Source organism: Mesocricetus auratus, unplaced genomic scaffold (assembly GCF_017639785.1).
Source record: "Mesocricetus auratus isolate SY011 unplaced genomic scaffold, BCM_Maur_2.0 Super-Scaffold_4256, whole genome shotgun sequence".
Taxonomy (NCBI): domain Eukaryota; kingdom Metazoa; phylum Chordata; class Mammalia; order Rodentia; family Cricetidae; genus Mesocricetus; species Mesocricetus auratus.
Window position 1 is genome coordinate 60,341,877 of NW_024429182.1, and position 248,639 is coordinate 60,590,515.

General features: G+C 49.4%; 3 protein-coding genes and 1 non-coding gene across 32 annotated transcripts; 2 read left to right on the top strand and 2 right to left on the bottom strand.

The window, feature by feature from the left end:
• The first annotated feature begins 2,435 nt into the window (after positions 1-2,435).
• On the top strand, positions 2,436-2,540 carry LOC121135573. Its single transcript, XR_005872678.1, has one exon. It is a non-coding gene; the product is annotated as a U6 spliceosomal RNA (small nuclear RNA).
• Positions 2,541-11,390: 8,850 nt separating this feature from the next.
• On the top strand, positions 11,391-88,407 carry Stk32c (serine/threonine kinase 32C). The gene is made up of 12 exons (XM_005064260.4): positions 11,391-11,827; positions 54,533-54,588; positions 73,337-73,488; positions 74,764-74,937; positions 75,790-75,827; positions 75,915-76,004; positions 76,441-76,544; positions 77,116-77,232; positions 78,343-78,468; positions 78,562-78,693; positions 86,745-86,812; positions 87,682-88,407. The coding sequence occupies exons 1-12, from the start codon at positions 11,563-11,565 to the stop codon at positions 87,824-87,826; spliced, it is 1,467 nt and encodes a 488-aa protein (XP_005064317.1). The 5' UTR covers positions 11,391-11,562; the 3' UTR covers positions 87,827-88,407.
• A 1,711-nt stretch (positions 88,408-90,118) lies between these two features.
• Positions 90,119-105,854, bottom strand: Dpysl4 (dihydropyrimidinase like 4). 3 transcript variants are annotated; one of them, XM_005064261.4, is made up of 14 exons: positions 105,720-105,852; positions 102,153-102,241; positions 101,395-101,579; positions 99,645-99,809; positions 98,116-98,177; positions 97,936-98,016; positions 97,347-97,415; positions 96,853-96,973; positions 95,501-95,657; positions 95,027-95,168; positions 93,963-94,133; positions 93,347-93,526; positions 92,022-92,187; positions 90,119-90,988 (listed from the first exon to the last, which is right to left on the bottom strand). In XM_005064261.4, exons 1-14 carry the CDS (start codon positions 105,756-105,758, stop codon positions 90,897-90,899), a joined length of 1,719 nt encoding a protein of 572 aa, XP_005064318.1. In that variant the 5' UTR covers positions 105,759-105,852; the 3' UTR covers positions 90,119-90,896. The 3 variants fall into 3 exon arrangements, with proteins under 3 accessions (XP_005064318.1, XP_040608278.1, XP_040608284.1); XM_040752344.1 differs by lacking the exon at positions 105,720-105,852 and adding an exon at positions 105,117-105,598; XM_040752350.1 differs by lacking the exon at positions 102,153-102,241 and having other exon boundaries at positions 105,720-105,854.
• Positions 105,855-107,795: 1,941 nt separating this feature from the next.
• On the bottom strand, positions 107,796-241,362 carry Jakmip3 (Janus kinase and microtubule interacting protein 3). Of its 27 annotated transcripts, none has more exons than XM_040752226.1 (24): positions 241,286-241,362; positions 185,615-185,858; positions 168,893-169,390; positions 153,841-154,056; positions 152,416-152,535; positions 151,293-151,439; positions 150,609-150,740; positions 149,165-149,200; positions 148,450-148,509; positions 146,394-146,525; positions 145,001-145,129; positions 144,044-144,127; positions 142,749-142,811; positions 140,419-140,517; positions 139,143-139,241; positions 139,003-139,062; positions 135,999-136,064; positions 134,583-134,651; positions 134,403-134,480; positions 133,504-133,707; positions 132,505-132,570; positions 130,546-130,587; positions 128,951-129,985; positions 107,796-110,182 (listed from the first exon to the last, which is right to left on the bottom strand). In XM_040752226.1, exons 2-23 carry the CDS (start codon positions 185,747-185,749, stop codon positions 129,851-129,853), a joined length of 2,670 nt encoding a protein of 889 aa, XP_040608160.1. In that variant the 5' UTR covers positions 185,750-185,858; positions 241,286-241,362; the 3' UTR covers positions 107,796-110,182; positions 128,951-129,850. The 27 variants fall into 27 exon arrangements, with proteins under 27 accessions (XP_040608160.1, XP_040608184.1, XP_040608198.1 ...); XM_040752250.1 differs by lacking the exon at positions 241,286-241,362 and adding an exon at positions 240,907-241,020 and having other exon boundaries at positions 152,416-152,529; XM_040752264.1 differs by lacking the exon at positions 241,286-241,362 and adding an exon at positions 240,907-241,020 and having other exon boundaries at positions 133,504-133,665.
• Positions 241,363-248,639: the final 7,277 nt, after the last annotated feature.

Sequence of the window (248,639 nt, forward strand, 5' to 3'; positions counted from 1 at the left end):
TCTCAGACAAGCTGAGATTCCTCGAAGATGCGCAGATAACTGAGCTGCCTGGAAGAAACAGTTTTCAACTTGTTAAGCTGCCTGCAGGCTGTGCTGTGAGCTCCAGATTTCCAGGTTTTGTCAACTGTCATCCATGCTGTGCTGTTATCCATGCTTGCAGGGATACAGCTGTCTTTTGAGTAATTTCTGTTCCTGCAAGTAGCCCCTTACTTATATTACCCAACAACTCTCAGTAGTTCATTAAGTTGGGCTTCAGTAGTAGCCTTGCTTTGGTTTGTCATTGGTTCCCTGTCTGGCACAAGGAGATGTTTGTTTATATCTCTGGAAGAATAGTATCACACAACAATGACTGAATTTATGTGTGCCATGTGAGCCCAGGAGCCGGAGGAGGCCAGGAGAGGGTATCATATTCTCTGGAGCTAAAATTACAGGTTGTTGTGAGCTGTCATGTGGGTGCTGTAAACCAAGGCTGGGTTCTCTGTAAGAGCAGTAAGTACTTTAACTACTGGGCCCTTCCTCCAGTCCCCATAGAATTCTTTGCAATTGTAATTCATGTATAAATGAACATATTCTGCATTTACAATAATGGGATAGTATCACTGTTGCTAGGATACCACGTCATTCTTCCAAGTATCACTTGAAAAAAATTAAACCTTTTAATTACCACCTTACTTAAAAGAGGTTGGCTGAGATGATATGTGTTATATATTTACCATATCATGTTTTGTTCAGAGAGCCTGGAGCTTAATGTTGGAGGGTCACACAAGTGGCTTAGAATACTTGAGATCTAAAACATATATTTAAGGTTTAAACTTCAATTAAAAATACTGTTAATGAAGACCCCCTGGTATTTGGTATTTGGAATTAGGTAAATGATGTTTGCTGTCATTTACAGCCTTCCCCAGGTACTTTGCCTGCTTCTCAGTAATGCTAATCGTATCTATTACTGAGGCAACAGATGAAAATAAGTTGGTTAATATGTCTTCATCTCAATGAAACTCTATTTCTAATAATTTTGTATATCTACTTTCAATAATATATTCAAAGCCAATGAAAACAGGGCTGAAATTTGCTTATTTTTGCAGTTACTTTGGCTATTGAAATCTTCCTATATTATTTCAATGTGTATTTAGATAGAAATAAAATGTTATAACATTATTATTTTTTTAAAAAGCCAATTTTGTCATTGCTTCAAACACAAGCTTCCGTTTGCATGGGCTCTCAGTGGTGCTGTTCAGGGCCTCTTAGGAGAGATAGCATCCTATGCTTCCTCTTTGGTATTCCAGCCTTAGGCTTAACAAATGGCCCCCTCTTGTATGCCGAGCTGGTAATATGAAGAAAGAAACATCAGTGCCCAACGAGTATCGTGAAGGTGATGGCAGCAGTGGCAGAGACAGCTCCAGCTCTAGAGCAGCAGTGGCCTCCTCCAGAGCAGCCCGGAGTGGTAGTGACTGTGACAATGGCCATCACAGGAAGACACAGCTGCACAGTTTGAGAGGAGAGGGCAGGAACAAGAGGGGCAGTGAAGTGGAGAGAAAGTGAAGGATGATAAAGGCCATAAGAAGCCAGAAGAGGAACTTCAGGCCCTGGTCACTGAGGAGTTCCTTAGAGTTGCCAAGTCTTTGGGGCCGTAAGTCTCTGACACCCCAGGTCCTAACGCTGTAATGGCCCTACCAGGGCTGAGCAACCTGGACTTCTAGGAGAACCTTGGGAATTACCGGTTTAGTTAACCAAGGACTGCACCAGAGCTGTAACACTAGAGGGCAGCACTTGCTGCTACTCCTGAAGGCCTCCTGCCCAGCATTTGAAGAGCTTGTCTTTGCCTACTCAGGATTCCTATTCGGGCAAGAGGGTTCTAGCCAGCTGACTGGGAACAAGAAGATGAACTGCTAGGTGGAGGTCATCTGCGGGTGTTTCCTTGTTACACTTCAGGACATTCATATGTTCCTAAGTCACTTCTGTGAAGAGATGCTGTGACCAAGGCAAGTCTTACAAAGGAAAACATTTAATGGGGGGGGGCTTAAGCTTGGTCCATCATCATCATGGCAGGGAGTGTGGTGGCATGCACGCCAGGCGTGGTGCTGGAGTAGTTGAGAGCTGCATCCTAATCCACAAGCAGAGAAAAAGTGAGCCTGGGCCTGGCATGGGCTTTTGAAACCTCAACGCCACCCCCAGTGACACACTTCCTCCAACAAGGATACACCTCCTAATCCTTCTAATCCTTTCAAAGATTCCCACTCCTTGGTGACTAAGCATCCAAATATATGAAACTATGGGGGCCATTCTTGTTCAACAAACCACACAATCTGCTACATGTTTCCCTTGTAGATACCCATCTGGACACAACAGAAAAGTTAAAATTCAGCCAGCTTCTTAGTTACTTTTACTACAGCTTTGATAAAATGCTCTGACCAAAGCAACTTGAAAGTTAATTTTTGCTTTGGCAGCATGTATCCTAAAATTAAGATGATACCAAGTAGATTAGCATGGCCTGTTTTTGCAAGGAAGACATGCTGATTTCTAAAGAGTTCCACATTTTTTAAAAAAGGTTATTAGTGCTCAGAGTTCAGGCAGGTTACAGTCCCCCTTGGTAGGGAAGTCACAGTGACAGGAACCAGAGAGAGCTAGTCACATTGTGTCCACAGTCAAGAAGCAGATAAGAGGAGTCCATGCCTGCTTAGTGCTCACTTTTACAGTCCAGCATCCCCTGCCCTGGTAGTGGTTCTGCCCACAATATTAGATCTCAATCAAGAATAATGATACGGGGGGGGGGTCCTGACCCAAGTGAGCATCCAAGGGGCACCCAAAGCCAGGTTAGCAGGTGTAACTGTATTGTGAAATCTTGCCTCTGTTCCTCAGAGATGTCTGTTACTTGGCAACTCTGAGCTGAGAGTCCCACTGATCTGGTTGGGATGCTGGGCTGGGGCTATCTGGTACATAGGGGTGATTTGTTATTTGAACAGTGGCCTTGACCTTGGGGCTACTACCTCTCCAATGAATGCTACAATCTGTACCAGTGACAAATAATGCCTATTGGAGAGACCTAAACCCTCCTGGGAGCTTCTGATGGGAAGTCCTCAGCCACGGAGGGTGGGCTGACCCCCAGGGACAGACTTCCTCAGTACCCCCACAGACTGATGCTGTACCGCACGACTTGCCCCCTTTACACAGCATCAAAAGCAGATGATACTCTAAGCCTATTTTGAGAAGAGGATCATGGCCTGCTAAACCCAGATGATGCCAGGAATTGGTTTGGCCCTTTTCTAAAGATTCTGGATGTATCTGAGTAGGAGTCCCTTATGAGCAAGGCAAGAGTAGGATTGATGCAGAAGGGAGAATGACTTCCTCCCCAGTGCCTCAGTGGGATCCTCACTCTTGACAAGCCATAGATAGGCTTTGCAATTTAGTTTTAACTTAGAGTGGTACTGGATGCTCCTAAAGTGAACCATATAACCACTTCTATAGTGCTAGAAGCTAGGGCTGTTGTTCTGATTTTATGCCTAACAAACTGAGTGACTGTGGTACCCCCTGGAAGTGAGAAAGGAGGTAGCAAATTGGTTGGGCTCCTGAGCGCGTAGCGTCTGCATAGTCTCCAGGTACCTTGCCTTCCCTATCCTGGAGCAGCAGAGCACAAGAAGGTGGGATCTATCACCATTCAAGATTTTATTCCATTTACCAAAATTATATCATCATCATCATCATCATCATCATCATCATGTATATGGTATGTGTGTGCCATATGATGGCAAAAATGTGTCTGAGTTTCTCCAATGTCAGTCAGACCAGGAGGCAGAGGGTTTGGGCCAGATCCAGAAGTGGGTATAGTCCACCATTGCCAGAGCACACACCACAAAGGTTTTACAACCTTGCCAAACAGCATCACTGTAGTTCTTTTTTATTATTCTTTACTCTTTTGGAGGACCCACCACCTGGTTCCCAAATAAATACAGAGAGACTTTTTTTTTTTAAATCAATGCCTGGCCTTAGCTTGATTTGTTTATAGCCAGCATTACTTTTTGTTTTGTTTGTTTGTTTGGTTTTATGAAACTGAGTTTTTCTGTATTGCTTTGGAGCCTGTCCTGGCACTCACTCTGTAGACCAGGTTGGCCTCGAACTCACAGAGATCCACCTGCCTCTGCCTCCTGAAGCCAGCATTTCTTAACTTAAATTACCCCATCTACCTTTTGCCTTTGGGCTTTTATCTTTGCTTTATATACCTTCCTTTGTGTATATACCTTACTTCTTGTTTTGCTGTGTAGCTGGGTGGCTGGCCCCTGATGTCCTCCTCTCCTCCTCTTCTTGTTCCTCCATCTTCGTTTTTTCTCCCTCTATTTATTCTCACTGCCTGGCAGCCCTGTCTATCCCTCTCCTGCCTAGCAATTGGCCATTCAGCTCTTTATTAGACCAACCAGGTGTTTGGGCAGGCAGTGTAACATAGCTTCACAGAGTTAAACAAAAGCCACATTAAAAAATGCAACACATTTTTGCATTATTAAACAAATGTTCCACAGCACAAAAGAATATAACACCTCTTCAACTAATATTCCACATCATCAGCTGGGGATCAGCTGGTCAATCACATGAGCCAATGGCGGAGATGAAAGTAGAGATCGATGATGACAGAAAGAGGGAAGACAGGCCTTGGTCTCAGTCCACTGTGAAGATTCTCCCATGGATCTGTAGTGTCCCCAGCAACACAGCTTAGCCTCAGAAAACCTCTGAACTCAGCATTCCAAAGCCTGCCTGCAGTCACCCCCATTTCCACCCCAGCCCAGTGAGTACCGACCTCCTGCCTGTCTCTATATCTTCTCTTCTGGGCATTCCTCACAATGGCCTCCTGTAATATGCAGTCTTCACATGGCTCTGTTCCTTTGGTAGGTTGTGGCTGAGGCCGATCTGTGCTACAGCAGATGTCAGTGTTCCCTTGCTCTCCCTTTCTCAGTTACACTTCATGGCGTTGCTACCCTTTTGTGTATTCATTCACCAGGGGACAGACATTTGGGCTGTTTCTAGCTTCTGGTTATTATGAAATAATGCTGCTATGAATATTCATACTCTGGGTTGACATATATTTTATATTCCTGCAATTCTGAGTCGCATGGGAAGTGGGCTTAAAATTTTTAAGACAGTGTTTTCCAAAGCAGCTGTGCTACATTCCTGTGAGCAAAATGTGAGTCCTAGACTGTCCACCTGCAACACTTGGTGGTGTTTGTCCTTTTTTTCTTTTTCTTTTTGGTTTTTCGAGACAGGGTTTCTCTGTATTGTTTTGGAAGCTGTTTGGAACTCTCTCTGTAGACCAGGCTGGCCTCAAACTCACAGAGATCTGCCTGCCTCTGCCTCCCAAGTGCTGGGATTAAAGGCATGCGCCACCAACGCCCGGCCATGTTTGTCCTTTTTATTACAGCTTTTTATTCTTGTGAGTGGATAATGGCACCTTGTTGTGGTTTAGATTTTCCTTGCATAGTGATTTGTGATGTGGGTTACATTTTCATGGCTGTGTTAGCTGTTTATATGACTTCTTTGGTACAGCATCTATTTAAGTCTATTCACTGTGTAACTGAGTTGTTTTCTTGTAATTGGGTGTGAGAGTCTTTCATGTGCTCTGAGTACAAGTCTGGTTGTAGAAATAGGATTTGCTATTGGCCCCACCCACTGCCTCTGGCCCAATCTGTCTTTTTATTCTCTTAATGGTACTCTCTGCTCTGCGTTGCCACCGTTTCTTGTGGTAATCGGGATCAGTTTATGTTTTTGTTTTATCCTGCTTTTTGTTTCATAGCTAATTACCTCCTGTCTACCCTCCAAATCAGAGCTTTCTTATAGTTCTTGTAAGCGGTGGCTTTAGTTTGGCCTCTTTTTATCTTTGAGATAATATTTGTGTGTTTATTTATTTATTGTTCTAGTGTGGGTATTCATTGTCTCAGCAACTTCAGTTTTCTTTGTGGGAAGTTTTTAATTATGTGTCTTGTTTTCTTTCTGTTTCCCCCTTTCTTTCCTTGAGACAGGGTCTTTTTTATTTATTTTATTTTTAAATTTTTATCTTTTTGGTTTTTTTGAGACAGGGTTTCTCTGCAACAGCTCTGGTTGTCCTGGAACTAGCTCTGTAGACTAGGCTGGCCTCGAACTCACAGAGATACGCCTGCCTCTGCCTCCCAAGTGCTGGGATTAAAGTCATGTGCCACCACCACCTGGCCTCAGAGTCTTCTTTTTAAAAATGATCATTACATGATGAGTGTGTGGGAGAATGCTTACAAGCTTGTATATCCATGCCCCAGGATATGTGGAGGGCAGAGGTCAATTGCAGGAGTTGGCTTTCTTCTTTTACTATGAGGGCCCAGGGGATTGAACTCAGGTTGCCAGGTTCAACAGCAAACACAGCTTGTGTTCCTCTTGTTATATAACCAGAATGGTCTTGAACCCCATCGCCTCAGCTTCTACAGTGCTGGTAAAATTACAGGTGTGTACTACCACGAACAGCTTAATTATACTGCTTCTTTAACACACATGGATTGTGCTACTATACCTGAGAAAACATCATCTTAAAACCAGGTGTGATGGCACATGCCTGTAATTCTAGCACGTGGGAGATGCAAGCAGGAGGACCAGGAGTTTAAGGTTATCCTTGTTTGTGTAGTAGACTAGAGGTAAGTATAAAACGTTTTAGTTTATGGCTTCAGGTATGCCTGGCTGGTTCCATTGCTTCAGGCAGAGAATCACAGCAATGAGTTTGTGAACTTATGACCAGGAAGCAGAAAGACAAGCAGGAAGGGTCAGGCATGACACATCTGGAGAGGCTCCATGATCATCTTCCTCTAACAGGTCCCACATCCTCATGGACCATCCACGCTGGACTCAGCTGATTCACCCATTGATGACACAAGTGCCCTCATGATCTACTAGCTTTGGACAAAGTTTTCAATTCTTGACCCTTTGGGAAACTTTCACACTCAGTAATACGGAACTGCTCTATTTCCTATTCTGACAATTTTGAAGAATTACATTTTTCAAAGAATTTCATTTCAAAGAATTACATTTTCAAAGAATTTTTCAAAGAAATTTTCAAATATATTCTCTGAGTTGAGAATATATTGGTGGGAAACTTTTATAATATTCTTTTAGTATGTCTTTTTAGGCTCTCTAGTCCTGACCCTTATTTTTGATATGGAAATTTCCTTTTTATTATATAATGCTAGAGTGTCTATATTTTTATTGATTTTTTTGATCTGTGTATCTGCCTCTGTCTCTGTCTCCCTCTCTGTCTGTCTCTGTCTGTCTGTCTCTGTTTCTCTCTGTCTCTCTCTGTCTCTGTCTCTGTCTCTGTCTCTCTCTCTCTCTCTCTCTCTCTCGTGTGTGTGTGTGTGTGTGTGTGTGTGTGTGTGTGTGTGTGTGTGTGTGTGTAGGCACCATCCTGTTTTGGATGTGTGTGTGTGGGGGGGGGATGGTTCTGGAATCAAACTCAGGTTATCAGACTTGAGTTTCAAGAACTTTTACCAGCTAAACTACCTTGCCCACCCCTTCGGGACTCTGTAAAAGAACTAATGATTTGTTTTGATATCATTTGTAATGTTCTACTTTGTAGATTTACGATGGGTTCTGTTTTCCCATCCTTTTACCCCCATTATGTTTAAATTCTTCTTTCTTTGAAGTTCCTCCCCTTCCTCCTTGTTCTCACGTTTATCTTTTCTTCCCTTGACATTAACTTCCCACCTCTGCTACATTGGCTTATAGAAGTGATTTTTAAGTATATAATACCTTCTTCAAATTTATTATCTTTTCAATTGACAAATAAGTTGTGCCTATTTGTTAAGACCTATATACATGGTTGAGTGACATTCTTGTCTCACTCATGTCCACTTGATGCCCCTATGTGATCTGTAAGATACTCTACTCCATCTTCTCCACAGAGTTGATCCTTTAACGGGTTAGTTGTATGTGCCCACTTGTCTGGAGTAGCTTAAGCTACTCACACACTGGCTTTCCCATCTTGGCAATGCACTTGTCACAACTATGGTGTAAGTTTAGCAGTTTGGTGAGACAGCAAAGCCAGCACATATTTCTTCATAATCTCACAGGCAAGATTTATTCTTACCACCTGTCTTAGCAGTCTCAATACAGGGTTGTCTATTTCCTCCCTAAGTGGAGCACTTCCCCCCTTTACTTACAGGAAGGGCTTCATACCTTCTCTGGGGCATATGTCCAGATCCTCAATGTCACTTTTACTCTTTGGGGCCAGTGAGAAGTAAAGTAAGGGTTACTTAACTATGATATCGCCACAGTGAATCTGATAATGGAGAGGGGGAGCTGAGTAGAAAAAAAGGTTTAGCTAGGCTAACTCAGCCCTAGGTGGCCCTACCTCCTCAGTGCTGGGATTATTAGGGTGCAACATCCTACCTAGCTTTTCACATGAGTTCTGGGATCTAGCTTAGGTCTTATACTTGTGATGTGAGCACTTTACTGACTGAATTATCTTCTCAGCCTCCATAGCTAAGATTTTTGGACAGCAGTGTATCCAAGATAACTGAAGCTGCTGAAAGTGAAAATGTGAGTGGATGGAGGGGAGGGGCTATGTGCCTGATTTAGATGAGGAGGTTTGAGACATCGGAGCTGAAAATACTCAGGTGCAATTTGGGACTTGGCATTTATGTTGAGACGCTTGAAACTATTAGGGAGCTTGGGAACCCCCTACAGGCTTTCTAGTTCCCCTTTTCTTCATGGCTGGCTCAAACTCCAGCCTCCTTGATGGGGAGTTAGGTGCAACATGAGTCTCAGTATAGCAGTTCCTGTCTGTTTATGCTGTGAGTCCTCCACTAGCCTGGTTCTTACTGTCTGCTCCATGCATCTCTGGATGCTGAGCTATGGCTGGGTCACCCAGTTTTTAATCAGATATTGTCTCACTGTGACAAATATGAGTGTTCTGGTTAGGCTTGACTCTCCACTTGACCGTCTAGAGTCATCTGAACAGGGAATCTGAGTTGAGGGATTTCCTGCATTAGAGTAGCTTGAGGGCGTGTCTGTAGAGGGTTGTCTTCATTATTAATTGATATAGGAGGGCCTAGCCCACTGTGGGCAACATCATCCCTAGACAGATGGTCCTGGGCTGTAAAAGAAAGCCAGGCAAGCATGGGCCTGTGAGTGAGCTATGAAGCAACATTCCTCTGTGGCTTCTGCTTCTGAACTCCCTGGATGACTGTGACCTGTAAACTGAACTAAAGCCTTTTCTCCCATAAGTTGCTTTTGGTTAGTGTCTTATCACAACAGCAGAGTGAAACTGGAACAGCGGTGAGGCTGAGCTGCTCATCTTGTGGTGAGCAGGCGCAGACTCAGCACTTCTGTGCTGGTGAACTGCCTCCTCCTTCCCCTTTATCCTACCCAGGACTCTGCCCTGTGGGTTGGGGTGGACCTTTCCTTTTCAGTTGGGGTGCCACATGTCAGTCCTCTCAGGAAATACCACAAGGATACATGCAGAAGTGTCCATCCTGGCCTCTTAAGTGCCACAGGTATTACTCATAATGCATGGACAGCCAGAGACATCAGTGTCAGCACTCCTAATTCACTCTCCACTTATTCTCCAAGACAAGGTCTCAAAAATATACCCAGAATTTACTCAATTCAGCTAGACTGGCTGGCCAGCAAGCCCCAGAGATCCTCCTGTCTTTGCCTTCCCATGCTGGAACTACAGGCTCATGTTGCCATGCCTGGCTGGGAGTGGAACTCATGCTTATGTGGCAGACAAGCACTTTATCAGCTAAGCTATCTCCCCAGTCCCTTGTCCATTAGTATTTTGTCTTCTCTTCTTCCTTCTGTTCCCTCTGCCTCTTGTGTATGGGGGCAAGGGCATAACTGTAGATCCTATTCCTTCCCTGCTGTCTCCAGAGGTCTGGGAGGGAAAGGCTGCCACTATTTGGGTCAAGGCCCTTGGGGAATTCTGATGTGCAGGGTGGGTTGGTTGACCTCCACTGAGGACTTCCTCTGAGCAGGCCATGCAGCAGATGCATGCAGGCTGAGGCGGTGGTAACAGCCTAAGTGCAGAAAGCTATGGACATGTGCCAAGCCTTGTCCCAACCATCTCTGCCCTGGAGACTCCAGGGAGGCCTGTGGTGGATCAGGCAGACTGACCTTCAGCTGGGCTACACAGCGAATCCCCCCAAACCTCTAAACAGTTGATGCCTCCTTTGTACTTTTGCCCTCTGTGTCATCCATTGTCTTGGCCAAGAAAAAAAAAGGGGGGCTCCTGTTTAGCAGGGGGTGGGAAGGTGGTGCTGGGGTTGTAAACCAGTGGGGTTCTAACTCCTAAGATGTTGTCCAGAGAAGACTCGGGTCACTTGTATTAGATTTTTCCAGCCAAGCAGGCTAGGAGGCCTTACTGAATTTCCAAAAGAGGAACCGGTGGTGACTGAAGGAAGGATGCTGTAGAAATCATGGTGTGGGAGGAACCTGCAGCCTTGTGGTCACCCATAATCCACCCAGGGGCACCAAAGAAGACCACCCCAGACTTCCAGGTGGTGCAGAGAAAGGCTATCTTTGTGACCAGGCTTAAGGCAGGACCGAAGCAGCAGAGACTTCCAAAAGTCAGACCACTGAGTAACAAAAAAATGTTCCCCGTGACCAGGCCTTAGACCCTGGAAGCCAGAGACAAGAGAGGCTAAACTGGCTCCAGGCTTCCAATGTGCGGCTAACACCTGGTGGAATCTTGGCGCGGACACAGGAACCTGGACGACTTGTGCTCCTTGCTAGGACTATGGCGGGAATTAGGTTGTCCAATGAGCCATATAGGAGAGGTCAGAGGAGCTAGACTAGGATACAGCACAACTGGGATTCAGAGTCTGAATGTAAGCGCGCTCTTGTAGCCCAGAGTCCTGGTGTCCGCGCTGGGCGGAGCTTACGTGCCAGACCCCGCCCTGCTGCCACCTGCCTCAAGCGTGGAGATCCCGCGCCTCCTGTGGCCTCAGAGCGGGATAGCACCTTGCTGTCACCGCAGGGCAGCGCGGCCACTTCCTGCGACCCCCATTACGTGCCCAGCGCAAAGCCGCGGCCTTAAGTTTGAGGTTTTTAAGAATCGAGTGGCAGAAATCTGCAAGCGACTTTTTCTACGAAGTCAGCGGAGATTGGAAGGCCCAGAGGGGATTCCCGATTGCTCGCCGGTCACAGCATTCCTGCAGGGCCCCCAAAGGTCTCCGCCTCCCAGTGAAGAAAAGAGTTCCTGTTCCTGGTATCTGTCCGCTCTCGCTTTTATCTCCGCTGCCTTTTCGGTGCAAGGGCTTTCGAGCCCACGGGAAGCAGACCCTTCTCGGCTAGGAACCCACGCTGAGCGCGTTGTTCTGAATCTAATACCAGCCCCGCCCTGGCCCCGCCTGGCCCCGCCCAGGTTCCGGACTCCACCCCGAGTCCACCTCTCCTGTCCCGCCCCACTGCTCGCAATCCGCAGGCGGGTCTGCTCCCCGGGCCAGCCAGAGCTGATACTAGGCGCACTGCCGGCGTTGCCGGCCTCTAGCGCTGCTCCTCTTGCCGGGCCGGGCGGCGGGCCATGTTCCGGGCTGTGGCCACTGTGCATACCCAGGCCTGGCGATGAGGAGCGGCGCCGAGCGCAGGGGCAGCAGCGCCGCGGCGCCCCCAGGCTCGCCTCCTCCCGGTCGCGCGCGCCCAGCTGGCTCCGATGCACCCCCTGCCCTGCCGCCGCCCGCAGCCAGCCAGCCCCGGGCCCGGGACGCTGGCGAAGCCCGCGCGCAGCCGCGCCCCCTGTTTCAGTGGAGCAAGTGGAAGAAGAGGATGTCTATGTCGTCCATATCGGCAGCCAGCACGCGGAGGCCGGTGTTTGACGACAAGGAGGACGGTGAGTGAAACCGCCCACTAGGGACTCCCAGGGACAGCCGGGTACCCGGTCCCCTGGAGACCTTGCGCACTGTCGCAGGGCGGACGCGGAGGTGGCATTTCTCTGCGTTGGGACACAGTTGTCACCTGGGTGGGACCGTTTCTTGGGGCGTCTACGTTTCCGGAGAAACTATTAGACCACCACTAAAGTCCCCAAGCACGTCCTGTTTCCAGTGACAGGGCAGCAGGCAGGGTGCTGTGAGGTGAGAGTAGGTAATCGCGGAGGCTCTGGGCTCAGGCGCATCACCACCCGCTAATGCACACAGCGTGTTTTCAGTTTCCTTTATGGGTGGTGTGCATGCGGCGTGGTTACTTTTAATTCTAGGAGGTGCTCGCTCGGTGTGTAGTTTGTGAAGTGAGGTGGCTGCCCCACAGGTGGCACAGGGGCCTGGGCCCTTCAGTTTGCGGTGAACCCTGTAAGCCCAGAACAAACACTGGTTTGTGCGGCATAGTCAGTCCTTGCCTTTGTGCAAAGACCCGCCCTCGGGGAACTCGGGTTCTGTGAAATTTTCTGCAAGGATAGCTGTTGACCTGGAGGATCCGTGTCTCTTGAGTAGCAGGGCAAGGTGGGGAGCCAAGGATGAGCGGCACCAGACAGCTGGCTCTGCCGCACAACAGCTGGGGCCATGCTGGGTACAGGGACCTTTCACTTAGCACCTGCTGGATGTGGCTTCGGGGGAACAGTGATGGATTCACATGCAACATATAGCTTTTTTTTCTACAGATGCCATAAGGATAATTTTAAATGGTACAATCATGACACATTTGATGTTTTTTTGACATTTTCTTAAAATAGTTGAAATATGCATTTTCATTTGTAGGCAGCCTGCAGAGATATGATGGATTTTTTTTTATAATTTTAGAACACAGCTCAGCACAGGAGCCCAAGCTACTTATTTCCAATAAATAATTTAGGCATTTAGGAAATTACAACAATCAGAACACAGGCCTGTGTTGGAGAGCATGTGGGGCTACATGTTGGCATTCCTTTGGGAATTGGGAGGCATGGGGTCAGGCCATTGAGTTCCAGGCCTCTGCTGAGTGTGGTCGGTGGGGGAGGGGCATTCAAGTCTGGCTGTATCAGGCACAGTGTGTTCTGAGGTGGCCAGTCACTGTGCTCTGAACTTGGGGATAACAGGACTAACATGTTATGCTTTTGTTTTCAACATCGGTATTCAGAGTTAAACAAAAAACAAGCAAACAAAAACACCCAATTGGAAGGCGCAGATCAGCAAATGGGTTTGCATCTGGTTTCTGGCTACGAGTGGTCTGGGAAACACACTCGGTTTCAGTACTTGCTGGTGCCAGCCAAGGGCTGGCTACCCTTCCATGTCTCTGCGTCATGTCTCCAAGGCAGCAGGATGGAAACAGAAATTGATGTAGCACAGCGGCTGCGGTTCGCGGTCTAAGTCCACTCTTCCTTCTTCACGGGGTGCTGTCTCAGAACTCAAGGGTTACCACCGAGGCACAGGAGCAAGGCCAGCTGTGCTAGCAATGACTTGGGAACCTAAGCCCTTACTTGCTTACAGTAGGATGGCAGAGGTACTGACTGTTCTGGGCTTGTGTGAGGTGACCCACTGATGTGGCTCCCCCAGGCCTTGTTCTGTATGGAGTGTCACTGGTGATGCTCATTGGGCGTGTGACCCTGGATTGACATACCCCCAGAACTTAACTGGGTTTTGGTGGGTTTGAGAGACCGAGTGGGCCTGGCAGCTGAGAATGCGCTCAGGGTGGGTGACCACTTGTCTGTGTCATTAGTAAGGCACAAACAGAGTCATGATAGATAGTTTCCTTCCACGAAATGCCTAGTATGAAGGTGTTAGGTAGGATTCATTAACATGAAAGGGTCCAGCTTGGACAAAAGAGCAGCCTTCAGAGAGGGAGTAGGGCCTGGGCTCCTGTGCATAAGTCACCCCCTTTTCCTGATGTAGTGGGGCCTAAGAGGCAGCCGTGCTGTGCTGGTGACTTGCATGTACTGGAACTGTACAGTTGCCATGGTAATGTGAGACCTTCTGATGAATTTTTTTAGATTAAAACACCTAATTAATATATCAAATTTGCTCAGCAAAGGGGGAAAAAGGAAGAAAATAGGATGGCAATTTAACAAAGTAGCAGGTAAATTGCAACTAAAAGAGTATAGTTGTGCCAAATAGGATCTCAAATGGCCTCTGTTCCTGTGAATACTCCCGAACACTAGTGTGCTGTTCTTCCCTAGCAGCTATTTGGGGCAAGTGAAGAAGAATTCCCTGCACTCCTCACCGAAGGGCTCCTTTTCCTTCCCCGTGACATTCCTTCTCTGCTCTGCCTTGTACTAGAAGTTCATTTGGAGAGGAAGTTCCTGTCACTGCTTTGGTGTTCCTGTGATGCTGAGAGGTTCCAGTACCTTCTCACTAGAGTAACCTGCTGGGACATTGGTCCATCCTAGCAGGCAGAGACTTGCCATCTTAAACCCAGTGTGGTGTTCCCTTAACAGGGGGAAGTTCCTGATAGCTGAGAAGGCTTGCTCCCATACGGAACTCTAGAAATGGGTGAGAGTGTCTCTCCAGGGCAGTAAGTTGGGGAGCACAGTGTAGGACAGGGACCCAAACACTTAAAACACTGCTTTAAAAAATTTTTAAACTCCACTTTCTAATTAGAGGTTCATCACAATGTATACATTTGAAAAAGAGATTATACTTGATGCCAAAGCATGTTCAGCATGGTGAGGTCTCCAAATGAATGCCTGGGTACCATCTCTCGGCTTTCTTCCAGGGATCTAGGAATGCAATCACACCTACAGCTGTATAGAGACACCTTTTCCGCCCCCTTTTGTACAGAAATGGGATCAAGTTCTAGACATCATTTTGTTGTAACTGGCTTTTTATTTATCAGCATGCCACCAAATTCTAAGAGGTCCAAAGCATCAATTGGCTGCTAGATTCATATCAGCATCTCTCTACCTGGGTGGCATATCACATTCAGTGGACACTTTTTAAAAAATCTGGTTTTTAAACTTTATTTATTCTTTTTTTTGTTTTTTTTTGAGACAGGGTTTCTCTGTAGCTTTGGAGGCTGTCCTGGAACTCACTTTGTAGACCAGGCTGGCCTCGAACTCACAGAGATCCGCCTGCCTCTGCCTCCCGAGTGCTGGGATTAAAGGCGTGCGCCACCACCGCCCGGCTTTTATTTATTCATTTTATGTACAGTAGTGTCTTGCCTACCTACAAGTCTGTGTAAAGGTGTCATATCTCTTGTCACTGAATTCCAGACAGTTGTGAGCTGCCATGTGGGTGCTGAGAATTGAACACAGGTCCCTGGAAGAGTAGCCTCTTAACTGTCAAGCCATCTCTCTAGCCCTGAGTGGACACTCTTGAAAATGCCAAGCCCTTTCCCAGAGAAGCTGAGGTTCAGGTTGTCGATATGGGCTGAGTCATGGTGAGATTCAGGTATCTTCTTCTTCTTCTTCTTCTTCTTCTTCTTCTTCTTCTTCTTCTTCTTCTTCTTCTTCTTCTTCTTCTTCTTCTCCTTCTCCTTTTCCTTCTCCTCCTTCTCTCTCACTCTCTCTCTCTCTCTCTCTCTCTCTCTCTGTTTTTCTAAGATAGGGTTTCTCTGTGTAGCCTTGCTTGTCTTGGAACTCACTCTATAGACTAGACTGGCCTCAAGCTCACAGAGATCCACCTGCCTTTTTCTCCCGAGTTCATGCTACCACGTTCCAGCTAGGCACCTTCTTTCTGAAGTCCCTGTGACTCTGAGGAGCAGTCAGTGTACTTTCCTCTGTGTAGATGTGACTGCTCTGTTTATCTGATTTCCTGTTGGAGGACATTTTTGAAATATCATAAACTACGTGGCCATGAATGTCTTTGCATGCTCATCTCTGTGTCACTCATCATCACTTCTAGGAATGCCATAGTTATGTTACAACAGGTATCCAAGGCTGGCCCACTGGGATAGGAATGGAGGCTCTGTCCGAGAGACAGAACACAGCTGTCATACATGTACTGCGGCACACATGTGGAAGTCAGAGGACAACTTGAGAGAGCTGGTTCTCTCCTGATGTGGGTTCCAGGGTTCAAACTCAGGCTGTTAGTCTTGGGGACAGTGCCTTTACATGCTGAGTCATCTCATTAGCCCAGTTTTACTTTTTGTATTGAGAATTCTGACCCTCCGAGAAGACACCTTGTTCTCTGGGTTCTGCATTTTCTTAGCTTGAAAGCATTGAAGGTGTTTGTAGGCTGAGTCTTTCAGTCTTCCTGTATGTTGGTTCCATGTCATTGTTGGGCTGTGCCTGGGGCTTTTTGATTATTTCTGCTTCACATGGTTAATGCTGCCTGAAGAGACTACTGGTTTAAACATTCATTTGCCAAGCATTGGTTGTAATCCCAGTACTTAGAACTCTGAGGCAGGAGGGTCATGAGTTTGAGATCAGGCTGGAGTATGTATCCAGGCTGTTAACAATCAGAGAGCAGATCAGCCAACCAAAGTCTGTTCAACCTGAATATGGATACTTTGTAGTGTCTTTATAGTGTTCTAGTGAGTTTTGTTGGGTGTCCTGGGAAGTATGTCATGCCTCCTGCAACCCATGGCTCTAATTATGCAGTGACACTTTCCTCTCTTTTATTGTTATTACCCAGAGCTCAGGAAGCAGAGAGTGAGGGTCTGAGTCCTAAGCTGCCTGCCCCTACTCAAACACTTCTGTGTTTCAAAGTATCTGTGTGGCCCAGTTTACTGAGAGATTTTGTCAAGGTAGCTGTAGCCTTGAAAGGTGTGTGTGTGTGTGTGTGTGTGTGTGTGTGTGTGTGTGTAGGGGTGAGCCCACAATACTGCCCACGCCCCCTTTTGGGGCATGGACAAGGGTTCGGGCACAGGTGAGAATAAAAGGAAAGGAAAAGCAAACGCACTCTCTCTTGGAAGCCTGCCACGCTTCTGAGCTTCCAGTTTGTGTGTAAGTGCTTTCTCTGGTAAATAAATATATTACTTTCCATATTGCATTGACCTACCTCATCGTGTGTGTGTGTGTGTGTGTGTGTGTGTGTGTGTGTGTGTATGTGTGTGTGTGTGTATGCAGGCCAGAGGACAACCTTAGGCGTCTTAGGTGTTGGTCCTCAGGCACTGACCACCTTTGTGTGTGTGTGTGTGTGTGTGTGTGTGTGTGCATGCGCGCGAGTGTGCTCGTGTGTGTAGGCTGGAGGACAACCTTATGTGGTGTTCTTTAGGTATTTTCCACTTTTTTGTTTTGTTTGTTTTTGAGACAGCGTCTCTCACTGGCCTGCAGTCTGTCAAGTAGGTTAGACTGGTTGGCCAGTGAGCTGCAGGGATCATCTTTTCTCTGCCTTCCCAGTGTTGATATTTCAAGTGTGTCATCACACCTGGCTTTTAAAACACGTGTTCTGGGGCTCGAACTCAGGTCCTCATGCTTGCATGACAAGTACTTTACTGACCTAGCCCTGTGGTAATGGAGAGGAGGAGGACTCTTGTGTAGCTCAGAACTGACTTGTTAATGATTCTCCCCAACCCTGGAGAAGCTGTGGTATCCAGAAGTCTTTGGCTGCAGACAATGAAGATCTTCCCTGGTTGCAGCCATGTCTGAATGGTCCTAGGTGTGGGTAGGGCTTTGGCTGAGGTGGAGAAGGGAAGGCATATGGTCCTGCCCAGTAGCTCCTCTCTTGATGCTGTTTTCTGCTTCTCTGGATATTTGCTCTTGAGCCCCTGGGTCCCAGGAACAGTACACAGGCCTAGGAGGATCCTTGGATGGCTGTGGAGCCCAGTGTTCCTTTTCTTTCTGACTAATGAGGCCCCTCTAGAATGGACTTGGGACCCACTGTCAGGCATTTTTATGTAACAAATGTCATCTCTGTGTGTCTATCCATCTGGTTGTGCAGTTTACAATGCTAAAAATAAGTCAGCTTTTTGTTTAAAAATTTAGCCACCCAGTTTTCAGTTGAGAAGCAATGCAGGCAACATTGGAAGTCATTTTTTTTCAGGGTTTCTCTCTGCTGATGAGCTGGAAATGCTGAGGGGGGCCTGAGGGAAGCCGAGCTGTGGGAGAGCATTGCTTCTAAATAGTTGGGTTGGCTAGCTCACATAGATTCTCAAAGCATCCTTGGTGCCTACATGTCCCTGGGGAAAGGGTTAAAAGACACAGATTCTGGCTCATGGGGGGTCTAGAGGCCTGACAGGTTTATCTCCAGCCAGATTCCATGAAAATCACTGGTCCATGGACACAGTTCAAATAACAATAACTTTGAGCATGCAGTGAGTATATAGCAGATGTATTGTTGAATGAGGACAGGGAATTGGTAAGACCCTAATAAGCTACTCATGGTGAGGTGGATGCCACCTGGCTTTGCTCCTTGCTGGCTCCACAGAAGACATATAGCTATGGCCACTGGCACTTCTCACTGAGCTGCCATTTTTTCCTCCACTGTCGGTGTGTTATTTTTCATTTTTCCCCTTCCAGGTTTTCAGGCTACTCCTTTCCCATGTGGAACCAAAACATGGCTGGCACACTGTGCTTGTATGGTCCATTTGCTCAGCACACCAACAATTTGCCTCTAGGTTGTGCCTTAGCATTTGTTCAGGACTCCCACTCTGCTGAGAGGTTGCTGTTGTATTGGTCACTGTGTCTTTGTTTTACAGATGTAGCTATAGGAAGGATGTGTGTTCTGCCAGTCTCCAAACCAGTGGGTGCTGAGGGAGCTGTCCACATTGCCACTGGTTCTGATGCTGAGGCCTGGGGCCTTGTGGTCCTGGTCATGTTTCCTTCCTCAGAAGGATGCTCAGAATTAACATTTGTGGTTCACTTTTGTCAAAAGGCTGGGGCCTCCATCTGTGTCATTTTTCCTTTCTAGACTTGTCCTTTGCATCTGAAAATATAGTGAGCTGTGTTTCTGTGCCCCTCCCTCTGCTCTGTGCCACAAGATCCAGTGCCTGAGCTTTTACTGCTACACTGGCATGTGACAAGGGCCTGGTTTTCTCAGCTGTCCATTTTGCGCTGGGTATGGTGCTGTCTCCCCAGAGTGAGCATGTCACTCTGTTGCCAGAGCTCTCCCAAGGTGTTCCACTCTTGCTGGGTTCGGACCAGTGTTCCCCTCTCACCTCAGACAGGGACTCTGTATTTGTTACTCTTGTCATTGCTGTAACAAAATACCTGACAAAAACCACTTAAGGAAGCATTTATTTGGGGACTAGAAAGATGGCTCAGTGGTTAAGAGCACTGACTGCTACTCCAGAGGACTTGGGTTCAATTCCCAGCAACCACATGGCAGCTCACAACTGCCTGTAACTTTAAGATCCAACACCCTCACACAGGCATACATGTGGGCAAAACACTAATACACACACACACACACACACACACACACACACACACAGAGCATTTATTTTGGCTCATGGTTTGAGGGTGCAGTCCATCATGGCAAGGAAGGTATGGTGGCAAGATCGTGAGGCAGCTGGTCGTGTGGTATTTGCAGTCAGGAAGCAGGAAGACATGAATGTTGGTGTTCAGCTTTCTCCCTTTTATGCTGTGCAGTGACCTCAGCCCATGGAATGGCGTCACCATAATCAGGGTGGGTTTCCCAATTCAGTTAACAAAATCCAGAAACTTCTTCACAGACATGCCCAGGAGGTTGTCTCTCCTGTGATTCAGATCCTGTATCAAATTGTTGATATTAATCGCCAGTGTCCCATATTTTGAAGAATTATAACAACCAAAATTTAGGACAACATGGGGGAAATAAATTAATACAGTTTTGTTATTTTTAAAAACTAAAGTAAATATGGCGCGTGACCATGGCACATAGGGAAAAACTGCCTGTTCCATCAAAAGCTCACTTCCCATTGACTTTAAAGCTAATGTTTAAAAGAACGAAGATCATTAACAGAGGTCATTGTGGCTGAGAAACCAGCACAGACTGGGCCCAGCTATGAGGCAGGAGTTGCTCCTGTCTCTCTTCCCCGCTAACGTGACCTGGGAGCCCACACTGATCTCCAGCATGCTTCCTCCCATACTCTGGCCCGCGTGGATTGTGTGAAACCCCAGCTCGTTGTTATTTCAGTTCTGAAGCCAAGGAGATGCTGTAGGTGGGAGGCAGTGTCGCCCCCAATTTATTAAAAATAGGAACAGGCACATTCCATTTTTTCACAGTGATTTAAGAAGTTGACTTTGGAAAGGTTTCTGGGCTTTTGGAATTACCACATGACTCTTTATGCTTCGAATGCAGAAGGCTTAACTTGTGACCACAGCAAGAAATAAACAGCATGTGTGTGGAGTTTCTCTGAGTTCATTATGGGTGTCACTGGCACTTTCCAGCATTCGTGTGCATGGTATTCTGTTGTTGTTGTTTTTGACATGAGGTCTTGAAGGCAGGAAAGGGCTCAAGCCAGCCTTGAATTCCGTCTTCATGGCACCCCGCCTTTCCTTAGGGGTGCCATGGTCACTTGCCATATCTAGCTTCGGAACTGCTTCTTGTGGTAAGACCATTCGTGGCCCCTGACAAGAACCCCTGGCATTGTGTCCCTCAAGGCAGACTCACTTGGCGACCTGGGGATGATCATGCTGGTTATCTTTTCCTCATAGGGTACTCCAAAACATATTGGCTTAGCAAATATTTTTATTGTTTCTTGTGATTATGTGGCCAGGGAGTTTGTGACGTCCATGGAATCAGGCATCAAGGTGGCTTCCTCACTCAGGAGTCAGAACCCAAGAGTTCCTGCTGCTGCTAGTGTGTTAAGATATCCTGCAGCTTAATGAGCCGCCTCAAGACCTGTACCCTACCAGTACACAATGTAGTAGTTTCCTTGAATGGCCTCCATAGCAGAGCTGCCCAGGGGGCTCCCGAGACTTGGGTATGTCCATTGGGATGCTCTTCTCTGAGGGCGGAGGGGCTATGGGATCTGCTGCCAGCCTCAAGTCCCCACCGGATTTCTAGTCTCTGAAGTCACACCACGCCAGTCTCATCTTTCTAGAAGCATACACTAGGCAGGGGGTGGGGGGCTGGGCTTAGTCTTCTGAAGGGAGCACAAGAACCCCAGGTCACATTTGAACTCAGTCATCCTCATGGTCTCAGGCTTCTGACATCCCATAGTCTCTGTGGTGGGATATCAGGGCAGAAGTGGAAGATGGCAGACTTCTTGAGGAGCAGGCTTGATGACAGAGTCCCTTCTTCTGCATCTGCTGTGGAGGTCAGTTCTAGATTCTCCTTGGACCCAGGAAAGAAGCCCTGCTTACAGGTGGGCTGAGGTTGCTGTGGGTCAAGGCTGGCTGTTGGCAAGAGTTGAAGAGGATAAAGGAGTAGCTGGGACAGGCTGGAAGTGCCATGGTCAGCGTGTCTGCCCACGGTGACCTTCATTGAGAGAGCCTCCCCAGTACTGTACGAGGCCTCTCCTGGCAGTGCAGACCTGGGCTGTGCATGGTGCTCGTTTGGCCAAGGCTACTCTGCACTCACCCCCTTCCCCAAAAAACTTTGCACCAAGTACCTGGGAGCTTTTCTGAAAACCTCTTAAAGACTCTGGCTTCGGTTCTTGGGTGGTCTCTGTAGGATCTGCCAATGTCTGTCCACGGCTCTTGTTTGTTTTATTCCCATTGTTTTGCCTTTTCCTCCTATTGATTTATTTTTACACTTGAGTATATATGTGTAGTGCATGAATGAGTTCGTGTGGGTACATTTACACACATGTGCCCATGCCTGTGGAGGCCAGAGGTCAATGTTGAGTGTCTTCTGAGGCTCTTTATTTTTTGAGGTAGCATCTCTCACTCAGCTCAAAGGTCATAGATTGGCTAGACTGGGGATAGATTGATTAGCAAGCTCTGATTAGTACACCTGTCTCTGCCTGCTAAGTACTAGGTTATAGATGTGCAAAACCATGCTTTGTGTGTGGCTGGAGATCTGAACTCAGATGCCCATGTTTATCCTGCAGGCACCTCAATCTACTCCTTTTCTTTTGAGTATTAAGGTTACTTTGTATCTCTAGAGTCATAGTTTTGCTCCATAGGCAGAAAAGCGGGCTTATAAAACTCAGTGACAGAGAGGAAGTAGGGGAAAAAATGAAACAAAAAGGAGGGAAGATACAAAAAAGCTTTATAAGAGGTGGCAGGATCCCAGGCTCTGTGTGGCTCTCAGGCCCTTTCGTCAGTGCTGTGGTGTCCCCAGAAAGAGGGACTGAGAATCAGAAGTGGGTGAGCGGTGCATGAATAGACTGGCTATTCCGAACATGAGGACACAGTTGCTGTGAGGGTGACCCTGGGTGCTCTGAGCTGAGGTGACACTTCAGAAGGGACAGCGTGCAGCTCTGAAAGGGTCTTCAGTGACTGAGTTCTGGCCAACCTATCCCGGAAGGCTGGAAGGTTGCCAGCCTGGATCTGGGCTTGGTGCAGGCACTGACAGGCAGGGTGGGGGCAATCTAGGAGCAGCGGTTCTGGATAGGGGGATACCCAGGTCCTCACCTCAACCTCCTAGATCACACCTCCCTCTTCCCATCTCAGAGACCCCTCCTGCTCTTCTTAGCCTAACTTGACCTCTCTGCTGACCCTCTCATTCCTTCCTGGGGTCGTTGAAGCCGACCCATGAGCTCTGTTTCCATACAGTGATCAGGTACCTAGGGTCGCCTGGGACATTGGCTTCTAGCTGCTGACCTAGCGTGGTTATTAATAGTGTCCCCTTTCTCTCGTGACAGTGTCCTGGTTTGGGTGATAAATTATATAGATTCTCTGCTTAACTGCCAGATACTTGCCAGACGATCTCCCCCCCTTTATAGCTTTTTCTTATGTAATGAAAGTGACAAAAATTTTAAGAAATCCATTGTCTTATGTAATCCCAGCACTCTTGAAGCCGCCGTTTTTTGTTTGTCACCTCTCTGTCCTACCCACAATTCAACATATGTAACACATACATTTCTTCGTAACAACTTTTTTCTAATAAATTCATTGTAGAATATTCAGATTTGTAGAAAAGCTGTGGAGCTGGTAGAGGTCCTGCATACGCCATGTCTATTTTCTTTCACGTTAAGATCTTAACATTGATGTGGTTTGTTTGTATTCTGGTGTGACAGCACACACCTGTAATCTCAACACGGGGAAGGCTGAAGCAGGGGAATTGTGAATTTAAGGCCAGTCTTAGCTATATAGTGGGACCCTTCTTACAACAGAATGCAATGTGTGTCGAAGCCAGTGACACAATAGGGATACACTGTGATGAGCGGACTCTGTGCTGCTTTCTTCAGTCCTCCCTTACTGTTCCCTCTGTCCCCAGACCCCCACCTGAATCCCACGTGGGGTTTTGTGTTGTGTCTCCTTAGGCCTCTCATGATGGTGGCAGCATCTTATGTCCTGTGTTCATGATGGCCACTCACATGTTGTGTAGCACACCCCAGGTCAGCAGTTAATCCATCTTTTCCTCAGGGTTAGGCAGGGGCTGTGGTATTTGGGGAGGAAGACCTCAGGGACAAAGGACCATTTGTCATGACTTACTGAGAGCTCACACAGTCCACGCCATTCACCAGGACACAGATAAGTTCACACAGCTAAGGGGCTGTGTGAGTCAGCTTTTTGTTACTGTAATGAAATACCCGACCCAGGCTTCTGTTACAGAGAATGAAGTTTATTAGCTCACACGGTTGGAGGCTCAAAACCCAGAATTGGACAGGAGAAGAACCATTGTCTTGCATTGTCTTGACTTTAGAGAGCACGTCACAGTAAGGGCTGTGTGTGCTGTGTGTGTGTGTGTGTGTGTAGAGAGAGAGAGAGAGAGAGAGAGAGAGAGAGAGAGAGAGAGAGAGAGAGAGAGAGAGAGAGAGAGAGAGAGAGAGAGAACATGCGAGCATGCAATGCACAAGCTGGTGAGCCATGAGTGTTTTGTACTGAGATGCTCTTGAGGGGGCCCCTGTTTCTGCCTAGAGGATTTGTCTCTTCTCCGGTTGTTCTGCTGTTCTGTCATTTGCATTACTGTGTACTTATAGATGTTTGTTTCATGGTGTGGGGATATGACCCAGCTCTACCTAGTGTGCTGTCCCCACTGTTCCCCTGACTCTGTTGGCATGCATCATCCACATTGTGGCTGCTTCTTGTTGAAAATGTTCTTAATCCTGGCACACATTATTCCTGGCTTAGCCTGCATGTTTCCTGGCCCAACCCTAGGGTCAATCAACTCTCCAAGAAACACTGGCTTCTGTTTTTAGAAGGATGTTGTAGAAGCTGACATTTATATACTGGGTGTGCTCCTTGCTTTTGGGGACAGTTGTCTTTAAAATCCAAGCCTGGGTGTATTGCCTGCTTAAGACTTTGCTTTTCCAACTGCTCCGTTCGTTCAGCTCATCATGTTTTCTCTGCATTCACATCACATTATTTGTGGGAGTGTGGGCTGATGCCCCACTTTGGAAAACCACCAGTCTTTTGAAGCTGCATTTCTGTGTGTCCTATGGGAGAGAATCCCGAGTACAAGGATTTGGGGGTGAAGGTGGTGTTGGTGGATTGTGAGCTGTCCAAGGTACCAGCTATGGGGGGAGACATATGTTGGATAAAGGGGGTACCCGGAGCTGCAGGACAGAACTCTTAGCTGGGGACTGTGCTAAATTAGTGGTTGACTTGCCATGCCACAGGCTCTGGAGGATGTATGAGGATGAACCATGTATTTTTGTGTCCCAAAACTAGAGCATAACACTAGTCACCCAGGTGGCATTCCAGTGTGTGACTGCTGAGTGAATAGCAACGTGTTATTTTTCTCATGGTAAGGAAGATTTACTGGGCCCTATGTCCCCATTCCTTAGCGCCCCACACCTTCTCGGCAGTATGACTGGACTTTTGTCTACTGCTCCCTAACTGTCTTGTGAAGGTCCCTTGCACATGAGTAAGGCTAATGTTCAATGCACTGACAACCTTTACCACAGCAAGATGTCCCTACTTTTTCACACAGTGGCTGGTAATGCACATTCAGTACCCTTCTCAGCCTTCTTGGCTGAGCACACCCACCCCTGGCTCCATGGCTCCCGGAGGCTGGGCCACCCCCCCTTCTCACTCCACTCTTGTGCTAGTGATCTCATGGCTTCAAATGCCGTCTATATGCCAGTGACTTCAAATTTACACCCCAGCTGGGGCCTGTCTCCCACATCTCCCACATTCTACCCAGCTTCTGACCTCACGTGATTCTCTGTATGTCTTTGAAAATGCCTCGCATTCAGCATGACCAAAGCCAAGTCCTTCTCTGGCACCTCCCTGTGTCATCGCTACCTAAAGCAATGACTCCCATTGTTCTTTCTGTGCCGGGCCATTTCTTTCCCATTTGTCCCTAAGCCGTCCTTTAGGGTATGAGAAGAGTATGTCACAGCATGGCCCTCTGCCTTGTTTCTTCGTGCTCTGAGCACCATCCTCGCCCAGGTTCCCAATCTTCCTGCTCTGCCTGCTTGCTGGCTACCTGGCTTATCTAATAGTCGGGATTGCAGGGCACACTTTGGTGACAAGTCCCAAGACATTGTTCAGGATCATAGAGCTTTCTTCTGTTTCTCATTCCAAGTCCATCTTCAGCCAGGGGCATAGCTTACCTTGTTTCTGTCACATTGACCCAAGCAGAGGCTCAGAGGGGCAATAGGGCTCTGGAAGGTCTCTTGTTGGCAAAGAATTTCCCTGACATGAGAGTGGCTCACAGTTTAGCAGTCGGAAAAGTCACAGTGGCAATCTCAGAAGTCAGCAGGGACACTCACCACGCCCAAGCCAGATGTTGGAGCATGGCCACTGCCTGTCCTCTTAGCTTCACCTGCTCTTCCTCATGCTTTTCCATGCTGCTGGCCACGGTGCATCTTGTGTGCTCTCAAGAAGGTGGCTCCTGAGGCACAGACCTCTGGCGTGCATCACTCCTGTATCCCCAGTGACTTAGTTCCTGGAGCATGTGGCTCCTGCCAATGTTGGGGATGTCTGTAGGGCAGTGCACATGGGGTGTGGGGCTCTGGTGATGTTTCCCTGTAGTGCAAGGTTGCCAGCTCAAAGTCCCTCTTTCAGTATCTCCCATGGAAGGCCCCACGGAATAGCAATGAGCCAGACCTCAGCAAATGTTCCCAGGGTCCTCTCCCTGCCCCCTTGGAGAGAGTCTAGCAGTTCTGTGACTTGAGCTGTGACCAGTAGATAGGACCTGGTGTCAAACGGTCAAGTGGGCCTGGGCATCCATGCCTTCCCAGCTATCAGGCTCCCAGGGCCTGGAGATCAGCTTTTGGCTGCTGTGCATGCTCCCTGCCCATCATTTTATGGGCGTGTCTTTTCTTCTGTGCTTTACCACCCTTTAGGCTATCTCATTATATGGAGAAAATGACAAATCTCAGTGCTAAGGAAAACTAGGAGAGTGACCTGATGGGTGGCTGCCTGGACGTTTCAGGGTCTGTCCGAGGCTGGCCAGCACCTTTTGACAGCCTGGGTATGACTCTTGGTCACTGCAGGCACATCTTCCTGGAAATCCTTTCCATGAGGTGGGAGGGAAGCTCTGCATGGAGCTGGTTATGAATCATCATGATCTGAAAATCTGGTTTGGGGAAAGGGCATGAGCCTCATGCCCTGTGCTGGGGTGGCTTTGATGCATGCTCAAGGGTTTGTTCTGTGTCGTGCACAGGTAGCCCCTGAACTAAAGGATGAGAAACCCTGAATGTCAGGAAGTAAGACTCCTGTGGAGTGGATTCCTGAGCCATCTCAACCCAGGTTGGGCCCAGATCCAACACTGTAGATATTGGGGCTTGGTAGCTCCATGAGGGAGAAGCTCCCTCCAGCACTATGGGATGTTGGCAGCATCTGTTCACTGCCACCAGTAGCAGCCTCCTCTGTGTTTGCAACTAGTTGCCACATATCCCTGAGAGCAGCTGTGCAGGCAAGTGAGAACCCGAGGCTTGCCACTTCTGTAGCTGCTGGGAAGGGCTACAGTTGCAGCCATGGCTAAGTGTGCAGGTGGATGTTGCTTCCAGAGCCCGACTGTGGCTTACAGGCTCCAGAAACTTCCAGGGATGAAAGCAAACTGGAGAGAGATGATCCTGAAGAGGTTGTGAGAAGCATTTGGCCTCACGTGTGTTACAGAGCCAGGGTAAAGACCAGCTCTCCCGGGGCTTATACACTAGCTGTATGGTACAGCCATCCTTGCTGGCCTGTTTGCCAACCACAAGGCCTGTTTTGATCAGGAGAAGGGTTCCAGATAACCAGGCTATTACTGAGGGTCTGTGGTTAGCCTGCGTATGAGTGAGTGTATGAAGGTGTGAATACATGCATAAGCATGAGAATGAATTCTCGGTAGAGTGCATATGGGTATGTTTGTGTAAGTGTGAGCATTCATAGTATGTGAGAGCATGCATGGAAACCGAGGCTAGTGGTGTCTGCAAGGAGCCTTGGCTGGCAGGTTGTCCCAGAGTTTGCAGGCCAGGATTAGGCGGGGGGCTCCTGGACTCAGGTTCTGCTACCCTGACCATCACACATGTGGATATCGGGTGCAGGTGCCTGTGATGGATCTTGCCATCTAGAGTAGACTTTACATGGTGCATCTTTAAGAAGTGGGTAGAGCATCATGGTGCTGGGTCTGCTAGGACCTGAGACCAGACCTGAGACAGAAGATTCTGTAGCAGCCAGAGCATTTGGGTTTAAAGTATGACCCACCCCCCAAGCTGGGGAGGGGAAGAGAGGCTGGTGAGCAGCCTGTGTGAGCCTCACCTCAGGAGCTCCGCCTCCTGCTTTCCTTGCAGGGTTTGTGAGCCATGTGGGAGGTGGAGGCCCCTTGACACACATACACACACACCTCTTTAGGCTGCCTGAGGCAAGCAGTTAGGCTGGCAATATGTGGGCACATGCTCTGAGTCCACCAGCTCTGCAAACTGAGCTCCAGGGTAGTAGTCATGGTCAGAGCTGTAGGGGAATGGTCCTGGGCACCCAGAGCCCTAGGGGTGCGTGCCTGTTCTTGGTTGTGACGCTTCTCAATTCTGGCCCAATGGCTCGGCCAGAAGCCCAGATTGGCAGTGCTGGATGTGCCTGGCCAGGTGAGAGTGCATTCTACTTTGTGTGGGTGACAAGAACCTTTGCTCATGGTGGAGTTCAGTCTTAGGTGTCTGTAGAGGAGAGCAGATGGTTTATGGTGTAACACTAACCCTGGGTGGTCCAAGGCCTACTTTTGTCAGCCAATGGGGTGATGATCCATGGTATTGCCCATCCTCTCCTGGGAGCCTGTTTCTTGGAGGCAGCAACACATCTTGGCTTCACCCAGCTTAGCCATAGGTTTATTAGAGGCTGACAAGAGAGATGTCTTGTCCAGAGGGTCCCTGGGTCCTTGGAAGGCAGAGCCTGCCCCTTCACAAGAATGACACACATCTCCAAGGCCCCATATGTGCAGTCTGGGAGTGGATACATCATGAACTGATAGAGTCCAGAGGGTTCAGTGGTTACTTAGAGCCAGGTGGGTCCTTCTAGACTTTGGTCTTGTCTGTGGTGGTGTCCAGGCGGCTCTACTATGGTATAATCCCAAGAAACCTTCGCTAAAACTCATGAAGATTCCTTTAAATTACACTTGTAGTACCCTAGAGAGCACAGCCTGCTCCTCACAGACTGAGCTAATTGGGAAGCTCGTAAGTCTCTGTTAATTACACCTGCCGTCTAGCAGGCCCTTCTCTCTGCTGTCTTCCTGCAGTACAGTGAGTTGCAAATGAGTCATCATGGTGAGATGGGTGAGGCAGACGTTCCCTTCCAGGTGTGGTGGCGCCTTGCCCACGTTGACGCCCTTGGGTGTCCTGGGTGGGTGTCACTTGGTGGTTATCCCTGTGTGTGGTGTCCATGGGTGAATGTCTGAGTGGATGTGACCCCTAGGAGTGATATCATTCATGACTCCTTGTGTGTGGTGCCCCTAGGTATCCCTGGGTAATGAGCTCAAGCCTTGACCTCTCAAGGCAACAATGCCTAATGCTTCAGGCTGTGGGCAAGAGGGCTCCTGAGACATCATCCAAAGGACTTCCGGAGGCTTTGGCCTCTGAAGGGCTTCTGATGGCCCAGTGTAGATGGCCCAGCCATGGGATCTGGCTTTCTGCTTTGAAATGATATCTCTTATGAGCTACATGAGAGCTCCCACCCACTCTCAGTGAACAGACACTCTTCCAGGAACCTCCTGAGGAAAGAACTCATTTCTCTACCTCGTTGAGAAAGTTGTGAAGTCAGGGGCCAGGTTATGGTCTCTCAAGACTTCACTCGGCTTTGCACAGAAGGTCTCCAGTGCACACTCGTCAACCGGCACTGCGGTTTACTCACATGGGCTGGAAAGAAGAGAGACAGTTCATAAGGAAGGACTTAGAGCAGGCACCCAGGCACCCTGTGAAAGTTTGCCCACATGAATGTCATACAACTTGAGATGTGGTGTGTCATGGAATATGCAGTATATTCTGCTGTTACCAGAGGACCACACTGTGATCCTGAGAATGATGCTTCTTCTGCGGCACTGACAGATGCTCGCAGAGGTAAAGACCCAGGACCTCTGGCTTTGGAAGCAGCTGCATTTCCTGATGACGAATAATATTCCTTCATGTGCTTATTGGTTGCTGTGATGGACTGAATGCTTGACGCTCCCCCCATTCATATGCTGAAATCCTAGATCCTGAGACAATAGGCGGTGGGAGGTGACGGGGTCATATGGGTGGATCCCTCATGATGAATTAGTGTTCTTAGCTATCATATGGAGGCGAGGAAGAGGACAGATATGACCCCAAAGTGGGCCTTCACTAGCCATGGCATCTTCTAGACTTGACCTTGTGTTTCTGGAGGGGAAAGAAGAAAAATAAGTGTTTAGGCTACCGTTTAGATATTATGTTTCTGCAGAGTGTGAGTTGGGATGGCTGCACATAGAGGTTTTTCACGTGAATGTCCAGTCATTTTAGCCCTCTCACTGGAAGGAATTGTCTTTTCTTCTCTGGATTCCTTCTCACCTTTGACAAAACTCAACAAGTAAGTGGGTTGTTGTTATTGTTGTTTCTGGCTCCTCTTCTTGTCTTTCCTTGTGCCAGCAATACACTGCCTTGGCCATTTAACTTTACTGTAAATCTCAAATGGAAGCAGTAGTATGCATCCTCCAAATTTGTTCATTTTCCAAACTTATTTTTAAGATTTATTTTATTTTATGGATATGAGTCTTTTGCTTGCATGTATGTATGGGTGCTACATATGTTCTTGGTGCCTGTAGAGGTCAGAAGAGGACATCAAAGCCTTCGGAACTAGAGTTATAGACATGTGTGAACTGCCATGTGAGTGCAGGAAACCAAACCTGGTCCTTTGCAAGAGCAACAAACGTTCTTAACTGCTGAACCATCTCTCTGGACCCCTAACTTACCTTGACCATTCTAGGTCCTTAGTATTTCTATATAAATCTGAATCAGTTTATTTTGAATCCACATAAAACCTGCTGATATTTTGATTGGGATTGTATTAAATATACAAACCAATTTTAGGGAGAGCAGATGTCTGTATTCCTGTCTGTCTTCCAATCCACCAACATAGTATATCTCCCATCCATCCATCCATCCATCCATCCATCCATCCATCCATCCATCCACCCACTCACCCACCCATCCATTTATTTCTGAGATAGGGCTGGACTGGAACTCTCTTTCTTCATTTATTTAGATTTTCTTGAATTTCTCTGACTAGTGGGTTGTATCTTCTGGTAATCAGGTCAGACACAACTCTTGTTAAATTTGTCTCTAAGTAATCATGGTTATGTGATGCTATTATAAGTGACAATTTTCATATGAATTTTTGTTGCCAATACATGTGAATATAGTTGATTACTAAAATCAGTTTTATTGAAGTATGGTTAGCCCCGAATCAATTCTAAGGTTTTTTTTTTATTTTATGTTTTGAGGACAGGGTGTTCCTATATATCCTTGGCTGACTTAGAACTTGCTAGTAGACCCAGATGGTCTTGAACTTACAGAGCTCTGCCTACTTCTGCCTCCCGAGTGCTAGCAGTAAGGGGGTGAGTGGCCACACCCAGCTTTCAGTGGCTTTTATCAAAATCACACCACCATGTCATGATGGGTGCTCTTAGGGCACCAAAGGTTCCCTGGACCTTTTCTTTCCAATGACCCAATTATGTGTAGCTCATTACTGCTCATAGAAGCCATAATTAACATAGAAGTCCACTAATGCTGTACACACAACATTCTTCTTTGTTTGTTTGTTTTTCAAGACATCGTTTTTCTATGTAGCTCTGGATGTCCTGGAGCTCACTTTGTAAACCATACTGGCCTTGATTTTACATAGATCCACTTGCCTCTGCCTCCTGAGTGCTGGGATTAAAGTGCCACCACTGCCTGGCCTAGAAATGGGTACTTTCAACCACGATAAAGGTGTGTGTGCATGTGTGTTTGTGTATGTGTATTTTGTTCTTTTCACTTCTTACATAGTTTTTTTTTGTATGCTGCTAAGAAATGTTTGCCCAACTCAAGGTTACAAAGATTTTCTCCTGTTTCTTTTTAGTGTTTTATAGCCATTAATTTTGTTTGCATTCTATAGAAGGTGAGGTTGAGAGTTTTTTCCCTCCTTTCTTCATCTTTTCTCCCTTTGCAGTCAAGTGTACATTTGGTCCGGCACCATTTGTTGAAATGAGACGACTGGGTGTGTTCCTTGGCCCTGGAGGTCCCAGTGCAGGATGCCATGTTGATGGTCCTCCTTTGTGGGGAGGATCTCTTGACCTAGAGAACTTGGCAGGGCTGGCATTCTGCTATCAGCTGAGAGTCTGAGACAAACTGATGAGAACTGGCTCCCGACTGTTGACTGATGCTGTGCCCTCCTGGGCCATCTCTAAGCATCACTGTCATGGCCCCAACCCCGTGGTAAATAGGATTCCACAGATCTGGCTGCTGAGAAGCTGTGTTCAAGAAACTATCAGGACAAGCTGAGCAGTGGTGGTGCACGCCTTTAATTCCAACACTCAGGAGGCAGAGGCAGGTGGATCTCTGTCAGTCCAAGGCCAGTCTGGTCTATAGAGTGAGTTCCAGGACAGCCAGAGCTCCACAACATAAAAAAAAACCCTGTCCTGAAAAACAAAAGCCCCAAACAAACCAATCAATCAAGCAAACAGAAAGCTGTCAGAATGCCTGCTCAGAGGACTGTGTGCCTGGCTATCTGTTCTGGCACCCAGGGCAGGCCAGGACTGGCACACTGCTCCATGAGGACACGTGGCTCAGGAGGGGCTGCGTGGTGTGTGTCTTCTCTCTGGAGAGCGGCAGTGGGTGGCTCTGTGAGGCCGCGAGGGGCTGCTAGATCATCGGCACCTCTGAAGCTCTGCCTGAGTATTTTAAGCACAGCCCAGCTCTTGCTCAATGCACTAACTGGCTGGAGTGTTACACAATTTAACACCTCTCCCCCACCCAGCACGTGTGGTACCCCCAGACCTGTAGGATACAGATGGTGACTCTACTCTCGGGCTGCCTTAGCGGGAGGCACCCCACACTGTACCATGTGCACAGGTGGCCAGTTGGCAGCTCATCTGACCACAGCCCTCACTGGAGAGTCAGCTCTCATGGACATGTTCTGCAGGGAGTGTTCAAATCCTCTTGCTGGCCCAGGTTTCCCTGGTTGGTCTGTGATGACCACTGTTTGAGTGGAAACCAGCTGACCTCAGCTGGTATTTTTCTCCCTGGTGTTTCAGGGCTTCTGTGGACCTCTGAGTCAAAACCAAAGGACCTTCAAGTGTCCTGCAGTCCATGTTTTCACTTGGTAGTAAAACAGATCTAGGACCTTCCTGCTAGTGGGAGTAGCCGTTACCTGGGAGACATTTATTCTAGGTAAGATTTTAGTTTCTAGCTACAGAAGCAAGTTCAAAATCAGAGAGAGCAACTTACTGGGACCCTGTCTCAAAATGAGTTACAGAAGAGGCCTGGGGATGTACCTCTGAGGCAGAAAGTAGCCCAGCATGTAAGAGGTCCTAGGTTCAATCCCCAAACCCATTAAAAAACAAAATCACAACAATAGCAACAACAACAACAACAAAAATTGGAAAACACCCAACAAAAATTTCTAAAGATGGTACTTTCCAAATTGAGTATGGGTGTTTATTCTTAAAACTTTTTTCCTTAAAAACGCCTGCAGTTGTTGGTTCAGGACGACAGTGAGTGAGCTATAAATGGCTGTTTTTTCCTCAGTGAGGAGGGGTACACAAAGGTGAGCTAGGAACGGTGGGGACTGTTTCTGTGCAAGGTCAGCAGGTTCCTGTTTTAATTGTCAGAATCACTCCTAGGAGGCATAAGAGAGTGGTAGCCTCACAGAACTCGAAGGAAGGGTCTTCATGTTTAAGTTCAGACATGAATATGATAGAGATGGGAAGTAAGGCTCTCACCATTGGTTCATACACATCTCATGCTCATTTGTTCACATGTGTGTCTTTGCATGCATCCCTTTATTGTGTCTTTACATGTTTCTTCGCCTGTGTTTTACACATATGCATTTATGTATGTGTGGTTACTACAGAGAGTCTCTAGTGTACGTGAGTAGAGGCATCCCATGAAGAGTGTTCTGAATTTCTATAAACACTTCATGTATGATTTTCTAATCAGTCCATCAATGGGTTTAAAACATAATTAACATAGATAAAATAATGAAAACATAAAACCTAATATTTTATTAATCCTCTGAGAATTTAACACATGCATGCGATTTATCTTGGTAATATTCACCACCAGCCCTCCCTCAACTCCTCCAGATCTACCCCAATCCCTATCCCAACTTCACAATCCTTAAAATGTTTTTGTTTGTTTTTTATAATCCACTGATTCCAATTTGTGCTGCCTGTATACTTGAGTGTAGGGCCTTCTGCTGAAGCATGGTCAACCTACCAGGCACCAAACACCTAAAGAAATATGACTCTTTTGGCTCTGGCATCTGTCTGCTGTCAATAGCTCCTCAGCTGTGGGCAGGGTCTGGGAAACCCTTCCCCTTTCATGCCGGTTTTTGTGCAGGTCTGTGCAATGTACTCCATCTGGTCTCTCCTCACCCTTCATTTTAGCTTTTTCTTTTTTTCTTCACGTTACAACTGTGCCACGTGTACATTTATTTACACATACCACACACACATATATCACTGGCTAGATTCTACATACGAAAGAGAAGATGTGTTCTGCCTGCATGTATATCTGTGAACCATGTATGTTCAGTGCTTGAAGAGGCCAGAAAAGGGTTTTGGATCTCTTGGAACTAGAGTTACAGGTGGTTGTGAGCTGGCCAGTGGGGTGCTAGGAGCTGAGCTCTGGCCCTCTGGAAAAACAGTACATGCTCTTAACTGTGGAACCATCTCTTTAGCCTAACTCTATCCCACTTTTAATACTGTATTTCATTTTGGGGCTGTATCACAGGAAAATAACTGCCCAGATGGATCCCAGCTCTAGCTTTGTACTTCCTAGCTGTGAGTATTGCTGTCTGGCCCAGTGAGCTGGGTTGAGTTTGTTCACAATATTATCTCAACTTTTGGTCACTGATTACATGCCACCATGGTGTGTGGGTTGCTGTTAACATGCCACTATGGTGTGTGGGTGGCCCATATAGGCTGTGAGCACTGTTTCGTTTGGTAAGTCAAAGCAGTGTCTCCTTGGTATTTTGACACATTTAAGCTGGAGACAAGGTAGGATGCAGGCTTCCATTTGACATGTGACCATTATGGATTGGTCCCCACAGCATCTATACTTTCTCTGTTGGATTCTTTTTCTCACTGATTGGTGCAGATTTGCCCCAATTGCCCACTTCATAATATTTTTGTTTTCCCTTTGTGGTTATTTTTGAGACAGGGTTTCTCTGTGTAGCCCTGGCTGTCCAGGAAAACTCACTCTGTATAGACCAGGTTGGCCTCAAATCCCCAAAGATCTGCCTGCCCCTGCCTTTCGAGTGCTGGAATTAGAGGCTTGTTCCACCACCTCCTGGCTTTGTCCCTTTATTTATGGGGAATAGAAGTAAATTTGGCTCATGGTTCTGGAGGCTTGGAAGCCCAAATGCTCAGCTTTGTGCCAGCCCTTGGGGCTTCATGGCACATCTTCACATGGCTGCAGGCACTGCATGGCAACACAGTGCTCCAGTTTGTAGTGCTCTGAGCCGAAGAATGGTGTTGATTTTTCTCTAGTCAGAAGTGTTAGGTTTTAGGTACTTCAAGTATCCATCCATCTAGAATCCAGTGTTTTCCCATTTGGCTTCTGGGGTTTACTTTTTGCTAGGAAAGGCTTTTCTTGCCACAAGACTACAGATAAACTTACCACTTCTCATGGCCATAGAATGTTTGTAGATTCCATTCTCTCTCTCTCTCTCTCTCTCTCTCTCTCTCTCTCTCTCTCTCTCTCTCTCTCTCTCTCTGTGTATGAATTTTGCTGCATCTGCAGTTTATTTCATCATTTGGAATGACAACACCCAGCTTTCTTCAGCTTTTCCTCTGTGATATGGACAACCTCCTCTGTCACTCACATACTAAGTTCCCAGAATTCTGGATCTTTCTAGACTCTGCAGGGGCTGATGACCTGCCTCATCTTGCTCTGTAGTGACCACTTTGGTTCTGTATCTCCTTTGAATATAGAGCTGAAAGCCAAGTCTTGTGTCTGCAAGAGGAGTGGATGGAGGGAACTCTGTGTCTAGGGCCACATAAAGACCCCTGTAGGCCTGGAACACAGACCATGGGGACTGTAGGCAAAACGATGATTTAACTGGCTGCCTATGGAGTTTTGGGGTGCAGTGCTGAGGCTGGAGTCAGGCTGGCTTTCTAGGCTCTGGAGAGCTATCTCTAGGAGAGAGAAACTTCTCAGGAGGGCTGGAGAGATGGTACTGCTTAATCCGAAGGTCCAGAACCATGGGTGTGGCCCCAACCATCCTGTCTGACCTCCTTCCCTGAACAGAGTGTGAATGGGGCTGGAGCCAGTTTTGGGGCATCGCTGAACTGGGGTCTGGAGGCCTAAGTGCTGGTGTCGGCACTGGGCTCTGAAGTGGCTTTCAGTGAAGGCCCTCAGGTCTGGCTGTCCTTGTCCAGCTATCACAGAATTCATCTGTGTCTGGCCAAGACACTCATTCTGGGAACCACAGGCTTGAGCTGACTCCCAGCTCTGTGATGGCTTTGACTCTTATTTTTGGAAACACCAAAGAGAACAGAAGTCTTATGCTCTGTGTAGAAATAATGCCTTTCCTTAATTCAATTCTGTTGGTTAAAAATAGGTATGCCCCTTTCCAGGGCAATAATCCTATCTTCTGAGCTGGAGGAGGGAGGGAGGGAGGGAAGGAGCTGGGTCGGGAGATGGTGGGGCGCAACTGACTGCTCCCTTGCAGAGAGAGCTGGAGCACAGCTGTGGCCTTGAGTCTTCAGGGCTTTCAGACCCTGTGGTTTCTGGTCAGTTGCAGATGAATTGGCCAGGCCAGGATAACTGGGGCCCTCAGGGATAGCTGGATGCTGTGTTTGCTCTAGATAGTCAGGGATGAATGGGCCAGTCCAGGTTAATAGATGCCATTGGAAACAAGACACTCTGTGTTTTCTGGACAGAGGAGGAAGGGTGGACCAGGGCAGGGTGATTGAGATCTTTGGGGATAACTGGACATATCAGGAAGTGTGAGGTCAGACAAGGACAGTAAAGGAGTCCCTGAGATAGAAGGTTTTTGTATTTCAAAGGCATTTGGCCACTCAGAAACTACAACTGTTGCCTTATGGATGGGTGTCTTGGCATTTGGGGATACTAGCAGGACCCCATTAAAACACCATGTAACTGACTTGTGGTGGTCATATGACTTGGCATGCATACTCCAAGGAAGTGTGCCTAAGGGAAATGAGGCAGAAATTCTGGGAGACTGAGGTGATTTTAGAGAGTAAGTTGGTGGGGTTTGGGACTTTGTAGGCTTTTCATATTGCCAAGATTCAGATAAAGGAGCTTGCCTTTCGTCACTAATCCCTGGTGCTGAGCTAGACTTTTCAAAGCCAGGCCAGGAGCCTGGTTTCCTTCAGTGGGCAGATGAGAGAGCTCATGCTGTCCCTGCCCTCACCCCCAGGCCCTCCTGCCCCCTTGGCAGTCTTGCTATGGTCTCTGGACAATGTTGTATTTGTCTCTGTGGAACCTAGCATCTCAGGTTTCACTTGCTGTGCTGTAGGACCATGTGGGAGAATGTGAGGGCCCCAAAGGGCAGCATGGTCCTGGGAGACAGTGAGTGTGTGGAGGAGAATAGCCTCCCACCCCTGCCCGTGTGGTAGTCTGGGCCTTGGCCTGGGAATTGTGGGTGGAATAGGTTTAGAATAGGATAGGCTGGCAGCACCAGGTACAGTTCCCTGGGGGCCTCTGCAGCCTTTGGCAGGAAGGGTTCTCTCCTCACCACCCTATATGTGGTGGTTTGGGGTTGATTTCTTACAGTTCCTGTCATAACTGCCTCCCTCATAGTTGCTTTTTCCCTTAAAGCTGGGGTGTTTTCCCAATAGTGGGAGAAAGATGGATTGAGGCGCTCTTTAAAGGACCTCTGGATATGACCCAGTTCCTGTCGAATTTTCTTGACCCTGAACTCAGGTGACCTAGAGCTTGAGATGCCCTACATTCCGAGGCACCATTGGATTGGGCTAACTCTGGTTGGCACTCAGACAGGCCAGCACCTGAAGGATTGATGCCTCTAAGTACATGCTGGGCAAGGGTCAGGGTAGGGTCTGAGATCAATCCTATTAGATTTCAAACCTTGGGTAAATGTCAGCTCTTTGATTCAGCTTCCACAGCCCAGTAAAAGGCTTTATCAACACACATTTCCTGCAAAAATAAATAACCATGTGATTTGTTAATCTTCAAATATCGACTTTCTGTCAGAGCATATACAAAGAAAAAAGTGAAGTAAAACCGGATATTTTCCGCAAGATAGAATTTAAGATAGCAACTTTTCCTCAATAGCGATGCGTGGCTTCTGTTGATCCCATTTGATGTGGGGCTGATGTTCAGCTAAGGCCTCATGTGCCCTCCCCTGAGTGGGATCAGGGCATGACTGTCAGCTGCCTCCCGGGATGATCAGGTGGCAAGGGCCGTTCTTTTTCTATGGGCTCTTGCTTGTTTCTGCAGCTTCTGGAGGCTGCGTTCTTTGTGGGCTGTGACTTGTGGCCTCTTCATTTATTCTCAAAGTCAGCAGTGCTGTATCTTTCCTAGGCTATCCCATCATTTTCCCTGGGAGTGCCCCCTCTGTGTCATTCATATAAAGTCACTGTGATTACTTCTATGCCAACAGGATAACCCAGGGTCCTTATCATCTCTCAAGATCCTTCACTTTGTCACATCTGCAAAGTCCCCTTTGCCACAGAAGGTGACTCATTCACAGGCTCCAGGGATCGGGTCCCAGAGAGCTTCTGGGTATCATTCAGCCAGGCACATGCTGAGCATGGCGGCCTCTTTAGAGTCTCATTACCATGGGTGCTACTCTTAGTCAGCACTGGGCCAATGAGGCCAGGATGAGGGATCGGCTGGCAGATTCCTGCATGGTTGCCAGGAAACTGTGACCATGGGTGGGGAGCCCTGCTGACAGATACCAGAGAGGGGGTGTGGAGCTGAGTTACAGTGCAAACTTTGGGGGATGGGCCTAGCTCAAGAGAACAACAGCAGGTCACATCCAAGAGAGACCAAGATGTCAACTGCCATGGCCTTACCTAGATTTTCCCCATTGCTGACTCTGAGGCTTGGAGGCTGCAGCCACTGTAGCTCAGATTTATGATCCCACAGGCAGAAAGATTTGTGATCCCATAGGAGAAAGCCTAGGATAGAGGGGAACCTGGGCTACCCCACCTTCCCAACATGAGGAAGAGGTTCAGAATGCTCCTGGTGAATGTGGTCCAAAACAGCCTGAGGTCTGCCTTGCGAGCCAGACTGTGGGGGTGAGATCATCTACTGCCTGCCAGCCTAGTGAGCAGCCTTCATCAGCTGGCTGGCTGTGGCCCAGAAGCCAGTCCGGGGGGAGGTGTTGGCTCCAAGAGGAGCAGTGATGGTGATAAGTGGTTGTGAGCCCCGTGTTCTCCCTCATCAGCAGGTTGGGATGAAGGGAGCCTCTGAGGTCTCCAGGGAGGGCCTGACTCAGCTAGCGGCATCTTCATTCCACATCCCCAGGGGCTCAGACCACAGAGCTGTATCCAGACTTTGGAAAGGATGTGTGTGCCAGTGAGTCCTGAAGCGAAACAGATTCACACAGAGAGAACCTTGCATAGGACCTCTGTGCTCACTGTGTGTGCAACACACACACACCACACACACACAATCACACACACACACACACACACACAATCACACACATGCATACATTGTGTCCACTCAAATGGCTCAAGTTCCTGAAGTTCAAGGGGGTGGTGAAAATGGCTTTTGGGGGTCCTGTGCTCCAGCCCCCATCAGCCCTTTCAGCTTCCATTGCTATCACAGGCCCAGACTGGCTCAGAAATTCTGCTGCTCTGACACATGATAGCCCTGCTTCAGATGCTCTCCTTGCAGCCCCTCCCATTGCCTCGCCCATATTCAGTATCCCTGGTCTCTGCAGCCTTTAGGGTCAGCATCCTGCCACTTGGTCTCTCTCCCTCTTCATTCCACTCTGTCCCCCAGCCACAACCTAGCCCTATTCAGTCAGTTCAGCCCTGTGGTCTGCCTGTCTCACCTGCTCTGATGCTGGTCCTGGAGACACATCTGGGTCTTGTTGGCACTGTCCATCAGCTGACTGTGAAGAGATCATCCTAACTGCCGAGGTCACTAAGGGTCACTGACATCAGATAGCAGACACTTCTCCAGAAATACAGATTAAATACCTAACATCCCCCATAAGACCCTAAATATGCCAGATATTTTCTGAGTTGGAATCACAGGTGCAGATCAAACTCACACACAGGCTGAGAAACATTTACAAACATGTGACCCATGAAGCTACAGTCCCCCAGAGTACAGAATTTGGCCATCATTCTGGAACATTCCCTCATGTTCTCTTCCAGGCATTTCTCTCACTCCAGTGACAAACATCAAGAACTTTTTTTCTCCATCCCTTGGTTTTATTTCCCTCCTCCATTCCATTTTTGAGAGTTTCTTGTTGTGTAGTCCAGGCTGACCTTGAACTCTCCGTCCTCCTATAACTCTGGGTTCTAGAGTTATAGGGCACGCCACCACCCTGGCTGTGAGGCTCGTCACATGGATCGGTGTATCTATATCTTGAACTTGTACAAAGGGCATCATGCAGTAAGTGCTTTTTACCTAAGTCTGGCTTCTGTCATTCATGTGCATTTGAGATTCAGGCCCATTGTTCAGTATATTAGTAGCCCAACAAGTCATCAAGCAGTATCTGTTGCATGAGTACAGAGAGCAAGAGTCCCCTGAGCGCTTGTCCTGTGACCACACCCTGTGGTTTCCGGCACTTGGCCGTCAGCACGCCTCGTTTCTCTTGGGCTGATATCCAGCAATGGAATTCCTGGGCTGTTCAGCCAGTATGTGCTTGGCTTTCTAAGAAACTGCATAAGTTTTACACAGTGACTGCAGCCTGCCACACTCCCATTGTAATGTGTGATTCCAGTGGTGCCTTGAATTGCTCACACACGAGACACGAGTTTTACTGCTGCTGTAGGGGAGGGCTCTGGTTGGGGTCTAGCTGGCATCTCTTGATGAATAACCAGGGCCAGCATCTTTTCTCTTGTCTTGGGTCTTTTGTGACTCCTCCTGTCTGAGTCCTTTGCTTGCTTTTAATCACCTGTTTGTTAATATGTTGCTGTTTGGGGGACTGACCTCACTCCAAGCCTCAGTGAGAAGTAATTGCTTTGACCTGGGTGGTGTCCTGAGGACTACTCAGAGGCTTGCTGATGCCAACTGCTGTCAGCCTCCATTTTATCAGATAAACTGCACTCTACTGGTTTAAACTCTGGTAGGTTCTCCCAAATGCAGGGAATATCCCCAGCCTCCTTCAGGCTTATATTTGCCTGTTATCTCAACTGTGGTGGTCTAGAAACCACCAGGCCAGGACAGTGTGTGTCAGGGAGCTGGGCCTTGGAGAACAGGGCTGTATTGGAGGAAAGGGGAGAGGGGGCTGGCACATGGGAGGGCAACCACGGGATCTGGCCCCATGCTCTGGTGCCCCCTTTCCAGGGCTGTGGTCATGGGACCACAGTTACAAGGCCACGGTCACAGTGCCCAGTGCCTCCCCTTGTTGCTCTGATGCAGAGATGCACCAAACAGTTGTGACAGCATCCCAAGCATTTTCTTGAAATCGGATGAGTACAAATGCAGTATAAGTACAGGCTTGATAAGCATGGCTCAGAATCTGATTTAACACAGTTTAATGCTATTTGCAAAGGGGGAAAATGGAATAAAGCTGCTTTAACTGTTCATGATTAATCTTTGTCTTGCCTCTACCTCCCAACTAGGGTAACTAACTTGCACAAAGAGAAGGTCATATGCACCTTGCTGGCTTTGAGGTGACAGCTCTTGGGTGTGTTCACTGTCCCTGGATTAAATAGTGCCCTGTAACCACTCCTAGCTCATACAAGCAAGGCACAGGTTGAAGCTTGGTCTAGGTGCTTTGGGAGAGCATCACTGTGTACCTGAATGGCTTCTGACAGTACCTGCTATTAGGGCGTTTGTAATAACAGCACTGTCCCCTTTAGTGTTGTGGTCTCCCAGACGGGGGTGGGGGTGGGGTGGGGGGGGTGAGCCCTTAGCGCACACCAGCTGTCTCCATGTAAGGGAGGCAGAAGGGCAAGAGCAGGGAGCAGTAGGAGTAGAGAGAGGTTGGGAGAGCATGACCAGAGAAAGGCAGGTTGCTGGCTGAGGATGAAAGAGGAGCTGTGGCGGACTCAGTCCCTCTGGAAACTGAAAGCAAGGGAGAATTCTTCGCTGGAGTCTCAGGAAGGAAGATGTGCTGTCCTGGTCCTCACAGCTGTTGTCACAAACATTTATGTCTCACAGCGTGGTAAGTGGGAAGTCCGAGGTGAAGACATTGGCAGGTTTGTCATCTGTTGTGTCTTTCTGCCATGTCCTCACTTGGTGGACATGGCAGGGAGTCCTTTGGGGATTTCTTTATAAAGGCACCAAGGGATGAGGCACCCTTAGGACCTGATGCCTCTAAAGGGCCCCACTATTCAGTACCATTACCCTGGGGGGATGTTCAACATATGTGGCTGGTCAGACCCATGCTATCTTCCTGTTGGCACTTGGATTTTAGGTCAGCAAGGCCCACATGGGACTTCAGCCCTCAGAATCGCAACATAAGGAATGTGCACTCTGTTCAGCCATATTGTGGTCACTGGCTAGTGTTCGTAGGAAGTGAAGAAGCCCAGGGACTCAACAGAAGGTCTCCTCTTGGCAGTATCTCTGGGTACAGACACCCCACTAGAAGAGGTGGCAGAGTGTGCACCCACAGCAGAAAGCCATGCAGACGTGGAAAGAACCACACAGACTGGTATGGGTAGACCACACTGAAGGGGAGCGAGAGTCCAGGAGAAGCATGTGACGTAGGGGTCCTGGCTGAGGTTTGTGGATCTTGCAGAGCAGACTCTTGGTGTTGTGAAGTAAAACTGGGATGCTAAGGGGGCCTAGGGAAGGGATGTCTGACAGAGGAGAGGTAAGGGTGTGCACAGGATCCCACGCAGGCTCTGGACCAGTCCTGTCCCACCTCAGGACTTACTCTAATGCTCTATTGCTTGAGTGCCTTAAATGTTTTATGACATGTTTAAAAACGGCCAAGAAACCAATATGAATTGAAGAGTGGGGGACTCTGTTGGTTGTGCCCAGGGGAGGGAATCCCAGTGTTCCCAATGCCCCCAACATGATATGTCCTGTGAGCTGACCTGTAATGGAGGTTTGTTAAGTTCAGCAGTGCCTGAGTCGTAGGATTCTGTTGGGCAGAGCCAGGGAAGTTGGATAAGATGCTCTTATCCCTCCACCTGTTGTGGACTTTCCCCAAGACAGGAGGACATTGCCTGGGTTTCAGGATCCTAGCCATTCCTCGTTTTGGCCCCGAATATGAGATTCAGAGCTGGCCAATCCTGTTGTGTGAAGATTAGCCTGCCCAGGCTTTTTTGTGTTATCAGTTCATGGCTGATATTTTCATGGTTCCAGGTAGGACTTCCCAAGGCTAGCTGTGTTTGGGTTTGGGCAACTGAGTGGGCTCTGAGGTCAAAGTACAGTGGTCACTGGGGTCAGACTTGGGGGTGGGGTTACCTTGGGGGTGGAGACGTGTGGTTCTGGGGCAGATGCCTCTGCTGGTCCCTTCCTGTTCAAGTTCGCTGGCTATTGCAGGCAGGGCGTAAGTGACCAGTGAGAAATGAGGCTTTGGGACTGGGTGGAGCACCGATAGAGTCTGTGTGTATGTTGGGCGGGTGTGAATGTTGTGGGCGTGAAATCATCTGAATATGTGTGAAAATGTGAGTGTGCCTGTGCCAGTGTGGGTAAGATGAAAGTGTGAGTGTGTGGGTATAATTTGTGCTATGTGTGTGTAAGATTGTCTTGTGTTCTGGGCCCTGGGTTGTAATGGGTGTGAGTGTGAGGAGACAGTCTCGTGTTGCTCTGGTGTATGTGCAGACACTGATGCTCATGCATGCTCCCTACTCCTCCCACACTGCACTTTGCCCGTTGCCTTAGCAACTTTCTGAGCACTGGCAAGCCCCTGTCTTGTCAAAGGATGTAGGAGATGCATCCTGCTGAGTCTTAGATGCTTCCTTCGTGGTCAACCCTCCAGTAGGAGGAGATGGGGAGGGTATCGGAGTGGGAAATGGGACAGAACCTGTCAAAGCACAGGGAGATGAATCCAGATGTGGGTCCACATGGTCTTGTATATCTGAGGACTGTAGCCTGCTCCCTGGGGGTGGGGGCTCCTGACTTGGCTGGTACCCTGGGAATTGATAGGCTGCTGTCTTAGGTCAGGTGAGCCTGGCCACCCCCAGCCACTTCCTTCCTGCTGCCCATGATCGTGTTAATCCCAGTGCCTGATGGTGAGTGGTGAGGTGAGGGTCAGAAGGTGGCTAGCTGTTCCTTCAGTCCTCTGTCCTCTCTCTCTCTCTCTCTCTCTCTCTCTCTCTCTCTCTCTCTCTCTCTCTCTCTCTCTCCCTCCCTCCCTCCCTCCCTCCCTCCCTCCCTCCCTCCCTCTCTCTCTCTCTCTCTCTCTCTCTCTCTCTCTCTCTCTCTCCTTCTCTCTGTCTTTTTCCCTCCCTCTATCAAGCAGAACCTTTGGGTTCTTGTTGAGTGTCGGGTTTCTCAGACCCCAAGATAAGCTATGGCCCTTCCTTTTAAGTGGGGAAGCAGAGAAGGTGTGTTCTGAGCAAGGTGTCTGTACCGGCAGTGTGTGAAGGGGGCACAGTTCCACCATTCATCAATCTGTGTGAGTTGTCCTATGGTCAGGGTACTCTAGCAAGGAGGGGGCTGCAAAGGCTATGGGCTTCATGAAGAGGCTGCCTTGGGTGGTTCCACTCTGGCTGTGACCTGGCTCATCCCCAGGAGCCTCTCTGTTTTCTAAGGGTGGAGGTGGCTGGTTCCTCTGTGTCCTGGCAGCAGCCTCCAACTCTGGCGTCTCCTGGTTCAGTCCTGTGGATCATTGAGGAGGAGATGACTGTCGCTATGTCCTGAAGAGATCTCAGGCAGTGAGTCCTGACCTTGGGCCAATGTGGAGGGACTGCTTTTAGCAAGTTGATATTTTCTTGCCATTTATTGTTAACATTTTTAGAATAAAATGCTTTTGTGATAAAATGGCCTGTTCTCACCCCTAGTCTGTGTGGGATGGAATTCAAGTATGTTGTGATAAGTGTTTTCTGTCCCTGCCCTTGATTCTGGGGTCCATAGCAGGCTCTGAGATGTGTGCCCATGGGCCCCAGCCTGTGTAGGCAGAGCCAGAGATGCAAACATCAGGGGGCAGTGAGTGACTCCTTTTGAGAGTCTGTGTGTACTGTGTGGACAGGGGCTGGCATCTGGGACTCCAGATCCACGGGGCCTGTCTCAGGGCCCCAAACTCTTTCTCTTGGTAGAGAAAGGTTTGAACCTGTCCTTTACAAACCAGGGTGTGAGTTTGGGGCAGTGCCATTCCTGCTATTGGCAGGCCAAGTAGAAAGAGCATAGAAGTGTCCCTTGTCCTCAGTGCACAGCCCACAAGGCAGGGCACCAGTTGCTCCCCCTGTGCCCTTCATTCCAGGAAAGAGGAGGCTGTGGGGAAGGTGCTGTTGACAGTCTGGGAAGTGCTAATGTGTGTGAGAGGAAGATGTGAGTTCACGCCTGCGTGGTTGCGAAGCCCTGGTGCACTAGGCAGAAGCTGGCACCCCTGTGGCAGTTCTCACTCCCCCACCACTGTGCAGTGAGTGTCTGCATGTGGTGGTGGTGGGCACAAGACTTTGCAAAACCCGCTGCTGGGTCTTGCTTCCTACCGCAGTCCTGAGGTCTGCATAGCTGGCCCTCCATTCTCATCCCTGGGAGGAACAGGGGAGCCTAAGTGCTGGTGGCAACTTCCCCCTGCAGGACAGTCGCTGTCCCAGGTCCTGACTGATGTCAGAAGCAGCAGAGCTAAGCACAGGACGGGGCCTCCCTGAGTTCTGTGGCCCCTGCTATGCTTGCCCTTTACCCTGCAGAGTGATCAGTCATGGGACCTCAGCCTCTTCTGTATCACACATTGCCCAGTAGATGTGGCTCCCCTACATGTGAGGAGGTTAGACGTGCTGAGCCCAAGCTCAGGCCTGCGACTGGGGTCCAGAATCTATTGCCTCTGTCTGCCAGGTTATTGCCTCTGTCTTCCTGGGGTGGGGGTGGGGCTGGTGGCCTGGAGCTGTAGCAGAAGTCCAGATCCTGCAATGGCCAGTGGAAGGGCATCCCAGGTTCCTCTCGGGCCAGCCTGTCTGTTCCATACATTGGTGCGTTCGTGTGAGGCTAACCCATTCCTGGTCCCACTTCTGGAGAGATGCCTGCTGTTCTAGGCCCTTGGCTGGACTCTTGCTGTATGAAGCCACTGCTGTACCCACCCCAGTGTGCAGGAAGCGCTTACACTCCAAACCTGGAGTTCCTGTCTGCTGGGGAGAGGGGCTCCTGCGCTACAAAAAGGGTCAGGATGTCTCACGGTGGAGGGAGCACCAGAGAGCCTGAGCAGAGTCAAGGTGTGGATAGCCCTAGCAGTGAGGTCTACAGAGTATGTGTGCCTGGGATCAACTTTGGGGAGGGGCGGGATCTGGGGCAGTAGGTGAGTTCACAGGCTTCTTGTCTATAATTCTGGGATCCTGGGAGACAGCTGAACCCCAAATCCTTATGGTCTCTGGGAGGGAAGCCTGAATAAGAACCCTACTCTATCCTGCCTTCCCAGTTTAGAGATCTGAAGGATGGAGGCTCCAGGCAGGTTTGGCCCTCCAACTCCCCAAACACCTGAGCCCAGGAGCTGATGGAGGCCCAAGTCCAGTGATGACTGAAGCCAACTGTGGTACCACAGCAGGGGTGCTGTAGGCCCTTGTCTAATGGAGGAACTAATGGACCTGTCCCTGGTGGTCCTAAGGGTGTTGAGCACCTGAGGGGTTAGCAAAAGTCAGACTTTGGACAATAATACTCCCTTGGGCAATCTTAGGGGAAGCACTGCTGCCCACAACTATGGGAGAACCCCATGTTCCGACCATTGTGGGGTAGGCTCTCTGCCCATCCAGGCAGCTTCCCCACAGGCCCCAGGAGCTGAGCTGTGGCTGGCCAGAGCCATTGTATTGATCTGGCTGCTGCCCTAATCATTAATTTATGAAAGTTTCCAGTGCAGTCTGGGGATGTCAGAATGGAACACAGGAACAGGATTCCAGAATGGCTCAGGTGGCAGGGTCAGGGTTGGTACAGCAGTCTGGGAAGCCATTACCAACTGGCGGGAGCATTTACTGTAAACAAAAGGTGGGGGATGGGCCAAGTCACTGCCCTCATGGAGACTAGTGGTGGGGCACATGTCCCTGGCTGTGAGAAGCCAGAATTGTTCTAGGATCCAGGGTCCCTTGGGACCTCAGCTTTATCTCAGCTACTTCTAAATCCTGTGTCTGCTGCAGGGAAACACAGGAAGACACCTTTGTTCCAGCCTGGGGGCTAGAGCCAGACTAGTAGAAGATACAATCCAATCGCAGAGCTCCAAGGGGTGCCAGACCTCAGCCAGCTTCTGAGAGAAGGCTTGAAAGTGAGCAAGCAGATGGCCAGGCGAGGAGAGTTTCAGAAGCAGCTCCCAGTTGGGGACACAGGGCCTGGCTGCTTCCCTAGGTGGCCTGGCTGGCTGGGGTGGCTGCTGAGAACAGCATGCCTGGCAGTACAGGCCGTAGCATGGGTCCCAGGCTCATGGCCCTACAGGGCTGGATACCTGCTCTGCCTGAGGCCAGCCAGGGTGGGGGAAGGTGGGGAAGGTGGCTGACAGTCTTTTGTTCTTTTTTTTTTTTTTTTTTTTTTTTTTTTGGTTTTTCGAGACAGGGTTTCTCTGTGGCTTTGGAGGCTGTCCTGGAACTCCCAGGCTGGTCTCGAACTCACAGAGATCCGCCTGCCTCTGCCTCCTGAGTGCTGGGAGGCTGACAGTCTTTTGAACAGCAGTAAGTACACTCACTGTTGCCTGCACCTTTGATACTTGGAGTTCAGCATCAGAGCCACAGCAGACATCCACTTCCGGACTCCTTGCTTCTGAACTTTTGCCTCCGGGCCAGAGACATCTTCAGACTGAGGAAAGAGGCAATCTTTTTCAGCCCTTCTAATACCTAATTTCCTCTGCCCCACTCAGCTTCCTGGTGTAGGAAAGGGCAGCCATCACAGTCTTGAGCAGCTCTGAGGGCCACGCCTGGGTCCTCTCTGTACCATGTAGGTGACCTATTGCAGGATGCAGTTGGGCTGCCTGACTTGTCACTGGTTCCTACCTAGGCCTGTACCCCAGGTACCCCATGATCTTAGGCCACACATTTCACAGAGTCACAGGACTATGCCTAACCAGGTCTTTAGTCATTTAGGGTGAGAGATTTTCCTCATGAGAGTTTTCTGGGTCATGGGCTATATGGCAAATTCGACTTATGACCAGCAGGCTTTTATAATCACTTCAGACAGTTTCCACCTTCATGTGCACGTGTCCTGTGGGTGAGGGAGGGGCTGGCTCTGTAGGAGGGTTGCCTTCAGGAGGCTCTCATAGGTGACCAGGAGAGGCGGTCTGCATGATGGTTCCCAACCTCAGCTCCATTGGAGGATGTGGGTAGCGCCCCTCATCCCTGGCTTCTCTCTGTCTAGTACTTAACTTCCTGGGTCTGTCCTGGATTTGGATAGGACTCTCTGGAGATGTCTCTGGGTTGTGGAGAGCATAGCTGCCCCTCCAGGCCTGCGGGGGAGGCCTTCAGGCTGTGCATTCATTGTGTCACCGGTAACAATAGCATGACTCATGGTGCAGCCTCGGGTCTATTTTTACTTTCCTAGGGACCATCTTCCCTCTGCCTTCCTCACAGGGGCATGCTTTTGTCTGTTTCAACTTAGCACTTCCCGTTGCTTTACCGTTAGGAAGCACTTCTTCCATGCCCGCCATAATCTAGGTGCTGGACCCAGCGTCAGAGCTGAGGTGCCTTATGGGGCAGGGGAGGAGTCCTGGCCCCGTCACTTGCAGGCAGGGCGTTTGTTTGGTTTTAGAAGCATGTTCAAATAAGACCTGTAGGTTTTTCGTAGGATTTTGTGCTGATTGCATAAGAATCTATGTTTTTGGCTTTCTCTTGACTTTTTGGCTGACACATGCTCTTGATATTGTCATTAGAATGATTGTTCCCTCTGCCCCTTCCATCTACCCTTCATTTGCTTGCCATTGGAGGACCAATGGGCAACACTCCGTGAGTGATCCAAAAGTGCCAAGGACTCTTGTGTGTAAAAACACCTGCTCAGGCCGCTTAGTCACAGCAGCCAGCAGTCACAGGGAAACCAGAGAGACGACAGTGCTGACCATCTTTCCTGTGGTGTGTGTTTCTCACCCAGGGAAGCCTCAGTATTGAATGGGTCACTCAGAATCACAGTCAGATGCCACACAGGGAGAACATGTGTCTGGAAGTTCACTGGGCTGCTGGTTGGGACACTGAGACACCCTGTCTCTTCCTGCTGCATTTGGTTTAGTGGTTGTGACCCCAGCCAATGACTTGAACAGCGCTCTGTGTGGCTCTTTGATACCTCACATGGTACCTCTGGTCTTTGAAAAGGGGCCACAGAGCTACAGGTACAAGAAAGGTGACCTGCCCCCATATAGCAATGACTGCTTCCAGCCACTCTCTGCAAAATGAAAGCTTTCCTTGAAGAATAAATATTTTAAAAACCCTTGATTTTGAAATATGTATCTGCTCTGGGGAGAGTCTAAGCCTATGCTCCTCAGTGTGTTGTGTGAGGGAAGAGCATCAGGGGGCCTGGAACTCTGAGCTGGGCCATTTCCTTGCATACAAGACAGGCTGTCTCCTCTTCAAATCCCCACTTTGATTCAAGCAGGAAATAAGGACCTGTTGGAAGGACCTGTAGGGAACTGAACCAGTGTTTTCTTCTACCTGCTCAATTTATGAGGTGTTTAACTCTGGGGGAGATCTCACCTCGCCATTACACTGCAAATACCACTGGAGTTGTACAAACTGTCTTGGTCAGCCCTCACCTGGGTTCTTTTTCTGCTCAGGGTCAGCTTCAAAAGCGTCCCTGTGGTGACCTTATAGAAACAGGCAGGCAGCACCCCGTTGTCTAGAGTGTTTTCTTCCATACCAGAGTTTCCTTTGTGTCTCCCAATGAGGAAAAGCCTGAAAAGAGACCCCAGGGCTTTAGACTTTTCTTCCAGGTGCTGGGGGGGGGGGTTAGTCAGACCCCTGGCTGCTATGGAAACCTAAAAAGAGGGAGAGGAGCCTGTATCTGGAAATGGGCAGCAGGGCTGGGTTCCGAATGTCTCTGGAGGTGAGGCTAAACTAAGTTTACTCGTAAAGTGATGGCAAGTGGAGCTGGCCTGGTCACTTACAAGGACAAAGCGTTGTTTTTGGTTTTTTTGACTTTGATAACTTTAATTTTTTAAAAAATTTATTATTATTATTATTATTTATTACATGTTTTAAAATTAGAAACAAGCTTGCTTCACATGTCAATCCCAGCTCCTTCTCCCTCCCCTCCTCCCACATCACCCTGTTCCCCCCCCCCAGCTTTCCACCCTATCCCCACTCCCTTCCCCATAGGGGATATCCAAAGTCTTATTTTGTTCAGGGCAGGGCCTAGGCGCTCTCCCAAGAGTCCAGGCTGAGAGAGCATCCCAGTTGAGAGAGTTGTCAAACTCATTACAGGGGAAGGGCATTTAAGGTAGTCTCTCCACTATTGCTTTGTTTGCCAGTTGGTGTCATCCTTGTAGATCGCTAGAGATTTCACTGGTGCCAGATCTCTCCTCAAACCTATAATGACCCCCTCTATTATGATATTTCTCATCCTGTTCTCCCCAATTTTTCCCCAGCTTAACCTTCTTGCTCCCCCCTGACCTCCTCTCTCCTTCTCTTCTCCCCCTCTCTTTTTCCCAGCTCCCATTTCCCTGTTCCCAAACTTCTCAGGAGAGCTTGCCTCATTCCCCTTCTCTGAGGTACCACACATATCTCTCTTAGGTTCTTTCCTGTCTCCCAGACTCTCTGGCCATGGGATTGTAGGCTGGCATTCCCCTGATCCATGTCTAAAATCCATATATGAGTGAGTACATACCGTGTTAGTCTTTTTGTGACTGGGTTACCTCACTCAGGATGGTTTCTTCTAGTGCCATTCATTTTCCTGCAAATTTCAAGATTCCATTGTTTTTTTCTGCTGAGTAATACTCCATTGTGTAAATGTACCACATTTTCTCTATCCATTCTTCTGTTGAGGGGCATCTAGGTTGCTTCCAGGTTCTGGCTATTACAAATAATTCTGCTATGAACATAGTGAAACAGACATCCTTGTTGTATGAATGGGCATCTTTTGGATATATGCCTAAGAGTGGAATTGCTGGGTCTTGTGGTAAACTGATTCTCATTTTTCTGAGGAATCTCCATACTGATTTCCAAAGTGGGTGTACGAGTTGGCACTCCCACCGGCAGTGGAGGTGTGTTCCCCTATCTCCACATCCTCTCTAAATTGTCTTTGGTGTTTTTGATTTTAGCCATTCTGACAGGAGTGAGATGGTATCTCAGAGTTGTTTTGGCTTGCATTTCCTTAATGGCTAAGGATGTTGAGCACCTTCTCAAGTGTCTCTCAGCCATTTTATACTCCTCTATTGAGAATTCTCTATTGTTCTGTACCCCTCTTTTTAATTGGATCATTTGGTGTTTTGGAGACATGCTTTTTGATTTCTTTGTAAATTTTGGAGATCAGCCCTCTTTCAGATATGGGTTAGTGAATATCTTTTCCCATTCTGTGGACTGCCTTTTTGTCTTGTTGACTGTGTCCTTTGCCTTACAGAAGCTTCTTAGTTTCAGGAGGTCCCATTGGTTAATTGTAGATCTCAATGTCTGTGCTCCTGGTGTTATGTTCAGGAAGTAATCTCCTGTATCAATTCAGTCAAGAGTACCTCCCACTTTCTCTTCTAAGAGGTTCAGTGTGGCTGGATTTATGTTGAGGTCTTTGATCCATTTGGACTTAAGTTTTGTGCATGTCGATAGAAGCTAAAATTATACAATGGAAAAAATAAAGCATCTTCAACAAATTGTGCTGGCATAGTTGGATTGACTTAATGAACTCAGTACTCTTGTCTTGGCAGGGTTTTTCCCTGTCTAGGCCATGTTGACTTCCACCACTGGCATGGCAGCCACATCTCTGTGTATTTTTATGAATTGGTTATGGAATGAATGTGCCTATGAGGTTTGTGTACTGAAACCTGAAGCCACCTGGCACCTGCTTCTTCTTAATGCTGCAGTCAGTGTAGTAACGTGCTTGCCTGTCTCCCTCACCCACTGCAGGGGCTGGCAGGCGAGGTCGTTGTGTGCCCGAAGCATAGGAGGAAACCAAGGATCCAAGGAGCTGGGCACACTGTGGGCAGCAGCTTCGGAACTATCTGGCCCATTGCAGGAAGCTAAGGGCTGCTGGGAAGCCACAGACAAGCCAGTGTCCAAGCCACAACTCTCACTGTGCACGCCTTGGCTCTGCCCCTCAGTGGATCCTGCCAGCTCTTCTCTAGGAGCCTGGAGTCTTTGCTGTTGTTTGTTTGTTTGTTTTTGAGATGGGGTCTCACTATGTGTCGTGGCTGGCCTGAACTCATTTAGATCAGGCTGGCCTTGAACTCACAGAGATCCACCTGCTTCTGCCTCCTATGTGCCATTATACCGGACCGTCCTAGGAGGCTTCATCCCCACAAACCTGGATGGTGCCTTCAGCTGTGCAGGTGTCTGAGCATGGAGCAGGGCAGCTGCTAGGAGATTCTCACGTGTATTTAATGTATTTTAGTCCTCATCCTTTTTCTCCAGTAAAGGCTAAACTCAGAAAAGTATGCCCAGGCTCTGCAAAGGCTAGTTGTCTTGGCTGAGTTCCTGTGTGAACTCACAGTTGTTGGGCTGACACTTGATGCCCTGCATTGTGCTGGCTACTGAGGAGGTGCCAGGGACATAACAGTGAGCTTCCCATGGGCAAGGGAAGGCTAACTGTTTCTCAAGTGATGTTGGGCTGAACTCTGGGCACCAATGAGGCTAGGGCTACGGAGACTTCTTGCTGCCATTCTGGAGGTGGGCATGGAGGTCACATTTCTCTTCAACTGTTGGGAGTGGGTGAGGCTGCCTAACTATGGGTGTCCGAGTGTGTTAGGTCTGTTGTGCAGCTGTAGGAGGCCGGGGACCTCTAGGTAGCAGCAGACGTATCTGAGTTCTGATTGGGCAGGCAGAGGGACTCTGACCCAAAGCTTGCTAGCAGAGCCTATCTCTAGAAGTTGTACTATGGCTGGCCCAGGCTTGTTCCCCTCCCTGATATTCTGTTCTCCTCCATCAAGATGCAGACCTTATTTTAGACCCCAAGGTCAGTGCCTAGCCTCCACTTCCAGCCTGCTGCCCTGGCACCTGATGCCAGACCCCTTCCCTAACCCCTGATCATTTAATTTTGGAACTTTATGTAACACCTCATCATTAGTCATTACTAGTGTGTTTGTCGTGGATGAGCATGAAATGTGAGGTATAGAAAGATTCTGGTGGTGGCTGCAGCATGTGGCACCGTCACCTCGCTTCCTAGCTCTGAGCAGAGCCATGTCTGTGGGACAGGCTAGAGCTTAAGAGAAGAGCAAGGTACATATGGACCTCTGCTGGATGGCGTCTACATATTCCCACCTTACCTACCATGTACTCTCTCACCTTATTCTTTTAGCTTTGTCCTCACCATGTGGATGGGCTTGGACAACCAGGCTTCCTGTCCTAGCTGGTAGACGCAGTGACTTATGTTAAGCATCAACCATGATTTACTATTGTTCATAGGAAGGGCTGTGGGGCTGGCCACCACCCACCCTGCTATGATTGCTGCCTCTTTGCAGTATGCTGTTTTCTCAAAAAACCAAAGCTATAAAGTGCTGGGTGGCTGAGGAATGAGGTGCAGATGAGTTTTGGTGATGAGAGCAACACAGATCATAGCCAGAGGCGGAGAGGTGGCCACGAGCCAGGCAACCCTGGGGTCAGTAGATCCTGTCCTGGAATGATGCATTGTCTGGTGTTGCACAGGCTTGGACGAGATGGCTGTGTATTGTCATCTGTACAAAGTGGACCCATCCCCCCAGGCCTTCCCGACTGTGTTGCCAGCCCAGTTGCTTGGCACCTTGCCCACTTCATCTTACCCCTCAACCAACCCAGTTTCCACTTAGGCATGTATTAATCAGATCCCCACTCTGGGGCAGCAGCAGAGCACCTGTCTTATACCCGTAAGTTAGAAGTGGGAGTCCCATTTAGCACCAAATCTCCGGGGGGAAATGGTTATGGAATGAATAAGTAATGTACTACCGGCCACAGGCAGTCCGGGTTCTCCCCAGGGTAAGTGTCCATGCAGCTAGGCCCAAGGCTCCAAGTGGTGTAGGGGACCTAGGCTGCTGGCCTGCAGGGGCCTGTCCCAGTGGTGCTGGATAGAAATCTAGACTGCATGAGCCTATCCCACAGGCCTTACCTGAGAAAAGGCCAGTAAAAGGCTGACACATGCTGACCCTGTGGGAAAGCTTCAGTCAGGACACAGCAGGAAGTCTGGGAATCAGAGCCTCCACTGACAAAGATTTGGTGCACAGGCAGGAATTGCCCAGGGCTATGGCAGCATAGAGGCTTGCTTCATCAGTAGGGCACTGGTGATCCCTGGAAAGGACAACCAGGCTGTACTGTATGTTATCCCATGCTGCTCCCCATTGTCAATCAAGAGACCATTGCAATCCCAGGCTTGTCCAGTGATCTCCACCAGGGCAAATGCTCCCTGCTGTTGCTGGAGAACCCCAGCACTGGGGCTGGTGGTCCGAGAGCTGAGGGGCCTGGGCTTCCTGTTGCACATCTTTCATGGGGTGTGATATCGGTGGAGTTGCTGGGTGCAGGTTTGCAGCAGAGGAAGTCTGCGAGACTGCTTTGGCTCATTAACCCCAGTGCTGCCTGTGATCATAGACGTGCTCCACCCCATAGCAATCCAGCAGGGAGGGTCTGGAGATCACTCAGAGACATGATCAGCCCTCCTGAGGGGTTAAGTGGAGGTATCTCTGGTAGACTGCAGGATTGCCAAGCAGGGCAGGCTTCTCGAGGGTGGGGCTTGTGCCTGGTACAGGGCCTTTCCATCACCTTACCTGGTGTCTCTCTGCTTCATTCTACAGTGAACTTCGACCACTTCCAGATTCTGCGAGCAATTGGGAAGGGCAGCTTTGGCAAGGTAAGGAAGAGTTTGTGGGTGGGCCAAGGAAGGGTGGGGACATATGGGACCACATTGCCACACAGACTTGCTCCATTTCTGCTCAGAGAAGCTAGTCCCGCCACTGGGGCCAAAGGCTCAGGACCGTCAGGGAAGAAGTGGGGCCTGGGCCTTTCTGGGGTTGTCAGTGCAGACTTCCACCACCTCTCAGGCAGGGTCTCTGGTCTCTCGGCTCAGCTGAGAACAGAGTGGCCTGGTTTGGCTCTGCAGAACCTTTGTCACCCTGTAAAGTTCTGCGTTCCAACACCCACCCACTCAGTACTGCAAACGTCTTGCAGTCTGAGTGATTTCCTCAATGAGGGGTGCACTGTGACTTAGAAGTGCAGCATCTCAGAAGGGCTGCCTCGTGCAGCCAGCTCGCCAAGCTTTTGTGACATCCGATGGACCTGCCGACCAAAACAGCAGCTCAGGCCGCACTGGAGTTCAGAGGCCAGGCTGTACCTATGTCTGTTTCTTAGGTGCAAGGTGACAGACCCCAGTGTGGTGGCCCGCCTGCTTTCTCTCAGACCAACCCGGAAGCTCTTGTCCCTCAAGCAGGCAGTCTGCTGAGCCTGTCTCCATTTGCCTTGTTCTCTCTTGGCCAGATCTAACTTCCTGATTGCTGCCTTGTGATAGCTACAGATTGGGGGTAATTATAACTCAAAGAGACTTAACTAGAGCTCTGAAAAGGCTGGAATTAGCCCTCGGCTTCTGCAGCATGGTGTGTTGTGGATGGACCCCTCCTGAACAGACGTTTCTGTTCAGCTGTCCGGGCACTTCCCTCCCCTCCGGCCTCACAGCTGTCTGGGCACTGTATCTATTTAGGCTCCGACAGCCCTCTCTAAAGAGATTGTACAGCCACCAGAGTACAAAGCACAGGGTGATTGAGGGCGATTAATTGCCTCTACTTCATTGTATCACAAAGGAGGCTGTTCTGGAGCCTGTGGTGAATGTAAGTCAAAGCAGATGAGCACTTTGCACAGTGTTGAAAACACACCACAGGGAGGCATCTCTAAACTCCCCCCACCCCCCATCTCCCACCCCCAGCCCCTACCTCCACCCCAGTCCCAGAGGTTCCTCCAGGCCTACTGCTTGGGATTGTGAAGATGGTTGGCCTAATAGAGACCAGCTGAAACTCCTCTGTGCTGATGTTGCCAGAGCTATAGAGGCTGCAGGCAGGAGAGACCGGCGGTGTGGGAGGGGGATGCAGGGGATTGTGGGATAGCAGAGGGCAGCAGCTGGTACTGGATTCAGCTGATGAATGTTCTGGGATAAGGAGGCATTCAGAACTTAGGTCCTAAGTGGGCTGGGTTGTAACATCCCAGGATGAAGACCACCATTAGTGGGCTAGTTGGAGTCACGGGGAGCAGGGGTAGGTACTGTTTTCTGGGAATCTTCCCGTTTCCATCCCCTGGAGGGCTTCAGGGTACCCCCTTACCCAATCTTTTCTACATCTACACACTCCTTGGGGGGGCATTCCTGATCTTCATGAGGGTATCTGGTGTATACTATTGTATGACAACTTTGCAGAACCCCAGGATTGTGGGTCCTCAGACCAAGTCTTGGTTTTAAAAGCTGCTGCCTGGAAACAGGCTGCTGTGGGGTGGGGGAGTCAGGCATATATTCTGAGCTGGTGGGCAGTGCAGTTGGGCCACCAGGAGTCTTAGGCTAAGAGAATAAGGCCTGTCATGGGTTGAGTTCTGTTCTTCCAGCTACTGTCAGTGGCCACAGTAGTAGATCCAGGCAGGAAGGAGCGGGGGCCTGGAAAGGAAGAAGCTGGGTTGTCTGACAGACCTAAGAAAATAGCCTCTTGTATGCTGTGGTTCAGAGGGTGTGTCCCTACAGAAGACTCTTCTATAGGTGAGAAGAAGCCCACCGAAGCCCTGCAGAGTGCCGGCTTGTGTGCATGTGAGACCAGTGTTTCCAATGAAATGTCCCTTTAACCAATGGCTATTTCACCTGTTGGGATTGTGACTTTGGAGATAGGCCATACAAATTCGTTATGGCTGATTCTTGACTTTTCCCCCAATTTCTTAAACAACAACAACAACAGGTAAACTACATTTAACATAATGTTTGTCATCCACACTGTTTCAGGCGTACAGTCCATATCCTCATGGTCATGTTGTTGTGTGGCTGACTGATTTCAGTTACTTTCATCTGGCAAAAGTGAAGCTGTCTCCATTAGGTGATAACTCTCCTTTGCCCCCTTTCCAGGCCCTGGCAGCAGAGTCCTGCTTCTGTCTCTGGTTTTAAGTACCAGGACACCTTGCCTTGGTTATTTCTAGCTTCTGTGACGGAAGCACCACATACTGGATGCTTGAGCAATAAATATCTCTCATAGTTATGGATGCCAGTAGTCCAAAATGAAGGCATATGTGGTGTCTGATGGGGACTAACTTCCTGCCTGTGTCCTTGAATGGGGGAAAGAGGTCAGAGTTCCCTGGGGTCCATAATCAGGGCGTGTCCTATTCATGAGTCCTCCCTATCCTCACGGTCTGCCCTGTTACTTGGTTGAGTAAGATTTCAATGTACAAATCTATGGGGACACCAGCATTCAGTACTCTATAGCGAGTGAAATTATGTGAAATGTATCTTTTGTTTGTGGTCGGGTCCATGTAGCAAAAAGCCCTCAAAGTGTGTCTGTTGTAGCTGTGTCAGAATCCGATCTCTGACGGTAGAGTAACCCTACTGACCCTGTGTACAGCATTTTCCTGTTGCTGGACTCTGATGTTGCTCCCACAGCTGAACCATTGTGGATGCTGCTGTTGCCGTGAATGTGAGTGTACAACAGTCTCTGGATGTTCCTGCTTTAAATTCTGTTGCTCAGTGGTGGGATTGCCATATCTCAGGGCAATCTTACCTGTGACCTTAGAGGAACTGCCTTGCTATTTCAGCAAAGTCTAAACCATGTCACCTTCCCACCACAGGGCACATCACTCCACATTCCTGGCCATGTTTGTCAGGGTCTGGGTTTTTGGTCACAGCCTTCCCAGTGGAAGCGAAGAGGCTGTCTCCTTGTGTTTCCCCAATGGTGACAGACAGATCTGCTGATGAAATTTCTTGTGTCTCAGTAGGAGCCTGTGAGGGCAATGTCTAGGTGTCTGGGACTCAAGCATCTGCTGTGAAAGCTCTGGGCTCCCGTGGCCTCCTGCTTGGGTGTTGAAGGCTGATTCTATTGTGATGGGTTTGTTGTACAGGAAGCCTTTTAAAGTTGTTCCTGGGAACAGAGTTTGCTAGGTTGTTTCCATACAGCAGAATGAACTGGGACACACAGGTAGTTGCTTTGGAAATATAGCTTAAGTCAGAAATACGGAAAGAGAAAGCCAAACATTGAATAACTGGTATGGCAGTGAAGGTGAAAACTGGAAGGACCCACTGGTTGAAATGCCTGTTATCAACTTGGCCCTGACCACCTATTGGCTTTGCAACGTCCTCCTTCATCAAGAATGAACTGGGTACCCCGGGTACCCTGCATGTGGCAAATGGCTCTAGTATCCCCCTAATGCAGGTGCCAGAGCTTCCCACTCCACTTTCTCGTTTAACCAAAACCCCAAGAAACACCCTATCGGAATCCTAGGCATCCCGGTAGGAAGGGTGCTGTTGCTGGATAGACTTCTCTTCTGCCAGGCATCCATCCATTCTGGAAATGATAGGCTGGCCTTGAAGAGCAGCAGACATCACCAAACCCACCAGTTATCTAGAACAGTCATGTCTTGGAGAAGGGAGTTTTATTCTCCAATAAGAGAGGAGCTTGGAGATGGGCCAGTCTTCATTCTTCAGACATGGAAATGAAATCCTCATAGGTGTGGAGATGGAATAAAGCCCCCCCCCCCCCGCCCGCCTTTTTTCAGTCCTCTGAGTCATCATGACAGCCTGGCTACATTCAGAGGATGCCAGGAGGGAGTGAGGCTTCAGATGACATACTCTATGTCCCTAGCAGGCCTCTTTCAGAGCCGTGGATCATTCAGACTCCTCCTCATGAGTGTGTGGTCTGAGTGCACCACCCCAGGGCTCTAGGGCCTCTGCAGGAGGCAGCACAGCACTTAGAGTCCCTCCCTGACCCCATCTTCTCCTCAACTGACTGTCTAGGGAGTGATGTGGCCATAACTAATTCCAGGACACACCACCCTGGTGGGAATGATCAGGACTCTGAGAAAATAAATCTACTGTCCTCTTGTATGGGTGCTGTCCAGCCCTTCAACCTCAGTGTCTACCCTTCCCCTCATCGCCCTCTCGCTTGTCCCTCATTTGGACAAAAACCTTGGCATCCTCTCAGACCGGAAGAGGCTATATCTGAGAAGCTCACTCTCCCCAAACTGTTTTTGTTTTAATTCCAGGAAATTGGATTCTAGCCGCAGCTACCATTATCACTGGGGCATTCTGGAGGCTCTCTCTCTCCCCCTCCTCTCTCTCTCTGTCTCTCTGTCTCTGTCTCTGTCTCTCTGTCTCTGTCTCTGTCTCTCTGTCTCTGTCTCTCTCTGTCTCTGTCTCTCTCTCTGCCTGTCTGTCTCTCTCTGTCTCTGTCTCTCTCTCTCCCCCTCCTCTCTCTGTCTCTGTCTCTCTGTCTCTCTGTCTCTGTCTCTCTCTGCCTGTCTGTCTCTCTCTGTCTCTGTCTCTCTCTCTCTCCCCCTCCTCTCTCTCTCTCTGTCTCTCTGTCTCTCTGTCTCTGTCTCTCTGTCTCTGTCTCTGTCTCTCTGTCTCTGTCTCTCTCTGTCTCTGTCTCTCTCTCCCCCTCCTCTCTCTCTCTCTCTGTCTCTGTCTCTGTCTCTCTGTCTCTCTGTCTCTCTGTCTCTGTCTCTCTGTTTCTCTCTCTCTGTCTCTGTCTCTCTCTGTCTCTGTCTCTCTCTCCCCCTCCTCTCTCTCTCTGTCTCTCTGCCTCTGTCTCTCTGTCTCTGTCTCTGTCTCTCTGTCTGTCTCTGTCTCTCTCTCTGTCTCTCTCTGCCTGTCTGTCTCTCTCTGTCTCTGTCTCTGTCTCTCTGTCTCTCTCTCTCTCTGTTTATCTCTCTCTGTCTCTGTCTCTCTCTGTCTCTCTGTCTCTGTCTCTGTCTCTCTCTCCCTCTCTCCCCCTCTCTCTGTGTGTAAGTGTGTGTAAACTGGCCACAGAGGAAGAAGGAGCTGTATTTATTAGCTTTTGATTTCTTATGTATAATGATGTCATGGCAAACAAAAGTGAGTAACCCGAAATGTGGTGATATCTGAGAACCAGACCTAGAAGGGAGTAGGGACACTCGGGCAGAGTACACGACATCCCTGGGAGCACCCAGAGGCCCTTGTTGGCCCAGGTGAGCTACACTGGCTTGTCATTAGGCCTATCTGGGACTAGCGCTGCCTCCATGCCCTCTGTGAGGACCATGCCCTCCTGGAGAAGGATGACTGATAGTGAGAAGAGAGGATGTGTCTTCAGCAGATCTGGGGCACTCTTAGAAACCCTTTCCTGCGTTTGATGGCTTCCTGTGCTTTACCTCATAATATTCAGTACCACAACGTGGTAGGCTTGGGGATGGCACTGGAACCCTTCCTTCGCGTGTCCCATATTTTGTTGTCTGACACATGTTCCTAGAGTCGTGTGCTATGCTGTTCTGTGCGGTGTCTGGTTCTTGTAGTAAGGAATTCATTTTTCCCCTTGGAGACTTGTTTGATCTGTGCATCCCGGTGTTGGTCCTGCCCATCAGCCCCCACCGTACCGGCTCCCAGCAGTGAAGGGAAAGGCTGCTTCCTTGAGCGCCATTGTGGCTGAGCAGAGGCTGGACAGGGTTGGATACGGACTTGTACCCCAATTTGGGGTCCAGGCAGTCATAGTTGTGATCTTGCAGCCTGTGGGCATTTCTTGCTGGGAAGATATAACCTGGTTCCAGCTTCCAGTGGGTGTGGGAGTTTTAGAGGCTTGTTTCCTGTGATGTGCCAAACAGTCCCAAGGCTGAAGGTTAACGTCAGTTAGTGCTGCGTATAGGGTGAGGCGGTGCTCCTGAAGATCCCAAGAAGTGACATCAGCAAGTGGAAGATCAACGGAGCCCTCAGAAGATACCGAGGAGATGCCTGACTCCAGGTTCTGGATGTCCTAGGGCATGCAGGAGCCCTAGTCTAGGTGGGGTTTTCATACCTTGATTGGCTTTGGCACAGCAGACATTGTTTGCTATTTTGGCAGGAATGTTCCTCCTGTCTAGGGCCTTATGGGCCCAGTTTCAAATTGGATGGATCTCTCCATTCACCTTTCTCTCTAACCTCCCAGTTACCCTCGCTACTCTGTGTTCCTTAGAACCTCTTTCTTCTTCTTTCTGTGCCCAGACTAAGGCCGGTCACAACTCACACAAAGGCTGCAGGGTGCCTGGACAGTGATTCCAGGGAAGGAAACCTGCCCCATTTCCCCTATTACAGTGTGGGCATGAGGTCTCATTTCCAAGGAGCTGGGCCTGGCATGGAGCTATTATATAGGAAGGGAGGGAGTGCACGCCAGTAGAAAGTCCAACTATACTGACAACATCTGTGTTCTTAAGCTTATGGGGAAAGAACTCAGAGAGTGGGGTGCAAATCCCATTGACATAGTACCCAACCGCTCCAGGAGTTCTGCCCCACAGAGTCCCCAAATCCTCAGATGATCAAGGAGAGGCTTGAGCCAGAGGAAAATCATCCTCAAATGTGGTCATGCAATTTGGGGGCTTTGACTGGTGTGAGGCTGGTCCAGGGCCCCCTTGCCCTTCCCTGACAGATCTGTTAATGTAGCCCCCACTGATGACACCTTGCCTTTACCCAGCATTTCAGAGACAAGATAGCACTGTGGTTGCCATGGCAACCTCTCAGTGGCTGCATCCTGCCAGGAATATTGTGGGGCATCAGTGGGCCTCTGGTTCACTGAGTCTGTCTGGGGAGAATCTGGTTCTAAGATGCTGTTCCACACAGCAGTGGGAGGCCAGTCATGGCCACAGAGAGCTCAGAGATGCCTGACTTCTGGGGTGTGACCCAGTTGTTAATGCTGACTCTTGTGTCCTGGATCACCTGTGGGGCTGCTGGGGCCAGTTCTGCCCCTATGGACCACCCAAGACACCATAATGAGAAGGTCATTGGGAGGCAGCCTGTTCCAGCTTAGTTGGGCAGGTGGTACCATCTATCCTCCATGTTCACAGCCCGTGGACTCTGATACCAGCAGGATGGAGGGCAGTGTGCTAGCAGCAACTTACCTTTGATGCTTATGCCAGTGTCAAGTGACTTTCCTGCCTTCCACATTAATTAGCTCCACTCTTTTTTCCCAAGACATTCAGGCCTTGAATCTTCAACTCTAAGGTTTAGCATCTCAAATCTTTGTGCTGTGGATGTCAGGGCCATTGCTTCGTGGGTCTATCATGGGATTGGCTGTCACAATGGAGGGAGAATCAATGGCTGGCATCACTAATGTAAGCTCGAGTTGGCCATTAGAGTTACCGATATCAGTAATGACCACAGAAGTCTCTGCCTGATGCCTGGTGCTGCTGACCCTGAGCACAGCTGCTGGGTTCCTTGCACACTGAGCCTAGTTTCCCCCAGCTTGTGGCCCTCTGCTCCTGCGGCACACGGGCTCTGGGTAAAGCACCAGCCTGGTCCCCTATCACAGACATCCTGAGGAGTCTGCCCCATTGGCAGAGGTCCACGAGACCTTCCTAGGGCCAAGCACACTTAGTGGGCTATCTCATTTATCAGGGAGTGTGCCCTAGAGACCTCAAACCAGTGGCATCCATCGACTGTCTTGGTTGGGACCTAGGATGACTTGAAACTGACTCTGGCTTGAACTTTTGTTGATTTTGTTGGTTGTGAAAAAGAGGGCAGAAAACACCCTCACGCTAATGGAGGAGGAAAGGACTCCTTCTGGTAGGAACTGATGACCTCTTCGGGGACCACAGCAGCAGATGGACATGGGAGGGCCGTAGAGACATTCAGGGTGGACAGTTGCCAGGTCGGAGTGACTCTCATGAAGGCTGGCCCAGCTACAGGGTCCTCGCCCCCACCTTCCCATCTCAGAGCTCTGCCACGCAGGCCCAGGCTGGTTCTGGGGTTTAAATTTTGAGTGAAATGTGAACTTTTGTGCCTCTGACCCTCCCTGGAGAAGTGGCCTTGAGGCACTCAGTTTGCCTGATGTCCCTGAACTTCTCTTCTGTGGGCCTCCAAGCACAGACCTCTCTAGATGCCATCTGGGCCCTGTCCTCACTCTAGGGGGCTCCCTGTGCCCTCCCACACTCCCAGTGGCCTTTCTCCATGAAAGCCAGGACTGCTGGCTGCAGTGGCTTTGAAGAGGGGAAAATGCTGAGGATCAAACAGGATTCCATCCCTTCCAGAACTGGAGGTGAAAGAAACCACAGGCGTTCTGAGCATAGCTGGGGGGGGGGGCACCTCAAAGGTCAGGAGGTGAGGTCAACCCCAGCCACAAGAGGTTGACCAAGGGGAGGGGCTTCCTCCCTTATTAGATCAGAAGAGTCGCTCTCTTGAGAGTACCACCAGGGCTGTGGCGGCCCAGGAGTGTCACAGGAACTGTGGGTATTATGGACACCTAGAGTGCCATGGGGGCTGTGAAGGCTGGGAATACTGTGGCCTGGGGCAGCAGCAGCCTGTTGCAAGTTCTTCTTCTAACAGCTCCATTCTGGGCTCCCTCTGCTGCCACCACAGGACAAAGCAAGCTCCTGGCCACCGCCCCACAGAGCCAGCATGCAGCAGAACATTTATCACATGCTCCTAAGTGGGCCAAAACACAATGTGAATGTGCCAGGCTTGCCTCTCAGGGTCACCCAGACAGTGCTGGTGCCTTAAAAATAGCTGTTTCCCTCGAGATGGGCTCAGGAGGAGAGCTCTTGCTTTCTTCCCCGCTTAGGCATGCGAAGGCCTTTGTCATCCTCCTGCTATGCCTGGTCCTTGGGTAGTTTGGTTTGAGAGGACCGAACAGGGGTGTTCATCATAGGGTAGCCCTGCTGACTGCTGGGAGCAGGGTGGTTGCCCCCTGCTTGTTGGGCCTGGGGGAGCTCCTCTTGCTGGTGAAGCTCACGGGGCCGTGCTTTGAGGTTCATCATATACCTCGTTTCCTTCTCTACCTGGGCACTCCAAAGGCCCATCTCTGCTCTGTGTGTCGCCCCCTTGTGGGAGCCTCATGCTTTGTGATAATTCACAAGTTTCTGGGGTCACGACAGGCTGTCCTCATCTCATCCTGGGACTGAGGTTCTAGGCCTCTGCACAGAGTGCGTCCAGTGCTAATGCTGACTGTACCTCTCCACTGGCCACTGTGAACAGCAGCGTTGGGTCTATCCTGAACCACTGAGGTTCACAGCTCAAAAGTAGACCTGGCTACCCCTGTGGAAGCCGTTCCTTTCCCTCGACTCTCTTATGCATTAAACTGAATTACAGAGAGCAACCCACCTCTTCCCTCTGTGCTTCTGTTGGTATCTCCAAAACACAAGGATAACATAGCTATAGAACTTTTTCATGCCTGTAATAGCCAACAGTGTGGTCCTATGAGCGCCGGTCAGGGTCAGTGTTCTCCTGACGACCTCATGACTGTTATATTACTACTTCTCTGAATCAGATTGACAGTGTGTCTGTACACAAGTGGGTGGTCTCCTTGGTTCATATGTGTTCCTTGTTCCCCTGCTGCGTAATCTGGTTAAGGCCCAGATTGCTCTGTCCTGAGAGTCCCTGCCTGTGAGCCCCTCTTCATTTCCAAATGACTTTATTGGATCATCTGTGACTCCATCATCAGAGAGTATAACATGATAAATAAAAGACAGATATTAGGGTTCAGCCTGCAGATCAGGGAAGCAAAGCAGCCAAGCTACCAGAGAACTCTTACCTCTAGCAGGGCTGGGGCATTCCTATTCTCAATGTGGTTAGAAAATGAATGCCTCTATACTGAGACCTTGCTCCTGTCTTATATACCTCTCATGAGTCCTGGGATTAAAGGTGTGAGGTATAATTCTCTTTTAGACTGATTCAATCTTGTGTAGATCTGGATGGCCTTAGACTCAAAGAGATCCGTCTACCTCTTAATTCTGAGTCCTAGGATTAAGGGGGTGTACCACTACCTCCTAGTTTCTGGCTGTTGGGATCAAAGGTGTGTGCCTGGCTTCTATGGCTTGTGGCTGACTTTGCTTTCTGAATCCTCAGGCAAGCTTTAATAAATAATATATCACCACAAGAGAGCCTTGCTCCTGCCTGAGACCTGTGTGCTTCTGATTTTGGCAGCCATTGTCCACGAGTGCTGACCACTTATCTATTACAGCCTTGTATAGGATGGATTGCATTCCTTCTGGACACTCCAGGGTAGAATCCATTTCAAATCCGCCTCCCACATCCATCTAGAGGAGTTCCTCACTCTTTGGCTGGTGGTCTTGCTGCCACTGGGGCCTCTTGTTTCTGTCTAATGTCTCTTTTCTGACTTGAGTTCACCTTCCTCCAGCACTGCCTGGAAAGGACCATGTGGCAGCATCAGATGTCTTTGGTCCAGGATGCTGTCCTTCTCCCAAGATCAGCATTGTAGCTACAAAATCCCTTTCCCATGCATAGTTCCACATCTACAGGTTCCAGGTTTAGGTCTTGTGTGCCTCTGGAGGCCGTCGTTCTGCCAGCCATTTATGTCATGATTTGTTGTTAAGTCTGAAGGTGTGCCAACAAGCCCCACTGTCCTTATGTCTCATGCATTAGCCATGCCTGTGTGCTTCTGCAGTATGTCTTTGGGCTAGTTCCTAGAAGTGGAGTATGTGGGCTGAGGGTGGTGCACACGAATTGTGCTAGAAATTGCCAAGTCTCTCTGCATAGGGGTGGCACCATTGTGGTCCGCAGGGTGCCTGCCATAGGGCACGTTGCCAGCTGCTTGGACTTTTGCCAGTCTGACAGGCAAGGCACAGAAACTCACTTAGCTTTGCCTTGCATTTCCCTTATGGTAGGCTAATTTGCCTATTTTTTCCACTTTCCTCTTTAGTTGGTATTTCTGTTTGTTTCTGGAGCTTGGTATATAGTTATTAGAAATGACAACCTTGATTTCTGACCTAGGTTGCAAATATTTTCTGTTTTCTTGTTTTTCAAGTTCATTTATAACCCTTTCCCATGCACAGTATTTTTCTTTTATGCAACCATTTTTATCAATCCTTTTCCAAATTGCTTTCGGATTCAGAGCCACAGAAATTTGTCCCTACTTCTGTTTGGAAACATCTTCATGTTTTCTTCTATTGCTTCTAGGTTTTATGTGTCAGATTGAAGCTCATAACCCGGAGTTGTTATTCTGGCTTATAGTGTCAGGCATGGATCCAATTTTCCTATGACTTGGTTGATTCCAACATCACTTATTAAAAAGTCAAATTTTTTACTATGTTTGAGAGGCCACCAGTAATGGCACAAGTTATGCACCTTGGTCTGTTTCTTAATTTTCCACTCTGTTCCACTGGCCTGCTGTCTTCATGTGTTGATGCCACACTTCTGAGGCAACCGCTTGGTTGTGTGAGAGTGTCCCTAGAGTTTTTACTCATGAGGAAAACCCACCCTCAATGAGCACAGCACCATCCCATGAGCTGGAGACCCAGACCAAATCAAAGGGGACGGAAAGGAAATATATCCAAGCACCAGCAGGCATCTCTGCTTCTTTATCCTATGGGACGTGAGAGTCCCAGCCTCGGGCTCTGCTACAATGGACTCCATCATGCCTTCCTCACCATGGTGAACTGTACCTTATTAAGCTGCGAGCCAAAGTAAGTCTTCCTAGCCTTGAGATGCTTCTGTCAGGTATCTTGCTACAATGACAATAAGTGACTAATACATAATGGTATCCAAAGCTTCTTTAGCTCCACCAGCTGCTGCCCAGGGAACAGTGTGTAAGAGTTGAGAAAACCAAGTCTTTGCCCCCTGCTCCTCTCTTCCTCGTCTGTGTCCATCTCCTTACTGTATGGAACTAGATACCCCCTCCAGATGGTACCTTCGCAAGGACAAGCCTTCCCCTGACGTCTCTGAGGGATGGCGGTTAGGGGACAGTAAGAGAGAGCCTGACATAGACACAGGCAAGGGAGTTGATCTAGACTGAGGACAGGTGCTGGGCACTAGGGCACAGCAGGAGCTGATCCAGGAAGGGGACCAGGATGGGATTTGGGGAGCACTGACCTCGAAGAGATCAAGATCGCAGCCTCTTGGGAGAAGCAGGAGAGTAGTGTGGCCTCTTGCTCTGTCAGGGACTCCTGTGAGTCGTCTAAGCACCATTCTCCGTTTTGTCTAGCCCTTGCCCTGCTGTGCTTCTGCGCGAGTTGCTTGGCTCTGTTTGGGGGACGCTGCTCTCCTTGTGCCTTACCCAGGCACCTCTGCCAAGGTCTGGCAACCACATACACCTTCTCCAGGACCCATCCTGTGATTTTTCTGCTGCTGGCATTGCCAACCAACAGAATCCTGGGGAAGGCAGGATCCCGGCCTGGTCTCCCGTGATCCAGTCTGCCTTCCCTGGGCTTTACTATTCCCAGGAGGTGAGTTCATTATAGTGTTCCAAGGCTTTAAGTACCTGTTGTCAGCCCTTTGCTTTCTGGGGAACAAAAGTGACTCGGTAAGAAAAAGAGCTTGGGGTGAATCACTTAAATCTGCAAGATACGTAAACAGTGTTCAATTGGAATGGCACTTACACTGCCATTAGTCACCAGCTTATTCCAGGCTGAACAGTGGCATTTTGCAGGGCGCCCTGCCGCCCAGGAGCAGCGGGGCTCACTCCTCTGAGATCTGATCTCACTTCCTCTTTGTCTGGTGTAAGTGGATTACTGAGGAAGTGGCCCAGAAGGCCCAGACCAATTTCCTTTGAGGAAGTAGTTCAGTGGGGCTGCTGCAAAAGCTGAGCTGGAAGAGGCCCTGGGTCTCCTTTCACCTTTTGAAACGTTGCTTGGCTGGATCCGCCATACCTGCAATGCTTCCAAATCAGGGCAGCATAAAACTCCTCCTTGGAGCCTCTTTGTAGGGGATGGCATTTGAGGCCAGCAGAGTCAGGCTTTTCTGGCTGGGTTTAAAAACCTCCTCAGCTACCTCCACCAAAAGATGCTTAGATGCAATTAATGAAGCCCATTTTAAGGGCAAAACTCAACACCTTCCCTAGCAGCTATAAGTGTGCCCACAGCCCATAGCTCTGTGGCCAGCCCCACTCAGCAGTGACATGGGCAGTCCAGCCTGTGTGGAAAGACAGTGAAGGTTTGGATCCGTAAGGAGAGGAGGGACTAAGGGCCAGCCAGATCAGCAGATAGAAAAGAGAGAGAAGGTGCCACCAGGTGAGGGTGCATACAAGTTTAGGCCAAGGTCTTGGCTCCTCGGGTGTATCCATGGTAGGCATGCTTAGAATGAGCAAGCAGTTTGACTTCTTGGGACTGAAGCAAAGTCCCACCACATGCCAGCTACAGGCGGTGGCGGCGCACGCCTTTAATCCCAGCACTCGGGAGGCAGAGGCAGGCGGATCTCTGTGAGTTCGAGACCAGCCTGGTCTATAAGAGCTAGTTCCAGGACAGCCTCCAAAGCCACAGAGAAACCCTGTCTCGAAAAACCAACCCCCCCCAAAAAAAACAACAACAACAACAAAAAAAAACCCAGCCACAGCCCATGCTCTCTCTGGAGACTGAGGTCTGACTGACTTTTCCTATAGGCAAGAGAGAAAGACCCTCAGTCTCTCCTGGCTCCTGGACGCTGTTGAAGTCTCCACGGTCTTCAGGAATACTTGACTTGTGGCTGTCTGCCCCCATCATCAGGACCCATATGCTCACATCTGTCCCATCTCCATGTGGCCTTGTCCTGCATGTCTTCCTATACCTTTCCTTTTTCTTCTGTGAGGATATATGCCATTGGTTTAGGGTTCACCTCCATCCATGACCTTCAGACCCTCAGCTTGGCTATGTTTCCAGAGGCCCTCACCATATCTGGGCCGCCCTTAGACGTAGGAATCGAGAGCCCAAAGGCTCAGGAAATCCAGGGCTGCATGCTGCTCCCTTTGTTTCTTTGTGGCTCTGTAGCTGGTAGCAGCTCTGGTGGCTCCTTGTTGGGGCCAGTACTGTGAAAATTACAGAGAATTCCCCGGGCAGTAGCTGTGGGCTTTCTGCACTGCATGAGGAAAGGTCCGGAAGGACCTGTGGTGTATGTGGGTGTATATGACTGACCCTAGGCAGCGGGTATGTAGGCAGCTTTCATAGGGGAGGCACAAAAGGGACAGAATAGCCTAGGGCTCTGGACCTGCTAGGCAAAGACCCCTTCTGCCCGTAAAAGGTAGGCCCCCCCTTGGGTAGCTTCACGGCCTATTCACTTCTGTCTTGGAAGTGATTCGCCTTCTCTGCTTCCTGCTTGAAGGTGTGTTGGGGAGGGAGACAAGAAGTCCCTATGCCCATGCTCTGACTGGCCTGGGCTCTGACCGATAGCCTCTAATTCTGCTCAGTGGGAGAAGAATGAAACTTCAGTCAGTGAAGGGCATGGATCCAGGACCAGGTAGGCTGGGCAGCCTGCTGTGTCTGACACTTATTTTCATTCTGAAATTTTCAATAGGCTTTCAAAATAATAATTTAAAAAAGGATTGTAGCTAGCTCAGGGGGGAGGAAGTCTACAGCTCAACACTCGGCTGCCTGTGCTTTCCCCTGTCATTCTGACTCTGGGGCCTGCCAACCTGCCACTGGCTCAGTCTTGGAGCAGGTGGGGCTTCTCAAACCCTCAGGAGTCGTCTGCCCACACACTTGATGTCTCAGTAGTCCCCCTGCTCCTGTCACACTCACGGAGTAGGGCAGAATGATCTGTGTCACACACTTTCTGGAAGAGGACTCACTTAGGACCTGTGGTGAGAGACTGGGTCATGTTCTCCAGCATCCATTGTCCCACAGCCCCAATTCACGCAAGCTGTCCCTCACATGCCATCAGGAGGGCTTCCTGCAAGCCTGTGCCAGGTATTCTGCTGTTGCTCTGTCTCCCTATGCTCCTCCATAACCCTGGGAAAAGAGAGAAAGGGAGGGAAGAGTGAGTCTCAGGGACAGGATTCCAGGGACGCCTTTGAACTAGCCTCGGACCCAGACAGCTGCCTTCCTGGGTCCACATGCTGACCTTTGCAGGTTCCTCTGTGATCACAGAACAGCCCCCAAAGCCTTCAGAGCCCGAGAGGGTGGCAGAGTGCATACAGACAACTAAAAATGTCTTGGTGCGGAAGCTTTGGGGGCAGCTGTGAGGACACCTGAGGCAGGGAGGGACATCTGGAGCTTAGAGAAGGGGCATATCACTCCTTCTGCTTCTTTGATCCAAGCGGGTCATTCATCTACAGTCCATCTCATGACCAGAAAGCTGGGGTGGGGCGGCCTAGGCCAGTGGGCCATGTCTAAAGCCCTAACCCTGTCTATATGGTAAGAGGTCTAGCCTGACCTAGCTGTCTTAACAAAAAATCCTGCAAAGCATCTCTTCCCATACTGCAGAAGACTGAGGTGACAAACGTGTCTGTGCCTGAAGGCCATGCCCCTTCATCAGTAGGGAAACAGAAGACAAGAGAGCGAGGTTCCTGGGTTTCCTTGGTGGTTGCTGATGCCCATAAGCTCATCCTGGGAATCACGGAGTGGGATTGATGTCTATCCAAGTTCAGACTACCCAGGAGACCCAACTAGTCTGAGAGCCAGGCAGATTTTTGCAGGGATCTTGGTGGCCTGTACACAAGCCTGGCTGGGCTTGTGCCAGTGCTGGCTTGGGGGTGGGTGGACTCTGAGACGTGGCCAGATGCTGCCAAATGGCTGTTGAGGCATTCTGAGTTTCCCTTCTTACTGAACCCTGGCCAGGGGCTTTTGGGTCAGCTCTACCTGTTGCTCAGGGCCCTGCTACAGCTTCCCTCCAGGACATTTGGATCTTCTAGCAAGAGGGTAGAGGAGGATCCAGCTGCCTTCTCAGCAGGCTCAGAAGTCCTGAGACAGTGTTTGCAGAGCGAGCATGAACAAGCAGATGATTTGGCTTTTAGTGCCACCGTGTTTATTCAGACACATTTGCATAGCTGCCCAGGAGTCATGATTTTCACCTTCTCCTCCTTTTTGTTAGCCTATATTTCTGGGTGACTGACTTAGCTTTACAGTCCATGGAACACGTACAGGGACACAGAAAGGCCAGTCAAACTGGCTGTCTAAGGACCTTTTGGATTCTGGGTTTGTATTCTTATGTATCCTGGGCAGCCAGCTAGTGAGCCCTATGATGTTTTTGGAAACAATCTTTGAGCTCTTTCTCACCCCTGCCTCCGTGTGTGTGTGTGTGTGTGTGTGTGTGCGCGCGCGCGCGCGCGCGCGCGCACGCACACGCAGGCGCGCATGTGTGTCCCTCTTTTTTTCTTTTTCTTTTTCCCTTCTGTTTTAGTTGGGGCTTTATTGCTATAAAGAGACACCATGAGCATGGCAACTCCTGTGAAGGAAAATATCAGTCCATTATCATCATGGCGGGAAGTGTGGTGGCACCCAGGCAGACATAATGCTGGGAAGGTAGCTGGGGCGGTAGTCTACATCTGGATCTGCCAGCAGCAGGAAGAGACAGTGAGCCACTGGGCCTGACTTGAGCTTCTGAAACCTCAAAGCCACCCGCTGTGACACACTTCCTTCAACAAGACCACACCTCCAATAATGCCACTCGTTATGAGTCTGTGGGGTCGTTTTTATTCAAACTACTACACCTTCCTTCCTTCCTTTTTTCTTTCTTGTGTTTTAGAGTCTTACGTAACCTAGACTAGTCTTGAACTCACTATGTAGCCAAGGATGACCTTGAACTGCCTTCATCTCCTCATTGCTAAGTTTACAGGAATGCACCATGACATCTAGTTTTATGCAATGCTGGGGGTTGGACCAGGACTTTATGCATGTTAGACAATTGCTCTATCAACTGAATACAGCCCCACTTGGCTTTAAAATTTTTTTAATGAAAGGGAAGATTTGAGAAGGATCTTTGCCCCAACCCACCCTCAGAGACAAGACCCCCTTCTCTGAATGTCCTCTATGGGCCCTGTACCCCACACCTGCTCTCATAGGCCTGCTCCTCAAAAGCAGTGCTGAGATTGGGGTACAAGGGTTGTGTTGAGCCTTGGAGGTAGGAGCTTGTGTGTATTCAGGGCGAGCTCCCATCCCGGAACCAGAGTCTTCCTGGGGCAGCAACCCCAGCAGAGGAAATTTCCAGAAGAGTTTTGCAAGTGTCTTTGTGACTTGCACAGGGACCTGGCTGTGTTTATGTTGAGGTAGGTGGGCTCCTAGAGGCAGTCAGATATCCCTTCCATACCCTGGTGGCATCATATCTCAGGCTCAGCTCCCTTGGGCTTGCAATGTCTGTGGGCAAGGTGCTATGTATGCAGTGTTGCCTTGGAAACTGCAGCTGCGGAGACAGACGGTGTGTCTCTGCATGGTGGGAGGATATGTAGGGCTCAGGACTGGGAGAACCTGCTCAGCCCCTTCATCCACAGCCCCTTCATCCAAGACCAGACAGCCCTACTGCCACTGCTGTAGGGCAGGGCCCATGGAAGCAGCACCAGATACCATCAGAGCATCACAGTAGACTGACTAAAACCACAGCCAAGACGTGTCTGTGCAGCTCCTACCACCCGGCTGCTTTCAGCTCCGCGGCTCACACCTAGCTTCTTTGCAGACTGTGTGTGTCACCCTGCTGTTTATACTGCACAGCTCAATGTCCTTGCTTGGTGTTCCAAAGTTGTTACATGTCATTGAAAGTCCTTCCGGTGACTCGTCAATGGCTGAGTGGCAGTATTAAGCTTACCACTCTGTGCCAGGAAGCCACTAGGTGTAGGGTTAGAAGTCAGTCCTGGAGATCTTTGCCTTGTGTGTATTCACAGGAAAAGGAATGTTGGCTCTCGCAGGGCAGATCCAGAGATTTTGGTCTGAGGCTACTGCCACTGAGGTGTGTGGTGAGCTCCAGGCTTTCTGGTGACACCTACCCTGAAGTCCAGAATCATTCTGACCTGCATCTACTGTTCCACAAAGGCCTGGAGATCACAGTCTGTAGAAACCCTCAGCAATGGCTCTGGTTACCTGCTTACCTGTACTTAAGAGGGTCACTGTGGCTTGCAGTGGGAGTGGGTGCTGTCTTAGTACCAGCTTTTTGTGTTTTCCTGTTTCCTTTTGGGAATCTTTGTCCTTGGTTCTGATCGACATTCCTTGGCCACAAGGGACACCAGCTACTTTTCTCCTCAACTTGTCCTTATCACCTGCTCCTCTCTGCTAAGTAGTTGGCCATGACTGTGCAGTGCTCAGAAAGTGCTGTGCCTTAATGACTGCACAAGGTCCTGTTGTCATGGACAGTCCCTTCTCAGTGGAAACCGAGATCCTGTGGTGATCTAATTCCTCCAGCAAGGCTATACCTGCTAAAGCTTCTGCAAGCTTCCAAAATAGCACCACCAGCTGGAGGCTAGGTGCTTAAACACACGAGCCCGGGATGGGCACATTACACACTCAAACCACACAAGAGTCCCTAGCATCCCTCAAAGTTGCATGCTGATGCGAGCCCTGAGAAAGAAGGGGATGCTGAAGCTTGGTAAGGTATGGCCACTTACACAGGTCACGGCTGGTGAGGAGCTTAGCTCTCCACACAGGCCAGCCCACCACGAAACTAGGACTCTTGTCTGGGTGCGCTCAGGCTGGATTCTGCCAGTCTGTAGAAGGGGTCTGTTCACAGCCTTGTCCCACAGTCGCCTGGGAACCCTGGCTCTTTCAGTGTGGAGGCAGCTGAGGAGTTTGGTTTCTGGCATTCTACTCAATGGCCCCTGGTCCTCCAGGTGTGCATCGTGCAGAAGCGGGATACTGAGAAAATGTATGCCATGAAGTACATGAACAAGCAGCAGTGCATCGAGCGTGACGAGGTCCGCAATGTCTTCCGGGAGCTGGAGATCCTGCAGGAGATTGAGCATGTCTTCCTGGTGAACCTCTGGTGAGCCCGCACAAGGCCTGCCAGGGATGCCCCTTGCAGTGGGATTTACCCACAGGGATGCTCCCTAAAGTGGGATTTGCCCTGGAGTGGGACAAGGGGCCCTGCTGTTCTTTGGCTCTAATACCAGTGGGATTCCCCCTCCCCCATGCTAGTCCTCCCTGCCTCCCACCATCTATTCAGCTTCTGTGTTCAGGGCCCGGTGCATGGATTCTGGGTTGAGTTCCTTACCATGCTGTAGACAACACACATCACTTTGTTGTTAGTCTGCTCACTAGTGAAACAGGAGGCCCCAGTGCTGCTATCCACAACTGTGCAGATGTTGGCATGACTTGGGCCATGAGCCAGGAGTTCAGAATCTGTATCATGCTCTACCTTTTCATATACCAGCCCTCTTGGGGATGTCACCCGGCATTAGGTCTGTGTGCACTGGAACTGCCATGGCATGCCAGGTCTCTTTGATCCTTGACCCTCTTCCTGACTCCTTAGACTCCTGCCTGTGCCACCTTCTCCAGGCTACTTTCTACTGAGGATGAGAGAGGGTGACTTGTGGAGGACAGCAGGTGGGACACCACACGGAACTGAATTGCCTGTGACTTCCTCCATGAAAGAGTCAGCTGTTTAAAAATCAGAGTTACCTCTGAGAGCTCACGAAAGAAATTACTGAGTGGAAGGAAGTCCTTAAAGAATTGTTCTGCTACTGTCACCATCTTTTTCATTATCATCAACTTCAGTGTCACCACTACTGCCACCAGCATCTTTATTACTGTCACCACCACCACCACCACCGCTGTCACCACTCTCTCTATCACTGCCACCAGAGTCACCACTGTCAGCCATCTTTAATCACCACCACCACTGTCACTATCTCCATCTCGCCATGGCTTCGAGTCTTTAAACTCCAGTTTCTTGCCCAGCTCCGGCAAAGCATCTCATTGGCACTGTCTCATGTTCTTGTTATCAGCATTTTGTTTGTTTGTTTGTTTTTTTAATTCTCATAGAAGAACCCAGGGAAGCCTGAAACATTCCAGGAATGGGTACCAATTTTGTTCTCCAGTTGTCACTTCTGGGCGTCTCTGCTCCGTGCTGAACTACCCTTAGGGGCCTGGCTGTTCCTTTTCCCTAGTATTTTGGTGCAGCTCTGAGCAGAGGTGCAGACACTGCCTTAGGCAGGAATACAATCGGATTGGAAGGAGGAAGGATCAGGTGTGGCGGGAGCCATTGCTCTGGCCCCCCCAGCCATTCATATGCCAAGAAGTTTTCCCTTGGTGCCCACAGGTATTCATTCCAAGATGAGGAGGACATGTTCATGGTGGTGGATCTGCTTCTGGGTGGAGACCTGCGCTACCACCTACAGCAGAATGTCCAGTTCTCAGAGGACACAGTGAGACTGTACATCTGTGAGATGGCCCTGGCCCTGGACTACCTGCGTAGCCAGCACATCATCCACAGGTGTGGGTTGGATGGTTGGTAATAACCTTGGGTCACACCACCTAAGGGGGCATACCTAGTCCATCAGAGTCTAGCTCTTCGTCCCACCATCCCCTATGGACCCATTCCAAGCAGGGGCCTGTCCAAACAAGCCAGTTTGAGACTGGACACAGAGGACTTAGTCCTCAGGGGTGGACCACAGGACCTGACCACATCCAAGTGGCTCTTATTTGTCCAAGTGCCACATCATGGGATTTCACACTGTGGAGTTCTTGTAAAGCGGATGAAATTGGGAAATGTCTAATTAGCAAGCAAGTACAGTTAGAAAGCAGGAATTAGGCTAAAATCCTGCAGCCTTGATGCAAACCGAGGTGTAAGTCAAATAGACCTGATTTCTGCCTCTTTGCCCTGGGGATTCTGTTGTCTGGCCACAGTTAAGGTGTGTGATGGTTACTGAACACTTGCTGTGTGTGTGGATGGAAGTCAAGGGGAGAGGGCCGAAACAGAGTTGTGGCCGAAATGCACACGAGTTCACTCCCATGCAGTTCCAGGGCTCTGGTGAGGGCATCATGGGAACCTGTCCCTGAGGGTGTTCTGTAGTCCTTGGGCCTTCCAGTTGTAAATGCTCTCTGGCCACCAAGACTCAGAAGATGGATTGCTGGTGGTTTCCGGGTAACTTTGGTGCCCTATAAATAGTGTGGAGGGTGTCCGTCATGCCTCACACCAGTTCCCATGTTAGGACCCATCCTACATACCAAGTCATGCCTTCCAGGCCTCTGCCTGGTGGGGTGCCTGGAGAGCCCCTGACTGTCAGAGATGTCAGAGCAGGAATGGCATGGACTCAAGCTCATTTTCTTGTCACCTCTGTCCTAGAGATGTCAAGCCCGACAACATTCTCCTGGATGAACAAGGTGAGTGTCTGGAGCTCTGGGACCCTGAGAGGAGTGTGGGCACCCTGTCCAGAACCTGGAAAACCATGTCTTGTCCTCTCTCCACAGGGCATGCTCACTTGACTGACTTCAACATTGCCACCATCATAAAGGATGGGGAGAGGGCGACAGCTTTAGCTGGGACCAAGCCATATATGGGTAAGCCTAAGGCCTCAGATGACACCTGGCCATGCAGGGCCATGCCTCTGCCTCCATCCTTACTCCACAGTCAGATACAAAGTCACAAGGGGATTGACAGGAAAGGTTTTTATATGATCAATCTGATACACGCAGAAAAATCTGTGGGTGTACATGAGCGCCATGGGATGGAAAAATGAGATGGTCCCTCTATCCTGCACACTCACTAGAGCAGAGAGCCTGGGCTTGAACCAAATGGTCTAGCTATGCACAATGTTTTCTACTGTGGGCTGCTCCAGAAGGGTGCCCCTCCCTGCAGGTAGAGCGGTGCGGAATCATGGTTGGGTAGGTTCTCTTTTAGACCTGGTGCGGCTTCTTTCCAGGCCTGGCTGTGAGTTGCCTGGTTACCTGGCCCTCCAGCCCCACAGCTCAGCTCCTTCTTCTCTTTGTTGGAAAGCTCCAGAGATCTTCCACTCTTTCGTCAATGGCGGGACTGGCTACTCCTTCGAGGTGGACTGGTGGTCGGTGGGGGTGATGGCTTACGAGCTGCTACGAGGATGGGTATGGAGCCTTGTAACCTTAAGCTTGCCACTTCCTCGCCCCAGCCTGACTGAGAGCCAGAGAGGGGGATGGTACTCCCCAACCTTAGAGGACTCGGGCTTTTAGCAAAGTGTGATAGATGCTGAGCAAGCGAACCTCCTTGGGTGGTCAGTGGTGGACAGGATGTGTGTCCAACGGGTTCCTGGGAGGGGCTTCAGTTTTTCTCTAGGATCTGCTTAGGCCTCATACTGCCCTCTGTATCCTCTCTTGGGGTACCCCCACCATTCCATGGAAACCCAGGCCCGATGAACACAGCACCTCCTGTCCTTTGGGCATGACCCACCCAGGCCTTTGGTCTCGGTGGTGGTAGGGAGTGCATGCTCTTGACAGATGAGTTTCTGGGCTGTGGTACCCAGCTCAGTCCTGGTGCAAGCCCTGCCCCCTGGGCTCTGGATCAGGTAGCTGCTGTTTTCAGAGCTGGGCCTGTACCTGGGACTGGACTGCAGGTGGGCTCCCGGAGGGGGGGGTTTGCACTTGTGCCCGGGTGCAGCGGTGGGGAGAGGTGCCTGGAACAGTGTGTTCCTGTCCACAGAGGCCCTACGATATCCACTCGAGCAATGCCGTGGAGTCACTTGTTCAGCTGTTCAGCACTGTGAGTGTCCAGTATGTGCCCACCTGGTCCAAGGAGATGGTGGCCCTGCTTCGGAAGGTGAGCCTCCTTCCTCCTCACCCCCACCCCTGAGTCCTAGCCTTTTGGCACTCACCCTTGCAGGACCTCAGGGAGGTACCCCATCTTTCCACGGGCACAGACCCCTTCACTAGCACAGCTGTAACCTTTTCTGAGCAACCACTCTGAAACCTTGTCTGACTCAGAGAAGCGAGTTTCTAGTTCCAGCAGCAGCAGCAGCTGTCCGTGTGCTTCTCATAGGCAGCCTGATTGGGCCCTCATGGTGAGTTAAATAGTGGCATACCTCAGTCTGTAATCCTGTCAGGAACCCACGTGTCAAGGCATGGCCATCACTCACTTCACAAGATACTTAGACCCAGGCAAATCATTCAGGCATCAAGTCTCCTGGATTACACGTGTAGGAGACGGTGCCAGGCTGGGATATGACTAAAGAGTGCTCAAGTCTCCTCTGTCCCTGCTCCCACCCTGAAAGATGCACAGGGCCTGGGCCATCACTCCCAGGGAGCAAACAAAGAAGAAAGTCAGTCCCCTCTTCCCCCTCTCACAGTCAAGTTCTGTCCATGACTACTGGCAGGAGATTGAAGGATAAGCAGCTATCAGGGACACAGGGACACTATATGTTGTTTATCACATGAAGAGCTTTTTTCTAAATCTGTTGATTGGAATATCCTGAGGGGGTAGATCCAGATCATAACCAGAACAGGTGTGAAGAAAGGGTTATTATATAGAAGACCTGAACAGGAGGCATCTGGTCCTATTGACCTGATGTCCTGGCCCAGCATGGATGCCTAGGTTTCTGGAGCCTGGAGCTTCTACGTGGTAACAGAAGAGGCTTTGATGGAGTTAGTTGGACCCACATGCTAGTGTGAAAGAAAATTATCCAGGCTGCCACTGCCACCTGCTGGCAAATATTGGCAGGACGTCCCTGCAGGTCCTCGGTTGTCGTGGGCATCAGGGCACTGGGATCAGAGACCCTCGGGCCACATTGCTTGATGCCACCTTTCCTCACGTTTCACTTGTGATCCTGAGGTTCTAAGCCTCAGACCTGTGAACACCTCCAAGGGTTGCTCCAACCTGGGGCAGGTGGCCATTCTTTTGTGGGACTCATCTGAGAGGGGGGCCTTCTTACAGCTCCTCACCGTGAACCCTGAACACCGGTTCTCCAGTCTCCAAGACATGCAGACAGCCCCGTCGCTGGCCCATGTGCTCTGGGATGACCTGAGTGAAAAGAAAGTGGAGCCAGGCTTTGTGCCCAATGTAAGAAGCCCGTGTACTCAAACAGGCAGTTCCAGAAGGGTGGGATGGGATGGCATCTGCAGGCTGGACTCAGTTCCCTGTGCCTCTACACAGAAAGGCCGCTTGCACTGTGACCCCACCTTTGAGTTGGAGGAGATGATCCTGGAGTCGAGGCCTCTGCACAAGAAGAAAAAGAGGTTGGCTAAGAACAAGTCGAGGGACAGCAGCAGAGACAGCTCGCAGTCGGTGAGTGCGGGGCTCAGGCTGCAGCTCTCACCCAACCCTGTGTGTGATGTAAAAGGGCCCTTCACAGCACTCTGCATGGCCGTGGACAGAGCATGCGCTCTGTAGCCCAGAAATAGTCTTCCTAAAGTCCCTAGGAGGCCTAGGACTTCCCTCCACCTTTACCAGCTTCCATGGTCATTCTCAGCCTCTCCATACAGCTGCCCTGAGCTGCTTGCTCCTTCTGGACAATGGTCACCTGCCGTGAGCAATAGCAGGCACTGAGAGTGAAAAGTCCCTGATGCTGTGCCCAGGGGCATTAGTGTTCAGGTGACTTGTGTCCTGGTACATCAGTGCTCAGGTGTAACCAGTGTCCAAAATCAAAATGTTGTCAAAGCTCTGCTCTCCCAAGTCTCCAAGAAGGCTCCTTCCCTGCCTCTCTGGCTTTGGGGTGGCTTTCAGTCTCGAGCACCCACATAAAGTCATATTCACAGGTTCTAGGGTTTAGATCTTGAACTTTTGTGTGGAGGGACTCACAGTTTAATTCCCAATACCAGGGTACAGCTGGTGAACGCAACCATTATGTGTTGATAGCAGAGCGGTATGATCAATGCTCAGTGTTTGTCCTATCCTTGGGCCTCTCTCTCTAGGGTATAACCTCCTAGGTCTGATGGGCCTTGGGTTGCTCCTGAGTGCATGTGGAATGCAGGACTGGGGTTGTCCTCTCTCTCCTGCCCATGGCACCCCTGGTTTCTGTGTGTTGCATTCCAGCCTGACAGCTCCTGGGCCAGGTGCCAAGAATAGGGATGGCAGAGGTTTTTGCTGGGGTATTTAGAGCCAGGGCTTTGGGGGAATTGAAACTGGCTCTGTGTGGGAGTGGGTACCCAGTGTGAGAATCTAGACTCTTAACTGCCATGCTGACTTCCAGAGGCTATGAGTGGATCGACACCTGCACCTGGAGGACAGCACTGTCCTGCAGCAGCTGGTGGGAGCTTTAGTTGGAGGGTGGGGAATGTTCTGCAAGTTGGCTAACACTGGGAAAGCATCCAGCATTCTTATGGAAATTTGAGAACTTTGAGACTGAGGTACTTTAATGAATACCTTTATTTTCTTACAATCACATAGCGCACACCACACACACACACACAAAGTGTGACTTCACTGACTTCCAGTACACCCACCACCACAATCTAAGCAGATAGCTTTCTCTTAGCCCCTTCTTTTTTTTTTTTTTTTTTTTTTGGTTTTATGAGACAGGGTTTCTCTGTATTGTTTTGGAGGCTGTCGGTCCAGCCTGGCCTCGAACTCACAGAGATCCGCCTGCCTCTGCCTCCCGAGTGCTGGGATTAAAGGCGTGTGCCACCACCGCCCGGCTCTTAGCTGCTGTTCTCCAGCCTTTCCCTGCAGGCATCTGTCCCTGGAGATGTCCCTGCTCTGACATTTCCCCTAGATGGAACCACAGTGTGTGGTCCTGCACACTTTCCTGCACTTGACATGATGCTTTCAACACTCACCCACGCTGTCCCAAAGGCCAGCACCTTCCTTCTTCTGGCTGTGGAAACACCCCCTCTCTCTTTTGTATTTTATTCATGAATATGTCACATTTCCCTCTGCCATTTGTCACTGGACTTTGGGCCACTTCTGCATTTGAACCATTGTAACACTGCTGTGAATTCGTATGTAGGTCCTTGTGGGGGTGTGCTCTCGGTTTTTTTTCCTTAGGGGGGACCTTAATGTGACATTTGGCTTATGTGCCACCTCTGCCTAGTTTTCAGGAACCAACTATAGTGTGTTCCACAGCTGCACCATTTTATACCCCCATTGGCCACATGTGAGGACTCTAATGCTTCATGTTCTCACCAGTTCCTAATGTTCAGCATCTTCAGTTGTAACTACTATATTGAATATGAAGCCGTGGAGGTTTTTTTTTAACTAGTTTTTTTTTTGTTTTTGGTAGTTGCTTGGTTTGATGGAGTATTTTGTTTGCGTGCTTTTCTTTCTTTCTTTTTTAAGAGGGTCTCTTGTAACTCGGGCTGGTCTTGAACCCACTTTATAGTCCATTTCTGATCTTCTGCCTCTACCATTCAAGTGCTGGGATTAGGGGCATGCTCTGCCACACCCCACAGTGTCCCTGCATGCTTGGTGCTCTACCAACTGAGCAGCACTCCCAAGTCCCACAGCTGCTTTTTTCCCGCATTTTACTTATTAACGAACATTTTTTTGTGCTTATCACATATCGTATTGGAGAACTGCCCCTTTCTGTCCTTTTAAAGCTGGATTCTCTTTCAAAGTCCCCTGTGCCCACGTCTGTCTTTGGCTGTCCCCTGTGCCCACGTCTGTCTTTGGCCGATGTGTTTAGACCACTCATGTTGACATAGATTCCTATCTACCGTTTGTAGCCTGTCCACATACCATGTGTGTTCTTTGCCACCCAACTTTGCCTCCTGATTTTCATCAAGCACTTTACATGGATTTCCTCCATCTCCTGCCTCAGCTCATCAATTACACGCCTTCCAATTGTAGTTTTAGCAGGGCTGGGGAGACAGTTCAGTGGGTAGAGTTGCTTGCTGCCAAGCCCGATGACCTGAGTTTGAGTCCTGAAACCCACACGGTGGAGGGAGAGAACTGGTTTTTGAAGGTTGTCCTTTGACCTTCATGCACACACTATGACATATGTGTGCACGCATGCACAAAAATCAATGTAAAAGTATTCCCAGTAGTTGTAGTAGAATCTGCAATATGCCTTCAGCGAATTAAAATTTGCCTTCGAATAACGTCATTTCATCCAAGCAGGAGAATGTTCTCACAGGAAGGAGCCCCTTCCTGTCCGCACTGCTCACCATGTGCTGTGCCCCGCCGTTTGCTCAGTGCAGAACCCAGGTGGGGAGAGTCTGTAGTCTGTATTAACTGTGAACCCTCGCCAACATTTCTCAGCCCTTTCCCTCCCCTCTGGTGAAGTGTCAAGGCTAGCGGAGTTTGCACTTAGAAAATTCTACTCCCCAGTACAGTGGGGTTTCCCCGGACACCAATTTCTACTTCCACAGGGGAGGGTGTGTTCCACCTGACAGCTCTTCTTCTAGACCTAAGTGGGGAACCTTTCTGGGTTCTCCATGAATACTTGTTGGCTTCCTAGAATGAAGCCCACAAAGGAATGGTGAGTGGTACCCTGGGAATACAGCCTCAGGGCCTTCAGGAAGTGATCCTACAGCTCTTGATCCACTAGTTTCAGCTCCAGGGAAGCCCTTTTCATCGGGGTCTCTATTGTCTTCTGTAGATTTGGGGGCACTGTGACCCTCTGTCTTCAGCTCTGACAGGTCCAAGAAAAGCCACCGATCTCCAGCGCATTGGCTTTTTTTTTCTGGTTGAAAGAATGGACTTGGCAACATGGAAGCTGTTTACAGAGCAGACCCCAATGCAGAAGTCTTTATGGTTTTTGTTTCCTTTTAAGAGTTATTTCTCTACACTTTGGTGCAAATGCTTTTCAGATGGAGACTGTCATGTGCTTGCTTCTCTTGCCAGACAGCCTTTTCTCTGTGGGTGTGTCATCTGCAGCTGGAGTCTTTGATGCCTGGCTGCTGGGAGCTCACTGCTTATATATTGTGTAGGGGAGAGTCACTGAGCCTGTAGTCGTGAGGATTTTGCTTGTGTGTTTGATAGCTCCAGGGCTCATATTTATGTCTATGATCCACTTGGAGCGGATTTTTATGTGTGGCGTCAGGGGAGGGTCCTCCTCTATTTTTTGTGTGTGGATATCAGATGATTGCAGACATATGTTGAGAAGCCTATTCTTCTCCCACGGAACTTCTTGGCACCATTTTCAAAAATCAATCTGACCATAAATAGCAGGGTTTATTTGTGGATTAATTTCTACCCCATTGATCTGTCCTCATCCAGCACCTGCTGTCTCCATTACTGTCACTTGGAAGTCAATGCTGAAACCAGAAATTGTGACTCTTCCCACTTTGTTCTTTTTGTTCAAGATTATCGTGCTGGTCTAGGTCTGCTGCTGCATTTCTAGTGAATTCTGAACAGTTTAGGAACAGTACCCAAGCTCCTCAACACAGCTGTTTGCAGCAGGGTTAGGGGTTGGACCTGGTCTCCATTTCCCAGGCTGTTTGTCAGCATGGGCGACATTTGGAGTCTAGTGCTGAGTTTGAGCATTTATTCAGTCTTGCTGATGTCTGCCCAACCTGAGGATTCATGTGCATATATGTATACATGCATACATACATACATACATATGTATCCATCCATACATACATACATACATACATACATACATACATACATACATATATACATACAAACATAGGAGCCATTAAGGAAGCATGCCTGGGAGCAGTCACTAAGGCTCCACTCCTCAGCCTGAGCCAGCAACGGTGCAGACATGACCAGCTCCAAAGGAGTCACACTTTCACGTTCCTGCACCTAACCCAGGCTTTGATGGCTCTATGCGAATTGGCAAGGGCTCCAACAATCCACCATAGTCCACTGGAGAAGAACCAAATATGGATGCTCAGCATGGAGGCCCAGTAGAAGCAGCACAGGAAGACACTCCAGGAGCCCTCCTGAGAACGGCACTTGGAATACTCAAGAGGAGAGTCTGTAGGAGAGACGCTCATGGAGCCCCTCTTATTAGAGGTTCTTGCAGGGGCTCCTGAGGCCACTGGGCACTTGTTTTTCTAGGAATGTGTCAATGCGGAGATTAGTGGACAGATCACCGCCCCTGCTGTGGTGCTGCCCCCATGGCCAGGCCACGGCTAATACTTGTTATTTTTACCACTACCTCAGATTTGGTTCCTTCCCATCTTCACGACACACCTCTGCCAACCTCAGCATTTTTGTTGGATGAATCCTGTCTAAGGCAATGACTCATTCAGACCTTCATCTCAGAGGGGCCTGAGCCTATGCCTGCGTCTACCTTCTCAGACTAGAATTTTGTGTCTGTCTGCTTACCATCAGCGAGTACCCTGAGGGATGCAGTTTAGGCCCATCTAGGAGTCTCTTCTTGGCGATTAAAGTCAGATCCTCTGTTGGAGTGGAGGCCCAGAGGGTGGCCACAGTGGTGGGGCAGAATGCTGGGTGTGTGATATCTCCTGCAGAGGCTGCAAAGATCTGAAGCTCTTCCGAGTCCCTTCAAGCCTTCAGCCAAGTACTGATTGGTCTGTACCTGCAGTAGTTACAAAGAGAGGAGACCCCCAACTCGGAAACAGAGCCACAAGGAAAGATCAAACAGCATGTGGCCAGGTGCACAAGTGTTGTTCCGACCCTCGACAGGGCATCAAGAGGGGTTCTGTGGGACACTCTACAGCAATGAGGAAAACCAGCTGCCTCCAACAGGTGAAGAAACAGGCCAGGGTCTGTGCCATTTTCCCAGTAGGAAGAGATGTGAGGTATAGACACTCATCCTTGACCCTGGAAGGCTGTTTCCAGGGGACCTTTGTTCTTACAGAATGACTTGTGAGCAGAATGGGAAATTTATGAGACACTATAATGCAAAGACAGAGGTGAAGATAAACATCTCTGGCTGTGGCTCTTTTTGGTCACTTCAGCCTGCCAAGCTTCTTGGTGATTGTGTAGGCTGGTTGGGCTAGCAGTGGGGTACAATTGGTCTAGGGGTATTTATTACAGCATCTACCTTTTAATGTGTTCTGGGGCAGCACACACACGTGTAGGTATGTGGGCACATGTTGTATAGGAAGGGGACAGAATTTGATGTCCTGTATCTTTGTCGCTCCCTTAACTTTATTTCCTGAGTTATGATCTCTTGATGAGCCCAGAGCTCACTGGTGCAGCTAGTCCATCTAGCCAGCCTGCCTTGGCAATCCCCTGCCTCTACCTCCAGAGCACTGGGGTTACAGGTGGACTGCCACGCCTACCTGTCTTTTTATGTGGGCTCTGGGAATCAGAATCCTTGTCCTCATGCTGGTTGTCCCAGAACTCACTCTGTAGACCAGGCTGGCCTCAAATTCACAGAGATCCGCCTGCCTCTGCTTCCTGGCACTGCAATGTTTTATACACTAAGCCCAAGCCCTAGTGGGAGCCTTTGAGGTGCAGCCTCAATGCCCCTTAGGGTTCAGAGAGGATGCTTTGGCAAGTGAGGGACTTAGAAATTCTGAAGGCAAATGAATTCTCCACACATGCTTTTCCGAATCAGTTTCTTTATTCTTCTGCCATTATTCTAATTCTCCTGTCCTACTTCTAACTTCTCCTAGCTTCTTCTTCTATTCTAAAAATCTTCTTCAGAAGCCTTGAAGTGATAAAGAAATTACAAGAGTTGTTGCTCATTGGTCAAAAGCACATTCCTAGAGTAAGCGATAGGGAGTAAAGTCATTGCCATGGCAATATAAGGCCCCAAGGCCATAGGAGCAAGACTGTGATAAGATGGGGGGCACAGTGCCCAGTGACAACTTTGAGACACAGGTTCATTGCTAACAGACTTGGCAAGCAAAGAACCAGCATGCCCTTCCTAGGGTGCTCTGCACAGCAACAAGGCCAGATGTCTGCAACTCCGACTTTGTGCAAGCCGTGAGGTTTTAAACTTACGCTCTATTTACCAAAAAAACAAAACAAAAAAAACTTTAGTCTAGTTTGAACTTGCTCTGAGGTGAAAGTGAACTAACTTTATGTAGTAGTCTGAGCAAAAGAATAAGGCAGGCTTTTAAGTGTCCACAGTCCTAGATTCAGCTATGACGCATGTCCCAGTATATATTCTATGTATCAAAATCATACAGCCAAATGAAAAGTGATCTTCCTGACTACCCACAGATATGTGTGCCCGTAGATGGAATATTTTCATGAGATAAACACACAAGCAGTGAGAAAACACCCAAAGCCATTCTTAGGGAAAAAATGAAGTTCTTAGGGAAGAAATGAAGTGACTCATGAGAGAAATGACAGCCAGGAACAACTGGTTTCCACAGCCAGTGACTCCATGGCCTTGCAACAGCTGTTGTAGGGGGCTTTGTCAGGGACCATGAGAGATACAGCAGGTGATAACTAGTGTTCAACAGGATGACAGGCCAGATGAGTGGTTCTCTGATGGGGAGCCTCACCTGGCAAGGCCTGTGACCTAACTGCCCCCCAGAGGACCTAACCCCTCCAGGTAAAGGATTTTAGGACTGATATTGGATCTGAAAAGCAAGTATGTAACTGTGTTGCCTGTCCCAAGCATCTGGTAGCCTTTGCCTATCTAATCCTGATCTCTCTGACCAACAAGAGCCCCAGGCTCTCTCTGTAGCTATCACCACGGGCTCCTCCTGAATCAGTGTGCCTCTGGGGCTTCAGGCTCTTGGATATGCCAACACCACCATGGACAGAAGGGGCTGGGTTCTAGCAGAATCTCCCATCCCAGCACCCCTCCCCAGCTCATGGCTTACCACCTTGTGGTAGAACATAGCTGTCTTGCAGGTCCTTTGATTTTTCATCTTCAGCCTACCCATGCATGTGTTTTCACTTCTCAGCACTCTTCCAAGAAGATCTGGAATCCTCCCTTGAGCCCTATAACCAGGTTTCCAAAAGCTGTCCTGTAGTGTTTTGAAACCCAACCTGGGTGCTCATACCAGAAAACTGATTCCAAGCCAGGGGAGAACATGTCTTGCAGACAGCACTCTTTAACCTCTTATTTTGACTTAACAACCCATCCACAACCCTAAAGCCCACTCCCAGGCTGTTGTCCTGGTCCTCAATGGTGCCCATTAGCTGTGCCCTATAGCTCCCCAGAGTCCATTACCTCTGAGCCTGGGAGACACAAATAAGGTTCTGATGGAGGATAGTAGGTGGCGGCAGCTACTGAGAAGTAATGTGCATTTAGACTCCCTACCAGATTCTCTGGGAAGGGACACAGACCAGGGGCCAGGTGTAAATTCACTGAGTACGGGAGAGTTGAGGAAGCTGTCTTTCCTCTGTCATGTCTGCCACAGCCGGTCTTGGTGAGTCTGCTCTCGGGTGTAGGAGATGGGCCTCTGCAGAGCAGAGCTCCTTGGAAGCCAGAAGTTTCCTTCCTGGAACACAGGAGTGCTTGGGGTTGCCCATGGCTTCAGGCACAAGTCACTAGACAGCCTTTCTGTCCACAGGAGAACGACTACCTGCAAGACTGCCTGGATGCCATCCAGCAAGACTTTGTGATTTTTAACAGAGAAAAGTGAGTGTATCTGTGGGAGGGACCGTAGAGGGGAACAGGGGTTACACAGCGCAGATGCCCCAGCAGCTTTGTGGCCTCTTTTCAGGCCCCTGCAGGGGCTCCTTGGGGATCTTCTAGGTGAACTTAGACTCAGGAGTTAGAATCTCAGTGACACACTTGGCTCAGAGCAGAACCAGTCACCTCCTGGTGGCCCCTTCAGTCACACCTGCCTCTTGATCATTCCCTCAGAAAAGCTTCCCTGGGTGTCCAGCACCAAGGGCAAAGGCAGGGCACAGGTGCCTGACAGGGCAAGACAGGTCACAGACAGCTAACACATGCCTCAGTGGAGAGAGCCTGGTATAGTGGGACCTGAGAGGGGTCAACGCTCTCCCTGCCTGGCAATCAGGGAGGTCTTCCGGGAGGCAGTGGCTCTGTCCTCGGCTGGACAGGATGCACAGAGCAATGTGGGTCTGGTTGAGGACACTGGCCCCATCCTGTGGTTAGAAGACAGCACGAATCATGGGCTTGTCCATGCTCTTTGAAACGTTCCAATGCTGCCCACTGAAACAGCTTCTGAATAGCTGAGATGCAAGCCCGTGGCTCCCAGCCTCATGGCTCTGTGGTCATCAGCGGAGGGCTGAGCCTCGCATACCTCTAATGGCCTCAGCATCCATGTCCACTTTCCCGTTCCCTGTGTTCCCAGCATGTGCCAAATAGGGCTTCCAACAAGGGACCTTCTTGAGATCCCACACCACATCCCTGAAGGACACATCCCATGGGGCCTAGGAAAAGCCATTTATTCTACGTCAGTGGGTCCTGAGGATGCTAGTGAGGCTGTGCCCTTTGGTGGGCTACACAGATTCGCTTGTGTGTTGCCTCCCCCACCCCAGGCTGAAGAGGAGCCAGGAACTCATGAACGAGCCTCTCCCATGCCCTGAGACTCCAGACATGACAGATTCCACTGCAGACAGTGAGACAGAGCCCACAGCCCTGCCCATTTGTGGCTCCATCTGCCCCTCATCTGGGAGCAGCTAGGTCATCTGGACTGTGTCCAAGGGCAGTTCTCTCTCAGGCTGCTTTGAAGACTCAGAACGGCCAGGAGGAGGCAGCAGCGGAGCAGAGGCCTGACCGCCCAGCCTGCCGGTGAGGCTGTCAGTATGGTGAAGCTGCTGGGAGCCATGGGTGCCCGTCGAGAGTGGTGGTTGGGCAAAGAGGGCCCTCGGTCCCTAGACCATGGTTACTTGCAATATAGAGGGAGTCCTGCAGTCATCACGATGGCTGGCCCCTCTAACTGCAGGCTGGCAGATTACAGGTGGCCAGAGAGGTACACTGGGGCAGGAGCCCTTGGCTTTCTGGACCCTTTTGGAATTGGCTGTACATAGCCTTGTGGCCAGTCTTTGCTGTGGCCTGACCAGAAGGTCCTTGAGCTTGCTGCTCAAGGCTGTGGGGGATGGGAGCAGGCCTCGCTGATTCTGATACGTTATTGAGGGTAGGGGTTGGGGGAGGGAGTGGGTGGGATGGCAAATAACGTTTTTTTCTAGAGATACACACTGCTCTGGCAATTTCTGCAATTTGTGTATAGTTTTCACCTCTGAGAATTACAGTCTAAGAACTGCTGTGTCGCCTGCCCTGTATGTTCTCTGCCTGTGGAGTGATGCCATCCATTGCCTGCAGTCTTCCATGGAGAAAGTCTATTGAACTGGGGCAGCTAGGTAGAGGGTGCCACAGGACAGCGGTGTTGTGGCAGCTACCACAGCATTGATGAGAGAAACTGGAAGTGGGCTGCTGAGAGCAACTTCAAGGTTCAAACTAAGTGATTCTGTTGTCAGAGGGGCACTGTGACTAGCTGACCACACTGGCCTCTCCTGCTGAGGATGGGTGGGTTCTGCCCCTCAAGCCCAGGGCTTTCTTTACAAGTGTGCATGGTTCACTTGGGAGATTCCATTTCACGTATGGTACCCTCCCAGGACAGTAGCCCCCCTGGTTACCATACAAAGTATCTGTATCTATGTTTGTGGTTCTAGTCAACCCAACTAAATGCTGCCCTCTTGCCTGGTCAGACTGTGAAGTGACTGGGGGCCAAAGTGTCTGAACTGCTGGCTGTGCTGAGGACAGAGCTGAAGTCCCAGGACTGGGAAGGCAGCTCTGACCCCTGTCTGCCCCCTGCCACCTCTCAGTGGGATTGACTAACCACTGGACTCCCGGCGAGGCTCACACCTAAGAAGTACAGCATGAACACGAAGGGAGGATGAACAGAATACCCAGATCACTACCTCTTCCCTGCAGCCCTTCAGGTAGCCAGGTTCCGAGTGAAAACCTGGCAAGGTCTGGTACACAACAAGGGAGTAATTCCGGGGGTTTGTGTAAGTGTGGAAGGCCTGACTATGGCGAGGGTGCACTCTCTGTTTTGACTGTGGCAGGGATCTAAATACTTCTTGAGTCCCTTCATCACCCCTATCCTTGCTGGGGAAATAGAAAGACACTGGCATAGTGCACAGTATCCAGCCAAAGTTGGGGTTCCAAAAGCCCTGCTGGGCATGGTGGTGCACACCTTTAATACCAGCACTTGGGAGACAGGCAGATAATCTTAAGTTCAAGTCCAACTGGGTTTATAGGACATAATAAGACCATGTCTGAAAAAAAATCAAGTTTGAAGCCTTACTGACTATGTGTATGTGACCCAAAAAGGTGTCAGGGCTACCAAGGCAGGCCTTCAGTAGAGTTGCTGCTAGGCTCAGGGAAACTTTAGGATGATCCTGGATGCCAACAGTGCTATCAGCTCCTACAGAAATGCTCCTGCTGCTGAAAATGGATGTTGGGAGAAGGAAGGGACAGGCAGTGTGGAAAGACCTCCCACTTTTAGGGGCATCCCTTGCCTGGAATAAAGAACTTGAGACCACCTCCTCTAGAAGGGGCTAAGGCCAGGAGGCTAGCCCAGCAATTCCAACCTCAGGAAGGCACCAATAGGAACTGCCACTTTCCTCCTGTGGGTGGGGCCTGGCTATGAGCGGCTGCACCAATCAATCTCCTGGGCTGCCCTCCACCCTGCATTCCACCTGGAGGGTCTGTGTGTCTCAGTCTTCCCTTTACTGCCTCACCACAGTGGAATGGTTCGAGTCCCACCAGTCAGAGCATGGATGGCCTCCTGCTGATCATGTGACGCCTTCCACCATTCAGGTCCAGCAATGCCCATGGCCCAGAGCAGGTAGAGACCACACTGCTAGACAGCATGCAGCTGGCCAGAGGTGGCAGTAGTTGCAGGGGCTCCCGGGTCCCTGTGCAAATACTTGTGAGGGAAGGAAGTCTGGCTAGCAACACACAGGCAGCTTCTAACCCAGACTTTTTTATTGACCCGACTCACATAGGCTTAGCCGGTGGCAGGCATCTGGTACAGCAGCATGCAGATCCCTGGCTGTGGTTTCCTCACAGTACAAAACCGCTATTCTAATAAATCTATGGAAACAGACTTTGTAGGACAAGGAAAGTGTCTTAGCTAAGGGATCATAAAACTCCCTAGAGGGGGCTGCTATAGGAGCTCAGGTTTTGTCCTTGGAAGTGTTGTATGTGGGAGGGAGCTCGCCTGCACCGAGTAACTGTTGGATCCCTGAAGTCACAGCAGCTCTGCAAGCCGGAGGCTCCATTCATCTGCTCTCCTCCCTACACCGGGGCAGTCAGGGGGACAGGCCCCGAAGGGTAGCTGCACCTTGAAAACATGGAGCTGGTGGAAGCTTGGGGGCTTCCATGGGGCAGTGATTCCTTAGGGGGAGGCAGCAGCAAATGCCCACCCTGCCTAGTCCCAGGCCCTGGAAAGCTCACAGGCTCAAGGCAGAGAGCTCTCATGGAAGGTCTCCATGGTAAGGCAGGTGGGCAGCGGGCACCTTCTCACTGCCATGCCTAGTCCTCTCCCTCTGGCAGTGAGCTCTCCCTGGATTCAGCCCTCTGGAGGGAGTACCTCATAGTGGGGTCCAAAGGGAGAGTTTGTGGGGTACAGGAGGGCAAGGCTGAGCACCTTTCACGATCACATCTACAAAGGAAGGAGCTAACTGAAGTGAGTGCTTCCAACACCCTGTCAGTAGGGAAAGCACCAGCTTGCCAGACCCCAAGTCTAGGAAAGAGACGTGATGTTGGAGCGTCCTCCAGGGGGTGCCATGATCTTCTGAGCTGTACGTCTGGCGATGTGATCATCAGCCTGAGACCCTGAAGGAAGGGCAAGTAAGTGTGGTAAGGAGAATGGGGTGGGATACAGGCTTTCCTTCAATCCAAAAGGGAAGGCAGGTGTGCCTGGCTGCACCCCCTAAACCAGGACTACCAAGTATCCATGCAACCTCATGAAATGGGCACCCAGGGTTGGTTTTCTCCCCAGAGCCACGGCTGGTAGGGCAGGTGGCCAGGCTGACTGCTTAGTATAGGCAAAGGCTGAAAGTATAGCCAAAGACCCTACAGTCTGTGGGGACAGGAAGGTAAAGGCCAACCCTCCAGGAAGCCTGCCCTTTTTGGTGTCTGTGTGGGCCTTTGTGATGGCAGGAGTTTGCCCCTCTTTCAAGATGACCTTGGATTCTGAAGAACTTCCCCCTGATACCATATCACCGAGTGACCATGAACTATTATCACCTCCCAAGCAGAGACATGATAGAGCAAAGGCAACACAGTAATGTAGCTCCCACTCAAGGGTGGAGAAAGTGGTGGGGAGAGTCTGGCTTTGGTCTTCAGGCAACATGGGGGACTGGGAAGCCACGCAGCTAGTAAAAGCCAACTCTGTTGGCCGACATGGCAGGTACATTCTAGTGTGTCCCCAAGTGCTAAGGACACAGCTCAGACCCATGCCTCATACTTCACTAGTGAGTCTCAGCTTGTGGCGCTGAGGGAGTTGTACTATAACTTGGGTCCCCACAGAGGTGACACCTCTCATCCCATGGATACTGAACATTTTACTCTCCAAGATTAATTGACTCAAGGTGCTGATTCGTTCATCTCAAAGGCAAATGCTGGACACAAATGGGCTTCCACAGCAGGGGTGCACACCTCTTTGCCCCTCATAAGGCCCCAAATGAGGCCCCTCACCAAGGTCAGTACCTCCTACTCTACAGTACCCATACTGACTGTACATAAGCCTACCCTGGGGCTTGCCCTGTGTATGTACAGGTCCAAGTCTCCAGCTGAGCTTAGAGCCCTCTGGGCACAGGCTAGAGCTGGCAAAAAGCCTCTTACACCATGTCAAGCCCCAACTCACCAGATAGGCTGAACCCCGACTGGTGCAGGTTACGCACTGGTGGGACTGAGATCTTGCCTGGACAGGATGCACGAGCCGGTGTGCCACCCCCTGGCTTGGCAGGTAACATTACCTCATGGACGGGTCCATCATACAGGCCTCGGGGCACACCATGGATCTCTGCTAGCTGTGGGGCCAAGAGAACTGGGGGTTTCAGTTGATGGAAGGCAGTACCCTGCCTGTCTGCTCTATACCCCAACTTGTCCCAGCTCAGTAATCCCATGTTTCCCTGCAATAGAGGAGCACCATGGCTTCATACACATCTTCCTCAGTGCCCTCCCGGCACATTAATCAGCCAACACCCATGGTTATATCTGTGCCTCTCAGGAGTTCCTGGATGCATGTGCATGCGTGAGTGCACACACACACATGCACATACACACACACACACACACACACACAGAGAGAGAGAGAGAGAGAGAGAGAGAGAGAGAGAGAGAGAGAGAGAGAGCGCAATGTAACGTCAGTCACAAAACTGTTCAGGGAGGGCTACTTAAAAGAGCAAAGCAGCCCCACCTGGAACTGGAATCAGATCCAGGTCCCAACTGTGGTCAGGAAGCAACATGCAATGAGGTTCTAGGTCCTGTCTGCCCTGAAAATGACTCCCAAAGCTCAAAGCATTTCCCAGGACCCCAGCATGGGCCAATGTCCCAAGGAGTAAAGTTGCATGGGCCTGTGCTCCTGGCTGGCATCTTCCTCTGGATTTGTGGGCCTACTTGACAATCTGGCCTGAGCCAGCCCCGGAGGACTAGATCCTATTGACAAGGGGAAGGGGTATCACTACACAGTAGATGGCAGAGGGAGGGCTGAACCGTTTTCCACTACCATGCTCCCCCTCCCTCTGCAAATGGACCGGGCCTTCCTCATACAAAACTGTCCTCTACAGGCTCCTAGGGTCTCCATTTCCACCCTCCTCCTTAGAGAGGGAGTGGAGATCAGGTGGTGTGCTCTGTACTGTACTAGTATCTTCATGGTGATTCACTCAGGTAGGTGGTCATAAATGAGTTTATAGCCATATTTCCTATAGACAGCTGTAACTGGACATTACACCACCACCACTGAGTAGGCAGTCGATGGGCACGGGCCGGGCCTGCCAGTGGCCCCCTGGAGACTTCCCCTACAACAGGAAATGACCAGCAGGCCTTGGGGAAGTGATGGCTTCCACCGTACCTTCCAAAGCCACGTCAGCCAGGAGGCAGAACCTCACACCAGGGCTCACTAACTGTGCTGGGAACTCCACGCCCACCACCCAGGTGATGTCCAGTCACCCCAGGTCGGCCTCTTACCCTGTTGCGAGCCTTTATCCTCTTATAGACAAGGTCGGGGAACGTCTTCCGGGGAATGAAGCGGCCAGCCCCTGGAGTGACAAACAGGTTCCCATCTTCCAGCACCACTCTGCCCTGACTTATGACCACTGTGGGCACTCCTCGGCACTCCACTCCTTCAAAGATGTTGTACTCTACATTCTGGGGAGAGGCCCACAGAGGCAGCTTCCTTCAGCCCTGACTCCCGAGCTGGCCAGCACTAGAGGTAACTTGCACCTGCTGTGCTAAGGCCCCACCCAGAAAAAAGGCAACTGAGGCAGACAAGTGACACACCAAAGGAATTGCCCTCAACCGACCGGGCACCCCTACTCACGAGATTCTTATGACGTCAAAGGGAAGAGACTGAGGGGTCACTTGTCCTTGCCTAGGCAGGTGTGGTATCCTCTGCCTCAGTCTCTTTATCTATAGGATGGGCCAACAGACCCAGTCACACACCCTTGGGGACAACAGATGTGGCTCTGGACAGGTCAAAGCTACCAACTGAGCCACACTGAGGGTGGACATCTGCCACCTATCCTGGTGACTCCCCTGGGAAGCAGGTCCTGCTAGGCCCTGCGAAGGAGGGAGGCGTTCTCACCAGGTTGTGGCTCTTGGCAGAGATGACTTTCGTGGCTCTGGGGTTCCAGATGACCAGGTCAGCATCAGAGCCCACAGCCACACGCCCCTTCCTGGGGTAAAAATTGAAGATTTTGGCAGCGTTTGTACTGGTCACAGCAACGAACTCATTCTCGTCCATTTTCCCCGAAGCCTGAGAAGCGTAAGAACCAGCTGAGGGGAAGGGTGGGCTAGATGTCATGGGGTGTCCCAAGCTCAGGAGGGGCTCCAGCCATGGCCTCACCATGGCAATAACACAGTGGATGCCCACCCCGACAGGGCACCAATGACAGTGACTCGTGGTGTGACTGTTCCTTTGGTCATGACCCCATTTCTAGCTGCCTCTGTGAATAAATGATGATACTCTGATACCAACTCTGGTGTCTCTTAAGACACTGTCATCTTGGTTTGTAGGTATGGCGGAGGGATGATCTCAAGACAGGGGCCAGGATGCAAAGGAGGGCGACCTGCCTGCCCGCCTGCCTGCATTTCTTCCTTCCTCCCTCCCTTCCCCCATTCCTCCCCTCCTTCTCTCATCCCTCCCTCCCTTCCCTCACCCCTCCTTCCCTCCCTTCCCTCATTCCTCCCTTCCCTCCCTCCCCTCCCTCCCTCCCTTCCCTTCCCTTCCTTCCTTCCTTCTTTCCTTCCACCCTTCCTTTATCCTTCCTCTTTCCTTCCTTCCTGACAGGATTCTGCTGTGTAGCCCAGGCTGACTTTAAATATTCCCGCCTTAACTTCCAGGGTGCTGGGGCTACAGGCCTACACTTTGCCTGGTTATAATGAATTCTTTTTAAAAATCTGAGGTTTTCATTAACATAACAGTTACATATTTATAGTGTACAGGGTGATGGATATGACATTAATTCCAGGGAGGGGAATCCATAGATGTGATAGCATCATCCTGAGTGGAGTCTATGTGCTGTGGACTGCTAAGCTCAGGCTTGAAGGGATAAGACTGGTCCCTCTCTCATGAGCATTTCTGGTGGTGGGCTCCTCCCGCAGCATGCTGCTGACAGCCCTTGCCACACCCACATGCCCTAGACTTACCACACATTTCTCCCAGACCACAGACATGCGCTCTTCTACACCGTTGACACCCTCTGGAATCAGGGTGAAGTTGTCTTTGCCAACGGCCTTCTGGGCAGTAGTGAAGGTGCAGTGTGCACTGCCTGTCACCTGGAGGTCCCCACTGAGAACAAGCCAGGGTCAGAGTGGCCCAGGCCCTGGCCCTCCTACCCTGGCCATAGCTGGGTCAGTTCCGGCATCCTAGGCAGCCAGCCAAGGCTGTGAGAGATCTGAGCTGGCACTTAATTACAGAAGGGATAGAATGGACAATGTGGGCATAATATGGAGGACACAGACAGAATCACGAGGGGCCAGGAGCAGGGTGTAGGGTGGGGATCCCCAGCTGGGACCAGCGAGCCTTGTACCTCCCCAACTCTTTCCCGCAGAAGCCTGGGATTCCTCTGGGGGTGTCTGGAGGCCTAGGCTGACCTGAGCTTTGGTGGGGTGGCTGCTTACCTGGACAGCAGGGAGGTGAGGTGGTCTGCAGTGGTAGGGTCTGGGTTGATAGGGGGTGAAGTGACAAAGGCTGCAGCCTTGGCCCAGTTCTTGCTCCAGTAGTGTGAGCCATCAGTGCCCAGGCTGGCAGTGATAGGTTCTCCGAAGACGACCACCCCTAAAATGAGCAAGGCTTATGGCAGGCCCCCCACCAACCTGACCCTCTAGGAGTCGGAGCCCAGCACGAGTCTCAACTGCTACCTCTCTGCTCCTTACTTTCATGGCCAGGGGCAGCTTGTCCTCTTTTCTGGAGCGCCTGACTAGTCACTGGCATGTGGGGTGATTTTTTTGGGGAGGTGGGGTGACTAAGACAATGTTCCTTTCCATACCCACAACCTCTGCTGGGGATCAACCAATTAAACCTGTCAGTTCAGAGGCCCCGAGCCCCAGGCCTAGGCCTTGTACCAGAGCTCAGAACTAGGCTGAGGCTGTTCCTGTGAGTGAATAGGAAAGAACCAGGCTCAGAGCAGGGTAGGGACTGTTCCTGCTGCAGAGTAGCCTCTTGGGGGTGGGGTGAGGCTCCTGGGTGAGCCCTGCAGGCCCTGCTCAACTGATCCTCTCCCTTGTAAATGTAGTGGGTTTCTGTGCCAATCTCTGGGAAGAAAAAGTGTCCCTGTACACATCTACTTCTGCCCCAGGGACTTCCCAGTCTCAAGGCAGGGCTGGGAAATGAGGTCTCATTATGAGACCGGGTGGGGAAATGGATGCCAGATCCTACATTGTTCTTGAACATGCTGCCTCTTTTATGCATGACCTTTGTCTTATGCCCCAATCCTGGACCTCTCTGATGCCCTGGTGACTGCTGGGGCATCTCTGGCCCTCTGGGCTCACTGTCTTCCTGTGAGTCACACAGTCTAGCCCCTGGCAACCACAGCTATGGACCTGAAAGAACATAGGTGTCTGCCTCTAGCTAGTCTAGGTGCTATGGTCTTGGAGTCCCTCAGCCCTCAGGATGTGTACCCCAGCTCCTGAACCCATAGCAAATATATGAACCCTGCTGTGGAATTGAGAATTCCTCTTGGATACGTATAGAGAATTCTACCCTTGGGTCACACAGATACACCGGGCCCCAGTTTGCTAAGGACCCCTAGTAGACAGTTATTACTCTAACAAGGGTGGAGACTCGGATCCAGCCCCATCCCTCAAGGGGACACAGGGCTCCTAAACTTCCCTTGAGCCTGTGCCCCTAGGACTAACATAAGCAGGTGCCCCGTGAAGAGGCCCACTTTCCCCCCTTAACGCCTGGAGGTCCTCAATTGTCAGCAGAGCTCAGGGAGGATGGGAACATGTAGGAAGGGTGTGCTGGCACTCACCCCTGCGTTTGGCTTGGGCAACCATGTCAGCCGCTCCCTTGCTCATCACCTTGGTGATGTATAGTGGGCAGTTGGCCTGCTTGGCAATGGTGACTGCTCTGTACACGGCCTCGGCCTCTACCTGAAGACGGTGAAGGGAGGGGGCAATCAGAACACAAGAAGCCTTGAGACTTCCTGACCAAGTGAGTTCTGGAGCACCCAAAGATCACCTACGAGACTGTAGACACCGGAGGTATGCATCCCTGTTGGAGCAAGGGCCCAGCCTAGGGTTCAGTATCTAGAATCTGGGTTGACCCACACAGTTCTCAGGGCCTTCTTGCCTCAAGTAAGGGCTGGTGACTAGTGGTTGACACGGATACTGGGCAGGCAGAGAGTCATTGTATTAAGCCCCCAAGATGAGGATGGGATGAATAAGGTACAGCTCAGGTCATGAAGCAGGGCTAACTTAGCCCAGGGCCAGGGGGGAAATAGTCTTCATAGCAGGGCAAACTTACCTCTTCTGGGTGGCTGAGGACGTGGCCCTCAGGGCCGGTGATGCCTTGCTCCAGTAGGCGTTTTTGCTCCTAAATGATCAATAGGATGCTTTGCTCCAGCCCCAAGGATCCCAAGCCCCAGACATGAGGTGCCTGGTGGCAAGCCCCATACCTTAAGCATAGTCCTGGGCCCCTGAACATCCCAGAATAGAGCAACCACAAAGAACACATGGCAGAGAGGACTTGGGGAAGGCCAGGCCAAGGCTCAGGCCATTGGCAGGCAATCAGTCCCTCTTGTCCCTCTTGCCCTTGGTGTCACACTGCAGTTTCCCAAGAGACTGGCATGGGTACTTTGGTAAGATCTTTGACCATCATGGAAAATCCAGTTTATAGTTTCAATATCCTTTAAGACCCTCTCACTCATGGGTTGCTTGACCTTTGACTTAATATTCCCCTCCTCCTTAGACATCTTGTTCCCATCAAAGTGCCACAGAGGTCACAGGTCTCATAAGGTCTTTACCCAGCTTTGCCTGCCCACTGAGGCTCACATACCAGGCTTCAGCTTGACCCACCCAGTCAACCCTTATGGGGGCAACATAGCCTCTCACACCTCCTCCACGATGTCTCCATTTTCTGCGTGCACTTGGGCCAAGGCTCCCAGGTCCCGGATGAGGCTGAAGATCTCATACATCTGTGAAGAAGGCAGACAGAGTCCTGTGTTTGGAGGGTGCTCTCCCCAACAACAGCCCAAGACACCTCACTTGTTCATTCCCTTTGAACTTGGCCTCACCTGACCGTCGGTACACTGGCACCTGTCCTTGTATGCCATGAAGACCAGGAAGGAGTTCACACCTAGAAAAGAGGCCAGAAGGGCTCAGACACCAGGAGAAGAGCCCAGAGACGGGGCATTTCTCCCACAGAAGGTTGCTGGGTAGCACAGCATCCTGCAGGCAAGCCTTCCCCATCAATAAGCCAGGCCACATGGACAGAGCTGGCTGCCCCAGGCATTCCCTCACTGTGCTCAAGTTCGGGGCTGTTTGCTCACCTCGTGGGCATGCAGGTGAGAATGTACCTACTACCACCACCACCTGTCATGCAGATGTCCACTCCTACAAGACACAGAGCAGTGTAATTGGCTTGTGCTCCGTGTGCTCTCTTCAGGAAAAGCAGCCAGGCCTGGCATGCTGGGGTAGCCTCTCTTGGGCCATCTGTCATGTCACCTGCCTACAGGTCCTGAGTCCTGCTTCACTATACCAAGCTCATTGTGAATGTTTATGACACTCTGAGAGGGGCAGGTAGACCTCAGACACACAGGAGGAAGAGGGGCTGATGTCCACAATATTGGAGTCCAATCAGGAGCAAGGCTGAGCCTTCCCAACTCTTGGACAGCCAGAATCTGCCTGCCTCCCAGGACCAGGACCTATGATGGTCCATTGAGGCATAAAGGCAGACCCAAACCCACCCAGCCAAAAACCCTGTCCCCTTGCTGGATAGAAAGGAACAATGTGGGTGACAGTCATTTTGTGCCATCCTCCCAGGTGATGACTTGCATGTGATATCTGATGGCAACTTCTGATTAGAAGTCAGTCCTGACAGGGAGAGTGAGCTCTGCAGGTACCTGGTTCAGACAGGCTGCAGGGAGCCTAACTGTTACCTGGAGAGCAGATTCCACTACACCCAAGTGGAGTAGGTGTGGGGCACTATGCTCCAAAGGGCACCAGTATGAGGACTGTCATTCTCTGGGAACTGTGACCTAAAGGAGATGGCCCTGGAGTGACAACAGACAGGCAGCAGTGTCCCTCACGAGTGTGCTCTTCTGTGAGCCACAGACACCACATGGAATGCAGAGATAAGGCAAGCATTCAGCACTGTATGACTTCTTGTCAAGCCCACTGAGAAATCTGGTGTGGTTTTAGCTTTAGGATGATTCTATAGAATGGAGCCAATCTTTATTAACAGATGAATTAGTTTCAATACAGAGCTTAAAAGAATCTCCAGAGAAAACCCAAGTGATGGTAGATGTGGCTACTTCTTTGCCTTCTGGGTATCTCTATTCTAGAAAACAGAGAGCCAAAGACTACATGGTCAAGGCAGCTTCAGTGGGAAGACCAATTACAGGATGTGTTCATGGCATAGGCCCTCCTCGTTCAGAGGCTTTGAAAGCACAATTGACTTTGAGTGATTCTTCTCCAACTCAGTTCCTAAACGCCTGTCTTCACATCAGGCTGGCAGACTGCAGCAAATCCCAGGGTATCTAGAAGGGACCCCCGTCTGCCCGTAGGCGATCCTCAGGTACCACCAGCCATCACTGCTGCTCACCTTTGTCCCTGACTAGGGCCTCCAGCTCCTCTTTGGTGCTCTCATGCCAACGGGGAATGTCCACATGTAGGGAGTAGTCACAGCAGGCCGCACTGTCCGCTCGCTCCCTCCACTGCTCATAGGCCGCCAGCAGGCTCACACCAGGCTCAGGAAACACATGGTCCACTGTGGAGGGGCAGCACATTCAGCCAGGCCCCCAAGACTGGCCAGGGTGTCCCACTATCGTCTCCAAGGGGGATTTGGTTTTGCATTCTAGAGACCAGAGTGGAACTCGAGGAAGACACAGCAAAGGGAGGTCCTGTCCTGCCACCTTCCTGTCTCTCCCTTCCAGTCAGCTCATAGGTATCTTCAGTCCCATGTCTCTCCAGCCTCTCTGAGTAGAGCTCTCAGAGGGGAGCCTGAGTTCAAACCACCCCTCTTCCTGCAGACCTTGGCTCCTCAGGGAACAGCAGTGACAGGATTTTCAGCTGTCCACAGTGAGGCCCTGTGAACATGCATGCTTCTATAAAACTTCCTCCACTGAGTCAGTTTCCATGGCCTCACTGACTCCACAAGCCCCAAATAGTACAAATCATTCCTACACGTGGCCACTCTGTTGTCCCCCTCCCATTCCAAGGCTCCGTGGCCAGTCCTGGGATGTGCCAGGAGGGAGCGCAGAGGGCTACCAAAACAAAATGGTGCACTTCAGGAGCCAGTGGCTGCTTCACCTCCATGCCCTACTGCCTGGACCCCTACCCTATTTGTTCATCACTCAGATCGCCAACCAGGACCCGGGAGCTGGCACATGCACTACGTAACCTATGCTTCAGCCTTGTGTGTATGCCATTTGTGTCTCTGGAGACACCTCCAGGTGGCATTAACAGCACAGCTGTGCTGGCCCACCTGGCCCACCACATGCACTTGAGCAGCAGGAGCCTGAGGTGGCCTGCCTTGTTGCTGGTTTTCCTTCAGTCTGTGACAGAGTGAACTAAGCCAAGCTAATGGCTGAGTGCTGTTGTGGAGTGCCCGGAGTCTCCAGAACTGTACTCCTTGGTAGCAGCAGGGACAGTATTTACTGTGTTCCAGGTGCACAAAGAAATTTGAGTGGTAAATCTTTTATCCTCAGCCTCTAGAGGAGAGGAGAGACCCTTTCCCCCTGCCATGAAGGTATACAGCGTAAGTATGTGGGTCATAATGTTGAGAGCAGATACAGAGATGTGCAAAGGAGTTCAAACAGAGTAGTATGAATGTCCTGTTTCAAACACCACAGCCTCAATTCTTAGCAAAGGCAAGAACTTGCTGAAAACAGACATCAGAGACAAGGTTGAGGCTCAGCTCCCCTGGTTCAGAGCACTGGGATTTCTGAACCCCAGTTCCTGGCCAGCAGCCAGTCCCCTGGAAGGAGTAAGTGGGCACACCTGCTTATCCAGAGCCCATCAGCATCCTAGAGTTAGCCAGGGCAACTGGCCCAGAAAGAGAAACGGGGATGGCAGGGGCGTGCTCAGCATATTTTAGATTGAGATATAATAGAGAAACAGAACTGAGAAAAACCACCTCATGCAACAAGGAAATGGGCCATGCACTGAACCAGCATGCCTACACATCTACGGGAACCCAGCCTCGTACTAAGTGTTGTGATAACACAAAAATATGCACGGAGGCCAGAGCCATTGTGCTATTCAAGGCTTCATGACTACCTGGAAAGTGGCCTGCACACTCACATATCATAGTGGCCTGCACACTCACGTATCATAGTGGCCTGCACACTCACGTATCATAGTGGTCCCGCCCGCTAGGGCCGCCTTGGTGCCCTGACAGAAATCATCAGCTGGGGTCATGCCCAGCACAGGCATCTGCAGCCGGGTGTGGACGTCAACTCCCCCAGGCAGTACCATCAGGCCATGAGCATCAATGGTTTTGATGCCCCCAGGGACGATGAGGTTTTCTCCAATTTGTCTGAAAACAACAAGAAGAATCGTCACTTTATAGAGAGCTCAGATCAGATCTTCGAACAAGTTCCATGGCAGCGGCTCTAAGAAGTGAGCGCCTGGAGTCATGACCATGGGAAAAAGCAGGCCCAATGACTACCTGCCTGCCCACGTGCTAGAGAATAAAACTCACGCTCTCAGGAGGGCAGTGTGTAGGGCCAGTGCTGTGCCGACATGGCTTTCCTCCTGGTATCCTCTGAAGCCCCGGCTTGCTGTCTACTGACCATAACTGGAGCCCCTGTTTGGTGTCTACAGACCCGTGGGGCGTGAATAGGTCCGTTTTTTCTGCTCATCTGCAGGAGCCCAGACTTGTACTAAGTGCCACGATAATATAAAGATACATGGACACTGGGCCCATTGTGTTCCTCAAGACGTCATGGTTATCTGGGAAGACTATCATGCCTCAAGGACTGTTCTCAGGGTCAGGGTTTTGGAAAAGAAAGCATTTGCATGGTTTTCACCCCAAAGCAGGCTGCTGAGTGCCAAGTAACCAACATTCACACATACATGTGTACACACATACCCCTGTGTAGAAACTTACTTAATCAGACCATCTTCCACATACAGATCGGCATAAAAGGACTGGTCGTCATTCACAATCTTCCCCCCTTTGATGAGAAGGCGGTCACTCTGACAAGAGACAAAACATAGGGTGCTGACAGAGACTTCCTGGACCATTAGCAACTTCTTGCCCTAGAATGACTGAAATGTTTTGATGCATTTTGTAGCCATAAGAACCAGCTCAGGGCTGGAGAGATGACTCAGCACCCACATGGCAGTTTAAAATGTCTGTAACTCTGATTCTAGGCAATCAGACACCTTCATGCCAATGTACATAAAATAAAGTTAAATAAGTTAGTTAAAAAAAAAGAACCAGCTTTTTGTCTGCAGTACTCCAAACAGGATGCTCAAAGCAGTGTCCAACATGGCCCTGGCACTAACTGCTGAGCAGATGCAGAAGGTGTTGGGAGGGGACTGAGTGGGAACAGCAGACCAAAGCTGTGTTGGTGAAAGTATGGCGAAGCAGCTGCTACAATGAAACCTTCAGCAGCTGCTACATTGAAACCTTCAGGAGCTGCTACATTGAAACCTTCCTTCTGCCTACCGGAAGACCTGGTGACCTCACCATTCTCAAGCGGCACCTGCCTGCTTCCCTCCCACCTGTATTGACAAAGCTAGGTGGGTCACAACAGAGCCGAGCCGATGTACCAGAATTGCTACAGGCTCATGGTGGTGCCAGAAGTGTAGGGCAGATAAGATGCCAGACATCTTAGTCTTGACTCCAGAGGCTACACAGCCTAGGGACAGACAGATGGAGGCAGTGTGCCTCTAACACTCTCCACCAAGGCTCGGGTCACCAAACTGGAACAGACAGAAGAGCACGGATAGGGCCACCTTGAGCATCACAGGGCTTTTCTGGGGGAACTAGTGTGGTGTGGCAGAAGTGGGGGGGTTGCTCCAGGCTAGGGAGCAACTGTACAAAGGTCCCTGAGGCAGGAAAGTGCTTGGGTTAGCTTTAAGCCTCAGGACATGAGAGCTACAACTAACGCAAAGAGCAAGAGGAAGAGCTGGCATCGGAGCTGGGCAGGTCGGGACATACAGGTTTTGGGGTCCATGGGACGACACTGGGGGCAGAAGCATTTGATCAGTTCTGCTGATACAGACATTGCCTGGGCTGTCGGGAAGAAAACGGATTACGGTATGGAAGGGGAGCACGGCTGCCGCTTGAGTGGCTTCATGGGTTGTTCAGGGAAGGGGAGAGGCTCTTGGCCAGTGTTATGGACATGAGCATGAGAAAACAGATCTGACTGGGGTGCTGGGAATTGATGGGCAGAACTAACAGATAGAAAGGCCATGGGCGTGAAGGACGGGAGCAGGGGTGGATCAGATGGCCACAGGCTCTGATGCCGTGTGAAGACATTCACATGGGTGAAGAAAGGGTTTATGGGTAAGGCCAGCTCCCTGTGAGCTAACCTCAGAAAAATGGAGGCATGGAATCTGGTTGGTTCTGATAGTTCTTTGTCCCATTTCTAAGACCATCCAGGAGGAACGTGTCAGGCAGAAAGTGGAAACTGCAGATGAACTCTGCATGGACCTCAGAATCGATAGCCTAGCTTTGGATGAGAACAGTGGAAACACACAAGAAATGGAGACACACATGCAGACCCACATGTGAGAGGGGAGACATACTGACGTCCCTTTCCTACCCATCATGAGCCACAACTCTCCCTGTGAACTCACCAGGGAAGGCACTCCACACTAAACAAGGAAGCCTGGCCACATGCCCCAAATTCCTGTGACCCATGTGGCCTCTGCGGCACCATCAGTCTGAGACTAGGAGAACCAACTGAGAGTGTCAGGCAGAACCCTGTGAGCCTACGAGGATGGGGAGCGTCTTTTGTATAGTTCATTGTTCTGACCAACAGCAGAGTGTTGGGCTGAATCCTCAGGGTTCACCACACCACTCGGTCTTCAAAAGACCTGGCAACTATGGTCAAGCCCTTACCACCCAGCCCTCTGCCTGTACAGCCCAGAGTCACAAATAGTTCTCAAGTTTTATATTGGTTGGGGGAGAAAATGAAAAGAATGCCTTGTAAACATTTTTTGAAATCCACATTTCAATGTCTACAGGTGAAGTTCAAGTCTACAGGTGAAGTTCACAGTCTCTCTCCAAATGTCTGTAGGTGCTCACTGACCAGCCCCACTGAGCACTAATGTCTGCCTAGGCCGACCACAGCTACCTTGGCAGGGCTGTTACTATGGACCACACCCCTTCTCTCCCCCCTTGGTCTAGCCATTCTCAGAAAAAGCTAGGAAAACTCAGCCATTAGGAGAAATCCCTGAGCCAAAAATCTTGAGTTCTGGGGTCCCTATTTAGACTCCTGTTTTCGGTCACCGTAATTTGCATTCTGGGGTCCTCCTGGGTTTGGGAGAACAAGTGATACTGTGGTAGGTGCCATCTAGATGAATAGGGGCTCTGGCCGGCCCACTTCATCATCATGAACAGGACTGTCTGATTCGGCAGGGCAGGACCTGCCATCACCATCTCAACTCACAGCCAGCTGGCTGCTGGCACCTCCTCCTTAGGCCTGGATCCCTAGGAGTAGTAGGCAGTCAAGAGACAGGAACGAATTCCAGTCCCCATGAGAGGGGTACTCCCCTCTTTGAGTTTTTTTTCCAAAGGAGAAGACTCCCCCCAGAAGGTTAGGGAACTGGCCTCCTCAACAGCCTGATTAGACTCCAGGGCTCTTACGCTGGAGAACAAATCCAGAGCTTTTTGAGACCTCCTAGAGGTCCCGGACCTGGTCCAGCCGATCCCAGGAGCCTCCCTTTCTTCCTCCCAGGCTTCGGGCCATCCCCTACCCACTTCCGTGGGAAGGCTTTGTTTCCTGGACGGCCGGGTGGACACACTGACCTTCTGCTTTCTGCGTGTCTGTTTTGGGGAGGTCTGTCCTGAAAGGGGGTGCTGCAGAGATGCTGGTTGGAGTGGTCAGCTAGTACTCACCTCCCGTGGAGAGTCCGAGCCCAGCTTCAGGCAGGTTCTCGGGGCCTCCAGGGGCACCAGATCTAGTAGTCAGGACTAAATCGCTTTGTCTCGGACAAAGCACTAAAGGCACGGAAGCAGCGCGCCCAGGGGGTAAGCTGCCCACGGACTGCTCTAGGAACAGCATCCGACATCGGAGTGCCTTCAGGCCCGGGGCCAACAAAGGCGGCGCCCACTGGCGGTCCTGGAGACAGAGCTCCGGGCAATGTCTGCTTGATCCCCATCTGCCCCAAGGCAGACTCGGCAGGAGGTTGGCCACCTAAGCTCCGGGTAGCAGGCCGCTCACCCCGCCTCTCCAAGCCAATCACCCGCGAGTCCGGAGAGCTGGTGGGCCCGGGCCTGTGCGTCAGCTGAGCAACGGGTCCCGCGCGGCCTGGAGAGCTCTCTCCTAGCTGGCAGCACACGAAGCAGAGGAGATGGAGGGCTGGCGCCTGGCCGGGGACTAGAGCAGGCATGGGACTCACAAGCTGGGCCCGGAGGATCGTCGGCTGAGCTTGCAAGCCACTCCCGCCGTGGGCAAGGGGCGCCAGACGCAGCGGGGGCGGGGGCGGAGGCTCGACTCACCGTGATCCGGGGAATGCTCTTCTTGCCTTGGAAGGACATCCTGATCCGCGGGCTGGTTATGAGTCCCCAGAAGAGGCTGTGCGGGCGCGGACGTGCCAGAGGTAACACGCGCGGAGCTTAGGGAGTCCAAGTGTGAGCCAGCCGGTCGCAGAGCTCTGATCAACTCATTTGCATATGTTCCCCGCCCATCGACCTTCATTTGCATCCGGGCCCCTCCTCCCTGCTCTTGTGCTAGCTTGTCAGCAATCTCTCTCTTCCTATCTCCCTCTCTACCTTTGCCTCTCCTTTTCCTTCCCTCCTTCCCTCCCTCAAGAGCACCTTGGAAGCCACAGGCGGGGACCACTGCACTCAAGTCCATCTGCACTCAAGTCCGTCTGTGCTTGGTGGAGAGGAATGGCTTGCGAGCTGTATGTATGAAGTTTGCATTCGGGAAAGGACAGGAGGAGAGGTGCCTGTCCAGTCTGGCCCCGTGTAGCATGGTTCTGTGGTGGCCCGAGGCAACCCAGGCTCTAGGGTTCAAAACTAATTCTAGTATCTGGGTAGAGGCGCTGCAGGAGCCAGAATCTAGCTTGGTATCTCTGACAAAATCCAGACATCTTCAAGGAATGGCTTCAGGTTGGAGCGCAAGAGCCTGGTCTGACCTGACCGCGGGACAGTGGTGCCTAGGCAGACTGTTCTTTGGCAGGTCACACCAGTGTAGGGCAGGAGGGAGAGCATAAGTTGGAGTGGCAGAGAGAAACAGCCAAGACAGAGAGAGAGGAAGATGAAAGGGCTGGACTGGGAGCCAGGAAAGACAGGAGACTCAGGGTAGAGAAATCCAGTGGAATCGATAACAGACACTCTCCTGGTCCTACGGCTGCCAGCCCACAGCCTGGGTCCCCACTTACTCTACCTGCTGGGTACTGTGGGCTGGGGCCACCCTGGACTTGTCTGAATCATCTCTGTCTGGCTCTTCAGGGTCCCTCCACCAGGTCGTTCCCGGTGTGGTTCGAGGACCTGAAGACCTCTGTGGCTGCCAAGTGATGCATCCATTGGTAGCACCTTGTTTTCCAAGGCAGCTGAAGACAATGCCAAATTTGAACCCATCTAGAGGTTTCACAGACACGTAGGGACACGATGCCATCATGGTGAGAGTGGGAGATTTGTGGCCAGGTGTCCTCAGCACCAGCACAAGGTCTGTGCGCAGGACACGTGGAACGGGGCATGGAGCAGCAGTCTCTCCCACCGGGAGCACACATAAGCCTTTCTGAGCTGATGCTGTCCATATGCAGGAGGTGCTGAATGCGCTGGGCAGAACCAGAGGCACTTACTATCCTAAAGATCTCTTGGTGGTTTGCCCTCAGGACACTTCTGCCCCCACGCTCATTAGGCCTGGTGAGAGCCATGAAGCTGGTGTTTATTCTACTCCAGGTGCTGGACCATGATGCAAGAAGAGGCTCTAAGGATCTTCAACGACAGCCTATTCTAAAGCCAAGGCCAAGGATTTGGGATGAGACAAGGCAGAGGTGCTCTCAGACACACCTGCAGCCCCAGAAGGTCACGGACAATTATTGCTGTCATTGTGGAGTCTACAGTGATGAATTGTAAATAAAAAGACACTTACCTTCACATTGTCCACTCAGTCAACTCCTTTCAAATACATGCTGGGACAATCTACTGGGAGGCCATGGGCCTATCAGTCAGCCAAGGCCATTATCTTCCCACCTGCCCAGGACTCTCCCAAGCGTACCTGTAAACCTCCACTCCTCAGCAGTGTGAGAGCCTCTGCAATGGATGTAGCCAGCTGTTCCTATTAAGATGCCAAAGTTCTTTTCCTATCCTTAGCTACTTGAACTCTTCTCCATGCTACATACTGGATAAAGTCACTGGAAGAGACTTTCCTGGTAGCCATTCTTAGCTAGTAGCTGCCAGATTCTTCTGACTACAAGGATGTCCTCCCAATGACTTTAGGTATCTCTAGATGAGGCTGCAGGTCCATTCCCTTTTTGGCACAAAAGAGGCACTGCTGGCCACATGGTGAAGACAGAAAAGGCTAACACAGATAACAAATTCACACTTTAATAATAGTCATTGAGCTAGGATTTAAAACGAGTTTTATTAAAACTGTACAGTAATTTACAAATAAGTAAAAATTCTCTGGTATATATTATAGGAACCACAATACAAAAATATGTGTAAAATTTATAATTGACCACCATACAAACCTAGATTAAGCCAGGGAATACTGTTTAGCACTGAACAGAAAGGTCAGGTGTTTAGAAGGGGGTGTGTTAAGGATTGCTTCGTTGAACACAAATACTGCCTGGCACTTTGCCATGAGAAACCAAGGTCTGCTCCTTTTTGCATAAGTTTACAGTAAAGCTTTTTAGAAAAGATACAATAAATATATGCTTTGATACATATATTCACAATATGATTTTCCTGAGCCTAAACTTAAATCCATCACCATGTAATAACACACAACCCACCATAAGGGTTCAATGACGGAGTATGGCAAGAGCTGATCCACTATCAGTGCCTCAAAGCCACTCTCCACCCTCCTTCCTGACTCCCAGGTGGTGTTTACAAGCCGTGTAAGGCACTCAGGTTTCCTGAAGGCTACAGAGTCTGTAAGGGCAGAGACTTAAGTCACAGCCATAGGCCTTCAGCAACAGAACGCTAGACCATGGAAACAAAGAAGACACCACATGGCTGTTCACGAAGGACTCTGCGGTTTACGTGGATTTCTAGTTTAGACAAACGAAAAGGCTTATGCCGTTCTGTGTCATGCACACAGAGCGAGCAGGCTGACAACTTAGTACAATGTGAAGTCGAGGCCCACACCTCAGTGACACAGTTTGAGTTCCTGGGGGACATGTCAGGGTCCCTCTTCTTGCTTCAGAAGGGCAGTGCCATTGCGCACAGATGTCCTGTTTTAGGAGCTAGCAGCAAGAGCTCAAATGTGGGAGGGAATCCCATCTAACCCAGCACTTGGTGAAAGGTTCAGTCTGGGATTTGGAAATTGCACCTTACTTGTGAAATGCTTGAGCTCTTCAAATGCTCACTGGCGGCAAGACTCGGTAACAAAGGCTTGCAGGTACACCCCCCCACACACACACCCAAAGTTCAGACTGGACTTTGGGATCATGTGACAAGAAGGTGCTTATGACACACTGAATAAAAACAATGAGTTCTAAGGAGAGTACAGCCTTCCAGCTAAACATGGGCTTTGAGAAACACAGCTGGATGGAAATGCAGTTTGGTTTGTGGGATATTATCTAACATTCATTGAGCCATTTTCCTTTCTATGTACATATACTTACACATAAACAATGATGACTTCATGAGCATTGGTACCTATTTACATGCTTATCTTTCTTGTATAGTCTTCCTTTAAAACAAACAAACAAACAAAAAGTTCCCAGACCTGTGATTTAGAGTGTCAGGGGTATTATGAAGTTATTCCAGACACGCATACAACATGCAAAGCCACGATCCAACCAAACCAGAGGTGAGGTGGGATGAGTTTCCAGTGCAATTTTTTTTTGTTTCCAATCAGCTACTGTTCTCTTGCAAGTTCACTTGGAGCTGGGTCAGGAGCTCTGATAGGCAGGGAGCTGCATGGAACTGAGACAGTTTCCAGACGCCTCTATTGCACAGTCCATCAGTCTCTAACCCAGTGTTTTCCCTTACCTACAGATCTGGCACCATCGCTAATACAAGCTATTGCTGCCATTCAGTGCTGGGTACAGCAAATGGACCAAGAGAAGGTAGTCATCTAAATCAGACAATACCATGCACTCAGGATGGAAGATTTAAGACTCAAAGGCCAAATTCAATGTCAGGCTCAGCTAGGGAAGCCACGATTGGGTTAGTGCCTTGTCCAAGTGCATCAGAAACTATGGCATGAATGACAACAGGAAGAACCAAGTGTACTTAGTGCATTTCCCAGCAGAAATCCTGCAGCCACTGAAGAAAAGGCCTGCATGTCCAATCCTGTAAGCCTTCCTCTGATTTTGGCCTAGGGGTGTATAACCATTCGGTCATCTGCTCCACACCAGAACATTTCTTTTGACACAAATAGAAAATGAAGTTAATATTTTCAGACAGCCTTCTCATTCCTCCCCCTGGCTACTGGGCTTTGTAATATATAATGCTGAATGTAGCAGTCACACCTGACCATATACCTTGCTACCCAGTGCAATCAAATTCTAGGTGTTTGAAAGGGCTCTGATCCGTTTACTGACCTCTCACTGAGCAAGCACACACATGAACACACATGCACACACACACACCCCCTCCTGACTTCAGCACAGAGAGTGGCAGCCTTAAGCTAGCAAGGATGTGATAAGGACAGAAGGGCCACCTCCAACCAGGGATGTGCTCTGGCCCACACAAGGGAAGACTTTCCTGGACCGTGGGCGGATCATCTAGCACAATGGAAATCTCACTCGAACCATCCTTAAGGGTGCACTGTTTTCTCTCTGGAAAGAAAAAGAGTAGAAGCAAGGACTTTAGTGGAGCGTACTTGAGCCACAAACACGAGTGTTCACGGTGTGGGGCAGCAGGGTCAAGAGGAGCACGGAGAGTGAGAGCTACAATCGGACCGGCTCTCCATGTGAGCAATGGTGCCCCACTGTGGTGGACCCCACACTAATGACACGTTGGGAGCCTCCTGAGCAGGCAGACTCCTAGGATACTGCACGTTCACACACAGAGTGGAAGGAATTAGTCTGTATTCCTCACTGTAGAATTCATCTGAACCTTCCCTCAGTGGTCCCTGGAGGCTGCCAATTTCTCTCAATTTCCTTTTCTTCTCTGAGCTTAAGAAATGTGCCTCTGTTAGCTTCTAACTTCCTCTTATTAACTTACAAATTTTAATGTTTCTAGCCTCCAAAGGAGCTGCTAAGGTTTCTTTCAAGTAGAAGGTGGGTAGGGGAGACCCAGGACCACAGATGCTAACAGGATATTACCTCACATAGAATAATAATAATAAAAATGGGTTGGAGAAATGGCTTAGCACTGGTTGCTCATCTAGAGGACCAGGATTTGAGTCTTAGAACCCCTATGGCAGCTAATGTAACTCCAGCTCCATGGGATCCAGCCCCCTCTTCTGGCCTTCACTGGTACTGCATGCATATTGTTCATAGATACACAAGCAGGCAGAACAACTCATACACATAAAAAATTTTTAAATTTTAAAGGTCAAAATTTTAATAGTTACATTTTACGTATGCTAACTTGTTCACACACTATAGTTGGAATCGACGCTGTCATTATAATAACATGTTCTCTGCCTTTAATCTGATTCACTTCTAAATAGGTTATTATAGAGCCATTTATTTTTAGAATATTAAAATGCAGGAAGGGGACTTTTTCTATTCTAGATCTTTTATTTCACAGGTACAAAGTCAAAGCTCCAAGGGAGATAATGGAGAATTCCCATGGTGACACTTCAGGCTAATAAGGCCTGAAGCCTTGATGATCTACTCTCCAACCCTCCCACCCAAGACTCTTACCACATACCCCTGACTCTATGAATTATGTGATCAACAGTCCAGAGTATGAACTGCACATGACAAGAAGAAACAAAAGTCCATTGAAAATAATGCAGAATCCTAAATAGCCACTCCCGAAGTTGGAGAGAGAAAGGACATTCAATTGCTTGGGTCGTTCTCTCTATCACTCTCTGAGTTGGTAGTTGCCCTGCTTTTGCTTACTCAATCCACTCATTGCCACTGTTTCCAGGTGAGTGGCTTTCTGCCTTCATCTGTGACTGCAGGTGCATGAGTGCTAAAACACGTGCGCGCGCGCACACACACACACACACACGCACACACACAGCTTCCAGAGTGGGTGGCTTTCTGTCCTCATCTATGGAAGTGCCATATTACACAAGCACACGGAACATACTTGTACATTTGTGCACATCTGTATACAATACAGCACATTCATATACATATAAGGGCACACAGTGTACATCTGCATACACATGCACGGTTTCTAGAATGGCTGAATTTTTTTACTCTCACCTGTGACTGCACCACACACAATACATCCATATAACATGCATACTGGGTAAACACACATATACCTAGAATCATCATTTTGGTCCCAGGGATCTGGTCCTCTAAGATCCCTTCTGTCGCACTCCCCAAGCCCAAGCAAGCCTCTGAAAATATACTATCCTCCCTCCATCTACTCCCTTTCTGGATGCTAGTTCAGCTTCAGCTCAAGATTCCAGTCAGATATAGCCTGGCATTGGTGGTGCACGCCTTTAATCCCAGCACTTGGGAGGCACAGGCAGATGGATCTCTGTGAGTTCGAGGCCAGCAAGGTCTACAGAGCGAATTCCAGGACAGCCTCTAAGACCATACAGAGAAACCCTGTCTCGAAAAACCAAAAAAAAAAATAGTAAAAAAAAAAAAGTGAGTTCGAGACCAGCCTGGACTACCAAGCGAGTTCCAGGACAACCTCCAAAGCCACAGAGAAACCCTGTCTCGAAAAACAAAAAACAAAAACAAAAACAAAAAAAGATTCCAGTCAGATTGGAGCCATGCAGGGCACAGGATAAGCAAGAGTAAAGCCATCTTGTGTGAGTGGTCTCGGTATCTGGGGCTCTTCCGTGTCACAAGCAACTGCTGGCCCAGTACTAGCTCAGACCCCCAACTCCTCACTCACAAGTGCCTCTGTAGTCAGGAAGGCTGAAGCTACTACTTTCCTGCCCACAGCCTGGAGTTGGGAATGCAACTTCTGCTCAGACCACACAAACGATCAGACTATAGCAGGCCCTGCCTTCCCTCTGGAACTTAGTGGACCAGGTTGGGTGCCCAAACAAGCAAACCTCTGAAAAACCTGGAACTGTGCATCTCAGGTGGATTCCCCCAGGGGAAATGCTGCCTAAGTGTGGCTGTGTTTCCCTTCTGTGGAGAGTATGCTCCACAGAAACCTCATGGGAAGGGAAGAGCACAGAAATTTGCTCATGGCCCTGTGACCCTGCCTGAGCTTCCCACTCCCCTGTGCGGATGAAGCTGTGCGTCCAGTGACACAGCTGTGATGAAGACTCAGCCACAGAGGGACAACATGTCAAGTCCTGTGAGTCCTAGTGAGCTGTCCAGCATGGGGGTGATCTTGGTGACCCTAGAACATTCCACTTCCTCTGCCCCTGGGAAACACAGTGGGCCATGAGGTTGTGGTCAGACAGGACATGGTCCTTAGCCACTGTGAGTATAGTCGTTTGTTGGTTTTCTCTCTCATTCAGTGTTTATCTAGGTGTATCAGGAGCTATACTAAGGACTCCACAGCAACCACTGTAGGCACAGGCTGCCGCTTACCTCCTCAAGAGCTCGCGGTTTACAAAGGAGAGCAAGAGGAACCGGAGGAGCAGCACACAGGGGAGATGCTGTCTGCAGAGGGTACAGAGTACTCCTGGGAGTCCCCTGCCAGCTCCATGCCCTTTGAAGTAGAGACTGTGAGGTCAATGCCTGCCTCAGGGCAATGTGATGTGTTTAAAGAAGGCCAGCACCAGGGCCACAGCCTGTCCTCTCTTTGGTGAGCGAGCAGCTAATGAAACTTCAGTACTGGGTTGCAGTGAGACTGGGGATACTCTTTGAGTTGGTAACACATCCAGGGGTCAGCTTGTGGAATCAAAATGGGTAGAGTGGGGTGGGGGTGAGGGGAGGATGGTAACAACAGGGTTTTCCCTGATCCCGCCCCTGCACTTGCCATGGGGAGCTCAGCCAGCAGGCATGCGGACTCAGGCTTCTTGAGCTGCAGAAACAACAGCCATGGGTAGCGCAAGAAATGGCCCTGGCATATGGATGGGGAAGCAGCATGCTGATTTATGTCAAAACAGAGTCAGGGAGCGGCCCTGCCGCCTGTGTTTGGATTGAGAACTTCCACAGGCTCTCAGCTGTTGGGAAACAGTAAGCTGTTGGCACGGGAGAGGAACACCTTCCTGGGTCCCCAAGAGTGCAGCTTGGATCAAACTCAACTGCTGCAGATGGGAATGCTGGAAAAAAAGCTGGGGGCCCAAGGCCTCAGTCAGAATGCAAAGACAAACAGAGCTCCCATCTGGGGCGCCCACTGGGAAGGCTGGGACCCTGCAGCCCCCAAACACTATGCTCCAGGGCTCCCAAAGCAATCGACCAGAGACAGCAGAGGACGGGCTAAAAGCAGAATCTTCCCGATGAGCTCTGCTTGCTCAGTCACATTAGCCAAACACACTCAGCCCAGACAGAACCAAGCGCTATACAAGGCCATTTTGGAGCCAAAGTCTCGTTCCCCATGGTTTAATTTGGGATAATATCAAGGAATAGACAACCTGATCAGACAGTGACTTAGCATCTTTTTCCTTTCTCACAGCCACTCCATCTAAACCCCTGGGCTAGCAGAAGGGACCAGTTCCCCAGCTGTCCTCAGCCTCCCCCTTCCTGCAGCCTCAGGTCAGTCCAGCCCCTCACCTGAGATCAAGAAAATGGACTTGACTGCTTTGCAATACTGGCCACTCTCTGGGGCTTCCCAAGGATGCTGACAACAGTGTGTACGACCCTTGGCAGCTCTCCAAAGCCCTAAGAGCCCCGCCTTGGAAACGGGAAGGGGGGCGGGGTGGTCTCAGGTCTCCTTGCTTTGATATCTGCCAGCTGGCCTGCACAGCTGCGGATCCTGCACTGGCCAGGCCTCTCACTGCTCTGAAACTCACTTCCCTGACTCTCCTGAGCAGGGCTCAGCTTGATCCCTGGCTCAAGCTCCCTTTGAAGCTCCTTCTCCCTTTGAAGCATTTAAGTTGCCACTGCAGGACTGGGAACAGAGCTCAGCCCTCTCGGCCCCTCCTCCTGGAGCTCCAGCTTGAAGGCAGCAGACTGGGGAGGTGTGTCTCAGCCTCTGGGGTCAGATGAGCCAACCTCTGTGATCAGCCTGCTCTGTGTATCTTCAGAGGGTTGTTTTCCATAGAGGACCAGGCTCACCTTGGGGTCCCTGATGTCCTCTTTGCTAAGCTCCAGGAAACAGTTGTGACTGCCTCTGGGACCCCAGTGCTTTGAGGACCCAATTCAAGATTCCGAGTGACACTTTGTTTAGGTGGGAATTCATCTTTGAACCATCCCTCGGAGGGAGGGCAGGCAAGAAAGGCTTGGGCTCAGGGAGAAGGCTGGGCCACAACCTGGGACCCAGAGGGCCTCATGTTTCCATTGCTCCCACCCAAAGCTCACCATGGGGAGGCTCTAGTGATCTCTCTTTTGTCCCATCCTCCAGGGGAGGCCCTGCATGAGACAGAGAGAGGGCGGGTTGCTGCTACAGAGTGCTGCACCCCAGGCACCAAGGCAAGGAGGCAAGCAGAGGCTGGAGGTAGACAGGAAAGCCCAGCACCAGGCAGGAAGAGGCTGGAGGTAGACAGAGAGCCACGCACCAGGCAGGAAGAGGCTGGAGGTAGACAGGAAAGCCCAGCACCAGGCAGGAAGAGGCTGGAGGTAGACAGGAAAGCCCAGCACCAGGCAGGAAGAGGCTGGAGGTAGACAGAGAGCCACGCACCAGGCAGGAAGAGGGATCTGTGCTTCCTGCGTCGTGCTATGCCCTGGGCTCACTTCAGCACTACAGGCTACACTGTGATCGTGCCTAAAGACTTTGAACCAGAGACTCGTGAAAGAGGGCACACAAGGGTCTCTGCACACTGCCCTTCCATGCCTGGGAGGAAGGTGTGCATGCAGTCCAACATCCCAGAACCTTCGCAGCCACCGCTGTTTTCTGCCTGGGGTTTCTCAGTTGCTTTGTGATCCTTCAGGCCTTAGGAGCAGCCGCTGAGTCCTCCTGTCCTCTTTGTTTACAGGAGACTCCAGATCCTCTGCAGACAGAGGCAGCAAAAGGCTGGTGTCGAGCCCAGAGAGCCAGGGCTCTGATGGGTGCAGCCCAAATCCACTAGAACCCAAAGAACACCCCTCTGGGCCCCACACCGGGCAGGAAGGGTGATTTGCGCTGTGGAAATGGTGTTGTGTCCTAGGCTTACTCTAACACACCAGGGTGCACAGTACTCTCATCTAAAGGCTTGGAGCCAGAGTCCCAGTGCCATAGCTCCTGAGTTCTGGAGAGCAGGGCCAGCTGAGTGACATGACTAGGAGCATCACAGTTCCCCCTCCTACCCTGTGAGCTCAGTCTGGAGATACAGAGCACCAGCCTGCCTAACTCAGGGCCCCACCTCAGCTCTTAGAGGGCTGTTAAAAGTGAGAGGCCTTCCCTGGGTAAAGGCCAGGAGTCATTTCTGGGGCGGGGCCAGGCTAGATGCTTCCAGGGCTTTGTTCATGGTGGACAGATAGGCTAACGTCGGTGCCGCTTAAGGCTCTGCCTATGCTCCTGGTTGGATACTGAGCACATTGTTCAGCCTCCCTTCGCTGACTAGATACAGCTAACTCAATGGGTTGGTATGCACGCACACAACCAAATGCACAGGTGCTTACACACAGGGGCACACACATAATCAAATGCATAAGCAGGCATCCTGCATCCCTCCAAGGCACACGCAGGTGTGAGCACTTTCACCTGCTTCCCATTGGTTCTTGGGGTTCTTCTGTCTTGGGTGCAGGCAGCTGCACTCAGCTGACAGTGTGGGGGGGTGTCCTGCTCACGTTTCTGACACTGACCTGTCTAGCAATGACATCTCTTATTAATGGCCTCCCAGTCGTGCTATGAAAGGATCCATTATTGCGCAGACCAAGATGGTCACATTATAGATGGGCGGCAGCTGTCCCCCAGGCAAAAGCTCCTGAGGAAAGAGTGAATTAGACAAAGGAGCAGTAAGGGGGAGGGGATACCTTCGATTTCCCAGCAGTCGTCCCAGTCTGGGCTGAGATTTTGTGCAACACACCCAGAAACATTAGAGAGCTGTCTTTGCCAGAAAAAAAAACAAAGATTTTAAAAGACAGAGCATAAATAAAAGCATTTTAGTGGGGACCAATTGGAAAGGGGTCTGAAGTATTTCCTTGAGCTGGATATTGGTGTCACTTGACCCAGCATCTTCAGTCCTCAGTGGGTACCCAGAAGCCACACATACGCGCGTGCACACACACACACACACACACACGACTCCCCAAGAGCACCTCAACAGTGCTGCTTACAGTAAACCGCATGTAGGATCACGGGGTGAGAGGTAAATTCTTGCATGGTGGGAGTCACCCACGTCTAGGGATGTCTCTGGGTAACTTTTAGCACAATAACGTGACATGCAAAACCTACACGCCCCAGGTCTTTTATCCCAGGTCTTTTATAAAGACCGAGAACCAGTGAGAGCTATTTTCTTAGCAGCAGAAGAATCCTCGCCCAGGCTCTATGGGGGAAGGGCCAGGCCTGCGCCATATGTCAGAGCTGGGTGTTGGTTTATGTAATGGCTCCACAAAGGTCACAAATAGGAAAAGACCCAACACCAAGTACTGATTAGATCCTGCCGCTATTGTGTGTCAGGTCCCATAGCAGGGTGGGGAAGCCTAAGAGCCTGCCCCGGGAGCCAGGCAGAGACTAGACCCCCCTTAGGAGAGGCTGGAGGAAATTTTTCAAATATAGCAGCTGCCTTAGGAGGGGCCAGCCTCAAACTCAGTGTTCACACCTAGGGAACCATTGCTAAACTACTGCATCTTTTTATTTCTGGATGATACATACCAAGTAAGTAAGGAGATATGTTCCTTGGGTTAAAAGAGAGAATGTTACATATATACATTTTGTTTTACTTTATATCTGCACAATGCTCATGAACTATGAGTATATTCTGAGAGGAACAGTTTGTCCTTGTATTTAAGATGAACACTATCACTTTTGGCTGGCCCGGGTCACAGCACATTGGAGGCAGCCTGAGACTGTGCTCAGAAAAGCCTGCTCATTAGCATTCGGGGGCTGGATTCATGAGGAGCTGTAAATCTGAGGCTACTGACAGTTAATCTCACACTCCGTGAGCTTCCAGACCCAGAGCTGGAAGGAATGTGGTCCCTGGAGATCCAGTCCCAACCTCCAGGAACAAACGAGACCACGGAGTTTGTCTGAGCCAACAGGGAAGATGCCACCAGCAGCCTTATCCTGACTGCACCCCACTGTGGGCACAGAGTAGGGCACTCCAACCAGGATGTATCACCAACCGGGGGTTTATTCCAGCCAAGCAGATGGGCTAATCAGGGAGGGAAGGAGCTCTCTATTAGAGGTTCAGGGGACAAGACCACCCCTGAAAATTGAACTACCTTCATGATGCCTCCAACACAAAAGGAACTGGACATTTTGAAGGAAACAAGGAAAAAAACATCTGTGACTTAGAACAAGCCAGTGTTTTCTTTGGCCACACATCAAAAAGTTCACTACTAAAAAGTTGATACTTTTTTTAATGTGTGTGTATGTGTGTGTGTGTGTGTGTGTGAGTGCGCACACACATTCATGTTTATACGTGTGCAGGCACACACATGTGTACATACATGTAGGAGCCCAGAGGTTGACATTTGGTTCCTCCTCCATCACTGTCTACTTTATATGTTGAGGAAGGGTCTCTAATTGAACCCAGGGCTCCCAGATTCAGTCTAGCTAGTCAGCTTGCTCTGGGGATCCCTGTCTCTGACTTCCATCTTTAGAGGCCTCAAGAAGGTTGTCACACCAACTCAGTATTTATGTGGGAGCTGGGCTTGGAAACTCCAGTCCTAACTGTTATGTTTCAAACCGGGACAAAAGGTTGAGGTGCCATTTTTGTTTGTTTGTTTTTTAGGTTTTCCTATACAGGGTTTCTCTGTAACAATCCTGGCTGTCCTGTTAACTCGCTTTGTAGACCAGGCTGGCCTCAAACTCTCTAAGATCCATCTGTCTCTGCCTCCCTAGTGCTGGGTTAAGGAAGCCACCACTGCTCCAGCCCCCAGAAGTTGATTTAACACATCAAAGCAGACCTGGTGGCCAGGTTGTCCCTGCATCTCTCAGTCTCTGCCTGTTACAGGGCCCTCCTAGCTGGCGTGCCCTGCCCCCTACCCTGAGCTCTCCAGCCCAGGGGATTGGGCTGGTCTTCCCTATAGAATACAACCATTTTGTTACACACTCTTTCTGTCTCTGTGTACATTTGGGCCTCCTGGCTACTACACCTGGTTCCCCTCTCTCCCCTCCCTTCCCCTCTCCCCTCTCCCCTCTCCCCACATGGCACAGCTCAGTCTGGTCATAACCACCCTGGATTCTCCTAGATGTCCCTGTCCCTGCCTCTACCTATGCTCTCGCATAGTGCATCTAAAGTAGACCTCCTCCACCGTAACTAGGAACAGTCGTGTTTTAGTGTTTTCTTTTCATTCACTCCCGTTTGCACATTAAGTACTTTACCCGCTGAGCGGTTTGCTTGACCCCAGTTGGAAAGTTAGACTTCATCAAAATTACAAGCTCTATATCACGTGCTCCCAAGAGACTCAAGAGAAGCAAAGGACTGGAAGTGTTCATGGTGGCTAACACCCGTGACATCAGCACAGGAGGCCAGAGGAATGTGGTGAGTCCGAGGCTAGCCTGGGCTACGCAATGAGTGCCTGGACTTCACAGCAACTCTTACTTGTGTGCGCACATGTACAAACAGGTGTATGCGTACAGATGCATATTTACATGGATGTGCATGTGTGTGAGGAAGATCAGAAAGCAACCTCAGCTGTCATTCCTCAGGCGCCATCCACGTCTGTTTTCCAGATGAGCTTTTCATTGACCTGAAACTTGCCAAGTATGCTGGACTGGCCAGGCTGTGATTCCAGGGGTCCAACTGTCTCTGTCCCCACAGTGCTGTGGTTACAAAAATGCACCACAATGCTTGGCTTTTTTTTAAAATGTGGATTCTGGGAATCAAGCTCAAGTCCTCCTGTTTGCATGGCAAGCATTTTATCGAATGAGCCATCTCGCAATAAAGTCTTGTTAAAAAAAAAAGTCATGAGGATGATTTCTTTTTTCCATTGTATAGTTTTAGCTACTTTGTCAAAAAATCAAGTGTTCATAGGTGTGTGGGTTAAAATCAGGGTTTTCAATTCAGTTCCATTGGTCTACCTGCCTATTTTTGTGCCAGTACCAAGCTGTTTTCAGGACGATAGCTCTATGATAGAGCTTGAAATCAGGTATGATGATGCCTCCTGAAGTTCCTTTATTGTATAGGGTTGTTTTGGCTATCCTGGGCCTTTTGTTTTTCCATATAAAGTTGATTAATGTTCTTTCCAGGTCTGTGAAGAATTGTGCTGGAATTTTGATAGGGGTTGCATTGAAGTCCAAAGAATGGGAAAAGATATTCACTGACCCCACATCTGACAGAGGGCTAATCTCCAAAATTTACAAAGAACTTAAGAAGCAAGTCTCCAAAACACCAAAGGATCCAATCAAAAGGTGGGGTACAGAACTAAACACAGAATTCTCAATAGAGGAGGCTAAAATGGCCAAGAGACACTTAAGAAAGTGCTCAACATCCTTAGCCATCAGGGAAATGCAAATCAAAACAACTCTGAGATACCATCTTACTCCTGTCAGAATAGCTAAAATCAAAAACACCGAAGACAATTTATGCTGGAGAGGATGTGGAGAGAGGGGAACACTCCTACACTGCTGGTGGGAGTGCCAACTTGTACAGCCACTTTGGAAAGCAGTATGGAGATTCCTCAGGAAAATGGGAATCAATTTACCACAAGACCCAGCAATTCCACTCTTAGGCATATATCCAAAGGAGGCAAATTCATACAACAAGGGCATCTGCTCCACTATGTTCATAGCAGCATTATTTGTAATAGCCAGAACCTGGAAGCAACCTAGATGCCCCTCAACTGAACAGTGGATAGAGAAAATGTGGTACATTTACACAATGGAGTATTACTCAGCAGAAAAAAACAATGGAATCTTGAAATTCGCAGGTAAATGGATAGCACTGGAAGAAACCATCCTGAGTGAGGTAACCCAGTCACAAAAAGACAACCATGGTATGTACTCACTCATATATGGATTTTAAACATGGATTAGGAGAGTACCAGTCTGCACTTCCACTAACAGAGAGTCTGGGAAACAGGAAAGAACCTAAAAGATATACATGGTACCCAAGAGAAGAGAAATGAGGCAAGATCCTCTGAACAGATGGGGAACACGGCGAGGGGTGGGGGGAGGGGGACCTGGGAAATAGAGAGGGGGAGAAGTGGGAGAGTAGGACTTGGAGGAACAGGAAGGTCGACTGGGGGGGGTAGAATAGGGGGAAGAGGGAATCATGGGTTAAAAGACAGATCAGGCACCATTGTGACCTCTAGTGATCTAAATGGATGACACCAATTGGCAAGTTAAGCAATAGTGTTGAGACCACCCCGAATGCCTATTCCTGATAGTGAACTTGATGTCTATAACCATCCTGGAGCCTTCATCCAGTGACTGATGGAAGCAGTGGCAAACACCAAGTCAAATACTGAACAGAACCCAAGGAATCCAGCGACAGAGAGAGAGGAGCGAAGAGCAAATTGGCAAAGAATGGGCTGGCAAAACCAGCAGAGACAGCTGATCCGAACAGGGGAGAGCTTTTGGACCCCAGACCGACAGCTGGGAGGCCAGCATGGGACCGATCCAGACCCCCTGAATGTGAGAGTCAGTGAGGAGGCCTGGGCTACCTATGGGGTCCTGAGCAGTGGATCAGTGTTTATCCCTGGAGTACTAACAGACATCGTGTGTCCATAACACAAAGAGGGATGCTCTCTCTGCCTGGACTCTTAGGGAAGTGCCTGGACCCTACCCTGAACGAAATGATAGACTCTAGATATCCCCTATGCGGAAGGAATTGGCAATAGGGTGGGAGGATGGGGGGGGGTATGGTGGGGGGGTGCGGGAGGAGGGGAAGAAGAGGGAACTGGGATTGACAGGTAAAACAAGCTATTTAAAATTTTAATTAATTAATTAATTAATTAAAAAAGTCATGAGGAAATGCTTTTGAATTTTATATGTATATCTGATAAACAAATGTGTCTAGACTACATGGAAAAAAAAACTCTTAAAACAGTACATTAGGAGAGCACAACAACCCATTTCAAAAATGGCTGAAATAATAGGAAGGGGAATGTTGCCAAAGAAAATACATGGACAGAAATTCAACACTCAACACTGTTCTTCATTCAAAAAAATGCAAACTACAACCAAAATAAGATACTGCAAAACCAACCAGGCAAAGGCCCACAGAGTAGCAGGGTGCTGTCCTGCATTGCCAGTGGGAACACGAGCTGCAGTGCACAGCAGCATTGAGCTGTTTCCTGTAAAATTAAATGCATCAGCCCCACCATGGGTATTGACCTAAGAAGAATGAAGGCTTCTACCCTTTGAAACCTGCACACAAGTGCTCCGGCAGCTCTGCTCATAATTGCCCCAGAGCAGAAGTCACCCTGATGCCCTTAAGCTGGAGATGCTTCCGAGTAGAAAGGGATGCACTGGTCAGTCACAAAGCAATGCAGAGGAGAGCCAGATTCCAATGTGACCCTATTTGTATCACTTGAAATGGCAAAACTGAAGGGAGGAAACAGACCAGGGACACCAGGATGGACTGAGGGGCTCAATAGCAAAGGGTTAAGGAGGGGATCTGCCAAGATGGTGGTAAACTCTGTGTCATGCATGTGTCAAACCCCAGAGAACACTTACTGTACATCATAAGCAGTAAACACTATTACATGTAAAGTTTTTAAAAGTCAGAGTGTGGGGTGAAGAGAGTACAGGCTGTGACACAGGACCTCAGATGTGAGAAACAAAGCGTAACTGCCCTGGAGAGGGACGAGAGAGGACTCCCAGGCTATTGTGCTACCTTGTCTTATATCACCTTGACACAAGCTAGAGTCATCAGAGAGGAGGGAGCCTCAGTTGAGGAAACGCCTTATAGCCTAAGACTGTAGGGCATTTTCTTAGTGATCCATGGGTATGGCCCAGCCCGCGGTGAGTGGTGCTATTGCTGGGATTCCTAGGTTCCATAAGAAAGCTAAGCAGCCTTGAGGAGGAAGCCAGTAGCCAGCGCTCCTCCATGGCCTCCGCAGCGCTTGCGTTCAGGCTCCCGCCCTGCTTGAGTTCTTGTCCTGACATCCTGTGATGGTGTGGAAATGTGAGCCAAATTCTTTCCTCCCCAGGTTGCTTTAGTCACGGTGTTTCATCAAAGCGACAGTAACCCTGACAAGATAGTTATTTCGGAGAAAAACATTTCGCCTGGACACTGTAAGACCATGGACTACCAGAACAAAACACGTGCTGCATTCTAAGTAGTGAAGCTCTGTCTTAGTGACTCTGAGACGACTTCAGATATGCCAGAACTGAACTGTAAACAAGGGCATTGTGGATATAAGAGCCAGGCGCCCTGCCATTGTCAGAGCAAGAGGCTGGGAACAGGAAGAGCGAGGTTAGAGCAAATCTGGCATCGTTGGTCTGAACCTGGGGCTGTAGTTACGAACTCGTGGTGTTACAATAGCAACTGATGGATGATAGATGGAGAGATGGAAGGAGCTAGGTAACAACCGAGGGCTATGAAATGGGTGGAGACAAAAGTGACAGATAACTAACTGACGGATAGATGTAGTGGATAGGTAAACGCACAGTTTAGCATACATGATCCCTGCTGTGATGACAATGGGCTAAACCTCTGAAACTGTAAGCAAGCCCTCAATGCTTTCTTTTCTAAGAGTTGCCTTGGTCATGTGTCTCTTCACAGCAACAGAACAGTGACTTAGACACATGCTCTGCCCAAGAGAAGCTGGAGAATGAAGCTACCCCAGCAGCAAGCACATCCAGACCTAGACATCCTGGTTTCTTAGCCAGATTCACAGGCAGGGGCCCAGCACTCCTTGGAGAAGGGGTGGGTCTCAGGCCTAGCACAGGGACAATACAAGATGAGCCTGGAGCCCTTCATGGTAACAGGAAGTGTATAAGGAAGGAAGGGATATGGAGACAGGACAAGTGTCAATCTGAAAGAATACTTGAGGTTCAAGAAATGATATGATTGGCCTGGAGCTTGCAGAATCAATGAGACACAACGTTCCCATAAGAACATGGAAAAACTCGCTGTCAGGTGAGCAGGAGTTTGGGGGAGAAAAAGCAGATTTGTACTGTGTCAGTGTCTCTTCTCACTGTTTGCAAATATCACCCAGGGCTCCCACTTCAGGGAGCACACGATTCATCATGCTGGCCTCTGGGCCCCCTGTTGGGCGCATGAGGGTTCTCACTGTGCAGTGTCTCACCCCAAGCTAACCATGAGAAAGCACAAGGCACATCAGACGGAGGACACCACAAAATAACCCACATGTTAATATGAGCATGTCATGTCAGAAATGACAAGGGAACACTGGGAACTGATACCTTTGAGTGGAGAGATACAATGACTGATAGAGCCCGGGACCCAGGAACGGAACATCTTTTGCCAGAGGAAAACTGTCAAAGCTTGAGTCAGGTCTGGGGACTGGCTGTTTGGAACACGCCTCAAGATTATTGTGCATGATATTAACATCAGGAGAAGCCAGGGAAAGGGCACACGGAGACTCCCACAGCCAGATGCCATAACAAACAGCTGCTATCCCAGCACTTGGAAGGCAGAGGCAAGAGGACAGTGAGTTCAAGAGCAGCCTGACATGCATAGAAAGACAGACAGAAACCGTGGGTGAGATGGCTCAGCAGGGAAGGGCACTCGCTGCCGAGCCTGATGACCTGAGTTCACTTCCTAACTCATGCTCATATGACTGGAGGCAGCATTAGCTTGCAAGTTGACCTGTGACCTCCATACAGTGCCACAGCATGAAGAGCACACACGCACATGTGTGCCTACATACACATGTAATTTAAAAGTTAAAGCAACAAAACCTCTCTACGGCTATTTTTGCTGTTTTATATCTAAAAATCATTTCAAAATAAGAGCTTTTTGAAATCTCACTGGAGTGAATGGTGATTGGTGTTCAGTCAGAAAGCAGGTGACATTCTGCCACTGCCTTTACTGGGCCAGACACACATCAACCAGCAGTTCCCAGAGCGGCATCTGGGACAGAAACAGACACAGACCTTGGCTTTGTAGTCTTCAGGTAATAGGGGCCACGGGTTTTCCTGTGCCAGGAGCTGAGATTACAGCATAGGCTGGAGACTGACAACCATGGGAGGACTCAGGTAGGGGCCGGCATGGTGCTAACACCCACAGCCAGCGCCTGGCTTCCTCCCTTGGAGCCTCAGGAGTCAGGGCTCCGATCATCTTCCCTCTCTGGCCCGTGGGGCTCTGGGGGCTGCTGGGTAGGTTGCTGTTTGTTGCTGCCCCCCGGAAGTGCAGGCCTGTGGTGACTGTCCCTTGTTGAACCTCCAGGGCTAGCACCTCTGATACAATATCAGACTGCAGTTCCGTGAACCTTTCCTTACTGGTTGTATCTGAGCATCCGCTCTCTCTGATCAGGGGGAACGAGGGGAATGTTCATTTGCCCCCGTACCACACTGGGAATCAGTCCCTGCTCCAAGACTGCTGGTTCCTTTTATTGTATAATATGCAGCTCATGCAGCCAGCTTCAGAGAACCTCTGGCTCTGGCTCCTGGGCTGTTTTGTGGCTACCCAAGCTAAGGGGTACTCACAAGTTCTCACCTTCCTTCCCTCCACCGTGACCACTCTGACTTCAGCGTCCAGGGAGCAGGAGATGGTCTGAGTCGAGCCCGGACTCACAAAATGCTTTTGGGGGAAAGGGGCACTGATAGCTGTAGTTTGGACACAGAATATCCCCACAGACTCGTGTGGTCAGTCATGCTAGGTCACTAGCTAGTAGCAATCTTTTTGGTTGTTGTTGTTGGTGGTGGTGGTTTGTTTTGAAATACAGTGTCACTATGTTGCCCAAGCTAAGCTGAAACTTAATGTTTCTCCTGCCTCAGCCTCCTAAGTGCTGGGATTACAGGTCTATGCCATCACACCTGGTTGGTGGCACTATTTTGAGAGGGTCTAGAACCTTCAGGAGGTGGGTCCTAGCTGGAGGAAGAAGGCCATAGGGGATGGGCCCTTGGAAGTGTCTTGTCCCTGTTCCCCTTTGCCCCCCCCCATCGCTTCCTGTGTGTTCTGAGACGAGTAGCTCTGCCATCAGGATGTAGGCCTCATCACAGTCCCAGAGACCCAGAGTCAGCCACGAAGGACTGAGCCCTCTGAAATCTCGAAGCTGTTCCATGGGGTTATTTTGGTCACAGCAACACAAACATAACTAATGCACTGCCTATGGCTACTGATGTCCAGATAGGGAGAGGCACCTGTGAGGGGACCAGCCCTGCCTATGCCCCAGAACTCCTCACATCGCCCTGTTTTCCCTCCATTCTGGTTCTGTTTTTTTTTTGTTGTTGTTGTTAGCTTTCCACAAGCCAGAGTTATTTGAGTAGAGGGAATCACAACTGAGAAAAAGCTTGCTTCAGACTGGCCTATAGGCAAGCCTGTGGGGCATTTCTTAATCAGTGAAGGAGGTGGGAGGGCCCAGATCATTGTGGATGGTTCCGCCCCGAGGCAGGTGTCCTAGGGTATACCAGGTTGAGAGCTGGACGGGTGGCTCAGTGGTTAAGACACTGGCTGCTCTTCCAGAGGACCGAGACTTCCAGCGCCCACTCGGTGGCTCACAACCGTCATTACCACAGTTCCAGGGATCGAACATCCTGAGAGCATCAAGCATGCACTTTGTGCACACACACATATGCAGGTAAGACACATACACATTTTTTTTTAAAAAGGAGGAGGAAGGGAAAACAAAGAAAGGCTTAGCAAGCCAGGAGAACTGAGATAATAAACGACACCCTTCCATGGCCTCTGCATCAGCTCCGGCCTCCAGTTCCTGCCCTGCTTGAGCTCCTGCCCTGGCTTCCCCTGACTACAGGAAATAAAGGCAACTTTCCTCCCAAGTTGCTTTCAGTCATGGTGTTTAGCACAGCAATAGAAATTCTGACATCCTTCATGTGGGAACTGTTCAGACTTAAGGTGCAGTAACTCTGCAAACCCTAGAGGTTCACTTGCCCACAAGTGGAGGAAGGGTTGCACCCAATGGGACAGGCACAACCTGCCACCTAGGGGCCTCTCTAGGAATTTCGGGTTGTTGCCACTGGACGCCAGCATTGAGCCGAACTGTGTCTACTCTCCTCCACCCAGCTTCCACAGCCGTTAAGGTCAGGGACATGATGATCTGAGACTGGGATTGTTCCTGCCAAACAAGAGGAAAAACACCACAGTGACAGGGTGGGGTCGGGTACAAAAGGCACACAGCAGGGGCCTGAACCCTGGCAGCCTGTTGCTTAGTCGTGCAGGGTTTGCTTGTCGGAGCGCCCCCGTGTGGCTCATGTTGGCATTTTCTGTAGCGCTGAGCCAGGCCACCTACTGCTCCCTTCCAGAGCAAGCCTATGCGTCAGCTTTCTGACTGTGTCTATAGACACTAGAGGCCACAGAGACCACACACTGTCCTGCACAGGGCGGTCTGGCCCCACTGAAGGCCAGGGGATTATGTAAGGCATGCTTGTAAGAACATACACCCGAGTGTGATGTGAAAGATGAGTAAATCTCTCCTACCATCCTGCTGAACCGAAGGGCCTCACAATCTCACGCTGTTTTCACACAAGAGCATCTTTTTAGAACAAGGCTGACTCCTGGAATTCTCCTGCACAGCCCCACCAGGGGATATGGCCGTAGCCCCAGGGAGGGGCTTGGTGACAAGACCGTCTCGCTGAGTGGCTCACTGCACCACACGACAGCCAGCCAGCTCGCTCTCCACAGGGCATGCTAGCCTTGCTGGGCAACAGACATCCTTGCTGTGGAAGAGCGGCTCAGCGTAGAGGGCCCAGCCTACAGGGTCTCCCAGAGTGGAGAGACGTGGGAGAGATGGGCACAAGGCCAACACACAGGTGCTGAGCCTGATGAGGTGGGCGCTCAGGAGGAGGAGGAGGAGGGGCACATGCGCAGGAGAAAGCACTCATCAGCCATACAGCGTTTCTCTCTTGCTGCAGGTGGAAAGAGAGCTAGCCTCTACCACTCTGGGGCATGTGCTGGTCTCCACATGTGATGTGTCCACAGCTCCCATCCCTGCCTCCTTACTTCCTGCCCCCCCCCCATGCTCAGCAATAGGTTCCACCATGTTCCCTGGGGCTCTGCTCCATCAGTGGCAGGTCAGGTAACCTCACCACGTCTCCTTACAAGGAAACCACTATACAGTCCTAGGCGGTGGGATGTCTCTGTTGAACAGGCCATTCCAGAGCCAAATACCTCACTGCAGCCTGTAGGTAGCCCTGGGTATGAGGACCTGGGCCTGGGCCCTTCCCTAAGCTAGGCAAGCTTCATCCCTCAGAGGGAGCTGAAATCTGCTGCGGCAGGCCTCTTTGTCCCAAGAGATACACACACCCAGGCAGTGCCTGCCCAGTTCCCAAAGAGCCCCAGAGTGTCTCTGGGAAACCTGTTCTCAGTCATCTCTTCCCCACAAGCATCTTGCTTGATGCAACCCAGAGGGGACCAAACTCTTTTGATTTGCCACAGGATCATCCTGTCATGGGTATCTGTTCAAAACACAGTACAGCCAGGGCTGTCATTCCAGTTATTCAGAAGGCTGAGTCAGCAAGATCACCATGTTAACCCCTGGGGTATAGAATGAGTTCTGGACAGCTCAATGAGACACTGTTTGAAAATAAACACTAAAAAAGAAGGTTAGGGATATAGCTCTCAGGGGTAGAGAGTTTTCCTTCAATGCCCCAGGCCCTGGGATCATCCATGTTATGTGTGTAGTGGATGCCAAGTTCTAACCCACAGTGCAGCTGCTCTGCCATCTTCTATGGGGACTGGGCAGGATGGAGCACCTGTGTCTTGGGGAAGAGCTTCCTGTCCATAGGGATGGGGAAGAAGGTGCCCTGTGTCCATTTGAGCTTTGGGGACATCACTGCCCTGGGGAGGGAAGTTCCCACTATGTGTGGGGTCCAGCCACAGATGGGTCCACAGATGGGAGAGGAAGCTTCTGCCTTGGAAGTTCTGCGGGCACCTGGGCAGGGCTGGAGTGCATTAGCCAAGGCAGCTCAGGTGCTTCTCAGAGGGCGCTGGCATCTGAGTTAGCATGGGCAGGGACGGTGAGGATCCTACAACCGTGGGCCACTCCCGGAAATGGATACAGTAAGCCCCCAGTCCATTACACAATGGCCCTCAGCCACTCCAGGCTCCTCTGGCAGCGGAGACCTCATTCACATCTCAAAGGGCACATCCAATCAGGCAAAACTAACAGGCTGCTAAACAGTGTGGGAAGGAGGGCTGTCCCCAGTGGATAACTGTTGCCACCTACCTGCAGGTCATTGTGCCGTGGCTGCCTTCTGAGGTTCATAGACCGCTGGGTGCATCGTATCTTCACCTTCTCTCCCGGGCCTGCTTCTTGTGTGCACAGGCTCTGGACGAGGCCTTCTTCAGCTACCCTCACCATCTGCCCTTGCTGCTTGCAGCTCTCAGGCTAGGCCCACCGGCTGAGGGTCTTCCAGGACGGGAGGACCAGGCCTCCACTATGTCTGGGCTGTGCTTTGATCCACATTCTGCAGGGCCAGGCCTCTGCATACTCATCTTGCATGCCCCCTGGCCTCTCCTCTGGTCTTCCCACTGTGCTCCTGGCCAGCAGACGGGGACAGGAGTCTAGCCATTGTGTCTCAGGGTAGTGTAGGAAGCCAGTGTGTGTGTGTGTGTGAGTGTGTGTGTGTGTGTGTGTGTGTGTGTGTGTGAGTGGGGGTCATAACTCTCATCTGTCCTCACAGAGACACCAACGTAACAGAACAAGGTTGGGCGTGGATCTGTCCATCAGCAAGCGTTCAGGACCACCGTGAGTGACTTCAGTGTGACATGCAGGATGCCACAGGGAATCCTCCTAGGTCACCACTGTGACCACAGCCTTCGTCTTGCCCTTGGAGGGCAAGTCTGGGCAGTTCTGAGATCTTCTTCCAAGGGTATTGATGGTCACTCTGGGGACAAGGGGGTGTGTCCGGTGTGGGCTCCAGCACAGGAGCAGTTCTCACCCCTGCATGGCAGGGAACACTACATATCGCTGTGATTGGGATAAAGCCTCCTCTCTGGGCTGAAGGTCACCAGGACTCGGTAGCCAAGGCTAGGCCTCTCCTAGAGAAGCACTAGTCAGCAAGACAAGTTCTAGTCCTGGCTCACCCCAAGTGGACAATGACTGCAGCTCACAGTGCTTTTAGCCTCATCCCCCACAGGGCTGGGAACAGATCCCAAACCCTCCAGAGTCTTCAGTGTTGAGATTCAATTTCCCATGCTTTCTCTGGCACCTGCTGCTCTCTGGTCCTGTTAGAGGACAAAGGTCCACTTTTGCAGAGGGCTAGAAGAAAGACACAAGCATGAGACTCAGGGGATGAAGAGGGATACAACTGCTGGCCCCCTGAAAAAGATCTCTCTTTACTCTCTAGATAGCAGAGCCAGAGGCCTGAGACCAGCTGTGTGGTCACGTCCCCAGTGTCCTCGTCTCTGAGCACAAAGTAGTGACCAAGCGTGGCATATGACCTTTGTGTGCAAACAGAGCAGCGGCTCTACACATTAGTACCACTGCCGTGATTGCAGGTGAGCCTATAACTTGGGGACATGGAGCCTGAGCTACGGAGGACACAGAAAACTCATAAAGTCACCTTCTGCTGCCTAGTGGATACTGACTTCTGCAGTAGGAGCTAATCATGGACATGCTCTTGTGGACCCAATGCCTGGAGAAGGGCTTCTTGTTTCTGACAGGGGGTAGCTTTTCAAGGAGACTTCTGGAAGATCCAGGAGGGGCCTTTCTGATTCTCTGAGGGCAAGCAGGCAGCTGCTGGGAGGCAGGGACCACTAGTGTCTCCCAGAAAAAGCAGCAGGACCAACACCATGAAAAGCAACCACTGACGTACTCACCAGTGCAGCGGGCCAAGAACAGCTATGACCAGAGAATGAAGGCTAGGGAGAAAAACAAGAACAAAAATAAAAACTGAAAAGGAAAGGGGAGGATGGAGAAACACAAGGAGAGAGAAAGAAAAATAAGAGTTGTAGCGTGTCTGTAAAGAAACGAGCCATGATCATAGACAGAGAGGGACCGTGGCCAGCTGGGAGGAGCAGGCAAGGACAGGACACATTGAAGGGGCTTTGTGAGAATCCTAAGCTTAGGGTGACAATGCTACCCCAAATAACATTAGGGAACTAGTCACCATTTAAGGCTTAGCTGTGGGATCCACACCCGCTCCCCTGCCCCAGCACAACAAGCTTCCCAGGGCCAGGATCTATGGAGAGTCACTGAGCCGAGGATAACAGTGGAACAGGAGCAGTATCCAGCACATACAAGTGCCCTAGTTCTGGTGCAGCCTGAATAGACTTGACTTGAAGTATTGGTTGGGTTGGGGGTGAGGGGCAGGCAAACTTGGGAGAAAAACTAAGCAATTACATTCAGCCATTAAACGAAATTAGAAAGCCCAGACACCAAACTTAACGTTGCTTTAGTGTTAATTCAAACATAAGCCCTTGGGTTAAGATACAAAATGAAACAAACATACAGTCTGGGGAAGACTTCGCCACCTTAAGGTTTGCATTCATTTGACAGGCAAGTAGCCCACACAGTAGCTAGCCATGAGCCCCTAGTAGTCCCCAGTTTGCTGCTCCTCTCTAAAGAGTGGAGGTCTTTCCCCTGGGCTCCACCTTTGGTGGGATTAATGTCCTCAGACCGTCAGGTCAGAATTACAGTGTTAGAAACTCAGGTGAACAATAAGACTGGGCCCCCTCCTGGCCTTGCTGGGTACCCCCAGTGTATATGTCGGGTGTTTGCCCATGTGGCCTGGAGTTTGTAGGCAGTCCCTGTTGGGACCCTGTTTCAAATCACATGCCTGCTTGACTCTGGGGTCTTCATGGTAGACCGAGGAATGTAAGTGAGGTTTGCTGGATAGTGGCAACAGAATGCCCCACAGATGGCAATCTTTGTCACCCCTAAGGCTGGCTGGGCTGGCTGAAATGGACAGCTGCTGGAGTCTGCTCAGCAGAAGGCAGAGAACACCTCCAGGCCGTGGCTGAGGCTGGGGAGGAGGTGGTCTAGAGGTTATACTGCCCAAGCCCTGCCTCCTGTTCTCCCCAGAAGGAACAAGGCAGGCAGGTGGGTCCCACTGGCCACTTTCTGCATCTTGTCACTTTGATGAGATCTATCCATTGGTAGGGACAAGCATAGGACTCAGGAAAGGCACCTGACTTCAGAAACATGGGAACTAACCCCAACCACACAGGATACAGGAAAGAAAGCACAGCATCCCTCAGCGGACAGGGGTCTCCAGGCACATGCTCTTCACCTTGGCATGGGGAGCACTGAGTCTGCTGATACCAGTGGACAGAGGCCCTGCACCCCAGGCTGCAGAGGCAGGGTGCAGAGAAAGCACCTGAGCAGGCACCCTAGCATATCTGGCTCTGGAGATACTACCTGGGGATCATGGGCAAAAGGTCCCCATGCCCTGAGAGCAGCTTTTGGGGAGCATGGCCTATCTTTCAGGAACCTGATCTTCAGACAGCCAAGCATGACGAACCTGGAGAGCTAAACGCATCTGCACCACCCACGGCACCAGCATGGAAAAGGACTCTAGGTCACTAGTCCAGCGTATGGATCCAGAGGGGAAACCGAGGCGGTGCAAAGGCTACCGGGCTAGGCTGTGTGAGGGCTCCTGGCTCTGGTCCAGTGTCCCCACAGCTCCTGCCCAGTGGACACCCTTTCTGTTCGTGTCCTCTCTGCTTTGCATGTGCTACCATGCAGGCCGGGGCGCAACGGCAAGACCTGACTTGTAGATGCCAGGAAAGCCCAACCCCCAACCCCGCCCTCCAGCTGCACCCTCCCATTTGTTTTACCTTTTCTTCCAGCTCCTTTATTTGTCTCTTCTGGGTCTCTATTCTTTCTTCTAGCTCTTTTATTCTCTGCAACATTAAAAGGAGGGAGATATTCAGTAATCAGAGGATTGGAGTACCAGCTATAAAAGGACCGAGATTTCCCCTCGCCTATTTGGGGACAATAGCCCACAAAGCAGCTACTGTGTTGGTGCAGCCCTAAGTCACTTTGTGGTCCCCAGCTCAGCACTTCTCTTCAAACAGAATGAGGGTCCTTCCCCACTTCTCCTTTGATGGGACCAACGTCCTCTGACTTGGTCGGGTCAGAAACTGTAGCGTTTAAGTGGAAGAGCAAGGAATTGGCCTACATCCTCCCCAGGGCACTATACAGAGCAACAGGCAACCAATAGGCAGAGCTACCAACTAGAAGAACTGCCCTTCTGCAGCTGAGGCCTGGGGACTTGGAAGCCGCTGAGTGCCAATGACAGCCCATTGATGGAACAAGAGAGACAGGGGTGACCTTCCTAACCCTGACTAACCTGGAGCCCAAAGTGGCCCTAGTGGGCCCAAGAGTAAAGGAGTACAGGCACATCCTAGTGGTTGGTAAGTCCTGTCCGATGGCCTACTGACCGTCATGGAAAGGCGGCAACTGGTCTAGTAGCTTATCTAAATCTGCATCTGAGCCTTTTCATGCTTAGGATTATCTGACATGAGTTATGTCCATAGAAGCTGCTTTCAGGCCAACCCCACAGGCAGAAGCTGTGACTCAATGGGGCTGGGTAATGGTTGGTTAGCTGCTGCCCACAGACAACGCTCTTGCCAGCAGGGGACAGTGTCCTGTAGGAGACCTGGAAGCCAGGAGTCCATGGAGAACTACCACACAACTGCTAGACTAGGAGCTAGTTAGGGAGGGACATGGACTGAGTATGAAAGGGGGTGGTCATCTCTTTGGACGCGTGCCCCCCAAAGAGCTAGGTCTTGGGAAGCCCATCCGACCTTCTATTCCCATCCCGCCATCAGCACCTGCTGCGCAATCTGCAGCAGCTCCATGCGTTCCCTCAGGATCTGTGCGTCACGCTCCCGCAGCTCACTCATGACCTGACGCTTCCACTGCTCCACCGCCACCTTGAGCTTCTCACGCTCTTCTTCTGACAGCAGCTCAGCCACTTTGGCCCCGGCTTCCTGCTGCAGGGCATCATACAACATGGCTTCCAGCTCCAGGATGTGCTGGGGACAGGAGACAGGCATCAGCCCACCCTCTCCAGGGTAGGCAGCCTTGCTTCTACTTAGCAGAGTTTCTACTGGGGAGGAAGTGTGTCCAGTGGTCTCTGGGGAAAGGTCCTGGAGTGTCACAAACACCTTACTTCCTATCTAGCAGGCACCCTAGAAGAGCTGGGGTCAAACACCAGCCAGGACTCCTGCTGATGTCCTGGTACCATAATGTGCTTATGTTTTTGCCTCAGCAGCTGCTCAGACAAAAGGGAACTTTAGGGAAATCAGAAGGCACTCTTTCACTGTTCGTTTGGGGCTGGGGAGGGAACCCAGAGCCTCAGGCATGTCAGGCAACAACTGTCAGTGAGGGTCAGACCCAGATCCTGAGCACCAGCTTTTTAAAACAAAAGTTGTCTCCAGTTAAATCCTAAATGCATGATATGCTTATCAATTGTCCTATCAACTAATTTAATGTATCTATGTTAGTTCTCAATGTGCCTAAATGCCTGTATCCATGTGAGTCCTCGTCTGCTTACAGTCTTGAAGTGTTTTCTGAATGGGCAGTAACATGTCCTCAGAAGTCAGACTGAGAAAGGCAGCGAGGGACCCCACACTGAGTCTTGGTGCCTCCTAAAAGTTTTGAGTCTGGCCACACAGGTCTTTGAGATGTTCACTGGGGTGGGTAGGAAGGCAGATGTCTGCTCGCTCACCTTGTGGGCTTGGTCCAATGCCTGCTTCCTGTAGTCCAACTCCTCATCCAGGTAGCCTTTCTGCTTGCTGAACAGCTCCTGAAACACAGAGAGCCAGGCCTTGGTCTCAGGAATTCAGACCTGGTGGCATGCAGACCTGGTGGCATGGGCTTCAGGGGCACTCAAGGAGATTCCACTGACCTTCTCGCTCTCCAGATCTACCATTTTCCGCTGTAGAGCTGACTCTGTTTCTTCAATCCTCTGGAGCCACTGGGCACAAACACAATGAACATGTGATAGTGACTTCTAGCATCTCCCATGTGAACATCAATGTCAACCCTCTCCCACCCAGCTCCAAGGAGATAGCCTGGAAGAACATCAAAGGAGGCCTGACTAAGGAAGGGGAATTAGGATCGGCTGGTCCAGGACCCACTACCCATGCCACCTGACATTCAGGATGCCTGCCACTCCCACCTTCCCTGGTTTGGGGAGCAGCAGGAGCAGGTGAATCTTAGAACTCTGCCAGGAAAGGTTGGGTGGTCTGTTTCTCACCATCTTTGTTTTACCAGAATCCCCTTTCCCTGCATGGCTGGAGGTATGAGGAAGGGCTGAGGGTGGCCTGCTAAGCAAACCCATGCTGGGGGCAGGACCAGGATGAGGCTGGGGGGCTAGATAGGATTAGAACAGGGAACCAACGAGTACTGTCAGTTTTACAGACTTAGTCCAGCTTCCAACCCTGGGAGAAGGTGGAGTGAAGTCAGCATTTGGGGCGGTGTCTGTAGGAGAAGGTGGAGGTGAAGCCAGCATTGGGAGAGTCTGTGGGAGGGGGTGGAGGTGGGAGTCTGCACTGGGATAGTGTCTGCAGGAGGGGGTGGAGGTGAAGCCTGCATTGGGACAGTCTGTGGGAGCGGGTGGAGGTGGGAGTCTGCACTGGGAGAGTCTGTGGGAGGAGGTAGCGGTGGGAGTCTGCATTGGGGCAGTGTCTGCAGGAGGGGGTGGAGGTGAAGCCTGCATTGGGACAGTCTGTGGGAGGGGGTGGAGGTGGGAGTCTGCATTGGGGCAGTGTCTGCAGGAGGGGGTGGAGGTGAAGCCTGCATTGGGACAGTCTGTGGGAGGGGGTGGAGGTGGGAGTCTGCATTGGGGCAGTGTCTGCAGGAGGGGGTGGAGGTGAAGCCTGCATTGGGACAGTCTGTGGGAGGGGTGGAGGTGGGAGTCTGCATTGGGGCAGTGTCTGCAGGAGGGGGTGGAGGTGAAGCCTGCATTGGGACAGTCTGTGGGAGGGGGTGGAGGTGGGAGTCTGCACTGGGATAGTGTCTGCAGGAGGGGGTGGAGGTGAAGCCTGCATTGGGACAGTCTGTGGGAGGGGGTGGAGGTGGGAGTCTGCACTGGGATAGTGTCTGCGGGAGGGGGCGGGGGCAGAGCTGTTCGGGCCAGTGTTTGGCTGAATTGCCCCTTTGCAGAGGTACTTAGCACTGCTGTTGGACCTGTGTGGGCTAGTTTCCCTAGGCAGACATTACCTAGGGGACCATGTCCCTGCCCCTAAGGATCTCCTCCCAGGGAGAGTATCTATCTACAGGAGCCTGGCTGCCTCCCAGACATCCACAGAGTCCCTGTTACCTTTTCTGCCAAGGTCAGGACTGTCCTTGCTTGAATGACAACCACTTGTTCCTCATTGGTCAGATTCTGTGTGCAAAGGCAGAACACAGAGTCAGTGTCAGAGGTTGGTGCGGGTGGGTGGGGGTGGTGAAGGGACAGGGAGCTGGGACTATAGCTAAGAGATACTTTTACTCCATCATCCTTCTGCACGTCTGATGCCCTTTACCCCCACCTCGTCTGCTCCGGGATCCTATCCACATCACCTTCTCGCTGTCAGGATATCAAAAGTCTCAATGAACCAGCCAGGGCAGCTTAACCAGCAGGCAAGCCTAAACCATGTTTTGGAGACGGGCATTTCTGCCCTTCCCTGTCCTAGTCTTTGCTTAAAGCCAGCATTACGCACATGCAGTCATGGTGAAGATCCAGTATCACAGCTGTGAAATGACCCCAGGTCTGTGGGTGTTGGTTTGCTTTTGCCTTTCTCTACATTCATGTTTTTCCCCAAAGGGCCTCCATGTGGTCTTTCTGAGCAGAGTTTGTCTGGCTTTGGGGACAAATGGGATCACTGCCTGGATGTGGTCAGCCACACACTCAGAATAAGGCTGCCATCTGCATTGGATCTGGCTGCCCGGGTGGGATGCACCAGGAGGAGCAGGAGGCATGGCCAGCTAAGGCTGGGACAGGGGAGCCCCACTTTACCCCTAGAACTTCCAGGATGCTAGGTCTTCCCTCCTAGAAGGTGAGCTCCCTAAAGGCAGGTACCTTTTCCTCAACCTCCAAGTCAGAATGGGGCTCCTCACAGCTGAGCGCTCTGGCAGGCAGGGATGCGGGGGCTGCGCCGCCTGGGATGGGCACGGTGGGAGCCTTGTCTACCAGTGCTGGCCTCGGTGTTCTTTACCCCCCCACTCTGCTCTTCTCCCTCCCATGACTCCTCATGTCTGCCGCCCCCATTCTTCCTCGCTCCTCCTACTCTTCTTCATTCCTCCTGTTTGGAAGCCTCAGAGGCGTCCAGAGGCTCCTTCCCCCTAAGGGCAGAGCTGTGTGGTCATAGCTTTGTCTGCTGGGTAGGATGATGAACACTGGGGAGGTTGAACAAAGAAAGTAGCTTCAAGGTGACTGAAGGGATCCGCTTGAATGTCTCAAAGCAGGTTGATGACCCCTGGTGGTCATTCCCTGATGCCCAGCTTTGTCAGAACACGGTTTGATCAGTCTACAGTCCTCTCTTCTCCAAGTGACAGCAAGGGGACTGCAGCAGCTTGAGCTGCACCACTTAAATGAAGGATGGGCTTCTGTCTGGCCCCGCTGGTTTCTCTACTCTGCCCCTGGCATCCCGGCTCCTAGGGAACCTGACGCAGGCAGGAAATGCGCATGTCTGGTGACAGCAGTCATGGGTGGCACTCACGTACCCTATGAAAGTGACAGTCACTTGGTTCCTCACCAGCAGGGCCACTGAATGCTTCCAGACAGAACTCACAAGTTTGGGCTTCTCATGGTGCATCGTTGGACTGTGACAAGTAGTTGGAACTTGGTTCATTGGCAGGAACTGCCAGGGTCTCCTACATGTAAGACCTGTCCATATTCCCTCCAATCCCTCCTTCTCTGCCCTTGTGGTCTATGAAAGTGACCTCAGGGGCTGTATGATGACCCTAGGGAAATCAAGCTACATACAGGTGCTTTCAAGTGAGGAGCTACTGGGTTAAGAATCCTGACACAGACCCGGCTGGGGCCATCACCATAACTGCCACTAAATCAGCTCTGTCAGCTTCTGAGGCTTCAATTTCTCTAGCTGTAAACCAGAAGTTAGAATCCATGACATAACTTACACCTAAGACTAGACCCCAGGGCACAATGCACCATGGCTATCCCTGCTGTTGAATGGGACTTCACCATCTTCGCTATAAAGGAACCATCAAGAGTGGTTAAGTGGTGGACACGAACATCCGGGAACTCTCTGAAGGTGCTTCTCCCTGCTCTGCTCCTCACTGCCTCCCAGGAAATGAGAAGATAAAGAGAAAGGCTCCTGTCAATACCAAAGCTGACACAGGGCAGGTTGTGGTGGGGGGGAATCAACAAGTATGTGATAATGCATGGGGGAGAGATAGGTAAGTGGATACTGGGTGGGTGAATGGAGGGAAGAAGGGAGAAGGTAGAGGGAGGCAGGGAAGGGGGACTGATGGGGGATGGGTGGGTAAATGGTAAACAGGATAGAGGGATGGTGGGGATGAATAAAAGATGAACGGGTGGAATATGGTAGACAGAAGATAGATGAAAGGATAGATGGATGGACAAGGAACTGGTGGGTGGATGGCAGACAAAGGGTGGCTGGAGAGAAGATGTATGTATGTATGTAGGTATGTATGTATGTACGTATGTATGTAGGTGTATGTATGCATGTATGTATGTATGTGTGTACGTATGTATGTAGGTGTATGTATGTATGTAGGTGTATGTATGTATGCATGTATGTATGTATGTATGTAGGTAGGTAGGTAGGTAGTGTGGACAGAGGGTGGAGTGATGAGCTGAAGGAAGGCTAGGAGGTGTAGTGGAGGGTTGCATTGACTGTATTCACTTGACAATTAGTAGTCTTTGGAGGAGTTTCCTGCAGAAATCGGAGCTTTTCTCCCAGTGAGATTTGGAGACTACCTATGAATTCTGCTTCTATACCAAATCAAAGAATTGAGAATCGCAATGATCCAGGATTGCCTAAGAGTAGCACTCCCCCGACCAACACCTGTGGTCATAGAAGAGCTATGATCCAAAGAGGGTCCAGAAACTAAGTTCACGTGACTGGAAGCAGCAAGATCTGGGAGACTGGGCCCCAAGGGTATAGCCACGATGAGCCAAGATCAGACTTTTCCCAAACACAGGGGTCCATTCTAAGCAGGCTCTTCGCCTCAGGAAAGGGCTTTGTTCAGGGAAGCCTATGATGGGGCTGGGGTGGGCTTAAGGGGTCCCTGGGCCTGAAGGCTGGGCTGGGGTGGTCAGCATGAAGAGGCATGCACAAGTCAGGAGAGCAACATACACTTACGGCGTTATCCCCCAGGATGTCCAGCTTCTTCATCAGCTCCGTGACCAGGATGTCCTAGGAGGCAGACAGAGGGACAGAGTGATATGTGAGTGGCAGCTTGGTGGGCCATGCAAAGTGAAGGAGGGGAGTCTTACCGTGACACCTTCCGCCTCACAGTACACCTGCAGGGGGCTCTTCCCATCCACAAAAGGCGTGTGGTGGAAGTTGATGGCGGGTGACTTCCTCTCCCTCTCCTGAGACAAAGAGAAGAAGGCTGGGCATGGCAGGAGTGGAGCCTTCTCATCCTATCTCCTCCTCGCTGGTGCTGAGCTGGGGCCAGCGGAACACTAGGACCACCCACTGGAGAACCCAGGTGATGTTTCCCAGACTCAGCTCTAGGGGAGCCCTTGGGCAGAAACCTCAGGGGGATTGTCCCTGTGCTTGCTGGCAGGATGCTGGCTCTACAGAGCCCTGGCCGTGTGGCCTACTGGGACCCTTCACAGGGTTCGCTTGCTCTTTCAGCCCGAGTCCCAGAGGCTGTGAAGAGGCTTAAGGATAGACCTCAGGTAGAGTCACCCATGGGACTGGTAAAGTGAGCGCTGGATGAGACCACTGATGGGGTTCACAGTCCTTATGCAGACGATGCACACAGGAGCCCAGGACTCATGGAGGACTGCCAGTCAGCTTCATAGCCCTCCAGGGACCAGGGAGGTGGACAGGATCATTCCTAGTAGTGGGTCTATCTGGACTCAGTGTCCAACAGGCTTTCTGCCCACTGGACTGAGATGGAGGACTCAGGGCTGTGTGGGAATGCTCATCAAGGACACACCTGTGTAATAACTTCCTCTAGCCTCAGTGAGCAACACTGTCCACCTGTCTTCACAGGGCAAGTTGGCAGTGACATGACACCCCACCCCACCCCAGCCTGACCTCCCGAGGATCTTTGCCCCTCCTCCTCCTCTATAGGTCATAGCAGAGGGCACAGGCCAGGGACAGCAAGGCACAGTTGAAGGGGGACCTGACCTCTGTATGGTATCTCTCCCCCACCAGGAAGCTGGATTATCTGCCAGGCTGCACTGGATATTGTCCCTGCCACTGGTCACCTCAGTGCGGCTGCAGTCACAGTGCGTTGCTAAGGTCACAGGTCTGGAAGGAGCCCTGAGCATTCCGGTTGTTTTCATTTCCCTTTACAATGCCCGTTTCTAGCTTGCCACTCCGCACCCCTACCCCAAGTGACCTCACTCTGTACACCTCGCCCCATCCTTCCTGGGAGGCATACAGTGACCCCACCTAGCCTCTTTTCTTTCCCATGTGGCCTTTGGGATTTTATCCACCACGAGAGCTGAGAGGTTTGAGAAGAGAGAATCCCAGCTTGCGGCCCTGTGGTCCACCAGCTTGTGTGTCCCTATCCCCCGCCCCAGTCTACCCTACCTCAAGCTCCAGGATCCTGAATTCCAGCAGCTCATTCTGGTCCTTTGCATCCTGGACCTCGTGTTTCAGCCGGGCCTCCTCCGTCTCCATTTGTTTTATCTGAAGAATAGGGAGTGGATGAGCTGAGAAGGCATCTGATTCTTTCAGAGAATGCAGACCAGCTTTCTGGACAGCTGCTTGCTTCTGTGGGAACAGGGCACCTGCCCAGTATAACGGGGCTGCCCGGAGATCTGCTCCACCAACATAGAAAAGGAAGGAAGCTATCGAGGATCACTCCCCTGTGAAATTCCAGGAGTTCAGGCTGGTCCACAGCCCAGGGAGGAGTGAATGGGTATGTGGTTGCCTGGTTACGTCCCAGATTTGATGCGGATAATTCAGGTGTGTTTAGATTGCACCAGTAATGAGTGAACTTGATGTAGAGCTGGTTCGGCCTTCCAGAGAGTGAACACACAAGGGCTGGTGTGTGGTTCAGTGGCAGGGCACATGCCTAGCATGCACAAGGCTCTGGGTTTGATCACTGGCATCACAGAACAAACCCAAAACCAACACATGCCGCTCGTGGTTCACACCCTCAGCAGCTCCACGAAGACAGGATATCCACTGTGGTGGAGGCAGCTATAGCCATCTCTATAGCCAGCACTGAGCTTGGAGACTCATATGATGGGAGAGTCCTGTGTATATGTAAAGCACTGTTGGCCAATAGGGAAGCAAGATAGGTGGGACTAGGAGTCTAGGAGGATTCTGGGAAATGTAGTGAAGAAGCCGTTGCCATGTGATTCCCGGGAAGAGGGGACGCAAGTCTGCGTTCTCGGAAAGAGAAGTCCTTATAAAAATATATATTAGTAATTATGGGTCAATAATTAAGTCAGAGCTAGCCAATGAGAAACAATAGCAAATGGCCAACAGCTTCAGAGTTAATATAGTGTCCTGTGTGTTATTTGGGGGTTCAGACAGCTTGGCAGGGCCCGGGGGCAGGCTGGAAGACTACATGTTACACCCATAAGCCAGTTTTGCTATTCAGGAGACCTACAAGGTGGACATGCTGTAAGTGTGCCAATTCAGTCTGCTCTAGACCCTTCCACGGTGCTAGTTCTCACATGCTGTAAGTGTGCCAATTCAGTCTGCTCTAGACCCTTCCACGGTGCTGGCTCTCGTCCTGAGCATTTGGCAGCTTTGAAGCACCTGCAGGGCCAGGTAGCCACTCTGCGTCATCAAATCCAGAAGAGAGCACAGGTGTATGTGTGTGTGCACGTATGTGCTCATGCCTGTGTGTGATATGAACATCTACATATGTGCATGTGGATGCCAGACATTGACACGAAGAATCTCCTTCAACCTCTCTCCATTTTGTGTTTTTGTGAGACAGAGCTTTAAATTTAGAATTCACTGATTCAGCTGGCCAGCACGCCCCAGAGGCCCTCCTGGTGCTGAGAACATAGACACATGCTGCTCCACCCAACTTCGTAGGAGTGCCAGGATCCAAACTCAGGTTCTCAGTCCTGCTCAGCATGCTCTTGCCTGGCTGCCATCTCCTCAGCTTCCTGGAGAGCTCAGATTTTTAAATGGGCGTGTGCATCTGGGTGTGCTCACAGGTGCTAAGTGCAGGTGCGCATGAGTGTTAGTGTGCACCACAGAAGGAAGCCACACCTGTCCTGTCTAGGCCTGCCTTGGGGAAGGTGTGCTGGCACCAGGCAACTGCTAAGAACAGTGTGGCTCTTCTCCCATGTTTTCTGACCTGTTTTAATCAGATAAAATATTACAGCCAACAAAGCCACAGCCAAGGAAATTGAGTTGAGGGTTTATTGTTGCTGTTTGTTTGTTTTGAGCCTCCCTTAGCAGAAACAACCAAGAGCATGCATAACTGAAGGAGCTACGAGCCACCACCCTACTCGAGTTGCACAGTCAGGAACAAAGTCCAGCTTCACCTGGGGACTCTCGAGGGAACTGTACTCTGAGGTCATTCAGTCTCATGGTGAACATTGCTAGAAGATCCTTGACCCACATGGCTTCTGACCAGATTGATTCCAGTGATTTCTCCTTGACCCACATGGCTTCTGACCAGATTGATTCCAGTGATTTCTCCAGCCACCCTTACCCACAAGCACAGCAGAGTTACTACAATGGCTGCAGACACAGCTCTTTTGGACCTGGGAGAAGTAGCCCTGGTTTCCTCTTCCAGGAAGTGAGCTGCCTTGGGCTGCTACAGGGTGAACCACAGAAAGGCCTGGAACTTGTGCCAAGTCTACCACCAGCCCACACAGCCTACCGCATACTCTGCAAGCACAAAGGCATCTTGCCAGATGCACGCGCAGCTGGGAGGCAGGGCATACCTTTTCTACAAGCTCTTGATTTCGTCGATACAACGCTTGCTTCTCCTCAATCCACTTCATATCCTTGAAAATGGAATTGAAATGCAGGCGTGAATACCCTGCAGGAGAATGCTGCAGGGCTACAGGAAACGCGCGCGCGCGCGCACACACACACACACACACACACACACACACACACACACACACACGCACACACACAGAAATCATTTGAAGACACAAAACCAGAAACAACAATATATAAACAGCAAACATGTAAGGTAAAAATTTTTAAAGAAAAAAAGCCCATACAAAGTATTATAAGACAAAAACCTCCAACAATACCATTGAGTTTGTTTTGTGTTGACCATTAACTGGTGGTGGGCATTCAGTCTTCCCTTGGGAGTGGTTTGTATACCTAGTGAGACTCTGTTGGAAAAAAATCTAATTTTTCTTTGAAGGTGGCTATCAACTGAAGATAGTTTCTGGGTTAGGGATGGGGGCTTGGGACACGGTGTTTTTCTTCCCTGGGCACTCTTCTTTTATCATGAACAATAGAACATCAGTCACCTGGGACAAGACCCAGCTGTGATGACCGGGCCAGGACCACATCTTGATCTGAGAAGGTTATGCATATATGGTTTGAACACCACTGATGCAGGCTTACATGCATGGTGGCCATGGAATGGAGGCAGGTGGGTTCTGTGTGTCAAGAGACAACAGGTTCTATGTAGCACTGAATTCTGGGACATTGGTCATGGAGTGTCTTGCTCCTGGTAACTAGCAGTCAGTACATTGAGAACCACCTAGCATTGAGGCTAAACAAGGATCAGGGGAGCATGGCCATGAGACATGATCTCTCCATGGAATTGAAAGTTCTGGAAGTGGTATTCTGGTATGAGAAAGAGGGATAACAAACACCTTGAACCATTTGATTCCAGGGGTTTGATGGGTCCCCCAGAAACCCAGGTCAGGGGCTAAGCCAGGAATAGCCTGGGACTTTTCCCTCTGATGTCTATGGTGTCTATTGCTCAGAGCAACGGTGGACAAGCCAAGGAGATGCCTTGTTCCATGAGTAGGCAGATTCTTGCTTCACTCACAGCTTGCTAGGTCATAAATTCTGGATATTAGAAACTTTGAAACATACTATACCCGCTCAGCTTTGCAGCATGCAGTGGATAATTCCTGTTTAGGTATGTGCTCACCCCCTCCATCCTTCTTGAACAGGAAACATGAAAACCACTGAGGGACATGCCTCTCCCAAGACCCCCTAGTACAGATGGAGGATACGAACCCCACAAGTAACCCGAGGAGCTCACCTGACCCTGCTCAGCCAGTGCCTTTTCCAGGTCCTCCACCTGGGCCTGTGCTCTTTGTATTTCTGCTTGCAGCTGCTCACGGGTCTGTAAGAAAGGAGGAAGAATACATCAAATTTTCTCTAACATGACAGACAGATAGACACACATACAGACAGACTGACTGACTCAGAGACACAGGCTGCAGAGCACTCTGTCTCAGTCCAGTTAATTGATAAGTAGTTGTGCTGTGTTTCCAAAACCCTAAATTGCAGAATTGCCTCTTGCCCTGCAGGGTAAATAGGGAGAGTGTGGCCAACCAGGACCAAAACCTCACAGCTTTCTGCTCAGGAGAGCCCCGCCGTCCGAGGAAGCAGCCTGTCTGTCTCCCTACTCACTGTACCAGCCCCAGTTCTAAGGCAGCTGCCTCCAGAAAGCAGTGAGAAAGATTCCCTTTCCTGTGTCCTTCTTTGAGACTTGGTGCCGGCACTTCCTCCAATAGCTGGCAGAGAGCACCCTCCCCCAAAGCCTTGCTGGTCAGGGTTACCTGGATGCTGCTGACTGATGTGACATCCAGAGAAGCAGACAGGAGGAGCTTTGCAGGTCCCACCGATAAACCCCAACCCGCACACTGTCCTTAGCTTATCCCTGTGCCCTCAGAGGCTGCAAAGGTGACATCTGGCATCATCTTACAGGATGAAGGTCCCGTGTACCCTGGCTACAGCCTTTAGCAGAGACAAGGATCTCAGCACTGCCACCATCCACGCCAGTTCCACCGCTAGCTCAGACTGACCTGGCCTCAGGTTCCATAAACCCTGACTTTTAATGACTCTAGTGCTGAGACCCAGGACCCAGTGACCGTGGGATACGAGGAGCTTAGCTCAAAAGTTTAAGCAAGCGGAGTGTCCCTGTAGAGCTTGGGGACAAGTGGGGAGGAGCTGAGTGGGAGCTGGAACGTCGCAGAGTAGAAGTCATTTAGACCTTAACTTCTCGCTCTGCATCCAGTGTCCCTCCGACTTGTTCCTGCAGCAAGGCATAGGCTCGCTGCAGTGCCTGGTACTCCATCGTCAGCTGCCGGAACCTCAGCTCCGTCTCTTCCTTGGCCATACCCTAGAGAAGCACATAGGCACCACACGGGTGCCACATGTGCAAAGAAAGATACAGCATTAACCTGGGCCCCACACAGCAGCACCCCCAAACACCCAGGCTCCGCTCTTCCCAGAGAGGTATAGTGACTACTCTTTCTAAGAAGTGTGTTTGAGGGAGTCTTCAGCCTGTGGGGAAGAGTACTAGTTGGGACCTGGTGCTGCTTGAAGGGACATTTTCCTGGGAGGTGACCCTTGGCTACTGGGGTAGGTGGCTGAACTGGCCATGATGACGCCAGAATAAGCCTCATTGGTTGGTAGTCAGTGACCAGGGGCTCATCTGGAACTCCTGTTTGCCCTGACCCTGAGGGTTCCTTATGACATAAAAGGCTCCCCTACAGCTCTGCTGGCAGAACTGTGTCATGAGAAGTACACTGAGCTTTGGGAATGGAGTACAGGGTCTCAGGTAGTACAGCCCCTACAGTCCTATGTTAAGATTGTTCACCTCGGCCTCACACCGGTAGAATCACCCCTGGATATGTGCTTCTCTGCCACAGCTAGAGAGCAGATGCAAAAGGGTCTGCTGTCACCTTAAGAGTTCTGGTGTCCCTCAGTTTGGAGAGTAGGCCACTATCTAGGAGTTACCGAGTCTGTCTTCTCTCCCTATCCTCCACCTGTTCCCTAGCTTAGATTTCTAATAGAGTCCAAAGCCTTGGAGCCACACTCCAGCATCTACCAGGGCAGGCCATGCATAATAGCCTGGACCCAGTTAAGTTGTGAACCACATTCCTGCCCAGCACTGCTAGAGCAGTCCCCACAAGGACAAATCCTGATTCTCAGGACTGGGAGCTGAGATGACTGCTGAACTTGAAGGGGACATCACTCTGGCAGGAGGGTGTAGCCAGACAGGACACTTGGCCTGTTATTATACACTAAAAGGCTCTGCTCAGAACACTGAGGCCATGATGTGCCTTGAAATGGTGCTGGCCTCTTGCTTGGAGGTCCAGACTTTCCTAGGAAGCCTTTGAAGAGAGTGGAGAGCCCTCTGCAACCACACAAGGGGCTCTAACTGCATGGAGGGAGGAAGTATGACCAGACACTGGAGGCAAAGATCCGCATGCCCAAGCAATGTAAATGATATTCCTCACTGTGCAAAGAGAGGACTGCCAGGGGCAAGCCTGATGATCCAAAGGGAGCAGCATTCACATGAGACCTCCACCCTATCCCTTGCCCCACCCAACTCAATGCGCCACCAACTCCCGAGGAACTCTGTGGGAGACCCAAAATACCTCTTCCAGGTCATCTTCTGGGGTGCATGGGGTCTGGTCTGTCCTGTCAGTCTGATAAGAAATGGAAGAGCCATCGGATTCCAGGGAAGCTTCTTCATCATATCCAAAGAAGGTCTCCACAACAACCGGCTTCTGAGCCAAATGCAATGCGTCAATGCGAACCCAAGCCAGGCGGGGCTGGCAGCCCTAGGCCAACTCCCGCCTCCTCTTCCTGTCGCCCAGGTGTGGGGTCATGGCTAAGTAGCTATCCCCCACAATGGGCAGCCCCAGTGCCATCCACCCCCTCTGTTTGCTGTCCTCCTTCAGGAAGGGCCAGGTCTGCCTCCCACGGGCCAAGATGGAGGTCTGGGCATTATTAGCCAGCTTGGTTTTCCTGGAGAAAGGACGGTGGAGGGCGGATGGGGAAGTGGCCATGGTCCCTAGATAAATGGTTTCTGGACTTGACCTTCATGCTGCTGAAGTCATCCAGAGTGGATAGTGAGTTTCACAACACTGAGCATTCACTCTGCAGCCACACATCTCTGTTATATCTGTCCTTGACAGACTGGACAAAAGCCAAGCAAAGCCAGGTCCTCTACCAGCTAAGCTTGAGAAACTCTTACAAGGTCCAGAAAGGCCCTCATCTTCTTTTGACCACATCAGGCTCTCCTCCTTCCTCAACTAATTCTGAACTAGTGGTTGGCCTTTGTGAACTTGGGTCTCTCTGTTGGTCCCTCCTCCAGAACCTTCCAGGAAAGCTTGAATCTGGGACTAGGAACACCAGATACCCTCACAGACTATATTTTCTAGCCCCTGTCCTCATGTCCCTTCCCAGGTACCCACATCTTCCTCCTGCTTAGCAGTGCTCTGAGATTTTCTCCAGTGAGCTGACCGCTACCCTGCCTTTCTAGCTGAATGACCATCGAACACTTGCTTAGTGGAATCCTGCCCTTTCAGAAGGATTTCCCTGTGCCCCAACTTTTTTCCTGTACCCCAGTCTTTCACAGGCTTCTCCATAGAAACACAGAAAACATGTAAGCCAAATAAACACAAACTTGAAGCAATTTCATCAAACCTCAGTCCCTCTGATCTCTGATTACTAAACATAAATCACACAGGTGGCCTGGCTCCTCCTGTCACACTGCCACATTGTCATCCTTTCTCTGAAGGCCTCCACTCTCACACACACCACCTCAACTCCTGCTGTCCCGCTCTGCGGGTGCTGCGAGATCGTCTGTGCGGCAGCCCGCCAGCCCCCGGTGTTCCGGCTTTTCACTGGCCAGCGCCCACTACACAGTGGTGTCTGCTGCCTGCCCCAGGCCCCCTGTCCTCCAGACCTTTGGATTCTGACCTCCCTCCTCTAGAACACTGAGGCCACAGTGCGATGTCTTGGTGCCACAGGTCCCAGGTGTATCCAGTGCCTAACTGTTGAACTCAGCTGGCTGCACACACCGCTGGGTGCGCACTGACACTGACCTTGTGAACTCATCAAACATCAACTCAGGGAAAAGTCTCACTGTCTGTCTTCACAACTGTGAGACTCCCTGTCTACCCCCAGTCACACTTTACCTAAATAATAGATATTTCTGATTACAGACTTAACACCGCTGTGGGGTTGGAGTGATAAAGACAGCCAGGGCCTCTTTCTAACCCAGTGAGTATATCAGTACTGTCTGTGGATGGGGAGAGGGATTGGGGAGGAGCTGGAGCAGGGAGGGGGGGTTGATATGATCAAAATACATTGTATAAATGTATAAAATTCTCAAAGAATGGATGAAAATTCTAAAACTAGCCAGGGCAACAAACAAAACAAAACAAAAACCCTAGAACACACTCCCAACTATGTCCCTGCAACCCTCAGAAAAGCAGGGTTCTTCTCTCCAAGGCAGGTTGGCCTGATCTCAGTTGACAAAATTTAAAATGATAAACAGAGGATTTACTTTGAGTCCTACATGGGTTATTACAGAGTGACTCTTTTTTAATAAAAGTCTCTCTTTCTGTGCAAAGGGAGAAACCCTCCCCTCCTAGACAGGCTTAGAGGCTTGTACTATATGCCCGAGCCATCCCCTTGTTTTACCTTGGGGAGCTTCGCCATTTTCTTTCTTTGTTTCCGATACCGCAACAGCTTATCACGCTCCTGCAAAGGCAGTTGGAGAGGTCTGGCTAGTAGTGGAATGGTTGTCTGGCAAGGGCACAAGCGTAGGTTTGCACCGCATCTTGTAGAAGGTCGTCTGGGGCATGAAGACTCCTTAAGGAGATCGTGCACACTAGCAATCCTCTGTCAGCCTGAGGCAAGTGAGCTCCCACGTACATGGGCCCTGGGCTTGCGGGAAACTGGACATTCCAGGAGGACGGATGCTCCCGGTCCCTTTTGCTCCACGGAAAGGAGCCCTTGCTTATGAAGAAATAGTTCCTGAGGCACTGACCTATGCTTGACTTTGGGAAGCTAGCCTGAGCCTTTGTGTTTTCACTGTCATGAGGATGAAGGGGGCAGCCTTTCATGTTAGTTGGGAGAAACTGGTAGGGGTGGCAAAGATGGCCTCTTGGTTCTGGCTTTTAGGGAGCAAACAGAAAAATCATTGTAGCTGGTGCTGTGTCACCTGGGGCAGCTGTTCCTATATGACCCAAGATCTGGCTCCCATGTGCCACTGCATGCTTTGGTCAGAGAGTACTATGATAAGTCTCATCCAAGAAGCCACAGCTGCTCTGTCTAGACTATAAGTGGCCATGGGCACAGAATGGGTCCACAAAACAAACATGCAGCAAGCAGGACTGTGCCCGCCGGTACTCACCAACACACTCTTCACATAGCCCGCTGTCTCCAGGGTCTAGTGGAAGAAAACACCATGTCACACAGTGGACAGGGCAGACCTTGCTCTCCAGAGACCAGAGAGAATGGCCCCCAGAATCTCTGAACTCTAAGCTCTGAACTCTAAGTCCTGTTACATGGCTGGTACAGGACTAAGGGCACTCACTCCCCAGAGGTTGGTTTGGGCCCTAACACTCCTCTTCTGAGAACTCCCAGAACCTTCCAGAATGGCAGGAATCTGTGCCACTGTTCTGCTGCCACCTTCCAAAGGGCACGGAGTGACTAGAGGCAGCTCATTCTGAAACAGCCTCACCCTGGACTCCACCAGGATTCCAACAGGAAGCAGAAGGTAGTCTGAAGATGGGGTGGAGAGTTTCGTGAAGCACAACTTACAAACCCGTGCTGTGATGTGGGGGCTGGCCAGGGACAGAGAAATGGAACCACGGGCATGGCAGCCCCCAAAAGGTGTCCACAGCTACCAAACCTGTGAATGGAACCTGATCCCCAAATAGGGTCTTTGAAGCTGTCATTAAGTAAAGATCTATACTAGATAATAAACTCAGGGACAAGGTTCCTACGAGAAACAGAAAAGGAGGAAGCCACGGTGGTATTGAGTGGAAAGATAGGACCACAGCAGAGAGCACCGGAGTCCACAGGGATGCTCAGGGGAAGGAGTGGTCCCAGCCAGAGTGTGTGCATGGAGTACAGCCATCCACTCCTTGATTTTGAACTTTTGTCCTTGGCCTCCAAAACTCAGAGTAAATAGATGGCATGTTCTTCAGCTTTCTGGCTATAGTGGTTTGGTACCAACACGGGCAGTGCCACTGGCCTTGGGCCTTGAAGCCCGCAGTGTTAGGAGACGGGAGGCAGAGAGCTGTTTAAAGAAGGTCACTTTAAGTAGTGACTGTGAAGGAGGGGGCAGCTAAGGAGACCCCACCAATGCATCCCTGCTCCCCCTCGCCCTCATTTCTGCCCTAGAGACATGAGGCAGAGAGCACAGAGAGCAGCGGGTATACAGCAGATGGTGGTATGTGGCAGCAGAGGACATGTGGGGACTTCGGGCTGGGGTGCAGACAGAGGCATGGACAGAGGATATGTGGTGAGCAGGGTACAGCTCCAGAGGGACACACGGTGTCCAGTGGGTGAACAGGATAGCAGAGGTACAGGCTCCAGAGGGCACAGGGCAGTAGGCGGCACGGCTCCAGAGTGGCAGTAGGGAGCATGACTCCAGAGGGCACAGGGCAGTAGGGGGCATGACTCCAGAGGACACAGGGCAGTAGGGGGCATGACTCCAGAGGACACAGGGCAGTAGGGGGTATGACTCCAGAGGGCACAGGGCAGTAGGCAGCACAGCTCCAGAGGACACAGTGCAGTAGGGAGCATGACTCCAGAGGGCACAGGGCACGGGACAGCAGGGCTATGCTCACCTTGGAAAGCTCATCAATGAGGTTCTGCTGCTCCACAATTTGGAGCTTTAGGAAGTCCATCTCTTTCTCATCCTGACTTTGATCCAGGTCATTTAAGGAGCTGGGTCTCCGGATGATTCCGGCTCTCTGCCTCTGAAACACCAAGCATGGTGGGCAGAGTGACTGACCCGCAGGGCAAGAAGGGAGGACCTCCCTGCCGGCCTGAGTGACAGTTCAGGTTTCCTTGCTGTGAGCAAGCACTGTTCTGCTTGGGCTTGGAGCAGCCTGCAGAAGAGCACCGGGAAACCAAGGCCTACATCTTGGTCATACACCAGGCCCAAACGAACCACCTGGACCATCTGAGGAGATGGGCTACTGACTGGAAGAGCTAATGAGATGCCTCCTATGACATCCTGTTGAGTCACTTACTCTTAATCTAACTTGCCTCATGGCCTCTGGGACTTTCAGAGCATGAAGGAACAGGCAGACAGCACTAACCACTCTGCAGTCTGGCTTAGTGGCAGAGGCAAGAGTGGAGTTTACCCTGGCGTCTAGCTTGGTACTCCTATTGCTCCCTCGTGCACAGGACTTCCGGGACTATAAGCGACTTGCATGCCCTCTGGGTTAGAGGAAGACAGAAATCATGAGGAGCTAGCTTCCTAGCTCTACCAGGCAACTGTTTCTGCAGACCTAGCAGGCACTCACCATCTCTATGTTCTCCTGGGTAACGAATTTCAGCTTGCTTTCTATGCGCCGCAGAGTGTGGGACAAGTCCTCATTTTTCCGAGTAAGACGTTTGTTTTTATCCAGCAATGGCTTGTACTGACTTTCGGCTTCTCTCAACCGCTTTAGCTGGAACAATATTTATTACATAATGTGACCTTTTACGTGATGTAGAACTGACAAAGACAGCAAACTGACCAGTCAGAGCTCTGTGTCTTGGGGGGTGGGTTGGTGGGGCATGTGGATATGCTGAGGATCCCCAACCCACAGGTGCTCAAGTCCATTGTATAAAGTAGCATGGTGTTTGCATGGAGACTAGCACATTCCTGGTGTGTGGTACATTGTAGAATTGTTTATAACAATCTACTTATAGAGTAAATACAGTTAGTTGATGGATAATATTGTTCAAGAAAAAAAGCAGAGAGGGGGATGAAGGAAGAAAGAAAGACAGAGAGAGAGAGAGAGAGAGAGAGAGAGAGAGAGAGAGAGAGAGAGAGAGAGAGAGAGAGAGAGAGAGAGAAGAGACTTATTGTGCAGGATGAATGAAATTTTTGAAAAATATTTTTGACCCATGGCTGGCTTCACAGACACATATGAAACCTATAGATGTGGAGCCTGTCAATACATAACTGTAGATGCAGAATATGTAGATGAGGGAACCTATGGATAAAAAAATCTATAGGTGCAGAACCTGTCTGCAGATGTGAGGCCTATAGATTCAGAACCTGTAGGTGCAGAACTTTTGGGACAGAGTGCAAAATGGAAAGTTTGGCTCAGGGTGCAGGGAAAGTCCCACTGCTCCCTGCCCACTCCACACCCAGGTAAACCAGAGGCATCTCAAGGGATGGATCTCAGCTCACCTGCAGATGGAGAGAGAGGTACAGGCAATGCTCTGCTTAGCACTAAGTAAGTGGGGGCATGCTATGACCCACCATGTATTCTTGTTATAAAGTTTTATTGCAGCATGACCAAGAAGCCTTAGGGAAAGCTGTCCCTTGACACCATCACTTCTCATTTTAGAAGGAGTTCGAGCATGGGTACCACCACCTCTCCCCAGACTGCAGTCCTAAACTATGGAATACAGAGCCCCCTGCCAGCCACTCACCAGCTCATTCCTCTCCTCAGACAGCAAGGCATTGCGGTCTTCCAGTTTCCGGATGATAGCACTTAGCTCAGCGATTTTAAGTTGGAAACGCCTGGCATCCTTCTCATCCAACTGCTGTTCCTAAAACAAAAATCAACTGCAAATAACCGTTCCTAGATGCAAACCTTTGTGAACCCCAACCCAGCTGGAGACCAACACACGTCTGCATTGTGACTGCCTTTGCTTCCCAACGGCTGCTGGCAGGGCCCTCCTGGCAGAGGCACTTGGCCTGGAGCTCATGCACTACACCCAGCAAGATGGGAAAGCAAAGATGTCTGCAATATGCAAATGTGGCGGGTGAGGGTGTGCAAGTGTGGAGCCCAAGTGTGGGTGAGGGCCATGCTTCCTCTCTGCCACAGCCCAGCTGTACCTTGCAGACAGCCCTGCCAAGCAGCAAGTCACTCCCAAACGATGACATTCCTCATAGACTTTCTACAGTTGTTTTCCTGAGAAGTGGGATTCCTCAAATTGAGTTTCTAAAACTCACTTTTGGAACTATGGGGACGTTTAAAAAAATGAATGAAAATAGTATAATGCACATTTGGAATCTGGTGTTATTGCAGTGGTCTGTACAGAACCAGGGCATGCTGGGAGTTGGTTCTAACTCAGGTAAGCCATTTGTAATATGATCATAAATGATATCCTCCAAAGTCAATGACCCAAGGCTGGCTCAGCTCAAACTTCTGTCCCTGAATCAAAGAAAAGGCTGTCCAGGAAGATACTGGACATGGCTCGAATTCCTCATTCAACAGGTGCAGGAGAGGCTGGGGACCGAAGACTTAGAGGGCTAGCTAGCATTGAGGGTCTCCCAGGGTACTGCAGACCACCACAGAGAATCTGAATGAGGAGTGTGATGAAATGAATATGCTCACAGCTATACAGTTGCTGGCTTCCCCACAAGGTCACTAGCAGACTAAGAAGAAGCAGAAAGTGTCATGGTCACATGAAAAGCAGGTGGGCAGTGCCTGGTGATGCTGGTGCTTGCAACAATCACAAGAGGGGTCAAGCCAGAGACAGGGGAGGGAGAGCTGGAGCCCGTGCACAGGGGGATGGAAGGGTAGGGAAGGAGTTCATGCTTGAAGTGGGTTCTCCCCACCAACCCAGGGCAGGCCATGACCAGCAAGTGACCTTTAGCAACCTGGGGCCCAGGAGGCAACAAGATCAGTGCTTCTACTGGGCTAATGATGGAGTGGGACAATGTATCAGCCCTCTTGGTCAGAGCCAGGTAAGTTGCAGCTGGCTGTACAGTGTCTGGGGTGGGAGAACTGGCTGGGTACAGATTCTGGACTTCCCATGGAGCTGCTGCATTGGGTCATACAGCTACATGGCACTATGTGTCTGCGACTCGACTCGGGGCTGGCTGAGACGAGACCTGGGGGTGCTTACAGGGCTTCCTGAGTGGTCTGAGGCGTCTCCTGCACCGCTTGCATAAGGAAGTTCCCGTCTGGGGCTGCCTGGGTGCCGCTCAGCCTCTTTGGCCTGGGAAAGCTGCTCATCTAGAGCCTCTTTCTGGAGCTGCAGTCTCTGGGCATGCCCGGCTTGAACCCCTAACTCTCTTTCCAGCACGAAGACTGCTCTGTCTTTAAATCTTATCTCCTCCATCTACAAGGAGAACAGAACACAATCACACCGCGTAGGCAGGGTACAGATTTGCAGTTACCATAGAAACAGGCAGAGTGGCGTTAGGAGGAAAACATCCCTGGGATGGTAGCCCCACCAGTGAGTGTCTTGGGCTCTGGGACCGGAAGCAAAAGCAGACATTCTGGATGAGAGATGGGCACCCATGCTGTACAGTACCCCAGCCCTGGGCCACCCAAATCCAACTGGCTCACCCTGGCTTGGTCCCAGTGAGGAGTCCCTTCTAGAGGCCCCAGGCAACATGTGTCCTTGCACTGCCAGTCAGGGTGGCCCATCAAGAAGCCCCCATCCCTTGCTGTGCCTGTCCATGGTAATGGGCATCACTGGGCAGGGTTGAAAGACCTGCAGTTCTTGCTTCCTGACAATGGGCAAAGCAGAGATTCACCCTGACATACCCACCCCTGCTACTATAGGCGTGGTGGACATGATTCTTTTTTGGAATAGGTAGGAGGTGGACCTGGCTCTGAAGTACAGCCCAGAGCTGAACACTGCACAGCCATGCATTTCCAAGTCACATGTACTCCCTGTGAATCTTGCTGAAGGCTAAGGCTTTCAGGGTAGGGCAGGGGCAGCTGGACAAACAGACTCCGGAAGGCAACACCCACCACATCTATCCTGCCACAGCTGGGCTAGTGGTTGCCCTCCCACCTTCTCCAAGGGGCAGTGTGCTTTGTGCTCAACTTAATTATGGCAACAGGAAGCCCTCTGGGACATGGATGCTACCTGTATCCTGGGTCTCTTACTGCGGCTGCCCAAGCAAGTCCATGCTCTGCCTGAAGCTGACCCTGGATGGGAAGGGGAAGGAGAGAGCTGGGTGCTGCAAGCATCATAAGCAGCACTAGGTATATAACAGGGCAACATTGAGGGGAACCACTCAATTCAAAACAGATTTCCAAAGACAGCTTCTTTGCTTGCTGTTTAAGGTTTTAAAATGCCAACAATAAGCCAGTCTGTGCCGAAGTTAGCTGGAAATGCAGACGGATATGTAATTAGCCCAGGCCACAAATTCCAGGCAAGCCGTGGGCAGAACAAGATAAAAGAAAGTCTTACTGGCTCAATTCCTGTTCAGTGGTGAATGCCATGGTGCTTAAAGGTTGATCGGGGAAGCAGAACGACTGGGCTGGTAAACATAAAACCTTATGAAAGCAGAGCAGCTAGGTTCTGAGGCTAGGTTCTCCTCCAGCCATTCATTAACAGTCTGCTCTGGGAATCTAAACAGAAGAGCCCCTGTGCAAGCATGAGATGGCTGCCTGAGCATCTGGTTTGAGCAAAGGCAGTCCTGTGTTTGAGATCAATAGGCACAGGACACCCATGTAGAGACTGGGGACCAGGTCTCCTAAGTCTGTGGTTTTCTCACTCAGTAGTGACTTTTTGTTGTTGTTGTCATTTGTTTGTTTTTTCTTTCTTTGTTTGTTTTGTTTTGTTTTTTCGAGACAGGGTTTCTCTGTATTGCTTGGGAGCCTGTCCTGGAACTCGCTCTGTAGACCTGGCTGACCTCCAACTCACAGAGATCCCCCTGCCCCTGCCTCCGAGTGTGGGATTAAAGGCGTGTGCCACTACCGCCCAGCACTCACTCAGTGTTTTAAACTGAGCCTGTCTGAACCTTTTGTCTCCTAATCCTGCTGGGATAGCTCTACAAGCCTTCATGGGATGAGAGTATGTATCTGCAGTATGCCAGGTGCTTCCCAGTCTAGGGCACTGTGCCTAGCAGGATGGCCCCTCACTCATGGCAGGCATTACTGTATGCACTGAACCACAAAGGACAGGACACCCCAGCAAACAGCACAGGGTTCCTGACCACATTTATACTGGTGCTAACCAAGTATGACTTGTGTCATTACAGGGGCTCCTAGGCCAATGCTGCCCCTCCCTCCTTCCTTCTCTCCCCTTCTCCGATATAGTTTTTTGGTCCACAGGGCAGGCTAGCTTCCTTCGGGTCCACACCTGTCCTTACATCTGGCAAGTAACCTTCCTGTGAGTCTAAACTAAGGGGTTTCTAGTGCATGTCCCCACTCCTGAACCTAGGAAGTCCCAGTAAACCTGGAGGAACAGGTCATTTATGCTACTGTCTCTCCTTGATGCCTGTGACAGCTTCCTGATACCGCACACCGGTATTCAGGAGGATGCTTGTCCAGGACTTACAGTGCCTCAGATCCTGACTCAAAGAATGTGCTCATTAGAATGCTCCCCCTTCGTGGACTGAACAGCTCTGTATCAGAACCTCTTGGAACCCTGTCAACAGGCAGATCTCCACCCTCAGGCACAGAGGTAGAGCTTAGGGCACCTCCCCTGCTCCCCTGTTGGCTGACACAGCTGGCAGTAAAGATGATCTACCTCTGCCCTGAGACTCATTCCTCCATTTATTCCCCCAAAATGGCCACCAGGCATGCCTACCGCTCAGGGCACACCTCCCACTGTGGTGGGTGCCCCCCCCACCTGTGGCTGCTTCCATCTGAGTTAACCATGACTCCGTTGCTAGGACAGGCACCTGCTACCCAGTGCTTCTCACTGACGACAGAGGGCGCTCACACCATCTGTCTTCTTGCAGTAGCTCTCTGGGTTCTGCGGATGACCCCAAGCAGATAAACATGCCTACTGCACCAGCAAATGCTGCTGTTCAGCAGGGTGTGTGGGAGTTGAGGAAGGACACAGTGCTTTGTAGTGGGGCTCATTTCCCTAAAAGCTGGTCCTGGAAGGGCTTAGTCAGGTGGTGAGAATCGGGAAGAACCCTTGAGGGTTGAGGGTGAGAAGAGAAATGCTGACCAGATGGAGAGCCTGGCGGTGGCCCAGGTGCAGCCTAGACAGCAGAGGGTATGGAGGGACTGGCCGAGCTGGAGCTGGGGATGCTAGAATAACAGTTAATGCAGCTTCAAGTTATCCTCAGAGACACTCTGGGAGTAGGTATGCTGAGAGAAAATAAGGCTTTGCACATGCCCCACCCTCAATGATCCAGAGACACAGGAGGATTCGCAGCATGGTGAAGAACTTGCCACAAGTTACTAAGAACTTGAATAGGGACAGAATGTTCAGGTACCCACAGTCTTGTGGCAGTTTTTCAACAGAATGACAATGGTGGATCCCACTAGAATTGTCTAGAAAAGTCCTTTGAAATGTTAGTTCCAGACATGGAGGTGAAGTTGGCACTATAGTTAGCCTTGCGCAGTCAGCAACTCTGTGTACTAAACAAGCACACAGTACAAGGGTGGGATGCTGGAGGCAGGAAAACACATGGGAGTCTTGGCCCAGCCTGTCCCAGGGGGTCTCCCTCCGGGAAACAGCTAACCTTGGTGAGTGGGGTGGGCATTTGACCAGAGGCTGAAATGGCTGCTGCAGAATCCACACACTGCACACTGCACCATAAGCAAGAACTTCAGGGTAACAAGGGTGAAACAGATCTACTCTAAAACCCAACCAGACCCAGAAGGAAACTGCACAGCTATAACAACATTTTTCGCCAGTGTCCAGGATGTGCCAAATGGCAACACTTGCTGGAAAACGTGGAGGAGTAGCAACCATGGAGATAAATCAGATGTAAAGGCAGGCCCAGAGATGAATGAGACATTAAAATTAGCGGGACAGAACCTGAAAAAATAATTGTTAAAATTTCTTTGTTGGGGATGGAGAGATTGTTCAGTGGTTAGCAGCACTGACTGTTCTTCCAGAGGACCCTGGTTCAATACCCAGCATCCACACAGCAGCTCACAACTGTCTGTAAATCCAGTTCTGGGGTATCTGGCATCCTCACACAGACATGCAGGCAAACACCAATGCATATAAAATAAAGATAAACAAAGTTTTAAAAAATGTTTTTCTTGCCAAGTGTGAGGGCATACATTGGTAATCCTAGTAGCTGGAATGTATCGAAGTCATCCTCAGAAGTATAACAAAGCTACAGGAAGCCTGGGCAATGTGAGACCCTATCTCAAAAAAAAGTCTATAGAGGTGGTTTGTGTAAGAAGATGTGCTGTATATGCTTGAGAACCTGAATTTTGATCCCCAGCATGATGCAAAAAGTTGGGTGTGGCTGTGTACACCTGTAACCCCAGTGTTGTGGAGAACAAAGACAGGATTGCTGGGGTTTGCTGGCTTTCAGCGTGTCTCCAGATTCAGTGGGCAACCTTGTCTCAAGGAAATGGTGTGCAATGTAATACAACTAGGTATCTGACATCCATCCTCTTGCTGCCTCCATGTGCATTCAAGGGCACATGTACCCATGCACACACGTGTACATGCAGCATACACAGTACACTCATGCACATGTCTGTACATGCAGCACACACAATATACACATGTACACATGTGTACATGCAGCACACACAGTATACTCATGCACACATGTATACATGCAGCCACACAGTACATTCATGCATATGCAAATATAAATTTAAGTCACATATAAGTATTTGACTAGAGATAGAAAATGGTAAAATACAGTTCAGTTGAGAATTGTAATCTATAAAAACATTCAGTATCTGAACTGTGGATTTTACTAGTGTAATTGGATGCAATAGAATCACAAACCCAGGATAAAAAATCATGGTAATATCCAGGAGGTAAGGAAGGAAAAGAATTGCTTATGAAGGAGTGGGGCGGGGGCTGGAGAGATGACTCAATGGTAAGAGCACCGGCTGCTCTTGCAGAGGACTCGTGTTCAGTTCCCAGCACCCACACGGCAGCTGTCTGTAACTCCAGTTCCAGGGTTTCTGACAGCCTTACACAGACATACATGCAGGCAAAACACCAATGAACATAAAGTAAAACTAAATTACATTTAGGAAGGAGTGGGTATAGTTAAGATATCCAATACACGTGAGTGGACAGACAGGGAAGGGGAAGAACTATCTTCCTACATAATGGTAAAGAATTTCTCAAACCCACTAAAAGTGATCATTTCAGATTCAAGAAGATCTACTGGCCCTCAGTAGGGGAGGTGAGGAGTAGTGGAGAAGGGGGGAAGAGGAGGAGGAGGAGGAGGAGAAGGAGGATGAGGACTCATGTCATCACAGACTCCTCAGACACTAAAAGTATAATCAGAACATTAAGAGCAATCTTAATGTCAATACATTTAAAGGTTTATATGAATTGGGCATATTCCTTAAGAAATACATTTTTTACTAAACTTGACACAAGAAGTAGAAAATATGAAAAGGTTTATTTATTAGATAAATTTTATTCATAATTTGAAATATTCCACAAAAGAAAAGTCTAGTCCAAATGATCTTCACTAGTGAATTTGTCCAAGCACTGGAAAAAGAAATATGCTACTACTACTATTAACAAAAGAAACGCGACACAGAGTGTTGGTGCACACCTGCAGTTCCAGCACTCAGGAGCCTCTGCTCTCAAGAATGGTGAGTTCAAGGCCAGCTTGGACTACAGAGCAAGATTCTGCCCACTCCTTCAAAAGCTCATAAGGAGGACAGAAAAAAGATGTTTCTAAAAACCGTTTTATAAAGCCAGCCAAATTTAGATCACACAACTTGGCAAGAATCCTAAAATAAAGTGGGAGGAAATCCTCAAAACAGTAATAAAAAACAAAACAATGTATCATGGCCAAGTAAGATTTATCCCAAGAATGTCATGTGGGATTTGCATTTGCAAAACAATGAATGCAATTTCTCTCCTTGATGAGATAAAGAAAAACCCCACACTGTCACCTGAGTTTATGCAGAGTAAGCACTTGATGAGATTTCATAGTCACTCATGGTAAGAGACTTCAGCAAAAATTTTTTTTGGTTTTTTATGAGACAGGGTTTCTCTGTATTGTTTTGGAGGCTGTCGGTCCAGCCTGGCCTCGAACTCACAGAGATCCGCCTGCCTCTGCCTCCCGAGTGCTGGGATTAAAGACGTGCACCACCACCGCCCGGCGAGACTTCAGCAAATTAAAGTCTCAGGGTTTTACTAACCACCCTGCAGCTGACAGTATCACCAGTGATAAAGTACATGCTGGTGACCTGAGATTAGGGAGAGGACGGAGCCAGAAATAATCTGCAAAATTCTACTTGTGATCTGAACCAATGCACTAAGACAAGAATAGAAGTCAAAGGCATGACGCAGCCTTCATCCGTGTGGTATGAATACATGCATAGAAATCACGGGGTTTCTTTGGTAGGGAGGGTTAAACCCAGGCCCTTGCACATACAAGCAATGTTCTATCACACAGATATAACCTTGACCCTCCTTCACTTTTTATTTTGAGACAGGCTGCCACTAACATGTCCAGGCAGGACTTGAAGTCACAACCCTCCTCTTTAAGCTTCCTGAGTAGCTGGGATTATATGCCTGAGCATTCAGGCCTGTCTGTCCATTGTAAACCCAAATACACATAGGCTATTAGAATTACCAAGTGAAGGATGCAAGGTCCAAAACCAGCTTAAAAATCAATGATATTTCCATGTATCTGCAGAAAAATTAGAAAAGATATTTTAAAATTAAAAAAATGGAAAGTCAGATATCCCCCAGTGTCAAATACAAAGAAACCCAGCCAAAGAAGGCAGTACCTAAAGAGAACTACATGAAGTGTGGCTTAGAGAAATCACAGAAAAACCACAGGACAGCAGACTACATCTCTTCCTAAAGGTGGGGAGAAATGTTTTTCTGTGGAAACCAATGCACTGATTGATCTAAATGGTACAGGGAAATTAAGATGCTATCATAAGAGATAAAGAGCAAAGCTGGAGACTTTACACTTGCTGAGATGCCAAGACTTACTTCATGGCGATAGGATTAAGATACTGTGCTAAAGATACAGGGTAGAAAAGCAGACAGGCTTCGATAAGGTTAAAAAAAAACCCATAGCAGTAAGGACATGATATAAGCCAGAATGAGACTGCCATTAACAGGAAATGCAGACTTCCCAAAACTAGTTACGCAACATTAGGCATTCACAGAGCAAGTAAGGAATCACTTCACACAAAAGCAGGTATCATGTGGACTACAGAATGAAACAGTATTCTGTCTGGTGACAGCTCAGGAGTGTTCACATGACCTTAGGGCAGGTAAAGGATTTTTAGGCAGGACACAAACTGCACACTAAAAGAATGGATGGATTGTACCTCCTTGATGTCAGGAGCCACACTTATCCACAGATGCTGCCGGGGTGTCTGGGGCAGCCACACTGGGAAGACTGCTGTGCTAACCAGAATGCAGAGAGAAGTTACCAGAATCCATCAGGAAAAACATTCTCCAGATCAAAAGAGCCAGTGTGCGTGAACCAGTGCTTTACAAAAGCCAACGGCACGAGGATGGTAAGGTTGTTCTCTCCACTATGACAACGCTACAGTGCTGGCCGTGGTCCCAATGTGGAATAAAGGGGGCCCTGGAGGGTGGGGAGGAAGTGGGTTCACCCGCTCTGGTCAACTAAGTGCTCTGAGGTTGGCACTGGCTCTTCCTATGGCCACATGGATAGCAGGAGAAGCCAGTACATAAGGACAAGATTGGAATATTTGCGATAGCCCAAACCTGAAACAGTATGAACTCCTTCAGAGAAGAATGGACGACACAGCGCCCCAGGGAATGTGCCGGTGTGGTTTTCAGGAAGTTGGAAGAAGCAAGAGAAGCATGTGGGAAGGGTATCTCTGGAAAGTGCTTGCAGGTACTAGGTCTCTTAATTCAGTGGTGGCTACAGTCAGATGCAAGCGGCGTCACTGTAAGCGGTGTCACTGTACTGTCCTCTGGGTTTGTGCCTTTCCTGCATAGCAACTATCCCTCAGCCTAGGCATGATGGACGGAAAGGCCAGTATGGGTGCCCAGTGCTCAACTCCAGCTACGTCCGCATACAGTCTATCTACACATTGACGTCCCTAACCGCTCTTGTTCTGCGTAAGCGTGTTACAAATCAGCATCTTCAGTGGGCACCTGCGGTCAAGACCTTGCCCCTGGGATCTTACCTCATCTTGAACAGCAGTGGTTGCTGGAATATGTTCCCCAGAAGTTAGACAAATCAGCTGTAAGATGGGCAGCTGGGCTGTGGTGGCTTAAATTGAATTCGTGGACTTTTAGCAAAACCTCAAGCATTGCTGGAGAGCACTCAGGGACTTGGGGAAACGGCTGTTGCATCTGATGGTATTGTTTTCAAAAGGAACTAGAGACTCTGCCTGCTCCATCTGAGAAAAGGGCCTCCATGCCTTTCTGACTACCTCCCCGAGACACATGTCCTTGATGGAACAAAATTATGGAAACCCAAGACCAGGCCCAGCCCCCAGCAGGCACTTGGTGCCTTGGGGATTGACCTCACTTTTATAGCTTTCTTTATAGGGTTTTCATTAGTGCTGTATATTAGCACACTACATTAGCTAACTGCTCTAACAGCTGGGCAGAAGGGGCTAATATTGTAAACCACAGACTTTTATGAGGGAGAGGAATTGCTTTTTGTCTGTAATTCTTCTATTTTATAGACTTGTGAATAACAGCCCGAGGTTGTATTTTAGAAAATGCACTCTGTGCAGCTGCTGTGTGCTTGCACAGCCGAACCCTCCCAGACTCACACTCGACCGGCAACCCTGCACGGACGCTCCGGTGCTCGGCACAGTCCCACCCTCGGCATGTCATGGGCTGGAGGCTCTGAGGAAGGCAGAACCGTGAGGTGGTAGTCATCCCCATCTGAAATCACAGTGAGCCTGTGCGGAATATTCTAGAACTTTTGCGCATGAGATTCCCTACCCCTTCTGCTTTACTATGACATTACTGAAAATTTGACCAAGAAAGCCACCAGGGACAGCTTACCTAGGAGCAAGGAGTAGGATGTGCACACGTGAAACCAAGGGAGCCATACAGGACCCACCCACTACCAGAGAGGGTCTGTCAGACTTGAACTCCCTTGCAGGGCAGAAGTGGACAAATAGTTCTGACTCTGCACTTCCCACACTGACTTTCTGGGCAAAAGTAAGAAGACTGTTGAACCCAGATAGGAGTCTCGAAGCCCTAGCCGGCCCAAGACATGCCCTGCCCTGGCCAGATGTGTCTCAGGTGTCTATTGGTGGCATCTTGGCCATGTTTCCTTCTGTCTTCTCTCCATCAGCCTTTCTCTGAGGCTCCTGAGTTCTACTAGGCCACGTCCTAGCCCATCATCTAGGGCTCTGGGGTCAGCACTCGGCTGGCTCTGATGACAGGTGTGGCTCAGCCTGACCTCAGATCAGAATGTAACAGTCAGATGGGTACCTGTTGTAAGCACTACATCAAACACACTTGAATTATAGTTGGGCAATGCCACTGCTCAGGGCAGAGAGACAGAACTTCAAATTATAGCACCTGCTTTGGTGGCTCTAAGATGAACCCACGACCTTCTCAGTTCCCTTCCCGAGCACAGCCATTCCAGAGCACCTGTGGCTGGGGTCTTGGTCTGCTGTGTTCCGCTCCCCAGGGCCTGGACTTCAGCAGGATTCCCGGACCTGTGTCTCCACGGCCACCCCGGGGTAGCCCTGTCCATTGACTGATGTGTCACTCCTCTTTGGGGCCTCGGCCCCTGTTCAAGTGTTCTAGCTTAGACCACACACGCAGGGGTGACATCAGTCTGTGCAAGGCTTCCAAGGCCGCTGGTTCCTTCAGCACTCCTGACCTGGAGTTCTCGGCCTCTGTCACCCTGCACTGGTCTAAGACTCCATGCTGGCCACTGTGATCAGTGAAGAAATGACCGTCTCTGCCAGATAGTGCAAAGAACACAGACAGCTAAATGTTTTCAGATGTAACTGGGGCCACGGTCTCTCCATGGGGAAGGCCTCTAGAGCCCCAGGCTTATGTTGCCTGTGGGACTCGTTCATATGTCCCTATGTGAGTGAGCTGAGCCAGTCTGCTGCCTAGGGACTTAGGAACAAGATTTCTCTGGCCTGCTGGGCCCAGGGAGGCCATTGCCCCATCTCTAGGTCAAAGGCCCAGCCAACATCTGTATACCAGATAGACTGGTGCCGAACCGGGACTCAAGACTCTTCCACTTCTCTGGTCCAGAGCCCTGCCCTCAGGCCCTGGGGTTAGCCTGTCTACGGGTGACATCCGCACACATTTTGCTCTGCCCCGCCTCAGCTTCTATTTCAGACAGTTTCTATTTCTGGAATCCTCAGGAATACCTCGGGCTCTTTGTTTATACCAAACTCTTTCTCCCTCTCCCCAGGCTACAGAACTAGGGCCCTAGCCTTCTAGAGGGACCTTCAAAGTACACAGCAACTTGTGCGTAAGCCTGACTCACACCTCAGATGCATCTGCACTGTGCAGCCTGGAGAGTCAGCCCAAATTCACAACTAGGTTTCAGAAAGCAGAGTGTCCTCTTACAAACTAGGGGCCGAGTGAAATGAAGTAGGCAGTCCTGAGGCCTCCATCAATGAGGAGGCTCCCACTGGCCAGTGTCACAGGAAGAGGTGGCCCTGCACCGGGAGCGTTGGGTCTAGCTCTGAACCATAGGTAACAGTGACTTGACCCATGGCAACACTGGCTTGCTCTAGCACTTCCTGTCTCCTGGGTATGGGGTCAAGTCTGTTTTTTTGGGGATGTCATTATTCATCAAATTGTACAGCAGTGGCTGAAGGTGTAAGGAAGAGGCTATCTGCACCTCCAGTGGCTATATGTGGGCAGTTGAGGTCAAGGGTCAGAAGAAAACCCCTATCCCAGCATGAACATATGAAGTCTCCAACAGTGACACCTGGTGGGGATGATGAGTAATGCAGCATATGGAAAGCAAACCCTTGGCCCTTCAGTATTAGACTGGATTGGATGAGAAACAGAGGTCTTGGACTGCTGGGTATGGTCTCGAGGGGGAATTACTGTCCTTGTCAATAGGATGTGTATGTCAGTAGGGTGTGTATATCTCCAAGCATTAAATTGACAGGAAAAGGATATTCTCCAGACTGACTATGGGTTCTGTAGGGGAAAACACTGAGAGACTTTAAACAGGCAAAGTTATTTCCTGACTGTCCTTTCATTAGAATGCCAGGGCCTCTGGGGACTGCATAGTGTTCTAGAGAGGTGCACCATGTGTGCATCTTCCACTTGGGCATTTCTTGGCTCTGTGGAGAGAATAATAATCATGGACAAAACTGCTGGCATTTCCTGTGTATGACACACATCTGAGAGCTGTCTCTTGGGTGCATAGGATCTTGTTTCCTATTCAGTTTAATGTGTTCTTGGATAAAACCAAACCCAGGACTGGAGTGTGTGAAGCAAGGACTCCACCGCTGAGCTACATCTTCTGTCCTGGTTTGTGTATTTATTAGGATATTTTACACACGAAGTCACTTCCCCTACAACAAGAGGTTTGATTCTAGCCGGGCAGTGGTGGTGCACACCTTTAATCCCAGCACTTGGGAGGCAGAGGCAAGCAGATCTCTGTGAGTTTGAGACCAGCCTGGTCTACAAGAGCTAGTTCAAGGACAGTCTCCAAAGTCACAGAGAAACCCTGCTTCTAAAAACAAAACAACAACAAAAAAGAGGTTTAATTCTTCCTTTCCTTCCTGGTGTGTTTAGTTTTTCTTTCCCCCAACTAAAGTGACTGGAGTACTTTGGAAAGAACACTTACCCACATGTGTAATTTTTTGAACGTTCACTTTAGAGCCCCTGGCATCAGACACATCACACACACACACACACACACACACACACACACGCACGCACGCACGCATGCACGCACGCACGCACGCACGCCGTGTGTTTCCCCAGCTGGGGTGTAAAGGAGCGGCTGAGGGAAATGCTCAGCAGGAAAGATGGGAGTGGGAAGGAGCGGCACAGACAATGAAGGAGCTGAACCTTCGAAAGCAGAGCGTTCTCAGAGAAGTGAGAGCCGCTGTTATGTCAGTGACTGGGGGAGAGGGAGCGGAAGGGTTTACTTCCAAGAGCAAGTATCTTTGACACTTAGAATGACCGAAACAAACAGGGAAGTTGAGGGTGTTTCCTAGAAAATAGAACAGAAAGCCAAGGTTGGGAGAAAAACAAGGAATTCGGTGTGAACTCAAAGGCCCAACTTCTGATGATCAGATATGTGAGGGAGGATGACAGGCAAGAAGGGAATTTAGACACTGATGGTAGGTTTCCCCAGCTGGAGGGCAGTTAGAGAGAGCCCCTGCCTGCCTGCTGTCTGTCTGCCTGCCTGCCTGCCTGCCTGCCTGCCTGCCTGCTGCCTGCCTGCCTGCCTGCCTGCCTGCCTGCCTGCCTGCCTGGTGCAGATGAGCAAGTGCCCATGCTAGTCACACAGCCCAGTGTGTTTCAGAGGTTGTCCTAAGCTCAAGGAGCAGGTAGGGCTGGTGGGGAACTGCGCAGGGGAAAGGGCAGCATATTCGAGCAATGAAGAAAGGCCCGGGATTGTCGGGTCGTGCATTATTTAGCTGGGTAAAGAGGCAGGGGAAGATGCAGTGCTTTAAGGCAAATGGTTGAAATCCTGCTTTGACAGCATTGAGAGGTTCACCGTTCTACTGGAAATGTGGCATGCATTAGTGACACAGACACTTAGGAAACTGAGTGGACAAAAAACAGCTCAAAGGAATACATACAGATGTATGATACAATGGGATGAACCTGGATCACTGTGTGGGCCACAGGTGTGTAACTCTGAGCAGCAACAATATCTTTCCCTCACCCAAGATAGAGCTGCGCCCTAGATGCCCTTTCTGGCCTCTGGATCTTCTCTCTACCTTCCTGTCAGGCTCTGTAGCCCAGAAGATGGAGGGATGGTGACGTGGCTCAGTAATAGTGTTTTCCTAGCATGTGTGAGGCCTTAGACTCAATTCCTATGCTGGATGAGGGAGCGAGCCCCTGGATGGGGGAGCTGGTTCCTGCAATGGTCCCACCTGTTCCTCCATGCTAGCCTCTGGTCTATGGGTCAGTGGGAGGTAAGGGGTCTGGACACATGCTCCCTGCTCCCTGTTGGGTTGGGAGTTGACAGTAGCTGTCTGGGTCTTGGCCCTGACACTCTCCTGTGCTGAGCGCTGCCCTTCCCTCTGGATCTGGAGCCCCAGTGACCAGACCCAGTGATTACTCATCATACCCAGGACTCTTCTCATGACCCTCCTCCGGCTTTCCTTGGGGTCTTCTCAGAGGATGCACTGCCTGCTTCCTGCTGAGATGTACCCAGCACACTATGATGAAGCCAGGCTAGGAGCAGCAAACACACGGCCCTTTGGGAGGGAAGCTTTGTGTGCAGGAGACAGAAGGCAGCACAGACTAAGGTGTAGAAGCAGCTAGAACATACTTGACAGTCTGGGATAAAGTCTAGGGCCACCAACTGGAGAAGTCACAGGTATTTGCCGCTAGGTGCCCGAACCAGAGTGTGAGGAGCACAGTTCTTTTCTTACAAGCTTTGTGGAGAAGCAAGGTTGCCTTCCTCCGCTGGGGACACTAGGACATCATCTCCAAGCAGGACAAAGGAAAGGGTGGATGGAGCAGGCTGGGTGCATTTTCCCAGCAGCCCGACGGTGGCTCCCTCACTTCCCCAGATAGACAGGCTGGGGCAGAGCCACATCATACTATGTGGGATCTCAGGCTACATCCTGGAGTCACTAAAGGCAATGACACCATATGGTTCTGGACAGATAGAGAGGGGTGGGGGTATTGGAGTAAAGAACATTCTGGAAAGGGGTGGGGCTTCCAGGTTAGGAATAGGGCAGTCACCCTGTGTTCATCATGGTAAAGTCATGCCCGAATTCTCCTTTCTGGCAATGTCCAGAAAGTGGCTGCCATCTCCTGAAATTCCATGAAGTGGTGTGGCCTGTAGCATGTCTCTGGATACCAGAAACCCAGGGAAGTGGGGGAAGGACGGCTCCCTGGGTACCCTAACTAGCAGGATGGCTACATCCTGCTGAGTGCCCCAAGGCGGAGGATACATGGACCCTTAGGGTGATTTGAATGAGATGTCCCTCACAAATCTCGGGCGTTTGAATGGTTTATCCCCAGTTGCTGGCCGTTTGGAAGGGTTAGGACTTGCTGGAGGAGGTGTGCCACTGGAGGCAGGCTTGCGATTTCAAAAGTCATCCACCGTCTCCCGTGCACTCTTTCTGTTCCCTGCTTGTGGCTTGAAATGTGAGCTCCCAGCTGCCTCTGCAACACCTGCCACCTGCACTCTGCCAGCACGGACTGTTACCCGCCTGGAACTGAAAGCTCAAATAAACCCTTTCTTTTATAAGTCCCTAGGCCAGGTGTCTTAGCACAGCGATGGAAAAGTACCCAGTACTGACCTGATGAAGTGTAAGATGAGGAAAAGGGCATGTACCTCTAAGGTAGAACTCCATTTCCCCCAAATTCCTGAGAAATAACTTTACAAGAGAGGAGTTACACCTGACCCATCCCACTACTCCTGAATGGTCTCTTCTGCTCTTCAGCACTGGGCCTGAGAACACTGGCTGGACCAGTCCTTGCCACAGGATGCCTGTGCTGTGGTCTTCCTAGGACACACAGAGCTTCCAGCCTTCAAGTACAACTGGCCATCTCATAGGGTGGGGCCTAGGAGAATGTCTTCCTAGAGGTACACAGGGCGCAGTAATCTCCAAGCTGCTCTTGGCACCTCACCAACATGGAGACCTCTTAGCCTCTCCTCTCTGATCTGGAATCCAACAACTCAGAATCCTCCTGGGACTCCTCCACAGACCCTTGGGGGAAGACAGGAATTATGACTTGAAAATTTGCTGCTCTAAGCGGGGATCAGGGAGCACTGCCACCCATGACAGAGGGGCAGATGGGGTCCTGCCTACCTGTGGGTACCCGTCTCTGCACTCCTGCACCTCTGGAGTCCTCAGAACTAGTGGGGGTGGGGGTGAGGAAAGTGAGTGGAGAGGGACCAGAGCTGTGCCCTGCTGCCCACCTCCCCACCTGCCCACCAGCCACGTACCAGCCTGCGGATCTCGCGCTCACACTCCTTCTTGATGCGGACAATTTCTTCTTGGTGCAGATGGTAGACACTCCTGATCTCGGCCGCCTTGATCTTATCGGCCTGGATGACCATCGTCAGTGCCTCCTCCACCTGCTTTTTGGCCCCCTTGAGCTCCGAGATCTCTTGCTGCATCTTGACCTTCTCCACCTCAAAGCCCTTCTTGGCCTCCTCCTTAGCCTCACACAGGAGCACCGTCTTCACCTTGTCTGGCGCGCCATCCCGTAGGGTGTTGAGCAGCGCCTGCAGCCTCTGGTTCTCATTGTCCTTGATCTTGATGACTCTCAGCAGCTCGGCCTCATGCTGCCGCAACAGCGCCTCCCGCACGGCCTGCAGCTCCTTCATCTTCTCCTCGTGCAGCTTGCTCTTGAGCTCGGTGACCAGGACGGCGTGCTTGCGCTGCTCGTGTTCACGGACCTGCTTCAGCTCCTGGCTCTTCTCCCGCTCCACTTTGCTGACCTGAAAGACAGGTGAGGCTAAGGTTCAGCAGTGGCTGAAACACGCCTGCACATTTAAAAAGGATTGCTGTCCTGCAAACTTAGGAGCTATCTGACTTCCTAATGTGTTTTTAACTGTCAATTAAAACCAAAGTCACCCTGCTTGGTGGAGGGCATGGAAGTGCATGGTGGTTCTGCAGCATGCATGGCCCACCACTGTAGCAGGAGAGTTGGCCATGGACACTCTCTGCCCATGGAAGTCTCTCCAGTGTCCAGGAGAACTTCTCGATGGACACTGCCCCCCAGGAGCATAGGAGGGGCACTGCAGGTCTGCGCCTGTGCAGAACCTTCAAGCCAGTTTCTGCTTCCTCCCTCCAGATCCTACTTCTTTACACAAACAATGAGCCTGCTGTTCTTACCTTCCATGGCAAAGGGCGAAGCCTGTTAGAAGCCAGGCTGTCTTTCTGGATGATGCCTCGAGTCTAGGTTTTGGAAACAATGTGACCACGTGCTTCATGTTCATCCAGATGTTTTTGGACCCTGGCTGAGTGGTCACTTCACTATAGGGAGTACTATATAATGGATCTATAATGGCTAAAATTCCCATGTGCCCTCTCTGTGCCATGGCTGGAGAACCCAAGAGCTCCCTTGTGGTTCATGGAGCTTACCTCCTGCCTCCACACGTGCAGGGCTTGGTTCTCCCTGATGAGAGAAAAGCTCCAGTGTGGAGTCCACAGTGATCTGCCCTCCAGGCAGCATCAACCTGTGCATCTCTCCTGAGACCCTCGGGGGCTCCCACATCAGGAACTGCCCCAGCTCTGTAGCCTACACCTCTCTGACCACAGCCCAACCAACCCCTTTCCTTTCCTGTTGGTTCCCAAGGCTCCAGGTACCCACAAACACTGGTCCCCAAACACTGTTTTCTCCCTGGTCCTAACTCTCAGGTCTCCAAGGGCCAGTTACTTGGTGACACTGAGAACTACACCCCATCACCTGCACCTGGAGGGACCTGCAGCCTGCTTTGTGCCTGAAAACTGTTCTGGCTTTCTAAGCCCCTCTAGGGGACCAGCCAACAGTGACCCAGCAGGATACGGGTATGGTTGCCACAGCCTCCTGCATCCCACTGCAGAGGAGGAGCAGCCTGCCTCTGTTGGAAAAACATCCCTCTCTTAGGCTGCTACTGTTCTGATCAACTTCCTGATCGCAATGGGTGTGCATAGTCCCCATACCCGCTTCTGGAAGGAAGTGCCTCTATGAATCTCAAAGATGCACTTGAGGAGCCACCTGCTTCCTGCTGGAACCCTGAAATAGTCACTCTATACTGAGTTTGTTCAAACAGGCCTCCCCAGGTCTTGACTGCCTTCCATTCTCTCAGTGCCATAGCAGGCACCATCAGTTCTGAAATGACTGGCATTTCCCACATACCACTTTTCCATAGCAGACAACCATGAGTCCATAGGGAGTGAGTTCTTCCTGTGCCGGGTGTCTATTTAATGTTTGCATGCTCTCTCATCTTCTATTTCTTCTCCTTATATTCTCTGGGGAGAATCTTGCTGGAGTCATCTTCTAGGCTCCCACTTTCCTTACCCACCACCACCAAACAGCAGCAAAACTGCCCACTCTACCTCCAAGTACACCTAAGGTCCATATGCTTGCACAGAGAGCATTTCCCTACTGAGCTGTGTCCCCAGCCCAAGCCTACTTAAAAGGCTCCTCTATGGGGAGGGAGAGGGAGCTGGCATTGATCTGAGAAACAAGATTGTTTCTAACCTAAATAAAAAATAATAAAATAATAATAAAAAAGGCTCCTCTAACTTATATCAGTGTCATGATCTCAGAACAAAACCTTTAACACAGGGGTCTTTGGGGACATTTAAGGTCCAAAGTGTTTCTGATTTATTTGCCTCTGTGGCTGGTCTTTCTCCCACCCCCCACCGGAAACAACTTTCAGGGCTCATTTGCTGCCATTTCCCCATAGGGCAGGCGTGTGACACTGACTCACACAGCTGGTCCCAGGGCTGGCAGCCCTATTGCTCTCTTAGAACCCAACAGGCCCCTGACCGCCCCTCCTGCACATCTAGCAGTATGGAATTCTGCTTTGCTGAACAGACCATTACTGGAAACTAGAGCAATGTGCATCTCCTCCTTTTCCAGTTTTAACTGGATCCCAGGTGAGAGAAAAGAAACAGCCAGAGTTTATTTGTTTTCAGTTTTTTGAGACAGGGTCTCACATTGTAGCTGAGATTGGCCCAGAGCTAACATTATGCCACCCAAGCTAGCCTTGAACTCACAGAAATCTTCCTGCTTCAGCCTCCCAAAAGTGGTGAGACTACAGGTGTGAGTCACCACACAGTGTTTCTGAATTATTTGAAGAAAGTCCTTCTCTTCCTCCATGGATCCTTTGGATGATTCCAGAACATTCTATGTGTTTAAAGGAAGGAAGGAAGAGTGGTCAGGTGGGGCAGGAATAGCTAGTTTCTCCTGAGGGTTAGGCCCTGAGGGTGCAAGAGTCCTGAATGGAACATGCCGTCAGAACCAACACCAGTGTCTATGGACCCGGAGCTCAACACAAAGGGTAGCAGACTCTCCTGGAATTCTGGGGAGCTAGCTAAAGACAGGCATGCTGGGGGAGAACAGATCACCCTGGCTCACAGTTTCGGGGGCTTCAGTCCATGGTCACTTGGTTCCACTGCTTCTAGGCCTGTGCGTGTGGAGGAAGAGCATCATAGTTGGGGAGAGATAGGTGAGGAAGCAGAGTGAACGACCTCATGGTGGGCAGAAGCAATGGTGGGCAGAAGACAATGCTGGCCTTCCTCTTTTGTTCCTCAGCCTGCCCCCAAGACTACTGGGAAATGTCATCCACATTTAGAGTGGTTCTTTTCTTCTTAGATGCTGTTGCTCATGCCACCTGGCTCTGGACATCCTCACAGACATGCCCAGAAGTGTGCCTTACTGATGCAGGTGTCTCTCCATCTAGGTTCATAATCAAGATTAATCCTCACAGGCACTTGACTCTCACAGAAGCCTGCAGCCAGCAGAGACTGGCATCAGGTGTGTTAGCCGCTGTGAAAAACACTACAGACTTCTCAGACGTAGGGCGGCCACTGATGCCTGCCAGGGCCTGCCTCGGATTCTCATAGCATGGCTTTACCTTTCCTGCTGGTTCTTCTGGTCTTTCAGCAAGATCTGAACCATGCAATGGGAGGGAGGTTGCTTTAATCAGGGTTGGAGGAGCAGGGAGTTCTTTCAGCTGCTGTTTGGTTGTGGTGGAAAAGCAAGGTAAATAATTGATTCTGTCCTCTAATTACTCTGTTGTGAGATAATAAACTGGCTCCCCGCCAACCATGGAGTACCAACTACCTGTTTCCTGAGGAGTACATGGATTCAAGCATATTGATGGTCCTCAGTTCTTTGCAAACCTCATCTTCAGCGAGCCTTGGAGTGTTGGTCCCATTTGTGGCCACGTGAGTGCCTCTTCAGAAGGCTCTTGAGTCCTCTTGTTGAGACCCTAGTAGTTTCCCAATCTGTGGGATATGGGATGTGGCACCATCCAGGGTTGTTTTGCTTATCTCTAATTGCTCTGACTGCTTTTCATTTTCATAGAAAGTGATATTTCAAGGTTGCAGTCATGGCCCTAGGATTGCTCATTCCTCTTGGAGAGAGAGAGTGTGTGTGTGTATGAGTGTGTGTGTGTGTGTGTGTGTTAATATCACATGCACAGACATCTTGTAAGTTTATGTCAACATTAAGTTCAAAGTCAGGACCACAGAGCTTCTGCCTAGTGCCCTGCCCACAGCTGAATCTGTTCTTTCACACTGGGCTCTTTTGTTCTTGAGGAATCAGGAGGTGATGTAATCCTCATTCCCCACACCCACATTATGTAGACAACCGTTTCAGGACTCGGTAGTTTTGATGCTGACCCCACTGGGTGTGATAACCATGGATGGCTGGCATTCTTGCACTTTCCATATGCCCCCACTGTGTGGTTGTACCGTCACCGCACAACCAGCTCCAAAGCCGTTCTAGCACTCTCCCATGATACCTTCATCCCCCACCCCGCCCCCGCCCCCGCCTGGAGGAATCTCAAAGCACTTCATAATCCCCAATGGATGCATACAGGCCATGCTTGGCAGGCTACCCTAAGCACAAGCCACAGGTGGCTTCTATGCCTTCACTGGGGTCTAACTCACAGAGGGGCTCTGAGTTCCACTCGCTTGGTGTCCCTGTCCACTCAGTGTCTGAAGAGCCCTTAGGAGCAGCCATAGAGTGATGCCATCTGAATTCTTGCATGATGCCCCCTCTGCGACTGGATGTAGGCTTTAGCAGACACAAGCCCTCAGTGTACGCTTGCTGCTCATTCTCCTCTCCATTCATAGTTGCCTTCTGCTGTCCCCAATCACCACGTAGTCTGCTTTGCTTCGTGTGCAGTGTGCACTGGCACCTGTGGTTTCTCTCATGCTACTAGAGTACTCTGGGGTTGCTGGTCTGGGTTTTGGTTTCAGCATGCTCTTTCAATAAGCAGTTTCCTTTGAAAAAATCTTTTTGTGTCTCAAAAGTTAAGAAAGCTCCCTGCCCTTTTAGACCCAGGCTGGAGTCTTAGCACCCACATTGAGGCTTACACCTGCCTGTAACTCCAGTTCCAGGAGAACCCAATAGCCTCTTGTGGTCTCCACTGGCTCTTGCACATATGTGGTGCATATAAACTCATACAAATTCATGCACATACAATAGTTAAATAAATAAAATTTAAAATTACATTTACTTACTTTTTTTTTTTTTGGTTTTACGAGACAGGGTCTCTCTGTATTGTTTTGGAGGCTGTCGGTCCAGCCTGGCCTCGAACTCACAGAGATCCACCTGCCTCTGCCTCCCGAGTGCTGGGATTAAAGGCGTGCACCACCACCGCCCGGCTGCTTACTTTTTTATTTGGGCAGGAAGCACACACTATGCTGTAAGTGTGAAATCAAATGACAATGTGTAGGAATTGGTTCTGTCTTTCCATTATGTGGGTTCTGGGTTCCAACTCAGGTTGTCAGTCTTGATGGCAAGTGTTATTACCCTCCGAGCCATCACAGCAGCCCCTAGCTTCCTTTTAAAACATAGCCACATTTTTCTCAAGTGCGTATTTTTGTATTGTTTTTATGTCTCCATCATCTTTAGGGATCCCTACTGTCCTTATGTTAGAATCTGCTCATCCTCAGTATTTACCTATTTTAAACTTTTCTCATTTTATTTATATTTTCTTTTAGATTCTCCTTAAATTCATCATAAGGTATTATTGGTTGGGCCCATATGCTCATGTTCCTTCTAGATCTATACTTCTGAAATTTCTAATTTGTGAGTCCTGACATACATATCAGTCACACGTTTTTCTGACTTGTTTTCATGTCCTGCCTTACCTTTTTTTTTTTTTTTTTTTTTTTTTTGGTGTCTCTCAGGTCCACTGTGCATAACCTTCATGACTTCCTCTGCATGAGTGTCTGTGATGTGCTTTCACCATTCTTAGGGGCATTTCTCTGTTCCTTGTTCATTCCCTCCCTACAGTAACTGGATGTGATCTGAGACTCTCCAATGGTCAGCTGACATTTGAACCTTCTCACCTGCCATTTCTGGGTCCTTTGTCCTCGTGGCTCTCTAGAGTAGGCTAGAAAACTGGAGGGGTATTCCCATTGCTCCACACAGCCCTTTTGCTTTCTATATTTTATGCGTGTGTATGGATGTATATGTATATATAATTTGGATTCATACATACATTATGTATACACACATATAATTTCAAGGCAGAGACTCAGCCAGATAGCCCAGGCTGGCCTTCTGCCTCAGTTTCCTGGGTATCAGTATTACCACCATATCTACTTTTTTAAAAGACCTTTTAAAAGATGCTTGGCTCCCACAGTAGAGCCCCTTTCCTGGTCGTGGGGCCCGGTAGGCTCCCTTGGTGCTTTACATGTGTGGCCACTTCCTCCGTGTGTCTGGTGCTTCTCATGTTCTCACCGCATCAGCACTGCATAGGCTGTAGGCCCCACCTCGGGTCGGCTCAGCATCCATCCCAGCATGACTGGCTAGGAAATCGGCTCATTTCCAGGTAGACAATCACTGTGTGCCTCACCCCTTCTCTCCTGGGGAGTCAACAGTAGAGGGAACAGAGGCTCAAAGTCTGCAAGGCCCCAGTGGCTGGGTGGCAGCTGAGGGGGTGGTAGGAAGGCTAGGAACCACTGTTTTGTCTTGAAGGTCACAGCTGCACCCCATCTGATATTAGATGCTACTAAAGTACACTTCTCAGAGATAAGCACCAGGGATGTTTCATTGTGTACTTTCCTTTCCCTCTTCCCCAGTCAAGGCGCTCAGTGTAGCCAGCTATAGAAAAAAATCACACTTTTGTGTTGTGTGACATTTTGTTTGGCTTCTGACAAATAAAGCTTGCCTGGAGATCAGAGGGTGGAGCTGGCCGCTAGTTAACCATAGAAATCTGGAGGTCTGTACAGACAGGAGACAGGAAGTCATAATGTGGGGTGTAGAAAGGATCTCGGCTTTTCAGTCTGAGATTTCATAGAGAACTCTAGTGGCTGGCTGCTCTGCTTCTTTGATCTCTCAGCTTTTGCCCCCTAATATCTGGCTCTCGGTTTTTATTGATAATACCAATTAGGATCATGCTTCACTTTCATTTTGGAAACTAAAACTACTTCTTCTTCTTCTTCTTCTTCTTCTTCTTCTTCTTCTTCTTCTTCTTCTTCTTCTTCTTTTCCTCCTCCTTTCCCTCCTCCTCCTTCTTCTTCTGTTTTGGTTTTCAAGACAGGGTTTCTTTGTGTAACAGCCCTGGTTGTCCTGGAACTAGCTCTGTAGATCAGGCTGGCCTCAAAACTCACAGAGATCCACCTGCCCCTGCCTCCCAAGGGCTGGGATTAAAGGTGTGCGCCACCACTGCCTGGCTGAAACTACTTCTTAACATTCCATCACATATTTACAATCCTGTTGTCTTACGTTGAACTTCTAGACTACCTTTCATGTTTCCATGTTTTTTAAAATATTTTTATTTATGTATGTGTGCATGCACATATGTGCCTGTGTGTGAGTACTTTCAGATGCCACACGAGGGCACTAGATTCCTGGAGCTAGAGCTATAGGCAGTTGTGAACCACCTGACATCGGTTCTGGAAACCAAACTCTGGTCCTCTGCAAGAGCAGCTAAGTGCTCTTACCCACTGAGCTTATCTTCCTCCTCATCTGTAGGGTTTTCTTCTTACAGATACTGAAGGCTGTGACACTACAAACAACTGTTAACACAATCACCACAGAATCCTTAAACAGAGAATTTCAATCCAAAGGGACCTCGGAATATAGTAAACTTTGGCCTGGCTGGATGTTCCAGCAGACTGCAACGTGACGTAAGTTGTCTCTTGTAGTCAAGTGGTTGAGCCTCAGCCAATTACAGAAGCCAAACCCTCTCTGAGACTGTAAAATCGTGCACCAAACATGACTACACTGCACCTCTCCTGACATCTCCTGTCTCTGTGTTTACAGAAGCATCTACTATGTGCAACTCAGGTCAGTTTCTGGACTTTCTAATCCAGTTATCTATCTTGTATGGAAAAAAAAACTACATGATAACTTCAAGGTGAGTATCTGCTTAGAATAATTCTCCCTGTCTCCTACTGTCCGGTTTAGCCATTTCCTACCAATTCTTGCCCATTGGTCCTCTCTGGTTAGAATCCAGGCCAGTGGTTCAGTCTGACTACCTGAGACTTACAGTCTTGGGAGAAATCCCCCTCCCTACATACACACACACACACACACACACACACACACACACACACACACACACACTTTCACAGTGCGCACAAAGGCGAGGAAATAGCCCCGCACTCCTCAGAACACAAGCACTGGCCTTACCTTAGCCTTTGCCGATGTCGGCACTGCCTCTGCCTCACAATGTGGACTGACACCTTAGGCTCCCTTTAGATGGAAGGGGAGACTGAAGCTCAATCACCTTAGAAAGGTCTCCTTAAGGGGCCAGAGAGAATGGTTTGGTGGTTAAGAGCACTAGCTGTTCTTCCAGAGGATCCAGGTTCAAGTCCCAGAACCCACGTGGTAGCTCACAACCATCTATAACTTTAGTTCCAGGGTACCTGACACCCCATTTTGACCTCTGTGGGCACTACATACACATACATATATGCAGCAGGCAAAACACTCATACACAGAAAATACATATAAAATAAGTGGTTCCCAAGCAGTATCTAGTTCTAGCAACAAACTGCTGCATGGACTTGAGGGGAGCATACTGGAAGGCGTGCCACGTTGCTATTCAGAACAGTAGCTATCTGAACCAAGAATGCAGTGCAGGCTGGAGGGGTCCTGTGTCAGACATGGTGCGGGGGCTCGCTCGGGATGACCACAGCCCCCCTGAGGGAGGGTGCCATACCTCCAGGAATCCCACATCTCATCCTGCAGGGGCTCCTAGCACAGTTGTTTATAGATGCAGCACCCATCTGGATTCATGTTGCAAAAGTATTTATGGCTCTCAAATAATAGTAACAATGCTGCCAAGCCCTGCAGACAGCTTGAAGGTTTTGAGGTTTTAAATTAGACAAATGACAGGGTGAGATCCTACCCCTTAGCTCAAAAGTGATGCTTAATTAGCTACTTTTTTGCTGGAAAGGACATGTTCTGCAAGCCTTCAACTATGAGTGCTCTAGAGTCCAAGGTCATCTCTACTGATCATCTCTCTGAGAATTGATTCCTTTATAAGAACAGACACCAAACAGAACACACACACCTGAACCCATCTGCCATGTCTGGACCCATGGTCTGTCTGTTTTAATCTCACCAGAGTGGTTGGGAGATGATGATGATGATGATGATGATGATGATGATGATGATGATGATGATGATGATAAAAACTGCCATGCAAAGCATGCAAAGGTTTGCCCTGAAAAGGCACAAATGAGCAACAGGGATGATAGGTGGCTTCTGCTGAGGCTTTCATCTGCCATCAGTCGGGGAGGAGTTCAGCTGTCTCTGGCCACCCATGGTGTGTGTGTGTGTGTGTGTGTGTGTGTGTGTGTGTGTGTGTGTGTGTATCCTTAGGCACTTCTCTTGAGAATGGTAGCTGATCTAGATACATCTTCCTTGCAGTAATGTCAGAGGCAAGAGGATAAACAGAAAAAAAGCAAAAACAAAAACAAAAAGAGAAGGCCAGACTCAAGCCTAGGTCACCACTGTGCTGTCAAAGCAAGGCAGGACTGCAGAGTCACATGACCTGGGGATGCAACCCACAGTGCTGCCCCTGCATGGACTCACACACAAGTGTCTTCTGCTGGTTGTAAACATGTGCTGTAGTGCAGGCTGCAAGGTCACTCCTGTCTTTATCAGCAGGGTCTTGCTAGGTGTTGTAGGCTGGCCTGGAATTTGTCATCTTCCTGCCTCCCCATCCCAAGTGCTGACATCATATATGGGTGGCCTCCATGCTCTGTGTTTAAAAAACAAATACGTGGATGGAAGAAAAGGAAGGAAAATTATATAATTGTATCATAACCCCCTAAGAAAACAAATGATTAACAAATAAGTAAATATGTGGTTCCAGGGCTATTCCACATTCATGTGGAAAACTCAGTCACTATTTGCATGAGGCACAAAAGCCAACTAAGAGAGTATTGGATATGTGGAAAGCAAAATATAGGATTTCTAGGAGACAGGCTAGGGATATGTCTCAATAAGTTCAGCACTGCTACAAAAGCCAGAAGACCAGAGGTTGCATGACCAGCACCCACAATCCTATGGCTTGGAATTACAGAGGATCCTAGGGGGCAAGGAACAAGCAGAATAGCTAGATTAACCTCATCAGAGAACTCTGGGCTTAAGTGAGAGATCTCAGTATCTAAGATAGAAAGCAACTGAGAAAGATACTTGTGTCAACCTTGGTCCTACATACACAGGTGAACACACATGCATGCATACCCATACCCACATATGTGTCCCATACATGCATATATACTCAAAAGAGAGAGAACTTCTAGGAAAGCATAGGAAAATGTCTCTATGACTTTGGCACAGGGAAAGGTTCTTCTGAACAAACAAGTTCAAGAGAAATCTGCACAGACATCTTGCCTGTGCTTTCTAAACCTCCTTAACCATACAACAACTATTTGCCCATCAGCAAACACTCATTCCCAGTGAGGTCTCGGAGACCCAAAGTGGCACACTATGTGCTATGCATACCTGATCTCCTTAGCCATTTCCCAAGCCTGGATAATGAGGTGGTTGTGTATTGTTTCACTGTTATTAGCAGAACTGAGATTCGTACCTGACACATTTGAGCACATCTCTGAATATTCTCCTATAGACATTCTCAGGAAACCCAGCAGCATCCTCCATGTCCTGATACCTGCTGTGGAGTCACCGGCAAAGCAGGGTGCCTGCTCCACTGTCTTTAGAAGCTTCTAAGGGCATTAGCCCAGCCAGTCGCCCGGGAACTTGAGAAGTAGAGACATGCAAAAACATTGTGGCATACAGACACTTGCTTTCTATTTGTGTTTCTTGGTGGGGGGGGGACCTCCTTGGAGCTTCTGGTCACTGTCTACAGTCCCCTGAGCTGGATTAGTGATTCTGGAAGGGAGAGAAGCTTGATTTGCTAAAATCGGGTCAAGATCATTAGTAGGCCATGAATTTAGGTGACAAATGCTTTGAGACTAGGTGTGCACAGTGTTGCAATCACGAGGCAGGCACATTTCTTACTGTAGGCCATGCTAACATCAACAAAAAGGCATGAAGGTCACAACCTCAGAACCTAGTCATGGGGCTGGAGACACGGCTCAGCAGTTAAGATCAGTGGCTGCTGGATTCCTAGCATCCATATGGTGGCTCACAATCATCTTTAACTCTAGCTCCTTGACTTCCAAGGGTACCAGTCATGCATGTGATGCACAGACAAAACACACATACACTTAAGATATTTAATTAAAAAAACATAGCCACATTGTAGTAACAGACCTACAGACCCAAAGGCTTTTTTTCTGTTTCATTATGAGGACTAAGGAAAATGAGACAGAGTTGCAGGAGACGTGGGATGAGGAATAGAGGAGATTACACCCAGATATCTGAGGGTGTGGGTTTGTCTGATATATGTACAGAACAAAGCTGGCCTCTTGCAGGGTCAGGGAAACGAGGCTGCCTGCTCCATTCAAAAGGAACCATGGCTCTAGGCAATAAGGAGAATCCTATTTGAGCCCTGGCTATCTCCAAAGCTCCTTGTGGGAATATTTTTCCCACTCCATGAACACAGAAGCATTAATGCCCAGAATAGTATGCACACGTTTCTCCAGGGAAACATTTGCAAGTTCCCTCTTTCTACATTCAAAACTTTGGCATCAAATGCTGTGAAAATACAGTCACCTGGGACTGTGCTGACACAAACACAAGATCAGCCATGACTGACCACTATAATCAGTAGAAAAGCTCAGGTTATGTGCTCATCGGGTATGTAGCTTAAAAAACGAAGATGCAAAGAAAGTTCCAACAGTGGCTAGCACCACGTGGCTCCCTCGGTGCTTGTCTTCTCCACTGCCACCCACCTGGAGGCGCCACACTTGGCACTGGGGCTCCTTCTTCCTGTATACTTGACATCTCCCAACACCTGGTAACTCCCACACCCACCCAGATCCAGTGCTACCCGAGGAATGGCAGACAGACATTCAGCTGTCCAGCTGATGGTTTCCACTTGGCTGTTTTGGTCCCCAAAGGCACCTGCCAAACCACAGCTCTGGATCCTCCTACAAATTCCTCATCCAGACGTCTCTCTAGACCAAAACCTGGGGACTATCCTGCATGCATGCTCACCCTCATAGTCACACCTCTGCCTAGGTCCGTCCAGGGCACAGGGTACTAGCTGCTGTCCTCTCCACCCTCCCAACTCCTCATGCTGCCTGCCCCGCCCCTCCCACAGTAGCCTGCTGGTGTTCTGAACTATCTGTCAATGTGCTTCAGCCCCCTGGATCTGAGGTTATAGGAAATATTCAAAACTGAAAATTGTATCTGTCCTGAACAGAAGTAGATGTTTCCTAAGCTGCGCAATGAGTGCATCAGCCATTCTCAGAACCTGACAATGCTGCCTAAAACATGGGGGCTTAGATGCAAGGCATGCATATTGTGAGTTGCAGAGCTTTGTTTGTTGTGGGGCTGTTTTTTCAACACAGAGTTTCTCTCTGGGTTTGGTGGCTATCTTGGAACTTGCTCTGTAGACCAAGCTGGCCTCAAACTCACACAGACCTGCTTGCCTCTGGCTCCTGAGTGCTGTGATTAAAGGCATGCACCCCATACCCAGTCAGAGTTTTGCTCATATAGACACATAATGACTTAATTATGGGGAAAAAAGACTTTGGATATGTCCCTACCATCATCTCTCAGCATGTAAGTATAAAATTAGTATAACTTTGAAAGTAACGTGCTAGAATGTTCATTTTTAAGCTACTATTTTTGAGGCAGGTGGTGGTGGTATACACCTTTAATCCCAGCCCTTGGGAAGCGGAGGCAGGTAGACATCTCTGTGAGTTTGAGGCCAGTCTGGTCTACAGAGCGAGTTCCGGGACAGTCAAGACTGTTACACAGAGAAATTCTGTTTCAAAAAACCATAAATGAGTGGTGGCCTGGTATGGTGGCTCACCCCTTTAATCCCAGAATTTGAGAAGCAGAGGCAGGTGAATCATTGTGAAGTCCAAGCTACCAGCCAGGTCCACATAGTGACTTCCAGACAAGCCAGAACTACATAGTGAGACATGTCTTTAAAAAATAAAAGTGGCATCCCACTAGTTTTTTTAATTTTGTTTCTCTGTGTAGCCTTGGCTGTCCTGGAACTTGCTCTGTAAATCAAAGATCTGCCTGCCTCTGTCTGCCAAGTTCTGGATTAAAGGCGTGCGCCACCACTGCCCAGCTGACCACAGCAACTCTTATAAAAGAAAAGCATTTGATTGGGGCTTGATTACAGTTTCAGAGGTTTAGTTCGTTGTCAGTCATGACAGGAAGCATGATGACACACAGGCAGACATGATGCTGGAGAAGGAGCTGAGTGTTCTACATCCATATCCCAGGTAGCAGGAAGATCAGAGCCACTGAGCCTGGCTTGGGCTCTTGAAACCTCAGAACCCACCCCCAGTGACACACTTCCTCCAACAAGGCCACACCTCCTAATCCTTTCAAATAGTGCCACTCCCTGGTGACCAAGCATTCAAATCTATGAGCCTATTGTGGGGTGGGGTGGTGGTGGTGGTGGTGGTGGAGACATTCTTATTCAAGTCCACACAGTCTAAATATAAAGAGGTCTGAGGCAAAACAGCGTTGCCTGCCTGCTGCCCTCACTTCTGAGTGAGCATGCCTATCCTCTCTGGTGCCATTCTCTCCTGGCCTCAGCGTCCAGCTTCTTCAACCTTCCTACACAGACCGGGTGCCAGTGACACCCAGGGATGCCCAGGCCTTCAGTGCAGCACTAATCAGGGCTGCCGAGAGGCACCTGGCTTTATAGCCCTTACAGGTTCTCAGCCTCTCCAGCGTGCAGACAGCAGACAGCCATTATTGGCCTGCCCAGCCCCCACTGTGTCCTGTTCTTCACTCACAAGCCTTAATACACTCACTGCTCCCCAAGAAGGCAGCTGTTGGTGGGGTCTGAGGCGCTTAGCTTTTGGCTGTTGCCGTTGCTGGCTTCCACGCTTCACCCTGGACACTGCAGAGGAAGAAATTGTTGTTGCGGAGCACCAGTACACCAAGAATTCCCAGACAGAGAAAGGAGCCTGCACTGGGCATTAGGAAAGGAGCCTGCACTGTGCATTAGGCCAGGATCACAACTGAGACATCTGGGTTGCTAGGTTCAAACCAAGAGCACATTACCCAGTGGAAGTGATTTTATATAACCTGAGTCTGTGCCCTTTGTCAGTGGACCTTGATAGGGGTCTTTCCTTGGGGTTGTGAAGGCGCAGACTCTGCCAGGACAGTAGTACTCCTTGGAGTGCCATGCCTGAGTCCCACCCCATAGCACAGGCCTACCGGTGAAGCATGGGGTCTACCAGGTGAAGCATGGGGTCTACCAAGCCCGGTGGCATTCCAGGTGACTCAAGGAGCTATATGTGTCTTCCAGACATGCTTGGAAGTCTATGGAGAGTTTACCTACCTAGGAAGGGTCTCCCTGGCTATCCCGTGGTGTTCTTTATCCACAAGAAGCTTCAAAAGAATCTAGAATCTTTTGAAAACTAGACAGAGATACAGTTCTATAGTTAGTTCTATCTTGCAGTGAGATTAAAATCTTAGTTTAGACACCTATGGTGGACAAACTCCAGAAAGACTAAGAACTAACACCGCTAGTGACTGCAATGTTCAACTTCATACTTTACTTCCTAGTTGGCCATGACTGTGATATTAATATTGTCAACTTCAAAGAATCTAGATTCACCTAAGAGACAAACCTTCATGCATGCCTGGGAAAGAGTTTCTAGATTGAGTTAGTGAGGGTCAGAAGATCCTCTGGGTGGCACCCTTCTGTGTGCTGGGGTCCTGGCCTGAATAAAAGGGAAAGCAAGTTGTGACCCAGCACTCATCTCTGCTTCCTGACTGTGGCTGCAGAGGGGACAGCTGTCTCAAGCCCCTGCCACCCCGCTTCCCCACCATGATGGGCTGCACCTTCAAACTGTGAGCCAAAATAAGCCTGTCCTTCCTCAAGCTGTTTTTGTCAGGTGTCTTGTGACAGCAATAAGGAAAATAACTAACACAATGACTTGAGCAAATATTTCTTGGGCGGGTGGGTGGGGCCGTGAGAGCCACGTGCATTCCTGACAGCTTCCTGCCGTCTTGTTTCTAGTTGCTGAGAGAAGCTACGGTTCATGGGAGACTTGAAAGCTACTTCTGATGTGTGTCTTCACTTACTGAAGTGAAGGGAAGTGGCAAAGTGCAGGTGACACCTGCAGAAGAAGGTCTCAGGCGAGATGCCAGGGATGCATGCCCTGTGGTGTGCTGTGCTGTCTTCCCACTGATCGGCACATCTGGCTTCTGGGATGTCTTCCTGCGGCCACCTGTCCTTGCGGTGGGCTCTGTGTCCACACAGGCCCAGGGGTACCTTGTTACTGCTGTCAATCTTGCGAGTACTTGTTCTGCTGGATGCCGTATGCATGGGGCTCTAGATGAGTGACAGGGACGCTGGAACTTGGAAGCAGCTGACACGCTACAAGCAGGTGAAGGTATCCTCAGGATGTCATGAGATGGATGTGTTTTGGCAAACGGCACATAAAACACATGTGATGCTGCTGCACGGGGTTGGTGACAGAGTATCTGAGGATGTGACAGAAAGGCTCTGCTTGGTGACCCCCATGGCCCAAATTTCTTTATATGAGAAGATCCTTGTTGTCACAGATGAACAGAAGATACTGATACTGCTGGGTCCCTAACAAGTCATTTCACCTATCTGCAAAATGCTTTGGAGGAGGGCAATGGAAACATCTGGGGTTACAAGTGTGGTCACGAGTGTGGCTCAGCCACAGTAAGAGGCTCTCAGCTTCTGGGCCATCTTTTCCTGTATGCACACCGAGGGTAGCTTATTTTTCAACGCACAGCCCCTTTCGGTACATGGCCAGCTTCACAAACCAGTTGTGGAATCCTGAGTTTATGTAAGTTTAGTTTAGTTCAAGTCCACTACGAATACTTCAGGGGAAACTCAGTGTTGGCCCCAGGACTATGCCATTTGGCAAGGCCATGGAGGACCCATGACATACAGCCTCTGTGGGAAGGGTGTCCTTTAGGGGTAAGCCCACAATATTGTCCACGCCCAAAAGGGCGTGGACAGTGGATGGGCCCAGGTGAGGATAAAAGAAAAGCAAAAGTAAAAGCACTTTCTCTTAGAAGCTAGCCACGTTCCCAGAGCTTCTATCCCTGTTTATCCTGTAAGTATATTTAATAAATATATTAGACCTCCTTGTCAGATAGCATTATTAACATCTTTATCTGGTGTCAGAAGTGGGATTTGGGCATGGACAATATTGTGGGCTCACCCCTACAATGTTCCATTGGTTAGGGGGTCTCTACGTGTACTCCCGCTGGATTCTGGACTTCCAAATCTCTCCACCTGCCAAGATGAAGAGTCAGATAACTCTGCAGAGACCTGGCCACATCGTCCTTTATACAAGAGCATTTGGCTCCAGGGGCAGCTTAGGGCAGATGACCTGGGGCAGAGGACCTGGGGCAGGGAACCTGGGGCAGAGACTTAAGGGCCCACCTTGCTTTTCTCCTGCTGTAGCTCAATCTGGATATCCGTGAGCTTGGCTCGCAGCTCCTCGTTGGCAGCCTGCAATGCGGCGAGTGCCTCCGCTTTGTCCCCCTTGGCCCGGCTGCCCGCGCCCTTCTTTGACATGGTGAGGCTGGATGGCCAGAAAGACGCCCAGGGGCAGCTGCTCCGTCTGGGCCAGGGTATCCACGCCAAGCTCGTGGCAGGTGTTACTCCGCTACATTTTCTCACTCACCTAGAGGAAAAGCACACCCTCAGTGAGCAGATTGTATATGGCTGGCTAGTTGCTATAGTAGCCCCTGAGCCATGGACCTTCAGCCTAGAGCTCACGGCCTTGGTGTTGGGGCAGGGGCATGGTAGATGCCTTATCCACTCTCATCGCAGAGCTGAGGACGCTGTCTTTACTGTGCCTGCTGAGAACCAGCATTGGCCACAGAGGCATCTGCCTTGTGCAGTGCCCTCAGACAGGGACTCCATGCATTGGCCATGCAAATCCTTCGCTCCTTTAGGAAGAGACTGGTTCGTAACTCTAGAGTTTCTTATGTGAGTGTGAAACCCATGATGGCAACAGTAAGTGTAAACCATGCATTAAGAATGGATAGTAGAGGGAGCTGGAGAGATGGCACAGCGGTTAAGAGCACTAGCTGTTCTTCCAGAGGACCCAGGTTCAATTCCCAGCACCCACATGGCAGCTCACAGCTGTTTGTAACTCCAGTTCCAGGGGACCTGATATGCTCATGCAGGCCAAATACCAATGCACATAAGACAAAAGCAAAACAAGAATAGATGGTAGAGCAGAGGCCACAACCCAGGATCACCCCAGGGATCCACAAAGTTCACTCAGGAAACACAGGGGACTGGGCAGGAGTGAAGAGAAGGGGAGAGGGAGGGAGGGAAAGGAACACACAGGTCTCAATGTGGTACTTGTACTTCCATGCAGATGTAGGGTACCACCTCACCAAGGAGGACCCCATAACCCTCCTGGTTGGGCTCCCTGGAGCACTAGATCCCAACTTAGCTCTGGACAGCTACCTGCTGCCCTTCCCTCCTGGGAATGGAAGCCTTGGTTGTGAACTCTCTGTTGCTATGCAACCAGCTGTGACTCCTCCCAGTTGTCTGTCCATCATCCATGTCTAGAGCCTGGGAGCCAACTAGGCTGGTCTCTTAAATGGATTCAAGTTTACTCTGTACCATTGGCTAGAAATACCAGCATTTTACAAAAGTGACTAAGCAAAATGGCTGATTGCATTCAAGTACCCAGATGGTCTTAGGTTAGGGAGCTATTGTGGATGTTGGACTCAACACATGGCAAGGACTCCTCAGGCCTTGGTCTAAATCAGTGGTTCTCAACCTTTCTAATGCAGCGACCCTTTAATACAGTTACTCATGTTGTGGTGGCCCCCAACCATTAAATTATTTCCTTGCTATTGCATAACTGATATGTGTCCCCTGTGAAAGGGCTGTTCCACCCTCAAAGGGATTGTGACCCACAGGTTGAGAACTGTTGGTCTAGATGGAAGGAGCCATGGGCCCTAATGTTGCTTCACTAACCTCTGTGAGCAAGATATAGTCTTTGCGTCGGGCGGTGGTGGCGCACACCTTTAATCCCAGCACTCGGGAGGCAGAGGCAGGCGGATCTCTGTGAGTTCGAGGCTGGGCTGACCGATAGCCTCCAAAACAATACAGAGAAACCCTGTCTCAAAAAAACAAACAAACAAAAAAAAAGATATAGTCTTTTCTCCATCTTCCAGGTCTCCATACCCTGCAAAGTCTGCTGCCCATCCTGCCCACATCCCATCGGGGCAACTCTGTACCAGCTTCCAGTCAAGAGTATCAGATACAGCCCAGAACCACCTACATAAGATTCCTGCTTTAATTTACTCCCCTGACTCTTCCCATTGTCTCAGCAGCTGCCAGCAAGGTTCAGGGACCCTGCAGGACCACAATGACCATACCAAGGCACCAACATTTACCCAGTGTCTTCAGTAGCTTTTTTTTAAAACTCATTTTAAGATAAAACTCCTTGCCAGGCAGCGGTGGTACAATCCTTTAATTCCAGAACTCAGGAGGCAAAGGCAAGCAGAGTCATGTGAGTTCAAGGCCAGTCTGGCCTACAAAGTGAGTTTCAGGACAGCCAGAGCTGTCCTGTCTTCAAATCCTGTCTTCAAAAACCAAAACAAACAAAAAATCCAAGTGAACAAACAAACAAACAAAAAAAAAACAAAATGAAACAAACTCCTGTTGGTGCGGTATTGCACACCTTTAATCCCAGCACTCAGGAGGCAGGTCTCTGTAGGTGTAAGACCAGCTTGGTTCTCAAATGAACCCCTAGGACAGCCAAGACTACACAGTAAGGTCCTATCTCAAGCAAAAACAAAAACAGAAAAAGAAAAATAATCTATAGGCCTTGCTTCAATAAATCCACGTTACCAGCTGCACACAGAGGTAGGCAACTTCAGGAGGGAGCAACAAAGACACACAGGGTGTTTGCTGGGGTCATTTCCAGAAGCCTGGCCAGTGCTCACAGCCTAACTTGCTATGCTGATGAGACAGTGCAGGCCCGTGTAGTCTGAGAAGGGCCACCTTGAGCTAACACTGGACAGAACTCTGCCAAACTCTGCCTGCCTGAAATAGCACTAGGGGCAGAATTCAGCAGCAGCCTGCAATGGAGCAGGGGCTCCCAAATGACAGAACCCAGAGATGCAGAGACCTGGAGACTTAGGGTGTCCTTGACTTCATGTCAGCTCAGCCCCAGACACAAATGCAAAGAGGTTGGGGAGGGGGGGTCACAGGAAGGGGCCAGGCAGTCCTGAATATGCATTCAATGCAGAAGGGCACAGGGCAGGGACAGTCGCTTTGAGTGGCTCTGGTTAAACATCTGTAGCTTGCTCTGTTTGTATCGAAAATAGCACAAAAACATTGACTATGGAGCTTGAGAGGTGACTGGGGGTTAAGAGCACTGGCAGCTTTTCAAAAGGGACCAGGTTCAAGCCCCAGCTCTGTTGTGGCAGCTCACAATCATCTGTAGCTCCAGTTTCAGGAAATCTGATGTCCTCATCTGGCTTCTGCAGGTACCATACACAAATGCGGTACAGACATATGTACAGACAAAATACCCACACACATACAATAAAAGCATCTTTAAAAGGATATGCTGAGTATTTTAAATGTTTGCTAAATTGTGTTTGACCACTAGTGAAATAAATAGCCTGGACATTCTCCTCTGAGTCTACGGGAACCCTGGGCTCTATCCCAGGACTTCCCAGCTCCCAGGCAAGTACTGCTTTGCTGTCAGTACTGTGCAGAACTGAATTTTTCATGCTTTCTTTGGTGAAGTCATTAAATTAATAGCTCCATCTACCATCTTTCATTTTGGGGTCTCCAAGGAAGTAATAAATTTTCTTCCCAAGACCACAGTAGAGGGGTGGACTGGCCTCTGCCAGTCTCTCTGTGATGAGAGATACAGCGGGCAGAGAGCTTTACGGTTGATGATTGCACCCTGGTGTAAGTTAATCACCATTATAAACCTCAGGGTACTCACTGGAGGCCTATCTGGGGGAGATTCCCCTCCCTCTCTGTCCTTGCTTGCCCACAGGTTTATTTAATGTTTAGCTCTGATATGTGTTTTGATGTCACCGTGTGACCTGAAGGACACAGAGAGGTCAGAGTAAGCCCTCAACATGCAGCACTCTTTGGAGCACTGTCCCCTTCCTGGTCTGCCCCGTAATTCATGTTCAGTCTGGACTGTGACACATAGCCTTGCAGTCTTTAAAGCAGGCTTGGCCAGAGGCCATGAGCCAGACCAATGGCAATGACTCAATGGCAACAAACACTTGTAAGTAAAGATGAACGGACCAAAGGGTAAACTGACTCAACCGGGCACACTACAGCTTCCATGACAAGATCTCTCTCTCTCTCTCTCTCTCTCTCTCTCTCTCTCTCTCTCTCTCTCTCTCTCTCTCTCTCCCTCCCTCCCTCCCTCCCCTCTCTCTGTCTCTCTGTTGTTTTGTTTCTTTGGTTTTTCTTTTGGATTTTGTTTTGTTTGTGGGGGACTGCAAGGGCAGAGGGTGGGTGTGAGGGGATGGGGAGATGAGTGAGATCGGAATGCATGATGTGAAGTCCACAAAGAATCAACAGAAGTTAAAGTAATTTTTTTAAAAGCAGGCTCAGGTTCTTTCTGGTTAATTTGTTTATGGGGAAGAAATTATGACTCTGACAATTTATTTCCATGGAAACATAAAGTGACGTTGAGGAAGGCAGCTGACACTGGTCCATCAAATTTGGAATCTGAAAGAGCAGAAAAGAGCCACAGGAGAGAGAAAAGAGCCACAGGCCATGGGGCCAGCACTTCGTTGTTAAGCAGGACCCACACAGGGATCCAGCAGCCCAGCCCATGCTGTCCATAGAGGGCCAGGGGGAGGGCAGCAGAGTCCACACCTGAGTTTCTTCCAGGGATGCCACCAGGTGAGGCCCACGGTAGTCGAATAGATACACCTCCACGGCAGTTAAATTCCTGTAAACAGAACTGCCACTCAGAGGGCAAATCAATTGGCCACTGGTGTCTAGCTGCAAATGCTGGTGACCAGAGATCAGGGTCCAAGCTGGAAGCCAGAGGAAGAAGAACCTTCCTCAGGCGGAACAGGGGGTTTCCAGAGTGGAGGTCAGCGGGGTGGACTGTTGGAGGAGGTGGGTCTCTGGGACACTGACTGGCACTGAGTGCTGATGGGAAGCTGGAAGCTGTTGGGGGGGGGTGGAATCTGGTAGAAGGCACAGGAGGGTAAATAGCAACTTAGAGCAAAGCTGAGGTCTGACTAGATGTGCTGAATCTCAGGATCCACTTTCCCCCAACTCTGCCAGCTGCAGCCACTGCCAACCCTAGAGAGAGCCTTTGACCAAAAGTTTGGTGCCCAGGGTCCTACGTGGGGTACACTATCACATGAGGAGCAGGTAGTACACAAAAGTACATCCAGGCAAGTCTGACTGCATATGTGTTTCCTAGAAACTAGAAGCAGAGACCCCAAGAGGAAACAGAGCCATGTGGCCACTCTGTGGCAGGCCCCTAGGCTGGCCAGGCACAGAAGTGACTGCAGGCCAACATGTCAGCCAGGGCCAGACCTAGCACCAGGATCTGGCTCAAGCCTCTAAATATTCATACCTTTCCTTTGTCCTATGCTTGAAATAAGAATGGTCCATAGCGCTGAGTAACTGGGAAGGCCTCTCCTTCTCTTAGTAATTCAGCATTGGCTTCTGGCACTGAGGGAAGCCCAGCTGGGTAGTCTAACCTCTGTGGGTATGGCTGCTCAGCAGATGGCTCTTGTGGGCATCCAGAGGCCCAGGAAATGGCAATATATAAGACAGATCCCAAAGTGAGGCTTTTATCCAAAACTATCAGCTCAAAGCAGTGCGGCTTTAACTTCCTCAGCCTCCTAGAACAGAGAGAACATAGCTAGGCATCTGCTGAGGCTGCCACCAGGCAGGCCAGCCTACAGGTGATTGAAGAACCTTCTTCTGTGGTATTTAAGACTGGACACCAAAGTCAGGTGGTGGTGGTGCACACCTTTAGTTCCAGCACTCAGGAGGCAAAGGCAGGCAAATCTCTGTGAGTTTGAGGCCAGCCTGGTCTTGAGAGCAGGCTCCAAAGCTACACAGCGACTGGACACCAAGTCACTCTTTTTCTAAGGAACATTCTTCAGTGGCATCTTGCCTTGTCAGTGAACTTATGGCAAGATAAGATGCCACTACAACATTCCTTGTCCCTTGTGTTCTGCATTCAACTTCATGAACATCTATTATGCTATGTTGTCATTCCACAAAGTTACAGGAAGGAGCATATTACCAACCTGACAAGAAAAACAAAGTATTCTGTTTGAGTGCTGACAAAGTCATCAGGAGGTGGGTGGACTTCTTTGGCATGTTGACAATCAATGAGACAGCTTGCTGCAGGTGTGATGGAACATGTGGAAAAGTGCTTATTGTGACGAGTTGACAGCAGCCCTTGCAAACAGGCATAGCTGCTGTCAGTGTATTGGCTGAAAGATAGAATTATCCAAGATTTGCGTTGTGGCCTCCTTTCCAACCCTATTTCAAAGAAATCACTTATATTGATCATTTATAGACCTTTGGGAGAAATGAAGTTTACAAAAAACAAGGTGGTGGAATTTGGTAAGGATGAGGTGAGAGAGGAAAAAGAATCCTTCTAATTAGGAAAAGCTTTAGCTTCTGTCTAAGGTCTCTGTGAGGCTTTCACAACCCAGCCAGATAAGCCACACCCATTATGAGGTCTGATTAACAGGAGTTGGGTAAAGGTTTTAGTTTGGATCAGTTTTATGCTGGTCAGTTTTTGTCAACTTGTCACAAAGTAGATCATTCTGAGAAGAACCCTCAGTTGACGAATTGATAGTGTCATTTTCTTTCTTTTCTTTTCTTTTCTTTTTTTAGCCATTTCAGCAGGTAATACTGCAGCACTACAGTTGTAATAGGAATTTCTCTAACAACTCGGGTATGTTTGCACAGCTCACTTGCTACTAGCATACTAAATGAGGCGTCTGCTATAGGCTGCCATTCCCCGGTCCCTTGGTAGAGAGAGAGCTCTGGTTGTTTCCTTGGATGTACTATTTATCCATTCATTGATGGCTTCTTCCACTACCCTTCTGGGATATGTGAGGCAAAAGGAAAATAAGGAGTTCCCTGCTATGAGTTCTTAGGGTCACCAGGCCCTAGTCAGCTGCCTCTGGCCCTCTCAGGGTTTTCTTGTATTGATTTTACAGTTCAAAGACTGTACTAAGAGAAGAAAGCAAATACATGTGTTGGCCACATCTTCCCAAATACACAGTCTTGCTGTAACTTTTTAATCAGAGAAAGAAATCTTGGGCTTGCACTTACCATTATTTCATTTACACAGTAGTTGTTATTTAAAATTCTCTAGTGGTCTTCCCAAGGTGGAAGGCAGGCATTGTATTAATGGTCACAGAGCCCACCACCCTGTTGGGCTCCAGGGAATGGCTGTCTTCAGGATATTCTGCAAAGCCTCAGAGCTGTGCAGTCTAATTGGCCTGGTTAGTTTATTTGAGACATAGGAATGAGCAGCAACTGAGCTGGCACAAAAAAATTGCTAGCTGCCAAGCCTAAAAAAGCTGAGGTCCATTCTTAGAACTCACCTGGCAGAAGAAAAATCCCAACTCTGCAAGCTGTCCTCTGACCTTCACATGCACACAAAGAAATTAAATGTAAGACAAATTTGTTAACCACTATGCCATAGAAACCAGCAGAATTAATGTTTTAAAACAAACAACAGACACTTGTTGCTGAGCCTGACAACTTGAACTTAATCCCCTGGACCTACAATGTAGGAGGAGAGAGCTGACTCCTACAAGTTGTGCTCCGACTGACACATGCACACCATGACATGTGTGGACCTACATGTGTACATGCATGCACATGTGTGCATGTGCATGTGCCCAAACACATACACACACTACACAATAAATAAATAAGTGTAAAACATTTTTCAGCAAATAAAGATTATTATCACCAAGCCTGATGACTCAAGTTTGATCCTGGAGACCCTGTTGGCAGAAGGAGAGAACTGACTCTCACAAGTAAATAAATAAATGTAAAACATTTTTCAGCAGATAAAGATTATTACCACCAAGTCTGATGACTCGTTTGATCCTGGACACCCTGTTGGCAGAAGGAGAGAACTGACTCTCACAAATTGTCCTGTGACATCCATATATGCACATAGATGCACACATATGAACAAAATAAATGAAGGGGAAAATGGGCAGCTATAATTATTTAATGAAATGAACACATGTTGTAGAATACTACTTTATGTAAAGGTCTGTTACATTTGTTTATGCTTCATTTGTTTAACTATGTAAAGACGTGTTACATTTGTTTAATTATGTAAAGATATGATGCTGTTTTACCTTGCCTGCCTAAGGCACCTAATTGGTCCAATCAAAAGATGAATAGCCAATAGCTAGGCAGTAGAGGGATAGGTGGGGATGGCAGGCAGAGAGACTAGGAGAAGGAATCTAGGCCAAACCAAACTGGGGTCCTCTTAACCACTGAATCATCTCTCTAACCCCTGAATCTCAAACTTTTATCCTTGAAATTCCTCTCTAGCACATCTGGGTGTGGTGGCATACATCTTTAATTCCAGTCACTCAGGAGACAGAGGCAAGTGATCTCTGTGATTTTGAGGCCAGCCTGGTCTACAGAGAGAGTTCCAGAACAACCAGGGCTGTTACACAGAGAAACCCTGTCTTGAAAACCAAATAAATGAATGAATGAATGAAAGGAAGGAAGGAAGGAAGGAAGGTAGAAAGAAAGAAAGAAAGAAAGAAAGAAAGAAAGAAAGAAAGAAAGAAAGAAAAAAAGAAAGAAACTGCTCTCTAGAACAAGAGTGCCTTGCTTAGTATGCCTCCAAACACCCAGCTGAGAGTACTTCTTCCCACACAGGAGTCTTAGAACTGGTACAGTGGTGTATCTGTTTGTTTGAAGAAGTAAGGGTGTGGACACCATTCAGGTTGCCACTGATTCTGACAACCCCCTAATAACTAGTATCCCACATCAGAGACTAATTCCTCAATGCACAGTACAAAGGGACTGGCTGATGCAGAGATCAGTCCATTGGCCCAGAATCACTGCTGCCATTGACCTCTGGCAGGAATAAAATGTCCTGTGACTCCCTTGAAACCCCTGTGTTTCCTTCATCAGTGTGGGCTTGTGCTAGCAAACCCTACTGCACATCACTCAAGTTTGATTTTGCTTATTTTTATTAACCAGTACAAGTCATGTAGTCATCAATAAAAATAGTTATAAAATGCCTTTACCAGTGAGTTTTTTATACAAAATTATCTTTATTATCAACCAAAAACACTGCCTTTTTATTTATAGAATAATTCCCATAGTTCCCTGCCCCTTTTTTGAGCTTGCTTTTGTTTTTTTGAGACAGGGTTTCTCTGTAGCCTTGAAGCATGTCCTGGAACTCAATCTGTAGACCAGGCTGGTCTTGAAGTCATAGAGACCTGCCTGCCTCTGCCTCCCAAGAGCTGAGATAAGGCATGCGCCACCACTGCCCGACAGCTCCCTGCCTTTTTATCTATGGAAACAATTCATTTTAGATATGTTTAGTTCTGTTTTGCTTGAGACAAGGTTCTGTTATGGAGCTAACCTGGACCTCACTGTGCAGTCCTGGCTGGTTTTGAACGTGCACTCTACCTTCCTCCCTCTCCCAAATGCTGAGATTCCAGGCATGAACCCACATGTCCCGTAAGTTGGTTCCAATGTGAAATATCCTACACAAGCTCATGCATTAGTGCCCAGCTGGTAGTACTCATTTGGGGGGTTGTGGAATATTTTGCATAATGGATCTAGCTGGCGGATTGGGGGCAACCATAGAGGCAGAACTAGAGGGTTATAGCTGCCTTGTTGTGACCTGAGGTCTCTGCTTTTCCTGCTCAGCAGCCCAGATGGGAGCAAGCTCCATGGCAGTCATGTCAGTTATATATGAGTGGATTTCCTCTGCCACACCTCTCTGCCATGAAACTGCATTTCCTCAAACCTTAAGCCAAAACAAGTCCTTCCATTACAGTGCTTGAGCCAGGGACTTTATCACAGCCACGATGCATCCATCTAGATAAAACAGCTTTCCTGAATATAGGATTCTCAGGCACACAGTTCTCATGGCAGGAGAAACTCCACTAGTTTAGGGCAGAGAATGGATGGCTAGGTTTGGACACCCAGCAAACATCCTGGGGACACTGTGTGTCTTGGGCAGAATAATGATGTCCCAGTATTGTCCACAGCTCTGGAGAGACCTGTGGCTGTGTTATATCACACAGCAGTACTATACATACGACTAAGGACCTGGATGTCAGGTGGCTCTCTCTAACCTGTGCGGCCTAAAGAGTAAGCATCTTCCACGCAGGGTCAGGAAGATGGGTGTAAGAAGGACTTGCTGGCCCTGAGGAGGTGACCCCAAACCAAGTACCAGCACATGCCTCTAGGTTACACAAAGCAAAGGAGGAGGGGCCTTCAAACCTATTACCAAGCCTTGGAGTAAGAACTAGGTGGCAGGTCTAATAAGAACGGCCCACCTGGTAAAGATGCTAGTTATCCAAGCCTAACAACATCAGTTTGAGCCTCAGAATTCATGGAAAAGTCTAGATGCAGTGGCATGCATTTCTGATCCCAGGAGTAAGATGGTGGACAGAGACAGGAGAATCTGGAGCGCACTGCACAGCAGCATCAGAGTCAAGAGAGATCATGCTTCAAACCAGAGTGGAAGGGGAGAACCGACCCCTCCTCAAAATGGTTGTCCTCTGGCTTCCATACATGCACCCATGTACACACACACACACCTTTAAAAAAAAGAACTGAGTAGTATAAGGTTAAATATACAAGCCACAGAATGAAGCCTAGACGGAAACCTTCCAGTACATGGGTTTATACAAAGACACTGATTGTGCACTAGCTTCTTCGCAGGCTTCATATAAGTAAAGCATTTTGACAAGAGCATCTACTCAATGGAGGCTGGGCGGCCTTTCCAGCTCATGGAACTGAGGAAACTGCTGACCCATATGCACAACAGCACAACTGGCTGAACCCTGGCCTCCATCACATACAACAAATAACCCAAAGCAGATAGAGTCTTCAAGATAAAACCACAAAACTTAGACCAGCAGTTCTCAACCTGCGGGTCGAGACCCCTTTGGGGTCGAATGATCCTCTCACAGGAGTTGTCCTAAGACCATTGGAAAACACAGATATTTACATTATGATTCATAAAGTAGCAAAATCACAGTTATGAAGTAGGAATGAAAATAATTTTATGGTTGGGGGGTTACCCCCACATGAGTTATATTAAAGAGTCTTGGCATTAAGAAGGTTGAGAACCACTGACTTAGAAGATAAAGCCGACAAAAGCTTCATGGCATTTGGAATTAGTGATTATTTCTCTGACACTAAAGCAGAGAAAATAAAACAAACTGGACTAGAGCAAAACTTCTCATGCACCAAAAAGTGAAAAAGCCCACAGAGGGGAGAGCATGGACCTCGTGAGGCTTATAGCCACAGGATGCAGGTGGTTCCTACCGCACAAGGAGAACTCGTATGTGACTTAAGTGGGTAGGGAATTTGAACAGGCATTCCTCTGAAGAAGATAGTCAAACACATGGGAAGATGCTCAGAGTCACTAATTGTCAGGGAAATAAACAAAACTGCTAAGAGATATCACCTGACACTAATTAGGATGACTGCTGTCACAAATAAATCAGGGCTGGGAAGGATATGGGGAACTGGCACTTTGTGCATTACTGACCACAATGTGAAATGGAGTGACTGCTGTGGAGAGCAGTCTGGCAGTTCCTGCAACATTAAAAATAGCATTGCCATGGGCCCCAGAAATTCCACTTCTGGGCACACACTCAGGACTATTGAAAATAGGATTTTGAAGAGATATCTGCACACCATCGTTTATAGTGGCATTACGCATAACTGCCCAGAGAAGAATGCCCAGGGCACCTGTAGTTCACTGATAAGCAGGAATGTCACTGCATTAGCTACATTTCGTGGTGTTGTGACAAAAGCAAGTTAAGAACAGTTTTTTTCTGGTTCATGTTTAGGAAGAGATATAGTTCCTCACAGCAGGGAAAGTCTGCAGGCAGAAGTGTAAAGTGGTTGGTCACATGGTCGAAGCAGCCAAGAAACAGAACGAGGACAGGAAGTAGGGCTGAGCAATAAAGTTTCAAAGCCCACTTCCACCGACCCACTGCCTTCGGCAAGCCTCTGCCTTGTACTGCTCCCACGATCCTCCAAATCAGAACTACTAAGCCTAGGAAGGACATTCTTCATTCAAACCGCAACAGTGACTCAACCTTAAAAGGGAGGGAAATGATAATACATGCCAAGGCATAGGTGACCTTGAAGACATTGTGCTGAATGAAATGGGAATCCACTCACAGCAGGTAGTGGATTGTCAGATTCACACAAACAGAGAGAGAGAGAGAGAGAGAGAGAGAGAGAGAGAGAGAGAGAGAGAGAGAGAGAGAGAGAGAGAGAGAGAGAGAGAGAGAGTTGCCAGGGGGACAAAGGACAAAGAGTCAATTAATGGAGCCATTTCAGTTTCCCAAGATGAAAATGCTCTGGAGATGAACTGCACAGCAAAATGAATCTACTAAACACACCAAATTGTGCAATTGTGAATGACGATGATAAATTCTATCTTACCTGCATCTTGGCAATTAAAAGCTCAAGAAGTGGTGTGAATTAGTGTCCCATGACACCATCTTTATGCTTGTTTGTTCATAAATAGTCAAACCTATCAGCTCAGATTCTATCTTGGAAAGCACACAGCTAACTATTGACATGCGTGTTTAAATAAATATCTGTCAAACCTAAAACCACAAACAAACAGGATGTAAACGTCAGCCCAGCTACCACCAGGAGCTAAATGAGCAAGGAAAGAGACACAGCCTCCAGGAGAGCAGCTCTCCAGCACCGTGCCTTAGCCCACCCTGGACTGCTGACTTCGGGGCTCTTGTTTTAAACCGTACCAACATGGCAACTGTTCACAACAGCCATAGAAAATGAGTGCCAGCATTATGGCAGAAGCAGGGTTGTGGTGCTGCGGCTGCCCCTGCAGGTGGCACCATTCCCTGCAGGTGGCACCAGGCATTGTACTGAGCCATCTGCAAACCAGGCCCGATTTCCAGTTCCCTGGTAACGGGTCACAGGAGTAAAGTTGCAGGTGCGCGTGGGATGGTGAAGATGACAGAGCAAGCTAGGGCCAGCATTTGGGTCATTTCTTTATGCAAGGCCTGCACTTGTTCCCTCAGGTCTATCCCAACCCCATGTTTGCCCAATGCTGCAAACTGCTGAACACATACCAGCTTGCCAAGGGCAAGTTGGTTGGCTGTGGTTAATACACAAACTCCATGAAGGGCCCACGAGTCATAACACATACATAAACAGCATAAAACAGTCTGTGGAGGTTCTGAAAGACACGCTTAGTGTGAACCTATAAATGAAACAACTGTTTCTAACAGGCAAAACACAGCAATTACTTTATTCTAAATATTTGCTACCTCAGGAGTAGGAGCAGACCTAGCTAGCACCTAGACGATTGTAAAAGAGAACAGTCCTGGAACAGGCCCTACCTTCTAAGTAAGCATGGATTATTCTAGCTGTGCTGCCTAGTTTTGTGTCAACTTGACACAAGCCAGAGTCATCTGAAAGGAGGATGAGAATTGAGAAAATGTGTCCATAAGATCCAGCTGTAGGGCAGTTTTTTAATTAGTGATTGATAAGAGAGGGCCCAGACCATTGTGGGTGGTATAATTCCTCGGCTGATGGTCCTGAGTTCTATAAGAAATCAAGTTGATCAAGTCAGTAAGCAGCACCCCTCCATAGCTTCAGCATCAGCTCCTGCCCCTGGGTTCCTCCCCTGCTTGAATTCCTGCCCTCACTGCTCCTAATGATGAAGTATTACATAGAACTATGAGTGAAATAAACCCTTTCCTCCCAAGGTGCTTTTGGCCATGCTGTTTCATCACAGCAATTTGAACCCATCTAAGACACTAAGCAAGTACACAACATTGTCCATAGCATTGAGAGGTCTGGCTAGCTGATGGGGAGGAAAATAGTCCTACAGATATTATCTTTCTACTGCAAAACTCCAAGTGGATTAAAGAGAATTGACAGGAGAAAAAAATCAAAGCATGAAGGCTGCTTGGACCAAGTGAGAGTGAGCATTCTTCAAAGCTCTGGAGAGACTAGCCTTTCCAGGCTTAAACAGATGAAAGGGATTCACACGGGAAAGATCAATAGCTTCCACACCACGAATCTTTATTATAGATGAGCAGTGCAATTAGGAGGCTGCTAACAGTGGAAGCCATGTTTGCAAGAATGCAATGAGAAGTATCTGCCCTATGTTAACAGGCTCTGATAAAGGAAAAGAAAATGACCGTACTAGATATAATACCAGAGACAATTTACAGAAAAAAGGAATAAAATTGATTTTAAAAATCATGAGAAGGCAGCTGGAGAGAGCTCAGTGGCGAAGAGGAAGATCAACACTGCTTGTAACCCAAGATTCAGGAGATACAACACTCTCTTCTGGCCCCTGCAGACACCCATGCGTGTGTGACGCTCGCCCACACAGACGCCTGCTTGTACATAAACAAACAGACAGAAGAACAAACAAAAAACCTTTAAAAAAATCAAGAGAGGGCTGAGGATAAAGCTCATTTGGGCTGGGTGTGGTGGCCACGCCTTTAATTCCAGCACTTGGGAGACAGAGACAGGTAGATCTCTGTGAGACCAAGCCAACCGGAACTATATAAGTAAGTCCCAGTTTAACAAAGGCTACCTAGAAAGACCCTGACAATAATAAATAAATAAATAAATAAATAAATAAATAAATCAGCAAAAGAAAGAAAGACCAACACACACAAGAAAGCTTAGTTGGTACAGTGCTTGTCTAGCATTCATGAAGCCCTGGACTCAGTCCATGGCATCACATAAACCTGGTACAGATCTTTAGTCACAATTCTTGGAAGATGGAGTCAGAAGGATCTGAAATTCAAGGCCATCCTTAGCTACATAGTAAATTCAAGGCCATCCTGGTCAACATGAGACCCTATCTCAAACACACACACACACACACACACACACACACACACACACAGAGAGAGAGAGAGAGAGAGAGACAGAGAGAGACAGAGAGAGACAGAGAGAGACAGAGACACAGAGACACAGAGACACAGAGAGACCGAGAATATGAATTAATCATGAGAATAACCATCTCTGCTTAAGATCTAGGAAATAACAAGATAAAAAGGACATAATCTACGAAATCCCATCTGTCCTCCGACTACTGAAGAGTTTAAGGGATCCCAGGGGTTAAGTCCCAGCGACAAATCCCACCCCAGAGAACCTGCAGAGCACAGGAGGAAGACTTGAGTGAGAAGGATCCAGATGAAATGCCAACAATCAGAGATAGCTAGCACCCAGGGAATCCAGACCATGTTCCTCCAGAGAGGCTCATGCCAAGCACCCACCAGAGAGACCAGAGCAGCTGGAGTGTGCAGCAGGGACAGCCACCCCTGGGGACATGAAGCCCTTCCTACCTCCCAGTGCCCGCCTGTCTCTCAGACACAGTAGAAGCCCAAGCCCCTGGGAGGAGGGTACCTGGGCCACTGAGGGGCTGGAAGTAAGTTCCTCCTTTCTGGTGCTCCAGGAACCCAATGTGGGGAGAGCATACACTGTCTGGAGAAAGGAAAGCCTCTCCAGATGGAGCCCTTCATCAAGCAGGTAGAGCTGGCTGCTGCCAGGACAAATAGGAAGACTCCTAGGGTTACAGAAGCCCTGCAGCTGCTTCAAAAACAGTGACGGCATGCCTCAGCATATCTAAAAGAAAAGGCCATGTCCAATCACAAGCCTCACAGAAACATTCACAGCAGTGGTACTCATTCTCATCTCAAGGTGGGAACCACCCAAAAGTTCGCCAGATCACTAGTCAACAAAATGGGGTCTGTCCACACAACTGACTATTGTTGTTTGGCAATGCTAATGAATGGGGAGCCAATACATGATGCTGCAAGATGAACCTTGAAGACACTGTTCTCGGTGACAGAAGTCCGGCATGAAACACCACATGTAAGGCTCTGTTTACATGAAATGTCGGGAATGGGGGAATCCATGGAGGCAGGAAATACAGTGGGGGCTGCTATGGCTGGGGCAGGCAGTCATAGGATGTTACTGCCAAAGGGCTCAAAATTCAAGGTTGATGGGGATGCTCTTAATGCATAAATGTAAAGTCTCATGAATTTGCTTACATTGGAAAACTGTGTGGTGTGACAGTTGTACATTATTACAGTGGTTCCCAAAAGTGAAAGGGAGATGCTTGCTTTCCAGGCTGAAAGGGGTAAACTAAATAAAGGGACCAGATCCTCACTCAGCCCCTGCTTTAGCAGCCAGGACAGGCTACAGAAAAGACATGTAGACCTCTGACACAAGGAAACTCCAGATCCTCTGGCCTCCTGGAGCCTAGGGCCAAAACTGAACACAAAGAGGCCTGGCATTGGTAGCACACACCATTAGTCCCAGCACTTGGGAGGCAGAGGCAGGCAGATCTCTGTGACTTTGAGACCAGCCTCCAAAGTCACAGAGAAACCCTGTTTCAAAAAAAAAAAAAAAACAAAACAGAAACAAAAACAAAAAACAAACAAAAAGCCAGGTGTTGGTAGTACACGCCTTTAGTCCCAGCACTCAGGAGGCAGAGGCAGGCGGATCTCTATGAGTTCGAGGCCAGCCTGGTCTACAGAGTGAGTTCCAGGACAGGCTCCAAAACAATACAGAGAAACCCTGTCTCGAAAAACCAAAAAAACATTAAAAAAAAAAAAACCCTGAACACAAAGAAACTCCAGACCTCCCCTCCAGCCTCCTAGATACTTGGCTCCTGGGAGCTTTTTGGCCACAAAAGAAACTCCAGGGAGGACCAAAACATCCCCTGTAGTCTTCAGGATATAGTTCTGAAAACCACTGCTGTCTGTGTACAACAGGCCACCTGCAAGTGACAAGACAATGCCATAGAAACCACAGAATGTTCCCTCTCAGCACTGACCAATGAAAATAATTGGCACACAGGTATTTCATGCCAAAATATGACTTTGAGAATTGCTCCTAATTGTTCCCAAATGTCAACCAATCAGAAACCAACCCATACCTACTGATGTAATCCTGTAACTTTTGTCTATAAACCTAGCAGTAGACAGGGAACTTCACTCCCTCTGGGGGCTGCTGCGACAGCTTGCCAGGCGGGGTCCCTGTCACGGGTAGATGAACAATTAAAACCGTGCTTTTGCAGCTTAGTGGGTCTGTCTTCCTGGTGGTCTCTGGGGACTTTGCACCTTGGGCACAACACAGGCAAGCACAAGCTGAAAGGACTTTCTGCAGCAGATAAAGCTGCACACAGACAGTGCTGAAGGAAGTCTCCCAGGCAGGAATGGATGCACGGAGCCAACCATGCCCAGGGTGGTGAACAAGAGAGTGCTGGTCACAGACAGTGTCACTCCTGCTTCTCCCCCCTTGAAAGAATAGGTCACTCAAAGTAGAGTCATTAGCAATGCACCGTGGGAATGGTGATACACACAAAAGACCTGATAAAAACAGCCAAAGGAACAGGGCACAGAAGTCATGGTAGGTGAAGCAGTAGTCACTTTCGGGAAAGACTGTAGTGACCTAGTGATTTTAAAAGTCTAAAGCAAGCACTAAAAATGAAAGAAATGAATTGACAAGGTGACAGAGAGGAAGAATGGCATCTTTTTTTTTTTTTTTTTGGTTTTTCGAGACAGGGTTTCTCTGTGGCTTTGGAGGCTGTCCTGGAACTAGCTCTTGTAGACCAGGCTGGCCTCGAACTCACAGAGATCCACCTGCCTCTGCCTCCCAAGTGCTGGGATTAAAGGCGTGCGCCACCAACGCCCGGCAAAAATGGCATCTTAAAAAAATAGTTGACCCAAGAGAAGGGAAGAGGAACAAAGAAGAGATGACTCACATAGACAATAAATAGAAAAAAATGGATTTAAATCCAACCATATCACCAAATCTTAGACAAAATGATAACTATGTAAGGCACTTTCAGGTCATACTTTTTTTTTGAGTCAGGGTTTCTCTGTAGTTTTTGGATACTATCCTGGAACTCTCTTTGAAGACCAGGCTGGCCTCAAACTCACACAGATCTGCCTGCCTCTGCCTCCCAAGAGCTGGGATTAAAGGCGTGCGCCACGATTGCCCCAACAGGTCATACTTTTTTAAAGGCAAGAATCTGCTTTATGCTGTCTACAACAAACTCATTTCAAAACCAAAGTCAGGAGGACAGTTGAGAGTTCAAGGGCATTATGGTAGTTTGAATGTAATTGGCTCCCATAAGCTCATAGACAGTGGCTAATTAGGAGGTGTAGTCTTGTTGGAGGAAATGTGTCACTGCAGGGTTGTGCTTGGAGGTCTTCTTTGCTCAAGCTACTTCCAGTGAGACAGTCCACTTCCTGTTGCCTTCTGATCAACATGTATCCAGCACCATGTCTGCCCGCATGCTTCCTGCCATGATGATAATGGACAAAATCTCTGAAACTGTAAGCCACCACCTCAATTAAGTGTTTTTCTTTGTAAGTGTTGCCATAGTCATGGTATCTCTTCACAGCAATATAAACCCTGACTAAGATAGGCATACTTGACTATAGCTCAAATTCTAAGGTGGCCTGTCTCAAAGGACCAGAACAGTGGCTAAGAATGCACACTGCTCTTGCAGAGGACCCAACTTCAATTCCCTGCACCCATGTGGAGCAGCTCAGTCAGCTGAAACTCCAGCTCCAGGGGATCTAACACCTTCTTCTGGTCTCCGAGGGCACCAAAGGCATATGCGCACACGTACACACATACGAATAAAGCAAATCATTTAAAAACACCCAAACTCAAAAACAAAAGAGCAAAGCACCTCCACATTAACTGTAAGACATCAGTGCTGAAAAGAACAGAAAAGATAAATGGATCCAAATCTCAGTGAGAACCTGAAGGAACTTCTTCAGTGTTCAGAATGTAGAAGATACCAGGGACCAGGAAGGGCACTCTATAACAATAAAGCAATTACTCTCACAATGAGATACAGCCATCCTAATTGTGTATGCTTCAAACTACAAAGCTTCAAAAATACTCAGGGCAAAAGCTAACAGAAACAGGAGTAGAAACAGCCACATTCATAGTTACAATGGGACATTTAACATCAGTGAGATTAAATAAATACACAGGCATTAGTCAGGATGTAGAAGGCCCCAGCAATATTATCAACCCATATAACCTAACTGACATTGGTAGGATGCAATTACCTCTAGACAGCAGTATGCTAAGTGATAAGAAAAAATACAATTGATACTTACATTATTTAAATGATTCAATGTTCAGTATCTGGCCAAAAGGAAATTGAATTAGGAATATGTACTAGAAAGATATAAAAAAATTAAGTGTGTATGTATATGAGACAGGGCCTCATGTAGCCCAAGCTGGCCCCTCTGGAGACAAGGATGGCCTTGAGCTCCTGATCCTCCTGCCCTTATCTCCCATGTCCTAGGATTACAGATGTGTGCCTCCCCACCCAGTTAACTATCTCCAAACTTAAACAACAGCAAATAAAAATTCTAAGTAACTCATATAGAAAAGAAGTTACCAATGAAGAAATCAGAAAAATATTCTTGAACTAAATAAAAATGTAAACACACAATGTACCAAGATTTATTGGACATATCAAAAGTAGAAATAAAGAGGAAGCATCATAACAATAAACTATTTTATTTATTAACAAATTTTAATTAAACAAATTCTTACATTGGGGGGGTTGGCAAGATGGCTCAGTTGGTAAAATAATTTGCTGTCAAACCTAATGAACTGAGTTCAGTCTCATGGATTCAGGTGGCAGAAGGAGAGAATTGGCTCCCACAAGTTGTCTTCTGACTTCCATGATTTGTGGCATGTGTGCACCCACCACATACACATACAAAATTTGTGATACAATTTTTAAATAAGAAGTAATGAATCCTTTTTAAAGTGCTTAAGTTGGAACATAAAAAGGATTTCTAATCATGAGCAAATTCTCCTATCTTAAGAATATAGAAAAAAGAAACATAAATCATGAAGAAAGACATTAACAGAAATCAATATATTTGAAAACAGGAAAATAAAACCAAAAGATTTGTTTTAGAAAAATACAATAATGTTGATAAACATCTGATAAAACCAATGAAATAAAAAGAGGAAACACAGTACCACCATCAGGATGGAAGAGAGGCATCACCACTCACCCTGTGACATTAAAATCCCCCAGAGAAGGATGCTCACTGGCAACTGGAGTAGCTTTGTTAGGTGAGCGTGATAACCACTACACTACGGAAACTTGGCTTGCAGTAGCTTTGTCATGTGCTAAAGAGAACACTCAGCACAGAGGCATCTGCTGGTGAAACACATCCGGTATTTAAAGTGTAAGGGTATCCATTCTGTACTAACGTTCCCATGTCATCTCAGGAGGTCAGCCCACCCTGACATCAAAACTAGGCTGAGGAGATGACTCAGTCAGCAGGCATGGGGACCTAAGAACCCACAGGAAAATCCAGACATGGTAGTGTGGGATTGCAATCTCAGTGTTCAGACAGAGACAGACACATCCTTCAGGCTTGTTGTCCAGATAAAATATCCTAATTGGTGATCTTGAGGCCAGGGAAAGACCCTGTCTCAAAACACAAAGTGAATGGCTCCTAAGGAATGGCATCTGAGGTTTAACTTCTGGCATTCATACACAAGAACACACACACACACACACACCAAAAAAAAAAAACCTTAGTGAAAAATATTCCAAAAAGAGAATATTTTCACCTCATGAGGACAGGTGAAAATCTGTAACAAAACCAGCTACTCAAATTCATCAGTGAGTTTTATCACTAGGGGACATATTAAAGATATAGAAAATTGGCCAAATAATTTAAAGTGAATCCATTCAATTTATCACTATACTAATATACTGAATATTAACTTCAAAAGATATAGAAGTCTTTGGAAACATTCCAAATAGATCCATGATTAAAATTTAAACAAATTAGAAATGAAAGAAAACACCATCAGCAGTTACTTAAAAGCCATAGCAGGGCTGGTAAGGTGGCCTGGTGGGTGAAGGTACCTGCCACCAAACCTGAACACCGGATTTCCAGCTCTGAGACCCAGAGAGAACCAGTTCCTACATATTGTCCTCTGACTTTCACATGTGCACACTGGCATGAGCACATGTCCCCCCAGCAAAGCAAATAAATACCAAATTATAATAAAGGCTGTAACTAACAGCACATGTGTAGAGTGAAGAGCTATCTTCTTTTCTCTAAAACAGAAACCAATGCAAGAGCCTCTCTTTCCCTCAGAACTGTAGAGGGAAAAAATGCTAAGGGGCGTGGCAAATGGAGATGAAGGGTCATTGGTGATCACACAGGATGTGGTCATCTGCATATAAAAGTCTAAAGGGGCTGGAGAGATGGCTCAACCATTAAAGGCTAGGCTCACAACCTAAAACACAAAGGCCCAAAGAATCTACCATGAGCACATTTGAGAGTTTGGAAAGTTAAAATGACAGAAAGGCAAAAGAGAAGAAAATAATTTGTTCATCAAGGCTGTTTATCATTATATTTCTATTTTGCAGCAACAATTTCACTTCAAGACAATTCCATACACTATGGCATCAAAATAAAATGAAATACTTCAGAATAAATTTAACTGAATAGTTACAGTGTTTATGCACTTGGAGTTCGGAGTCATTCATGAGAAGAAATTAAAGAACACTGAAGTACACAGAGAAACAAACCATGTTCAGGGACCGAGGAACTTGGTGTGGCTAAGAAGCTGTTTGAAAAAACAAGCCAGTGAAAATCCTAAACAAACTGCTTCCAAAATAAGTATTGGAAAAAGAAATATCTAAATTACCCAAGCAATTCTGGAAAACAAAGGACAAATTTGGACTTAGGAATTTCTACCTGATTTCAAATTTACCATAAAGTTATAGCAAGCATGGTAGTGTGTTTTGGCATAAGGACAGGTATACATATGGGAAAGAGAGAAGGAAAGAAAGAAAAGTACATCATTGTACTGTGTAGTCATTGGCTTATGACAAAGGGTCCAAAAGAACTCTGTGATGGTTGGTCTGGTCAACTTGATGAGATTTAGAGTCACCTAGGAGGTAAACCTCTAGGTGTCTATGAGGGCATTTCTAGGGAGGTTTAAATGAGGTGGGAGGGCCCAGAATTGAATGTGGCAGCACTGTCCTGTAGAATGGGGTTCCAGAATGAAAGGAAAGAGGAGAAGCTAGTTTTTACCAGCATTCACCTCTCTGCTTCCTGACTGAATACAACATGGCCAGGCTCTCACATTTGTTGCTGAGCTTTCTCTGTCATGATGGATCTTACGGTCTCTTAAACCTTAAGCCAAAATAAATCCTTTTTCTTCCCAGTCTTAGTCAGTATTCTATTGCTGTGAAGTGGCCACGACAACTCTTCTAAAGGGAAACATTTAATTGGTGCTGGCTCACAGTTCAGAGGTTTAGTCCACTATCATCACGGTAAGAAAGGTGGTGGCATGATGGCAGACATGGTGCTGGAGAAGGAGTTGAGAGTTCCACATCTTGATCCCCAGGCAGTAGAAGGAGACTATGGACCACACTGGGCATTGCTTGATATGAGACCTCAGTGACTGCCCACATAGGGACACACTTCCTCCAACAAATCACATCTACTCCAACAAAGCCACACTTCCTAGTAGTGCTTCCTATGAGCCAAACATTCAGACACGTGAGTCTATGGGGGCCATACTATTCAAGTCACCACATTTTCTTAAGCTGCTTCTGTCAGATACTTGGCCACAGCAATGAAGAACTGCTATAAATTTAATGCAGAAAAGGAAGCCTTTCCATCATGCTATGACAGTTATACATCTACATGACAAAGCACCACACTCCACAGCTGTTACAGACCACCTAGACAATCATGAATGTTAAGATGAAAACCAACAGCATCTTCAGAATGCTGGACGAGGACAAGATTGCTTAGGACAAAAAAAAAGTGGAAACCTATGTGGGGATGATAATGCTGTAATCCCAGCTCTTGGGAAGCTGAAGCAGAAAGATAACAAATTCCAACACATCCTGGACTAGAAGACAAGACTCTGTGGAGGGTGGGCAAGGAGGGAAGAGGGGGAAGGAGAGGAGGAGAGAGGAGGGAAAGGGGGATTGGAGGACAGGAGAGGATACTTGCTGATGCATAAACAGAAGAGATGGCCTGGGAAAGCTCCAGAGTGACCAAACTTTCCAACCCAGCTCTCCTTAGATCAATGTCTCAGGTGGGGCCTCTGCCCTTGACTTTATTTTCTTCCTGCTCTGAGGTCATGGGCAGAGAGCAAGCAACCAACTCTACATTACTGCCAAGTGTGCTTTTTAATAAACTGTAGTGGGATTCGCCAGCTGGCACACCAGGAAGCCAACCACAGCAACCTGAGGTTAGCACTCAGGGTTAGCACTGTGCAAATCATGGGAAGAAGCCACTTCAAACACACCCTTGAGCTTCAATACTATCCTAGTCTTATCTCTCCTCAGTGAGAGAGTTCATCAGGGGCCCACGAAGATCACCGGGGGTTCTGTGAGGGGAATGAAGCACACAAAGGCCCCCTCCACTTCTGGCACCCCTCCCACAGCCAAGCTGACACTGGATCTCAGCAGTAGAACAGACAACGTTGTGGACCTGTGTGGTGTGAACATCACACAGACACAGAGCTCTTCACAGATTAGACCCTGCTGCCTGGGCTGTGGGGACTTCAAACCCTAGCATTCCTCTGAGTCAAAGTCAGCCCAGTCAACCAACCAGAAGTCAAGGTCATGTAAAAGAGCAGTGGTTCAGGTTTGGAGAGATGGCTCAGTGGGTAAACATACTTGCTGCCTAAGCATAGAGAACTAAGTTTGTTCCCAGATCTCACTTAAAGGTGAATGTAGCCTACTCCTCAAGGGTGTCCTCTGACTTCTTGCATGCATACTCGCCATGCTGTGTGTGTTTGTGCACGTGCGCACACACAGACATACACACATAAGAATAATAAATGAAGTTTTTAAAGGCAGTGGCTCAGAGGAAATTTGGCTTTGCTGTTGATGATGTTTATTTGTCTTTTAAATAGTCTCATTTTGTAGGCTGGCTTGAAACTCTCAACTATCCCCCTGCCTTAGTTCCCTGAATGCTAGAGTTACAGGTGTGCTGTGTTGGTTAATGTTAATTGTCAACTAGATAAGACTCGAGAATCACCTAGGAGACAAACTTCTGCGCATGCTTGTAGGAGATTACTTTGATTATGTCACCTAAAGTGAAAAGACCCATCTTAAGTGCGAGTGGGACTGTCCCTTACAGGGGATTCCACACTGTAAACAAATGGAGCCTGGCGAACTGAGCCAAAACATTCACCATTCTCTGCTTCTCTGCTGCAGGTGCAATACCAGCAGCTGCCTCCAGCTCCTGCGGCCAGGACTCACCCACTGTGATGGACTGGACTTTCAAACTGGGAGGCAAAACAAGCCCTTTCTCCAATAAGACGTTTTTGTTGAGGTAATGTTACAGCAACAGGAAAAGTAACTAAGACACTCACATCCCCTACTCTTGGTTCAGAGAGCATTTAAACAAACAAAAATACCAAACTGGGCTTCATTGTGTAGCCCTGGCTGGCTCAGGACTTTCTGTGTAACTTTCTATGGACCAGGTTAGCCTCGGACTCACAAAGATCCATCTGACTCTGTTTCCTGACTGCTGGAATTAAAGGCATGCACAATCATGCCTGGCCCCCGAGAGAATTATAATAAGTTTACAGCCTAGGGGAAAAAATAACTTGGGCAGAATCTCTGTTTTCTTGGATTAACCATCCCATTTGCCCAGCTGAAGCTGAAGTCACCCCATGTCAAGCACAGAGGTTAGGTCCATTGCTTCAGCCTTCTCACAAAGCTGGATTGAATCGCAAAGAATCCAGTTCCTGTGAGGCCAGCCTTTCCAGCTCTCTGTGTTGCTGACATGGTCCCTAAGACACCCATGCCCTGAGACACCAGCAGAATGACAACACAGACAGCCTTGGGCACACGTCTCATGCTATCACATAGTGTAGTTGCCCTGGTGCAGCTCCTGGGGTCTTCCAGGGGAACCTCAGTGAGAAGCAAGCAAGGTGCTACCTTTCATCTGGCTGAGTGTTTGATAAAGTATCCTTCCAAGGCAGAAGAAGCAGCACTGGGTGCTAGGATACGGATGGAGAACTCAGTCTGTGCTCCTGGCATCCTGATGCTTAGCCTTTTTCCATTGTCTAAAGGATAAATATTGCACGGAAGAAAAAAAAAGCCGAGCGTTGGTGGCGCACGCCTTTAATCCCAGCACTCGGGAGGCAGAGGCAGGCAGATCTCTGTGAGCTCAAGACTAGCCTGGTCTACAAGAGCTAGTTCCAGGACAGCCTCCAAAGCCACAGAGAACCCTGTCTCAAAAAACAAAAACAAAACAAAAAAATTGCATGGTAGTACTCATCTACTCAAAGGCTGCAATCCAAGAAGTCTCAAGTCTCCAACTCAGATCTTAGATTTGCAACTTCTTCTCATATTATGAACCAATAACAAGATGACAGGTGAAGACCTGCAAACATAGCCTGGATGTGCAGGTTCATGGCTGCTCAGATGCCTCATGGTATCATTAGGATAACAGATACTACCAGCTACCTGCAATACCTTTCCACTGTGGTCCTGCCAGCCCCAGTCAACACTGGTTTTTCTCTTAAAATGAAGACCTCCCCGCAACAGCTGAAAAATTACTAAGCTGTCCTGTCCTTGGACGTGAGCAGCTGCACTTAAAGATAGGAATCTTCCCCTGGTGGTCATCAAAGACTTAAAACATTCCCCAGACCTCAAGGTTCCAGGCCGGCCACAAAGTTCAGCCAGGGCACAGACGTTGCCTAAGACAGATAACGAGTCAGTCAGCCAGACAGCCATAAGCGTGCATGTTTGCATGAAGGTTTGGCACCAATTTCCAAACTCCCCTTGTATCCCCACCACCCCGTTTGCGGTTTTAGGATTTAAAAACTTGCTGTAATTTCCACTCGGGGTTCACTCCTTCCCGAGGCTGTTGAACCCCGGCATACAGGCTTAATAAAGATCCTCTTGTGTTTTGCAACAAACTTCGGCTCCCTGGTGGTCTTTGGGGCAAGGGTCCTGAGAGAAAGACTGAAGGGTCTTTCAAGAAACTGGGGAAACTGAGGCACTCTGTAATAGTGATGTCTCCTTTCTTTCTTTTCTTTTTTTTTTCTTTTTTGTTTTGTTTTGTTTTTTGAGACAGGGTTTCTCTGTGACTTTAAAGGCTGTCATGGAACTAACTCTTGTAGACCAGGGTGGTCTGGAACTCAGAGATCCGCCTGCCTCTGCCTCCCTAGTGCTGGGATTAAAGGCGTGTGCCACCACCGCCCAGCTATGATGTCTCCTTTCTAAGATAACAGTAGGATATTTTTTGATACAAGCTGCTGCTTCTCCTAGTGTCCTGCTGAGAAGTGATTCCTAACTAAGTTTTAAAGACAAGACACCCTCCAATCAGAGGACCAGCAGAAGATGAGAACGGAAGCCAAAACCACACAAGAAAACAAGAGGCAAGTCCAATCCATCACCCCATTCATCTGGGAAGGGGAAGGCGAAGGCATTGGCGACTCCCAGGCTGTGCCCAGAGTTTGCAGAGGCTCTGCTTATGGGATTTTTGTCTCCATGGTACCAAGCAAAGTTGCCACCCAGATCCTCCACCCCATCCCAGCTGCCAGGGACAAGGCTCCGCTTGCATAGTCAATTAAACAGACAGCCATGTTTTAAAGCAGCACCATATGAGAATCAGGCCCAGCTACCCCCCAAGTACATGCATGAGTGTGCATATAAAAGCAGACCTGAAGCATCTTCCTTTACATGTTCCTGCACACTCAAGGTATCACACTGCTAACTTTTAGCACATATTTGCGCATGCTAAATATAGCAGAGGATTCAAGCAGAATAAACCTGGAAAGGCAAGTCTTAGCCCGGAAGGAAAATGACAAAGCATTTGCAGTATTCAGAACACATACTTACATTCTCAAACCTCAGCTTCTGCTCTCTTGGCCCATTTCTCATCTAGATGATGCTGTGGCTGTCTCCGCCCAGACTCAGCCTGGCTTGTGCTAATCAGCTCCGAAGCTTCTATGACTCAGCAAAGAACTCTGCTTTTATTTTTCAGATGGAATTTACCATGCTGTGACTACATCCAGGGGGAGGGACCATCTCTCTAGCCGTTTCTAAACGGAGCCCTGCAGCCAGCATGGCTGGAGCTCTCCCCAAACACAGAGGCTTCTACTGGGTACTCTGGGTTCACTCACTGGATATAGAGGCCCAGAGCTCAGTATGACCGCAGCTGGGGAGACTCTAGCATCGCATTGCCATGGGAATCCTGACTGCTCTGAGCTGCACAGCCAAGGGAGGAATCTGGCTGCAGAGAGGATAAGGACAGGTCCTCACATGAAAGGGAGAATGGGGAGCAGAGGCCAGCACTGGGCAGCTCCTACTCGGTCCCAATCTCAGGCTGCTTCTGTGCATACAGTCTGCTCCTCTCTTACTCTGGGGCTCCAAATCCCCATAGGGATTTTATGTCACTGGAAGGTCACTAGCGGAATGTGTTTCTACTAAGAAGGGTATTTTCATTCTGAAGGGCATGTAGGTAGAGCACTGAATAATGAAAATGGAAGAGTGCCATACAGCTCAACACCATAGTCTGAGTGACTCTGGGGAACACTGTTGGCCTTGAAAAGCAGTTCCTTAGAAAGTGTGGGTCTCCTGGGTTCCCCAAGCATCAGGCGGCACTCTGGCTCCATCTGGTTTGCTTGAATTGGGGAAGAAACAATGAAAGTAACCCTGGCTGCCCTGCCAGGACTGGAACCACCAGGAAAAGAACTGTGGCTCTAGCTGAGTCTAGTCCAGTTGAGATATGGGCACCCAGGCCTGGCTCTCCAGTGCTAACCAGGGAGACCCTGCATGCCCACTTTGCTCCCACCAGCCCTGCCCCACCCCCAGTGCCCTGGCCTGTCCCACCCTTCCCTTCCACTGGCCTCTTCTAATCGGGTCCCAAAGTCATGCCCTCATGCTACACCAGCAGGCATGGCACTCCACAGAGAAGACTGATAATAATAAGATGTAGCATGCTAAGGCAGAAAGACTAGTAACTGCTGTCTGCCTGGTCTGGTTAGTTCCAATCTATTAGAACAAATGACCTATTTGTGGTGGCAACAGTAGCACTCTTTGAAGACGCCACCCTAACTCACTCGCCAATCACTGCAGCCCCACATCTGATCACTGCTGCTCTTGCTGTTCCACAGCTGAGGGAACGCAGGTCAAGCCACCCGCCCTTGACCCCACAACTAACCAGTGTGATGCCGGATGGAGAGTCTGAGACCAGGATCCCAGCCACCGCCTGTGCTAAAGCACAAGGTGGACCATGAAGCCAGAGCACCTACACAGTGGGGACACCCTGAGTCTCAGCACCCATTCGGAGGACAGCTCCTCTTCCTACCAGAACGTACTCAGGCTTTGTTTTATTTCACAGGCCACCTGGTTACACCCGGAACCAGGCAGTGCTCTAAGAACTAAATGTGACTCACGTAAAGAGGATTGTGGCGATGTTTTCAACAGCACAAGAGCATAAAACTGGAAGCAACCTAAAGGCCCAACGGTGGAGAAAGAATCCACCCCAACAGCACAAGGCACCATTAACAAGCGCCCTGCATCTGTGCTGCCAATGGGCAAGGTGCTGACAGCTTGTTGCTAAGCTTTTGAAAAGTGACTGTAACCCAAATGGTGGGTCCCAGGCTCAAGTCCCGGCATGGTGAGAAAGAAAAAGTGTGCACGGTGTGTGTGTGTGTGTGTGTGTGTGTGTGTGTGTGTGTGTATGTGCACGCACATGCATATGCATATGTGCTCTCATGAGTACATGAGCACCTTTGCATGAACTCTTCATAGTAGTCACAGAAAAGTCACAGAAAAATAAAAAGTACCAGCTGTGGGCATAGCTCAGCAGGTAAAGGTACTTGTTGCACAAGCCCTGAACTTCAGTCTGATCCCTGCAATGCACATTTTTAAAGTCTGAATATGCAAATACAAAAATATAGCATGGTTTTATCTCTAAGTCACAGAAACCCAGAGGACTTGCCCTTCTGCTTTGCCTACTTCTGGATTACATGCATTTTAAAACTATGAATGTGTATTGTAAGTCAGAAAAAATCTATTTTATTTTAAAACAAATGTTTGCAAATGTGTCGAGTAGGTGTGTTCATTTGTCACTGCAACAAGTGTGTTCCCCAAAGGCTGTCCCTACCTGGGCCTCAGAAAGGGACAGCACCCTTCTAGAGTCCCCAGCTGTGTGTGAGTAGAAGGGACAGAGTCTGGGCACCACACCAAGGCATAACCCTTCAGGAGCAGCTAGCTGATTTGAAGCATATCTGTTTCCTAACTATAAAAATAAAATATACTCAGTGTTCAGAGGGGAGGGGAGGCAGACGCAGATGGACCTCTGAGTTTGAGATCAAGGGCTACACAGTGAGACCCTGACCTAAAAAAAGAAAGGAAGGAAGGAAGGAAGGAAAGGAAGGAAGGAAGGAAGGAAGGAAGGAAGGAAGGAAGGAAGGAAGGAAGGAGAAGGAAAGAAAGAGTCTATGGGGCTGGGGAGATGGTGGGGAGAGACGGCTCAGCAGTTAAGAGCTTGTAGCACTCTTAGAGAGGACCTGATTTCTGTTCCCAGTACCCATGCCGGGTAGCTTACAATTATATCCATGTGCACAGACACACACGCACACATAATTAAAGCATAACTCTACTCAGTGTGGGGAATTTGGAAAATAAAGGAGGAACGAGAAAACAGCAATCCTTCACGAACCGCCTGCAGAAGCCCTTCCAGCTCTCAGAACCGGGGCTCCGCCCCAGAGTGGAACCAACAGACTACCGGGAGTGGGTCCCGAGGCCAACCCGAGGAATGGAGCTTCAAATAACAGGGCCACTCCTGCCATAGCACTTGGGCAACTGTACCTCCCAGGGAATCTTGTGCCATCTTTCTCGCCACCAAGAAGGCCCTGGATTACTCTGCCAGCCTCGCCCTTGTTCCCCCTTCCCGTTAGCGGGCCCTGTCCCTGTTCACTTTAGGAGAACTTGGGTAGTCAATGACTCCCAAACTCATCACTAGAAACCCAGTTGCATGCGCTCTCCCCCTGGCTTCTGAGGGGTGTCTCAGAATGTGAAGTCCAGACGATCTGCCCAACACCCAACTCCATTCTTCGTTCCATTCCCCTCCTGACTCAGCACCCGCTAACCAGCTGAGCGAACAGCTGGCCTCTCCCGCACCCCGCGGCCCCACCACCCAGCATCGGAACCCACCACCCATCTGAGCTACCGCCAGGGTCCAGGCGCTCCCGGATCCCATTCCTGGTCACACCTCCCACAGCAACTGCTCATAACTCAGACCCGTTTTCATCATCCCCGTGGGAGGCTTTGTACTTTCCCTTCGCAGCTATATCCATGGCCATCCTGTTCTTGCTCCGCGTGTTGTGGAACACGGCATAAGGGACTCCATGCTCTGCAGAGCCTTTTGCCCAACATTGTGCTCTTGACGTTTATCCACACGCGGCGTGGGGATCTTCATTTGTCTCCACCGTATTCCCACAGATATAAAAATCACATCCCTGAGCTTTCCACCCCCTCTCCGCTGACGAGGAGTTGGGCGGCTTCTATTTTCGTAAGTGAAACCCAGGTACACATCTCACACCCACCTGCTCTTTGAAGCAGGTGCCCAGGGGTGGGGTGGGGGTGGCAGCAAGGGGAACGGGAGCTTCGTTAAACCCTGCGGCTTGTCCCCAGCGTGGCGGCCAGTCGTGGTGAGCTGCCTCCTCGCCACACCTGGCGGTGCTCCGTGCTGGCCACACTGACGGAGTCTGGTTTGCTTTCCCTACTGACAGGTGAGAGCCATCTTAGACGTGTTGTTGGCTGCTCCGGCCTCTGCGTCCATGGCTCCTGTGGTCCCTTCCTTCACTCGCTGTGTCTGTGGGAGTAACTGTCATTCACCACCTTGAATAAGGCTTTCTTGGCTACTAGCCCCGTATTGGTTAAGTTGTCACTAGTCTTACTCCTTAGGTTTTAGATTGTCTTCTCTCTACAGTGATGTTAATCACTTTATCTATCTCTTCTTCTATGTTTGATGATGTCTTCATACATTGCTTAACAAATCTTTACTGTGCAAGGTTATAAAAAAAAACCTTCAGTAGTTCTTTGGAAGGTGTTTTTTTTTTTTAGTTTTGGTCTTCCCATGTCAGCCGTTAGCCTGGTGACAATCACTAGGTCACAGTCACCTCACAGCATGTGGCCTCAGTGTCACCGCCCTAATGCTGGACAAAGGTCTGGTGTCTGCAGAGCTGCATCTTCTGCCTTTTCATTTAGACTCAATCCCTCTGAGCCAACATGCCATGTTCTATGAAGTCCAGTTGGGGCTTTGTACTGAGGGTAGTCTCTGGGGAGAAGCTGACGCCTCCGTGACGCTGTCTTCTTGTACACAATTACAGATTCATTTTCAAATGTCTTTCAGTGAAGTCATATGGGAATGCAACTTGGTGGCAGAGTGGTAGATTGCACAAGGCCCTGGGATTGATCCTCCCTAGCAACACACGCACGCGCACACATACACACACACACACATACACATACACCACACACACATATACACATACACACACATACACATACACACACACCACACACACACATATACACATACACACACCATACACACATACATACTCACACACACACACATACACACACCACACACACACATATACACACAGATACACACACATATGCACACACATACACACACCACACACACATACACACACACACATACACACACATACACACACACATACACACACATACACACACACATACATACACACAATTTTATTGTCTTAGTTCATTTTCATGTCGCTGATAAAAAAAATCCCCTGACAAAAGCAACTTAATGGAGAAAGGGTCTATTCTGGCTTACAGTTCCAGGGTTCAGTCTATCATGATAAGTCAAGGTGGTGAAGGCACAATCACACCACAGTCACACTACAGCCTCCATACAGTCACCACAGAGTGACCACAGTCACCACAGTCACCACAGAGTCACCACACAGTCACATCACAGTCACCACACAGTCACCACACAGTCACCACACAGTCACCACACAGTCACCACACAGTCACCACAGAGTCACCACAGTCACCACAGCCACCACACAGTCACCACAGTCACCACAGTCACCACAGTCACCACACAGTCACCACAGTCACCACACAGTCACCACAGTCACCACACAGTCACCACACAGTCACCACAGTCACCACACAGTCACCACACAGTCACCACACAGTCACCACACAGTCACCACACAGTCACCACAGTCACCACAGTCACCACACAGTCACCACAGAGTCACCACACAGTCACCACAGTCACCACACAGTCACCACAGTCACCACACAGTCACCACAGTCACCACACAGTCACCACACAGTCACCACAGTCACCACACAGTCACCACACAGTCACCACAGTCACCACACAGTCACCACAGTCACCACACAGTCACCACAGTCACCACAGTCACCACAGTCACCACACAGTCACCACACAGTCACCACAGTCACCACACAGTCACCACAGTCACCACACAGTCACCACAGCCACCACACAGTCACCACAGTCACCACAGTCACCACAGTCACTACACAGTCACCACAGTCACCACACAGTCACCACAGTCACCACACAGTCACCACACAGTCACCACAGTCACCACACAGTCACCACAGTCACCACACAGTCACCACAGTCACCACACAGTCACCACAGTCACCACACAGTCACCACACAGTCACCACACAGTCACCACAGTCACCACAGTCACCACACAGTCACCACAAAGTCACCACACAGTCACCACAGTCACCACACAGTCACCACAGTCACCACAGTCACCACACAGTCACCACAGTCACCACACAGTCACCACACAGTCACCACAGTCACCACACAGTCACCACAGTCACCACACAGTCACCACAGTCACCACAGTCACCACAGTCACCACACAGTCACCACAGTCACACCACTGCACCATCAGGAGAGCTTTGAATGTGTGCACTGCTCCCTCTGTCCTCCTCACGCAGTCCAGGCTCTGCAGATGGCGGTTCCACCTCAGTAATGTAAACCACCCACATTCATTGCAGAGGCCTTTCCCCTGGTGATTCTAGATTCTGTGAAGCTGACAACCAACACTGACCAGCACATTAGGGAAGTTGTGCACGTTTGGTCGATAGGTCGTACACTGCTTCGGATGCAGGTGACCAGTTGCCCAATACTGACAAGCCATATGGACGTCTTTACCGTGTCCTATCAGCAGCAGCGTGAAGGTGGCATTGGGAACACCAGCTATGACGGCTGACTTAAACCTCAGCTTGCCATCAATTAGAACCTGAGTAGGGAACCTGATCTGAAGAACCCTCCCAATTCCCCTGCTGTGGGGAAATCCAGGCTGACTGTGGTTGGCACCCTGTGTGGTAGCGCAGTTGAAAATGCTGTGTTGGAAGGGCCATTCTGCCTTTGGCTACCGTGGCCTCCCTTTGCTCCTGGGTTGATTTTCCCCGTTGCTGCTGCCGCCATCCCTCCACGGGGGACAGGACCAGCGTTTCCAATCCATCGGGGATCGGGAGTCAGACACTCTTTGGGAAAACTTCAGGCTCCTGGCACCAGACTGGAACTATTGAGGAACCTGCCTTGTAGACTGAGTAACTAGCAGTTGTTACTCCAGGAGAGACAGCTATTGTGTGGCTGGTGTGGCATTTAGCCTCGGGGAATAACCAACTAACCAGCCGGTCCTAAGAATCTCAGCTGTGAGCCTGGTAGTGGTGGCACGCCTTTAACCCCAGCACTGGGGGGGAGGGAGCAGAGTCAGGTGGATCTCTGTCAGTCTGAGGCCAGCCTGGTCTACAAAACTACATAGAGAAACCCTGTCTTAAAAAAAAAAGAGTCTCAGGTATGTCTTAGCTGTTATTATTTTTAAGCTGAAATGGTAAACTCATATGTATATATACACACATACATATATATGCATATATGTCTACACCCACACACATATTTTTATTTTTAAATTTAAATTTAAATTAGAAACAAGGTTGCTTCACAAGTCAGTTCCAGGTCCCTCTCCCTTTCCCTCCCCTCCTCCCGTTTCCTCCCCCCACAACCCCCCCATTATCCCCTCATTTCCCCAGGGAGGGTGAGGCCCTCCATGGGGGTGTCCATAGTCTGTCATTTCATCCAGGGCAGGGCCTAGACCCTTCCCCAAGAGTCCAGGGTGAGGGTGCATCTCTCATTGTTCTATGGGAGTCCAGAGACCGTGTGTATACCTGGGATAAATACTGATCTACTGCCCAAGGCTCAATAGATTACCTAGCCTCACTGACACCCACATTCAGGGGGTCTTGATCGATTCCCACGCTGGATTCCCAGGCATCAGTCTGGGATTCAAGAGCTAACCCTTGTCAGGTCAGCTGTTTCTGAGGTTAAACCAGCCCAGTCTTAATCCCTTTGGTCATCAGTCCTCCCTCTCTGTCACTGGATTTCCCACACACATATTTATCACCTACTGGTTCTGTTCTTCTAGAGAACCCTCACTGAAATGCCAGTGATCCTTTTGCTATTGACCTTGGAATAGAAAGTTGATAAACTAAAAAGTTTTGAAAGTCTCTTACATATTCTTTTTCTTTCCTTCCAATTCTACTTTTTATTTTCCTTCTGTGGCCTTGGAGAAATACTTGAGAACAGTAAGAGAGCCTCTTAGTGTTCTGACTCGAGAAGTTCCCAAAAGCCTCCCATTGAGCAGCACGTTGGCTGCAGATGCCCTGGGCACCTTTCATTGGGTCCAAGAACCCATCAGGATTCTGAATTTGCTGAATGCTTGTGTTTTGCCATCATGAGTGGATATTGCGATTTACTGAACTCGTTCCTCCGTGTCTATTAGAATCATTGTGCTGTTTTCTCCATGCCCCTCCAGACGTACCTCGTGCTAGCCGCTCACTGTCCCTCCTGGCCAGGGCACCACCCAGACCCACCTCACCATTGCCTCCTCATTGGAAAAATCTCACGTGGAGCCTCAAATGTGGAGAGGAAAGGCCCGGCTCTCCACAGTCTCCCTAAAGTGCTCCCACACAGAGCTGGTGGTGACGGTCAAGGATTTCTTGGGACTTAGTAGGAAGTTTTAGCCTGATACCACATCGGATAGCTCTTAGGGGCGGGTTCTGAGCACCGGTAGGGTCTCACCGCAGCGTCCCACAGTAACATCTGCCGTTCCACTGCTGTCTGCGGATGGGTGAGAAAACACATACACTGGGGTGGAGAAGGGGAACTGCCGCCAGCCGCGGCAGCTGTAGCTCTGGCTCCGGGGCTGGCTCCAGGGTTCATATTTCTAAAACCTAAATGAGCCCCTCCCTTGCCCCTCCCTTATCTACTCCTCTGTTTTTTTCCTGAAACCCTGGGATAGAGCCAATTCCAGTGGCACTGAAGCCCGGCATTGTGAGAGTTGGCGAAGGAGAATGTGGCACGGTTGTAATCATGCCAGCAATTCTATTTATTGCTCTAAGTAGCATCTGTACTCCGACAACAGCAGGTTAAAACGTGGGTAAGCTCCCAGCATCCCCCAAGGTTCAGCCTTGTCTCTGGATGCCTGACTCCTGAGAGTGACTGCAGCTGGTGAGAGTGGTGCTTAGCCCAGGCCACAGCGCTAAGTGGCCCTCCTCCCCCACTGTGAGTAGAGAGGGCCTTCGCACTCATACACCGGTGTGGAACAAATGGCTTCAGTGCGGGACTTGAGGCTGGGGCATCCTAAGGACCGGCTCCGCGCCGCTAGTCATTGTGGAGGCGGAACTGGGCAGACAGAAGTGGTAGGCTTAGTCCTGACCTCTCCTGCCATCCGTGGTCAGAGCTGCCTCCTTGCAGTGGCCATGTTCACTATACTAAATACTTTATGTAGAAATAGGTGGACACAGCCGGGCGTTGGTGGCGCACGCCTTTAATCCCAGCACTCGGGAGGCAGAGGCAGGCGGATCTCTGTGAGTTCGAGACCAGCCTGGACTACCAAGGGAGTTCCAGGAAAGCCTCCAAAGCCACAGAGAAACCCTGTCTCGAAAAAAACCAAAAAAAAAAAAAAAAAAAAAGAAAGAAAGAAATAGGTGGACACTGACATGCCAGGCTCCTTGCCTCCTGACCCGAACACTCATCCCTTCTGCCACCCACAGAAAAGCTTGGCTTCTGTGAAAGCAATACTCCACGGCACTATCCCCAGCTGGAGAACAGAAGCTGACGGGGGCACAGCCAGTACCAGAGATGCACCATGATGCCCCCACCCTGCCTGCTGGCACTCGCGCTCCCAAAGGAGAAGCAAAGCTCTTCTTCACACCTACAAACCCAAAAGTACGGGTGTGTGATGCAAACACAATTGTCATCACTGTGATCAACTGTCCAAGGTTAGACAAGTTAGAAGCCATCATCTGTCAGGGCCACCCAACAACCCCACAGCATGGAGATGTGATAGCCCTACAATGGCCCCCTGCCATGCCCGACCCTGAAGCATCACCTCCCGCACCGAACCTAGGGACATCGCAGGCTGGAAGGTATGGCCAGTGGCTTGCAGCTGGGACTCTGGACTTAAGGTATACATTTTCAATAGCGCCATCCAACCAGAAAATGTGATCATTTCTCCCTGATACAGCCCTTCCCACACACAAGCACACACAGACCCACATAGACACAGACACACACACACACAAACACACACACACTTGAAGTAACTCACCAATCCACCACACTAACTAGGCCCCAAGCCCTGACCTGGGCCCACTTTGGAGCAAGTGGCACCCACAGGCTCTGAGAGCAGTACCATGTACACTCATCTCCAAGAAAGATGGCTAAGGATCCCACAAAACACCCATCTGGACCTGGGAAGGGCTGGTGGCAGGTCCTCTTGCTGAGATGCTTCTGAGTCCTCTCTCTGACTTGTACTCAGTACCCAAAACGAACACAGTGCCATTATGTCCGTTGCTAATTGGCATATGTCGTACAAACCAGAGCAGAGAATGCACGCATTCATGCTGGTGGAGCAGAGAAGAGGATGGTGCCACTTTCACGGGGGTTAATATGGGGCACAGCTGCTGCGTTCAGCCCAGCATGCTCAGAGCTGAGGGCCCCACATTTCTGCCACACTGAAAGGGAGGAGGTAACTGTACATGGGGCCGTGGAAAGATCAAAGCAAAAGAGCACAAACAGTATGTGTCATGCCATAACTGCTGGTCTCCTGGCCTTGGCTATGTGCTGGGTTCAATTGTGTGCTCGGCACAGGGAGGATGTGTATGTTCTGACAATCCTCTGTCCAGCATGACCTGACAGCAGAGCAGTTGGCCGTGTACTCCTACATTCCTGGCTCTAGCTTTGCTGCCACCACAGGGTGTGGCCTAGGACCCACTCAGCACTCTAGAAGCAGAGTCTCCTTCATACAAGGATAAGCAACGCTGTGCCAACAGGGTCAGGAGGGGGCATTCCGCATTCCCCTTCCTTTTCTGGGGCTGGCAAATGTGAGTCTTTTCCCACCTGCTTCTGTTTCAAGGGGAACTCTGGTGGGATGCAGGCTGAAAGCTTGTGCCCGGGGTCAGGGGCTGGAAGTAGAAGCCCCCAGATTGTGGTTCTGGGAGCTTAAGAGGGAATCTGGAATACAGAGTGGGAGTCTGGAACCCAGGAAAGAATGTCTGGAATTCAAGAAAGGAGTCTGGAACCTAGGACAGGAGTCTGAAACCCAGGACAGGATTCTGGAACCCAGGACAGGATTCTGGAACCCAGGGTGGGATTCTGGAACCCAGGGTGGGAGTCTGGAACCCAGGGTGGGAGTCTGGTCTCAGGGCAGATGATTTGTTTCTCTGAGAGTGGGACTCCAAAAAGATATTTGTCATACTTGCTTAGATAGGCCCCTGCTGCTGCTGGGCCTGGGGTGGTCCTGTCCCTGGTACCCAACATCCACCTGAGGTGGGAGGGAAGTGATAGAGGAAGAGGCTGCAGCATCTGCTTGATCCCAGAGCTCCATAGCTGAGAGCACACAGGAGTTATGTCATCATAGAACACCTCAAGTCTCACTAGTCCTGAGCTCAAAGACTGTCACAGATCTAGAGTCCATGTGATGAATGGAGAGCCAATCACTGAAGAATTACAGCCCCACATGGACTAGTCACAAGTATACCCTGATCCTCTGCCCTCCTCCCCTCCACCCCCAGGCCTGCAGCTATCTACCTCAGAGACTGTATGGGGGCGGGGAGGAGCATGGACCTTCTGAGGATGTTAGACATAGGCTCCAAGGTGACAGTGACCACAGGAGACATAAAGTCCCAGGGAGTGTGGTGTTGAGCTCTTCTAGGTAGTGGATGAAGCAAGTGTTGTACAGCTGTTTCCTTTAGACTTGATTATCATAACCATCAGCATCTGGCAACAGAGCAGCTATGATGACCTACTCCAGATCTCATGAGACCACACCCATTAATGTTCTCTTGTGGAAGGGGGAAGGGGCCACAAAACGCACAAGGCCTTCCTGCGATCCACAGGTAGTCTCTAAGTCCCCAGGGTTCCAATTGTAAGAACCAATAAATTGGCTGGGAAACATATAGAAGTGTAGCTCTCTGTGAGCCACCCGGGGGACCTCGCAGGGGTGAGTCCCCATGCTCTATAAGGAGCCCAGTGAACTCACAGGATCACCAAGCTAGACATGGATGGAACCCGTCCATCCCTTGTTCTGTCACTGCCTATCTAACTTGGGTGAATTGGGGTTTTTTGTTTTGTTTTGTTGTGTTGTGTTTTAATATCTCTCCAGAAAACACACACACACACACACACACACACACACACACACACACACACACACACCACTCAGCCTGCCGGGTGCAGAGCTGACACAGAGGCCCGGGATCTACAGAGCCTGCACACTGGGCTCCTTCTCTGTGCAGTCAGAAGCAGCACATGGGTCCCCACAACTATGTCCAACACCCAGACTGAGCCACCAGGAAGCATCTCCTTCTTCCGGAACAAGGTCCAGAAATGGTCTTCAGAGCCTCAGAGGATGGGGGCAACCACACCAATGCCTCTCAGTCCACTGGGAAGACCTGGAGGCAGTCACAGCAGGGGCAGGGTAGGGGCAGGGCAGGGGCAGGGGCAGGGGCAGGGGCGGGGCAGGGGCGGGGGCAGGGGCAGGGGCGGGGCAGGGGCAGGGGCAGGGGCGGGGCAGGGGCGTGGCAGGGGCGGGGGTGGGGCGGGGGCGGGGCAGGGGTGGGGCAGGGCGGGGCAGGGGCGGGGCAGGGGCGGGGCAGGGGCGGGGCAGGAGAAACGCTCTCTGCTCCAGTGGCAGGCGGCAGCTGCCATCTGATGCAGGTCTTCACTGCTCAAACTAGCAAAGCTCAATCTGTTCCATCATTTATTCGCCTAGCAACCACCTCCATTTCAAACTCCGATGGCAAAGAGGAAGGACAATAGCTTGTTAGCCTGTGTGAGAGGCGTCAGTCCTCCTTCCTCCCCGGGCTCCATCCAAGGCTGTGGAGACCCCCAGCTCCATCCAGGGTGGACTCACCGAGATTTAAGCAGACTTCAGACCATGGTGTCTGGCATCTTGTAGGAAGCATGTAGAATGGAGCTATGCTAGTCACACCTGTGAGCCATGCGTGGGGCAGAAATCCTACCACTCAGGTGCCTGCCTGAAAGAACAGTTCACAGCAGGAAATCTATTCCCTCTCGGCACCAAGTCCATAACTTCTTGCCACAATACATACGGAGCACGTTGCAGATGCAAACAGGACCCAGTGAAGAAGAGCAGCATATGCATGTGTGTCAATCTGACACCAAGGGACGCAAGGCAGACTTTGGCCATATGGAAACTAGAAGCTACCAGTGGCATAGGTGATGGGAGAATCCATGCAAGAGTCGCCATAGTTGAAAGAATGGTAAAGAAAAACAACTACCGGGAAATAGTGAGGTGACTCAGTGGGTAAAGGCACCTGCCACCGTACCTGAGAACCTGAGCTCAGTCCCTGGGGGTCACGGGTTAAAAGGAGAGAACTGACTCCCACAAGGAGTCCTCTGACTTCCACACACATGCAATGTCACATGCACCCACCACACAAAAATAAATAAATGTAACTTTAAATGTTTAGAAAGAAAACCAACTAGTGTGCTGTAGGATACAGTCAAGACTGGAGTTTGTGCAGAAGGACCCTGGTCCTACAGCCTTGTGGGAGAGAAATCAGCCCAGGTGCACAAGGTCAGGGACTGTGTCCTCAGCTTGCAAAAGGAACATGGGGCCAGCTAAGACTGTTGTCAGAGAAAACCTTGTGAGTGTATGCTGCATTCTTAAGCCTCGATTGCTTTTATTCAAAGATACTTAGAAGGGTAGGAGGCACACTTGAAGCTGCAATGGAAATAAGGCGTGAGTCCCTGCCTACCCTTGGGAAACCATCTGCCCTGCACTAGCTCCCCAACCCTAAATCAATCCTAGTCCTTAGGAAGGAAACTCATCCGGATCCAGCCATCTAACTCTAGCCTAGTCCAAGTCCAACCCCTTCTCAGAAAGCCCTCTGCCTTCTACAGGCACAGTCACAGTCACAGTCTGCAGCCTCAGGGACTCTAGGAGCCACTGCAACACCCTGGGGAAGTAGCTTGCCTTGCCAGCAACAAGGTAAGGTAAGCTCCTCCCTCACACCCCCCAGCCTACCCAACATCCCAAGTGCTGGCAAACAGCCCAGAGAGCTATCCTATGAGTCCTGATTCAACAGCCCATCCACCACGAGCCCTGCTCACCTGAGACACCTGGCAGCCCTAACAGCAGCAGGCAGAGTCTGGTTTGGGGCTTTATGTGTTGGATCTAAGGAAGAACCGATTTGTTCTTTCAAAGCTTTTATGGCCCACTCACCATTAATGTGAAGATGGAGCATACAGGCAATGCAAGGCAGGCAGTTTCTATACCTTCACATTCAGGAGCAAACCTAAAGGCTTTAAGAATTCACTTAAGCCCACAGCAGGGGCAAGAAGAGTCACAACTCCCATGCCCTCCTAAAGAACCCAGTGCCCCTCCTCCCGTTGTGACACCCACCCTCTGGGACTTCCCTGGATGCCAAGGTTTTTAGACATGTGCTTTTCAAAGGCTTTTATCCATCTCATGGGCAACAGTTGAATTGCAGGAGTTGTTAGGGATGTGCCTTATCTAGCACTTCTGGGTGCCTGGCTCTGGGCACCCTCCCTCTCCAAGCCTCACAGGCGGGGCTGGGAGAAAGGTCAAAACGTTGGAAAGGCAGGACTCACCACGGCAAAAGGATGTGCCAAAGCCTACTACCCACTGGAAGTAAGGTAGGCTGTGCCCAGATTGTAGGCTGCCGGGCGAGACTTAGAGCCATGAGCACTGCTGTGACTTGAAGGCATATAGTGCCATCCATGGCTCAGTGATCCTGGAAGTCAGTCATGGCCTCTGCAATCATGAACCAAAATAAACCTTTCTTCTCTGTAAGCCGAACATCACAGGAACAGAAAACTCACCCAAACACCCATAGGTAACAACAAGTGGTAGCCAATGCTGGTAAGAGCAAACAGACAGACAGACAGACAGACAGACAGACAAGGGCAGCACTTGTGCCCAGGTAGACCAGGGTCAACAACACCTTGAAAATGAATTTGGAATGACATTGTTCCTTGTCCAATTCCAGTGTATAGGTGGAGCTAAAATTTCTCCTCAGGGTCTTTGAATCAGATGAGGAAATTGGGGTTTGAGGTCCACAGTTTACATGGGGAGAAGGCTAGTTATTAAGACGAAGGCACACAAACTTTGGTGTGAGAGGAGTCAAAGCCAGGACACCAGTGCTAAGCTCCTGCTGACAAAGTTCCCAAGTTCACACAAAAGGTTTAAGGTGCCAGAAAGAGCCAGGGCAGTGTTGGCACACGCCTTTAATCCCAGCACTCAGGAGGCAGAGGCAGGCAGATCTCTGTGAGTTTGAGACCAGCCTGGTTTACAAGAGTTAGTTCCAGGACAGCCTCCAAAGCCACAGAGAAATCCTATCTTAAAAAAAAAGAAAAGAAAAGAAAAAAATTGTCAGAAGGAAAGAAACAGGAAGGTCAGGCAGGGACATGACACACTCCAGCCAGCATTAATTAAAGCTGGGACTTGAGGCAACTTCCATGCCCAGATCCTGCCAGCTGGTTCTGCTGCCATGTGGACCATGACAGTGTTTTGTCACAATCTCTCTTTCTGCCTTTTGGTTCCATTGCAGTCGCCAGGCATTCTGGCAAAGCTGACTGGCATCCGGTACCCTCTAATGCTGGGGAGAAAGGTTGCATTTTAATTTACCCACATCGCTTCTCGAACGCGGGTGATGTTCTGCACACAAGCACCAAAGCACAACTTGGTGTGTGTTCTGCACATCACTAGAGGGCATCTGTCGTGGGTACTGGGACAGCCCACTTCACACCTGCTCCAGCCTCTCTGCGGCTATCTGTGAGGACTCTAAGAAGAGTGTAGAGTCCTTTGGTGATGAACTAACTCCTCTGCCCACCAAAAATAACTTGATGTCCACTTTCCAGGTAAGAGCACAACCTTCACAGACGTTGAAAGGCTCCTGGAGAGGCAGAAGGAACAGCAGGAGTGCCAGAGGCCAGCCCTAGGACAGTTGGCTGGGAGGCAGGGATAGAAGGATCTCAAGGCTTGCTGGCCAGCCAGTTTAGTGAAATCGGTGAGCTCCAGATTTAGTGAGAGACCCTGCTTCCAAACATAAGGTAAATATGGATTTAGGAAGACACTGATATCAACCTCTGACCTCCACACACGCATAACCAACACACATAACTACATACACATAAACACACACACACACACACACACACACACACACCTATCCTATGGCCCATCAGTTTTACTCTCAGGAATTGTCCCAGAAATAATAAAATGTCCACAGACTTGTACAAGAATGGTCAGCCTGGAAGATCATATAAGATCGGACTAGCCAATTCCCTAAACCATACAAATAGCTCCATGGCCTTAAAAAGTCTTCACAGATCTACACTTAAAGACAGAAAACACCAAAACTGCCAAGCAAATGTGAGTGAAAAGAAAAAGGAACAAATTCCAGTCTGCACCCTCCTGCTGTTCACCCACTCCAGCCTCAGGTGCTTGTGGAAAGCAAAGGCAGGCCTGGGGAACTCTCAAGAAACAGACAGGGAAGGAAGCACAGCCCAGGCGAGTGGGAGCCACTAGCTAGAGGAAACTGGGCAGTCACTGGCCAGGCCACAGCAGGGATCTTAAAGAACCCAGAAGGCCACTGCCTGGGAAAAGAGCAGAGGTGCAGACATGTGACTTAGAGAGATAAGGGACCTGGATGAAGTTCAGCAGCAGAGGGCTTGCCTAGACTGTTGGAAGCCCTAGGTTCAATACCCAGAGCCACCCATAAAAATCTAAGGTCTGGAATTGTATCTCAGTGCTATAGCTCTTGCCTAAAGAGGCAAGGATGGCTGGGCATAGTGTGCACACTTGTAATCCTAGCCTGTGATGGTTGAGGCCAGAGAACAGACCAAGTCAAAGCCAGATCAAAGAAGGGAGAAGGTGATCAAGGAAAGAAGGAGAGAGAAAAGGAGAAAGAAAAGCTATCATTCAATGCCTGGATTCCACCAACCTCACAGTGTGCCCCCAAAGCAGTCTTGTACAGGAAAACCAAGTCCATGGGAGAGAGCTAGGGAAACTGAGAAATGAGACTTCCCATGAGGAAAAATAAACAAGGTACACACTCGTATCTAAAACAACCTGAGGCAGGAAAACTGTACACAGAGATAAAAAACAACTTCCAAGACAGTCTGAGGGCATGACAACAAAACAAATAAAACACACCCATGGTTCAAAAGCTAAAATGAGAAAGAGGGTCACACACCTATAATGCCAGCACTCTGGGGATGGAGGCAGTATCCTCAGCTACACAATGAGTTCAAGGCCAACTTGGATTACTGGATATCCTGTCATGAGGGACTAAAATAAGAAAAAACACAAAGCCAAAATTGATGGAGGAGGAGGAGGAGGAGAAATGAAAGAATTATTGAATGACTAGAAGAAAAACATACCTTTTTTTGTTTGTTTGTTTTTTCAAGACAGTTTTTCTGTGTAGCTCTGGCTGTCCTGAAACTTACTTGGAATTCACTGTGTAGTTGGCACTGACCTTGAACTCATTATGGATTCTTCACAGTCCACTCAAGTGGCTGAAGACTAAAGGCATGAGCTCTGTAAACCAGGCTGGCCTCGAACTTGGAGAACCACCTGAGTGCTGGAATTAAAAGCATATGTCACCAGGCCTAGCTCTTTTACTGTTTTCTTTATGTTATTTTATTTTCTTGGATTTTCTGACTTTTTGATCTTCAATGTCTCTTATTAAATTTTCATTTGAGTCCATTCTCCCTTGAGCATCTTAACTTTAATTTCCCATTTTAAAGATATTTGTTTCTTATCCCAGCACTTGGGGAGTAGAGACAGGTGGATCTCTGTGAACTTAAGGCCAGCCTGGTCTACAGTGTAAAGAAAGAGGAGGGGAGGGAGGGGAGGGGAGAGGAGGGGAGACGAGAAAAGACAGAGACACATGTCACTGGAAGAGAGAGACAGAGGCAAAGACATACAAAGGAGCCAGAGAGCACTTTAAAACTATAACCAGGAGAACCGGAGAATGTCTCAGCAGTTAAGAGCACTGGCTGCTCTTCCAGGGACATGTGTTATTGCAGCACCCACATGGAGGTTCACAACCTTCTGTAACCCCAGTTCCAGGGGATCCAACGCCCTCTTCTGGCCTTTTTTGGACACTGTGCACACACGCTTCATTGATATATATATATATATATATATATACATATATATATATTCCCCATACACATAAAATAGATAAATGGATGAATGAATTAATAAGTAAAATTTAAAGCTATAACAAGGAAGTTTTCCATATAGATTGAAAAAAGAACCCTTGAATTTCAAAGGGCTCACCAGGTCCCTAGAAAACTAAATTCAGTTTATTAACTTCAACACATATCTAGTAAAACTATAAGACATCAAAACTAAAGACAAAGTCTTCAAGGCTTTCAGGCAAAAAGATCAATTAAGTTCCAGAAGCTAGAGCAAACAGGCATCACGCTGTGGATACAGAGCCAGACAGAGTGAGTGCATGCCCACCAACCCAGCACTGCAGGAGGCCAAAGGCCAGCCTGGGCTCCAGAGTGAGAGCCTCTCCACTGACCAGGCCTATGGAAAGCTTGCAGGGGCCTTCCTGTCTCTGAAAGCTGAAGTTAGAGATGTTTACAGAGCTAAGTAAAGGCTGTTATCCTGGAATTCAGCCTTGGCATAAAGTAACTACTGGGGTCCTCTGCCGATCAAAATAAGTTCATCACCAAGGAATGGGAACTGCCTTTCCTCACCACAAAACTCCTCAGCTGGTGCAAATGGGAAGAAGGGACTTGCAGTCTTGGGAGCGCACCACCAGAGCCCACAGGAGGCAGCAGCAGAACAGGAAAGGACTGCACAGACAGCATGACATCACCAACCAGCAAGGGAAAACTGCCACCTTACAGAGCACCTCGCCCAGGCCAGGGGCATCGGTACTGGAACTACAGGATGTCCAACACCTTGGTCCCCATGTCCCTGCTGAGGCTTTCTTGTCCCAGATCACATCCTCCCTCTGATCATGACACATCAGATAAACTCAAGTGACAAACAACATCTCTAAATAACATCAGTGGCTTCCCAAACCTTGAGCCCATGGAAAACAGGAAGTTCTGAGCCAAGGAACATACCACTGGTGCAACACAGGGACCAGGATGGTACTCTGGGACAGAAAATAAGGATAGGTTGATAGTCCATTTTTCACTTTTTTTGTAAGATGGAATCTCACTATGTAGCCCAGACTGGAACTCATTAGGTAAATAAGGCTGACTTGAGACTCACAGATGTCCCCCTGCCTCTGCTTCCTGAGTGCTAGGATGAAGGGGGAGGAAGAGGTAATAGAGTAGTGTGGCTTGAAAGCAGAGCAGGGGAGAACCGGGGATGAAAGGGACCAGAAAAAGGGAGAGGGGACAGAGGAGGGAAGTAGGGGAGACGATAAATAAGAATAAAACAAGCCGGGTGTTGGTGGCGCACACCTTTAATCCCAGCACTCGGGAGGCAGAGGCAGGCAGATCTTTGTGAGTTCGAGACCAGCCTGGTCTACAGAGTGAGTTCCAGGACAGCCTCCAAAGCCACAGAGAAACCTTGTCTCAAAAAAAAAAAAAAAAAAAAGAATAAAACAGCCGGGCATTGGTGGCACACGCCTTTAATCCCAGCATTCGGGAGGCAGAGGCAGGCAGATCTTTGTGAGTTCAAGACCAGCCTGGTCTACAGAGTGAGTTTCAGGACAGCCTCCAAAGCCACAGAGAAATCCTGTCTCGAAAAACCAAAAAATATTTAATAAATAAATAAATAGATAAGCCGGGCGTTGGTGGCGCACGCCTTTAATCCCAGCACTCGGGAGGCAGAGGCAGGCGGATCTCTGTGAGTTCGAGGCCAGCCTGGTCTACAAAGTGAGTTCCAGGACAGCCTCCAAAGCTACAGAGAAACCCTGTCTCAAAAAACCATAAAAAATAAATAAATAAATAAATAAATAAATAAATAAATAAATAAAAATAAAACAAGGTATCTGTGTCTGGAAATGACATAGTGAAACCCATTTCTTTGTGTGTTAACCAGAACTTAATTATAATTTTTACATGTGTATGAAGACACCCTGGCATAACTCATTACTTTGTATGCTAATCTAAAATATTTAATTGAAAAATAAATACCTAGGACCAGCAAGATGACTCAGTGGGTAAAGGCACCTGCTGCCAAGCCTGGTGGCCTGAGATCAATCACTAAAACCCACATGATGGAAGGAGAGGACTGACTCTTGCAAATTGTCCTTCTACCTACACACACACACACACACACAGAGAGAGAGAGAGAGAGAGAGAGAGAGAGAGAGGCTGTCTACACACAGACACATACACACACACACACACACACACACACACAGATGCTGTCCACACACAGACACATACACACCAACACACCAACAAATAAATTAATTAAAATATAACTAAAACAGATTGGGTGAAAATAAAACTTTGATTTTTATAAAAGCAGCATCAAGCCAGGCATAGTGGTGTATCTCTAATCTGAGCACTCAGGATGCAGAGGAAGGCGGATCTCTGTGAGTTTGAGGCCAGCCTGAGTTCCAGGACAGCTAGGGCAGAAGAGGAGGATGAGAAAAGAAAAAGAATATCAAGAAAGTACTTTTTATGACAACCCGAGACTGGCAGCTGCCTCTCCCTGTGTCCCTCAGCAGGTGAGTGGATGAATGGACCGCTATTCAGCAATGACACGTATAACACAGATAAAAGTGGGTCAGCCCAGAAACACTGCACTCATGAAAGAGCCCAGACACAAAGGCACAGCCTGGTGGGTCTGTTCTTGTGAAGTGCAGGGGCTGAGCTAATGTGCCAAGGAAACAGAGCTACCTCTTCCTGTCGGGGCAGCAGAGCTGGGGAGGGCTCTTGGCATGGGGATTTTCCTGCCTGTGCCAGAGCTGGGGTATGTGTCCTAATGCCTACACGACCCCAGGGGGAGAGGTGCTTGACACAGAGATGACACTGTATAAATCTTACTCCCCCGGAAAAAAAATCCAGCACTGCAGTTTAGTTTAGTAAAGCATTATAAACAAATGCATTGATTTTTCACTTACTTTTCTCACTACACTCCAAGCTCCTCTAACAGTTGGAAGATATGGGGGGGGGCCTGAACCACATCTGTAGCCTTCCTTACCTGCACCTAGGATGTGGGGAAGAAAGTCAAGTATGGATCTTCTGAAAGGGCTTAAAATCTCCCGGAAGAGGCCCCCCAAAGATGTCAAGAGGAAGAGAGACACCGGCGTACAGTTGGCAGCAAGCATAGCAACGGATGCTTACTGTCAGTGACCACCCCAGACAAGCCAAACAAAACCACAGGGAGACTCCACCTTACAGCCACAGCATGGTGAGTGCCCACAGGGGAAAAACAGAAGGCAAGTGCTGCACAGAAATTGCTACTTTTTATACTGCTGGTGGGGAGGGAAACTGAGGCTGGCACCGGGGGAACATCACGGGAGCACCTCAGACAGAATGCCATACAATCCAGGGCTCCACTCTGGGTGGAGGCAGTGCTTTGGGGTTTTGGCCTTTTTTGTTTGTTTGTTTGTTTGTTTGTTGTTGTAGTTTAAAAGGGTCTTAGCTGGGGGGTAGAATCCCAGTACTCAGGAGGCAGAGGCAGGCGAATCTCTGAGTTCGAGGCCACCCTGGTCTACAGAGTAAGTTCCAGAACAGCCAAGGCTACACAGAGAAGCACTGTCTTTAAAACAAAACAAACAAACAAAAAAGAGGGTCTCAGGATGAGCATGGCACACACCTTTAATCCCAGCACTTGGGATCTCTGTGAGTTTGAGGCTAACCAGGGCTACATAGTGATATCCTATTGAGGGGGGGGAGGGAGGGAGGGAGGAGGAGGGATGGAGGGAGGGAGGGAGGGGGAGGGATAGAGGGAGGGAGATGGATGGAGGGAAGGAGGGGGAGGGAAGGAGGGGGAGGGAAGGAGGGAGGGAGGGAAGGAGGGAGGCGGAGGGAGGGAAGGAGGGAGGGAGAGAGAGAGAATGGCTCAGGCATTCACACAGCTATGTTCATGGTGGACTCTGGATATAGACAGTGTGAAAACAGCCACAGTTATTCCCACAGCCATGGCACTGTACACAGGGTAAAAATGTGGACAACACACACATTCACTCAAGAATAAATGCAAACAGTAATGGTATTCCCTAGCCTTAAGCAGGAAGAAAAGAAGGGGAGATGGCCTATCACTTAAGAGCACTTTTTGCTCTTCCAAAGGATTATATTCAAATCCCAGGACCTGTGTCAGGCAGCTCCCCACTGCCTGCAACTCAGCTCCAGGGAACCTGATGCCCTCTTCTAGCCTGTTGACATCAGAGACACATACGCATGAATTTTAAAAATGTTAATTAAAAAGCAGAGGACAGAAGGGGATGCCAGCACACTCAACAACATAGATGAGCGTCACAGTGCAGCATGGGTGAGGCTTGAAGAAATGGTTCGTGGTGAGATAAGCCAATCACAAGAAGACCCACACTGTGATTCCACTTCCTACGTCCCCAAAACAGTCAGATCAGAGACTGGGGGCATGGGTGATCCATTGGGAGTTGGCATCTAAGGAAGACGAAGTTTCGGGGATTTAAAAAGATTTGCATTACTTTTATGCAAATTAATACTTATATGTCTGTGCGTCTACACGTACAGGTTTCTACAGAGGTCAGATCTGGAGCTGAAGGTATAGGCACTTATGAGATGCCCTGCATGGGTGCTGGGAACTCTACTCAGGTCCTCTTCAGAGAAACGCTTATTCTAGCAGAGGTAGCCGGCCTGTCAAGGGTCAATATCCCACAAGTCTCCTCCACCATTAGTCTCCCCACCTTTTAAAACTTTCGTCTATACCTAAGCCCCTGGGGTACAGTCACCACCTGCTAAAAACCAAGTGTTCTTCCTGCCCCAGGGTACTTACTAGTCCTATTTCATCAACAAGAAATTGGTTTTTATAAAAAAAAAAATTTGGGCCGGGCGTTGGTGGCGCATGCCTTTAATCCCAGCACTTGGGAGGCAGAGACAAGCGGATCTTTGTGAGTTCGAGACCAGCCTGGTCTACAAGAGCTAGTTCCAGGACAGCCTCCAAAGCCACAGAGAAACCCTGTCTCGAAAAAAAAAATTTTGTGTGACACCAAGTGTTTCTAACACTTGGGAGAGCAGAAAGGGCTCTTAACTGTTGAGCTGTTTCTCCAGCTCCTAACACTTCAGTTTTGCAAGATGAAAATGGAGCTGCAGGTGGGTGATGGCCATGACGGTTTTTTAAAAATTATAAATGTACTTAATGCCACGGAACCATGCACTGCTCAAGACAAGAGGTTCAGGTGTCTGGTTTTATAATGTGTGCATTTCGCCACAATTAAAAAACACACACATGCCTACAAAGTCACCTCCATCCCTCTTTAAGCCTGTCGTATAATGGAGTCCCTGAGGACAGTGGGAAATAGCAGCTTCCTCTGGTACCTCCAGAAAGGCCTCCACTGACCTTGCCCTGGGTAGTCCTACCCAGCCTGTCCCCACCCTCAGACAGGCAGGGTTCATGCTGGGCATGTGTGAAGAAGAAGAATCTTGGGGCTCCGTCCACCTGGGCTTACTTCCTGGCCTACTTCCAAAGCATTCTCCTCCAGGGATTTTAAGTCAAGTACTATGGGGTGGGGACTGAGAGCACACAGGCCCCCAAGCCCTGGCTCCAGAGGGTTCCTCTCTCTGGAGTATCAGCTGAGGGTGGTGGTGGCTGGAAGGTCCCCCTATCTCAGGCTTCCTAGTGATTCTTCGACATTTCACTCTGAACTTCTGAGGAATCAGGCTTCGGCAATGCCCACTGGAAGTGGCAAAAACCATGTACCTGCCAACCTCCTATCAAAAGTCAGCACGGGGCCAGCACAATCCTACTCTATATTTCTCCACTCTGAAAAACACCAGCCTAGAACTGAGAATAGCCTGGGCATAGCAGGAGCATGTGTGTGTGTGTAACTGAACATAATGCAAAGGCCATAAAACATCAGCAGAGGGGAAACTGCCAAGTCAGAAAGTAATCGTTCCAAATGTGTGGTGTCGTACACCTGTAGCCTCCACACACAAGAGGCTAGGACAGGAGAACCGCCATAAGTTTGAGGCCAAGCTGGGCTACACAGTGAGTTCAACCCAAAGCAGCCTGGGTTACACAATGAGACAATGACTCAAAACAACAACAACAACAAAAAGAAATAAAAAATGAAAAGAGGGGGTGCACCTGATGGCCTCTGAACTACAGAGAAGAACCAGCCACTCAGTGTGGTGCACTTCAAGGGTGCTATCCGGAGTTGTCACTGTCATTTGTTTCAAGGTCTCAGAAACTTAATCCGTTTCCTGGTGGTGTTTACTTAGTCCTAAGGTGTGATTGCACCTCAGAAGAGGGGTCTGCAAATTAGGGCTAATGGGTCAAATTTGAAGCACTGCTTGTTTTTTGTAAATAAAGTTTTACTGGGACATTTTACAAAAAAGGAAAAGAGGGGCTGGAGAGTGGTTAAGAGCACTGACTGCTCTTCTAGAGGACCTGGGTTCAATTTCCAGCACCCACATGGTAGTTCACAACTCTAATTCCAGTTCCAGGGAACCAACACCCAAGGCAACACACCACTGCACATAAAATAAAAATAAAAAATAGCCTGGCGTTAGTGGCACACGCCTTTGATCCAAGCACTCAGGAGGCAGAGGCAGGTAGATCTCTGTGAATTCGAGGCCAGCCTGGTCTACAGAGTGAGTTCCAGGACAGCTTCCAAAGCAATACAGAGAAACCCTGTCTCTAAAAAACCAAAATAAATAAATAAATAAAAATGAAAATAAAGAGAAGGAAAAGAGGTCTGGGTTCAATAGGTCTTAACCACTCCATGAAAATATAAAAACCCAAATTTGAATCCCCAGAACCCATGGGTGGGCCATGTGTCTGTGATCCTTGTGGCCCTACTGTGAGATTTATGGGAGTTAGAGACATAAGAATCCCAGAGGCTCTGGAATCAGCTAGCCTAACATGTGCAGTGGCAAACACCAAAAGACCCTGTCTCGAGATGAAAGTTGAGAATCAATGTTTACCTCTAACCTCCTCATGTGTATGATATGATGTGTGCACCCACATGCATGCCTGCACACACACACACACACACACATACACACACACACACCACATACAAACACAAAAGAGAAAAGAAAGGGAGAGAGAAGGAAAGCGAATGAGCCAGTAGGAAGGGATGCTTCAAGGCACTGTTTGGTGCTAGCTCAAGTGGCTTTCTGAGTGCAGTCTACACAGTCTACTGCTTGTGTCTGCTATCTGGAGGCAATTGGAACAATCAGAGCTGCAGAGGAAAGTATGAAAGCGTAGCTGGAAGGCCAGCAAGGCCCCAGTGGTAAAAATACTGCTGTCACCAGTAGCCCCATGCTGGCCCTGCCCTCTGATCGTCCAGTCCCAGTGCAGATGGGAAACATTAGGTGACCCAACCTAGCTCACTACAGAGTAACGTGAAGAAAGTATCACACAGTGTGAAAAGGGAGTCAGGACCTCAGCAGGGCAGACCAGAAGAGCACACGAGCACACAGGTTCAAAGGTGAAGGTCTTTGCAGACACCACAAACGATCCTGCCCTTGAGTTCCACCAACTGCCAGGGACAGTTTAAGCCCCTCTGTAGCTGCTCCCTTTTTCTGTACCTGACATGCCAGGCAACAACTTCTGTTCAATTCTACTTATTCCTAGACAACCACCAACCATAGAGTATACCGATTTGAGGAGACCTGGTGAATACAGCAGTTTTGTTGGCCTAAGTCAGCCAGTGTGGGCTGCACCCCAACCAAACCTATATTCTTAACACTCAAAGGAAGCACATAGCCAGGCTGGGAACACTGCTAGCAGCATCCTCTCCGCAGCTCCAGGTTGTGACACCGGTACCCAAGCTGGTCAGCACCATTCCTGACTCCCACACACAACCACACCAAGACAGAGCATGCCCAGAAGAGCAAACATGGCCCTCTTGAGGCCACTTTCCTCCCAGCCATCTCCTGACTCCCTAAGGTACACCAAGATACTGTAGTGATCCATAGCAAATCTATTAACATAAAGTGAGCTAAGAGCACTCATCAAGACGGGGTTGAAAAATGGGGGATACACATGGTGAGATATTGCCTTTAACAAAGAACAAAAGTGCACCATGTACAGAAGCGTGGATAAACGTTCTGCTTAAGGACGTTTTGGAAAGTCTAACAAGTCAATCACAGACACACTAGAGCCACATGGCTCCACTTATGAGGCGCCCACCATGGTCAAGCCAGACACTCATAAGATTGCAATGTTGGCACTTTTAATCCCAGCACTCGAGAGGCAGAGGCAGGCAGATCTCTGTGAGCTGGAGACCAGCCTGGTCTACCAAGCGAGTTCCAGGACAAGCTCCAAAGCAATACAGAGAAACCCTGCCTTGAAAAACCAAATAAATAAATAAATAAATGATTGCAATGGTGGACAGTAGGGACAAGCACATGCTCTAGATATCTACTATAGGACACTGTGCTTACAGCTGGTAATTGGTCATGACTGACACTGGAGTGTTATGAACTTTGTGTGTGGCTTTTCTCATTGCTGCCACCCAATACTAGGTCAAGAGGAACTTAAAGGAGGACTGATTTTTATTGCAGTTCAGTTTCATAGAGGGGGCCTTGGTGGCTGGGGCTCTGAAGACAAGATGTTCACGCATGTGGGAGACATTTCACACCGAAACCATTATGCTTAGAATCTGTTAAGAGGATATATACATCCTGAAAAGTGCTCTCACCTGCCATAATAAAGCCAAAAATAGAAGGGAGGTGGGGGAAGAGCCCATCTGTTTGTTCTGATGGAGAAGGCCACACTGTTCTCACTAGAGCCCTAAGCAAGGTGATGGTGAAGGATTCATGCCATCTCCAGCCGTAAGAGAATCAGGATGATGCCTGAACTGCTACTTGTGACAGGGTACGCAGCACACTACATAGCCCAGCCTGAACTCAAAGCAATCCTTCTGCCTCAGCCTCCAGAGTGCTAAAATTATAGGTGTGAGACACCACAACCAGCAATATTTTTTAATTATTATAGCATTTTTCATTCTCCTGGATTTTGAAATCACAATGAACACAAACTTTGGTATCCATACTCCAGACCTTGAACCGGCTGGCTGAATGCTGTCAGTTACTTCCTATGATCAGATTGTGGGTGGCAAATTCTTCCAATGTGAGAAATGGGAGAGGCAGGGCAGCAAAGACCACTAGTGGCAGGTTCTTTGGGCCATCGGAACTCAGCCTACATCCATCTTTTCCTCTTCAAATCGCAATGTTTGCTTACCTAGTCTTTGAACTAGCTGTGGAGGCTCACACATGGCTGCCTCTTGTAAACTAGAGTCAGAGCAGTTTGTATGGCACTTCCTTACAGCCATGGATCCTGGCTCTGCCAGGGCAACCCCCGGCAAGGGGACACAGGTTCACAGACACAGAAACCACATGGGTTTGGCCAGCACTCTTCCTGCACAAAACACTCCAACCAAGTCTCAAAGCTTGGTTAGAAATAAGAAGGTAAACCAGGCTCCTCCTTCCCCAGTGTAGAGTGAAATACTGCAGGTGACTGCTATAAGCATATAAATTCACAACCACACATTGGCTTCCTGAGAGAAGGGGGCCAGGAAGGCCTTGTGCCCCGCTGTTCAATTCGGTGTCTTAACGGAAAGAGGGTCCTAGCCTTTTTCGCTCCACCCACACCACAAGCAGGAAGCACCTCCTCCCGCAGGAGCTCTCTAGTTCGGACCCACAAGCAAGGCCAGAACCATTTCTGGTGTCCTGCTGTTCTGCCGGTGAGCACCCAGATCTGTGAGTCACCACCGGCTTCACCATCAACATACTATATTTACAGGCACCCTGCAAAGGGGGCTTTGCGCGGTTCACCACCTTGTGGAGAAAGCCTGAATCTAGCTGGGAAGCGGAAGGTTTTGTTTTGTTTTGTTTTGTTTTTAATCCCAACTGTTAAAAAAAAAAAAAAAACAGGCAAGGGCAACGGATAGCTCTTTTCCCTAGGAAAACTGGATAGGCCGGTGTCCTCTCACCAACTCTCCAATGCAAGCGAATAATAATTCGGCGGCCTCCGCACATCCGCAGCATCCCACTGCTGTATGTCCATTCCGGAAAGGAGGACGTGGGAAAATTTTAAACCATCTGCCCAAAATTGAAATCTAAAAAGGCCCCAGCAGCATCCTGGCGGAGGTACTGTGGAGTCGCTAGTCCCTGGCGGTGGCGCACCTGCGCGTCCACACCCAGCGCAGCGTCACCGGCGGCTCCCTAGGCCTGCGCAGGGCTGGCCCTGCTCCCGCACACCGCAGGAAACCGGTTCGTTGAAATAAATGGCCAGTGGAGCGCAAGAAATCTAGAGAGGCAAAGAAGACCTCAAACTGAGCAAGGCCTCCGGACCCCTGATCACGGGAAGCGGGAAGGGAGGGAAATCGAGCAACCCCGCCACCCTACTCCATCCTGGTGCATCCTGCTTCATCCCGGTGCCACCCCGGGAGTCGCCACCCTGCGCCATCCCATCCACCCTGGGCGTCGTCACCCTTTTCTATTCCGGTGCCACCTCTGTCACTCTGGGCGTCACCACTTGGCTCCATCCTGGTGTCATCCCCCGCACCCCGCGCCACCTCTAGCCCACAGCGCAGGGCATCCACCGGCCCGACACACTCGGTGCCAGGCGCTCAGCGGAGCGTAAAGGGCCCTGAGGAGCCCGCCCCTGGTCCCCTCCCGTATCAGCTGTGGGGTTTGTGGGATCCCGAGGGCCGCGCCACTGCTCACCAAGGTTCCCCGCGATCAAGCTTCGGGCAGCGGCGTCCGACGGCCGGGCTCAACCATCGCAGTGTCGCTGCGGCGGGCGGGGGCCGCGCGTCACCGCGGGCAGCGCCCCGAACCCCGGCCCGCCCCTGCAGGCGCTCCAGCCGGCGCCGGCCCAGTGTCGCCCGCCCCCTGGCTTCCCCAGATCTCTTCGCTTATTCCTTTAAGAAATAAGTCTCGGATCGGTTAAAATGAGAGACGACATTGCTGAAAATGAACCTGAGGCTGCAGAGTACCCTGCTACGCCAGGCGGGGGTTCAAAAAACCAGCCCATTTAAATGTGCCTGCGGGTCGCCGAGGACCACGCGTGTACGCGGGACTATCCCCGGTAGGAATCACTCACCCTCAATGCGTGCTGGATGTGAGCAGCCATGAGCAGCCCGCGAGTTGCACGTGGGTGTTCCAACCCTTAACCCTTGGCTTCCCGGCTCCAAGAGCTGCTTTCTAAGGCTCTGTAGCGAGAGAAACGCTTTCAGGTTTCAGTGAGCAAATGTTATTCCGGATCCCCTTTCTATACTGGAGTTGGAAACTGGGGCCAAGTGCTGTGCCAGTAAGCTATATCCCGGTCTCTTGTTCCCTGGCTTTTTTGTTTGTTTTGTTCTGTGATAGGGTGTCCTGGTTTCATTTCTGCTGTTGTAATGAAGTCCCCAGTGAAAAGCAACTTTGGGAACAGATAGGTTTGTTTCAGCTTGCAATTCCAGTCTATCATTTTGGGAAAGTCAAGGCAGGAACTTCGAACACCTAGTTACATCATATCTGCAGTCAAGAACTGAGAAAAGCCGGCCAGTGGTGGCGCACGCCTTTAATCCCAGCACTCGGGAGGCAGAGGCAGGTAGATCTCTGTGAGTTCGAGGCCAGCCAGGTCTACAGAGCGAGTTCCATGACAGCCTCCAAAGCCACACAGAGAAACCCTGTCTCCGGGGGGGGGGGGGGAAAGAACTGAGAAAAAAATCTTCATTGCTTTCCTGTGTTCAGCTCCATTTCTCCACTTTTATACAGTTGCGGGAGGGATGCTACATAGGAGTGGTGCCACCCACAGGGGACAGGTCTTCTCACATCATTAGGACAGTTCCTTACAGAAATGCCCACAGGCCAGGCCAGTGTAGACAATCTCTCACTGAGACCTCTTCCAAGGTGCCAAGTTACAGTTGAAGGTAACCATCACACCCGGGCACTGTGCCACATACCTTTCGTCCCAGCAATTGGAGGCTGAAGCAGGCAGAACCCTCTGATCATGGCCTACATACTGCACAGAGAGTTCCAGGGGAACCAGGGCTACATAATGAGACACTGTTTCTAAGTTGACTAATTAATATAAAACAACCTAACCATAACATAGGCTCCTTGGGAACTTACTATGTTGACCAGACTGGCCTCCAAAGGATTGCATGCATGGTGACAACTGGCCTTTTTCTTTTTTAAAATTCTGTAACAGATCTCACTATCTTCCTCTGGCTATGTAGCTAGGCGGCTCTTGAACTTGCAATATTCTTGCCTTGGCCTTCTGAGTACCTGAGATACAAGTCTGTACCTCCATGTTAGTTTTCTTTCCCACTTCTAAATGTGGCCAGATGTGGTGGCATAATCTCAGTCCAGAAGGCTGGATCAGGAGGACTGTCAGAAGTCAGCCTGGGCTACATAGTAAATACCAGACCAGCCTGGGCTACAGAATAAGATTCTATCTCAAAACAGAACAACAAAACTCACAAAATACATAAATATACTGTCTGTGCCTTCCCATGACAAAAGTGAGTTCTGAGCTGCTGGACGGTTGGATGACAGGATAAATCCAGGGAGGGTGAATACTTGAATGAAGAGCCCCATGCAGGCAGACCATGATCTGGCAGAACACACACACTCACTCACACCACACACACACACACTCACACCACACACCACACACACACACACACACTGCTGCCAGTGATCTAAGTCAGCAGATCACAGAGCACCTAGCATGGGAAGCAGATGCTTTTGCAAGTGGCCCATTAGGAGGAATGATGAGGTTGACCTCTCCCGAAGCTCCCGAAGTCTCCCACCCTCACAGCAGGAAACAGGAACCACTCACTAATGACTGCAGGAAATTGTATCTGATAGCACAGGGTTCTGCCCTGCAAGGCCTGCTCTGGGTCCTTAAACAAGCTGTTCCAAGGCTCTGAGGTTACAGACACATGGGGCAAAGTGTAAGTACAGCGAGCCAGGCAGGTGTGGTGGCTTTTGCCTGCAATCCCAGCACTCAGGAGCTAAATCAGAAGTATTTCAAGTTCGAGGCCAACTTGACAGACACAAGATTTTGTATTAAACAGAAAAGTAAGCAAGCTAACAAAATAATTGTAAGTCTCATGAACAGTTTTCTTGCGCTCAGAGGCAGTTGTAGACTGGTTAGCACGAATGGCAACAAGAGTTCAGAGTTTGGCTCTGGGATAGAATGCTCGCCTAGAATCGTGAGGCCCTGAGTTTGACCAGCACACACATGGACACGGACACACGGACACAGACGGGGAGAGGGTGTCAAGCCAATGAGTCCCCGGCTGACAATACCAAAGAAAACTCAGTGGACGGAAAACAAAAGCCATATCCAAGATCTGGCTGTGGTGGCGCACACCTTTAATCCCAGCTCTTGGAAGGCAGAGGCAATCTGATCTCTTTGAGCTTGAGGCCAGCCTGGTCTACAGAGTGAGTTCAGGACAGCCAGGGCTACACAGACAAAAACACTGTCTTGAAGAGAAAAAAAAAAAACAAAAAAAAAAACAAAAAACAAGCCATATCCAGAGTAAGAGTCTGTTCCAATGAAGACAGATCACTACTGGCTTACCAGGTGTGGGGCCACATTGCAGGCCCACTGGAGTGCTCTGGCGCTGCCAGGAATCTTACCTGTGCCAGCCTCCATGGGCAGAATCATCTGTACCCTGGCTCTACTTGTATGTCTCCGCCAACTTGTTTTAGGGACTTTTCCATAAAACCATAACTGCAGATAGAAGGACAGGGAAGGGAGCAGGAAAGCAAGTGCAATCGGGGAAGCTGCCAATGCCACAAGATGGAGAGATTTAGGACATGCAGCAGTGGATGACATTGATTCCTGATCACCTTGCCTGCACCCCTCAAGTGCTGAGATAAAACCCACATGTTACTATACTCAGATCCCTTTATTTTTTAATGTTTTATTTGAGACAGATTCCCAAGTAGCCCAGGCTGACCTCAAACTTGCTATATAGCTAAGGATGACCTTGAAATCCTGATTCTCCTGCCTCCACCTCCCAAGTTGCTGGGATTACACAGGCACACCCAAATGGAAGCAATCTTGTATTTATTTTTGTTTGTTAGGCTGTTGTGAGTTATATCAGAAACATAAACACATTTGAAAACTCACAAACTACATTGGTTTTATTGGCTACAATGGGCCCCTGGGACTGGAGCTCCAGGAGGTTGTGAGCCATGTGATGCTGGTGCTGGGACTCAAACTTGGGTCTTCAGCAAGAGTAGCAAGGGCTCTTAACTACTGAGCCAGAGCTGGGCTGTGGTGACGCACGCCTTTAATCCCAGCACTCGTGAGGCAGAGGCAGGTGGATCTCTGGGAGTTCGAGACCAGCCTGGTCTACAAGAGCTAATTCCAGAACAGTCTCCAAAGCCACAGAGAAACCCTGTCTCGGAAGAAAAAAAAAAACTACTGAGCCAGCTCTCCTGCCCCTACATTTCCATGTAAATCACTAATATTGCTCTTCAGATGACATATTCTACTCCCCACAATGATGAGCGTGGTGGGGAGCAGCTACGGACACAGAAAACAGTCTGAGGGTCCAGATAAGAAGCCTCATTAACCTGTGACCACAGAGCTACTCGGGAATAGTGATGTCAAGTGCAGCTCTGGTGACAGGTTGTTCAAGGTACAGTCAGTTCGGTGTGAGGTGAGTGTCAGTCAGGAGATACCCTTGGGCTGGAGCCCAGGGACAGAGGCAGGAGTCCTTTCTTCTGACGGTTTCTCCTGGACAAGGCTCAGGAAAGTGACCAGGTGACCAATCTTCCCTTCTACACCTTAGTCTCCAGGTAGTTCTTCTTTTATAGCCCCCACGACAGGGCTGCATCTGCTGTGGTTGATAAGCTCATGCATCTGGTGTTTCCGGCATAATTTGGAGTGCTTTCAGGTAGCATTATTGATTGACATAAGTAAATTATTCACCAGCTTGTGTCTTTTGCTTTGCTGACAGATGATGGCTGTCTCTTGTGTAAACAAGATGTACAGAGTCGGTCTTTCTTGCCATTTATACTTAAAGTGAAATGACTCGGTGAAGGCTGTTGCTTTTGAGTCATTCAGAGCTGGGCACTTTCAGATAGATTTGGAGCCCGTCAGTCTGGTCTCTGCCCTCTTAACAACACAGCACAGACCAACTAGCTCAGACAACAGGAAGTCATCATCCACAGCCCTGCAGACCTGAAGTCTGACGCTAAGATGCTGGTGCCATTGGTTTCTCGTGAGACCTCTGTTCGCACGTGGCCATCTTCTTGTTGTGTCCTCATACAGTCTTTCTTTTATGTCTATGTGTCCCAGCGTCTTAAAGACCTATCTCTAAGCCAGCCAGTGGAGGCACACGCTTTGATCCCAGCACTTGGGAGACAGAGGCAGACGGATCTCGGTGAGTTCAAGTCTAGCCTGGTCTACATAGAGAGTTCCAGGACAGCCAGGACCATCCCACAGAGAAACCCTGTCTCAAAAAACAAAACAAAATCCTATCTCTAAATAGTTGTTTTGAAGAGTAGTGTTCAACATATGGATTGTTGGTGGCTTGTGGGAGATAACTCAGTCCATAACAAGTATCAAACATACCTCCTCCCTTTTACAGTAGCATTTTGTATTACGTACCCATCTTCAAAGTTTGGTGGATCCAGTAATACTCAGTAATAATTGACAATTTACATTATATGGTCTTAGTGATGTATGAATTGTGGAAGGATATACTGTCTGCTGAGATCCCATGTGGAAGAAAGTGACTTCTCAAAGGAGAATGTGTGTGTGTGTGTGTGCGCGCGCGCACACACACTCATTCATTCCATATGCCTTGCTTGTGGTTATCCAATCAAAGTCCATAACACAATATTCTTATATCCCACAGACACTTGGAACATGACTGGCTTCACTGGTGAAAAGCACCAAATGTAAGGGGTTGCACTTCCCCTCTCTGAGCTCCACTCAAATTCACTTGGCAATCAGAAACACCCCCAAGTTTTGTACATACTGTCCCTAAAGTTCACCTCTCACCTTGCAGCACTGCCCTAGTCCCCGGGGCCTCCAGGAACTAGTGCTGGGAAAGCCTCTTGGTCTCCCACCCTGGCACGCCTGTGTCTTCAGTCAGGCATCTGGGAGCTTCTTCCTTCCTGCGGAACCCGTAGATGTGCCGTCTCTGACGTATATGGCCAGCAGGACTCTGTCACTGGCCCGGGTCTCTCACAACTAAATTGTGGCACAGAGCTCACTTGGCAGAGTTGGTAAACTGTTAAATCAAGTCCATGAAGACACTCTGTATTAGTTATGTCTGGTTGCTATCACAGAATAACTGGGAGAGCCATTTCAGGGAGGAGTGGTTGATTTTGGCTGACAGTTCAGAGGGAGACAGTTCATCTGGTACGGAAAGTATGGTTTCTGAAGAGGCTCTTTTTTCTAGAGGCAAAAACATCAGGGATGGCTTTTTTTGTTTGCTTGTTTTTGTTTTTATGAGACAGGGTTTCTCTGTATTGTTTTGGAGGTTGTCCTGGAACTCACTCTGTAGACCAGGCTGGTCTCGAACTCACAGAGATCCGCCTGCCTCTGCCTCCTGAGTGCTGAGATTAAGGGCATTCACCACCAACGCCTGGCCTAAAATTTATTTATTTAATAATTATTTATTGTTTTTCTTTATGTGTGTGTGTGTGTGTATGTGTGTGTGTGTCTTGGAATTTACTCTATAGATCATGCTGGCCTCGAACTCAGAGATCTGCCTGCCTCTGCCACCCAAGTGCTGGGATTAAAGGCGTACGCCACTACCACTTGGGCTAAAATGTATTTTTTAAGATCTATTTTATTATTTCTATTTGTGGATATGTGGAGATCTGTGAAAATGTATGCCACATGTGTATGCCCACAGAGGTCAGAATAGGGCATCGGGTCTCCTGCAACTGGAATTGCAGGCAGATGTGAAATACTCAACATGGGTACTAGGACCTGGATTTAGGTCCTCTGCAAGAGCAGCAAACACTCTTAACTAATAAACTCTCTCTCCAGCCATATGTTCTATTATCTTTAATTTTTAGGTTTGTTCTTACTTTTATGTGCATAAGTGTTTTGCTTGTATGTCTGTATACCACATGTGTGTTATGCCTGGGAGACCAGAAGAGGGTATCAGATCCCCTTGAACAGAAGTTACAGGTGGTTGTTAGCTGCCTGTGTAGATGTTGGGAATCAAACTGGGACTGTCCAGAAGAGCAATCAGTGTTTTTACCTACTGAACCATCTCCCCAGCACTCCCATACCTCTAAAATTTAAAAGCAGCTTGAAAGTAAAGTGAATGGAACAGAAAAAAGCAAACTGTGGATAAATCCTAAAAACCCTGCCTAAGGCAGGTCTACCTGTCTTACTATCTAACAAAATAGACTGAAGTCAAAATGCATTTCCTGAAATAAAGAGGACCACTCATTAGAAAGATTCAACTCATTAGTATGACATGTGAATTTTCAACATATATGCACATAACAATGTAACTTAAAACACAGAAAGTGTGCAGAGAGTTGGTGGCACACACCTTTAACCCAAGCACTCAGGAGGCAGGAGGCCAGCCTGGTCTACAGAGTAAGTTCCAGGACAGGCTCCAAAACAGTACAGAGAAACCCTATCTCAAAAAAACAAAACAAACAAACAAAAAACACAGAAAGCAAAATTTGACAGAAGTATTAAGAAAAATGCAAAACTCTGTGATCATGAGAGAAATTAATGTCCCTGTTTCAATGATTATTAGAAGTTGGACATAGTGGCACTTAGGAGGCTGAGGCAGGAGGATTACTTCAGCTCAGGAATTCTAGAGCACCCTGGGCAGCACAGTGAGAGCCCATTTTTTTTTTAAGTTATAAGGGTGCTGAAGAGATGGCCCCATGGTTAAGAGCATTGGCTGCTCTTCCAAAGGACCTGGGCTTCATTTCCACTACTCATATGGTGGCTCACAGTAACTCCAGTCCTAGGGGAGCCAAAGCTCTCTTCTGGCCTCCTCAGCCACCAAGCACACACATGGTACACAAATATATGTGTGTAGCACAAATAATAAAATCACAGAGACAGATATTGGGGTTCAAGCTGAAGATCAGAGAAGCAAAGCAGCCAACCAGTAGAGAGTCCTCACCTCTACTAATGCTCAGACCAAGGTATGGCGGAGGTGATACTGTCCTCAGCGTGACTGCAGACTGCAGTGTTCTCAGACTGTCCTGAGACTGCACTGAGTTCCTGCCTTACAATCCTCTCTAGCGCTGGGACTAAAGGTGTGTCATCCAAAGTGCTGGGATCAAAGATGTGAGTTCTCTTTCTCTGTTAGACTGATTCACTCTCATGTAGCTCAGCGTGGCCTTGAACTCACAGAGATCCATCTGCCTCTATCTCCTAAGTACTGAGGTTAAAAGTGTGTCACCACTGCCGGTCTTCTCTGGCTAGTTGTTTAGCTCTTAACTAAGTGTGTGGCTAA

Coding starts and splice junctions, on each gene's coding strand:
- Stk32c (XM_005064260.4), top strand. CDS start 11,563: ATGAGGAGCGGCGCCGAGCGCAGGGGCAGCAGCGCCGCGGCGCCCCCA. Junction 76,545..77,115: donor ACGAGCTGCTACGAGGATGG/GTATGGAGCCTT, acceptor TCCTGTCCACAG/AGGCCCTACGATATCCACTC. Junction 86,813..87,681: donor GTGATTTTTAACAGAGAAAA/GTGAGTGTATCT, acceptor CCCCCACCCCAG/GCTGAAGAGGAGCCAGGAAC.
- Dpysl4 (XM_005064261.4), bottom strand. CDS start 105,758: ATGTCCTTCCAAGGCAAGAAGAGCATTCCCCGGATCACG. Junction 102,242..105,719: donor AGAGCATTCCCCGGATCACG/GTGAGTCGAGCC, acceptor GTCTCTTGTCAG/AGTGACCGCCTTCTCATCAA. Junction 93,527..93,962: donor CTGCCAAGAGCCACAACCTG/GTGAGAACGCCT, acceptor GCCTCTCCCCAG/AATGTAGAGTACAACATCTT.
- Jakmip3 (XM_040752226.1), bottom strand. CDS start 185,749: ATGTCAAAGAAGGGCGCGGGCAGCCGGGCCAAGGGGGACAAAGCGGAG. Junction 154,057..168,892: donor AGCGCGAGATCCGCAGGCTG/GTACGTGGCTGG, acceptor TTCTCCTTGTAG/ATGGAGGAGATAAGATTTAA. Junction 129,986..130,545: donor GTTCTTGGCCCGCTGCACTG/GTGAGTACGTCA, acceptor TCTTTCTTCTAG/CCCTCTGCAAAAGTGGACCT.